Source organism: Lathamus discolor, chromosome 7 (assembly GCF_037157495.1).
Source record: "Lathamus discolor isolate bLatDis1 chromosome 7, bLatDis1.hap1, whole genome shotgun sequence".
In the NCBI taxonomy this organism is placed as follows: domain Eukaryota; kingdom Metazoa; phylum Chordata; class Aves; order Psittaciformes; family Psittacidae; genus Lathamus; species Lathamus discolor.
Window position 1 is genome coordinate 14,681,484 of NC_088890.1, and position 243,793 is coordinate 14,925,276.

A 243,793-nucleotide genomic window follows, 5' to 3' on the forward strand; every position below is an offset into this window, starting at 1 on the left:
ATGTCACTGCTGGAGGTCAGCCTGTGCATCACACACCAGGCTTATTGCTGAGCTTTCTTATGATGCATAATCGGATATGTAAAAAAATGCAACATATTTAAAGAAAAAAAGCAGCCGGTGCTCTCTGTTGGCCTCTTCCTTGAGGATGAAAAGAAAAATACACAGAGTACAGGAGAAAATTGCTTCAAGCAAGTGACCTGATCTCGGAAGAATTCAGGTGCTTGTGTTCTTCAACACCTTTAAAAACACAAGAGGATATCTGATAAGAAGAAGAATGGGATTATTGTAATTTGATGGTAACGTGACAGCTGGCCCCAGCCCATCTCTCTTTGAAGTCAATGGAGAGATGGCAATTTCATTAAATCAGTGACAGTTTCATGAAGTCCTAGTGAAAGACTAATATATTTTACTTGTGTTCCCCCTGTTTAAGCCGTAAGATGGGTCATGGATCTGTAAGTGATTCACAGCATGTCAAAGGATGTGTTCCTGAGACAGGTACGGAGGTACCGTATAACTCATAGTGACATATCACTTCCTGGATGAGCTGCTACTTTGACTTTTTTTCTCTATTAAACCACTATCAGAATATGGCTTTTATGGGCATATATAATGTAAATGAGCCATTATCACAGCAAGGTTGCTCTGGGAAGCAAGGGGACCTTTCTGCTGGCTGCCTAATGGAGTTCTCATGGAAGCTCGGTTCATCCAGCACCCAACAATGCTTTTCAGTTTGCCAAGAAAATTGGACCAGGCTTATTTACCACACATCCAATTCACACACGGGCAAATGCTCCCCGATGGCTGCAATTGCATGTGTATCTCATCATATTTTTACCTGAAGGGAAGATGTGGGGTAACAGGACTTGGGTGATACTGTACGAAGGCACTTGCCATCTGAAAACCATTCAGTGCAGTCTGCAACTGCATCTTCTTCATTTCTTTGTGCAGGCTGCTCTTGGTGGCTTCTCAATACAGCTGCAAGGAGATCACACCAGTACAATGCACTATTATATCTGAAGGGAGATTAAATGGGAAAAAAAAGCTCTTCATCATAAATAACTATTTCCCATTATGGATGACATTTGGTTACACCTGTATACAATATGGGTCCTAATCTGCGGTGTGATTAAAATAAGCAAGAGATTAAAATGAAGAAAAAAAGGCATAAAAAAAAAAAAGGTGAAGAAGACAGAAATTATATTTTTTTGTTCATCTCTGGTGTGTTAAAATCACAGCTTGAGAAAATATTCCTGAATAGTGTCAGGAGAAAAGACTGCATTATATTGCTTTGATACAAGAGGAAAAATCCTTCTGGAGACGAGGGGCATTCGCATGTTAGAACTGGGACTTAGACATATTTTTAAGGCTACCTTTATCAAAGTAGCTGGTTGATTTAAGATTTTGAAGTAGTCAAGAGCTAGGACACGAATTTCAGGTATGATTCCACAGTCTCAAAACAGTGAAACCAAAAAACGGTGATCAAGATGGACAGTGCTAACCCCTGTCTTTGTCCTGCTTACCTACTCTGAGAAATAGCTACAAATGCTTATGTGCACCTTGGTGGTGCTCTCAGAATTAATGTGTGGGAAGGATTTGAAAGATTATTTGAAGTTCGGTGTCATGTACAAACTAAGGCCAGGAAATGTAGATAAATCATAAGTAAAATAATGAGGTTCTTTCAGGAGTATTTCTATCTCTAGGTCTTTGATTTAATTCTTTGCCTGATTCCAGAACACAACCCAGAAACCGTTTCTGATGCAAGGTATTGAGTATATAGAAAGAATTGTGCCTGAGTTTGATGTATTGATTAAACTGCCACTGAATGATTTGAGACGAAGATTGAATAGTCTGAAAGTAATAAGATATGATTGAAGCTGAGGCCTTCTATGGATTGGAATGGACATCTTTTTCTGCCATACTGCTATCATTTATCAGAACACTAAATGTTTATTACTCTAAGACTTACATCTCACTGGTGAGATTTAGACAAAACTAAAGCTGTATGGCCAAGCAATCCCATTTACTCTTCAGCTTTTAAAACTGGACAGGGCAAAGCACACGAACAATGCAGTAGAGAAAATCCGTGCTACTGAGATAACTCTGAAAGTGGATACATCAGTGCAGAAGCAGCAGGTCCTTTCTGGACCAGCTAATCCCAAACTGGAGTATATGTCCTTCAGCCCCACCAGCTACTCTATCTGCCTTACATCAATCTTTGCACCCATGGACATAGATCGTTTTCACAGCACACAGCTGAGAGCCAAGAGCCAGCGACTCTCCTCTAGACACTGCTAGAAAACCATGGACAAATTAGTCAGAATGGAAGAATAAGGTAACCATTGCAATTTAAAACACAGGTTCACTCCACCTTTTGCCAGCCATGCTCCCAGATGTACCTCAGTGGCCAGGGAAGATGTGGTTCCCTCTCAAATCTTGTATTTCCCACATAGCATCAGAGAGATGTTTGTGTCTTTACAGCATGATTCAGCTAAAATCCATAGAAAGAACCATTTGAGACTACTATTTTATCTGGGTTTAAATTTTCTGGGCTTTTTCACTTCCAGCTATGGAGTTTTCCTGACCACTCTCCCCTTCTGATTTAGGCAGATCCCAACAACCCGAATTCTGAGCACTCTTTCAAGTAATTACACAGCTCCTCTCTCACTAATGTAATCTCTGTTAATAATTTATTAAATATGTTTGAGTCATCAGACCAGAAAGGTCATACAAAGATAGATTATGAAATGGAAAATTTGTTGGTTCGGTTGCTTAATGAATTGCAGACGCATGCTCATAACTTGGAAGAACTGAAGCACATCGCATTTGGGGGGGACACAATAAAGCCTTGAAGTGCATTATGGATTTATGACCACAAGCAAAGCTACGCCATGAAAAAAATATTGTCATTACCTAAGTATGCAAATATTCCACGTATTCAGTATGCAAGAGAAAAATGTATCTATTTAACTAGTCTTATAAGCTATTTGCAAACTAATGAAAATGAACTTTTCTGCATTATATGATCATGGAGCATGCAAAGAGCAATTTGTACTTCAATAATGCTACTGTGGAGTTATGATTTAGGGGTCTTATTTACCAGCCCCACTGGCTATGATGGTGCTTGGCAGCCCAGATTGTGTGTTTTGCACTTTGCATATCTAGTCACATCCCAAGCTGTGGCTGCCCCTAGCTATTAGATAAACGGATATATGACAGGAAGACACTTCTCGAGGAAGACTCTGCATTTTTAGTCAATCGTGAAGGAATTTTAAAGGTAAATTTTCCATAGCTAAAATGTCTACACTGGGAAGTTGCCTGTTTCTTAATTAGTGCAAGTGTGAAAGGCTGAACTGTGGATTTGAAGACTGTTGGTCTTTGAGAAGGATCCATACTGAACATGTCTTGTGCTTCCCCTTGCTTTCCAGCCTGCCCTGAGGAGGTGAGGATAGGTACTTGCTATGAGGAGGTTCTCAGCTTGTTCAGCTCCAATGGTACACCCTTGTTAGTCACGCAAGGGGTGACTGGGCAACAGATTCACCTTCATCGGAGTCCTGTTCTGCATACTGGAGAGTGAGGGGAAAAACGCCCTAGTGCTTGGATTTGAGGGTGAGCAGTTTAATGGAGTGTGCTGAACCTACACCTCTGACCTTTCATGTCTGCCAGGTGCCCTCTCAGTGACAGAGTGTGTATCCATTTCAGTGAATAAAGCTTTAAGGATATAACTGTGTGTTGTCTAACATCAAAACTAAACATTCTCAGTGCTACAGGGCTGTAATTTACTTAAGTGTCTCGCTGAAGCATTACACCATAAAAGCCATGAGCACTGAAGGGGAGCACTGGGGCAGCTGGGTGTGAGAAGGGAAAGGTCACCAATATGCTAAGGTGGTCACTGATAACCCATGACTGGCTTTTGGGGAGAAATCACAGGATTCCCACCTGATTACTCTTCACCATGAGCATAAACCCACTCACTGTTTGTAACGGGGAAGGAATTTCTGCCTCCTCAACATGTAAGACGACCTAATAGGAAGAAATGCAGAGGGTGGCACTGCCTTGTGACATCCATAGCAGCCTTGGTGTCTACAACCCCATGCTAAAACAATCACCCTGGCATTTGCTGGTGATGTCCATCATGAGCATGCCAGTAAGGATATCTCTGCTCTCCAAGACACTCACAATGAACAACTGCCACACACCCACAGTCCCCGCAGCTCTGCTGTGGGTTCACTTCTTAGCAGTCCCGGGACAAAGCTGTCTGGCTTCACAGATGTTAATTATTTGTGTCTACTGTTAATTAGCTGTCTGCAGTCGGTCACGCTGGGGCAGTGACAGCCTGGGAGTCTGTCCCAGCAGCACAGCCCATGGGCTTTGTTCCCCGTCCCTCCCGTCTTCCCCTCCTCAGCTCCCAGCCAGAACATTTCATTTTAGTCACAGTGCCAGAGGCCAGACCCCAGAGGACCTTTGAAATTAAACACGTGTGAAGTACAGTGGAGATGGAGGGTGGGGAGAAAAGCAGGGAGAAAGGGGCAATTTCAGCTCCTCAAGCACGAATCAAGAGCTTTCGTGATGCTCTCAATGTGTTTTTTTCAGCCAGCCACAAACCATGTCCCCGGCCATCCAAGGGAACCTGACTCTATCACGGAAATTTCCACACTTGCCTCTGTTGGTGTCCTGCTCTTTGTTGCTGCTTTGCTGCCTTCAAGACATTGTAAATAATGGAATTTTTACAGAAAGAAGGGAAATTTTTTTTTGTTACTGGTTTGCTGAGCTCAGAAATGCAACATTCAGGGTAAATTCTCCTCCTTACATTTGCAGTTACGGGGAAACGAAAGTTCTTTATTCACCAAAGACCATGTCACTGAAGACACATCACATCATTTTCAATACAGGAGTTTCATCACAGGACACATTTCCTAGCAGCATTACGTCCGAATCATATTTCTTTTGTTAGGGTATTAAATAAAAATAGGTGGTTTTCGCAGCTAAATGGCTGCGAAATAGCCTGGGCAAAAAAGAATTCACACAGAATCATTTACTCGTCCTGCAAATTTATTTCCACTTGCAAATCACCTGAGAACAGGTTGAGCTCTTGCCCAAATGTTGCAGTGATTGTTAAAGCATTACCAAATGATTTTCACAAATGTTTCTTGCATGGTAATTTCCTGGTGACCGAGTCACTGTAGATATTTGACATTTGAAATTCAAATTTCAGGTCCTTCTGATGGGATGCACAGATTGCAGGAACAGACCTGTGCTCCACTGGCTGAACACCAATCTCTGCTGCAAGTGGTCTGGTGATGCAGCCCCAGCCACCACCTCTCACTCAGCATCCCAAGGTCAACACAAGCTCTATCAGCCCTGAGGGCATCCATCGTCACCCACTTTGCTTCTCCAGCCTGTGTCTTTGGGCTCCACCGTCATTTGCCCGATCCTTTCATGCCTGCCAAAACTCAGAAGGACCAGACCATCAGTGTTTATGATCATGGTGATCTCTCTGACCAGCATCTTCTCCTCTCTCCCATTAGCATGCAACCTCCTCGAGACAGAGGTTGTGTCTGTAGCACTTAGCTCATTTGTCTTACAACGTAACTCCTAGGTACAATGCAATGCAAGCAATAAATAATAACATCAAACCTGACGTTCCCATCGGAGGATACTCTTTCTGTCCATCAGAAACTCATTTGCTGGTGCATTCAACCGAAGCGAACACAAAGGACATGCAAACACACACCAAGCATGCTTGAAAATCCGCATGAATATTCATGGCAATGGGATTTTTTTGCACTGCTCAGCCCCTTTCCTTCAGGCACTGATACAGAAATGCCACCGGGAGGAGCGGTGAGGTTGTGTCCATATAGGCATTCACTGCCTCAGCCACCAGCAGATGTTCTAGTGCTTGCGTGTGATGCACTAACTGGTGCCAGTGCCACCGCAGCTCCTGCTCTCTGCTGCTTGTTGTGATCTCCAGCTTGGTGGAGTTGGGCCATTGCATTTCAGAGGAAAAAGTGAAATGGGACATGCAAAAGGTGATTTTCAAGGAGTTAAAGTAAGTGCTTTGCATGAGAACACCCCAGATTTGATGGCAGTGTTCTTGCTGAAAAAAACCTGACAAATGCCCCTGGGTGAAGCTTTGCTTGGGATTCATTGATAGGAAATCAATGTGATGCTGTACACTCCTGCCCTTTCCAAATTGGGCATTTATGGTCCTAAATGGTCCTTGCTTTTATATATCAGACTTCTGTTCATGTTGGGCCTAAATTTTGCTCTTTTACAACAGCGTTTTCCTTGCCCATTCCCCAGATTTCCCACCAGTGCTTCCTAAAGCAAAGCAGCTACACAGTGTTTACAGTCCACATGCTCCCCGCATCCTGGGGCTCCATGTGCTGTGTCATGTTATGTGTCTGCACCCTCATGCGTAGACTGGAGTGTTTCCGTGTCATTTACAGACCACATGAGGTTTATAAACTCAGTAATCCAAACGCATGATGTTAAGAGTGCTGGGAGTTGCAGGGGCAATCCCTGCTCCATGGGAAATGGCACAGGTAGGATTTCCAGGGCTCCCTGAGATGAGAAATGACAGCACACTCCAGCATCCCTCTTCCCTTTGCGGTGCAGGGGGCAGAAGTGTTTCTGGCTGGCTCATAGATCACCACTTTTGAGACAACCCAAGTGCTGCTCTCTTACCCCAGCGTGTTACAAGCTCCAGCCTCTCAGGACCTGGTTCACAAGCAGCCTTGTATCTGCAGTGGGATGATGGGGTAGGCTGCGGGAGGTAACCTGGCAGATGATGGAGCAGAGATGTTCCCTGGCAGTAAACGTGAGGATGTAAAAACCCCTTTACTGTCAGCAGAGTGAGCTCAGAAGGGAGAGCAGGGAGCCATCTCAGTGCAGGTTCACGCTAACTGAATTACAGAAGCAGAGAGTGAGGGAATGACATTGGAATTAAAAGGGGTTAAGATAAGATGGAAAGTGGCAGTTGAGCCAGGAAAGCAGGCTGGAAGTGGAAAGGGTGTTTTCGTACACTAACAAAGCTTGAAGGAGGTGAGATTAGGAGGGCTCCTCAATCACATTGGGAAACTGCTGTGGGAAGGAGAGAGAAGGCAGCACAACTGTGGCGATGCCTGGGGTTCCTGTGAGAATGCATTCCAAGGAGATGTGGGAGAAACAGGGAGGTGCTCCTCTGCTCTTACCTAGCCTCACTCTGATGTCTTTAGTGGAGCTGTGCCATTAAACCCAGCCTGCTGCCACAGGGCTGGTGTCAATAGCAGCGCAGGGTGCTGGGTGGGAGATGCAGCAGCTCAGTGACAAGTTCCCACCACAGGCAGAGACATCAGAAGCTCCGGTCTGAGTAGTTTGGATCAAGCTGTGGAAATCATGGAAATATTAGCTAGATTGAGCCTCATTAGTTGCCAAAAAACCCTACAACTGAGAAGACAGTCTGGATGGCACAACTGCCCTGGCAGTTGAGTTGGCAGGTTCTGAGAGTACCTGCCTAGCATTAATATCAGAGGTGATTTAAATAAGATAAGGGATTGTGCTGGATTGTGCTGATCTCTTTATATTGTCATTGTGACCATCAGTTATCAACAAAGGCAAACATCGCTATATATATATATTTGAGGGAGTTTGATTTTGCGGCGAGAGCTGTCAACAGCAATGAAAAAACCCTTCTGTCACAAAGCCAGAAAATTGTGCCCCAGGAAGAAAAATGCTCCAAGGCCATAAAAGCCATTTCAAACATTCTACTTTGGGCTTAGTATCTCCTCATTTGAGGAGGGAGGGGAGAGGAAAGAGGGCAAAACACATGGGGAATGTGCATGTGCTAATCTTGCATAGTGATGGCAGAAGAGATGCCTGGTCTTGGAAGGAATCAGGAGTGAGCATCCCCTGGGACTACAGGGGTTAAGGCCAAGGCAGGTGCTGATGTAGGGGACGTGTGCTGACATCTGAACACAAAGTGAAAAATCACCTCCTGCAGAACCTGGTAAGCGCTGGGAAGCTGGAGTGTGCAAGCCAATTTAAGCTCAATAAGTCTGTAAGAAATGGAGAGATAAATCAACACGGTAAAATACAATGCAGCAGACCTGGGTGGCTGGTGTGGACATTTTGCATGCTGGGTTCTGGGGCGCTTGTGTAGCCAGCAAAGAATTCAAGGCCCTGTGAAGAAACGCTCCCAGGAACGGAAAACACTGAATGAACAACTGAATATGTCCCATATTAAAGCTTTTCATACTGCCTTAAATGAGGCAAGCTTTTCCCTGCATGGAATTATTTACAGCACCATTGTGCTATTTGACAGCATTGTTTTCACACTGCTGGCCCCTATCAGAATGCCCCAGGAGCATCTGAAATAGAAAAACAAGGAGCACCCTGACCTTCCAGCAAATACATCACCGGCCTGTGGTAGGACAGGAAATTACAGAATTCACTTGTCATCTTCCAAGTATGACAGGACCTCTGCATCATTGAAAGAAATCTATCGCATAAGGTTAAATCACTGCTTATCTGCTTAATGGCAGTCAGACATTAAGCAGATTGACTGCGACATTCAATTTGTTTATTTTTAAATGGGAACCCAAACAACTTAATGCTCCTTCTTGCCTTAATCTGCTGGCAGGCTCCTATCCAATTTATTGTGTTTGTTTGTTTGCCTATTTATTTATTTATTTGTGCCTCTTTTTGCCTCCCGTGGCCTGTTGATTCCTATGGGAGTGAGTGGATGCTCTGTAACTGGGCAGTTGCTCCAGTGGATGAATCCCACGTGGAGATTATCCTTGCTGTATGGCCATCTGCATTGGCTGCACTGAGTTTAGCAGTGATTTTTAAGCATAGGCTCTTGTGGATTATCCACATGCTTTGGTGAATACAAATCAACTCGCAGTTAAGATTAAGATACAACAATTTCCATATCTGAGAAGTGTACGGTTGTCAACGGAAAAAGATAGTAAAGTGGCATACAGGTTGCAAGGTATAGTCAGCAATTTGAATAAATGACTATGTGTGGAGAGCACTGGAACTGGGAACCTTTTGTGGTTTAAGAAAGCAGAAAATGTAGATTAAGATGCCATTCATTAAACACCACCCAAACTGTTCCAATCCTTTCCATGAAATCGTCATCTTCTAAGCTGTAACATGTTAAGTATACCTAAGAAATAAAGCTGATTTAATACAGCTGTACCACTGAAATGAAGGGCAGTGTGTTGCCGCCTCACTTTTATTCCTTTGATCTAGGTTCCCTACTAGTTTGATACAGATAAAGGTTAGGGAGAAACTAGCAAGGACCTGATGACAGTTTAATCACTGTGCTGATTACCATGTGGCAATTAAAGGCTGGCTGCTGCGAGATGCTGTATACTTCAGTGCCTTCTCAGGCGCGTTTTTCTACTGGTAGTGGACAGTGTCTTCTGAATGATCAGGGTGGGATTTTCAAAAGCATGCGTAGGAGCCCAGTAACTGGAGTTTTAATGAGTCAGGTGCTTGTGGATAATTTCTGGAAACCCCTTTATACTGTGGTCCAATCAGAGATTTTGTGTGTTTGTTCATACAGTACAAAGAAGTGCAAATTCTGCTCCTCTTCTGGACATTAAAATCCATCAAAAGCAGCCTTCCATGCTAACCGGAAATAAAAACCAAAACCTTCCTTCTGGTTTTAAACTCTATGCTCAATTGCAAGAAGAGAAGCCAACAAAGCTTTAAGTTAGGTAGTCCCATTGCAATGCCTCCCGTCTCTGTGAAGCAGTTACACTGCCCTGGAATCAGGTTATGAAAATCACAGCTGGCTTTCAGGTTTTTTTCCTGATGCAGCCTACTGTACCCTGCCTTTCTCTAGTGCTATCTAAATTCTCCACACCAAGCACTTTTCTGACCTCTTCTTTACACATACTGGGAGTGGAAATGTCTGCACTATCTCACAATGGAGATGAATACTTGCAGGATGTGGGGGCTTTGTTGTGACTTTGGAACAAGCTTTAAGATCACCTGTGAAATTGTCCAAAATTGCTTTGGAAAGGTCTCTGATGGAGCCCAGAGGGCACTAATTAACCTTAATGGCCCTGATTGGCCCCACCTGGTGCCTCCACCCACTCCCATGAGCCCAGGAGTATCATTTAAACTCACCTGGGGGCATTTGCTCTTTCTTTCCTTTGAGTTATATGGGAAGTGCTCACCCATGCCTGGCTCTGGACTCTATTGCAGGAACTGAATTCCCTGCTTGACCTTGGATCTGTACCCTTTATGAACTGGTTTCATTATTTGGACTCCTACTCGAAGCTGGGCACCAGCTCTAGGCTTGCTTTGCTCAGCTACCAAAGGGCTGAACTCTGGTTGGCAAGGTTCTTGCCCTGTTGTGGTGCAATGCTCTGATCCATGTGCTTTAGGGATCTGCTGGTCCTCTCTGCTCTGAGGTTCCCGTTGCCAAAGGTAAGGTTATCTATACCGAATTCCTCCATAGCAAGCACTTTCCTAATCTGCTCTTTAAACCCTGGGGAGTGTTTTTGCTACTATTGCACTGTAGAAGTGAGGTTTTGAGTAAGTGTTGCTGATGCAGTGTCTGGAGGCATCATGGAGTTCAACTTATCTTGTAGTTTTGGTGAGCTTTGTACTAATGTTTTCTTATTGAGGCTGTGTGGGTTACCTCTGTGTGGTTTGAATCACAGGGTGAGTGTGCTGCTAAAGTGTGACTTAGATGGTGAGCTTGCCATAGTTGAACTTACAGGGGTTTCGGGGAGGGGGGGAGAGCATTTGATGTATGGCTTTATCTTCATGGAGCTACGTGGCATTCTCTTTTGAATCATAGATGAGTTTTATGGTGGACATGTTTGTAGGCTCTGTCCCTTGATATATGGAGAGGCCATGACTCTCTGTGGGTGTAATTGCATAGCTTGCTCGTTCACCAGAAGTCATTTCAGAGTAGCTGTGGAGAGCACTCTGGAGGCTGAGAGCACTAATGGAAGGTCAGCAAGTTCTTTTCAGATGGTTCAGGGTCAAGCCCTGATCTAGGTTGCATTACTGAAGAGACAGAGCAAAACTCATGGGCTAAATGCCATTATTCCTTCTTGACACCACCATAACAAAACCCTTTGGTGCAGTTTCAGCTCTTACGATTAAATAAATGGGATCCAACAAGCAGGACTCTGTTTGTTAGAGTTATGTCCATTGACCCTCTAGCAGTATTTTTAGCTAGTTATATGCCTCTAGTGTTATGGTATTTTCTATCTTAATGTGTCTTCGTAGACTGGCTGGTAGAAAGGCAAAACAAAAAGCCTTCACATCAAGCCCCCATGTAGCCATCAAGATATGCCTGGCACCTAACAGAGTAGCTGTGCTTCTCATTTATGGCTGTCAAATGTGCCTGGAGAGAGAAGCAAAGTAGCCTCAAGGTCTGGCACTGATATACAAGAACTGAAATAAGTGTAAAACTGTTCTTGTGGCATCACAGAAAAGGTTTGACAGCCCTTCCCTAGTGAGCAAATAAAGTAACAGCACGATAAAGTGGTGAACGGGCTTGGGCATGTTGTGAAATATTCTGCAGACAGTGAGAGTAATAGGTAAAAGTTCTAAGACCATTTATTTTATGGTAGGATCGAAGCTTACACAGTGTCGTGCAAGCAGCTTTTCTCCCCTGCATCCCAGAAGTGCTGTGATTACAGCCTTCAACTCTGGGTGCATGTACAGTGGCTGTCCTTGCAGCTTGCTTTGCCCATCCTCCAGACCTTTAGGGCTAATTAAAGAGCCCCCCAGAGTCTCATTTATTAGCCTCATATACTCCATAGTGAGCATGATTAATGCCTGGCTCTCAGATTGAGTTCAAATGCAGTTTAGCAAGGACTGAAGAGGAAATTAAGTAAAGTTTTGGAGGTGTTTTAAGCTAGACACACACAGGAGGTGTCTCCACAAAGGGATGGATCTGTGAGGAGGACGGGGACTCAGCCTGTACCTTTCTTCCTGGTCAACCTGTTCACCTGTGTGATCCTCAGCTTTCTACATCTATAAGAAATAAAGAAAGCTGCTAATATTAATCTTAACGTTCTGCCTTTGGATCTCCTGCTGAGGCACAGTGAGTAACATTTTTCAATATATAGCAAGGTTGCTAGGTCCCCTTGGCACTAGAAAGTCAGATTTTTAAGCTTTGGATAACATTTTGAAATACAGGGGGGATGCAACTTGGATCTCATGGGGTTAATATGACTCCAGGAGCAAACTGGAAAATGGTTTTATGAGTGTATCCTTAAAAACTAAGGAATATTCCAAATCAGTCTGAATGCACAAACTTATTGGCAATGTGAATGTAAAAATTCAGAATTTATGATTAAATGTAAGTACATTGGGGTGCAGAGAAAGTCTCAGAAAGAAATGCCTTCTAGCATTAATGGTGCTGTGGACATAGTGTGTCCTCTTAAAAGACAGGTTCTTGCTCAGCACTTTTTAGGAGACCTACAGTAAGCACTGGGTGAAATACTATGGAGCATACTATGCAAGGTGTTTGACCTGAATACCTGTAATGAGCCACTCTGCACTTTGTCATAAGTCTTTAATTCTGTGGAAACAGGAGTAGGATCAGTGAATAATGAAGAGAGGAAAATGCAAGAACAGCCCAGTAGCTTGTGCTATCAGCTGTCAGAATAACCATAATTTCTGTGGGAACAGTTTCAGTGATAAAAGGAGTAGCACTCACCCCTCTAGCTCGCTTTCTCTTGGTATTACTGAGCATAGATAGAGTGAAGGTCTGTGAGAGCATGTTTAGGACCTGGGAGTGCATTTCTTTTCCTGCTGTTATCCTGCAGAACTGCCTCTTTTTAGGAACCCTGGCAAAATTAAGGGCTTAGACACAAAAAAGAAAATTCTTCAGCTCCTTCTGCAGACTCTGAGCTCAGCTATTGGCAAGTATTTGGGTAGGAGACAATATTGCAGCTGCAATATCAACAGACAATGTGGGGAGATGGAACAGGTTGTTGCAAGCTCAAAGAATGGAGATATAGGGTGATAGCATGAGGAAAGCTTAGGTTCACTGGTCTCATTTTAGGCCCTTAAAATTGAGCATTGAAATCAGCCTAGGTGAAGGACAGAAAAGACCATCACCAAGTCTTTTCTGTAAGATGGGGAGACTAAAACTGGCAGTGGGACACTAGGAGTAAGTGTCACACGTACATGTAGGAAAGAGCAAATTATCAAGACTAACGGTGCTTACATTTGTTACCATTTCTAATTGCCTTTATAGAATTTTAGAAGACTATCTGTTAGCAGAACCACATTTAAATCAAAACTGAAGATTGTGCAGGAAGATTTGAGGTGTTTTACTGTTGGACATAATTATCAACCCTATTTTTTGCCCATTTTGAGCAGCATTGTATTGGTAGAGCTTAATGCTTTAAAATGGCATCGGTGCAGCTAAATTTAGGGCAACAGATAACTAAAAAATAATTCGGGAATTCCGCAAGTTTGATCAATGGGCTCTTTAAAGCACACATACAGGAGAGACAACTTCCGAAAGTTGTGTGCGGGCACATCATTTAATAAAAAGCGAGAATGTCTTCTGGTTAACTTCCGTTCAGTGAGGCTAGGCAGAGCCTGAAGTCCCATTTTCTGTTGCTTAAAGACTTCAATTTTAGCTACTTCTCTATTAGTGTGATAAGACTGGACCATGCTATTTCTCATCTCCCGATTTTCCTGTCTGCAAGCCAGGGAAACTAACAACCACCTCCTTTGTAAAGCAGTTCAGGTCACTCTGAACCTTACATATAAACCAAGGTGCTGTTATAGCAGTGTTGTAGCTTTAAGGCTTTAAAAACAAGATCAAAAGCTGGTGTCAGTAATAACAGGCATTATTGAAACTGGACAGGGTGCCAAGAATTGTTACCTCAACCAACAAATTCCTTATTCCCAGTGATAATCCAACACCTGTTAGAGAATCTTCATGTCACAGGTTTAATTTCAGCCACAAATAAGGCAGGGAAGACCCTTTGTCAGGTAAGGGCAAAAGCATCACTGCTGATACAGGAAGGTTTTCCTTGCATACCATTACCAGTGTTGAATGCATCCCACACCCTTTAGTTGATAACTGGTGTTAAGGGAACCAACTTGAAACAAGACAATCAGGAAAATGAATTTAATTTGGACAATACACAAGGACTTAGACCTGAAAATAGGACAGGAGTTGTGTAAGGGCTCCAAGGTGGAGGAAGACACTTCAGCCCTGCCAAGCTTTGTAAAACTGGCTGGTGCAAACAGGCTGCTGACATTAGGAGTGCACTGGTGCCCCAACGATACCCAGGGAGCCCCACTGAAAGATGAGATTAAGCATATATGAATGTACATGCTGAATTTAGACCTTGGACTTGAATCCTGGCATCTAGAAGTTGGCTTTGCAAAGACTTTCTCAGGGTTCAGGTCTGCTGGTGTATTTTTATAACAACACTTTGTGTGTTTTGGCAGTTCAGCTAAATTACATCACTTTATCTTTCTGCATTTTATTTACCTCATTTCCTTTTCTAAAAATATATAAAAGTTGATTATTCACTGATATGAATTTGAAAACAGTGAAAAGCCAGCAGCCCCTTCCCAGTCTTCCACATCTTCATTTAAACAACATCAGCCACATTGAACCACACACATAGACACTACTTGCAAAAGGACTTGATGTGGAAGAGGTATTTTGGAGAAGCACAGAAAGGAAAGGAGGAAGGAAGGATGGGGAGCTTCACTTCCTTTTCTTCAGGGAGGAAAAAGAATTGTGCATAGGAGGAGGAGAGCTGTGCACAGGATCAGGCTGTCAGCCTGGCCCAGCCCTGTACAGCTGCCTGAAGCTCTTCTGTGTCCCGGAGGCTTCAGTCCTCTTCATGATAGAAACAGGGGGAATTGGTTTGCACAAGCACAGAATAACTGTGTATGGTGAAGACTTTATCTAGTTCAGCAGACCTGTTCTGAAATGGGAAAAAATTATAACTGGGAAATTATTTCAGATGGCAGCATCTGAATTGTTTTTCAGGATTGAGCAGCTTTCAGAATCTGCATATTCTGGTTTAGGAGAAGAATCTGAAAGAGGATTTTCTGCATCAGCCTAAATGGCAGCTCTTTCCCCAAAGCCCCTGTAAGAAACCTAGATACCTGCTGCTAACAAAGTGGGTGAAGCCTGGCTCTGCAGTGGGCATGAAATAGAGCAAATGTGCTCCTCACCATCATTCAAGTGATGATCATCTTAAGCTCTGCGTATGTCAGTGCCAAACTACATGAGGAGCTTGTCTGTTCTGGGGTCTCCCAGAAGAATGCTGCAGAGGGTTAGACTAGCAGTCCATTTAGCCTGACATTGTGCTGTTCATCCTAAATAATAAATGACACCCACTCTGGCAGTTGGTGCAGATGAACATCGGGGTGGATCTCAGCAGAGAGGCAAAGTACCTTTTTAAACATCAATATTCCTTCCTTGCTCTAAAGGGATTTTCTAAGAGCTATGGTCAGTGCTGGGGTCTACCTTTCACGTTAGGAAAGTAGCATAAATTCAGCCATTTTTCCTGAGAGATCTTTAAATCTGACTTTCATGTCCATAGGCCTTAGATGTTTACTTAAGAAGCTGCAATCCAAAAAGTGATGTTTCAGGGCTAGGAATGCACGGGTTTTTGTTTCAGGCTGCCCAACCTTCAGGAACTAGATATGTTGACTAATTGCGCTGCAATGCATTTAATCTCCGGAGTTTTGAATTGTGTAAATAGCTGTTGGCCAAGAAAGGCAAAAGTTAACTTTATTGTTAAGTCCTGCTTTGAGTTCTGCGCCCTGTCAGGGACTGGAACTGGGGTTTCTCATCGAAGTTGAGGCATTTTGATGTGAGACATGTAGTGTGAGCTAGCTTGCGTGAAAGCAGGAAAAACTTTGTGGCTTGCTGCAAACCACATCCTTGGGTTCATTTGTCTGTACTTCATCTGCCTGGTTTCTCCCCTCTTGAGGGCAAGAGGCCCTGTGGATTTGTCAGACACCTGCCAAATGGGGTCCTGGTCTAGGCTGGCATCTTAGGGTCAAGTGCAAAGCCAGCAGAGGCTATTCTATTTTGCTTGCTTCCCTTCATCTATCACATCAGAAGGTCTTCTCTGCTGCCATGCAATGCTATCATTCGCTCTCTGTGCAGAGTTGGTTTAGGTGCATCTGCACTACTTTCTGCAAGCATTTTGATTCTTCTTATAATGCAGCCATAAATGAGATAAAGAACACTTATTTCAGCTGCTACAGAAGTTGGCTGACCTTTCCTGTTCAAAGTAAGCTCACTCCTGTCTCCAGATCTTGATTTAGGATTATTTGTGGGAGGTAAATGGATGCATACATCACATCAAACTGCCAGTGTAATTTCCCCTATCCAAGTATTTACATACAGGAAGGGAGGTATGGGGAATTGTAATCAAATAGTGGGTAGTGTTAGAATTTCTTTTGACATGGAACAATATTTTTAGGGAGATTACATAGTGGTGGTTCATCTTCTGCAGTACAGAGTCCACTGGCGGTTGGTTGGTGATGGCTGGAAATTAGGAAGGGATGAGACTGCTGATGTAGTAGTACATGTAGCTAAAATAATCTGATCCTTCTAGGGGGCAGATGAGCTCCATCACATGAATGTGCAGGAAACTGATGAACTCCTGTGAGTCAGCAGGCAGAAAGGATGGGAGGATGCAGAGAACACAGAAGAAAGTTTTGGAGGGTGATGTGCAAAACCTGACAGCCTGAAGTTATTGGTTTGCTCTTGACTTGTGGCAACTCAGAGCTGCAGAGGAGAATGTTGCTGCCTTCCTGGTGACAGGAAACATCTGGGAGCACTTCAGTCCCCAGACCATAGCCACAGAGGAACTGGAGGAAAGAGAAACCCAGAAAAGTCAGATGGCAGCAAAACCCTGTCCTCAGGTGTAACCAGAAATGGGAGAGGAGAGGCAAGAGAATAAGCTGTATTAACAGCACTGGCATAGCTACAGTGGCATGGGTGCAGCCAAGGAATCCTGTTTGAGTGTAGATGGAGATTCTTACAAATATGTGAGTCAAGCTGTGTCTATTACTCTGCTTTAAGAAAAGTATGAGGTAGCTTGGACTTGTAGTCTGTAGATGTGATAAATAGGAAGACCTGGTGTTGCTGGGGTTAATAACTGTTATTTGATGAAAGCAGGGCAGATGGTAAAGAACAACCCTATTTACCTCAGAGGATTTTGATCCTCTTAATTTTGGTTAAATGAATGAACAAGGAGTTGTGACATTTTTGCAAAAATAACAGCATATTCCTTCATAGCAAAGTATCAGAGTGAATTCCTTCACAACCCAAGTACTGTTTTAGCTGCAGAGATTTGTTCTGTGGAATACGTGGAACTTGCTATAGTGCTGCTCATTTCATGTGGCAAGCCATGGTTTGCCAGCACCTCCAGTTTATCTGACAGCCCCCAAACAATAGCCAGACCGCTGTTCATTAGGCAGCCCATTTCCATATGGTAATAAGAAGCCGTTTGTAACATACCAGCACCGTTATTCTTGAACACATTGTTCTGTTTCACTCTGTAAGGATGACAAAGGGCCCTTATGAGCAGAGATGGATGGATTTAGGCAAATCCAGCCCCCTTCCCATTGCCCTGTAGAAATTTCCATATATCACCTAAGAGAGGACGACATGCATCTTCTGCCCGTATTGTGAGTTACGGCTGGGAACAAATCCAAGGCTGGGGAGGACCCGCAGAGCGTCCAGGGGAATTGTCGGCGCTGGCAGTTGTGGGGAGAGGGGCTGGATACGTCCCTCGGCTACTTCGGCTTTCGCTGGAGCTGAGGATGCTCCCTCTCTCCCCCGTCCCCTCTCCTGGGGGCAGCTCCGGCGCTTTGCGAGGGTGAGACCGCGCCTGCCCGTGCCCACGCACACACGCACAGATGAAAATACGACCAGAGCATCCATCGCATCCTGCGCGGCTCTGTCGGTGTCTCCTTCCCCTCCCGGGGGGAGCGGGGGCTCCGCAGCCGGGGGCGGAGCTGCCCCTCGCTCTCGCCGCGATGCGGGGGGAGCGGGGCCGGCGCTAAGCCCTGCCCCGCCGGGCGGGCGGTGAGGAGCCGGGGGTACATGCGGGGGGGCCGGGCGGGGCGGGCTGGGCTCCGCCGGCAGCCCCGTGCGCTCAGCGGGCGGCCGCCACCAGCGCTGCCCGCACCGCTGCGCTCAGCCCGGACAAGGTAAGCAGTGCGGGGCTCTTCGAACAGAGCCGGGGGGGGGGTTCGGCGGGGATGTTGCGGCTGCGGGAGCGGGGGCAAGGCGAGCCCATCCCCACCGCGGGGCTCCCGTGGGGGTGTTCTGTGTTTTGGGGGTGCGAAGCCGCGGGGCTCCCCCCGTGGTGGCGACGGGAAACGCACGGCCACACCCTCGCGGGGTGTTCCCCCCACACCCCGCATCTCTGCCCGCCCCGTCCCCGCATCCCGCTCGGTTCAAGTTGGGTGTTTGGCGGAGCGAAAGGGCCGCCAAGGACAGCGAGCCCCGGAGCGCCCGGCGAGGGTTCGATTCCCCGAGGAGCGCGATGAGGAATTGAGTGTCACGGCTGCCACTCGCTCGCGGCTCGGTGGTAACAAATACTCGCTTTCAGACAATGAGCGCCCTTTGTGGACCGAGGGGTCCGGGAGGTCCTCCCGCCCCGATGCTGTCTGCCTCGCAGGAAGGGATCCAGCGGCGTTGTTATCTCCCCTTACCCCATAGACAGGAGCCATGGAGCGGTGAGCTGAGCCACGGCACTGGTCCCTTCAGGCTGCGGACGGGCCCGTTTGGGCAGGAACGCGTCCAGGCCCGCGGCGGAGGCCCAGGGCTCTTCCTCTGCCTTTGTTGCACTTGTCTGCTTGCCCGGCTTGGCCTCGCATCCTCCTGTCGCCCAGAATAGCCCCTTTCCCAGTATTGTTCTCGGTGTGTTTCCTCTCGCCTCTCTCTTCCTCCACCCCTCCTTAGCCGCAGGTTCTCTGCGGACACGATACCCTGACACGCGTTTCCCCTCTCCCCTATGGAGCTTTAAGTCCAGACCTACCTATTTTGGGAAAACTCTCCTTTTACCACCGAGCGTCACAGCTGTGTTTCAGTCTGACTCAAACTGCTGCTGCTTGGGTTTGAACTAAATTGAAATAAACTTCACTCTGAGGCTGCAAATGGGAGGAGATTCGTGGTTGCCTATGCACTGCTTTGTATCAGTTTAAATTAAACGAAACGCTGTTTGCTTGAGACTCGGCTTCCTAACCCAGTCAGTAATGTGATGTAAAGTAATGTTTTAGCTTTGACACCACTGCCTCCTTTGTTTTTGTGCATGGACTATGTGGGTCGTTGGCTACTTGAATGTAGCTGAAGACTGTTGTATTCAATGCACTGTTCCTGGAAAAAAGTTTTGGAATGGCTGTAGTGGACAGAGGATGAGATTTAGGGAGAGGCTGGATCAGGAGCTTGTTACAACAGCGTCTGCAAAAGGGTCCAGCCCTCATCTTCTGCAGTGTATTGGGTTTCAGTCTTGGATCCATTTGAAGGAGTTGGAACATCTCTGCTGACACAGGGCAGAGCATCAGTGCTGTCTGGGGGACTTGGTGGTTTTTTCCTTTGGGGGATTTTGTTCTTGAATCTGCCTTTATTTAGGGTTTTGCCTAATAGGAAGCAAAGAGCAGCTGAGCTCATTCTTTTACCTTCTGCAGGATTCCCAATAGCTGCAGTGAAATGCTCAAGTCTTTAGTCAGTTCTTACTTGGCTATAACTTGGGAAACATTTGAGCAGCTGCAGGGGCACTGGCTGGAGAGCTGGGTCTGCAGGCTGGGGAAGGTGCAGCGCTTCAGTTATTCCTGGTTCACACAGAGCTAGGAACATGCCTTTAGAAAACGGTATGTGCTTTCACTTGTGTTCTCTGCTTTTTAACAATTATGTTCTTGAAGCTGCCCCTTTCCTCCTTAAAAGAGCCTATTTGCAGAAGTTAGTGGTGCTGGCTGGGGGAAGATTCTTATTCCCTGCAGCTGCACAGATTTCAAGGTTTCATCTATTTCATATAAACCTTCATCTTGCTGATTCCCTTCGACTTGCATGGGTACAGCTATGTCAGACTTGATCTTTTTAGTTTGGTTCTGATGTATTAAACATGTCAAAACTCTTACTAAGAACATGCACTTCAGTCTATTAGAACTATGCGTGTCATCTTAGTCAGAAGACTGAGATTGTATAGTGTGTCAAGCCTGGAACCCCATAGCTTTGAAAGTGTGTTAGGAGTGAGTGAGTGAGCTCCTGAGGTCTAACCTGCTGGTGACCATTTTAATGTGGTTTACTGTAAGGATGCTGGGCTTTTATTCACTGAACAAGTGTGTTTTCTGGCTGGTGAGGTGAAATTGCTATAGAATTTCCCCAGAGCAGAGGTTGTGAATGCATCTCAGCTATAGAAATCAGGGCTCTTTCCCATGCTTTGTGCTATAACGTTAAAAACAAAACTCCACACTCCACCTATAACTTATTTTCAATGCATATTGCTCGGTTCAGTCTTATGAATGCAAGGAAGTGAAGTGTGTCACGAAAAGGCTCCTGTGAGCTGTCTCCACTGTGGGACTCCACTGATGTGGCTATGGATGGGCACTCTTGGTGTAGGCAAGTCCGCTCTTAGTTTCTGGTAATTAAAGCAGCAAAAGGTAAAAAGGAGGCCCGCTGCAGGGCTTACAGCATTTTCAAAGAGCTCTTGCATATTTTCTGTATCCTATTTTCTTCCTCCAATGCCTCTTAGCATCTGCTGAATGGCAGGGAGTAGGGAGGGGAGGACCTGGGTAAATGGAATATTCTGGGATGCAAGGGCTCTGTTTGTGCCGTTGTACCTTCCCAGGGAAATGGTGGGGCAATGTGTCAAATCCATTTGCAAGTGGTAGTATAAATTAAAGCTGGGGGACGAACAGGTTAGAAGGTTAATGAGATGTCTGAACTTAATTGATTTTCTATACAAATTGGCTATAATGTCTTTTGTTTGCCTTTCCCCCCTCCCTAGGATGCTGTGTTAGAGCAGTTACATGAATATAAGGAGTAGCAAAAGGGATGGGATTGATGGGAGTTGGAGCTATTTAGACAACATGGGTAGGAAGCCTTGGTTACTCTTCCTAGGACGGGCTGATGTCTGATTTTTGGACAGAGTAAGGTAGCTGTGAATTAACCCCCTGCATGCCATGTCTTCTAGGTCTAAGCGCCACTGACTGTTGGTGATCTTTGAGCCATGATCTCGGTGTGGTGCCTGTCATGCAGAGCTGCACAATGCCAGGGTTCATAGAAACTTTTTTCTTAGGTGTGGTGGTGTAGAGGCTAAGCTAGGAACATCAGTAGAGGAGGAGCTATAATATAGTGTAAAATGATTTCCAAGTCCTAAAGTTGTCAGGCAGCATCCCAGTCAAGGTGGTACTTCTCTTTCTATAAGCCTATGCCTAGCTGTGAAATCTAGAGTAGTGAAGCTGAAGAGGGAGGAAGGCCAGTGATGCTGACTTAATTCATCTGACTGCGTATGACTTACTTAATGCTTGAATGAATGAGATGATGCCACTGGTTTTTGGTCTTTCTTTTCTGTATAGGTTTCCATTTCTATTGGGAATATATTTGAGCTAGCTGCAGGAGAGTGAGAGGAGCTGAGATGGGGCTGCTTGTGTGGTTTCTCAACAGTGCTGGTCTTGTTCAGTGCTGCTTCCCATCTGTGCTGGTTTCAGATCACAGGTTCAGCACAGAAGCAGGCACAAGCTGGTCATCAGCACCAGGGTCTGCATTTCTATGGGTCCAAGCTGGGTGGCACAGCCAGCCAAGAGGAGCTGACTTTGGAGATGCTCTTGGTCACCCCTTCCAGGAGTGGCATAGGGAAGGAAAGACATTGTGTGCTCAGGCAGTGTGACGGTAAAAGTTATGGCTCTTCCTGAGCTCATTTGCTATGAAACCTTTGTACTTAAATTGTATTTTAGACTCTTCTTCTTGGATTACATACTGAAACCTAAAATATGAAATAGTAAATTCTCTTAGGGGCTAATAACAGCTTTGACTCGTGTTCCGTTTTTTTTTCATAACTGGAGTACCACAGCAAAACAGTTTTTGTGCTTAACATGGAAATTGATTGCAGAGTGAATGTGAAGAGTTGCCTGCAGACAACAGTTTTCATAGATCAGCCTTATTTTGATTTAAGGGCTTCTGAGCAGCTGAGGAAAGCTGTAAAACGCACACAACCACACGAGAGAAAAATCAAGGCTTTTAGATCACTGCATCATCACAGGAAGGACCGATGGATGGGAGGCTTGGGCTTGGTACCTCTGTTTGTAATCAGGCTTCAGATAAACCAGCACATGCCATATGCTGCCAGATTGGTCAATACCTAAAACTACTTGCTGAGAATATGATTAAGTCAAGATCTGAGTGCACTAAATAGGTCGCTGGGCATCGCTGATAAATGAGCTATGTCTTTATCTTGTGTACGTCACCAGTGGTATTGTATGGCAATGCTTAGTTGTAAGAACAATTCCTTGGCAGGCTTAGAGCATGTATATCTGTTTTTTAACAGCCTAGGCAGTTCACATCGGATGTAATGGTGAAAAGCCACAGGCAAAGCTCTATTGTTTTGTTGAAGCCATTTCAAAGCATTAAGCCTTCCTCTTGCCCCCCAGTTGTAATGCATCAGTGCTTTCAGCAATGGTTAACAGTTCTGTGGTTAAATGATATAGGTTATAGAAATAAGGGATTTTTGTTTTCTTTTGCTATTTAGAGCAACACAACAAACCATAAAACCGTAGTTCCTGCAGAATTGTAGTAATTTTTGGAAAACACAGACTGCGCATTGAAAACATGTAAACTGTAATTTCAGGCCTTTTGTTTTCTGTGTAGTCTGTTTACAGAACTAAATCAGCAAAGGATATGCTTTTATGCGATGGCCTCTTTGTTCAGAGACTAAATTCCTGGTAGACAGGCTGTACATAGAGCTGACAAGAGCTTCAGATTAAAGCAGTTGTCAAAACTTCAGTGCAAAGGAAGGGGGATGCTGAAAGGGGAGGGGAGATGCAGTTCTACTGGGGTTACCTTGTTAGCTATCTGTCAGTTTATCCAAGTATTATAATAACCGTTGCCCAAGAGTGTTTGGCAAGATATGCAGAACTCAAATGTATGAAGCCCAAATCTACCCTTCCTTCTCCTTTCATTCCTCCAGTTTGGATCAATCACTGTGACACTCTAGCTTGAAGCTGATTTTTTTCAAACCCTTTCGGTATGTTTTGTGATCTTATGGTCTAGATACTGAGCCAAAAGAAAGATCTCAGCCCCTGTTTGTTGTTCTTAGAGCATGTAGGTGATCAGCAGTGATCAGTTCAAGTTATCAGAAGGAGGTGCTCCTGCCCCTCTACTCTGCTCTTGTGAGACCTCACCTGGAGTATTGTGTGCAGTTCTGGTGTCCTCAACATAAAAAGGACATGGAACTGTTGGAACAAGTCCAGAGGAGGCCGTGAGGATGATCAGGGACTGGAGCACCTCCCGTATGAAGACAGGCTGAGGAAGTTGGGGCTGTTCAGCCTGGAGAAGAGAAGGCTGCGTGGGGACCTCATAGCAGCCTTCCAGTACCTGAAGGGGGCCTATAGGGATGCTGGGTCTTCATCAGGGACTGTGGTGATAGGACAAGGGGTAATGGGTTAAAACTTAAACAGGGGAAGTTTAAATTGGATATAAGGAGGAAATTCTTTCCTGTTAGGGTGGTGAGGCACTGGAATGGGTTGCCCAGGGAGGTTGTGAGTGCTCCATCCCTGGCAGTGTTCAAGGCCAGGTTGGACAGAGCCTTCGATGACACGGTTTAGGGTTAGGTGTCCCTGCCCATGGCAGGGGGGTTGGAGCTAGATGATCTTGAGGTCCTTTCCAACCCTAACTATTCTATGATTCTGTGATCACAGCCTGGCCATGCTCTGCTGTGTGGATGTGTTTTCACAGTGGGAGATGTGTTCTAAAACCCTTTCTAATATGTGTTAGAAAATAAAGAGCCCTACAGTTTTTCTCATGCTAATGTCTGAGCTATCTTTAGTTCCTTTGAAAGAGTTCCATAGGCTGGTTAATCTCCCCATATATAAATCTCTTTCATACAATTAAGCCTTTATTTTTTATTCAGATCCCAGTGTAGGAGAGATGGTTTTAGAAACAGATCCATTTACCTTGTGTTGCATGAAAAACAAAACCCTTTTTACATGAAAGTGGAAACAAAGCAAAAACACAGACACATTTTTCCGCACAGTTTTGGTTATTATTGCTGTACGGTGTTACAATAAAAGATTCCAGAGAATTGTCACCCCCACAGAAACTTTCCAAGAAAGAGATTACTTTCAAGGCTTTCAATCCCAAGAAGTCTTACAGAAAACCAAGTGACAAAAGATGCAGAATTGATGATGAATGCTTGACTCTCTCGTGATTAATGGGAACCTTAAGGCCAGAACGTCAGGTGGAGTTTAACTGTTTCCTTGGAATACCATACTTATGTGCTTTTAGAGATGTGGAATTGCAGTTTTACTCAAATATCAATTCCCAAATGTTCCAGCTTTATTTATAAATGATTCCACTGATTATTCCCCCTCTTTTTGCCTGAAGTGAAGCATAAGATTAGGAAGCGCTCCTGGAATATTTCAATTATTTTTAAATAGTAGGTTAAACAGCATCAGCAAAAGTTGTGCATCCTTTCCTTTCTTTCCATACAAGGTCCTAGAAGGACTTGGAAAGGCATTAGAAGTGTCTTGGGACAGAGACCACTTTGTCCTGGACAAAGACTTGTCAGACTTGTTTCTAAAGTACAGAAAGTAGTAAGAGTAATCGGTGGATAGTTTGGAGAGTGTTTTCACTTGGCTCAGCCTTCCCTGGCCCCAGGAATGCAGAGGCTGTCACCTTGTAATCAGATCTTGAGGAATAGTTTCATATAGCCATGCTTGATGTGCTCACTTAGGTTTAAGGCTCATGTAAGGGAGAGGAGGATGATACCTGTAGGAAGAGTGAGGGTTACTTTAGAGGAAAGCAAACCCAGCTTGGCAAGGGGCATGGGAGTCTAGAAAACCAAGAGGAAGAGGAAGACAGCAGTTTGGCAGAATCATTGTTCTGGACGTTGGCTGGGCAGAGCACAAAAGGCAGCTGCCATCCATAATCCAGCCTTGGGCTGATATCATAGCATATTGATGTATTTTATGCGACATAATACCTCTAGAGGCATTGCAGTGCTTAATGCGTAGGTTACATGAACACAGTTACTGCATCAATCTTAGCAGTGCTGCTTGGATGTTATGGAAAGCAGATGTGCACATGTTCGGTAGCTGTTGTGCAAGAGAGCTGGGCCTGAAACTAGCAAAGAAAGCAGTTCTTATAAAAGGTGGGATGTTTAAATCTCAAAAGATTAAAAAAGAAAGGGATGTGTGTGTGTAAAATAAACCTTGACATGGTCTGTCATGCTTTGTGTCCCTGAAGGCAATAATGATGGACAAATGTGTATCTGGCGCTTGGGAAGCATCTCCAACCTGTCCCCAGTGCACAGAGACAGCTGCAGCCATCTAATGATTTGGGGCTTTTCTTTCTTTCTTCTGACTTTTTTCTCCTCACTTTAAGCTTAGACTTCTGTTCCTAGTTTTGAAAACAAACTACAAACCCCTCCTGATTGCTGCAGATCCAACAATTTAAGCATATTTTAACTCTGACACAGAATTCCCTCTTGTGCATCATATGAAGGATATGCCTTTGTCTGCAGGAATGCTGTGTGAGACAGCAATGCTTAAATAACCAAGACTTCTATAATATTCTTTCAGTAAAATGACTGCACCACATATGATAGCTGCATAGGGAGTGGAAAGTTGAAGCGTGGGAAATGTAGAAGGATGTGCTGCAGTAGGAGTCTTTCTAATCTGAACCATATTACTCAATTTTACAATAAAATAAGTGTTTTGAATTACTTGTTCCGCCTCCAGTGTCAAAAAATTTAGCGGAAAGTTGGTAGAATTTAATGTTTTAGCAACTACAATTCAATTGGCATCTTCATCTCACTAACAAACATCCTTGTTGGTGGGATGAAGGGATGTGTACATAGCGTCATCAATGTATTAGAGATTCTGAATGCCTGGACTTGGTTCATCCTTCTGTCTTCCAAAATGAATATTCCTTTTATCTAGGGAACTGAAATTTTTCTAACTTTGCTCTTGTCTCAAGCATCATCTTAAAAATCAGTTGCATCTTTTCCTGGTTTAATAGTCTGGGTTCTTGTGCAGAGGGGAAAGCTTGGAGATGTAACTTTTCCTAATCACTTCTCCAGCCCCACCTGATTTTGCTTACAGGGGAGGCAGAAATAGGAAGCTCCAGGAGGTGTCTGCTTGGCAGCCTTGAGGCTGATGCATTATCTGGCATGGAGAAAGCAGTTATGTGCTTATCTGTCAGTATTTCCTAATGCTGACCATGTGAGTCTGCCTCTCTTGGCAACAGCATAACTCCTTTTCCGTGTTTTAGCCCTCATTGCACTTCAGTAAATCACTGTAAGGGCTGGCTGTGAGTATCTGCTGGAAACAAAGAGAGGAGTCATCTAGTGACAGGTTTCCAACAGGAGGTGAGTTGAAGTTGAAATCTAATGAGTGTGTCCTCACTAGCTTTGGACATCCAGGGAACACTGGCAAATTTGTACAGCTGGTTTTGTAGGTGATAGCATGAACCTGGTAGGAAGCCTTGATGCTAGTGTGTTTTAAGTTGGTCAGTTAAATGAATTATCATTGGGGGAAGGAAAGGAGAACCATAGGCTTTATCAGATCAGCTTCACAGCAGGTGTAGGGACTAAGAGGTGTAGGTGTGCATACTGGGCATTACTGGTATGATAAAAGATGCTACTTCCCCCTTAAAACCTTGTCATCTTTAAAAATGTTATTAACCACTGCTTCAGTACTACAGACCTGCAGAAAGATCTGTTGTTGTGATGCACTGCACTGCTTGTTTTAATGATCTTTATGGATGGGCATTTCTTGATTGCCCACCCCTAGTGAGGGGAGATGTGAGTCAAAGCTGTGTGGGCATGTGGTGGGTTTACAAGGGAGAAGAAGGGTCTGTAGTGCACGTGTGTGTGTAATGTAGACCTGCACGTGAAAAATCAAACTGGAGGAGGAAGAAGCCTGGAAGAAAAAAGGTCCTGATGCAGCATCTGATGTATCGGATCCCAGTTTACTGTTAAACCAGTTTCGTAACTAAGGTATTGGGAGGCATCCTTAGGAAAAGCTAACCAGCCAGGCTAAAGTAAGCTCCACCTTTAACCTTTGTCTATTGAAGGTATCTTTGCTACCTTAAGGTAACTTGGCTGCTAACTTGGTTCTTTCCACTTTGAGCACTGGGGAGCTGGTGTAAGTCATTTTAACTCCCTCATTCTAAACCTGAATCTCTTCTGTATTTTTTCTTTCCCAGCACAACTAGCTTTGCTGCTTAACGTCGGAGAGGATTTGTTAGCAACGCATTAACATCTCGTCTTTCAGAAGTTACACCCTGTCACAGCGTCATATGCTTGTTGGGGCAAGCTGCACCTCTCTTCTCCCTGCGAGAGAAATCCCTTCCCCTCCTTCCGACTCCTCCATACTACTTGAATGGAGCCTGGGCTGTGCAGCAGCTGAGATACGGTATGTTTATTCAAATACATTTGAGCGTGCCATCTTTGCTCTAGACTAAAACATAGCTGCGTGGGATTTTCGTGGCACCGGGAATAAGGCTCCCAGTTTGCTTTAACAGTTGTTGTCTCCAGCTCTGCTGTTTAAGTACGGGGTGGCGGGTTGTGCTGTGTGGCAGACTGCGTGTCTGGCACTTCCTCTGCGGAGCTGTGCTTGTTTGGTTTTGTTTTTACACACTGGTGATGTGCTGCAGGCCTGTCCTGAAATTAAACCGGGGCGGGGGGAGAAGAGCAGCTAGCTATGGGTAGGACTGAACTGGAAAGAGCAGCTGGAGGGGAAACAAAGGCAGGTTGGTGTTAGCTGAATACAGTGGGGAGCAGCAAGTGTGGCAGTGCTGCTGCTGAGGATGAGCTGCCTGGCAGGGTATCATTAGTTTCACCCAGTGAGCCCAGGTAAGTGGAAACTTAATCTGAGATTCATACTCTGACCATTGCTGTGCTGCGCACAGTCCTGCGGTGGGGGGAGGAATGTGTTCACTGCTTTTATGGCTCTTTCTTTGCTTCAGTAAAGATGCGTCATTCCTTTCCCTGACTTGTGCAAAGGCATGAAGATAGGCTTGGGAGATGTGTTCTGTTGTGTCAGCTGAGACCTGTACTGTGGAGAATGCAGGCAGAGATGTTGGCTGTTGGGAGTAGGTAGCAGAATGGTTGGCTGCTCTGTGGGACCTGGTTCCTCTGAGTTTAAGGGTGCAAACCTTACTTGAGGCCTGGAGAGTGCCTTATGAAGGAGCGGTAGTTGCAGGCTCAAACATCTGTGCGGAAGTGCCAGAAATAGCATTTAATGCTTTTTCTTGTTAGGCTGGAGTTCAACTATAAAAATTACTTTTGAATCTTATTACAAGCTACTTAGAGTCCCCACCTAATGCTTAAGTGTGTTGGCCTGTGTTGTAACAGCTCATCTTAAACAACAGTGGGCATACTTTACTCAGTGCTGGAGCTGTTAAGTGCCTTCAATGCACAGTGAGGATGTAGTACGTTACTGGGGAAGGAGGAAGGTTGGAGACTATGGTCTGACCTGGTTGTGCTGTCCTCCACACCCTTCCAACTGCAATGCAGTGGGACCTGGTCCTCACACACCTGGATTTTAGTTACGGGCTTCCCTCTGCCTATGTGGTTTTGTACCCTTGGGCTGTGAAGTGGTGCTGTACAGCACTGCCAGAAGTAACATGGAAATGGCAAATGAAGCTATTTGCAAACCTTAAAATCCTGGTTCCTTCCTTACAGGAAGAATCTTACTTACTTCCTTGGAATGGGAAGGAGGAGATGGAGCTACAGGTATAAACTATCATTTCAATTTAGAAGAACTTCCTGGTAGACCTAATGCAGTTATCTGCTGGTGGCAACATCAGCTGTGCTGCTGAGATGTTCCTGTAGCCGTCCGTTCATCCTATTAAAGCAGTCAAGTAGATAGTTTTGCACAACTAACTGGAGATAAGAGTGGGAAAATGGGATTTTTGTTTCCTGTGTGCTTCATGCAGGACAGTGGCATGTAGCTGTAAAATACGCGGTGTGTGTAAACTGTGTTTGGTACTAAAGGGCTCTCAGTAGTGTTTCACCAGGATGCTGAGATCGTGCTGTGCTTACTATGGATTTTGCTGCCAGTTCATCATTGGTGCCTGTTGTTTTCCTCTGCAAAACCATTCTGGGTACAGCATGATGCTAGTGCTGGACCTCCAGAGGTCTTGGGGATGTGCTGCTGGGAGTGTGTGTGAGTGCTGGATGGAGCACAGGGGGATCTCTGCTTGATGCTGTCTCTATCTGCTCCTCATAGAGCTTCCCGATCCTGTACCCTGGAGCCATCAAACCCTGGGGACTCTCCCAGGTCTGGGGCAGGTGGGAGTAGAAACTCCTGTTGTACATAAAAAGATGTCTGATAAGGCTCTAGGTACCGCTTTGCCTAGAGCAGCTGATACCTCATGCTTCTGGGAAAGAATGAAAGATCCGGGAGGAGGAGGAGGTGGTGTCTGGCTGGGAAGTCTGTAGCAGATGAATCATAACACCTGTGTGTAGCCTGCTTTGTTCCTCTGGGGCTAAGGCAGGTGTAAGAGGAGCTTTCAGCAGCAGTGACTATCACTGCAGGCTGGAGGGGCTTGTGTTCTAAGGCTGCACATCCCATTCGGTCCCTGATATCACTGACTCCTGTGCAGGCTTTGTTTGGCTCCACGCACTCATGCTGTACCCCCCTCTAAGCTCTGGGGGTCCCAGAGTCAGTCCTGATGCTGGTTACCATGTTGTTGTAGTATACATCCCTAAAAAGGAGAGGCTTGTTTGGGGTCAGCTAATCCTAGCTGGTTTCTTTATCCTGAGTAATTCTGCATGTTTGCAACCCATGCCTTCATTTGTAGAGTGTGACAGGCCGTCCCTGAGGCTTGTGACTTTAAATTCGGAGGTTGATTCTGTATGGAAGGATAAAGAAGGTGAAAGGTGCTTGTGCATAGGGAGAAAAATCATGGAAAGCTGAAAACCAAGCCCAGTCTGTGGTTTTCTTTTGAGGAGTTGGAAAGACCTGCTTGAAATACCTCCTTGTTTCAGTGGTCTCATGTGAGCTAGCTTTTGTAACCCTAACTCCAGTGTAAATGGTTTTGAGGGCTGCAATTCTGAGTCAAGTGGCACTTCACAACATGGGCCAGGTCTGTAAATAAACATCAAAGCAAGAGGGGGTTTGCACAGGGCAGGGCAAAGAAACACCACAGCAAATGCCTGGTGCAAACCTGAAGGCAGGAGTGTACCACTCAAAGTAGTGTGATACAAGGAGTGATGGCACAGACAGCGAGGGAAGCAGATAAAGCCTGCTTTGGGGTGACTCCATGTTCAGGAATTCTTCAGATAAAAACCCCTGCCAGGCCCCAGGAAGTTGGCCTGAAACATGAGCAGAGCAGTGTTCAAAGCGGCTTAAGCTCAGGCCAGACATACTGATGGGATCCAAGGGGGTGGACTTTGTCATTTCATGCAGTTCCTCATCTTCAACATCTCATTCCTAGTGACTGGCCTTGGCTGTAAGAAATACATTTGTACTTGTGTCCGCCCATGTGTAACTGTTCCTGTTATCTTATGGTTTACTGTGACTCAGTTTTTGCTTGAAACAGTGCTACATCCTGATGGTCTGCTTAATGAAGGTGTTGGGTAAGGCATGTAGGCATGTCATCCTACTGTAGTGGGAGGAAGGATTGAGGTGTTTATTGATGGTGCTTTGCGCCCTTCTTGAGCACAAAATGTTCTGAAAGCTTTGCATTTGCTGCTCGAGTGTGCAATTCTTTCAAGCAAACAGTCTCTGCAGCTGATGCTCATGTCCAGGGGGAGGATGCGGAAAGGCAGGAAGATGAAATTAAACTCAAATTTACCACCATCCAGTAATTTCTCAGTACTGATATGATAGTAATCTAACATTAGCAATGGTCTCATTACTGTAAAGCATAGTTCTTTACATACAGGACACTTTTTTTACTGGCTACAACCTCCTGGCATGGTTACAGCTACCCTTTCTGTCTAAATAATACAGTTTAGAGTAACAATTTACTAGGATAAATGTGTCCATTCTGAGTGTTTAACGATATTGATTAGCAGAGGGATAAAACCAGTGAAGTTGTGTCCTGGATTTTAGTGAAAACCAGGCAGCAAGGCAATAGCCATTCATTCTAACTCTTCCCGTGATTAGGATCCAGATAGTTTGTGTGAGCTGGGCCGGAATGTGCTGGTATTTACCCAAATTCTGAAGAAGACACTTAGCAGAGGAATGTGCTCTGCGTGCTCGCCATTCCGCTAGGAAGCTCTGCATGTAAAGCAAACCTCAAGCAAATATTTGGAGGGCTGGGGGGCTTCGTAATAGTGTGTCCTCTGGGAAGAGCAAATCATCCTCAACTCTCTTGTCCTCTCTTCAAGCTCCATCCCGACCGATGCTGCTGCCTGGGTGGTTACAATAAACCTCTTTATTTCATTTTAATATGCCTGTGTGAATGCCTGATACTCAGAATGGGACTAGGAGAGATGAATTGCTGCTGAAATTGGTAATAACAGAAAGCAAACCTGTCTGACAGCATCTGCCCTGTGATCTTCTGCGAGCAGGTGGAAGAATCCTTAATTAACTTTTTGCAAGGGTGCGGTAGTGTGTTAGAGAAGAATTCATTTTGGAAAGTTACAGCAGGATTTGTTGTTGCCTGGGTTAGAGTAGCCTAATGAATTGCTTTAAATTAGCCCCTAACCTATAGTAAATACTGGGCTTAAAGGAAAAATGTAAAGCTATAACATCTGCTGTGAGCAGAAGGGAGGGAGCTGACTGGGGGGGACTTGTTAAAGGTAACAGGAGAGCATGGTGGCTCCCAGCTGTTGCCAAAACATTTCTGTAAGCTCTTTGTCCTGCTCTTGTTTTTGCTTTTCTACCTGCATGAAACACCTCAAAGCTGGTCAGAGGCTCTAGTACAGGTGTGATGCGCGTGTCACAGTTGCACAGGTTCCCGGCCAGTTACTCCATGAATGCTTTATCTGACCAGTTAATCTCCTGGATCTGGCCCAAATCGGAGCCAGTTTGAGGCCGTTGGTGTTTGAGTTTCCACCTTCCAAAACACTGGAAGTTATCTAGTTGGTGGTTATTTGTGTGCACAGCCATATCAAGCCTAGAGTAGGGGAAGCAGCAGTGTTAAGCTTGTCTTGCATGGTACCGAGGGCTCAGTGCAGGGCTGTCATTTTTAACTGCTGTTGTGGCAGGAACACAGCTCTTCCTCCAACAGCGCTCACTCAAACTGTTGTCAGCTTAGACTTGTGTCTTAGATTGCTGCAGATTACTGAAGTGAAATTGGGTGATGGAAAATGGGAGGCTACTGTAGAACTGTGGATAAATAAATACTTACTCTGGGATTAAATTCATGTTGTTCCTGAAGAAAAAGCCTTGAAGGACCATTCCGAGCTGCTGGAGTAATTGGAAATGGGGGCTGCCCCGCAGTAATGGCTAAGCCATAGGTCATCAAGGGCTGCTCTAGTTGTGCCTCTTTGTTTCTGGAAGATTGATAAGCATGTCCCCTTGGTGGTGTGGAGTTAGTGGCTGCTTAGGAGGCAACAAGCCTCCTACCATGGGGCCAAGTAGTGCATTTCAATGCATGCAATGATAGCTTGCATGAAACAAATGCGGGGTGGTTTGAGGGCAAGTTTGGAAGAGCAATAGCAGGGAGCGTTGGGGCCTTAAATTGGGTGTCCCTTCATTGTCCATGCAATGACGATGGACCTGAGTCCTTTTACCTGTGGGACAGAAATAGTGAGAGTCACTCTGCTTCCCAAGAAATTGCTGTCTCAAAGCAAGGTATTCCTTCTCCCAGATAACAAAACCATGGGGGTGACTTGAATGAGAGGCAACAAGTACCTCTTGTAACTCGGTACCATTGCCTGTGAGGCTTGACAAGTTTGTAATACTTATGTTTTTGTAAGCTCTGTGCTGCTCTATTGGTGCACCATGAAATCTGCGTGCTTCCCATATTAAATGCTGTTTTGGCTTGGCCACTGTGAAGGTGCTGAAAACTTTCTATTTCAAGTCTCTAGGGATGTGTAGGAATGATGTGAATGAATTGGGTAGCTCAATATCCCATCTCCAACAGCAATCAGTACCAGCTCCTTCAGGAGCTGATCTTTCAAAGGTCCTGTGTGTGTTGGGATGGGTTTTTCCAACGTGACTCCCAGTTAGAAACTGACTTGTGTCCAGAAGTATCCAAGTGGCTTCAAGTCCTGGTAAAACTCTGATTTACTTAGACCTTGCTCTGAAGAAGGCTGAATATTGCTATGCCTTTATGCTCTGGAGGTACAAGATTTTCATCCTATGTGTGTTTAGCTTGCCGGAGGAAGCCCAGTCTGAACTGCTGAATTGAGGGAAGGGAAAAAAAGAAGCTGTAACATGAATTAAACAGAGTCGGTATTTCTAGAGGCATGATGTCTCGAGTGGTTTTAATCAGCAGCATTTAAATAGTCTCTCATTGCTTAGCAAACAGTTGGCTTACAGAAATACTGCAAAACCAAACTAGGCAATACCCCTGCCAGGATATTCTTATCTTCCCAATTTGTTTCCTGTCTGTGTACACAAGTAGGATGAAAAGGGTGCATGCGGAGGAGGTGGTAAGGGGAGCTCCTCTGCATGAGTCCAGGGGTGCTTGTTTGAGATGTCAGTCCAGAGAGACAGCTGCCTGTCTGCAAAAGGATTTGAGGTACCATTTCTAGAAGCAGCTTTGGGCACCTCCTGGGTTTTGCTGTGCAAATGATAAGGGATTAAGCAAGTTTTGAGCAGGTAGGGTCTGGTTTAAAACAACAGCTGGGCAGAAAGGTGGAACCCCCCCAAGCTGTATTCTATAAAGATTCATTTAAAGAAGAAAAATTGCCAACATAAACATGGCTGTGTGTTTTTAAAATGCATGCACAGCTCTTCAGTGCAAACTACTGCTTCTACCCCTTGTTTTGACAGTCCGTGCACGTAAACCTGGATTCCCTGCATAGCCATCACGTCAGGCAGAGTACTGTATTTGAGCCTGCACATTCTGCACTGCTCTCCTGCTTGCTTAGATTTAAATGAGAATATGACAAGTGCTAGAGGAGAGATGCTATAGAAGGCATGGCACATGATCTCTCCTTTAGTGGCCTTGGAGGTAGCTGCTGTAACCCCAGGCTGGCAAGTCATAGCCTTTGCTTAGGGGTTGTGGCACTCCTGGGAGTGTAACCTGGCCATGGGGAGATAATGGCCATGCGAGATGGGTGCAGCTCCCCAGATCCAAGTGCAATAAAGTAGTTTAATGTGAATTGGTGCTGCATGAGATGAATGCAAATAGCAGAGAAGAGGAAGGAGGAGGAATTCCCATGTCAATGTTGAATCGACAGGCAGGTACTTGTCCAGTGCTGCTCTGTAGTTGCAGTCAACCCCAGGTCTGAACAGCAGACCTCGTGGTTTTGGTACCCCCCTTCTATAAGGGGATGTATAAATCTAGGCTCTGAGCCAGGATTAAGTCCTGAACTTTGACAATATCTTTCACTACCTCAGACTAAAGGCAACTTCTCTTAACAGACAAACACCTACTGCTGGGGTGTCCAAGATGAGGATGCATAGCACAGCTGCTCCATGGGGACTGAAATTAAGTGTGTGCGGGAGCATGCCCATATACAGGAATAACTGCATGTCTGCTCCCAGGAGTTCCCATAAATCTGCCACTTCTGCAGGCAGTTGTGTTACACAGGAGACAGTCATCTTCTGATGTCCCTGTATTTCTGAAAGCTGATCGCTAAATGCCCAATAGTATTAAATGGAATATGAATTCTTGAGGCTTTCCAGGCATGTTGATGCTGTTACACAGGGATGTGTGCCAAGGTGCTCTCATCTGAGCTACTTAGTGAAATCTGAAACTGTTTGGAGCTATCTGGCTTTCAGGGCTGCACTCAGCAAACCTGGGCTGCTGCTTTCATAAAAAGGTGGATGAATCCATAGTTCTCTCATAAAAAATATGTAAGTCAGCTCCAAAATAACATCAAAATGATGCTGCTGCTTTGAGGGAAGACTGTACTTGTCTTTGAATTATACAAGGAGCTACTGCTGTGAGCAGGAAAACTACTGTTTGCTTATGTTTCTGTGAGTTACAACCACATTATTCCAGTGCACGTGTGCTGCTCTGGCGGATGTTGCTGGCCATGGCAAGTACAGCTGTGGGAATACAGCTTCTTTGGCAGCTCTGCCTTCCTGCAGCGATCCACTCAATTGAAATCTTCCCATTTGCTTTTCTTGTTCCTCACAATCTTCGTTCTTGTGTCACCTTTTCCCTCCTTGTTTCAGTGTCTCTGTTTTGGAAACCGTCACAAGGTATTTTCAGATTAATCTTTTCCTCTTCACTCCCTGCATTCCCTCCCCGTTCCCATCACTAAGTGGCCTCTGGGTCTTCTTGTAGCTGCTTTGCTTCTTATCCTGCCAAGACAAAGGAAAACCCACCTTCTGTAGGGCTGGTTTCAGGCCAAGTCTGCCTTGTTTAAAATCAGTGTAGGCACTTGCAAGAAAGGAATACGAAATCAGAGCGTCTGAATTGCCTTTGCACTGCTGCTGACTGTAAAGGGAAGAGCAAAAACAAACACATACACAAAATTAGTGGATATTTTTATGTCTAGCTGTGCATTTACATAATGTGAAAGTTTATAGCAACGCAATGGCAATGCAGTGCATGTAGGTAGGATATATTCCCAGGGAGGTCTTTGCTAAGGACAGGAACAAGAGCAATATTCTGCTTGTGTTTCTTGGCCTGCTGGCAGGGTAGAGCAGTGAGGTCACAGATTTTCCCCAAAGGGTTTTGTTTCAGGAGGATGTTTGTGGCATGTGTTCTCCCCATGTCAATGGATGTGAAGGGCCGATCATCCCTTCCTAGAGATCTCCTTGGCCTAGGAGCAGTGTCTGTACACACGACAGTGCAAGGAGAGTTTGGGGAGAGGGGATTTGGGGTTGTAGGGCATGTCTAAGAAAGCGTTTAACAGCTCCTTCATTAAGGATAGACAAGGAATATAAGCAGTAGAGAAAACTTGGAGCAGGGTTTTTACAGGAGAGCTAGAAGTGTTTGTGTGACAGAAAGCTCATTGCTGCTCTGATTAGTTGATAACTGAGATCCTTTGCCCTGGCATGTAAATAGGTCGGAAAGGTGGTAGGAAACAAGAAGCATGCTGCAGCTGTAGTAAACGGACTTTACTTGTTCATACACCTTGGCTTCTGGACATCATATGGGGATATGACATTTTAGGACAGGATACTTGTTCTTGTTTAGGGGATTTGCTCCTGGCCTGGATGGATGAGCAGCTTAACAGGCACCAGTTATTGGCCACTCCTGCTCCCACAAAAGCTCCATGGGACAGCTGGCATCTGCCCTCCTTTGGATGGTTTATGACATTCACTTGCTGCTGTGCCCCATCCCCAGTTCATACTAGCAGTTGTGCTTTCTTCCCTCTGGTTTGGAAAGGGGAGTAGACTTTCATTTTCCTCTCTGAAGGACAACCTCGTATCCCCAAGAACCCTCCACAGGAGCCCTGGCTGGCTTGCTTTTTAAAAGACAGCTCAGTAGATACTGCATCTTCAGCAATTGTAACAGGTTCATACCTTGTCCCTGAAGTGAGAGCAATGCTAAGCTCTTTCACAGTTGCACTGAAGCAGGAATGTGATGTTCAGTGTGGCATTAAGGGAAGCAAGTGCCCATTTTTCCCTGGGATTGGCACAGACCTCACTCCTGGATCTGTGCATGCCCCAGCAGGGGCATGGAGAGCGTGTGCTGCTGCAGGCTCCCTTTGTTCCTGGTTTATTGGACCTGTCTGACCGCAGAGCTGGGATTTGCTCTGCCATGTTTCTTCAGCCTACATAATAGGTGCTCGTGGGCATCTAATAATCAAACCCAAAATGAAATGCATAAGAAGGTAAGGTTGCAAATAGGAGATGCATGAGCTTTCAACTGTGTATGCGTGGGACATGTATCTCTGGGGATGCATGTTCATAAATGCCGTATTTGTTGATGGCACAACAGAGACCTAATTACAGGCTTGTTCTGTCACAGCTGTTTTGCCCTCTTGTACAGACCAGGTGTAAGTTTGGGTTTCCCAGGGGATAATATTGTGTAATTGCGTGTGTATATTTTAATGTTACCCATGTAATGCAAAATGGAGAATTTCCTGTCTTTTTCACTATGACATTGTCATACCTGTCCTTCCCCCCCCCCCCCCCCCCCCCGCCCCGATCCTTTGCCAGTATCTGTGGATTTGTAGTATTTTGCTTAATTTTCTTTCGCCTCCCCGATTTGATGCTCTGTGTTCCAGAACTTCACAAAGGATGCCTTTTTCTGGGTCAGACCTGGGGAATCAGCAGGATTTGTACCTGAGACATGCAAATGCAATGAGCAAGAGATCAGCAAGCTGTCTGACACTAGCGTTTTCCTCAAGAAGTAATTTTTTAAATGGCCATGTACGATTTCCTGCAGTAAAGGTGGTTTTCAATAGAAACGCCCTTGGAGCTGCTGAACCTCAAAGCGTAATGCCACCCAAGGCTGTAAAATAAATGGGGGGATGGAGGGAAGGTGGTGGCAGCAGCAGATCTCCATGTTAAAGCATGGTAAAGCCAAAGCAGAGTCCCTTGAGTATTTCTAATGCTATGTGATGGATGAAAACTTCATGAAATAGACACTTGGAAATATTTTAAAGGACTTTCACCACACAGTTGCTGACAGTAATGCAGAAAAGCAATACCTGGAGAGGGATCTCCTCTTGCTTCCCTTCCTCTGGAGGAGGAATAGAATAAAAACTTTGGATTCATCTCCCGTGTTTCTTATTGGGGCAATATAAGCAGGCATAGAGCCTGACTGCAGTTACCTTGTGCCTGTACCTGGTTTGATTTCAGTGGAGCCACTCAGGACAGAAAACAAAGATGTGAGCTCAGAGCATCTTCTTCCCAAAGAGTGCGCTCATGGGGAGCATAGTTCCGCAATGCACTCTTGTTGCGTTAGCCTAATTGTGGCATATACTTGAAAACAATTTATTAAAGCTACATTTTAATTTCTGCCTTCATGTTCTCTTTGTTTCCTTGCTCCCTTACTGAGGACTGGAGATATTCAAGGCCCGCCTGGACAAGTTCCTGTGTGATGTACTGTAGGTTACCCTGCTCTTGCAGGGGGGTTGGACTAGATGATCTTTTGAGGTCCCTTCCAACCCTTGGGATTCTGTGATTCTGTGATTCTGTGACCTTTGCAAAGGCTTTATTGAGCTGTGTTGTCAGAAGTGTAGCAACATCGGGTCAGGCATTCATGGGGATCAGTTGGTTGCTCTTGGTCACCCAGCCAAGAGTCTGAGCTGGCAATGCCTGAACAGACACACACTAAATCTTTTCTAAGTTATTTAGACTATCTAATGCCTTCAAATAACCACTGTTCTTGGGTTCCCAGGTCTATCTGAAGGAGGGAATGGCGTATAACCTAATTTCTGTGGGAGCAGCAGTCCTGGGGAGAGTTGGTGTGCTGAACATAGCTGTATCTCTTGAGTGATAAGTCAGTGGAGAGATCTGAATTCCCCAGAATGTGTTAAAAATCTGACTGTTGATGACAAGAGGTGACACAGCCTGTGCAATGTGCCATGGCTTGGTGCCTACTAAGTTAGTGGAAAATAAATGGCTTGAACTTTCATGTCAAGTCCTAGAGAGGTTGAGGTGCCCGGTTTTCTAACCTGTTTGACAAAGTGCTTCATGAAAGCAGTCACTTGCCACTGTGTGTGTGTCCTGACTGTAAATAGCATGGGAGTGCAACCCTGAGGATGTTGGACATCCAGTGTGAAGAGTTAATGGCTGAAAATCAAATCATGTTCATAGAATCATAGAATGGTTAGGGTTGGAAAGGACCTCAAGATCATCCAGTTCCAGCCCCCCTGCCATGGGCAGGGACACCTCACACTAAACCATGCCACCCAAGGCTTCCTCCAAGCTGGCCATGAAACACTGCCAGTGATGGAGCATTCACAGCCTCCTCAGGCAACCCATTCCAGTGCCTCACCACCCTTACAGTAAAGAACTTCCTCCTTATATCTAACCTAAACTTCCCCTGTTTAAGTTTTAACCTGTTACCCCTTGTCCTGTCACTACAGTCCCTGATGAAGAGTCCCTCCCCAGCATCCCTATAGGCCCCTTCAGATAAGTTCGTTGGTTGGAAAGTGGCCAGATATGAGGGAGTGGCCTGCAGAGCTTTGAGAACTTCAGGTGGAGAGAAGCAAACTTGGCTGTGACCCGTCAAGCTTATAGAAGACTTAGAGCTCAGACTCTGGTTCTGTTGAAATTAATGGAGAAGCTTTTGTTCCTTAAACCATGAAACCAGGGAAAACTTCTTACTGTGGCAACAGAAGACTGTGTGCATGTAGATGTCACTTACATAATGTGCCATATCAAGATATCCATTAAATTGAAATTGGCTTCCTCAGCTGCAGAGAGCCACCTTGTTTACTGCTATAAATAATGAATCCATTTTCTGCAGCAGAAGTAGTCGCTTTGGGGAACACTGATCAAGGCCATTCCCAGGGTCTTGGAGCTTTTAATGTGTTCTACAGCTGGGCTGCTTTATGTCTGTTGTGCTGGTCCTCAAGCCCTGGCTGGCAATTGCACAAGACTAACGGTGTGCTGCAATAGTGTTGGTGTCTATGGATCTAGCGCAGTACGGTCACCCTGTACAAATGGGAGGGAGGTGGTTTGTGTCACATCTTAGGCTAAGGACTGGAGAAATCTGTCCACAGCTTCCCACCCATCACTTCTAATATCATTTCTTGTAGGATAGGAGTAATCTTGAATGCCTTTGCTTTGCTTGTCAGGTGTGTTTTACCCTTTTTGACTCTTGAAAGGATCATTATTTGGTTGGAGTTTGGTCTGTGAGGATTCATTGATGTTTGTAAAGCAATCCGTGATCTATTACTAAGATGAAATCATGTTTCCTTATTGCTGCAGAGATGTAACTGGTGTTGCCTTTGAAAGCAATAAAGCTCTGCCAGGGAGGGTTTTCTTGACTCTGTTCTGAGGATAGATCACTTTTTAGGAGCACTTTCTTATGTGAGGTCATGTGGGTGGGAAGAGTCACTGCTCCAGCTGGTGCTGCATCACTCTCAGAAATTAGAGGTGCTTGAAGGTGTAGCAGTTTTAAACACAGTTCTTGCAGGGAAGATGTGGTGTTGGCTGGTGGCTCTTGCTGAGAGGCAGATTGAGGTCCTTTAGGCTTCATTGTCAGCTTTCATGGGAGAGTAGAAGAGTGGTGAAAGATGGGGCTGCAGTAGATGCAATGGTAGGTGCTTCAATATGCAAGCAGCTGAAGGCTGCCTTCAAAATTGGAGCACTTCTGCTCTCATTGGTACTGTTGAAGACTGAAAAGCATAGCTTGAATGATTAGAAGCTCAATTAGCAAGATTAAAATGAGAGGAACTGTTTCTATTGCATGTTATGAACAGCCTCTGCCAGTAAATAAAGCTTTTGTTGACTTTAAACCAGTAGAAAGTGAGTTAACTGCTTGAAAGCACAAGAACATCAAAGTTACCAGGCAAAACTGGAACAGCCTGCTGTTAGTTTTGTTCCTGCTTTCCTGCTTTGTTGTATCAGGGATATAAAAGGAAGAAGTCCAGAGTTTTGAAAGACAAAACTACTTTACCTGGAAAGTCTGAGGAAAATAGTCCGCATTAGCTGTGTTCAGCTTGAGCAAAAATGTATTTAGCAGTCAAGATTGAAATAGTTTACTGATGCTTGCTTAATCATAAAACGCAAGGTGATAATACTCTTTGTATTAAAGCAGATACTTCGCAACTGGAGTAGATAGGTACTGTATTTGCAGCAGCCTGGGCAAAGCTTGGTTCCTACATTGCCATGGAACATCATGTGGGCTGTTTGCCTGTGTGGGTCTAGAGAAGCAATATGTTTGGTAGTATGGGTTAGAGCACCAGGTAGTGTAAAGCAGAAGCACATGTGGTGTGCTTGCTCATGTTGGTGGGTGCTATAGCTTTAGTTGCTGTTCTCATTTCAATTTACTCTCCTACTCCAGCTCTGGGGTTTAAATTCTTGCAAGTGGGATGGGCTGGATTCTGGAATAAACAATACAGCTATTCTGAATGTGATAGCAGAACCTGCGCTCCCACCATTGCTAGGTGGGTTTAAACAAAACAGGGATAAAAGGGGAACTTTTTTGTATTTTAAAAAGCTGAGTTCTCGTCAGAGCTGTGAATCTGTTTGTCAAATTCATAAGTGCTTTGATTCAAGGCAAAGTCCATAAGATGCTAAAAGCCAGGCTTTCTGTTGCTGCCTCGAAATCAAAATGAAGCCAAAAATTACAGAACCGACTTAATCATCTTTGAGTTAAATCTTGCAAGTAATACTGTATAAACACTTCACATCCAAAGGGGATTACAGGCAAATACTAAGCTGATGGAGGAGTTTAAGGATGTTCTGAATTGCAAAGCAGGCATTTAGAAAGCATTTCTGGAGCTGCACCTCCGGGGTGGGAGCTGGGAGCACATGGAGGGAGGGATGAGGGTGGTGCTTAGGGCAAGCAGCTAAGAGGAAATTAGACTTGGCAGAGCATGGAGAGACTGAATGAGAGCAGAAGGCAACAGGGAAGAAGACATTCATGGGCCATCAGTGCCCTACCCCTGCTCTGTCCCATCCACTTCAAAGTGTTGCCTGTGTCAGTGGTGCTTCCTACGCTTGGTTTTCTCAATGGGTTTTGGGGTATTTTCTGTTGGGGGCTGTGGTTGAATAGGGTAGGTGCAAGCCCTGGCTGCTCCTAGCCCCAGTGATCTTTGCTAAGTGTCTTCATCTTTGCATGGAACTGTTTTCTCATCTATGAAATGAGCATCATCCATAGTAGGAAACTTGACTAAACTGATTATCATTAAGTACTTGGCATGGCATTTTGGCTCACTCTGAAACACAGTGGGCTATGAAATTTTGTGTAATCCTGTGTTATGGATCATCTTATTTATTGTGACAACAGGGGAGGGGAAGAAAAGCCAACATATGCATATTTGTGATGAAAGAAAATCAGTGCATTGTGGTAGTTTTTAATGCTGCATCAGGACAGGTATCTCCAGAAAACCAAGTGCCAGATTCTTCCTTGTAGAATGAAGAAGACAATTTCCGAGTTCATCTTCTCTGTATCTCCAATAGAGTGTACATGATTAACTGATGGCTTCATTTCCCAGCAAACGGTAGATAAACCTGAAGTCTCTATTATCCTTCCTGTGCAGGCACCTAGCCAGGTTTTGTATTTGTTAGAGAAATCATTTGAAATATATGTTACTTTGTTTTCCCAGTATTTTGGAGTTTTTCCTCTGTTTGAAATGCTTTGATTTCTCTGTTATCATTTTTACCTGCTGTGACTTGTTGTGCAAGCTCCTTGCACAGTTAATTTCCTTGGATGATTTATTTACCAGTGACATAGCAGAGCCCTTGACAGAGTAATTGCAAGGATGCGATCATCCAAACATCAAAGGCAGGAGCCCCTGGTTTCTCATCTCCCTCATGCTGCTGCAGTCCTCCCACTTCTCCCTTTGTGTTCCCTCTTTGTTGCTTTAATCCTCTTGGGGAAGCGAAAATATATCTCAACTAGATAGAAACTGTGAGTGCTGGAGCAGCTTTCTGTACATAACTACTTATATGGCTTGCTTTAGTCAGTACCAAAATGCTGTGTTACATTGCTTGGGGTTTGCTGTCATCATGTCCTCTCCTTGACCCAGTGCTTTAACTGGCTGTGTCTCAGTGAGGATGGATTGTATTGCAGCTGGGCAGAGAACAGGGGTGTGCTACTCACACTGCTCTTCCGAGGATGAAGTGAGCAACTGAGAATGGGTATGTGGGGAGAGAGGAGTGGGGAGAGCCTTGGTTTGCTTCTTCCTCATCTGGTGAGAAGCTGGGCTGGCATGTCCAGGAATCACCTGGGTCTTGTGGAAGAGGGAAAGGAGCTCACCTCTTGATGGCCTGACCGTGGTCTGGCTGAGCTCCAGTCCTTTCCCTGCTCCTGACCCCAATCTCCCTGCCCATTGCCCTGTGCCTAGACTGGGCTTGGCTCTGCAGAAATGATGTTCACCATGACAATGACTTCCAGGTCTTGAGAGTTGTCATCAGTCTGCCGCAGTGTGCACAACACATGCTTGCGTACAGCAATTGCTGCAAATTGGAATGTGAGTGTGCTGGATAAACATAACTGCGTAGCTCTGAGAAATGTTTGCCGCTTTCCCAACCCTCCCTTCTTTGTTGTCTTCTTTCATGTAAGATGAGACAATATATGTTGCAAGAGAGGATGTCAGCTAGATGAAGCATAATCAAGGTAGGCTTTAGCAGGAAGGAATTTGTTTTAAACCTGCATCAGTAGAAATTTTGTTACCTCAAAAATGAGGCACTTCACCAGTCTCAATGGGATTGGAGACTCATCTCTTCCATGCTCTCCTGTTTATCTCTCTGTTGGTCTGAGCAGTCATTTATCCCCATGCTATCAGAGTGCTGTGCTGGCTCCTGCTCAGCTCTGCAGCCTGCTGCTGGTGCTCCAGCTTGTAAGGTCAGTGGGGAATCTGAGATGCTCCTAACTTAAGAGCAAAATCCCCCAAAAGCTTGACTTTTGGAAGTAGCTCCTCAGCAGGGAGCGAAGTGTTCGTATGGGGATTAAGGACCACTTGGGAAGAGAAAGTCTGGCAGTGCAGAGTACTGAATGCTAAATCATTGCTTAAGGCATGCTGATTTCACCAATTCAGGCTGGGACCATTAATTAACTTGTTCTCTGTGTGTGCTCATCTCATTTAAGTGGCTTTGTTATTTGGGAGAACTACAGAACGGGGAGAAAGTGCTGGGATACGCATGGATACTGTTTTCCTTTTATCTTTAGAAAAGCAACTGGAAGCTCCAGTTCCTGCTTGGGGCAGAGCAGGGTTATTCCTGCTCCCAGGATGATGTGCTGTGGGATTCAGAGGGACCAGCTGACCCAAAGCAATGCACTTACCCCTTGGCACAAACTCCTTCTCTTCCCAGACAGCAGGAGCCCAAGCCGCTGCTGCTCCATTATGTGCTAATAGTCTGAGAAATGAAATACAATTATTAGTTGGGTTGTGAAATGAACCTAGCGTCTGCATCAGAAGCCTCTTTCCAGCAGCACTTGGAGCACACAGTAACAACAACGAAACAACCTGCAAAAGCAGGAGCACTGCAGGATTCATTTTGCACATGCTACTCTGAGTGCAGTGCAGTGAACTGCTTGGAGGAGGTGGTGAAGCTGGGACTGGGGCCCTGTGCTGAGGTGTAGCTCTGCTCCCAGGTCTGAAACGTGCTTTTGTGTCAAGTCTCACGGCACTGGTCTGTACTTCACTTGCTCTGTGAGGAGGGAGTAGGGTCCATGAGAAGGTCTCCATAGTGATGGACGAGCATTTATGATCTAGCTTTGAAACAAGAAGTGATTTCTATTCTGGCCTGGTAAGTTGGCTTCAAAGTGCACTCTGACTTTCATATGCTGAACCTAAGTACATCTGCATTTGTAGAAAGGGTTATATATGCCTTGGCTTGCTGTAGGTCAAATACTGCAGGACGTGCTGCAGGAAGAATGGCAAATGGATGATCTACAAACCAGTTACTAGCCACTGGGATATAAATTGCAGTGGCTATGTCCCTCTGTGTTACACCTCTTCATTTACGCAGGGCAGCCCATGATTGAACTGGCAAATGGAGTAGGAAAGCATTTATTTTTTTGATTGCTTTGTTAAAAGTAGCTGCTGTTGAATACGGTTCTTCCTATAACAACTCATTTGCAAAATATATCAACTCCAGTCCAGTCTCATGAGAATCATCCTCACAGGGCATTCAAACTGAGTATCACTGTGTAATTCAGCCCTGTATGTGTTAAGTCCAGCACTCCAGGATTGCCATCCTGGAGCAAATCAGGCTCTCTTCTTGTTCTGAATCTGGCTGAGTGCTTTACACAGCAAGAGTCCTTGGCGTGTACTGGGAGGTCCTGGGGGCAAAGATCCCCTCTCCAATGGGATGACAACAGATGAGATGGGCTGTAAGCAGCTCCTAGATGGAGAATGCCTGGGACTTTCCTAGGTGCTGGATAGCTTTGCTGCAAGTTTTGGTGTGGGGCACGGCCTCTATCTGTTAGGGAAGCTAGTAGGACCCAGGGAAGAGCCATCCTTTAACTTCTCCACCTATAGCAAGAAGAAACATTATGTTGGAGGACAACTGCCCCCATCTTTTTCCATGCTGGAAAAATGAGGCAGGACCACTTAAGCTTCCCTGCAGAGCTAGAGAGCAGCACAGAAACTGCTCTTCCCTGCGTGGTGGGGCATGGATAGAGAGATGTTTGGTTGTAAGGGTTTTGTTTATGCCAGAAGCTTGGCTATCAGTCTGGGCAAAGACACGTGGAAGTAATTTTAAGGGCCAGGAGCCAGTTGCCAGTTGGATCTTGATTCAGAACAACTATGGGTTAGCCAGTCCTTAAGAGGAAGTTTTTATCCTGACCCCTGTCATTTAGTGGTTGGTTTGTGCCCTAAGAATGGGTTTTTTATACACCCTTACTGCCTGTGCATGGGGTTTTTTAGATGCTGCTGCAGCTCCAGCCCTCCCTGGTAATGATGGGGAACGATGATCTCCATGATGTTTACAGCTCTTAAAAGCTTGTGACCCTTTGTGTATGCGTCCTCTTCTTACATCTCAAATTGTAAACTCCTGGAGTCTGGATATTGCAATAGCTGCTCTGCCTTTGGTAGGTCTGTAGCTTTCAGAGCAGCTGAGGAGATCCTGGAGATAAGAACCTCGGAAGGCAAATGGAAAGAAGCCCAAATGATGGTAACTTTATAATGCATTTCTCTCTACTTTACGCTGTCTATGCCAGACAAAGCTTTATCTTTCATCCCCTAATTAAGTGATTCCCTGTGGGCAACTTAAAGGGAGATTTAAAATGTTAATTTTATCTATTAGATGCTTTTTATGATCTCCAAGTGTAGACATTGATTGGTACTAGAAGGAAAGTTTTGAGGGCAAATTCCTGTAGTTTCAGTGAACTGCACTAAGACCAGCTTTGAGCCTGCTTAACAGGATCGTCCACGTCTGCATTTGTAAGTGATATGGTTAACTAACATGCTGCTGGAGAGGCTGCTTCCTCTTCCCACCTGCCCTTCAGTTTAAGCTGTGTTGAGTTTATTTCTCAAAGATCCTGGTCTTTTGCCATTTGCTTGCAAAAGGCACTGAACTTCGTCCATATCCCATGGCTGAAATTTTGTTTCATCTTGGAACTAATATTTTGCTCTTCACGTGCACTTTGCCTTTATAATGTATCTGTTCTTACTTTTGCTTGTCATCTTCTAGATCACACTGTGTAATGATTCGTACTAAAAGACAATAAACACTGATAGGTGGTGGAGGGAATGGATCTTTTTCCAGGCTGAATTTAACTGTAGCTGTGCAGGACAAGACTTGTGAAGAGTGGCTCAGAAATGTGATTCAGGGCATAGAGACGGGTCAGGCCAATAATTACAGAAACCATGTTCATTCATACCTCCCAGCTGCTGCTTAAACCTACAGCCCAAGCTGGTACGTGGCCCTTCCCAAAGGAAAGGGGGGGAAAAAGCAAGCTTGTGAGCTGTAGGCTAAAGTGAAGAGAGAAGAAATGGGACTGTTTTGATTCAAATCCTGGAAGGGGGAGTGAAAGAAATGGGTTTGTATGCATGGCGGGTGACTCATTGCTGCTGTCATCGAGGTCTCCTCATGCAGGATTAGTGATTATTGCCCAAAACCTTTGTAACTTATCAGGATCCAAACTGAAGACAGAAGTCTCAGCTGGAGACTCCTTAGCGGAGGCACAGGGTGCTGTGTGCTGTCATCTTGTTCCTCCAGCAAGGTCCTCCTGCCCCTTGCACCCAGGCTCTGGCAGTGCAAGCCCTCAGTGTGCTGCCAAGGGTCCTGCAGGCTGTCAGGGGCTGACGACTTGCCAGCCCTGCTTGTTGGAAAACTATAATCACCAGGAGCTCCATGGGGTTGCATCAGGGATTAATTTGGCTGGTGCAGAGGTGGAGAAACAAAACTGTTGTAATCTCTTTTTGGAGAGGAGAGCATCTCTGTTCCTAAAATGCCTGATGCTGTGGAAACTGCATGTGGAGGATGCTGTCAGATGAACCTCTGCAATCCCATGTCAGATCTTTTCCTTCCTTTTGCCCCAGTAACTGGGTGTTTGGTACCCAGCTACTGCAAACTGGACCATCCATGGTGCTACATATGGATGTCTGTTGGGGAGGGACCCTACTGCCATCCTCACAAGCAAGCCCCTGCTTTCTCTGAAGTGCAGCATGACTTTTAGGCACAGCTTCTCATCACTAAATCTTTGCTAAGCCCAAATCTTGGGTTTGTGGTGAGCTTTTTTTAACTTTAAAGGAGCAGACCAAAGCTATGTTTAGAAGGTGGCTTCTTGATAGAAAAAATACGTAAAAGCAGGAGCAATGGGGAGGCAATGGCAAGTGACAAAAATCGCTTGAAATCCCTCAAGCCCAGTTTTCTTCCCTTGTCAGGGGCTGGTTCCACTGACCCAGGTAACTGGGAGTGCTGCTGCAGCCTCTGCTCTGCCCTTGCTGAGCCTGCGTCTGGCCCAGCACTCACCCTGATAACTTCTCAGCTTGCATGGAAAGTAACAGCTCATAAATACAAGTGGGCACCTCTGGGCAGGAGGCTTCCCAGGGCAGCCGTTCTGGCTCTCCACATTAAATCTTCCTGCGCTGGCAGGAGATTAGAGTTCAGGAATGGATGCCTGCAGGACCCCGAGCTCCTCCTGCCCAGCTGCGGTTTGCACACCCTTCCCTTGCCTGATTTTTTTAGGATAGGGGTTGCTCTATGTATTTGTTCACTGCTGATGCAGCTGGTGTTAGAGGGAGCTCTTGTGGCCTCTTTCTGGCTGGTGCGTGACAACTGATGGAGACTGAGACTTCACAGCCCTTGTTTCCTTCATACATGATGAGACACAGGGAGAAGAGCTCTGAACAGCCTGCACACAGCTGCCACCCTGGTGTGTCTCCCCCATTGCCTTGAGGACACTGCCCTGAGGAGGAGTCTCCTCTAACACTGCACTTTCTCCTGGGCGCACGGAGGATGTTTGTCTGTCTCCAGATGATGCGGTCCCTTCCCGGAAATGGCACTGTTGCCTGTCCTGCGGATGACAACCCTGGCTGCTGAGCTTTCCTGTCTGCTGTGAAGTGAAAACCTGTCTTCTTACTGCTGGGGTCCCAGCATGTCCCGGTGGGCTCTGTTTTGTGCACCCTGGGAGCACCTAGGATGACATCTTCAAAGGGTGTCAAGCCTGCACATACGTGAACTCTTGTCACTGTTCTGTAGATCCCCAGCTGATGCAGGATGCTCATCCTGTGCAGATACAAATTCAGTGCTTTCCCCTTTCGTTTTTCCTTAAAAAAGGAAACAAGCCAAACAAACCCCCCAAAATACATCAACAAAATAAAACCTAAAACCCAAACCCCAACCCGAACTCTGGATGTCTCATGTAACAGAAGAAAGCAAGAGTTGTCTTGGCCTCCCCGTTGTTGTGTGTTTGTTCTGTGCCTGGTTAGAAAACGTCATTTGGAGAATATAATGCTACATGGCAAATACAGCAATCCCAGCTCTGCAGGAACATGGGTTTTTCCTCTCCTGAGGTAACATGGCAAAGACTTCAAATTGTGCTGTGTATCAAAACAGCCTCTTTAGAAATCGTGCTCAGCAGCTTGAGCCAGGATCCTTGTTGCCTTGCAGGGCACTGCAGATTACTGCTGGTGCAAGACTGGGCTCTTAGTACAATCTCAAACCCTTTAATTAAAATAATGCGGAACAAAAAGGGAGAATTAGTTAAAAATAACAACTCTCAGAAGCCCAGCTTGTCTTTTTATTAGACTTGTCCTCACTTTCTCTGCTCCTCTGATAAGAAGGATATTCTCTCTCTCTGGGATGGAGTGAATAAACTGGGATGAAACTCATTTGTTTGGGCATTATGTGTTAATTAATTTTGAACACTAATCCCTTCCCCATACACTGTTCCTTTTTGCTTCTGGTTTTTAGATAGTAGAATACAGTCCTGCTCTGAGGAGAGGATGGGAAGGTGTTGCTATGTTAAAGAAGGGAGAAGGCTGTGCTGTCCTTGGGAGGCTTTGCACAATGATCCGTATTTGGGGAGTCGGGAGGTTTTTGGAAAGCCCATCTAGAACATGTGAAGCAACATTACCATGACCTTCAGCTGTGGCATTGCAGCCTCTTGCTGGTGAAGGGCATGAGCCTGTGTGCTGCTGGTAGGGACTTTGTCTCCCCGATAGGTCTCTGACGCTGCTGTCCTGTGTCAGCCTTAGCAGTGCCTGTGGTCGTCTACTGGGCATGAAAGCACTGGGACACTGCCATATAGTGGTTTTAGTGGGGAAAACAAGCCAAAACAAAACCAGCAAAACCCCCCACCCAAATCATGTCCTTTTTATATAAAATTATCTTTTGGAATAAACTGAAATAATCTTTGAGCCTCTGCACAATGTGGACTGGTTTTCTTTTTGTATCCAGCCTTTCCTAGACTTCCACTGGAACGAGTTATTTTTAAGTAGTCTCTCTAAACTGATGGGAACTTTGCCATTCAAGCAGGGGAAGACATAGATTCTTGCTCTGATCTTTCACTGATTGAGTTTAGTCTTTTCTTAGCCCTTTTGCTCAGCAGTTATTCCTGGCTGCCGCTGCATCCTGCTTGCTTGGCTTTGTCAGTTCTTTCAAAATCAATAGGTGCTGCTGAATTACTGGAGTTAGAGAATATAATAAAATAAAAGGTGTGGGCATTGCTTATAAAGTGGTAGGATGGTCTTTAATTCAAACTGGCTTGCTCTCTCATTTCTTAGCTGTACCTAAGTGCGTATATGAATAAAAATCCCTGTTCAAGGAGAGGTAAAATAATAGCAGGCAACCCCAGAAAAGGGCTAATTTTTCATTCCGTTCAACTACTGAAGGCACTGCAGGTATCTTGAGCAGTGATTTCGTGTGCTGCCCTGTGAACTCTTTCCCACAGTCTGATTCCGCTGGGCTCACTTTGCAATAACAGAGTCAAGGCTGACCTCTGTCCTCTCATCTTGCTATGGGTTCAGGTGGATTAAGAGACAGACTGGAAAAAAAATGTGTACAAAACAAATTCCATCTTGCCAACATGTCCTGGAAATCCATAAAGCAGGGAGGCATCAATTACATAGTGGCTATGGACTGTGGAAAGGATGGATTTCTCACAGGGAATTTCTTGTATATGGCATATTTCACTTTAAATACAAGGAGACATTTGGGTTCTGACTTAGGTGTTGAATTGGGACCATGGTGGCCTTGAATTGCTGAAAGCAGGTTATAAAATAAGGAGGAAAGTAATCCTCTTCTTAAAAATCGATTTTCTTTTGTGGTGTGTTTTAAATTATGTTCTTTTCTAGTCTGACAGCAATTTTCATCTATTAGGTTTCAGTTTGTGAAGGCTCTTGGCTATAATAAAACTGAATTTGGTCAGTTAAAGCATTGAGGAGAACTGATTGAAGGATAGTCATTGCTGAGGTGAGCTGGGCTCATCTGTGGAGCTGTACTGGGTTCAAGCTCCTGCAGAACCATCTGTTGGCACTGGAGGGCCTGATCCAGCACAGAAAGTCTCTGATGTGCTTTGGATCGGGTTGCTGTCCCTGCATAAATAACACGCTATTAGAAAAGGGTCCATTGGGAGCATTCGATCTAGTTATCTGTTGATATAGGCAAATCAGTCCCACTGGAGATTACTAAAGCCTGGTGAGAACTTACACTATCTACCTTAAATCTCTATTCCCATGGAATTTCCTAACAGGATAATAGATTATTGCCATACAAAGGCAATTACACCCTGCTAAGAGAATTAGTACTTAAAGTACAGAGCAAATCTCCCAGCAGTGGGGTTAGATCTCACTGTTTCTGGTTGGCATGAAAGATCTTAGCAGGTGAGGTTGTGGATATTCCCATGTGGGCATTCCCTATTCCTGGGAATAGCGGGATGCGGCTGTTGGTGCTGCTGGTTCATCAAATTGTATTTGCCTGGTGTAAGCAAGAAAACAAATATCAACTGTATTATGAATTGCTGGGTTTCTGTTTTTTTTTCTCTTTGTAGGTAGCTGAATAACTTAATGCTTCTGTCTCCTGGGGTCGTGGGGACAAATTTGGAGCTTCTGCTTAAAAACCTGTGTTGCTCGCTAAGTATTAGCACATTTGTGGGGAAAAAACATCAAAACTGGGGTTGAATATTGGAGCTGGTGGTCTGGTTTGAGCAGTTGCGGCACTGGGAGCAAGGCATGTGCTTCTGTACAAGAGTCCAAGCCTGTGTCTGAGCCACACCACATGCAGAGCATGCGGTTAATAAGGCGGGGTTTTTTAGTTCTCACCATCACTTGCGCAAATTCCACGGTGCTGTTCATATGTTCATTCGAGCCCTGTAAGGCTGTGCAGGAAGAGGTCCTCCCTTGTAGAGGTTTGGGTAGTGGAGCCGTGTGCCGGCTGCCCTCTAGTGAGCCGCTGCCCACAATAAATCACTGCTCGCCGTTCACAGCCTCGAATCAGTGATCAGTGTAATCCTTTTAATCTCGACCTGACGATGCCCCATCTTCCTGGTAGGAATGTGGTCGCAGACCAATTAGTGCGTGTTAAGCCAGGGGAGGTAAATTTTGCTCTTCTGAAGAGTTATAATCACCACAGGGGGTGGGAAGGTGGCTGTTGAGGTGTGGTGTGATACCAAACCTCTGCCTTTCCACTGGTAGTGGAGCTGTTGCTTCCGTTATCCTGCACTTACTGGAGTGAACTGCAGTCCTGCTGGGGACTGACCCTGGGAAGGAGCTGCTGGCTCAGGTGAATGACAAATTTCTGCACCAGATTTCTGTCTGTATAATGAAAATGTAGGGTGGCTTTTAACAGCTTCAGGAGCGAGCTGATGGGCCCACATGAACCAGGAGTAAACCAGCGTGTGACACATGCCTGGTGGTGAGAGCCCTTGCTGGGGCTGTCTCCATCCTCCCCTCAAGCACACTGTCCTATGGGACAAGCTACTGGTACCAAAGCATGCTGGCATCTCTCCATGGAGCCATGCCATACAAGCACTGGGAAACATTTTGCTTTGTTTCCATAAGGAAGAGGTACTTCAGATGGGCTTTTTTAATTGTGTATTTCTTTGTTTATATATTGTAATGGTTGTGGTGTGTACGTGGTATGTGGTTGGGGGGGGGGGGGGTAGAAACTGGTGCAAGTCCCATCTGACAGCTGCTATCATTGTTGTGATCACAAGGATTCTAAATGCAATTTCTGATATGAGGTTGTGTTTCTGAGATGAAGTGTGTTGGGCGGTTCCTCTGGACTTGAGTCTTACACGTGAAGGTCCCCAAAACTGTAAGCAACATCTGCTGCAGCCTGCTGTGGAGCGAAGCCAAAGAGAGGAAAAGATCTCATTGGTGTTGGGACGGTTTTAGTGCTAGAGTTGTCTTCTCTGAAGAGCAGGTTTGTGAATGCAGGATGGGCATTGTAGTAAAATTCACCCGGGAGGTGAATTGGATGGATGAGGTGAATTGGATGGATTCCCGCATGAGAGGAGGCTTGAAACAGGCACCGGTGCCCTAGGCCATTGATAGACCGGTCCTGCAGCAGCAAAGTGCTGCTGCTTTGAGGAGCTGATTGCCGAGGATGCCCAGGGGGTAGAGAGGGGAAGATTGGGTAAGCAGGGTTAGAAGAGCTTAGTCAGGATGTGTTTGTTTAAAGGATCTGCTTCAGCCTGACTCCTGTAATTAGGTAACTTGTATATTTCTGTTCCTTGGAAACACTTCATTCATTAGCCTAATAGAGGGAAGGATTATGCAGAGATGAACCTAAAAGATGTTAAGCAAGGTTGGCTTTGCATCTGTAATGAACTATGGCATGAAGCAGCTGTAGCTACTGGAAAGGGGGGCACCATGAACATCATCAGAGAGTCGTACTGCCGTTTGCTATTAGCAGGTCTGGATGGGGAGGTTGTTCTGTAGTGTTCCATGAGAAGGATAAAATCCATATGTGGTGTGGAAAAGAGAGGATAAAAAAGGCAGGAGAATTACAGGACTGAAGTAAGGCTTCTTCTAGGAAGCAGTCCAGTAGTGTACCAGAGATATGCTCGCACGGAGATGCTTTAAGACGTTTTAAATCAGGAATGTCAGAATCCCCGCGTTGAGCACCCTGGATGCTGTGAGCATGCCAGCAGCTCCTTTGGGGCTGCTGATTTTACACTTATTCTCTAGGGATGTGCAGTGAAGCAGGTGAATTTCTCCCTAAATAGTAACAGTTCTGTACTGGAGGGCAGTGGCAGTTGAAACGCAGCAAAGCACGGGCACTGACTGCAGCGGTGAAGAATGAGATAATAAAGAGCTTGATTTCTCCCTAGGAAGTCATTTTATTGGGGTAAATGAGGAAGAGTGACCTGAAGTCTAAGCTCATTGAGCAACCTGCAGCGCTGAAGCATGTTTCTGAGTTGAGGGGAGTCCTGCAGCCATGGGTGGGCTAGTGACTTTTGTTTTTCTACTAGCTACTGCAGCCAGGCTGGCTCAGCTTGGGATCAGCCTTTTCCTTGGCACAACGCTGGCTCACCAGTTGCTGTGTGTTTTGATGCAGTTGTATGGTACATCCCATATATAACAAAACAGCTGCTGAAACCTGCAACTGTATGAACAGAGATATTTAAGGCATAAGAAAGGTATCACAGGTTGTACTTTGAGATCAGATGAAACTTTCCTGAAACATCCATGGATCCTTTCTTTTCCTTCCATGGGAAGCTGGGATATCGGGGCCTGGGTAATAAATGAGAATAGACAGGAGAGAAGTGGAAAGTCTCCCCATTCCTGGCTCTGAACATTAAACATACGGCTGTGGAAGAGGAGCTGCACTTACGTAAAAGAAAGTCTGGGAGGAGGAGGAAGGGCTTGTTTTGTTACGACTTTGGCACTGAAGTTCTGACTCCTGTTTTGTTCTTTTGGTGATCAAATATCCCTTTTGAAATGGTTGGGTGAAAGTCTTAAATCCTACGAAACCACTTTCTTTGTTTTAATTTCTTTCCAAGCTGGGGCAGGAGCAGACACATGACTCAAACACCTCCTGCGCCGAGCTGGCCTTCAGCATAGGCAGCAACAGGCTGAACCAGTTTGCTCATTGCTTTCGTCTCCTGACAGGCGCTCTCTTGTCCCGGGCACCCTGGGAGGTGCTTGGTCTGCTCTCCAGCGCTGCAGGAATTCCCCTGCCTCCAGCCACCAGCTCGGGAGCCGCGGTGTGTGGCCAGCAGCCTCCGACCAGCGGCGGACCCATAGAGGAGGCTTTGCAGAAGAACCGAGTTGAGGTTGGGGACTGAGAGGAAGATCTGGACACGGAGTTAGGGAGAGGGGTTTATGGCGTGTGGCAGAGGATAAGGTGTGCAGGCAGCTTTCGGTTCCACAGGTACCCATCTCCTGAGTCTCAGGTGAGAGAAACTTGGTTTTTTGAGCTGACAAGTTGAGTTGCTTGAGTATGGGCGGCTCTCATTGAGTCTTGAGTTGGGGACGTGCGTTCCTGCGGTTGGTGGAGGTACTCTTGGGAGCTCAGATCAGAGGTGACTGAGTATGAAGGGTATTCAAAAGTTTCTCCCAGACTTACTTTGCATGGGTGTTGCTAGTAGCTCCTGGTGCAGTCCCTGATGCTGGGCTGGCTGGTGGGTCAGGCATTCATTTGGATGCAATATCCACCATGGATGTTGTGGGGACAGAGTCTTAAGCATGTGGGGATGCTGCCCTGCCTTGGGCCAGGTGCTGCAGCCTGTACCAAGGACACCATAGACTGAAAGCGCTCATCCCTGCAGGCAGCATTGTGGTGGGCTTTGCTGCCCTTTCCAAGCACAGAGCCCCAGCAGCTGCTCTGCAGCAGAGGAGCAGGAATCTGGGGAGAGCCAGCGTGTGGGTTTAGCTCCATACCCAGCCAAGGGAGCCACATCCTCAGCTGAGCACTGGCAGGGCTCTGTATCCCCATCACTGGGCACAGGCACCCATCAAACCCCCCGGGGACTGTTCAGGGTCTGCTCTGCACTGAGCTCCCTGTGCTTTGGTTGCTATTTGAGCACAAGAAGTTGGAGGCTGCCTGATTAATGGCTGAGACTTTCACGTGCACTTGTGTACAAGTGCCTTAAATTTCAATCTAAAGATGTGGGAATGTTGGCTGCTTTTCTCCTCCCCCGTTCTCTGTCACAATGGAAGAACTTGCAGAAACCCTTGGAGTAGAAACGAAATTGCTGATATAAATGTGCTCTGGCATAAGGCACAAACAGCTGGAAAATGTGCTATCTCCCGCAGTATTTTAAGGATGTAGCATCATCAAGGGCTATTCATTAGGGCTGGCACTGTGAGCCTACCCTGTGTGTCAGGAAAGAAATGATCTGTCCCCACTTTTCAGTAGGGTATATCCCAAATGTGCAGTGGGCAGGTGACACATCCCTTTCTCTGATGACAGACGTTCTGCCCGTCAGCTCAGCTGAACATGGAAAGGGATACGTGAGTAAATCCCTGCTATGGTAGCTGGCAGCTAGCATATTGAGAAACAGATGGTGCTGTGCTACAATTTTACCTGCTGTAAGGCCAATGCATAATTTAGCAATACAGGAACAGGAATTGTATTCCAGTGGCTGCTGCATTCTTGTGGAGGCTTTTGTTTGATTTAACCATTAGCAGGAGAAAGGGGTAAAGGATATTGTATATAACTTCTCTTTTAACTCCCAGAGGATTTGGAAACGTAGCATCCACCAGATTTGTTTTGAACCTCTGAATTTATCTTCTCCTTGACGTTTCTGTCTGAATCCTAGGAATGAGTTGTGTGCTGTGATGTGTGTGCTGAAGGAGCTTGCTGCCTCTGTGCAGAAGGGGTAGATGCCTGTGTCCTGCCAGGGCCAGTTAGTGCATGGGGAGGGGTGGGAAGCACAGGGCTGTGGGGGGAGAAACCATCCCCCCATGTGTGCCCCTAATGAGAGTTGTTACTCTCTACAGGCAGCCTATGCTACATTGGAGCCCCTTTCAGCCTACAGCTGTGCTTTCTTTACCCCCAAGACACTAATCCTAGAGTTTATCCCACCCTAAAGCTACTACATGTCTCCTGACAGTTCCTCCAATCCTCCTTCCTCAGACTGGCCCAAATATCCTTGTTTGCCTTCCGAAAGAATGAACAAAAAGTTTAGGATATAGGGGGCAAAAGGCATACAGCAATTTCAGCTTTGGTGGATGCTAAAGGTGGGGCAGGACCTGGTTGAACCACCTGATACGCTGTAATAGATGGTGTCTTGTGCTGAGAGGGGCAGGTGTGTGTAAGGAGAAGGAAGTTTGGCCCCTCTGTTCCTTGTGTGACTTCAGAAATGGGTCTACGGGACAAGAGGCAATGAAACTGGGTGTAGCAGGGCCCAGCCAGCAGTAGCTGGAATTCTTCCTCCTGATGTAGGATGGAAGAGGAGGACCAGGTGCTCTGCTTTTCCTGGCCTGATGTCCCTTCTCCCCTTCCAACCACACGCACAGGATGGGAGCAGGGCTCCTGGGAAGCATCGTCCAGGAGCAGAGGCAGGATGGCATGACCTGCTGACACAGGCAGGCAAAGGGCTTTTTGTGCTACGGTTTTGCCCATTAACCTCAATGAGAATCGCAGCTATTTTTTAAAGTTGTCAATTTGATCATCTGACCTCAGAAAGGGCCTAATATGAGCACTCCAGCTCTGTTTCCAAGCATCCTCTTCCTGCTCTAAATGGCTTCCTTTCCCTGGCTGAGCTCTCCTAATGTCCTCTCCAAGGAGGATGGGGAAAAAATGCACTATAATTTGGCAGTCTTGGCAAATGAGGAATCATGCCCATGAAAACAAATACCCACTAATTAGGACCATGAAATGCTGATTGAATCACAGCTCTGATAATGGCGAGGGCAGTTTGCAAGCCTGCTTTATATCCCAAAGGATGAGGAAATATAAAAGCAAGGAGAATTTTTCTTTTAGGAAGCCATTTCAGCCACTCCTGTCCATCTATTTAAAACTTTCCCTGCCAACAGGTACTACACAGTTACTGTGTTGTTTCCATTTGAAGTACAAGGGGAGACTGAAGTTATTGCCTAGGATAATTGTTAACAAATGCTGAATTCTCATTTGTACCCATTATAGCAGGACTAATGTTTTTAAGCACACGAATGGTCTCAGATTGACCCCCATTGGGGAGTTTATGCTGTTGCAGGACGGCCAGAAGAGATGAGGAAACTGTGGGGAGCCTGGCCAGGGTAAAGCACTGCCTCCAGCATGTCTGTTCTGCTTCTCCCTCTGCCAAGGTGATGAGGATAAAGTTTAAAGGAGTTAAAAACCAAAACAAAACACTGCATCCAAGCTATTTTTAAGAGCTTTTAGCAGTCTGTGCTATCAACAGCTATTTGGTGATGTCCACTCTCCCTTTCTGCCATTGCCTCTTTGCTCCTGTTCTCCCCAATAAGCTACAGAACAAGTGCTCTGGTTTAATAGTGGGCTGGGGTAACCACCCCTCTGCACCCATGTCATCACCCTCTGCATATACTGAGATAAGGGGTTGCACAGCTTTGCCTGCTGGGTCCAGCTGTGGCTGCAGATGTGCTTAGGAGTGACCCTGGTGCTGTGCCACACACATCTGGTGGAAAGGGGTGAGATGTGGGGAAACCTCCCCTGGCAGGGGCAAGGCTGCATGTCCAACACCTGCATGGGAGCTTGCTGGAGGGGAGAGGTCCTGCTGACCTGCTGAGTCAGCAGCTGAGGCTGCAGCCACCACTGCCCATCCCACTGTCCGCCCCCCGCCCTTCCCTCTGCGCTTCCTTTCCCATTGTTTGTGTTTCTGACACTACTGCTCCCACCCCATCTCATACAGCCACTGCTGGGTCAGGCCTTTCTCTTGGTGCTCTTATTTTTAAAAAGGGAGGGACTCCTTGCTCTTGCTCTTGGAGGGGCTCTGCTCAGCTGGAACATGCGAGATCCGTGTTGTCTTAACCGGGGCTGTCTTTCTTGGCAAGATGAACTTCATTCTCTGTAGTATCAGTGCAGATTTCTTCTCCAAATGCTGAAAACTTCAAGGCAAATCAAAGGTGGCAGATGGGGGAGGACTGGTCTGTGTAGTGGCGCAGGAAGGCACCTCATGAAGTGGTGGAATCGCCATCCCTGGAATCCACAGTGTGGATGAGGCCCTTAGTGACATGGTTTAGTGGTGGACTTGCAGTCCTGGGGTAATGGCTGGGTTTGATCTTAAAGATCTTTTCCAACCTGTGATTCTGTGATTAAGTACAGAGCAGAGTTATGGTTCAGGCTTTCGGTGCAGAGACAGATCTTGTGGACTCTACATAGGTGATTGACTCATCACCCTCCCATGTTCCCATATTCCCAGATTTGGGTAGGAAATAAAATCTATATGATATAAAAATATTTGTATTTTTTAATCTTTTTGGGTGACTTGAGTAGCAAATGATCACAAAATGCTTGCTGGGGCCAAGGAGAAAACTGAGCAATGGCAGGAGGATCTGCAGGGCGAGGTGGTGAAGAGTCACTGCTGGGGGTCAGCCTGTTGGTGGGGCAGCGCGTGGAGCCCTTGCGGCATGCCCGGCCTCACTGTGTGCCCATTGAGGGCAGTTGGAATCCTTCCATTGATTTCAATGGGCTTTGGATGAAGCCCATGGCATGCTGCTTGTTTATTTTGGAGGCCTTCTGAGGATAAAAGCATCTTTTCAATGGCTGCTCTTTTTCTTTCTCCTTTGGTTCAGTTGCTCCTTGTACCCTGTGCTATTGGACACGCACCTGCTTTCTGCACAGACAAAGCTCATGTGCTTTGGAAAGCTTTGGTCTCACTTGTAGCAATGTTTGGTGCCCTGTATAAGCGATGTGGTCCCGCTGTGGGGAAATGCTGTGAGCTGCTTGACTCCTTTTCCATGGTCAAACATTCAGCACTAAGGTTCACCTTCAAGAAATGCTTATACCAGAGCCCACCCGCTCTGGTGTAACAACAAAACATACTGATTTGCTTCCTTTCAAATTCTAGATGGTTAGTTCCTAATTGTTTGTCCAGAGCTGGTAAATGTGCACTCTACAGGTACTTTAATAGTAAAATGAGGCACTAATTGCTGTAGCAACAGATGATGCGTTGTGAAATGATGGCTTTCTGCTTCCTAGCTGAAGGAGTGCAGTTGCATCAGGCCTGTGTTCTCAGAAAACATCACTCCATAGCACCAAGAGTGCTGGCAGCTTGTTATATAGATTTACAGTAACTTGTATACAGATTTACAGTACCAATTTCTTTTTGCTTCTTCTATATACTGGTGCTGTCTCTTTCCACTGGTTTGTGATTCTCCCTCTGCAAAAATTGGCTGGGAAAATGCATGGCTCTGCCTCAAAAGGCTCTCAATGAGCTCACTTAGGTGCAACAAGACCTGTTGACTTGAGGTTGGATCAAGTCCCAGATAGAAGTGGCCACAGGACCATTTTCCTTCCTTAAGCATGCCACAGCGTTGGGGCTGGATGCTGGTGGTCTGACCTGGAGGATGTTAGGTGACTAATGTGGCCCTGGGAGCGCATCCACTGCTTGTGCCATGCTGCTGCCCTCACCCCTGCTGCCCTCTGCCAACCAGCAACAAGGGGAAAGAGAGCTCAGCTACTTTAAATATGGATTTTGATGAAAAGCTTGTATCTGTGTTGGTATTCTGGTGTCCCACCTACTGAATGGGCACGGAAATGAATCCTGCCCTGCTTGGTTTATGGTCTGAAACTGGGGGTAGGGAGGAGCACCAAGATGTCCCAGGTGATCTCTGGGCTCATGATTGATAGGATGCAGTGACTCTGTTATTTGAGTATGTACATAGTGAAGGACAAGTCCTTTCCTGGATGTACACCTTTCCTGGGCTACGCATGACCCATAAAATCTAATCAAGGGCAGAGCATTGCTCTGAGTCATGAGTCATGATTTTTCTGGAGGCTACCGCATCCTGGGTTACTCATCCTGAGAGAATGAATGCACTGAGGATATAATTATAATAGACATCATTTATTCTCACTCTTTAAAAGATTCTTGTCAGGAGACTGATAGGTTTGGGTTGTTATTTTTGTCTTCGTGGCCATATATATCATGCGAAATGCTGAAACTTTACGATCTCATTTATGCTTCCTCTTACAGCGTTGTAGATCTCTGCCCAGTATTTAGGTTATGTAGTAATTCTACCCCATTTGCCATAGATTAATGAGGCTATAAAATAATCATAAAGCTGGGGCAGCCCTGGAATTTCATGTTCCTCACGTATTTATATCTACCATGAAATACTTCATCCAAAAGTAATTACCTGGCTTCTTCAGGCTCCCTTCAATGCTCCTTGCCGATTCAAAATGCAGGAAACGCTGCCCCATTTTTGGCCATGGTGATGCCAGCATCCATCGTGGACCAGTGCCTGAGGGAAACTGAGCAGGTTTGGTACCTGTGTGGTGCCTAAGTGACTGGTCAGCAGAGCCAGGGAAGAAACCCTCCTACAGCCGGGGCTATGGGAAGCACAGGACAAACTGGTGGGGCTGGACCTGTTGCCCTGTCTGGAGCTCCAGGCCCTTGGTCCTTCAGACTTTAAACCTGCCACTCCTCTGATAAGACCCTGAAGCGTTTCATGGCTGCAGTAATATGATGGACAGGAAGAGCGACATCCACTACTAAAATGCAAACAGCAAGGAGGCATGTGGGGCTGCTCCAAGCTGCTGGGAAGCTGCTGTGGCAGGTCCAAGCTGAAGGTGGAGGAGACTGTGTTGACCAACCTGAATATTTGGGCATGCGAGGTGAAAATATGGTCAGAACGGTCTAACTATCGTAATGTGTCAGTGCACAGAAGCTTTTATAACTTTGCCTTTAGAACCAGGATCCTAAAAGTACTTTGTGTGCTTTGCTAGTCCCCTGCCAGTTTGGGGGAGGTAGAGGAATGAGACTGCTGAGACCTCAGGTGTAGAGGGAAAAAGTGGTTTTGCCCTACCATTTATTTTCATGGTGTGTGACAGCTGCTTGTCCCTTTGTTCTGCAGCATCTCAGCACCATTTCCATAGCGGCTCTTTGCAGCTTTGGGAACCATCTCCATGGGCTGGATACTGGAGTTTAGGAAGCGTGTGAGCAAGTGACCCACTACAGTTCTGGATACTAGGGAGGCAAAACCAGCAGCTCGGAGAGGAATCCTGCTGCAGCTTCCAGAGGCAGCCACAGCCTCTCCTCCGTGCCATCACTTCCCATGGGTGCTCCTCAGGAAGATGGTCCAAATGTGTAGGTCAGGGGTACCTCCCTCTGCAAGGGCCTGGTAGCAGTAGGGTGGCACAGCGAGAGTCATTTCCTCCAGCAGCACAACCACCGCCCTGGTCACAGTGTGCTCTGGGGGAAGCCCATGCTGGGTTAGCTGGTGGTGGTGGTGTCACTTTTCTGAGGATGCCCCAGGTTTCCACCCTGTGCTCGTCTGATCCCTCATTTCCTGCAGATGTGACCTGGGAGTAGCACCGAGTGCAGGATGATTTCCCACGTCACCAGTGGTAACTCCCTCTTGATGAAGCTTTCCCTGAGAAGGAAGCCCTTCCCATGAAGCAGGGAAGAGCAGGGTGGTTCTCCAGGCTCACGCAGGGAAGGCAGTGTCACATTAATCCCACAGCCATCCTGACCTGCTGTACTGTGTCCTTGGGGCAGGTCTCCATGACTGGAGAGCTGCTTGCAGCAGGGCTGGTACCTGGGTAGTTGGCAACCTACCTGCAGGTCCTCAGAGTGCCGTTACCCATGCCACTGAGAAATGGCATAAGGGTGCACTACGTCTGAAAGCATCTGTGGACTCTGAAGCAGAATACTGGGGTGGTGTTTTCCCTTATCATGCATCTTTTCTGTGCAAACCGACTTTACAAGGCTATAGACTTCTAAAGACTTAGAAATACATGTACACAAATGGAAATACAATTTGCATATAGGTATATGTTAAATAGGGACATGCATTAGAAGTGCTCACCGCTGCCAAATTGCACGTAGACTGCTTGAACTACATTCTCACCTGATTATATGTGTATGGACGTGGGGTTTCACTGAAGCCAGCAGAGCCGTGCCAAATTATACCCCTGATGCACTGGCCATAAGGTACTGGAGGAGCTACGTTTGTGTTACAAAAACTGGGTGACATGTTTAGATGGTGATAGTGAAAGATGATAAAGCCTGACTTATGAAACTGGAGCATATGCTACTTGTTTTGAACCTGACCTGATTTTGCTGTTCTAGGTATAGCAGGTATGAAAGTTTGCCATTCGAGGAATTGGGCTACAAACTGTTTAATCATTTATAAAGTTAAAAGGCAGTGACACTTCATTTCTGATGTGAAGTGCTAATTAGTTTACTATGGGATACAGACTGCAGGAAGTTCATGTTTCTGGCACAGCGGCTGTTCGTCTTTAAAGATGTGTTTATCTGTCACGGTGATATGTTTATATCATTAGTGTAGAGCAATATATGTACAGCTCAAGCTCTCAGAGAGAAGAAAAAACGTCAGCACCTCATTAAGAAGTATGTAAAGCTGCTGTTAAATAAGCTTATTCAAGGCTGTGCCTTATCCAGAGAGGAGAGTACCAGGTACTGAAGCCTCCCTTTGTAGTTGTGTATTATTTGGGTGTAGTTATGGCTTCCAGATAGATCAGTCACTTGGCATAGGTGCAGTTCAGTGGCAAAAGCTGGGAATTTAAATCGCTGGTGCAGCACCTGGGGAGGGGTTCAGATACCTCCATCAGATGCTGTTGTTAGCCTTAAAGGAGAGTGGCATGGCCCTTTCATGCGATTTAATGTGCTTTATAAGTTGGATAATGTGAACAGCAGTAAATAAATGTTTGTGTAGGCTTATTTCTAAGGGTTCCCCCAAATTTGTGCCAATATAAAGGATTAAAGCAGGTTATAAATATCTTGTGGTGTTTTCCCCCCTATAATCTCAAAGAACCTAATTGGTTTGCAAACACCTTTTATGAGAAGTTGCGTCGTGCTTCAGAAGCCCTTGATCAGGGTAGGTTGGATTAACAGATTTATCCTATGCACTGGTGCTGCTTTTTAAGCATCTTATGTACCGAGAGGTTACAACATCAAAGAGAGGGGGCCTGATGACTGTATTTCAGTTTAAGTTGGTAATTAAGGGCCAGTGTGTAGCAAAAATGATTCTTGAGAAGTCACTCCATCTTTATTTGGGGTTAATTGCATTAATACTCATGGCTTGACAGGTTTGCTTCATGACAGGAATTAAAGAAAAGTGTTAGGGAGCTATGCAGCTTCAGCATTGTCTGAGAAAGTCTTAATTCCCAAGTAATCCTGTTGTTCGTACTCATGAAAACTCCTGTAAATCAGCACCTTTGGTCATTTTTTAAACTGTATTTTTAAAAGCAGTGTAATCACGTGCTGTTGGCTTGAATTGGAGCAAAATGGGACAATTTTGATGAAAATTTGCACACAGATTTGTGCAGAGAGGAGAAACATCAGTGTAGAAGGAGGACATAGGACTTCAGCTTGTTTCTGATGGGAATTCACACTGGCTGCAATCATGTGTGGTCAGTATATGAGAACAAATTATGATTAAAGTGTGGTTTAAAGCACCGGCTAGAACAGACATCTGCTAACACATGTAATTACGCGCTTTGTGCATCTGCACAACAACTCACCTTTTACTGTTCAAGGTTCAGAGACCAAAAATGATCAAAGCCTTAATTTCATTACCTGCCAGTAGAGACTTTGTGTTCTTTTTCCTATATCTCTAATCAAAAGTCACATCTAGGGATGATACTGCTTTGTAGATATAAGAGAAGTTTGATGCTCTTGTCCTCCAGTCTCACAGGTAGATGAATTCTCTGTTCATGTGAACTTCATATGACTACTTTGAAAAGAAAAGCAGAAATTCTGCTAAGCATCGTTCTGTACATTTTGGCACAGAAGATAACATACAAGGAAGGCTGAGAATCCACTTGGGATCATCTTTTACTATTATGTTGGTAGCAAATCTTTGTTATCCTTCTGATACTCATTATTCTGGAACTACAATCAATAATGTAAGGGAAAGCATGAATCTGCCACACATCAAGTTTTCTGTCTTCTTTTTAAGTGATTTTCTCCTTAGATTCCTGTTGTGTAGGCTTATTCCTTACCAGAAATGAATGCCCTGTTGTTCATGTGACTGCACATCAAATAGATTTGCAGTGGCTGTCTCTTGTGTTCCCTCGAAAGTGGTACATCAATCTACAAAGACCTTTTCTGAGACATCTCTCTCCCCCTTCCCTCCCCCCTCCATAGAACAGAGATCTGGATACTACAGTCTTTGGAAGCTATCTGGCTATCCTACTGGCTTTCCAGTAGGAATTTTGTGATCTCTGTTCTGACTCTAAGGAGCCTGGATATTATTTAGGTATTTCAAATTAACCCACTTGCAATCAGGTTCTGGAAGTGGAAGTCAATAAAAGATAAAGACTGATTTGACTGAGTAATCCATAAACTGCATATTAAAACACCAAAATTATTCTAGAGCATGTAGCTGCTCTGTGCATCATAAACTTTCTTTTCTTTCTTCTTCTTTGGGTGTTCAATGCTGTGCCCCATGTTCAAGGGACGGTGCACTATGATGTGCACTCATTGTACTGCCTCAGGTACTTGGGTCAAGTGGGAATGTGAAGTCTAGGTAGTACTTGCTTGTTATTTATTTTATTAGCTACTTCATCTGCAAAAGGAATAACAAGATGTGTGTGAAGCTTTTAATTATGAGACTAGACCTGAAGTTCATGTACCCTAAGTAAAGGTGGGGAAAGGGTTCTTGCCTTGCTCTAGCCTACATGTGGAGCTGTAACTTTACTGTAAGACCGTAAAGGCTGCACAAGGTCATGGAAATAGGATGGGTAAAGCAGTTAGGAGTACTGAGGAGGGAGGGCCTGAGTACATATGGCTCTGCCTTCTGAGATGGAACCATCTGAGGCCATCCCTCAGGCACGCAGTTAACTTGTGAAGCATAAAGAATAACTGGAAAAAGTGTTCATTCCATTTAAGGATACCGTGGATCATAAAACAATTAAAAAACAATCCCTTGTGCTGTGTTAAAGGAGAGAATCCTCATCATCCTTTATTTTCAATCTAGTTAGGTGATATGGAAAACAAAAAGGCACCGAGGGCAGCAGGCACAGAGCAGAGGCATTTAAACCTTACATAGTGGGTTGGCTGGATTTTCCTGGCGCAGGACGGGGCCATTCCCTGCACTGCTTCTTTAAATACAAAGCTCCTTTTCTTTTCTTTCAGAAATGGAAATTGAAAATTGGATTTTCTTTTTTTATCTCTGTTTAAATTTGGGTATGACTTGACCATAATGCACAAATGCCACTGCAGATTTTCCTGGCCCGTTCCTCTCCAAAATAGTGCTATCTGAGGGAATGGCAACTACCCGCTGCCAAGCCTGGCGCTAGCACTAGCTTAGGCTATTGGAATAACTCTCTGTAGATATTTGTCACCGCTCTCTCTCAGTGGGAGATGGAAACTTTTTCCAGTTTGTACATTTGTGCTGATGTTAGTCACATCACACAACAGTGATGCTGGGCAACGCCACAGGAGGAGGAAGACGTCCTTGTTGGCCACAGGCTCAAAGACAGTATTCAAAGGGGTGACAAAACTCTTGGGGTGGGTATATGGATGCTGGATTTCAGTGCAGAGTCCAAGTTTTTACTTGCCTTTTGTTTATAACAAGCTGTATTCTTCTGCACTGCCTCACTCTGTAACGACTTCTAGCAACATCTGAAATAGTTGTTTTCCCTATGTCTCAGAGAGGTTTAAACTCCCTGGCAGCAGCATAGGCAATAGATACCAGCACCAAGAGAAGCAGAGCTGCTTTTGCTTTGCTATGCATAAAAGGAAAGAGTGTGATGCTTGGAGACACAAAGGTCCAAATCCTGTCTAAAGCAGGCATCTGTCTACAGAGTTAATCACTCCAACTATGACACAGGAGCTCAATGTGTATGAGTGTAGGCTCTTGCAGTACAAAGGAGGTTGATTAATATGGAATGAAATGAGTTTTGTGAATACTTGTACTGTGCTAGGAGCATGCAGGGTGTTTTCCTCTTGTGAAGAGCCTTTGGGACACGGCTGCTGATTTAGAGGCTGTTTGCAGGCAGTGCACTTTGGGAAGCAGTACCAGCCATGCCATGCGATTTAGCTCTCTCATGCAGCCTTTAGGCAAGCTGTTCCTGCCCCCTTTCCATTCATTTCATTGCACAAGAAAAATTACTTTTACAGGTTGGTGTTGATGGGTTTAGCCAAAAACCTGCTCTTTGAGCAGTTTCTTCAGCAAGATGCTGATGGTGCCATGTGTGGCTCCTGCAGCTTCTGCCCCAAAAGTCTTAGGGAGTGTCAAATCCTCTGGAGGAAGGGGGTCTTCAAAAGATTAATTGCCCTTTGATTTCCACCTTCCCTTAGCTTTTAATAGGACAGAGCTCACAAAGGTGCGGCTTGGCGGCATTAACAGTTTAAGCCCCAGAAGGGCAGGGTGCCACTTAATTTTCCACCAGCTACTGAGGCAAGGCTGCAATCTCTTGTGGGCTATTATTTCAGTGTTTCTCTGCTGTGGGCTATTTGTGAAGAGCTCGGCTAGCACAACCAGCTTTGTTTTCCTCATGCAGCAAGTGCTGCACTAATGGGGTTAGTTTGAGAGTAGAGCAAAATCATCTCTTCAGCTGGTGTTGGGGGTGTTAACCAGTGCGGTGCACCAGCCAAGGGGGAGGTGTGCTGTGGGCATCTGCCACAATCCAAGCTGGAAGAGAAGTTAGAGCAGGGGTGTTGTGGTGCTGTTTGCATTCCCGTTTTCCCCACTTGCTGGCTCCCAGAGGGGCTCTTTTAAAGTACAGGGCTCCAACTGGAGCAGGGATCAGCTGGGAGAAAGCGATGACAGCTCCGATCCCTCCCTGGCAGGTAACGAGCTGCCGGGGGCAGACCGTGCGCTAGGCGAGAGCAGCGAACGCAGCTCCTGCCCTGCTCAGTGACGTACGGCGGCGGTTAACGGCGGCTGCTAACGGCGGCGCTTAACGGGGAGCGGCTCGCTTGTCGTCCGGCAGCGTTTAAAGGGGGTTGTTGCCGGAGCATACGGCGAAAGGGTTAAAATTTAATTAGAGAACATAGTGTTAGCTACTGGAGCTTAACAGAGCTTTATATAAGCTGCTAAGAAGGACAAGGCTGCTGTGTGAGCCGCTGGTAGGGCTGAGCTACTGCAGCCGCTGGCTCCCCTTCAGGCGCCGCTGGCCGGGGTATGGCTGGGAATCTGCCCAGGAAGCGCTCTGAAAGAGGAGTTTGTTTTAAGGCTTGACCTTGGCTCTGCGCAACACCCCTGCCCTCCTCCCTCCGTATAAAGCCGGGCTGCCCTCATGCCAGGCGTTTGAAGGAGGGAGCGGGAGCCAGCCTGGACGAGGACTGTGTTCCCAGCGGAGCAGCTCATGGCTTCGGTGTTCATGTGCGGGATGGAGGATGTGCTCTTCAGCGGCAGCCGCTTCGTCTGGACGGCGACGGTGGCAGCGCTGAGGAGGTGGTACGCTCGCCGGCTGCGGGCATGCCGGCAAACCCTGCGAGCGTGGTGCGGCCTCCGGGATGTGTACCAGGTAAAACACCCTGGGGACTGCTCCAGCTTGGATGCTGCTCACTCACCTGTGTGATTCCTCAGTGCGCACAGCCTGGTGAAGTAAACAGCATCTACTGAGGCAGAGCCCAGCTTGCACATCCCTGCTGAGAGAGGATACTGGCAGGTTACAGTCTGAGCTGATGTTCAACATCAGCTTCCAAACAACAATTTGTTGCTTCAGACAGCAATGCTTTCAAACAGCAGTTCAAGAACTGCTTTCAAACAGCCAGCTCTGCGTGTCTGCCTTGAATTTTAGGGCTTGGGGAAGATGCTGTCAAAAAATGTGTCTTATCAGCCAGTTTATAAGTGTTCCTTCAGCCAACTGCCCCTTGTATCTCAGCCCCTTGAAGCTCTTTTTCTATCACCATCCTTGTGCTTGTGATCTGGGAGACAGAGCTCAGCTGTCAGCCTATGCTGCCATCGGGTATCCAGAGCATGATGCCGCCAAGGGAGAGATTCGCTGTGTTTTTTTCTGCTGCTCATTTGTGTTTGTGTCACTGAATAGTGGCAGGCTGTAATATGGTAGGACTTTGCATTGCAAAGTGTTTGCTATTTGAGGGGGGGCTGCAATGGGTCCTGAAACAGCTGGGGGGCTCCCCTGTCCTACAGGCAGAAAATGCAGTCCGGTACTTGCAGTTACTGTGGTATCCAGTTGCAGTTAGGGTGGTGTCACTCTTTCTGGAGTGTGTTTTTGCTGGCAGTTACTTATTTTTGTGTGTCTGTTTATTTTTGTCTCACATACACACTTGCGATGTGTGCCTGGTCACAGTGTCGGCCTGCGTGGTTACTAGATCATGTTGAATGTTTTAAGGCTGCTTCTCCCCACTCCCTGGTGTGTTGCAATACAGAGAATGACACAGCTCGTAGCAAACAGCTCACCAGAACCATCAGGCTGTAACTTTCATGGGAAAGTTATGCTAAAGGGACATCTGTGCCTATTTAATCCCAAAGGGATCTGTTGCTATTTAGCTTTAGGGTATGCCCAGGAGCAGGAGAACAGCTTTATAGTGATAGAAGCGCTTCCAAGTGTATATATACACATTGGCATCTTGTACAGATGACAGATGTAAACACTTTGTGACACGTGTGTCACTTAAGGAATATGGTTTCTGTGTACTTAGGAATACAGGCATCGTTGCGCCCTGCCTGCCCACCTGAATAAATGTCGGATGCAGCCCTGGCTCCTTCTCTATAAATAAAATCCAGCTACACCTGTATGGTGTGGGCATTATTTTTGGACTCCATTCATGAGAATAACATGGAGCTCGGACTACCTTTGCTTCCTGCTGCATCCCTGTGGAGGCAAAACCCATCCCTCCAGGGCTGGAATAATGGCTTGGTAAGGACCAGCTCTGATAGCAGCTGTACCTGGCCTAACTGTGATTCTCTGATGGTTGGCTCAAAGTGAAAAGAGGGTTTTTCAAAACATAGTGTGACTGTAGCTCTGCCCAAACTTATTGTTTCCTAGTGGGTGTTAATGAATTAATCTATTTTGTCTTCTATATGAGAAGCATCACTGACTCGTGTCTGTACCCTAATGCAGGGATGCAAAAATGGGTAAAAAGAAAGGACTGGTCCCTCTCTCATCCTTCCATATTGCCCTTGAGCCAGAGTAGTGGACAAGGAGTCCCCTTCCCCACTCTCCTGCCCACAGCTTGTCACAGCCATGAGGACAGCCCAGCCACGCTGCTGGGGACATGCAGTGATGGGACATTCAGTGACCTGTTGCTCCAGGCTCACCGCTCCAAGGATTATCCCTGGGAGATGAAACCAGGCAGGAACAAGGTGACTCTCACATTTTAACATCAAGAACTTCATAGTGGTAATTTGGGGTGTACGAATGGGAGACAGTGAAAGAATGCCCTGTAGTGCTTCCTTCAAACACACTGCTTTTTGAGCTCAAATGCTGACCCTCTGCTGTTAAACCTACTGGTCGTATTCTGAGTGAGTCTGGTGAGAGCAGGACTGGGCACTCAGCACTGGTCTGTTTAGATATTGGAGCAGTGTGAGAGGTTAAATGAAATACTGTTTTTCTTTTTCATTTATTTTAAAACACCTCAAGCCATGGGAACATGCAGAGGCAGCAGCTGGATGACCCTTGCATACAGGGATGTAGCCTGAGCCATGCTGTGTTACACTTGTTCACCTCCGGCATTGCAGGAACAAAACATGCAGTGCAGAGCTCTCCATGGGGCTGTTTCTCCAAGGAGGTAGATGTTGCAGTGTCTGTGGGACTAGGCTGCAATCTTAGACATGAGATTTTGTGTCACATCATTACCATAGATCCTATATTACCTTGGGCAAATTGTCATCCTTCTCTGTGCCCCTGTTTTTTGTCTGTAACATGGATTAACAACACTCTCTTACTTGCCAAGGATGATATTTGTTGTCTTAGATTTTTGAAACAAGTCCTATAGTTAATGCAGCCACATGAAAGCATGTTCTTGCCTTGTGCTCTTATTAATATTGGCACCTTGACAGGTGCTTAACAAAGTTCTTTCCTACTTTGGCTTCACCAAGAATGTTCATATTTCTTCAACTCCTTCCCATTCATATTCCAGTTATGATAAGTGCCACATGTTGTATATAAAGGCCCTTTAGTCTAAAGTTACACTTTTGTCCTCGCTGTGCTGTGCGCAGTATAATGAATTGGGAACTTTGTCACTGAGCTACATGCAAGGGACATGCAGGGAAAACTGAGGTGACAGCACTTGAGCTGCTGCTCAGCCCTGGAGGCTTCAGTTCTCTTTGATCCATGTTTGTTGTTCATGTTCTGTGGGTCAGTGGCTATTTTCAGGTGAGTTGGACGCTGCCAGCAGGTCTCTGTTAAATCATCGGCACATTATTGTGGTGAAAGGGAAGCCAGTAGGATTTCTTCCCTAGGCAGCGGTGTTTGTTATTGTGGTGGCGAGGGTTTTTGGTCTTACACATAAAATGCTTGCTAGCCTTATGGGAGACCTGAGCGTGAATCCCAGCACAGAGAAGCCAATGACACCTTCATGCTTCTGTGCAGGGCTCTTGCCTATGTGTTTGAAACCGGCAGGTGCAGAGGTTGTCACGTGGGCACAGCCGCCTGGCCAGGGCATGCTGAAATCCTCTCTGCCAGCATAAAACCTTTACCTGCCTTAGCAGCTTTAAGTACAAAAACCTCAACCCAGCAAGAACAAACCAGCCTTTGTCAGTCACCTTCTCTGTAGTCATCTTGCTTACAGCATGTGTGTAGGAAACCTTCCAAGGTCTTTCTGGCTGTTGTTTCACCTGATCACCGGTTCAGGGACTTGAGCCCCAGCCCAGCAAGCCAAGCTGGTCTCTGCTCCAGGATGCTTGCCATCATCTGTCTCATCTGCCAAAAGAGAAGGGATGTCCTATTTGCTTGGAGCCTAGTCATCTGGAGTCATTATGAGCCAAAGTGCTGACGGGGCGTCCCCTTTCACACTGGAATAACTTCTGAACCCATGCGAGGGGAGGAGGGTTGTACAGTATGTGAATTTATCCTCTGTGAGTGCTTGGGTTGTATGCCAGGGAACATTGCTTTGTCCATGGCAGAAAGCATCTGAAAGCCTGTCCTGAAATAAACAGAGACTTGCAGAGACAGCTGATGGAAGAGCTGGCACAGATCTTCTTTCTAACTGCAGCAAGTCAAGATGAGTTATTGGGGCTTGGAAAGGATCCTAGGTGAGAATCAGCACAGGAGCCTTCACGCAGAGGTACCCATTTCCTATGAGGGAAAGGAGCAAGGGCTGTATTTTGTGGAGACCTGGAACATAGTGCTCTGACCAGCCAGCTGGGCACTGGGGAGTCTTCCCAGAGCCCCTCTGGTTGCCCACAGTGGGACAGGCAGCACTTCTGGGTGTCCTGATAGTCTTCCAAAATAAAGCTATTGGCAAGGCTCTCCACGTGCTGGTTTTATAGGCCACCTGTCTTATATTTAATTATAGAGCACTAAAACAGAAAGTGAAACTTGTATAAATGAGGTTAATAAGCTGCAGCAAAGCCAAAACCTTTCAGCATCAACACCTATCCTGTGTTTAGTGAGTTATTACCACTGGCTTGACTTTAACTGGGATGTTAACACTACCACGTCCTGGTGCATCTCTTCCCCTGAGGTATGAATACCAGTTTTCACCTGTACATCCCACAGCACAGTCAGTCCCCATTACCCCCTGTGCTTTAAGCGTGAATGAAACATTGCATCAAAGTCTATTTAATAATGCAGCTAACCTCGTATAAATTAAAAACTGGTCAAGTAAATGCTTTAGTATCATGGTTAAAATGCTTGTCAGTCAGTCTTCTTAATGCAAAGTGAAAAAGAGAAACCAGGCAAACAGTCCCCAGGCTCCCTGCAGAATACAATGGCACACTGTGATTAATAGGATGTGAAACCAGGTGTTGGAGCATCTCTATGATTAAGCTATTCAGTTACACTGATTATTTGGGTAACAATCTGGTGTAGAAGTATAAACTGAATTCATGTGGGTTTTATGGACAGCGTGCTTTTTAACATCTGAAAGGTCATTTTCCCTGTGTGAAGTGAAATAATTCTGCTGATGAAGCACAATAAATAAGCTTTGCACATGTGTCCATCCCATATGTAGTTGGGGTGGAGCGAGAGAGGAAGTGGTCGCCTCCTGTTTCCTATGGTGCTAACATCGATGGTTTTGATAGCGAGGACCGTATTTCCTCTGCTGCCACACCTTGACTTTTCATTATAAAAAATGCTGACAGCAAACTGGAGATGCCTTTTGTCTTTCCCTTCTCTTTTAGAGTGATGAAAAGTGCTGCTGGTGAAGTGAGCACGAAGGATGAGTGGTGGGTTGTCAAGGCAGAGCTTTCCTTCCTCTGCACCAGACAGACCCTGAAGTGATGCTCAGAGGGTCTAGGGTCCTCATGGGCCAGGGTTTTCCAAAGCAGCTTAAAGACCTTTTCTAGAGGACAACGAATATGTGCCCCTTCAAAGATTTAAACTTGAGCCCTATGGATTCCTGGATGCTCTAGGAAAGCTTTGCTCTGACTGCTTTCATCCAGCTGTTTTCCTTTTGGAGGCATCTGATCTAACGCTGTGACTGCTCACACAGTGCTTTGGCTCTGCTTGGAACTCCCAACACATCCAAACACGGCATGTGGAGGCTTCCCTGTGGCTGGGGCTTGGGGGAGCCTCTTGCAGAGCAGAGAACAGGACCAGCTCCAGGCAATGCGTCCTGACAGCTTAGAGTTTAAAGTGGCGTTACGCACTGCCAACAGCCGCTTTCCAAAGCTCTCTGCCAGACATATTTCCATTTGAGCTCATGATATAGCACTTTCTGTTTGAGTTAATTCAAACAAAACCACGGGGTTTGTACCACTCCTCCCTCTTCCCTAGCAGACAAACTTCACAACCAGACTGTGAACTTCACCTCATTTCCTTCGGGGTGTCACGGTGCCAGTTTCAAACAGTGCCTCCTATTCACTAACAGCTTCGGCCTGTATAAATATTTCTTTTTCTTCGATCTGACACAGATCACAAAATACGTTGGATTTCAAATGTCGCTGCCTTTCAGAAGCAGACTCCTGTACAAAGGTATCACTGTATGAACCTGCCTGCATAAATCTCTGTTTTGGTCTTGTGCATTGAGGCTGGCAAGTTTGCTCTGACTGGACAAGAGGTTTACGAAAAGGTAAATTACAAGTGTTTCAGGCACATGCTGATTTTTCCATACTTCATTTTTTGTCCTTCCAAGTGCTTAGCTTTCCATCGCTTTAGCAAGTCACGGTGGTGCTTTACAGTCGTGGATGGACCGTCCATGCGCTTAAAATAACACTGCGCTGTCTCCTCACTTTCTAAAAATCAGGCCACCCTTGTGCAGTGTGCGTTGTTCTTAAAACCTCTGAGTCATAATTAGTGATTAGGAATTCTGCTAATCTCCTGTACAGATGGAGGCCAGTTCAGTCTCAGAGACTGCAAAGAGGATAAAGCTATTGGTGCTAGAATATATTAGCTTAAATACCCTCCCACACACAAATACACATGTACACTTTTCCCTGATGGTTTATCTATCATGCATACAAACATGCATTGATTTTGTATGTTGGGGAAGGAAAGGTGGGGATAGTGAGGTTCATCAAAATGCTGAGAACAGCCTGAGTGTGCTGGGTTAGCTATTAAAAGCCATCATTGACAGTCCAAGCAACGTCAGATTTAAGACACTGATGTTTCCATGGTTGCTTTTCCACCTGATGTAGAATAGGTGCTGTCCCAGTGATGGGTGACATCTTCCTGCTTACTACTGGGTGCAAATGTGTGGTGCTAGTAGAGCTGGGAGTGGTGGTGGAGAAATTGCTGCACTTAGAGCATGTGGCCACAGCTAATTATATGCTGGTTTCTGAGCATCCTGGTTTTACCTCTCATTGGATCAGTGGTTTCTATGTAGGGTGATGTGGGCTGGACAGAGTGGAGAAGGCCATGCTTGTTGGTATCTTGCGCAGGTAGGTTGCTGGCTTGTGCATGGGTGAGGAAGGCAAAGGACAGGAGGATGGGAGTAAAGAAGCTGGAAGAGCAGGAGAAGGCAGTGCAAGAATTACATAGCATGAAAAGTACTGGCTGTGTAAGCAAGGGAAGAGAGGGGAGGCACTAGGGAATTAAAAATTAATCATTCTGCCCCCATTCAGTTGTGTGTCAAAACCCCCAGTACTCCAAATGGAGCCCAAACTTCCAAGGAAGTGTGGGAAAACAAACAGGTAGTGGGGAAAAAAGGCAGAAGTGAAAAAGGAGAGGAAAACAGGTTGTAGATAGGAAAAAAAAAGAGGGGAACAAGCTTTCCAGGAAGGCAAATAGGTCCTCATCATGCTGAGTGTCGATGTTTGGCTGCCACCAGACTGGATGTGTCTGGTTGCCACAGTTGTTTTGGGAGAGTTAAGTATGTGGTGTGGATGAAGGCCATCAGGAATCTGGCTGGGCAGGTGCATTTAGCAGGCATGCAAGCTGGTGTTAGCTAAGCTCTAGTGAAAGTGGGAGAGTTCCTCTCTAATATCAAGCACGGTGCATCTGTTCACCTTATCCAGAGAGCTGGGTGTCCTGCATTCACTATGGGGTTATGTCCTCTTTGGCAGCACTGCCAACCTCAGACATCAGTTCGGAGCTCTTCTGGGGGCCTCTGAATTGCAGAGACTTCTTCCTGCTCGACTCTCCCTGCTCCAACAGCTTCCTGCTGCTGGAACCTCTTGTGGATGCACTCGATTTTCTTTAAACTCCAGTGTTTCTGGTTTATAAAAGTTATCTGTGTCCCAGAGCTGAATCATACAGCCCAGATCTGTATTTATTTGGAAGCCCTGGATCCTCCTAGGAGCTGTACTCTTCCCCTCCTCCAGCTATTCCTGTCCCTGTGGTTATTCCAGCAGGGCAGAAGCTGGCACCACCCAGGTAAACCTTCACGTCATTTCTCTCTAAGGAAATATGACTCACTGTCTGTTTTCCATCTTATTTTTGGGCTTTGGAGTCTGTGTTTTGGAGACAAATGCAAGATTGTTGCTCTGAAATACTCCCAAGTGTCTCGGCTGCTGCCCCTTAGGTTGCTGGTGCAGTCTGGACCAGCTGGCCGGACCTGCCCTGGCACCCTCCTGCCTTATGGCTTTCTCATGAAGGCTGTGATATGGAGCATGATGTGGAGAGCTTTTGTAATCTGATGACTATGAGAGTGTTAGTTCTTACAAAGCAACTTTGAAAAGAAAGCCAGCTCAAACTCTTTGTCTGCAGCTATTTAAAAGGTGGATATTTGATCAAAGGTAGTTGCTCTGCCTTAAACAAGGAGGGCGAGACACCTCTGGCACCTCACTGCATCTGGGTGTCTGGGGTAGCTGGGGCGAGCTGCCCATTGCAGGTGTCTGGATTGATGGTAATTCATAGAGTAGCCCCATGTGAGGGAGCAGGGCTGGCTATGCTCATTGATTGTGTGGACAAGGCAGCCCAGCTTCTCTTTAACAGTGCTCTGCAGCCTAATGGATCCTGTTACTGACTTCAGTCAGTACACAGAGCATCCTGTTTAGGTGAGTTGAAGTGGACCAAAAGGATTGGGTGCCTCTGAGAAGTGGGAGCCATGTGTCTGAGGTGTTGCTTTTTAAAGTTTCACCCCAAGGCTGTTCTGATAACAGCAAGTTCGTTTGTTCCAGGTGCTGAACTTAATTTCTTCTGTTGAAGTAGATCCATGGATTATAAAAATTGGGGTAGAAAAATCTTCATAGTCCGTCCTCTCTGTGTATAGTGACTGCTCAACTGGGAGCAGAAATAACCAAAGAGCATTCAGCTAAAGGGAATAGGTTGTTCTCGCTCCCATGTGAAGTTGTCTTGGTGTGTGTTCACAGTTCATCCCTGCTCTAGTACCATTCTGTGATTTTCCCTTGGCCCATATCTTCCATGTTGGATGCTGTGCTCCTGGGCTGTGTTGTTCTCTTGGCATTGGTCTTCGTACCATAATTTATGCAGCCAGAGGATGCAAGTCAGTGGTGTGATTTAGAAGCTTGGGTACCCGTATTCCTGTCACATAAAAGGAAGTGAATAATGTTGAGCTATGTGTGTGAAGAAGGAGCAAGCTTGTGCTTCAGATTTGGAAGTGACTGCATGTGTAAACTTGAGATTTTGTGCCTCTTGTGTAGCTGCCTGGGGGTTACAGCCTCCTGGATTTGGGTACACAGTTCTCTGGTTTCCTGGTTTGGGTTTTCTTGTCTGTTTTCAGTAAAAGCTGTGTTACATAGACATTTGATGCTCTTTTGGAGGAAAGCTCAGTTTTTGTGCCTTTGTGTGATACCTGTGCTCTGCCTGACACAGTTACACAGTCAGAGCTGTGTGTGAAGCCTTGTAGCCTGGTGCACCAGCAGGAAAGAAATCCGGGAGGTGAAGTATAACTCGGTGTTTTGCATGCAGAAAAGAGTCTGCAAAGGGAGCGGAGTGAGCAGCAGAACAACAGGTAGATGCTTTACTTTTTCACCTCTAGAGCAGCAATACTCCAGGAGAGCAACCCTGACCCCAGAACAGGTTCTGGTTGATGGCCAAGTATGTGAACTGCACTCTTGGTTCCTTCCCTGATGTGCAGTAAGCCATATCAGAGGCAGCAGACCTGTGCTTTGGAAAAGGGTTTGGGAAATGCAGTGAAACACCATAGCAGGGGTGTCTGAAGTTTTAGCGCTGTGCCAGGTTTTAGCAGAAAGGCCCCTTCCATCCCCTGGATGGGGATGTGTGGGGTGGGAGAGCCCAGTGAATGATGGCAGCCCCCAGCAAGCACAGTTGTCGGCGCTGCGGTCCTCAGCTGGCTACTGTGGCACGAGGACCTGTGGTCCCACAGTGAAGTGTCACACTGCCCTGGGGCTGGCTGCCTGCGCTGTGCCTTTGGTTGGTGACTGTTGGTTCTTATTTGGCTCTGTTTAATGATAAAGGGGTTACTATTACAAATAACAAGAAACCCACACCAATTGTAATGCTTTCCCAGCTCGCCTCCGCTTTTAACAATCACGTTTCAACCTCTTGTGTCCCCTGACTCACGCTGGAAAGGCTTTTGTTTCTGAATCTGTAATCAAAGCAACAATGCAAAGGTCACTTCCTTGAGATTATATAGCCACGGAAGAAGTCCGGAATCGTGTCTCCCTTCTTCCCTCAGCTCAAACATACAGAAAACATGAAGGCTTAGCAGATGCATGGTGCTGAGTACTTCTTGGGCTTCTCCAGTCCTTTTGCACTAGCAGGGCTTGTGACTTGGAGGTAAGAGGCTATAATTTAACATCTCATGCTTAGCAGAGGCAGATAATGTTGTTCAGTGCTCTTACATTGTGTCCTGACTTAAACATCATGCAGAGCTTGGAGCTGTGAGCGCAGGAGAGCAGCACGGAGCGGTGAGCTTGCTTTGTGGGGTACTGTGGTAGTGGTGGCTGGAACCTTTTTACATGCTCTTTTCTTTACCCTGAAAGCTCAGTCCATAAAAATTTCTTTGCATCTTTTTGCACTCCATTGTGGAGATAAGGGGCTGTTTGTTTACTCCCAGCATTTCCAGCTGTTTTTTCCTGCTTTTGTTGGAAGTGCTGCCTTGGCTGCTTTAGGAAAGTGCTAATTCCAAGCTTGACTCTGGTAACTCTGCAGCTGGGGAGCCGGTCTGTAACTTTTGGTCATAGCAAAACCAACATTTTGGGAGATTACCTGCATAGGCTGCTCTGAGATATGATTTAACCTGAACAAAGCACAGATTCATAAGTCCTGCGAAAAGGCAGCCAGTGCCTGGTACAGTAGCTCCTTTCAGCGCGTAACTATTAAATGTCTCATCAGTAAGATCCCCACCCCTCTTGCTCCAAAAAACACCCCTTATGAAGAGATCGGCACTGGGGATGCAGCACGTGGAGCTCGGTAATGGCTGCGGAGAAAAAGCCTTTGATGCCAAGTGCTTGTTTTGCTTTGAACATGGTGCGGGGAGCAGTCCAGGTCTGTCAGTCCCCGAGTGCCTGGCAGGGTGCTGGTGGTGGGATGCATGCCGTGCCTGCTGCAGCCAATACCCCTGCTTTGAGTCCTCCTAGAGAGCCTTGGAGGCTTTTCCTTGGTTTATTTCCTTGCTCTTTGCATGTATTTGAAGAGTTACAGGTTTAAAGGCAGTTCAGATGGACTTGTGATACAGCCTTGTGTTCTTTTCCATTGCCTGCTTACCTAATGTCTGTTCAAGGCTGGCGTCTGCGTTTCCTGAGGGGCAGCTGCCAAGCACGAGAGTGGCTGGAAAAGTACAGGGAGAGGATGGGGGCAGGATGGGGGATGAACCAGGTGCAAGGACCCTGATGGGGCAGGAGGGGATAAGATGTAGGATGCCCCCAGAGGATGTGGTGCTGCCTGGAGAGGAAGGCAGATATTTAATGGTCAAGGCTTGCTCTCTCTGTGTCTCATGCCTCAGTAGCTTTGCCTCAAAAACCCAAACCAGGTGCAAGCATGGGGGTGGTTGAGAAGTAAGAAGTGCATTTGGGGGGACAGAGGAGAAGCCTGTGAGAAGCCATCAAAGCAAGGGGGAGAGCTTCAGGGCTGGGGAGAGGCAAAAAGGCAGTGAGAACAGGGCTACAGGTCTCTGGGGATGGGAAACTCTTTCCTAATGGGATTTTCTTGGTCTTCCGTAACTATTCCCATAACTGGGAAAGCTGAGTTTGTTTCAGGTGGGTCAGAGATGGCTTCTGGAGTGGGCTAAAACACAGGGGAAGTTATCAGAAGCTGTGCACAGAATATCTCCTGAGGCTCGTGTTGTAGAGACTGAAGTAAAGAAGCAGGAGCTTAACTGATCTGCCTGCAGCCTCGTGGTCGAGGAGTGAAGGTCAGAACAAGTCATGGGAGGGCAGGCGTCTGGTCCTGCCCCAAGGTGGGTACGGCTCGTTCAAGGGCAGAGGATGCTGCTGCCTTGAAGCACTGCCCTTTCCAGGGCCAGCTCCACATTTGCTCCATTGGATAGTATCAGGAAAGCAATCTGATCCCAAAGGATCCTTTCTTCCCCTGAATTCCCAGGAGGTTACACTGGAGCAAAGCATTATGATGGGCTTGTGTGCGGTAATAACCCAACTGCAGTGTCTCAGCAGTGCTGGTGATAAGCACGTCTCTACCAGACACTTATTAGCTGTGTTCTGCCAAGGAAAGCAGATGTTGGATGAAGTATTTCATTGACTTGATATTTGTGGCAGATCTGCCCTGATTGTTTCCTATTAATTTTCCTGATATTTTAGGATTAGCTCTATAGTTGCTTGTCCTTTTCTTGCTGATATTTTAAATACATTGCAAAGTGTTAGGAATGTTAACATCAGCACTCATGGAATGTCATGACCTGTTCAAGAAACATCTCAGTTTTGTGTGTGAGACAGCTTTAATGAAAGGAGAATATTGATGCAGCAAGGGGGCTGCTCCTTCAAGAAGATGGCTAACCTCTCCCCCTATGTCAAAGGGACTTGCAGCACTGATAACACTGTTGGCAACGTCCTGTGGCATGTGGCAGTGTCAGGGGAGATGAAACGCTGTCTTGTTGGGGCTTGTCAGCTGAAAAGTATGGGTCAAACTGAGCCAGTAAAGGCTCTTCTGCAGCAGTTTGCTCCTCTGCTTTGTGCCATGGGAAGCAACGCTGCCTGTGCACTTGTAGCATCCTCATCCTCATGCTGCTGCTCAGTGGTGGGTGAACAACCCCTGCATGGGAGGGAGCAGCAGCAAAGGCAGCCACACTGCAGAATTCCCTGTGGGGAGAAGAGGGGTAGGTTTTACTCTGCATGCTGCTGGTAGAGACTAAGGAGCAGCAACTCTCCTGTTTATATTTTGCTCTTGGCAAAGAGCTTTATCTCCTGGCTGAGATACTGTCTTTATAATTTTGAGGAAGACTGAATTAATTTGTTGCCTGGATTTTCATTTATCACTGTTCTTTGCTTTTGCCTTTTATTGCAGTGTGCTCCTCGTTATTTTTGCACATTGCATTTGAGCATTTTGAGGGAGGAGGATGAGATTTAGAGCCCCAACACCCACTCCAGTGAGGGAGATCTTTCCGATGGCCACAAGAGGCTGTGCCTGTTGTCCTGGACAATTCAGCAAGCCATCAATAAAGCAAGTGAAAGAGTCCTTTAGATTTGCCATCCCCTGCAATGAGAAATAGTGGAATAAATGGGAAAAATGAGAATCTCATGGGAAGTGTGCTGGCACTGGGCCCTGAAAAGCCACAGTGCCTGCAGTGAGGGGGAGCACTTGGGCTGGCTTTGGGGGAGACTTTTACTGGCTAAGCTGGTGGGGCCTACATGAAAGTCAGTTGATGCTCTGCAGGAGCCGGTTTTTCATTGTATCTTCAGTTTGCGTGGCTATTTTAGGAAGGTGCCATGCACCCCGGAGAGCCTCTCAGCCCCTTGTTCCAGGCACTCTGTTTTATCTCTAACTCTTTGCCAAACTTCAGCAGAGCCAATGTTTCCATGGAAAGCATCAAAGGGGTATTCGTACCAGCGTGCACTTAAGTGGGTTTTCTCCCACCTGTCTCTTCTTAGAACACTGGTTTTGTGCATGTTGTATTCAGTCAGGCCTTCAAGTGTCTGTCCCTGCCTTGCTGGTCCTGAGACAAGAAGCACAGGGACACATGGAGGTTAGGAATCACTTGTACAGTTCCTGCAAATGCTGTGGGTAAAGAGCCCGTGCGTTTTGGGGTGGGAGTGTGCAGAGCCAGGGTTGGCTCTGCGGCCCCTGGGAAGGACAAAGTGGTACTCGGAAGTCACCCTTGTGGGGCGAGATGTGTCCTACAAGGCATCTTACCAAAGGGTGAAAGATGTAGCCAGCCACTTCAGTGCATCGCTGGCTATTTAACGTTACGTAGATACTAGCTTCTGTTAAGTTTAATAGCAAGATAATAAATGATATAAGTCAAAATCCTGGCCCTATTAAAGTTAGTGGCAAAATTCATTGACTACATTGAAGCCAGGATTTCAGCCAAAGGTTTCTTTGTCTTGCACACAGGCTCACAAGAAGTGTGCATCAACGTGTTTTTGGAGACCTGTGTGGATCAATTACAGAGTTCCCATAGAAATGCTGGTGTAAAACCAAACTCCTGTTTGTTATTTTCCTGCTTCAAGCGTTTTCTTCCTTAAAGCTTTGAGCAGCTCAGAGTGCTGGCACATGATGAAGCTTTGCTCTCCCAACAGACACACCAGGAAACTCTGAGGTCATTTAAACCTTTATAACTTTTCCCCTCTTCCCCTCAGCTGCATGCAGGCCCCTTCCTTCCAGAAGGACAGGCAAAAGCTTTTATTTTCCTGACATGCGCCTGCTTAGGGCAGCTCCATATTACAATACATTCTTGCATCTTATTTTGTACTTTTATCAGGCTGTGCACGTTTAGAGGCCAGACGTAAGCTGGCCCTTTGTATCAGTCAGTGCAGCCGTGATGATCTAAGGCAGCTGAGTATCTGATCCTAAATGCCTTCAGGACCAAAGGAAAAATAACCTGAGCCCTGATTAAAATTTGAGGTCAACGTAGGGGCTTCAATATTAAGCTTTGAAATCGCTCACAGGCTTATGAGTTACAGAAGGGAGGTTTAGGGAAGAAAAAAACCCAAACCCTTACAGGAAATTATTGGTGATGCTTTATAGCTGGTTAACTGCAGCTCAGGTGGGGATTTGAGATGAAACTTTTAGGTGCAAGGCTGTTTCTCTGGGCTCATACACCTGCAAAGCAGTGCTGCTGCCTTGGAGTCACCAGTCTATCACCTGCAGGATAGCAGGATTTTGGGAACCTCTCATCGCACATGCTTTGTGAGGATGAGTTGGTGTGGCAAAGGGACAGCACTTTCTCACAGACCACATGCCTCTTGTGAGTGGTAATATTGCTCTTTTTGGTTATCTGTATGATTTTCTTCAGCACTCTGACTGCTTGAGCCATCGTGGAGCAATGTGCCTGTTTCAGGAATAAATGAGGCAGTTCTCGCAATCCCTGTGCTAATGGTGACTGCAGTCCAATTTCTCACTTTTAGAACTGCAGGTTTCAGGCTTTGTGTGCTGGCCATTTATTTAGTGAAAATGGTTCTTCTTCCTCTCTCATCTCTGGGTGCACCGGTGCAAGTTTCTTCTTTTCTGCCTGTAAAATATCGTTGGAGCTTACTCACCTGCCAGAGAAGTTTAGTTTCATGTGGATACCCTGCAAGGGCCTTACTGAAATAACGTGCATGGTTCTGTGCATCTGGACCACATCCCCAGTGTCACGCTTGGTGTTCTCCAGACAGAGCCCCTGCGGGTGCTCAGTAACACCCATGCCTGAACAAAGAGTTTATCTTAAGAGGAAGGAAAGGGGAGACGTGGGGGAGGAGGTTTGCTGCTTCCACAAGAATTCTTGTGGAGTTTTCGGAGCATTAAAGATGTGAAGCCTTGCTGGATGGGGGGTGGTTTTAAAGCTACCAGCACTGCATGTTTATGTGGATACAGGACCTGGTACAGCATCCTCTGTGCTGGAAGGATGTGCACGTGGGATGCTGATCTCCAAATCATGGCATGTCCCAAATGTGGGAGCAGCTGGGGTGCCTGTGCAGACCTCTGAGCACTTCCATGGTAGAAACAGCTCCCAGTTTTGTCTAAAGTAGTGCAGCTTATGTATGATTTTCTCTTCTTCGGCCACAGCGTTGTTAGAGTTTGGGGTTGTTTTGGCTTTCCCCAGTTGTGAAGAGTCCAGACCTTTTTATAACAGAAAAAGGCTTAAAAATAGAAGTTAGTGACAAATAAAGCCAGCAATGCCAAGTGATTTGCCCAGTTCTAGGTGGTGAAATCTGGTCTCAAGGGAGTGCATCACATTGAGGTTTCCTCTGATCTGAACCCTTCATGATTTCCCATTCTGAAGCTACACATCGGGATATACGTTATTCTGACAGCTTCTGGGTTTTGGCTGAAGTTTTTTTGAGGTTTCCTGTTTACACCCTGATTACTTTTTTCTTTCTCGGTTTTTTGCCCTAACTGGATAACACACATGGATGTCTAAATATACTGCACGTAACAACCAGCTCTGAACACGGAGGATGTTTCTGCTCAAGAGCAATAGTATAAATATCCTGCATATGGGGTTTTTTCCCAAATAAACATTCTGGCTCAGGATATCACAGGGAATCAGTTTAAGTAGCCAAGAAGTATTTTTTTTTTTTCTCTCTGCCTTGTTTTTCTCTTTTTAAAGGATTGATGTTTTGGAAAATTTGCCTCAGTGCTTTTAGGTGGAGAATTTGTCTTCGTTTTTGTGTCAGAAGATGGAGGAAAAAATGTGCTTTTCCAGCTATATGAAACCTTTCTGAACATGTTAACCTGCTTTATAGAACCACATCACCCTATGCTTTAATTTCCACACATGAATATTCTGGGAATTGTGTTTCTTCTCCTTGATCTGCCTTTTTTTCTGAAGATCTGGATGAATCAGGTTCTTGCTAAAAGCAAGTTATGAGGGATGCAGTATTTTAATATCACTGCACTTCTGCATCAGACAGCGCTTGTCTCCTTTTCATTCCTCTCCATTTTCAAGTTTTTATTGCTTATTGTATGCAGAACATAAAAGTGACTTTGGGAAACAATAAGCATCCCAGTATCTCAGTATGGTTTTGCCAAAAATGGGGCCATGAGTTGCATCGCTCTGCTAATTTCCTGTTGGGAATGAGATACAGGAATAGTTCATGAATTTTATGATGCTACTTCTTTTACTGGATAATAGCTTTAAATATTAGCAGGCTTTTAAAAATAACTGCTCAAAGGACCAACTTGGGGGCATGTTGCAAAAATATAGCGAAATTGTTCATTTGTGCAGACAATGCAAAATCAATGAGAATAAGCTGGAAAACACAGATGTGTGTATATATATCTCAAGACTGCTCACGCCGCCTCCTAACTGAGCCAGGCAGCTGTGCTCATCTTGTGATGGATTGGTCCAAGTACATAGAAAATCAATTATATTGTTCAGATTAGCAAGGCGTACTGAATTAAAGATGAAAGAAAATGTATCTGCAAGGGGCCCACAGGGTGTTGGGTCTTTGGGAAACTCAACAGCCTGAGAGCTGCGGAGCCAAGTACAAATCCCTTTCCCAAGCCCAAGAAGATGGGCCCATGAGTGGATGTGCTGTGGGGAATTAAATCGCACCGGTGTCAAGTCCTTTGCTGCTTTGGCTCCAGGAACTCAGGGTCTCTGGTCACTAGGCTGGAGGCACTCTTCCATGGCCAAAATCCTTTATGCATCCAGTGATACGCGTCCCTGCCCATGGCAGGGGGTTGGAACTAGATGATCTTAAGGTCCTTTCCAACCCTGACTATTCTGTCATTCTATGCCGTGGTGGTGAAGTCTTCTGTATGAAGCTCTCCAGCTTTTCTTCAAGCAAGAGGAGAGGACCAGACCATTGATACCTGTGCTGGAGCATGTGGCAGTGCTGCACCATAGATACGTCATACCTCTTCATCACTGCACTGGGACAATATGGGGCTGGTGGAAGGTGACTGATGCTTCAAAGCTTGTGAGGTGGTCTTGTAGCTGCAATAGCCTCTGAAGCTTTCAATTCTGCCCCTTCTGCAAGTGAGCCTTCCAAAATGTGAGTTCTGTCTTGTATGTAGGAGCCCTGCCTGCCCAGGGGGGCAGCTCCATGTGAGGAGAGTTGCCTCCTGGAGATGAACTCTCTGGTGGGCGGCATTCCTGATGCAGGTTGGGCTTGCGTTGCTCCGTGATAGTAACTGGGAGTGATTTACTTGGGTGTTTATAAGTACAGAGTAAGCCAAGTGAAGTGCTCTCTGCCCCATCAGGAATGGGGTGGGGATACTTGGAGTGAGCTCTTGCACAGCTGCAGGATCTATGGTGCTGGTTGCTGAAGCCTCAGGTCTGCAAGAGGACTGCCCTACTTAGCAACCACTTTGTGTAGGGTTTGGAGCCTGCAGATGCAAATCTGCTTGTCACCCTGGAAGATTTGTGTTCCCTGACCGGGCTGTGGTGCCACACAGTGAGTATCCTTCTCCCAGGTGGAGAAGGCACTTAGGAAGGATGTAGCTCTCAGAGATGTGTGCATGGGCTGGGGGGTAGAGGGGTGCAAATGGGAATGGCTCCAGAGCCCGTCTTCCTTGAGTTACAGCCCTGGACTTTGCTGTTATGTCCCACCATGTGCAGAGTGTTCCTGGGGTGACACAAGCCCATGGCCACATAGAGCTCTGGGGATACTGGGAGCTGACAGATTTGTCAGAGGAATGGCATTTCATGGTGCTTTGTCACCCAGCACCCTGGCATCTTCTGCAACTTCTCGACTGAGCTTTCTAGTACTCTGGGAGGCAGCTGTATGACTTGTAATGAGATGCCAGGAGATGCAGGTACTAAACGTTATCTGTATCTATATCTGTAAATGAGGCTTAAAAGCTGTGTCCTTATGTTTTCTCATCAATAAAATTAGGGATAATTATATCTTGCCTATCTTCAGGGGCGTCATGAGATTTAATTACTTTTAAGGTGCTCTACAATTACCTTGGACAGCTGAATAGAAGCACAGATTATGGTTGGTACTTCTTTTATGTTTTAATCTTCCCAGCCAAGCTTCTTTTCTGCTCAGCACAAGTCTTTGTGGATGTGTTTGCTATAATAGAAACCTTTTTTACTTAACAACAGACAACTGAGGCAATTAAAACAGTCAGAAGTGATTAATGTGATTTCGCTGGGTGAAAGCTAAAGCAGCTAGCAATTAAATAATGGCAACCCCTGTGCTATCTCAGAGCAACAGATGGAGAATGATTTAAAGACACTATTGGATAAGACACATCGCACCAGGGGCAGATTGGTACCAGTATGTCAGAGCCAGAAATATGCACCACCTTGAAGGGTGCGCTGATGAAATGATTAATAGATGGCAACATGTGACTTGGTTATGAATGTGTGATGGCTCTCAGGGACAAATGGACCTGTGATGGGATTGTAATGGATTTAAGGGCTCTAGGCAGTGTGTTCTATGAGAAGATACATCACAGGGAGCATACTGGAAGCCAGGATCGTGATGGCATAGCTTTGCTTCCAAAATCCTAAGGATAAAATGCTGGAAATACTACCTTGCTGTGAGCACAGGGCATGGGGCTAGTGAAGGTCTGGGATGATGCATCTGCAGCGTGCAGCACCAAGGAGTGCAGCCATGGCTTGCACAGAGGATGTTACTGTCATCTCTGTGACGGTGCATCCTTTGCAGTGCACCCCTGCCTGCAGGACAGGTCTCTCTTCATCTGGTACTTCTGTACAGATTCATGTTCATAGAAACGAAAAGGAAGGGATTTCTTCCAGCTAGACTTACTCTGTGAACAGTCCTTTCACCAGTACTGCTGTTTTGGTGAGTGATGTGATGCTACATGTTTAGTGGTGCTGTTGGTTGCCAGTACCACAGATGCTGTAGCCCTGTTTTCCCAGACACTAGGCAGAGTTGTTCCCGCAGTCGCTCATCTCTGACCTGTTTGCAGAGCTCCTCAGGAGGGGACTCCCTCTTGGCTTTTGGTTGAAATGAGCTCAATTAGTTGAAACAATAAAGCTTTGTTAATTTCCTTCTACGTCTGAGTGCTGACAGAAGAGGCTGTGTCTGGGCAGCCCTCACTGTGCGAACTGCCACGTGTTGAAATGGGGACAGCACTGGGGTTGGTGAGAGGTCTCCTTTCAGTTATACTGCAATCTTATACAAATTGTACTTACTTTTAAGCCTCTACAACGTTTGGATGTGCGGCATCCTGGGGCAGGAGGTGATGAAGGGGTGCTGGTGGCAGTAGAGCTCAGTCCTATCTTTGTCCCCATCCTTGAGGAGCCAGAGGGGTGTGAAAGGAGAAACCACTTTGTTGCTGTTTAATCCCTGCGGGACCCCCTATCTAAGCAAACCACCCTCAGCCTCTGCTCACAGCTGAGGATTTACAGTCAGCGGGAAGCTTGTGCTGTCAGGAAATAAGTTACTCTGAGGCTGGGAGAATAAACATAAAAGCCAGGTTTCCTTCCCCAGCTCCTGCCTGGAGAGTGTTGCAAAGCCGGTCCTTGAGGAAGCTGCTGAGAGGCCCAGAATTAGAACCGATTTTAAATAATATAAAAGCTTTCATGGAAATGTATTAGATTTCAAAAGGCAAGTACTAAAAGGGTATAATGTGCTTTTTTATGTGCTGTGTTTCTGAATTACTTGCTTTTTAAAGAGGAAGACACTTTGTTTGCAAGAGATAAATGTGACATGGGATAGGTGGTCCAGATATAACATCACAGATTGCAAAGCTTAATCATTCAGTTCAAGCACCTATATAAGAATCCTATAGAGGCAATGGCTTCTAAGAGTTGCGAGAAGCTATCCAAGGAAAAACATTAATGTGCTGGCAGGCACTCCCATCTAGAGTGGAGATCAGGTCCTTCGTTAATGGACCAAATCTAGGCTGACCCATCACAGGGAAGGCTGGATAGATGGAGGTTTCATGGGTTCCTGGTCATGTTTGCTTCTCACTGGAACAAAAGGCCATTGCTGCTGCCTGTGGCTGTGGTGCTAGCCAGGCTAGTCCATCCTCAAGTTAAATTCTCCCAGCATTAATGTTGGTTTTGTCTGATCCTGAATGCTGCTAAGCGCCCTTAGTTCCAGCTTGAAGCTGATGGAAGCTGAGTACTGAGGCAGCTCCCCAGAGTGAGTCCTTGGAGAAGGATGCTCAGGTACAGAGTCGATTCACTTACTGGTACAGATTAGACACTTGCTACATGTTGTCCTTGCCCTTGAGCCTCATATGGTCCAGTGCACACCAGGAAAGCTGTGTATCCCACTCTTCCTCATGGGCTGTGTTGCTGTCTTTGCAGATGACAGAGGGCCGGCACTGCCAGGTGCATCTCCTCGATGACAGGAACTTGGAGCTGCTGGTCCAGGTACAGACCTTTCACTTTAGGGCACTGGTAGCCCAGCTCCAGATTTCTCTGCTTGTTTTCTTTAGCAGTGCTACTGGGGGCTCATGCGAAAGTGATCCTTGAAGTATCTCTTACTAGAACAACTCATAGAAGTGGAATAAACAGATCTGTTTTCTGATGCCATCAGTTCTACAATCAGTTTTCCACCTGCTTTCGCCAAAAATTCATAAAGTGTATTAAAAATACCCCCTGTGGTAGTGGTGGTTTGGTAACTGAGAAGTCTGGTTTTTGCAGGATGTGTTTATTCCCTTAACAGAACCCAAGGCACGAGATCCTGTAGTACATGATATTCTCTTAATTGACAAATCCCCCCTGCTGTAAGTGCAGGAAAGCCTGAGCTGCTGCCTTTCTCCCTCAGAAAGAGGAAAGCAGCGGTCAGTCCATGCACTTCAGCTTGATGTCATGGGTTAAGTACATAATTGCTTCTCTGTGCTCCATAGAGACACTGAATCCAACTGCCTTGAATCTGATGGAGCCACTTCTGTATTGAGTTGCACAACAGGGTTTTAAGTTGTCCATGGGTACTTAAATGTCAGTATTTCCAGAGGAAAATTTAATTACACACAAAAAGCCTGGACTGAAATGAATTAAATCATTTTTATTCTTCCAATAGCCCAAACTTTTGTCTCGGGAGTTACTGGATCTGGTGGCCTCACACTTCAACCTGAAAGAAAAGGAGTATTTTGGCATAACATTTATAGATGATACGTAAGTATGTTAGTTATAAGTAAGTATGTTAGTAAGTAATATAAGGAAAAGGGAAGGCACAAAGCAGAAAATATTTGGAAAATAGCTTCTGGGCACAAACCAGAGAATACTTGGAAATACTTTCCTGGTGACAAACACTTCTCATGTTTGTCTCATAAGGTGAGAAAAATAGGTTCAGCAGTAATTTCCCATGTGTACACCCTCCGCTTCCCTACTCTGCACTTTTAGTAACAACAAAAAGGGTTTGCATTTATTTTCAAAATGAATTGCTCCTATTGCTTTGCACTTCAATCTCAAATATGTTAAGTCTTTTAAACCTGAATTTCCCTAGCAGCAGTGAAATATGAGGTTAGTCCTTCCCATAAACAACTTCCCTCTAGCTTCCCTATTACTTTTAGGTATCTGAGCTATTCTGCAGACTAAAAAAAAAGAGCTGCTAAAGCAGAACATGCTCGACATGCACAATGCTCCCTTCCCAGCAGCTGGACTATTGCAGGCTCGTGGCGGTGTTGGGTGCAGTTTGTCATCACCGCCGATGGGAATGGGGCAGCTCCAGCAGCTGCTGCCCATCCCCTGCCACCCAGAGCTGCTGCTGCCGGGCTGGGTGAGATGCTATGGAGCAGTGTGGGAAATAAGCTTTATGGTGTTAACTCAAGAGTTAGCCAGATTAACTGAAGCCTCAGCTGGTGTTCAGGCTCATCTGTTGGCATGGTACTGAAATGCTTCCCCATGTCTGCTGGGTGCAGGGTTTGCTCCCCACGGCCAGCATCTCCAAAAGAGTTACTTTCAGCTCCCCCAAAAAACTGGAGCAGAGCTGCTTAGGGCAGTGGGGAAACGGAGCTGTGCACTAATACAGCCCCTAAATAAGCCTCTTCATGTCTAATGGGAATATTAGTCCCTGCTGCTCTCCAGTGCTGCTTTTCATAGTGTCCTGGATGGAACCCTCTGCCTACAAACCATGTTGGAGCGGTGTCTGGGGCTGCCCTGACAAGGCTGTTCCCATCTACAAGTGCAGGATGGGCTCTGGGGAAAGGGCCGGTGTTGCAGTGCTGCTCGCTCTGGGTCCCTGACCGCAGGCAGCAGTGTGTTATTTTTACCAGCCACTCTCTTCTTGGGCTCTCCAAGAATGTTTTTGCCACATCCTTGTCCTTTCAAGTGTTGGAAAACACTTCCTTCCAGCTCCTCTATGACTCCCTTGAGGATGCTGTTTGCATTTGGCTTATTATGTTACCCCCAGAAGAGCTGCTGTGAAATTCTTCAGGTTTTTGGTTGCTGGCGCTCCTTCACCGTGCGCTTTAAAGTGCTGCCAGGGGATTACCTGAAAGCTGTTGGCTTCCACAGAAGCACCAGTGGGACTCCAGAGGCTGCCGTGGGTGTACAGCAGTAGGCTGGGTGCTCGAAGGGAGCGTGTGGCCTCTGGAGGGCACCCATACCCCAGCCTTCTGGGCATCCACCAGCTTCTGCAGCGCCCCCTTTGCTCCAGGGTCCTCAGGGAGGTTGTTGGGGTTTCGGGTTATTTTTGCTTGCTTTCTGGCTTCCCTCCCATTTCAATCAGAGAAGCTGCTGCAGAGAGAGCAGTGTTTTAACACCTACCCCATTTAATGAGCGTGCCTGCAGTAAACCCCTCTGCTCTGAACTGGGGTTTCCTGTCACACTGGGACTGGGGATGGTGCAGAACAGCAGGGATAGGTGGGATATGGCTGCAGAGCTGTGTAGTCCCCATGCAGCGGAAGAGCTCAGACCCATTTCTACTGCAGGCAAACATCCAACCTCTGCTGCAGATCAGATCCCCCCCACTAGCCATGAGAAGTCAATGGAAGCATCCCTATCAGTACCAAAGGAGGGTAATTCCATAAGATCTGGCTTTTCTGGGTGCTAAGCTTTTGTGCTGCAGCTGAAAATATAGCTGCAGAGAGCATTATCTAACATACAGAAGAGACCTAACATCAAAATCTGAATGTTACAAGAAAAAGAAATAATTTGAGGAGATGTTTGCCTGCCTTAGAGCTGAATCTCATGTTTTGAGAGTAGAGCAAACATGAGCACTGAAAACACCCCATTTCTGTATTTCCCATCCCAGTTTTTAACCACCTCCCCAACCTGTTTCTGCAGAGGTCAGAGTGTCTGGCTGCAGATGGATCAGAGAGTCCTGGACCATGACTTGCCCAAGAAACCAGGCCCAGCAATTTTGTACTTTGCTGTTAGGTGAGTAATTGTTTCCACAAAGAAAACATTATCATTTGGGTTTATTTATCATCAGGGGGGTTTGTTTAAAAGAACTGATTACGGGTTTGATAGAGGAAATAAATGTCAAAGCGATATATTAGTTTTGGGTGGAGATTAGGTCCTGGGTAAGCGCTGCTCTCTTTTGTATGTAACTACGATATAAAGTACTTTGGAACCTGCTACTTTTTAAACTATTACCAGGGCACTGTTCCTTTTTTTCGTGTTTAAACCCCCATATTTTAAATATCTTCTTTGCCTGACTTTGGTAGTGCTAAATGTTACTAGTTTTAAACAATTGTACTACTTTTCATCCTTATTTACTCAAGGTTCGCCTGTACTTGAAAGGGATTGCCAATGGCTTCTTTGCTCACACAGTTTAAGCCAGTCCACAGGAGGGAATAGAACCCCTGGCAAAGTGATGATTTTTGCCGATGTAATTGCATTACTTTAGGGCTTTTGCTGGCAAAGCTCTGCTGGTTAAGGGCCTGAAAAAAACATGTCCTGTGAGAGCGCTATGCTGGCAAAAAAAGACCAAGCATCATATTCTTAATATTGTTGGAGTTTCTGTTTTCCTTACAGTCTATGAGGAAAACGAGAGCAGACTGACCTCATTTGCTTTTCGTATGTCAGTAAATTTGTGCCTTGTGTGCTTAATTATTTGAAGCACTTCCAAGGCAGAAGTAGCTGAGTAGTTAGGTTGGTTGGCACCATTGCCTTGCTATGTCCTCGCACCCCCTTTATCATTTAGGTCATTTAGGAACAGGCCAAACAAACTGCACTTTGTTTTGACTGAATATGTGCTTACTGGGGATGGGGTTCAGAGCTTCTCTTGCCCACTTTTAAGAGGAAAAAAAATCTGGCTTTAAAAGGGATGATGGACTCTTCAGTATATTCACTGTATTTGATGAGGGCGTAGGAGTGAATATATTGAAGGCAAACATATGACTTGAGTATTTCTTTGGCTGGGATTAATGCGTGATGTTTATTTTGGCCCTTCCTGTTGCATGATGGTCCTCTACAAGACAGGTTATGCAGAGACCTGGGCAAGAGCTGGTGTGTGAGGAGTGAGCTGGGAAAGATCAACGTTTAGAAGCTAATTTTAAGCCTGACTACTCTGGGGTTATGAGATCTAGACCAAGCGAATAGGAGCCAATGAGGTGGGCATTGAGCAAGAAGCAGAGCAGGAGGAGGAGGATGCAGAGATAATTAGCAATATGGAAGCTGTCTGATCTGTAGGAAATGGGTATTCCAGCAGAAAAGCCACTTCAAAATCTGCAGCTCCACTTTGTGAGAACTTTCTGGATAAGTAAGTGACTCCAGGCCTTTACCGCATGGCATGTGCTTTGGGTGGTTAGCTCAGACACTTATCTCATGTGAACACATTTGCCTTGTCATAGCCTTTTCTATAAACTCCCATGAGAACAGCTGAATTACACAGTTGTGTGCACCCATAGCTTGAACAGGAAAGTATAGCTGGGTGTGGGGCAAGTGGCACTTGGGAATGGGCAGAGCCCCAGCTCGTGTGCCCCTGGGCTCGATGGTTTCTAGATGTGGATGATGTGACAGTGGTGGATGCTGCTGCAGGAGCAGGGCATCCCTCAGGCTGGATGAGCCCTCTGCCTGTTTGAAATAGGTTCAGCCACAAGCAGAATGAATGGTGCTTTCAGTGTCACTTTGTTTGAGATGCGGGTGTAATGAGGCAGAGTGCTGTGCTGCTGTTCGCATACAAGTGGCAAATGTGCCACAGCATCAGTTCTCAGTGTCTTTCAGCACCACACTGGACAGTTTCCAGTAGCAATACTGAAGGGGGGGGGGGGGGGGGAATCCACCAGATCTTGCTGTTCAGTAATGAAACACATGATCAAATCCTTTCAGATGTGAATTCTTTTTCTTCAGCTGGCATAAACTCAGTCCAGTCACGTAAGCTTTCATATGCTACACACAGCTGGTGAAGGGCTCTATAATGCAGATTTAGGACTCATAAAAGTGTCATTTTTGTTTCAAGAATGCTAGCAGCATCGGAAATAAAAGCAGAACATACATTTTATGGTGTTCCCAACATGCCTGTCATCCCCTGAATATCTCTATAGTCCGGTGTTCCCTATCTGTACTGTGGTGATAAGAGCGTGCAGCTTGTACCAGGGAAGAAAAAGAGGCCATGGACCTGGCTGGGGCAGGGGACAGCTGAAATCCACAGATCCTATGGTCTGTTCTGTACCACTGGTGACTGGGAGCTACTGCTCTTCAGAGACAGATATACCATCCTGCTTCTGAGGATGACAGCCATGCCTGACTCTTCGTTAAGAGAAACTACAAATGCAAATGAGGCCATTAGTTGAGGAAAATGATAGCTTTGGTGCAGTGGAGGGAGGTCCATGCTGTGAAGGGCTGGGTTGGCAGCAGCATGGGAAAGGAGAGAGTGAGGCTCCTGCCCTCTGATGCTCTGCATTTCTGGAGAGAAACACTCGAGTGTGTTTGAAGTGAAGTTCAGTAAAGCTGAAAATACATCAGGTGGGATTAAGAGAAGGTGGGAATAGCTGTGGCTCCTACAGCTCTTGGTGAATGGTGAATCATGGGAATGTAAAGTAGCCTTTCCAATGTCTGAGGCAGGCTGCTGGGCTTGGGTCTGCCCCTTGGACAGGCTGCATGCCAGTGAAATGGGTGAATTATTTCCTTATCCTGCAGAGGCATCCTGGGGAGTGCTTTAAAATTAATTTGATGGAACATGCCATAGGAATGTGAAGTATTAAAATGATTACTGTTTAAGGTATTGCTTGTCTTAAGTCACAGCATAAATACTGCATATGTTCTAACGAGCAGTAGGTGCTAGCTTTACTGCTTCCTACCATGCGCTCCATGCTGCTGCTGTGGACTTCTTCCACCTCTTGCTGTGGATGTCTTGCAAATCATTTACATGAAGAGTGGCTGTAGCCTGAGGCTGTGAGGAGCCTTGGGAGCACTGTGGGGCTGTGGGGGGGATTGGCCTGATTCTGATAAACACAGTGGGCTGTGTGCCCTGTGCTGGCCATCCAACCCTGCCACTATCAAAGGCAAGACACTGAGAAGCCCTGGTGTAGTCTGTGGTGGTGGACTAAGTCCTTGCTTGGCTGAACTTGGCTGGAAAAAGTCTACCTTCTGTCTAGCATTGGTTGGGAGAGTCTGGACCCAACACACTCGTCCTCCTTAAGGAGCTGCAGAACAGGTATCCTGCTTGCAGATGCAGCTAAAGGAGGAGTGTCAGGACCACATTCACACAAATTTGTCTCTTTAAATTGACTTGGCAGTTCCATGCTCCCCAAATTATAGATCTGTTTTCTCTGCATCATTTGATGCATCCCAGCACTGTTTAGGTTGATGCCCCAGGTGAGTCAGAGAAGTGTACAGACAGGTTGTGTGTGACTTTTGGAGAGTGCCAGTGGCATCCATGATGTTTGGTGTACTATAACAAACTGGGACCCATCTGCCAACCTTGGCTGGGCCAGAATGACCAGTAATGGGGTTGCTTTGGTTGGTGTGTGCGTCTGATGCAACCATGGCCCTGGGAAGAAGCCAAGGCTGGGCTGGGGAGGAAGATAGTGAGAGCTGGGCAGGATAGTGCCTTGTGAGGCTGAGCCCATTGCAGCCCTTCCATGTAAACCCCTGGTTTTGAGGCTTCCATTGTCATTAGGAGGGATGTGCCCAGTAGGATGGAGTCGATCTCAAAGCATTCCTTGTCATTTTTATCTTGTTCCTGTTTGCTTGGACCAAAGTTAATGGGGTTCAGCCCATGGCTGCTCTATGCTCCTGGAGGAAAGAGAGTGCTATGGAGCTGCTGCCAGCCGCTTTCCTCCAGCAACGTGCTGCTTGGAGTTACCTTTTCCACTTCTGTGGCTTAATCTGCCTAGGAGGGATGGGCTTTGCTCCTTCAGTGTTCGGTTGGGTTTTCAAATGATAGGAAAAGTCATCAGATATCTACAGTCTATTGAACATGGAGTTTGTCATTCCCTGTGTGCTGTCAGCCTGTGATTTTCTGCTTGTTCCCTCCTAATAGCCAGGAAATTAAGTGCAGTAGCTCATAGTTCCTCTGCACCATCTTACTGCCAGAGAACAAAACACTGAGGAAATAAAATGATCTGGGAGGAAGATGAAACCTATTCAAGAAAGTAACCCTTCATTTTTTAATTATTATTTAATTTTCAGGTTCTACATTGAAAGCATTTCCTTTCTCAAGGACAAAACTACTGTAGAGCTGTTCTTCCTGAATGCCAAGTCCTGTGTACACCAGGTAAGGCTCAGTGCCCTTTGGAGGTCCTTGTGCATCTCCTCCTACCCACTGCACCTACCCAGTCCTGCAGACTTCTTAGGAGCTGTGTCTGATTTCTGGATCTTATTGAAGTATTAAGATCTCAGCATGTTTACTCTCCTCGTTCACTTAAATGCTGATGCTTCAAGCAAGTGGATAGGGATGATGATGGTTCCCTGGTCCTGTTTCAGCCCTGCTGTGTGCTCACCACACTAGAATAACTCTTTAAATACTCAAAAGCTTTTAAGTTGTTTGAAATCTAGGTTGTAACTTCGCAGGTAGGTTCTGTCTCAGTGGCATATCCTTCGATATACTGCATAGCAAACACTCAAGTTAAACTTGTCTCAAGAAGAAAAGACCTGTGAGGTCTTGCACCCGCTGTGAACATGGTTCCTAATTCCCTGATTTCCTGCCTTAATTCAGTCAAGTAGTAAAGTAATAAACCCTATGAAGTAGCAATCAAAGCTAGTTACTAAAATACTTTCTGTAGTTACTCTCTGCCTAAGAAGCTTCCATTGTTTTCTTAAAATGTTTGAATTGGTAAAGTGCGTATTTTTGAAAGCTTTTTCATGATACAGTAGCCAAAATACTAAATAATAAGGTAGCTCTGCTGCAGGTATATCTTGGTCTGATAAAAGAGCTTTGTGGCAGCCACCACTGCTTTGCCCCTTATACCCAGTGGTGCAAAGCAGCTGCACTTTAATGAACTTCCGCAATACCTGATGTTACTGGGATTTACCAGTTAACATCGAATTTGTGAATCTGGTGCCTTTATTTTACTCATAGTTCCATCAGCCTAAGAGAGAGACTCAGTTCTTACAACCTTTCCTTGGAAACCAGTTCTGTACCACTAGCTGGTGGTGGAGCTCAGTGTAGCCAGCCAAAGCTTTCACCTTTAATATGCTTCAGGTGTTAGAGGATTCTTATTCAGTATCCAGTGTTCATTATTTTATGGTGGGATTAGAAACCTGACATGAAAAGTGGTTAATGGCAAAGTTATGACTGTGCTTTGCACAGGAGAATTGCTTTCTGGAAGAGTGGAGGAAACTGGGGCCTTTTTACAACATGCTAAAGTTTTCAAGATGCTTGAAGAACTTGAGGCCTCACTGGTTAAGATCAGTAAAAAGCAAATCTCCATTTGACATATCTGCCACTTTAAATGAAGGGGTTTGGCAACTCACAGTCATCCTCTCAGGGGAAACTGGAGTAGTTCAGCTAGACAGACAGCACGAGTAATTTTGGAACTGGAAAACAGGTCTGGTTTTAGGGTGGAATGTGAAAAATTAATGTGTTGAAACAATTGCTACTCGATATTATAACATTTGGGTGTAATGTATGTGTTTATGTAAAAAGCATAAGAGAAAGCAAAGCGGAGAAACATAAAAAACCTGCCCTCACTGATCTTAGGCACACATGTAATCAAACCAATATGAAGTCACTTCTGGCCTGAATAAATACCATTATTCAGGCAGCATAACTTCATATTACTGACATGGAGTGCTGATAGCACGTGAAGTGCTGATGGCACACAGGGTGCCACAATCAGCAGTGCATCATCCAGTTAAGTTCAGGGCTTCATGAGCTGGGAAAGGTTTGGATGAAGGCCGGTTCCATGGGGAAAATATGCCTGGTTTCACCCCATGGCTTGTGAGGTGTGTGCTCTAACTGGTAGCAGCCCAAAGTGCCAGCTTCCCTGTGTCTGCAAGGAAAACTGCCAGAAGCAGAGAGGGCTTTCTGCTGTGTCCGGTTTCTGTGGGCAGCAGAGGGATGAGGAACATTGCTTTCTCCTGAGAGAAGGATCTTGGGCAGAACTGGGTGATTCCACACGTAAGGAAAGCCAAGAGCCCGGGCTCTGCCTGCGGCACACTGTGCTGGGTAGCTCCACAGCCCAGCTTTGATAGAAGCCTGCAGCCACTTAAGCAGAAACCAGTTTATTTACTTTCAGGGTTGGTCCAGTGGATTTTAACGTTCAAATTAGGTCTTTTAAAAACATTTGATCCTACTTGGTAAACTTATGGTCAGTCTCTAGGCTTCAAGTAGTGCATGAAATGCACACAGGGTCAACTCTGCTATTTAAGCCCATGGGATGGGGATATGAAGATGCACAAAGGCACCCCGGGTGCGCTCACACAGAGGAAAGGAGGCACAGGTTCCAGGATGAGCAATGCTGGTTTCTAAATACGAGAGATACCCAGCACTGGTGGAGCAAGTGGCTGATGCTTCGCTGATGACAGCGAAGAATGTTCCCTGGCATTTCTCAGTCATTAATCCAGCTCCAGGAGGTTTAGAACTGCCTCAGATTAGCTTTTCTTCCCACCCCCACTCTTCCCCATCTCCTTTCCTTTCATGGAGCGAGGAAACCTCAGTGTCTCAAAAAGCAGCATCCCATTCCCAGCCTATGTGCTCAGGGTTGCTCCTCAACATACAGGGTGTGCTGGAGGATGCTCTACCAGGGCCAAATCTCAACCTGGATCATTTCATGGAGCTTCTGCTCTGTGTGGGCCAGGAATGTGGGTCAGAGGATAAATGCTGCAATACCAGGGGTGTGAGAAGACCTGCATGGATAAGGTTGCTTAAAAGCCAGTTATGCTTTTTGTTTTCACAAAGCTCTTTCCAAAGTTTTCACAATAGCTCATTCTCCACAGGGGACACAGCGTGTGAAAAGCCCAAATCCAGGGTGGCGCAAAGGCCTGATGCTTGGTGGAGTTTGTGTGTTTGTGCTCTTGACATTCCTGAGTACTGGCATGTGTTGACAGCACACTAATGTGTAGGTACCTGTGTGTGCTTTAAAGGAAAATGATGTTTTCCTGGGCAGAGGGCGATGCTGCCCTGCATGCGAGATGGTGCATGTCGGTGCTTCTGCTGGCATGTGGGATGCACCACAGGAGCCAGCCAAAGGCTTGGCTAAACATAGCCAGTGCCACCTCTGGAGGGGTTTTATCCATGGCTTAATGAGGTTCAGAGGCTGCAGCAAGAATGTGTTTACTGTATTCTTTGAGAGATCTATGGGTGATTCTGCAGATGAAATTCTGTGGGCGGCTATAACTAATCAAAGAGAATGATTTCCCTAATGAAGTCCTAATGAAGTCAGGCATGTGTTGGCTAACTTGCTGCAGATGATTCCAGAGAGGTTTTGCTCCCAGCTGAATAAAAAGTTGGAATAAATAATTTAGCACATTAAATATATTAACTGATGACTATATATTATGAAATATAGATTCTGAATTATAAATAATGGAATAAAAACCTGCATAAGAATTCTGAAAGGGGCAGAAGCTGGCTTGGTGCTCTGTAGTGTACATCCACATTGCTCTTCCCCACCTTTCAACTCCACATTTCTTCCTGCAAACCTCTCTGCTCCTTTCTGCAGATCAGGTACCACTTTCCTCTGGCAGAGGTTGGAGGAATCTGGGGCTTGTGCATTTCACAATCCCTGTAGACATTTTGGCAAGGAAGGGACAAAATAACAATAAGATCCCTGATGCCAAATATGTATTTCTTTCTATTCTCCACCCACTCCCCCACCTCCGTGCTCTACACTCAAAGCTCCTTTGTGCCTCTGGGGCCTTTGCTAGGTTTGTGCATCACTTATGACCTGTGTTGTTCCCTGCACAGTAAGAGAACTTCTGCCTTGCCCTCAGCCCCTGCAAGCAGTGGGGGAACAGGGGGAAGCCCCTTTGTCCAAAGCGCAAGAGGGCTGACACCTCATTTTTAGTTTGCCAAATCATGTAGCAGTGTTAACAGTTCTGCACCCAAAGACAAGAATTGCTGTGCACCGAGCAGGAGGCATGCATGCTGCTCCTTTTATGTTGAGCTGCCCATTTTTTCCCTGGTCCGATGCTGTCTGTAGTCCCCCTGCCTTCAGCCAAGTGTGGTCCAGCCACACAGAATCCATGGCTCCTGCATTCCAGAATCCATGCTTTCTGTGCTGGAGCTTGGAGAAGTTATACCCACTGCCAGGAACAGCCTGGGCCACTGAGCGAGAGGTGAGAACTGGTAACTTAGATCTCCAGGCCTATAGAAGTGCTCCCCATTCACTTAGTTAAAAGCTCATTTATCCACATGCGATTTGGTAGAATGCAAAGGCTAGAAAGATGCTTTGTGTATGTCTGGGCTGTTGTCTATGTGCCTGTCTTGGCTTGGGGAGCTGCTGCTTGAAAATCTTCCGTGGTGACAACTTCAATTTAAAAGCTTTCTTTCCTGTCACTGACTTTAAAAAGCTGGGTTTAGATTTACAGCTCTTTCTGAAATGTACTGTACAGCTGGAGTTTAATGTAGAGAAAGCCTAACACTTGGTTTCAGGTGAAATGGGTATCCCAGGATGGATGTGTTTGCACAGCAACAGGGGAGCTTTAACATGTTCAGTGTGTTATTGCACAACCCATGACCATGGCTGGGATACTTTTAAGGAGGTGGGTGAGAACTGGTCACGCACATGTTGATGATAAATTTAGAAAGATAAATTAGACTTTTCTTCTTTCAAAACAGCCAAGTTTGGAAAAATAACACCCTACTTGGCTAGAGAAGCACTGTCAAGTTTATTATGCATTAGAGCTAACCTCCATATAGCTCTGCAGCCCATACTGTTGACTCTTTGCCAGTTCTTAAAATATGTTCTGTAAACTAAGATCATGGTCAAGTTGGCTGTGTTCCCCTTTTCCTCTCTGTATTTGGGTGTTGGGGGGCTTATTTATTTAATTTCCCATTTGTTCCAAGGACTTATAAGAATTGCTTTAAAAAGAGTAAAAGAAGTTAAAGGAAATGGAAGTTTTCAAAGACATCTGTAACCATGAGAGCTTCATGAACAGCGATGCTTGTGAGCACTTGGCAGCCTGAAGACCAGTGCTTACCAAGAAGAGCTGTTGAAACAGACCCCTGGTGTGAGCATAAAGCCTGGCTGATTTCCAGCTCATGGAGAGCAAAGTGGTCATATATCAGAGAGCTCTCGAAAGTTTTATAACAGAGATTTCCTAATTCTCCCCCATCTCAAGGGAGAGGAGAGCATTCCCATGCAGCCTCCCAACACAGCGTAGTCTGATCCTAGCCAAGGCTATTAAACATGTTCTGTCCATTGCCTGTATTTGCTGTTCTCCTAAACATGACACATGGAAAGCTCAGGATGGGGATCAGCAGGACCAGTTGGCCTTCTGCACCTTCAGAGCTGTTATCTTCCATAGGTGCTGACAGCAACTTCATGATCCAGACCCCCTCAGCAGCATGTCAGCAGATGGGAATGATGGAGCGAGGTGAACAAAATGTGATAGGAGGAGGAGGCAGGACCCCTATGTGATATAAACTGGCAGATCTCCGTGGGGCCCCCTACTCATTGCCCCATGAGACCTCACATGGTGGCGTGGGGAGGGACTTGGCTATGGTTTGGATATAGTCAAGGGACTCTACAGCACAGCTGAGGTTGGTCCAAGGCTGCCTGCTGTAAAGGTGATGGTGCTCTGGGGACCTGTTAAGGCTCATGCCAGGGAAGGTATAGGATGTGTCCCAGCTGGGCTGGCCCATCGTATGTGAAGGTTCACTTGGTTTGCAGCCAAAGTTTCATAGCTGGCATCTCTTGACATAGTAACTTCTGACCAGGTCTAACTACTGGTGTTAATTGCAATGGAGAGTTTTGCACCTTTGATCTCCTGGTCACAGGGTAAAGATGCTGTGACAGCTCAGCCACTTCTGTTGTTGGTTTGCACTGGGTATCTCACTGTGATGCTGGGATAGGAAAGCAAAAGGCTGTGATTATATGTTAAGTCTAATGACGCTTGCCATACAGCCTGGCTTACGAACAGGGAAGTCTTTATGTCTTTCTTCCATTTTCTGCTTTTACTCGTATATTAATGCAAGAAAAGCAACCCTAAATGTGTTCCTGTTGCACTGAACTGTGCAGACAAGTCTCGGAGCAGCTGCTGCTCTCCCTGGAGTTTCATCTAAGCGTTGGCTCAGGCACAAAATGCAAACAAGGGAGATGGATGAGGGTGGCTGGCAGAGAGAGCGGAATAAAGAGTGTAACAGAAACCTGAAGCTGTTCCTCACCACGAGGCACTACCAGCTTTTGTTGGGCTGGATCAGACAAAGCTGCTGAGATGGAAAGGAGCAGATTCTGTTGGGAGAGAGCTGCTGTGCACTCACTGAGCTGTGTTTGTTCTCAGGCTGTGGTCTCTTGTGTTGGGTAGGAAGGGCTGTGAGGCTCAGTAGATGAACGACATCATGGGCCATCTAAATGCTGTGAAGCAGCTGTGAGGCCTCCTGAGTTATTCAGGCTGTAGTCCCCCATGGCGTAAATGCAGCACAAGTAAAAATCTGAAGTGCCCTTTTGAGGAGGGTCAGAATGGCCACCCTTTAGTTTGCTCTTATGTTGGCTTGTATTCTGCATCTCCTGTTGGCTTTGTGCTTTGCTTTACCCCCCTAATGTGCTGGAGGCAGACATTTGCTGTGTTTTCTAAACCCAGAGTTTCTGTCCTTGGGAAACTGGTCCCAGTTAAGATGCTCAGCAAAGTCTGGAGCTTCCACTGCAGAAGGGAATGGGATGGGGTGTCCAGAGGGAAGAGCAGGTGACACCCCCAGGACTGAGATGTAGGTGTGAATGCCAGGAATTGGGATGGCGCTTTCAAGTTGCAGGATTATTTGTTTGCTGCCATTACTTGTCTCTGTGGTGTAATTACCCAGCACAGCCACACTGCCAGAGTGAGATGCCACATTTACCTGACCTAGTTGCTCAGCGCTGCTCAACCTGTGCGGTGTAACAGGTTGTGGCTGACAACCACTCCCTGCCCCAGGAGCTCAGGCCGCCTCGCTGTAGCCTCTGCTCCCAGAGAACCCTTAGATGCTGAAAAAGCTGTGAAGCTTTCTGCACTGCAGGGACCTGCCTTCGCATCCTCTGGCTCTTGGGGCACATCATGGGGATGCTGGGTCTCATGGGGAAAGGCACAGTGGTGCCGGGTAAGGGCACAGGTGCTGGCATCGCTTTGTTCACTTGTGCTGGGTCCACACCCAACTAATTGCCTCCCTTGGTCTGAACACCTTGTTGTAGACGTTTGGGTCCTTTCTTTCCCTCTGCCTAATTGCACCCTTCTTTCTCTCAGTATTTTTAATCACCTTTCAGTGGGTAATTATACTCAGTACTGTGGCTGTCTTGAGGCTATTCAATCATTGTGTGTGTTTGGGGGTGTCTATGGTTAATACACATTTTTAAAGGGTTGGAGGGAAGAGGCGTGTTGGTATCTCAAGTCTCAAATCTTCAGGTGAAATGTGTGTGTTGTCAGACTTTACCCTCTGGAGGTTACACATGGTTTGAACAAACCATGTATGTTTTTGTGTCTTGCTCTGTCTGTAAAGAGTTAGAGATGACAGTTCCTGTGTGTTGCTTTTTTTTAGTCTGCTTTAATGTGAGTTTACAGTCCGAAGATTTGCTTAGCACAGTTAATGCTCATTATCATCATTCTTGATCTGTGTCTCGCTAGGATTTCAGACTTGTATCTCTATGACAGTAAATTCTAGTGGTGTTGCTCTGTCTAATGAGGGTTCACTGCTCTATTCATGACCAAGCTTGTGATTTTTATCACATTTGTAAGTCTGTGTCTGTGTAGCAAAACGCTTGAGCTCCTACCTGAATCAGAGACTGAATTCTGCCCACAGGCACTGAAGGCAGGGTTGGTCTTTACTGGCTACTGAGATAGTGACCTATTCCTGGTCTACAGTAATTGCCACCTGGTTTGGTCACCTGCTACAACCTTTTATTATTCTGATGTTTGTCAGGATGACAAAAGCCACCACCTGAATCCACTGGACCAAATGCAGTGTTTAGATAAGCCAGTGGCCTTTAGGAGAGCCACACGAGGGGCTGAATCTGTCTCGCTGGTTAAAATGTCCCTGTGCAAACTCTGGGAAATACCAGTTTCATCCCCTCCCTAGAGCTTCACCCACTGGTCCGTTTAAACTTATTTACATCTCAAATGTAAAAGTCTCTGATTCCATTATCAGAATTACATCCATCTACTTAACCTCATGCTGGTGACCTTGTATCCACTTGGGATAAATCTAGGAAAAACTTCCATCTTCATCTCCAACACAGAGCTGTGAGAGAGTACTCGCTGCCCTGGCTCCCAGGGCCCCCACCCTCAGTGAAGTCTCTGCTTAAGTTACCCTGGCAATTGCAGGCATTGCAAATGAATCTTTTTACAGCCCTTTTCCCCATCTATTTTTGAAATCTGACCTTGTTAAAGTGATGCTGAGACAGAGGCCCCCCTATCTGACAGCCTTGGGACTGAAAGATGGTTATAAAATCAAAACACTGCCTGAGTGAGTGGGCAGAGTCGCGGCTCTGTGCTCCTGACTGACATGTATCGCTATTTGGATTTGTGTCAAGGCAAGGCTGTCCAAACTCCTTGACAGCCCAGGGCAGGGATGGATTACATTAGAGCATTATAGCAATTGGGGGACCAGATGGCAAATAATGTTACATTATGATGGAAAATAATTCCAGGCTCAAAGGAATTGTCCAAGAGACTCACTTGTATAAAGTTAGTCTGTTAGATAAAGGCTGAGCTGGGCTTTGGGATCTCTTGGTTCAAATCCTTGCACTGCTACTTAGCTCCTGTATGACCTCAGAGCAGTCCCTTTGCCTCCCTGTATCCTTTTCTTTGGTTTTTAGCCCCTTCAAAGGGTAGGGGTTCTCCTGATTGCACTCTGGCAGGTGTTTTTGGTGCAGAGCCTCCCTCAGATTGGCCCCTGTTCTGGTATGGCTATATGTGATAATAATTAGGGTTGGTCCACCCTGTTCTGAGGTTAGCAAAAGCTGGAGGGCTGTGGTGGCAGCCCTGAGCCTGGGGTGTCCTGTTTGTCCCCTTTGCTCTGGTCATGACACCTTCAGCATCTTTTTTGAAAGAGGTGATGTTAGGGGGGACAGTCTTTCCTGTTCACTCCTCAATGGAGCTTCTGACCAAATGCATTCAAAGCTAAGGACATCAGCACAGCAAAACCCTCATTAGGAAAGCAGAGACAGACTTTCATCACCTGAAGAAGGCGGTCCCTTTCAGCCTGTTCAGCCTCCTAAACCCCTAAATGAAGTGGTTTGTGGGATCACTTCTAACATTTGTGGCCATGCAGTAGCAGCCTAGTAAAGTGACCAGAGTTTCTTAATGCTCCTATTTAGGACCAAGTTAAATACACAGAGGAGCAGCCTCGTAATTACTACTGGTAATTAGTTAATGGTCATGAGGTGCTTTGAAGATGAAAAGTGAAGAGGTGCCTGGTTAGTAAGTCCCAAACACCCCTGTAATGCTAGCAGCAGCATTGCTATGGGTCAGCAGGGACTCCCTGCTGCAGTAGCTCACAGAGTGCTGCTGAGTTTTTATTGGAGCCAGCAACAGAGGTAGTTAAATCTGGATGAGTTTCTTGCATGCTTAAAAGGTGATGAGCTGCATGTAGCTGATTCACTTTGGGGCAGGGACATGGTCTTGATGAGTTTAAGGTCCCTTCTGGCCCTGTTTTCCCTGATACTGTGGTCCAGGGACCGTTTTGCTGAGCTAGAGCCCATCTTTTCCTGCTGAGCAGGAGCACAGTGCTGGGATGACCTGATCTCTGTAATCCTCCCACTGCAAGTTGGCCTCAGAGGCTCTTTGAGCAGATGCAATTTAAGTTTAAAGAAAGGCGGCTCAGATGTGCATGACAAAGACTAACCCGATACAGACCTGGAAGTAACAAAGTGCCTTAAAATTGCACCTATGTGAAGAGTTTCTGGGCTGTAATCCTTGCCTTTTTTCTTAAGCATCAACATGAAAGGGATCGGAAGGAAGGATGAACTTGAAGCTCTTTTTTCCTCCTAACTTGTGATGTGCTCCTCCTTTTCTTCTAATAAAATATGTCTGGGAATGCTTTGGAGGCTACTTCTCCATAGCTGTTGCCACACCTGTTGGGAAGGGGAAATTCCTCTTGGTCTGCTGTTGTGGAGCAGCCTGGGGGAGCACTGCTGCTGGAATGTTCTATTGACAAAAGCTGGCAAAAAAACCCCTCCCTTTCCATGGAAATTGAATTATTTGTTTGTTTGCTTTTGGATTTGGTCTCTGTGGGCCAGACCTGCAGCTGTGGCAAATCAGCTCAGCTCCAGATGTGCCTTATAGATCTTGAGCTGTCATTTCCCTCTGCCCGTATGTCATTCGGTGGATCTTCCTGCTGCCCTGGGTTTGGCAGTTTCAGCTTTCGGTCTGCTTTGTCCCCTCATTCAGCCAAGTGGGGACAGAGGATGTGTTGGGCTCTTGGTGGCACATGTCCACCACCTTCACTTGCAGAAGGTCAGTGAGAAACAATCTCTATTCATGGGCTGGTTCATGGCCTCAGTTTTATCCTTTGCACACAGTAGCTTTGATAACCCAAGACTCCAGCTGTAAGGCCATCTCCTTCACTTTTCCAGTGTTACTGCTGGTGACAGTGTTGTAGAACCAAGACCGGGACTTTTGTTTATAAGAAACTAACTTTGAAAGACTGCACTTAACTTTGCAAGAAGGAAAAAAAGGATTCTTGTGTAGTTTCAATGTTTTGGCATTTATCAGCTGCACACTGCTTAAGTCAGCAAATGCATAGCGCTGTCAGGATGGGTCTGGTTTGGGAGGCGGGTCAAGATACAAAGGAGGTTTCCAGCATGCAGGTCCATCAGTTTGTCTGAACGCTGCAGTGTACTTGTGAGAACTGGAGGTTGTAAGATCCAGGCGCCGTGGGCCAAAGGAAGCTTAGCTATGTTAGCCGTGTGATTGATAAGTATTACTTATCTAGCATCAGAGGTGTGTGTACCACTGTGGAACTGGGGTGATGTGCCATCAGAATCTCTCTTGCTCAACCCTGCTTGGTGACAAGTTTTTAATGTGTTTTTGCAGCATGCAGGATCAGGTCCCTGATGAGGTGTGCACAGTCATAGAATCCCAGACTGGTTTGGGTTAGAAGGGGCCTTAAAGCTCCAACCCCCTGCCATGGGCAGGGACACCCTCCACTAGAGCAGGCTTCTCCAAGCCCCTGTGTCCAACCTGGCCTTGAACACTGCCAGAGATGGGGCAGCTGCAGCTTCTCTGGGCACCCTGTGCCAGCGCCTCAGCACCCTCACAGGGAAGAGCTTCTTCCTTGTACCTAATCTAAATCTCCCCTCTGTCAGTTCAGACCCGTTTCCCCTCCTCCTACCTCTAACATGCCCTTGTCAAAAGTCCCGGTAGCTGCAATCACGCAAAGCAGCGCCTGGTAAAGCGCAGTAAAGGAAGGAAAGATTTGTGCCGAGAGAGAGGGAGGGAGGGGTTGCACCCCTGCGGGCACAGGGAGGGCGCCGGCCCTTCGGAGCTCGCTGTGCCCGGGCACCGCTCGGGTACCCCGGTCCCCCCCCCCGCAGCGGGGCGGAGCGGAGCGGGTGTGCGGCGAGGCGGGGCTCGGCGCGCTCATGTCCTGTTCTCTCCCTGCACAGGGGCAGATTGAAGTGGAGAGCGAGACCGTCTTCAAGTTGGCCGCGTTGGTGTTGCAGGTAAGCGGCTCTTCCCATTCAGCTCGGCCGCGGGCACCGCTGCCTTGGGCTTGGTTTAGCTCGGCTGTGTTCTGCTTCTCTTTTCCTCCCCCCGTTATACGAAAGCATGCACATGGAGCGGTTTTCATAGTTTCTGCAGCTGGAGAGAGGGGTGGGAAAGGGGGAAGAAAAAGCAGAAAACTTGGAAAGTGTTTTCCTTAGGGGCAAGTGAGGGAAATGTTTCTTTGAGAGATTTGAAATTGAAAGAAAGAAGAAAAACTCACCAAAGGAAGTCATGTATTTGGGCAGATTTCCATCCAGTTTATCAGTTATTCTAATTTATGTTCTGCAGATCTAGGAGGAGGAGTAGCTAAATTTGCTGATCATGCCTGTGAATCTATCTAGAGCATATGTTTTTGATACCCCTGTTATGTTGAAATATGCAATGTCAGTTTTTGTTCTCCTTAATCAAGTTTTGTTGTACTCGCACTCTGGTTATTTACCGTTTGCTATGAAGTAAAACTCTGCCTTTAAAACATTGAGGATTTTTTCCCTACTGCATTCTCAGTGACAAAGTGCCACGGCAAACCTGCAGCAGCTCCATCTGCCTGCACTGTTGTTTTCATCTCGAGTGAACACAATTCCTCTCAACTGCTGACCTGCCTGTAAAGCCAACCTTTAGCTGGATGCGGTTGGCTGGAGAGAGAATTGTATTTCACTTCTTGTGCAGTAAAAGTGAGATTTGATTTGCAGTGTGAAACTCATCCCCCTCTTGGAAATGGTTTTATTTATGGTGTATGCGGATTATCTACAGTTGGAAGCATAAAGGGCCAAGTTCTGTTCTTGAATGCATGTGGGCAGGCTCCACACTTTGCATTGCGTGTAACTGGGGTAAGGATCTGGCCCCGGAGCTGTGGGAGTGGGGAAGTGAACAATGCTGGGAAAATCGAGGACTTTTGAAGAGCTCGTGTTCTAACTCTGTCACTGTTTTTCAATTGTAGGAAGCTAAAGGAGACTATTCCAGGTAATAACATTTTCCTTTCTAATACCAGTGTGCTTGATGGATGTGTTTTTCTGTGTTGGCATTGTACTGCAAACAATCAAAACCAGGGGTAAAGTCCAGCTGCAAGCAGTGGCTGAAGAAAGTGAAATGTGCTGCTGGGCTGGATAAAATCCGGGTTAGTAATGCCTTTTGTGGGCAGGCTCTGAGGCAAAACAGCTTTTCAGGCCATCCTGCTTCACTCCCCTTCCCGAACATGGGATGGGGAGAAAGCTCCCAACTTCCTTGCAGTGTGGCTTGAGTCCATCTGGGTGACCCTGCCTGTATAGTGGCAGCATGTGCAGATATGGAGCCCGTCAGCTGCCTGTGCTAGAGATCAATGAGCTGCTTTCTTGTGCAGCTGCCCTGCAGAGCCTCTCCCTTCCCTCCTGCACTTGACCCGACACTTGTGTTGTAGCTGGCGTGTGAACCGGTTGCTGGGCTTTAAAAGATGGGGCTCGTCCTTGGGGATCACCTCTTACCATGCACTGGTTACGGTAACTGGCCCTGCAGAGGAGGTGGGGTCACACTGGGACCTGTTATTGCCAGGGGAAAAGACCTTCAATTAGAAACAGCTCACTAAGCAAATAGAAATTCAGAAGGTTGGTTTTGGTCGTGTTAATGGTTTACTACTTTCTGAGTTTCCATATGGGAAGAGAGGAGTGTTTTACGCTTTGGCTACGACAGCTTTTAGGAGCCAGGCTTTGATAATGCTCAGTTGAGAGCTGTGTGCTCAGATGCAGCGATTAAGTGCATGCCAGTGCTGCTGCTCAAGACCCCTTCTTCTCCAGATGCCTTCTTCAGCCCCTTCTCCACTGAAGGGCATGCTCCGTGAAGTCCATCACAGCCTCCTTTTCCTTTTTGTTGGTGTGCTGTCATGCCTGCAGGGAGGAAGAGGTGTCCTTGTGACTGAGATCAGCTGGGGCTGGCTGTACAATTTCTTTTCCTATTCATGCTGTAGACCTGCTTTGTGACCCACAGTATATTGCTTACAGCCGCAGTGTCCTGCATTTCATTTCCCTAGGAAGACAACTCATCTTGCCTGATCTGACAGGGACACCCTAAGCTTAACTCAGTTTAGGTGTAGTTAACAAGAGAACCACTGTTCACTTGTCAGGAGTTAACTTATTAAGTTGTAGCAGCTGGTGGCACATGCTCTCAATTCTGAAGAAGAGGGGTTCAGGTTAAAAACTACCTTTGTGGTGAAAACCTCCCTTACGTGGTTTAAACTTAATGTTGACTCCTTATGTGCTGTAAGTAGGTTTATAGGTATTGCTTCACATGGCCAAGAACTGTGTCTGGGGTTATCTTCCATGCCTCTGCAGACACATTGCAAGGAGTGGATTGCCCATGGTTACCTTTAAAAGTATTTGAAGAGAATTGAAGGGAACAATGCTGCTACAAGAGTGATTTCCAAGTGAAGCTCTTCCTCTAGCAGTTGCGTGAAAATAGCTGTAGCAATTGTTTCCTCTGTTAAGCAGAACATATGTTCTGCTCCATAGCAGATGAGCCTGGCCAGCTGTCTGGGGCACAGCGAGCACACCAGAAGCGAAGGAATTTCATTTTACATATCACAAGTGGTCCTTTGGGCCACTGCTGATAACACACTAGCTTAATTACCAGCGTATCTTCACAAAGATACTGCAGGGCTGGCCTCCCCTGCCAAACTTGCTGCGATACCAGGAATACATCCTTGCTGCTTGTGCAGTGAGTTGCCTCCATTTGCAGTGCTTTGGCTTTGGTGTGTCCGTTGTTCGCTGTCATTTGGCTATTCCACTTTGAATCACGTTTTGGAATGTGGCTCTTGCGCCATTCCTGCTTACGTGAGAACTCGCCAGTTAGTATTTCTTTATATTGAATTAGTGCTGAACAAACATGGTAAATACAGGAATTGCCTGAAGTCCTAGAGATTAGCTTTCTGGAAGTGAAAAATGGGATAGTGCAGGCAGAACTGGTAATCTTTGGCTGGCTGATTTCCCACATATGCCATAGGGAAGCTTTTCCATGGGGACAAGTCCCACGATGGGGTCACTGTGTGGATTCCCCTGACTTCAGCTGGGAGCAGGCAGATCAGTACCAGGGTCTAAACACTTCTAACTCCTGCAGCTCTGCAGTAACCCCTTTCCCAATCCACTGTCAGATAGCATCTTGATGGCAGAGCAGCAATCTCCTGAGAACCACCCTCCCATACCTGTGCAGAGTGGGTGAGCGCATTCTTTTGAAACCTGTTTATTTTCAGTGAGCAAACCTGACATTGCAGTGCTCAGAGAAAGTAAAAGCTTCTGATTCTACACCACAAAGATCACTCTGGAGGGGCTGTGCAGTATGGTAGCACTGATGTCGTGAATATCAGGGTCTTTGGGGTTTGGGTGTTGCAGGTGGTTTGCAATAGGGCACCGGCGCCCTAAGCGAAGCTGTTAGGACAAGGGTCTGTGCCTTCTCATTTGGAGAGTGGCTTTATGTAAGATAAACCACCCAAGTCCTACTTTAAGAAGACCTTGGCTTTTAAGACATCTTGATAAGACTTAAGTACATGCTTCAGAATTGCGCTGGCAGCCTGTCCATTGCATATGAGCCTGTTTTGAACAGCTCTGGTTTCCCGAAGGCAGCCTCAAATGACTGTGGGCTGCAGAAGGAATGATTAACAAAGGTGGCAGCGGACCACAGTCAGTGTAGCGCACTGCACACCCAGTTCCTTTTCCTGTTGACTGAACTGGTGATCCCAGCCAAGATAATTACCCCCCTGTGTGTGATGAAGAGCATATCGCAGGGGTGCTCCGTGAGCCATTCCCCCCCTTACATGGGACAGTGTCGGGACTGTTTCTCCTGAGTCTTGCAGCTCTGATGTTCCCAGCAGGTCTGGGATGCTGCAGATCCCTGGCCCCTCTGCCGTTCCATGCAACGACTGGGCAGGTTTTCCTCGAGAGAAGGGATGTAAGGCTTTGCTTGTGTTTGCTTTTTTGTGACTCATCCAGGATTTCCAGTTGACGGCTGCTCTGTTTAAACTGAATTCCCATCAGTTTTTCTCTAGCTCCTGTAATAGGAACCCCAAGCAAACTATTAGTCATTAATAGGAGTTTTGAAACTCTGCATTAGTTAATTGCACTCCTCCACTCTCATGTTTGCAAATGAAACAGAAAAAGCTGCCAGCCTGGTTTTACAAAATCTTGATGTTTTAAAACTGTTTGAGGGCTTTAGAAAGAGAATTTGATTCACGTTTCCAGCTCCTGGCATGGCTCAGTAGAGGGTGAAAAAAGTCCATATTCTACTTATCTTAGGTATTTTATTTGAATTGTAAAGAAACCTAATGTCTTGGCAGGCAAGCAAAATAACAGATCAGTCTGGTGATCATTCCTTGTGTAAATATGTAACGTATAATGTGTTGCCTCTTTGGGAAATGAATGCTTTAGATGTATTGAGTTTATAGACTAAGCATCTGCCCTCAAAATGCTGTATGATAATATAGAGTATTATTTTTCCTTGTGTCTTGATGAGTTTTTAGCTGAGATGTCCTAAATGCTGACCTTCTAGCGTTAGAAAAACACCATTAAAATCAGGTTAGCTATGGAAAAGTGTATTTTCTGACTGATAATCTTGGATCATGTTTTCCCCTGTAACATTCCCAGGACTGAAAGCCAGCCATGCTCCCTGGAAGTTAATTAAATTGTTGGAGGAGGGCTTCTATTTTCTTTAAATAGCTGACGCATTCGGTTTTGATTCTGGCCTGTGGGCCGCAAAGATAACTCCGGACTGGTATAACATAACACAGACAAAATAATGAATTCCTGATAGCTGACATGTGCGAGGCACCAGGGTTTATCGCTATAGGGGTGATAAACACGGTTTGTAAATGGAAAAGGTTTGTGTGAAAGATACTCCTGCTATGGAGTAATTGGCTCAGAAACTGCTGTATTTAAAAGCTTTACTGAGGAGAGAATGAAGTGTTCGGTCTAGGTGTAGAAAACTGGTATTATAGAATAGTTAGGATTGGAAAAGGCCTTAAGGTAACAGTTTGCTCCTGATTAAGAGTTGAGTGCTCAGCATTAGATTTTTGGGTAGTGTTTACTTGGGAAGATGATTATTTTGCCAGATAAACTGGAAGCATTTCTTGGTAGAATAGAATGTGGTAATGATGATAACGTGTGCTGTAAAATAGCTGCTCCAAAGAAGTTAGTAATTGTCTGATAGCAAAGCACCTGCTCAGTGTACTGCTTACTTACCTCAAGGTTAAGGTAGCTTCAGCAAGAGGACACACCTGAGATGTGTTGGAGGCAGCTGGTGCAGCCTGTTTTCAGGAGTCTCACCAAGTTCATATGACCAAAACTCCAGGTGTGGCCATGTCCAGGACTGGGGTTGGAGCAGAAACACGAATCTGGACCAAATCTCCCAGCTGTTCCTACTCCCCTTCCTCAGGTTTGCATCCTGGAGAGGTCTTGGAGGGCTGAAGCTGCATCCATGTGGCAGGAATGGAGCCCACCTCGTGTGTGCCAGCCACTAACAGACACTCAGGCTGTGGGGTGAGATTAGAGCTGGCCTAAAGAAAGCTCTGAGATGGGTACAATGTGTGTCGGCTTCCCAGCACAAACCTTTTTGCTCCATGAACCTGCCTCTGTTAGGCTGGAGGAAAGAGCCCTCTTGTGAACCATTCACTGGAAGCTCTTTTTCAGGCCCATTGGGGCTGTGGATGAGTTACAAGGCAACATTCATGCTGACCTCAAGCAGAGGCAAAAGACCTGAGCACAGTCTGGATGCCTGTTTAGCCCTCAAGGATTGCCTTCCACATAAATCAGTGAGTGATACAAAAGAGGTGGTGGATTCACTCAGGTCATCCATCAGGTGCCTGTCATAAGCAGCACTGTAGTTTAATTCTTGATTTTCTTTTCCATGCAAGAGTGCTTTGTAAATGCCCATGCAATGCCATTGACAGAGGCTTTCTCTAGCATAACCCACTGCTCTGTGTGGGCTGTGTCTGCCCTGCTGTAAATCAGTGCTCGGCTCTGGCGCTGCTGTTGTACTCCTTGTGCTCCACGGCTCTTGTTTGCCAAGTGAGTCATTGTGTATTTTATCTCAGCTGCCACTCTGCACACTTTTTCTTTAAATACCTTGCTAGGCATTTGCTTGTGAACCATTAACTCTTGTCTCAGACCGAACTGGGTGCTTTCCTAAGCTCGCTCTTTTGCAATAAGCAGCTAATTTGAGACAAGATGAGCAAGGATTAATTTAGAGCCTGTTTGCTGAGGGGGTTGATTATTTATTTCACTTTATTTAGGCTCATCCAATGAACCCAGGTGGTAAATAAACAAGCTTAGGGAAAGTCATGTTTGATGTATATTTCATACAATGATTGCCCTATTTGACAAGTATCAGATACCCACTTTCCAAAGAGCTCTCTGCCTAAGTGAATTTTCACTTCAACCAGAGAAAGCTGGTTGAAAACTGCACTGATTTTTCTTTAGCACTGTGCAAGTCTCGCTCTTCTTGATGAGTTGCTGCACTTCGTTGTGCGGGTTACACAGCCCAATGTACCATGAAGGAAGGCAGCAGGCAAATGGGAGCTGGGCAGAGAGCTGCCACGCTTCATCTGCCTGTGCACTTGGGCAGCAGGTCTCAGATGAAAATGTGCTCTCCTGGTGTTTTATTTTTCAATAAAAAGTGGAAATTCATTGTGTAAACCAGGTGCAATTTCAAAAAATTATGTAGGTAGGACCGTAATTTTCTACTAGAATTTAACAGCAAGAGGGTGTTTTTTCTACTGGTGCTACTTGTAAATTCAAGCAATTTACAATTCAGGGCAGCCCAAGGCACATATAGTCTCTGCAGTGATGTAATCTTAATGGTTTTTTACTATTTTGTATTTTAAAGCAGTTTTGTAAGAGCTCTCAAGGAATTCCTAAGTATGTTTGTTATGCAGCGCATGAATTAGGTGGAAGCAGTGTGGGTGAAATGAGCAAAAATGATTAGATGAAAAGAATGTTTTCATTAATAATCTGATCTCCTGGGATTTACTGCTTGTATATTGCCGTGTAACTTTTAATATTAACATATAATTATGGCAGTTCAGTAAGGAACACACATTTTAGATTTGTTATGCCTGAGGTTCATGCAGTTTATTAAGGGGCAGCAAAGGGGTGGTTGTGTTAAGTCCTTTTCAGTTGTCCCTGCCCGATCTTGTATTTTCTTTGGTTTTCTTTTCCTTTAAGACACTTCTAACTTGGAGAGTCAGTGCTGGAATGGGTACAGCCCAGCCACGTAGGGAGGGCTTTTATGTGTGCTCTGCATCCAAAGCAGATGAGAGACAAGGCAAGTGTGGTGCCAGAAAATCCATCATCCCTCAGGTCGTCTCCTCTGCAGGGGACAAGTCAGAGACATGTTGCTGTCATAGCTGTTATGCTTGGAGTAGCATCATGGCATCCACAGCCGTAAGTAAAAGATGCTCTCCCCTTTTTCCTAGAAATACCCTCAAGCACAGGTTCAGCATTAACACACATTGCCTTTTCCTGTTGTAAAGTTAAACTTCCTGGCTTTTGCATCACAGCGTGTTCACCTCCCTTCTGCTGAATGTCTGGGAAACTTTGTGAGGTGCACAGAGAGTTTCTCCAGTCCTGCTCTGTCAGCTGCAAGCAGGAGCTGGGGCTCTGCTCGGGCTCCTTGCTTGAAAAAGCAAAAATAAATCTCTTGCTTTTCCTTCCCGTGGCGGTTGGGATCCATCACGCGGGGGTGTTTTGTGCTTTGAGGAAATGGAACGACCCCTTTTCAGCCTCAGCTTTTTTGCTTTTGCAGATTTGTCAAGTCTTTATCGTTGCTTGGATAATTTACTTTTCTTGTGGTTCCATGTCTGTCTGTATCAGCACACAGGGCTGTGATAACAAGCTTTAGATGCGGTGGCTGTACTCAGACAGGCTAAACCCCACAACTAATATGGCTGAGCTGACTTTTGTGCGAACAGGAAGAAAGTGTGAATGTTAGAAATAACAATCTGCTGCTGCGAGGAAGGGTTTGGGGCCCTTTAAGCATTGTACCAACTGTGAATAGTCACTTTTGCTCTGCAGTAAATCCCCAGGTAAAGCAGAGCTTGTCTGCTTCCCGTCTGGTCTGATAGAGAAGCAGTGCTAACATGTGCTGTTGGTACAGTTGAGCAGCTCTATAAACGTGGATATACTGTACCAGATCTGTGGGACTGTGAGCCGTCACCAGTGCTAGGTGTGTTGTTCAAGGACCAAAGGGTTTTATCTTCAGTGTACTTGTATTTCACGTCAAGAACTGTAAAAGAAGACCTGAGAATTTAGGGCAGGTTCAAGTCGCAGATATTCGCTGGCTGTGGAGTGATGCTTCTTCAGCACCCTGCTCCGCTTCTGCAAAGTGGAAATGTGAACAGTGCTTCATCTGCCAAGGTGGCTCTGGAAGCAGATCACGTTCTTGCTTGTCTGGTTCCAGTGTCCTCAGATGCAGTGGTGCATGCATACAGCTGATAAGAGAAACGTTGCTTTTCCCTTGATGCCCTTGGTCCATCTTCCAAAAGCCAACAAGTAGGGTCACCAAACCCCTGTGAGATCACTGCTGCCTCTCTTCTCTCAACGTCAGAGAGAAATTGGCCTAAAGGAGCAGGTCTGGACCTGGAGGTTAGGCTTTGGGGTCCAGAGCTGTGGTCCAGCCTATGCTAAGTGTGAGGAAGGCTTGCCCAGCCCCAGCATCACTGTGTGTTTGGTGCATTTCCCTCAAGCTGTGAGACTAAAGTACAGTGTGGGAAGCCCATAGCATGGCCGCAGCTTAGATGCACAAGAAGCCTGGTGTTGAAAAAGCCATCTGCACTGCTTGTCATGGTCCTTTTCATGTCCAGGGTTTGGAAGGCTCTTAGAAGTGCTCCTTCAAATACCTTTCTGAGCAGGCGGTTCCTACCTGGTATTCAAGTGGCAGACTTTGCAGCCATGGCCCAGGCAGTGCTCCCTGTTGGCTGTGGGTTAAGGTTCAGCTCTGGCTGTCCCGTGCCAGTGGGAGCCCTTTGTTCATGGCCTTTCTGCATCCTGGTCTTCCTTCAGTAGAAAAATAGCTTTCTTGAGTGTGCCACCAGACCATAAACTGGAAGGTTGGGAAATGATGGGAAACGTCTGGCATTTGTCACAAAAGAGGATTTGTCAGAGAGCACACTTCAAAATCCTGCTGCCAAGATCCTGCTGCTCTGACATACTCGAAAGCTGTTAAATCCATTGGCTCTTCCTGTACATTCTCTGCTCTGTCTTCCATCCCCCATGTTTTCTCTTGCACTTTTAACCCTGCTCATTTTTTTTCCCCTCTGTTGCCTTTTGCTGCTTTCTCCTCATGCCTGGTGTGATACCTTGAAAGGCAGACCAGCCTCCATGGAGCGTGAGGTTGCCATGCTCTGCAATAGAGCAAACCAAAGCCCACAGAAAAGGCACCTGCTGCTGCAGCAGTCTGGCTGCACTGTGATGGGCTGTGTTGCTGGCTCTTATCTGTGATTGTATGGAGAGGGAGCACCTTGGAGATGGAGGCTACACTAAGTCTGGTCACTTTAGAAAGTCACTTTAGGACTAGGCTGAGGTGTGGCCAGCAATATGGGATGTTCTTGTACTGTTATATACTTGTAATTGCATAGCAAAGGAATTCAGTGGTTATTCTTAAGAAACAGAACCATTACTAACATCATCTGAGTAACCTGACCAGCCTCTGAAAACTTACCTTGTCAAACTTTCAAGTGTCTAGTCTAATTGTGTGCTGTTTCTGTGTGTTTTGCTAGCTCTGCATATCTTGAACAGAATAGGAAGAAAAAGCCTAATGGAAAGTTTCTGAAGCATCTTCATGGTGCAGGGTAATAATTGTATCACCCTTCAGCTGAGAAGTTCCACTCTTCCTTGTATCTCAATATGTGATTCTTACAAGCATCTGTTGATTGTTAGGTGCCCATGAAACAACTTTCAAGTTAACAGGAGAGGTTGGTTGGTATTTCCTAAGACCAAGGCTGCTATAAATTCCACCTGTGGCATGACTAAAATTCAGTTGAAGAGTCAAATATAAAATAGTGACATTCAGAAAGACCCAGGAGTGACTTATTCTAATGATCCCATAACACAAGAGTAAGTATTTATGGGAGGTCAATAGGCTTTGAGAACAGAGGAGAATCACCGTGCAGTGTTGCTTACCCAGTGATAAATTCCTGCCTTATAAAGTGTTATCAACACAGTTTAGCAGGGGCAGACACACCTGCCATCACCTTCCTCAGTTAAAATGTGTCTGAAGTCCTGTCTTTACCAAGTTGTTAATATTTACACAGATGTGGGCTGATAAGCTTTTCTGTTGTACTGTGTGTATTGCTCTAGCTGCTCTGGGTGTGTCTATTGCTCTTCATGTTTTATGCTAATCTCATTAATCTGAGCTCTCACACTTGCATTAGCAACAGGCAGAAGCTGTTTGTGACAGTGGGTGCAGGGAAAAGCCTGGACAGCCATTGACAAATGGTCCTAGTTAGCAAAGCTCTGTGCATCTTTGCCTAGCAGGGGGGGTTGTATCACTTAGGACAAGCTGTGGAGGTGCACTTTCTGTGAGCATAAATATGTAAGTCTTTTGAGTAATGTGCTTTAGGCAGAGCATGCCATGATAATCTGGCTTGGTTCCTTCCCAGATTCCTGGTGGGGTTTTAGCAAGATGCCTAGAATTTCACTGTAGTGTCAGTTGTAGGAAGCATGTGGGATTGGTCCTGTTTTGCTGCTATAATTTGAATGTGGGAACTCCTATTCATAGTATGGTACACGGTTAAATGCCACTTTTAGTTATTTTAGAGACAGGCTGCCCTTCCATCTCCATAGAGCTGGCACTGATGAGCAGGGCATGCTGCATCTAGCCCAACATTTGCTCGTGTTGGGACAGAGAGTTAAATATGGACAGTACCAAGAATTCAAGCTGAGGTTCAGCATGAGGAGGGGCTGATGTAGATTTTCAGTTACATTGCCCAGATTAATTCAAATTCTGCTTAATATCTGCTGGAGATAAAGCTCCCATTTAAAGGGTGGAATAGGAAGGAAAGGGGCTGTCTGCATACTGGAAAAATAGTTGAGAGTTTCCTATATTCTCCTGGGGAATAGACAAACCTTTTGCCAAAAAAAGTTCACTCCCATTGACTATGGGCGATTTAAGTTGATGCATTGAAATTACGCCAAGAACCACCAGTCAAGAAGCCCCCTCCTTACCAGAGGTCAGATTAAATGCAAGTGGGCCTCTCTGACCTGACAGCCAAGTCCTCCTCCTGCCCTGATGAGAACCGACCATGGACACGCCAGATACAGCACTGGTGTGTTTGCCTGGTAGATAGTGTAGACGGTTGGACATCTGGAGCCAGGGCTGTCTGCCCTGTGATTTCTGTGTCATCTTGTGGCCGCTGTGAAACCAAACAGGAACAGGTAATAATTCAAACCGTCACCTCTGGGGATTGGCTGGGTCTCTGAGGGCTTGGGAAAGTGGTCCTGAAGGTCAAGGGGAGACGTGCTTGGGCTCCTCGGTGCAGATGAAATGATAATGAACTCTGTGGAAGGAGGGGGAGGACCATTTGAGGCTTTTATTATCCCTGCAGCCGTGAATCATCCCAAATGCTAATCCTCAGGCACACAGTCAGCAGATCTGGGCTGCTGTGTGCCAGCCTCCGCTGTCTGAAGGCATGCAGCACGCAAGGAGCTGTGCCCTGTTTCTCCCAGGTCTTTTACATTTTTCTAAGATTGTTTCATGCTTTATTTTACAATTATGCAGGGGGAAAAAAAGCCCAGCCCTCGTCTGGTTTCTCAGAGACTTTCAGGCCTTATAAGTCCATTTTGATAGGCTCTTTCCAGATGCAGATGGATTTGATGGGTTGTCTGGACCTCAGTCTATGAGGTTGGGTCCTTTCACAAAGGCAAGTCCCAGTGGCCATCCTGGCTTTGTTAAAGAAGTGTATTCTCTGCTGATGTAACAAGTTGGATGGGTTCGTAGGTTGGCACAAGAACAGAGAAGGTCCAGCTCTGCTGTGTCACTTGCTTGCTAGTGAACTGCCTGTGGTTCAGCGTCAGTGCTGGTGAGACGTGCCCTGTGACGTGCCCTAGATGTGATTGCAGCCTTTTGGTCACTGTATGCCCTAGCTCAGAGCCCACACACCTTGTTGGGGAGGTTGGTGTGCTGGCTGGCTGGTGCTTAGTTTACATTCAGTGGTAGACATTTCCATATTGATGAGCTGCTACTCAGCTTAACTAGTGTCCTCATTTTGGCATGTGATAAGGGTAAAGTAGGTTGCTACTCTACCGTGTCCAGAGGTAATGGACCCAAAAAACAAATGGGAAGGCTAGTAGCCCTGCTGGAAGCCACAAACTGTGCAAAAGGTGACATTTCAGAGCATGGTAGGATGCAAATGCTGGGATCTGTGGTACCTCTGTAGTCTCAGTGATGGGGATGCTACTGGCCCCATAATGGTTGGTGAAGGACAGGTTGGGACCTCTCCACCTGGCTGTAGTGGTGACAGCTTGGGAGTCACCTGTCTCCCCACCCAGCTCCTCTGCTGGAGCTCAGCCCTTGCCTCCCAGCATCAGCTTCCTTAGGGCTTCAGCCCTTGCCTGGGTGATTTGTTGTTTGCTGGCAATGAGGTTTCTAAATACAGGTTTAAAGATCAGCATTAAACCTGCGATTGTTAATTTTGTGAATTTGAGAGCCTGTATCTGAAGGAGCAGCCCTTTTGTTTGGAAAATAAACTATTTTGTTATTGCTTCCTTCCTACTCTGCAGTATTTCCCTGCCAGCCCCAGCTGCTACAACAGCCATTGCAGTTAGGAGTCAGGCTTAAAAACAAGAGGAAATGTGTATTTTAATAATGAATTATCCTGTTAGTATATGATTGAAGTTGGAAGGAACCTCAGCAGGTCATTTGGCCAAACCTTCTGCTTCAAGATGGGTCAGCTGTGAGATGAAGCCAGGTTGCTCAGGGACTGTTTCTTTGGTTTGGGGTGTTTTGTTCTGGTTTCCGGGGCCTCAGGAGGCTGTGCTCTGTCTGCATGTTCATGCATCCCTACAAAACCCTCATAATCTACCTTCTCCCTGCAAGCTGGGATGTCCTGCAGCCTTTTGATCCCTTAAAAATGGGCTTTTAAGGGGTGAATAAAAGCCCCTCGGCTTTCGTGAGCGTTGGCTGTATTTGAGCGTTGGGAGGAGAGACCCTGATTCTCTACCCAGCTGTCCCCCTTTGTGGCACTTGGGTGCTGGCCAGCGTGCAAAGAAAAGTGCATATTCCTGGCAGAAGAGTGCTGGCCCAGCAAGCAGCTCCTTGTGCTAATTGACCCCCTTCTTGGCAACTTCATCAAAGACATGGAAGAATAAATAGGCTGTTGATTGAACTGTTTCCTCGTCCCCAGAGGTGGTCCCTCTTAGTCAGGGCTAAGGCATATTGTCAGGGCTGGGGAAGAAGTTTGCAGAGCGGTTAGCCTGTGCTCACCAAGGAACAAAAAGCTTTCATTTACAGTGCTTTCCACGTGACACCTGCCATGTGAGATGGAAACATGGCAGGGATTTGCTGCAGAGCTTGGTCTGTGGTACCCACAGAGCAGGTTTCTGTGCTCTGGTCCACGCTGCTGATGCACAGCATGCTGATTTTGAGGGAAGAGGGGAAAATAGCTCAGATGGAATCTCTCATAGTAGAGCCTGATGAAAACAAAGGTTAGAAGCAGGAAATCATCTTCAAGGGAAGCCTGGATGCAGAAGTTGAGGCGGGTGCTGATGGATGTGACTGGCGCATTCTTTACATAGAAAAGTCGTGTTGGTGCTTGCTGGCACTGCCACAAAGGCATGCAGAAATCCTGCAGAAATGAGGCATGCAAGTTTCAGCTGATAAATTAATGGAGCATATAAGGAGAAAACATTAACCGTTTTATTTAAAAACCTCCTTACAGGCATCAGTATCCAGCTGGGTTTCGGTGACAAATTGCAGTCGCATACTTCAGCCCCTTTTATTACATTCCAGGCAGGGTCTGGAGTCCAAAATATTTAACCTTTCTGTAGAGTGAGTAGTCCAGGAGAACTGTGTTCAGTGAAAATATCCTGAAGTGTATGAAGTGAAACCCTTTGTTTTGTATCAGGTCGGTGTTAAGCTCTGAGATTTGACAAGTACCATACTGCTTCATGATAGTTACTGTCTGGTGGTAGGATTTAGCTGAAGATAGAGTAAAATTTAGCACCTTTAGACTTGCTTTTGGGCAGAGGCTTTTCCTTTTGCAGCTTGTTCAGGGCTCGTTCTGCACTCAGCAAATAGAGTGAGTGTGTGGAAAATAAATATTGATATGGTGCTCCTGCTTCAGTGGCCCGAGCATCACGTGTCTGCATAATGAGTTACAACAGGAGCCTGCATGACACCATATACATCACTGCCATGTGAGAGGGCCTATAAAGTTACATTGCTGTGACAGCCTGATATGAGGCAATGCACCTTGTTCCTGGGTAGCAAATACAGCCCTTTTCTTCTGCTGAAGGTTATGACTGCATCCATGATTCACTAACGGTGACTCTGCCATTTTTGGTTTTTAGTAATGAAAACACTAGGAAAGACTTGAAGACCCTGCCTGTGTTTCCTACCAGGACACTGCAGGAACATCCATCACTCGCTTACTGGTGAGCTATTGAATTTAAAATGTAAATCATTGCTATGAGTGGTAATGACAAGATCACTTGTAAACAATTTGCCAACTGTTTTAAGTTTTCAGCCTGTATAATATAGGAGTTGGAGTTAAATTCTTGTGTTCAAGCATTTCCAGTTTCTAGGTCATAAATTATGCAAGATCTGATGCAAATCCCTCATTAAAAGTTCGCTCAGATTAAATTGCTGGGTCAGAAACTGACGGATCGGAATATGTGGGGACCATGCATTAGAAAGAGCTGAAATCTGAACTCCAGCCAAGCCTGGGTTTGCAAAGAGCCCCTTGCTCTTCACCCATCACACAGAGGAGCCTCTGTGGTGGGTTGACCTTGGCTGGCTGCCACATGCCCACCCAGCTGCTCTTCCCAACAGGACAGGGGGAGAAAATAAGCTGGAAAAGCTGGAAAAAGAAAGGCAGGTCCAGTTTTGTGGCTTAAACCTTCTGTAGAGGAACAAAGCATTTGGATGAATCAACAACATTGTTTCCTTGGAGTCGATGCCCTTTGTGCAAGTTTGACTCCCTCGTTTGTTTCATTTTCTTCAGAGTTGATGTGTACCTGATGGATTTTTCCAGTGTACCAGTACCTGCTTATGATTTTCAGAATAAATAGAATAAATACTGCTGGGTTTTTCTTTGCTTTCAAGTGTCTGACACTTAAATGCATATTTTATTTCTCATTCTGCTAAAGCAAAATGTTGAAGTATATGAGGGAAAAATGCAAAAAGGTCATTGCCGACAAATCTGTATTTTTTCCCAGCTAAAAAGTGTCAGAGGAAAAAATACACAGGGCTGGAAACATTCCTGGTTTAACTTCTTTTGTCTTACATGGGTAGCATTAACCATCCTTTGAAGCTTTGGTCTGTTAGAACGTGAACATAGATTTATACAATTAGTACCATTATTCTGCAGCAGCATCTGCAGCAGCACAGGCTGATCTGAAACGATTTGTTAATTAGTCTGGAGCGTGGCATGGGATGGTGGGGATCATCCAGGCAGCTCCACACTGCCTAATGAAGGGTGGGAAAGAAATCAGTAAGAAGCAGAATGTAAAGCAGAGTGTGAAATGTGCAGAGGGGCACTCCTCTGCATGCTGAGCAGGCGCCTGAGCTTCCACAGATGCTGCCACGCACGAAAAAAGTCACTGAGCCTCTAAATTGGGTTTTGTGCTTGGTTTGCAGTGAGGACAGAGTAATCGAGCATTACAGACAAATTAAAGGTCTGACCAGAGGACAAGCCATTGTTCAGTGAGTATGACACTTGTTAACTTGTCAAGATGATATTTTACTTTCCTTTATTTCTTTTTTGATGAGTAATGCCGGTGCAGGATGTTCTGGTCATTACTGCTTGCAAACTTTGCCATTTGTATCTGGGGGGTTTGTTTCGTATCGAGTTACAACTTCACTGCAAAGTGAAGTTATTTGAAGTTTCATTTTCACAGGCTGGCAGTGAAGGTGTTCTGTTTACATTTTCAGATACCTCAAATATAAAAGCAGTTATCTGGACCTTACTTTGTTGGGAGACTCTTTTCTATACCCTGCTTGCTATCAATTAGTTTTCACACCAAACTCTTAAGGGCAGGTATTACCTTAGCCCTAGTAAAAAACCAAATGCATGTTTGTTGACATGTTCAGAATTTGGCTTTCAGAAGAACAAGGTCTCCCAAGATGCACACAGAGCCTGTGCAACTTTTATTTGCTGTTAATATTACTGTACTTCCTACAGGCAAATGCAGTGTGCTGTGTTTGAGGTGATAGCCATGGTTGTACAATGTAGGCAGCTAGTTTTCCTCATGTACCTCGATGCCTGCAACTGCCTCAGTAATTCAGGGGCTTTTTTTCAAGAGGAACAAGGGAAAAAGTTGCCTGAATTGCCTCATGAAACAGTGGTACAACTGCATAAACACTTTCATTTGGAGCCTATCCATTGCAACCAGAGCACCATAATGGAATAATTATGAGCAGGTCTTTACCATCAATATTTCCCAAAAGGCTCATCTGTTCAGTTCAGAGTCTTTACTTTGTTTTTGACCTTCTGATAGGATATTGAATATTTTGCAGTATGAGAGATTTTCCATTTGCTCTAGCTGTGCCAAAATATCACATCTTTCCTCAAGCCAGGATGCTAAGTTTTTCTCTGAAAACATGGGCCTTCAATTATTAAGATCTTCAAAATATGATAAATGGTAAATGACATGTCCTGAATGTATGTGTGAAAAAAGAAATGTTAATAGATATTGTTCCCTCCAGAGAAAATGATCTGATACACTATAAATCTGTCTACAGGTACATGAAAGTTGTGGAAGCTTTGCCAACATATGGAGTTCATTACTATGGAGTAAAGGTTAGTAAATGTCCATAGATAGTGTGATTGCTCAGCTTATTGCCTGGGATTACATTCCTATAGGAATAGTTTGATGATTCAGTACCCTTCTGTCAGTATTAAACTCTGCATTTTTCAACCTCTGTAATTTTTCCCCCTTCATTAAAGAATTGTTTCCAGAGAGCAGCAAAGTATTATGTGCTACAGAAGATGGAAAGGAATCTTTGTAAAGCCTTTCCTAATCCTATCAGGAGCTAAATTCTTATCTTAATTAAACTGGGTAACACTTCTAGATCCAAAGCAGTTAATAGTTTCCCCAGAGACATTTCTAATCAAGATTAGGAAGAAAACACATTGTAGAAAAGACTGCTTCTAACGGCAGGTAACTAGTGGAGAAATGCTGAGAAATACCTTTGGAGGCTGATGGAAACACACTGTTTATTCCCCTTTGTAGAGCAGAGCCTGGGCCAAAGCGCTTTGTGCAGAAGAGTTCAGCAGAGATGATGTCTCCTTTCTTTGAGTCATGGCCATGACTGGGGTACCCAAGAAGCTGATGTTTTTGTGCTGTTCTCTTCTCTTGTGGCTGTCCGTGCCTGAATTTAGTGGATGCGGTCTTTGGCCACAGTTTTTTTCTATCCCATATCCTTTCCCCCTCACAGCCACTCCTGCAACGAGTGACACCATGACGTTTCAGCAGCACTGTAGCTTTTCCTTTGTCCACTGTGCACAACCACCACCCAGTTTCTTACCTCTGCCTCAGAAGGCAGGGGGAGAAAGTTTCCACATTCACTCCAGCAATCTGCTCCACATAAATTTGTTTGCAAAACAATCTGTGTCCCGTACCTACTTGTACTTGTCACAGAAAGAAATGGGCTGGAGTCCTGTATTGTGTAATTCTTAAGTAGCTCTTGGTTCACGTAGATGTCCATTTTTCAGGATAAACAAGGAATCCCGTGGTGGCTTGGAATAAGTTACAAAGGAATAGGCCAGTACGACTTACAAGACAGAGTTAAACCTAGAAAAGTAAGTTCTTTTCGTCTGATTTATGTTTTGAGGGGTAGGTGGGGTGGTGTTACATGTCAGAGTAAATGACCAAGGCTTGGAGGCCAAAGGAGGATTCCGCTGGCACTGAGGCAGTAGCAGTCCCCTCACACAGATAGTGAAAACTCCCTTTGGGAGCTTTGGCTTATGTTTTGTCTTGAGTTTGTCTCAAGAAAGTCTGGACAGGAATTTTGGCAGCCTGCAGAGATAACTGTCAAAGTATGAAGCAACTGGGTTTCTGCAAATCCAAACCTAGAGGTCTTGTACTCAAGCAGTGTTTTCACTTGGCTTTCATAGGTGTTTTTTGTGTGTGAAGTGAGAAAAGGCTCCACTGATATCTGTGAAATATAAGGGGAACTGCTGGAAACTGCAGGCCTGCTTAGGCAACTGTATGTTTCCATGATGCAATGAATTGTAAGGGGGATTGAGAGTAAACGCCAAATACTGGAGGTTGCTCTTCTCTTTCCACCCCCTTGCTCTCCTTCAGAGTGAGCTCTGCCAGCAGCCTCCTTTGTTGTTTAAACAGGGCAGAGGGTCCTGCATTGCACTGCTGGCTCCCTCAAAGCCCCCATCAGCAAGCCCTAGCAGGCTCCTGCTGCTAGCCTTGGAAACCCATCATGCAGCTCAAGCACACGATGTGTTGGGAGCTTGCCCAGTCCTGTAGCTGCGTTCATCTCCTTGTGACAGGGCTGAGCCCTAAAAGTCTTTGAAGGGCTGTTTAACCCACTTGGCTCTGAGAAAGAACCAGGACTGCACGTGTGGGAGCCACGCTGTTGGTCTGGGCGGTTTCTTTCTGGTCATGTCTTCATTGAAACATCTGAGGTGTGAGGAGATGAAGACCTGGGGTTTTGCTGTTGTTCTTCTCCAGGAACGATCTGGGCAGGAGTTCACATGAAGTGTGTGCTTCCTGCCAGGGAATTTTACCTTTGCAAGATTATATTGTTTAGCGTGTTTGTGCCAAAACACACAGCTTAACAAAACGTCCTTCTTCAGCATAATTCCCCTTCAAGCTTCCAGCTTGGTCTTCTTTTTTTCCAGAGCAGGCTATGACTTGGCTTCTTATGGTATATTTATATACCTATGTGTCCAAGGTTGAACTCATATGTCCTTACTTTGTTTAGTAAAGCACAAAGTTTCATCCCAAGCCTGTTTTACCACACCTGTTCCACATGACAAAAGGGAAACCCTAGAAAATCAAGTCAATGTTAATGCAGCCATTGATTGTCAAATGAAGGCATCAAGGAGGTACTCTTGCTCTTCAGCACTGCTTCTAGGCAACATCTACAAGATTTTCTGGTCAGGTCAAACACATAATCGTTCTCTAGCCAAGCTGCCCAGCTGTGACCATCAGTGCTGTCCAAGAAAGTGCATCCTGCCTGACTAGAAGCATTGCTTTGCCAAGCAGGTTTTGTGCTTGTGGGATTTCAGTTTACAACATCAACCAGGCAGATTGAGAAGTTTTTAAGGTCAGCAGGGCCCAGATGCCAAATCACACCCTGTACAGTTAGTGACAAGGCGTTGCCTTTGAATTGGGCTGTGTTTAAGAAAAAATAAAAGCCAAAGGTCACCTCTGCAGTGGAAGTGTTACAATGGAAATTACAACAGTTGTCTACTGTAGTTATACAACAGGGAATAGTGATTAAAAGGAAAGGTGGAAGAGAGGAGCCTGAATGCAAAGAGAAGGTTTAATCCCAATAAGGTGATTGAAAAAGTGGGGCTGGATATGGCTGTAGTATCCTTATGGGTTCATGTCTGGTGTCAACAGAAGGGAACAGAAATTACTTAAGCCCACAGGTTGTCCTGAGTCATGACAACTTTTAATGTATGGCTAAATATGCAGACAGTTTCCTTATATAAAAGATGTGTTTCAGGGTTTGAAATACAAAATGCACTTCTGACATGTTCCATGGAAGTAATGGGAATTAGATCACCTTCAGAGGAAAAGCAGATGCTGGGTGTAGAGAGACACCCACATCTAGACTTGGTTTTGGAGTTAAAACGTTGGATGCTGCTATTTATTTCAGTGATGCAGCACACAGAAGTTTCCTTTAGCCAGTATTGTTGCTTTGTATCAGAACACATTTCAGAGAGAGAAGAGTCTGTATAGCTTGCCTGAATCTCTTAAGGAGTTTAGCAAGCACAGTCCTTTCCGAAGCAGCAGGCAAGAGAGGAGTAGGCATGTCAAACTATGCCTGTCTCTTGGAGCAGAGATGCCAGTTCTGCTGGATTTAGCAGAATTTTCTTGCTTTGCTTTGCAGGATGGAGCCAAACTCATAACTGCCATGTGCTGGTGTTATCCTGGTGTTTATACTGTGGATCAAAAGTGCTGTTGTGTTTATCCCTAGCCATCTGGGAAAGAGCATCCTTATTGTGCACTTTTTCAGTTAGTGATGTTTAAATATACAAGCTGATTAACTCGATGAAAGGGAAAGGCTGAGTCCAAGTCTAAGGGAGGCTAAGCTGGTCTTGCCTAATTTTAAAGATACAAGTGATCTCTGGGTGTGCAAACCTCTCTGATACCGGCTGCAGTGTGAAAGCTGCTGAGGTTCAGGTGGGAGGCTTTGAACAGGAATCGGTGCCTGTGCTTCAGCTGAGTTCACACCAGGGAGGTTTATTGTGTTCCCCATGTATTTTCTGTAGTGCTAATGGCTACTTTTGCTTAATGTATTCATCACAGGCATTTGGTAAGAGCCAAGTCCATATTCAGAATAAGATTTAAAACAATAATAAAAAGTATATATAAAATTAGCTGCACTCATTAATGCAGTGTCAGCTAAATCCCAACAAATAAAACCATCCTCCACAAAAAAGTGAAATCTTTCGGCTTTATCCAAGTAGGTCTTTAGGCAACGAGACCTAAAGATGAGCCTTGGAGCGCAGTGGTTATCCCAAGATCTTGTTATTGGATCAACAGTGTTGTGTGAAGTCCAAGGCTGAGAACTCTTCACAGGAAACAACTTGCAGGGCAGACCTGGATGAAGCAATCTCCAGATCGGTATTGCCCAGCCTTGCCAATGCTTGCGCATGTACTGTCAGTCATCCATGAGGAGAAGAGGACAGTGTGTTAACTCAGGGCTGGACCAGGAGAACCTGCCATGGCTGTCTGTCCATGCAAAGCTGTCTGGGGAGGTCTGAGTCTGGCTATTAATATTTTGCTGGTTGACCCAAGATGGTTTGGAGGAGTTAAGTCACTCCTGAAAGCTTGTATTGCTTTGGAAGTGGTTTCTAGCAAAGCAAGCCCTTGGTGTACTCCTCACCTGAGACTTTGAGCTGATAGGCACAAAGGGAAGCATTGTGCTCCACCTCTGGAATAGACTGAAAATGAAGAATTATTTTTTGTGTTATTTATGAAATTTGTCTTTTTTTATGTAGATAAAAGCAGTGACTGTGCACTGGCTGGAGGTTACACTGAGCACAGCTAATTATAATCCTCATAGGGCATAAGAAAGACTGGGTTTGGCAAGCCTTGTTCAGATTTCAGCTGGGATTAACCCTGCAGTCCTTCTGCTTTGTAAACATTCTCCCTTCAGGTGCAGTTAACACCAAGAGATGCCTTTTGCTTGAAGAAATGCCTCCTGCTTGCTATGGGGTGGTATGCCAAGATCCTGTCCCCACTCTCCCCTGAATCAATTAGGAAAGGCATAAAACAGGTCCCAGGACTTCATTTGTTGTTTCAAAACAGAATGGATCTCCCTTGTATCTCTGTCGCTATCCCTCTCACGGGTGAGATAAACAGTGCACCGTCTTGTTTATGGAGCGTGTATTAGGGTATGAATTGAGTTTATTCTGCATTCAGTCACCATGTGGTGATCCTCTGAGGGATGGGAATTTGAGAAGGCCGCTTGCTGGCTTTTGGACTTGTTCTCCCACTTCATTGTGTTTCTGTGGGCTACTCCCTGGTAATAAATGAGCTATACTATCTGAAGAGAAGGACTTATCTTGCTATGGTATTGTTTCAGATTTACAAAGAGTTCAGTTCTGCTGCTGGTTGTCTTGAATACATTATGTTCTCAGAAGTGTTTTTGTTAGAGTACACTAGTTTTAAAATGGGTAATATTTATCATAGAATGTTTTGGGTTGAAACAGACCTTAAAGGTCATCTATTTCCAGCCCCCTGCCACGGGCAGGGACACCTTCCACCAGAGCAGGTTGCTCCAAGTCCCTGTGTCCAACTTGGCCTTGAACACTGCCAGGGATGGGGCAGCCACAGCTTCTCTGGGCAGCCTGTGCCAGCGCCTCAGCACCCTCACAGGGAAGAGCTTCTTCCTGGTATCTTATCTGAATCTACCTCTTTCAGTTTAAAGTCATTCCTCCTTGCCTATCTCTACATGCCTTTGTAAAAGCTTTCTTGCTGGCCCACTTTAGGTACTGAAAAGCTGCTCTAAGGTCTCCCCAGACCCTTCTCTCAACAAGCTAAACAAGCCCAGCTCTCTCAGCCTGTCTTCATAGGAGATGAACACCTCCAGGTGCTTCCTGGACAAAAGAAGGCTCTGAGGAGAGCAACCATCCAGGTTGTTCCTTATCCACCAAGCGGTTCATCTATTAAATTGATGTCTCTCCAGTACAGGGACAAGGATGTCATGCAGGACAGTGTCTAATGCTTTGCATTAGTCCAGGCAGATGGCATCAGTTGCTTTTCTCTTACCCACCAACGCTGTAACCCCATTGTGAAAGGCCACTGTATTTGTCAGGCACAATTTGCCCTTAGTGAAGCCCTGTTGGCTGTCACCAGTCACCTCCTTATTTTCAGTGTGCCTTAGTATAGTTTCAGGGAGAATCTGCTCCATGCTCTTGCCAGGCACCAACGTGAGACTGACCAGTCTGTAGTTTGCCGAGTCTCATTTATTTTCCCTTTTTAAAAATGAGGCTTGTGTTTCCCCTTTTCCTGTCAGTGGGAACTTCACTGGACTGCCACGACTTCTCAAATATGATGGATAGTGTCTTATCCACTTCTTCCACTAGTTCCTTGGAACTGCGGATGCATCTCATCCCATACACCTTCAGGTTCCATGCCCCAGGTGAACAGGTCTCCTGTTTCCTTATGGAGATAGCCCACATTTTCTCTAGTCTTCCTTTTATCAGCAAGGTACATCTAGCAGCTTTTTCTGTTGCCCTTGATGTCCTCAGCCAGATTTAATTCCACTGGGGCTTTAGCGTTCCTGACCTGATCCCTGGCTGCTCAGACAATTTCTGTGTGTTCCTTCCAGGCAACACATCCATGTTTCCACACTTGGTAGGCTTCCGTTCTGTGGCTGAATTTGTCCAGGCCCTCCTTGTTCATTCACACAAGCCTCCTAGTATTTTTGCCTGACTTCGTCTTTGTTGGGATACATCACTCCTAAGCTTGGAGGAGGTATTACGACATTTTCCTTTGAATTCTACATATATGAAGAGCTGATGCTGAAAGTTTTCCCTTGGAGAATATTTGCTTAATGTAAATTTGCTGTCCTGCTTTGCCGAATGGTTCAGAACACAACAGTATTTGTACAGGCTTCTCAGCAGGTGGATCTCATTAGGCAGAGTTTTCTTTTACAGTGTTTATTTCTCACCAAGTGGAAGGCATTGATTTAGATGTAAGATACTAAGCTTGCATAATTACTTAAAATAAACACAGAGCTGTTACAAGACTGCTCTGAAATTCAGTTCCTTCGAGATATGTGGAAAATTGAGTGTCACCTGCCCCAAAACACGCATGTTTTGAGGCAGTTTGGTGCTGAAAGGTCTCTCATTAATGCCAATGCTAGTGAGAACCAGGCATAATCAATTAGGAAAAAATGTGATTGAAGAGTTTTCTTTAGAGGACTGGCTTAATATGCAAGAGATGAAGGATGCCTCTGGGTAAGCTGTGCCAGTTTATGCTGGCACAGGTAGGAGCTGTCTGCCTCCTTCTCTTAGAAGTTGCTGCAGGTGGGGCAGTTTGGCTCTTCTGCCATCTCCAGTGCTTCCCTCCATGGGCAGGCATAGCAATTAAAAAAACCAAGAAAAAGAATAAAAATTAATACTAATAATGATAATAATAGGATAGTATTTCAGTTGAAGGTAGTATGCCAGACTGCACACTGTAGCGGAGGGGCTGAAACACAGCCCTTCTCCCAGTGTTGCCGCCAGGGTGGTAATTTCCTTTGTTGGGGTGGGGTGCATTCCTGTGGGCAGGAATCTTTTATGTTTCCTTGGTCTGAATTGCCAGATTTGTCTGGAGATTGCTGTTCCCAGCCTGCTCCTGGGGTGCTGGTTGGCAAACCTCCTTACAGGCACCGCACGTACCACGAGGTGCTTTGAATGTGCTTCCCGAGGGAAAGGCTGTGAACGCTGCAGCATGGTTTGTGCTTCCACACCAGTCTCACCCGGTGGGTGGAAATGCAGAGATCTGGGTAATTTAGCTCTTGGGTCAGAGTTTGCCATCAACCTTGGAAACATCCCAGGTACAGCCCTGGCACGTGTGGTGCCCGAGGCTGGTACTACAGCGGTGCTTGGACACACAGCCCCTGCAGCCAGCTTGTAAGGGGATTTTTAAGGGGATTTTCACCCCCTTGAAAAGAAAATATATGTTTTTCAAACAAAATGCACCATGCTGATAGGAATATTAAGCAGAGAGCCCCTGAGCAGCCCTCTTACGTGCCTCCCAAGGGAGGGGCTCTGCCAGCTCCTGCCTTTATTTAGTACTGACAGGGCCGTTTTCCTGCTGTCAGGCCCAGACAAACTTGCCTTTTATTCAAAACTGGATGCAAGATCAGCCAGGTAAAAACCCAGCTGCTTCTTTTATTAAGATGTCTCACTGCTTAAGCTGTCTGTGTCTGCTTTGTGTCTCGTTAGACTACAATTACGGCTCTTTTTGCATGGGAAAGAGGGTTAGGAGGGTGATACCTTTTTTCTCAGTGTTCTGTAGTATCTTGGGAGGATCACAGTTGAAATAGAGGAATCTTAAAGCTCCATGAGGTGTGATCAGAGAGTTTTGCACCTCCTCTGCCTTGTCCAGAATGACACAGAAATCAAACCTTGGCCAGGCCAAACTCTGCCTGTAGAGTCGGATGCGCAGCCCAGGCTATGCTCAGTGGGAGTCTTCAGGAGCCTTTCAAGATCCGGCAATCTAACTGGATGGGAAGGCTATTAAGAAAACATTCATTAGCTCAGGTGGACCTAATCATCTGGTTAAGGAGAATGTACATTGCAAAACTTCCACAAAAACATTGCAATTATTCCTAATTGTTCTTCCAACCTCAAAAACCAGCTTCAGACTTGATTTTTTTTACGACTCTATTGTCTTTTTAATATGCACGTAGTTTAGGTAAGATTGAAATTAGGAATGATTTAGAAACATGTCTTAAGGAGTATCTGAAGGGTTAAGGAGTATTTGAAGGGAGCAGGAAAACGCTAGTGCAGTGACAGTTTGAGTATTGCCTTTTGACCGCAATTTAGAAGAATTTTATTGGAGGGTGTTTATAGAATTTCATTTGGCTTATTCTGCTTTATTCTTTATTGCTCTCTCTCTTTTGCCCGTGTTTGTATTGAGGCCTTCTTTTTGTCTCCATGAATCCACAGACATGTTAGGCCGAAACTCATTAATACATTAATTCATCATTATTTTGAAGTGCAGTTACATAAATATTACTAGTCCATTGGCCTTTTGTTTTAAGGACCCGACTGCGGGAGGGTTTGTTAGAGGAGATGATTGCTAAGGAATTGTTCTGAAGTGGGATAGCTTAAGGATGGGGCACTTTTAAGTCCGTAAGAAGAGAATGTGCCTTCTGTGTAGAATTTCAAACACCACTTCCCCATCTCTCCTGCCTCAGAGCAGCAGGGAGGGGAGCTGGAGTTACCGCTGTCCTACATGTCTTTGTGTTGAACGTACCTGCTTGCAAATGCTTGGGGTGCCTGTCAGCTCCTTCTTGGCCTGGGATGGATCTCACAGGGTGGGGAGGAAATGGGGCAAAGCTCTACCCACATCCTGAGGCAATTCCATGCAGGTTTTTCTTACAAATGCAAAGGGGATTAGTTTTCCCTTCTCAGCACCAAGGACGATCAGGGGTGCGTCTCACCCGGGGCTGGTGTTGAGTTTGCACAGGCAGCTCCTCATGGCAGGAGTGCTGGTGTATCTCTCAGCCTGTGCAGAAGGCTGCTTAAGGTGGTGGGGGAGCTGTGTTTTATTCCGTGCCAGATGTGACCCTCTTCACCCCACTGCGCTTAAGACAGGTGACCCCTTCTCCCGAAGCCCTCGGGAATGCCAAGCGCGTCCGGAGGGGAAAAACCCAGAGGAAGTGATACAGGGGATGGGGGCAGTCATCACCCGCAACCCGATAAGAGGCAGCGAGGCAGTTCCTTTTACAGAGGTCATGCTTGAAGCACGCCCATCGCTTTTACGAGCGTGGGAGTGGGAACACGCACGATGCTTCTGGTCGGACCTGTTGCCTCTCGGCGTGAGTCACCGCAGGCAGGGTGAGGACTCGGGGGCTGACCACCCTGTGCAGCCCCCTCGCCATGCTGGCTCCCACCTCAGCACCCCGCAGGGCCGCAGGGCGTGCTGGAGGGGTGCAGCCCCTCGGTACAACCCCTCGTGTTGTCCCCGCGGTTGAGTGCTCCCTTTATCCCGGGGACAGGGCGGGTCGGGAGGCGCCGCCGCCGGGGGAGGCGGTGATGTCAGGCGTGTGTCAGCAGTGGGAGGTGAAGCCGGAGCGGCACCGGCACGGCCGTGTCCGCCGGCCGGGAGGGATGGCGCGGCGGCCGCCTCCTGCTCCGCTCCGCTCTGCTCGTGTCGGCACTGATGCTTCCCAAAGGGGCTGCTGATGTGGGGAGGTGAGTGCGGGGATGGGTTGTGCGGGGAGGATGAGCTGATGGGGTCGTGTCGGGGGTCCCCGTGTGCTGGAGCACCCATGGGTGCTATTGCTCAGTGTCCGGACAGACACCGTGAGCTGCTTGCTTTGTGATTTACTTTGAAAGCATTATTTAAAGTTTTAATTTTTTTATTTAAAGTATTTATTGAAAAGTTTAATGCCAAGTTGCAAAGAGATCTGCTTCTGAAAGCAGCGTGATTGGGCAGGGTGCCTTCGATACAAAAGTAAATGTACTTAAGCAGCAGAGTCCATGATCTTCAAGAAGATGACTTATTAGTTGAAGTAAATGTCATTTCCCATTGCTGCATTTTTCATTTAGCAGGATCTAATGATTAATGGTAGTACTAGAAAGGAAAGCTTTAACTAAACACAGGGAAAGGCCACTGGAAGAGGCAGGTTTCCCCGCAAACACATACACTGGGTTATGTTGAATTTACAACCTGTATTAATTATTTCAAATGCAGCACGGTGTCATAGGTGATATTTTACACAACTTGAAGGTCTTCCATAATCAGAGCACGCCGTGTCGGGTTTTGGTGGAGGGAATGTCGCGTGTCCTGGGATTTGTGGTGCGGTGGCTGCACCCCTGAAGGCTGTCGCTGTGACGGCCCGGGTGCCTTGATGCATCAGTGATGTTGCAAGCTGAGCTGTCCCACGTCACGCTGGCCCTGCCTGCCCAGCCTGGGTGGAAGTACCTCAGGTACCTCCGTGTGGGCTGTAGCTCTGGAGAGCAGCCAGCTGTGAACTACAGCTTGTGCTGCTGCACTTGTGCCCCCCCGTCATCTTCAGGTGACATCCTCGGGGACACCCAGACAGGTCTCGATGTGCACCCGTGTACCCTGTTACTGCTGGGGAGGGGACAGGAGATGCTGCTGCTGCAGAAACCTGTGCCAAGGGGCCGGGAGCAGCTCTGCCAAAGCCATGCTGGGAATGTGCAGCCCCTGATGGATCAACCCGAGAGGGTGGCTAATGCCGGTGCACAGAGGGAGCAGATTCCTATGCAATCCTGATCCCACGGGTGCAGCTGCCAAGCCCTGGTTGACTTTGATCTCTTCTCCCAGCTGGCACTTTGCAGGAAATCTGCGGTTTCCTTCCATAAGTACGCGTTGGGGGTGGCTGCCTCCCGTAGCTGCTCTGTCTCTGTATGTGTTGTACCCCTGCTCCAAAGCATCATGCTGAATTTCTCACCTGGTGTCTTCACAAGAGAAAGGTTTTGGTTATCCCTGAGTTGTTGCTGTTCCCTGGGGATGTTGTGACTGAGGGGAGAGATAGGCATGTATGCAGTTACTTTGTATAGAGATTTTTGCATTTGGTTGGAGAGAAAAAGACTTTAGGTGTCCTCCCAAGATCTCTGTGAGCTGCTAGCAGTGAAGTTTAGTGTGCTATTGACGGAAGCAGATGTCATGGGCAAAATCGTCAGTCTGCAGTGCATTGTCTGTAAAAGTGTGAATTTACTCAAGGGGCATCCTGTGTATTTATGTATATGTGCTTATTTTAATGGATGTTAGTCTTCTTGTTGTTGCCGAGTCCATGCCATAGACGAAGATACGTGGGTATTGTAATTGGCTGAAATTGCATGTTCTTGAAGGGAGAAGGTTGGTGATTCTTGTAGTGACAGCGTTCTGCATCTCTCTCCCAATTCTCCTAGCTTTTTCAATGGAAGCAGCTGGAAAACCTCTATTTCCGTGAGAAGAAATTTGCTGTGGAAGTACACGATCCCCACAGGTAAGGCTGGAGGAAGCAGAGGGAGCGGTGGGATGAGTCTTTACCCAAACCGGGGATTTGTCATCTCATGTTAGCGGATGGGCTGGGAGGTGCCTCTGAAATCCAACACAGACCTGAGTTTCCTCTGGACATTGCGACACTGAACCTGATCCTGTGCTTGGCAGGCAGGCTGGGGCTGGATCTGGGCTGTGGTGATGGACAGGTAGTGCTTAGTGCTTGCGTGGAAGGTCACAGTCACAGTGAGCAACCTGGAGTGACTGCTGATGTGTTACAGCTCTGGGTGTTCACTCAGCTTGCCTGTGATGTCCACTGAGGGGGTTCTTGAAGCAGAGGGAGGGCTACTTGTCATTGCTCACTTTACAGCATCCTTCCCCAAGAGGCTGCTGTAGTGTGCCTGTGCAGCAGGAGACCTGGGAACACAGCACACAGGACCCAGACATGACTTTCGTGCTCACCTTCTCCTCTCCACTTTGGTAGCACGGCTCCCTCCTCTAAGCATGAGCCTTCAGAGCCCCACAGGAGCACTGCTGGTTAGAGTGGGAGCGCACCCACAGGTTGCTTTCCTGTGTCTTCCCCACAAGGTCCTTCCCAAGAAGAAAGAGCCTTTGCAGCAGCACTGGGTGGTGTTTGGGAAGGAGATCTGAGTTTTCATACCTCTAAAATAAAGGCTCAGCCTTGCCTGGTTAAAACAGAGGCACTTGGGACTTTAAACCTCAAAGACCTAACCTGAAATTGCATTTCTTTTCACCCTCTCAGAATTTCAGTGTCAAGAAGGACCTTTGGTCAGAGCGGACTTGTAGTGCAGACCTGGTATGCGAACACATCCCTGATCAAGTCCATCTGGGTGATGGCTATCAGTCAACACCAGTTTTACTTGGACAGAAAGCAAAGCAAAGTAAGTTGCAAGGCATTTTGCTGTGGCATAAGTTTCAACACCTTTCCTGTGTATCCTCTGGTGTGTGTTCTTCCACGGATGAACTACTTTGCAGAGAAAAACTGCACTTTTTTTTTTGTCGGCTTTTTGAGCAGGCTATTAGAGACACTATTGTTATTTGATCCATTTTAGCCTGCCTGCAATTAAGGGCTATGGCAGTGTAATCACAGAAGAGGGAATTCCCACATCTCAGTGTTTAATCTGCTTTTTCTTTTGTCTCTGTCTTGAGTTCATTTTGAACACAGTGCAAAGAGATTTTGGGCTGGGAGATGGTTCAGGCTTTGGGGTCAGAGGGGGAGAGGAATGCTAGTGCAGCCCTGTGCACCACAACCTTCCTGCATGGTGCTGTTGCTTTAGCCCTTAACTTTGTGGCAGACGAGGTGTGAAACGTCATCTTCATGTTCTGGGGGTCATTAAAGGTAACTTGAGGCTGGATTTTTTTGTTCCCGAACTCCTGCAGGCAAAAATTCCTTCAGCCAAAAGTTTGGATGACATTGCCATGGATCTGACAGACATGGGAACACCAAAAGTTTCAAAGCTAGTGACTTTGGAGGCAAAGAACCAGCTTATTATGGCCAGCAATGGCAGTTTGATCTCATCAGGTAAATACTTCATGTAAATGCAGGGTAGTGAAGTACAGTGGGGACTGGGTATGTTAAAAGGGAAAATGAGGCTAGCTGACCATAAATACGGTGACATATGTGAAGGCATGTATTAGTTATCTATCTGAAAGGGTGGCATCAGTGTTACAATCTGCTGTTTCTCCCCTGTAACTAAATAAAAGGAAATAAAACTATGCTGGCTGGATAAGCACCCCTATACTCTTGGTCTGTGAATAATTCGATACCATTTACCAGTCAGTCAGGCCTTGAATGACTGATCAAAGTCTGAGGGGAAATTTGCCCTGAGCTTCCTCACAAATGAGCGGAGAAGATAAATGTTTCCAAACAAAGCTCAGCTCTGGAGTGGACTTTAGATCTGTCCCTTGACTGTGGAGGAGAGGAAAAGAGGGGCGGTAAAAACCTGCCTGCTGCATGTAGGTGCCTCCAGGTGAAGCCTAAGCGCCTATCTCGATAGCAAAGTCAAAGCCAAAATACCAAGTATATTGCAGATACCACTAATGCAATGATTTGTGTTTTGGGTGGTGGGTTTTCGGTGTATACTTGGGACTTCCCATGCAAGCTTATATACTGGGGGCTTGGAAAAGTGCAGATGTCCTAAAAGCCTGCTTGCTGGATTACACAGGAGCTGGACATTGCGCTTTGAATAACGTGTTGTTTTGCTGGGCTGCTTTGGGGAGATCTCAGCTTACTTGATCAGAAAAAAAAATGGCTTTTACCTGCAAATCCTCTGATACAAAGAGTGTATTTTTCAGGCTCTCAGGATTCAGAGGTCAGTGAGGAACAAAAGAAGGAGAAAATCACGGAACTAAAGAAGAAAGAGAAACTCCTTCAGGAAGAACTGCTTCAGAAGGTTGAGGAGCTGAAGAAAATCTGCCTGAGAGAGGCGGTGAGAACTGTACCTTACGCTGGGTCCAGGGTGGGTGAGAGCCCTTCTCTCCCTCTGGATCTTCATATGGAGCCTTTTCTATTCCCTAGGAACTGACAGGCAAGATGCCCAAGGAGTATCCTCTGAGCGCTGGAGAGGAACCTCCGCAGGTCAGGAGACGTGTTGGCACAGCATTCAAGCTGGATGACAACCTGCTCCTAAGTGAAGAGGTGAGCACTGCAGTTTGTTTTCTCAGCAGAGGTGGGGTGGCCAGACCGGTGGCCAAAGCCACTTGTAAATAATCCAGCTCTTCCCTGCTGGGAAGCCAAGCTGCTTGCATAGGCTGGGAAATGTAGATGGGTACTACCCTTATTTCAGCTATGCTGCCTTCGAAATGACCAGGAAATTGGCTGTTTTAAAAGGCCTTAAAGTCCCCTGACCAGAACCCCTGATTTGGCCATGCTGCTTGAATTTTAATAGCCATTTTGCTGGTAATTAGTGAAGAGCAGGTGTGTAATACCATTTGGCAACCTACAGCTATGAGCTGTTCTTGAGCATTGATTTGTGTCGTGTTGAGATTGCGCTTGAACCCAGAATGTGGCAGGGGTGTGCACTTTCCCCTTGCAAAATCATCTGTTCTGAGCATAGTTGTGTGACAGGTGACAGGAGGAGGAGATTTATCTCTGGTTTAATGCAAGTTCCACCTAAATAAAAGCTCGCTGTATTGCTCAAGAAGCTCATATGAACTTTGCTGGCAGAGACTGACTCAGGAGATATGGTAATTCAGATATTTGCAGTTTCTAGACACATACCATTACCCCTTATTCCTCATGAGATTTGTTAACAAGCCGTATCATCCAAGTAGTAAGTAGCTGTTGTGCACTTTGCATCTGTCTTTCACCAAAAACTCGCTGCCCTGGCTCACAGCAAACAGATTTTATGTGAACTGCTTAAATGCTATTGAAGCAAAATCCCCCTGACCAGCTTTAATGATGTATGGCTTAGAACTTTTACAGTGCCTTTCATTTGAGCTTCTCAAAGTTGTTTACAAACAATGAATTAAAGCCTCCAACTCCCTGTTACATAGGTATGGGGATACCGATTCCCGTTTTTCCAGTAGAGAGAGATTTTGAACAGACATTTTCAGGCTTGGACTCAAAGCAGAAGGTTTAGCTGTTGAAACCTGAATTTTAGGTGTTTATGTCACCCAGGCTTGAGAAACGTTGGACTTTTCTCAAGAGATCTCATAATCTTACACTAACGGTCTAAATATTTGGCATGCTGAGATTGTCTTGTGTATAAACTGGTATTGTTGTGCTTTGTGCTCAAGATTTCACTTCATTATCACAAAAGCAGATCTTCTGTTCAGTAAACTTTGTTGATAGTTTCTGCCCAGAGCGCAAGCAAGTAACTCATCTCACGAATTTGCAGGACCCTGCTTTACAGGACTTGGAGAGCAATTTCATCATACAGCAAAAGCTGGTGGAAGCTGCAAAGAAACTTGCCAGTGAGCCAGACCTCTGCAAGAATGTGAAGAAGAAAAGAAAGCAGGAGTACACTGATGCTGTAAAAAAGCTGCAAGAGATAGAAAATTCCATAAACGAATACAGAATCAAGTGTGGCAAAAAACCAACCCAGAAGTCAACTCTTACTCTACCAGGTAAACAAGAGAATTCCCCACATTCTGATGAAAACAGGATTAAAAAACTAGTAGTTGGCTCATTTACAAGTTCTTTTTACATCTTCTGTGTATGGTTTTTATCTTCTGCAAAGCAGTTAAATAAGAAAAAAAGAGAAGCAATTACTGCATCTGATATGCTAAGTGCATTGCTTATAGGTTAAGGGCAGGATAAGCTGCTGTTCTAGGAACAAGTGCAGACACGTTGCAGTACCGGTATGGGCTGAAGGTGCTGTACATAGAAGGTTCTGGCAAGAGCATCTCAGCTGAAACTGGTGTGGTGTCTGAACTCAAGTGTGTTGAGTGCAGTTGTATGGCTAAGCTGCCACATGCAAGGTCCCTGTCCTTTCCCTTCTGCAATGCTTCACTTCTAGCAAAAATAGGCCATGTGAGTTTTTTCTATAGGGTTGAGGAAATAAAGATCAAAAGGCTTTGTTTCTCTATTAAAAATCACTGATTTCCAGGAAGAGATAAATTAAGTTCAAGAGTTTATGAACGCAAATAGTGGCAAACAGATTTTTGACTAAATGTGTTTGCCAGTGATGAGCACAGTGAAAGCAGATACCTTTGTCCCCTTTATTCTGAAGTGTGAAGGTGAGATTCTTGCTACTTCACAGGATAAAAGCATGGAAAACTTGCTAGTATCTCAAACTGAAGGAGTTTGAGAGTGGTAAAAGCTCATAGGTATTGCAGGCTCATCTAGTTTCTGTAGGGATTAACAGGTTTAGGACATGTTTTACTCTCTCTGTGGAGAATGTATGTGGGTAATTGTTAATGTTTAATTGATTCCCCCCCCCCTTTGTCCCAGAGGAAATGCTGTTTTGTGAGGTTAGTGGGGTTTTTCCTGAGAATTACTAAGTAGGAAAGAAAATGCCAGATTTTTCTGCTGTTTATGTTGAATACCCTCTTACTGGCCATTGAGATGAGACCTCTTGCCAACTTGTATTTTCCCTGGAGGAGACCCTTCTCCTGTGCACTGCCAGGTTTATGTTGGAGAAACCTTTGCTGTGTCCCATTCCCATTGAGAGCTTGGTTTGGATTCTTACCCAGCAAAAACCACAGCAGCACTGGGCTATCTGTCATCACGAAGTGCTTATTCTGACAGGTTAATGATCACTATTTAATGTGGCCCAGCTAGTTCTTGATTGACAGAGATGAGGGAAAACATCTGGTTTTTACAGTCTCTTGCTCACCAATCTGGATACTAATTGTGGGAGATCCTGTATTACCGGGGACACGCGATGTGTAGTAAAAACCAGGAAGCTATTGAAGGCAGCATCCATTCAGTCACTTGTTTGTTGCAGGCAGCTTTTTGTCCTGTTGTGCAAATAAGAAACTTGGGAGTTGGTCCTTATACATTTAGCCCATCATTTTGCAACATCTGGAACATGACATCCTTGTTTGCTGTCTGAGAAGGGAGACACAGACAGAAAGGAATAGACTCCCTGTCTTGGAAGGTCTCCCTGCACGTAGGGACTGCAAGACAGCAAATACTTAGCATAAGTTAGCTGCATTCCCTTCCAGTTCCTGACTCTTGCACTGAAGTATGTATCTGTTTACCTGAAGCAGAACTCTGCTTTAATGATTGATTATAGGTGTAAAGTTTTCACCATTGCTGATGGTACTCTCGGGCTCAGAGTTTCAGAAAGCTGAGCAGTGATGAGTCACTTGCATCTGTAAATCTGGGGAGTGACTCGTTGGAAATAACATGTTAAATACTAACATGGATTTATTGAATCAAACCATAGCCATTCTCATCCCAGCCCCCAAGCGATGGGAAGTGAAGGACATCCTGGACTGTCTCCTGCTTCCTGTGTTTCACTCTCTTTTACCTCCTCTGTAGTCCAGAGGTGTAAAATTGCCCTTTTGCAGGTAATCGCTCAGTTTTGGGATTTGAATTCAGACCTGCCCCATATGTCAGCACTGCAGACCCCACGTGTATCCACCAGTGTAGATTTAGGCTGTTGGACTTTTTTAACCTCCTTGCAGTGGGCCCAGTTCCATATTTCATCACCACATGGTCAAATTCATGTGAATGAACTCCCCTGAAGGTTTTTTCCCGGTGTCAGATTGCAGGCAGAGCTGCAGCCCATCCTCGGTGGTCTGACAAGTCCCCTCAGGGCAGGGGCCAGCCCTGATGTTTTGCTGCTGTTGAAAAGCTGCTTTATTTACCAGATTCTTGTAACCAGACCTTTCCTCTCAGCAAAGTATGACAGCAGGAGAGTAACACACATTGCATGTGCTCTGATGGAGGAAGCAAGTGTCATACACAAACTGCCTGCTACTGTCTTATTTCTTGCTTCCTTTCCCTCATGCATGGAGGTCCATGTAGACTCTTTACCCCCCCACCCAGCGCTGTCTTGCCAGAAACAGCCTATGAACAGATTTTTTCCTCTGGGTTAATTATCTCTAGTGCTGCTTTTTATCACCAGCCTAATTTGTCTGTTGCTCTGTTCTAAACCTGAGCACAGACAGGCTGTTTCTGAGCAAGTGGTAGTGTGTTGTACGAAGGTGAGAGGCCAGGCTGGTGCAGTACAGCTTTATGAATAAGTGAGTGTAAAAGAAACAGAAGAAAAGTGTAATGTCCATAAAACAGTTACTGCTCTCTGTGTTGCTTCAGTTTGCAGTAACTTGGCAGAAATCAGTGGGATCATTCTGGTTTGGTATTAATTCAGTTGAGACAGACTTTGTATGCTGGTGAAACATTCGGAAGTGAATGCCAGATTTCGGAAGGCATTTCATACATACCTGGTGGGATTTCAGGTGTACTTGGAGGAGGTTAGGTGCTAGCAGCCAAGATACCTGCATGTCTCTGTAGGCTCCTGACTGCTAACAGAGCACAGAAACACCCTGTGAGATCTGTTGGAAGTTGGGTGGAAAGCACCTTTGTAATCTTGGCCCAATTTCTGCTGCAGCTGAAAAAGAAAGATCTTCCTTGATAATTACATAGGCAGCTTGCTGAGCTGCAGTGAACACAACTGTGTCATGATACACTCCAAAGCAGGACTGTCTTCAGGCTGTTAAGAGCTAAAGCATAGAGATTGCAGCATTGTAAATAGCATCTGGCTCTGAAGCTGTAGTAAGTGAACTGTATGGGGTACTTAGAAATTGATGTCAGGTCTCCTATGCTTAAAGTGCTTGTTTTCCTTCACAGATGATATAATTCCATCTGAGAGCAGCTCCTTGTCCGATACCACCACCTATGATGATGGTATGATGCTTATCCTTTTCTGCCTATATTCCGAGACATTCCTTTGACTTCATGTCCTTCAGTATGCTGTTTTGGTGGCTTTCAATGACAAAATACTTCACAGCAAAGGAAAAGAGAGCTTAACCAGGAATGTCTTTCCTCATAATGGGTTAGTTATTGAAAGTTTCTGCTCTGTGAGCTGATCTGAGTCATCTGTAGAGAAGGCAGTTACTTTTTAATGTGACCAGCCTACAAGCTGAGGCCACCGTGTGCGTCAAACACTTCATCCCTAGGACCTGGCCAGAGGTGGATGAGCAGCGGGGAGGATTTGCTCAGCCCTTCTGTCCTCACAGCTGCTATAAAACTTAACAAAAAGCAGAACAGTCACTGATATTAATGATCTGTTTACGTTTGTTACCTGGTGAGCTTGCATCTTGCATGGGTATAGTGTTTGCTCAGCTTACTCATTTCACACACACACCCAGAGACACACACATTCACGCCCTGTTCCACAAGGTGGAAAGGACTTGGCTTGCCTCTCCCTTAAACTGGATAATGATCATTTGGGGACAAGCATTATCTAAATTATTACTCACTTTTCAGTTAGGGCCTGATTCCGATCTCAGTTTGTCCCAGTTTTAGACTTGTACAACCCATCTGGTGCTTTAAAAATGGAGTTACAGCTGATTCCTGCTTGTACAGAAGCAGAGCCGGGGCTCTGGCTTGTGAACGTGTTCTCTGTGATGCTCGTCCTGCATTTATATGTATTAGTTGGAGTTTCCTGTTGGCTCTGATGGGACCTGGATTATGCCATAAGCAAAGTGAGAACAAGGATCAGACTAGCATCTTCCCAATTGCCTTCAGCCAAATGTGTCTGTCAGTTCTTTGCTCATTCAGTCGCTTTTGAAGTTAGTCCCTTTCAGGTTGTATTTCAAAACTAATTCTTCAAATGTCATTTCCACGTAAAGAGCTGGAAGGTAAGAGAGAGGAACTGGCCTTTGCAGAGGCTGAGTTTGCCTGCTTGGCTCTGGGAAGGATTTCAAGGCTCCAAACAGGTGTTTTCCCAAGGAAGTTCCATATGTGATCTGGCACAGCCCCAAGCTGGGTGTAATCTCCATAGGAGTCGGTGGTGCTGAGATTTGTATGAGCCTCCACAGTGTCCTGTCCACGTGGAGGAGAGCTCAGTTGCAGGCAGGAGAGGGGAGCCTTTCTAAAGTCACTATTTCTCTTGTCTCTGCAGTGCAAAGTGTTTCTGCTTAGGGGCCACAGGTTTGCATATAGGGCAAAATATCAAGGATTTTGCTTAACAGAATACGTATTCCTTTCCAACAGTCAGTGAATCGCTTCCTGTGGCAGCGCAGAGACCCAGCTCGGCACAGCTTTCTCCAAGGCTTCCTCCACCGAAGTCCCTGGGGGTGGAGAGAATTCACCTCAGAAAGTCATCCATAAACGAGCAGCTCTTGGAAGCCAGACACTCCAGGTAGGGCACGTCTCAGGGCTGCTGTGCTCTCTGCCTTGCTGGCGTCAGCTCTGTCTTACCCCTGCCACATTCCTGGTACTGTGAGCACTCCAGTGGAGCTTCCACACTCCTCTGTGATTACAGGATTTGGTGATGGGAGCTACATTTCCTGTTTAGTAACTAAAGTGTGTATAAGTAGTTGTGATGGTCTCTGAAACGGTAGGGTAGCATAATCTTTGTGAAGAGATTTGAGGTAAGAAATTCAATAGCAAGTGCTGTACTTAAGGAATTGTTTGTGCCCATCAGTACTGTCACCATTAGTCTCCATTTTTGTGGTTCATTTTCAGTATTAAATGACTTGTAGTTTTCTTGAGGGCTGAGCTTAATGGCTTCAGATAACACCAAACCATACCCGTGCTAGTTGTTCTTAGTCTAAGGATTCCCACTGATCTTGCTATTTCTCAGACTGTCTCTTGCATGGCAGGCTGTTGAAGGCATGCTTTAAAAATGTGTTGAAGTTTTGGGCAGCATCATGTCCTTGCACTTTTCATGTCTGTCCCTCAAGATAAGCAGAGCATACTTCCGTGGGAAGTTCACAAGTTGAATTATAGCCATATGTAACCATTTAGCTGTGACATGCTTCATTGTAAAACTCAATTCCTTTGCTTCTCTAGCTGTTCTGCCTCTTCTATTCCGTACTACTATCCTTTGGCAGCAGCTTGTCCTACCGGTCATACTGAGATCTCCCTTGAAGCACCAGAAGGGGTTGAATTTTTCTTCCTGTTTAACAATTCCGGGTTTTTATGGAGAAGCATGTGCATCTGTGCCTTTCCCTCGTTTTTCTGCCCTTCACTTTGTTTTTTCAAGACTTAGGGTGCACGTAGTCTGTGTGCTGTGACTTGCATGGTGTTTAACCTAACTGGGATTGTTCTCTTCATTACAGGGACCTGCTTTCAACTCACAGCAGCCCTTACCGAACTCTGGACCGGCCACCCCAGCCCCATGGCGGGAGAAGCATGCCTACAACCCCCGTGCTCACACGCAATGCCTACAGTAGCAGCCACTTACAGTAAGGGGGTTTTGTTCTAAGTGTAATGTCCATCTTAGGAAGCAGAAGAATAAAAGCAAATGGTGTTAAGAGGGCAAAAGGTCCTTTGCCATGCAGCTTTCCCTGCTGCAGGGTCAGGCTCTCAGAATGTCTTTTCTGGATATTGGAGGCACAAGGTTAATATCAGCCAACATTTTCTGGCGCAGTCCTGCACCAGCTTTATGATGTGTTTATGTGAGCACAAACCCTGCCTGGGCAAATAGCATATACATATGGATGTCTGCAAAATTAGGAGTGAGATGGAAGCTGGTTCACAAATACTGCCTATCTGATCATGAAAGAATACAGGAGAAGGGTCACTTCCCTATAAATAGGCATCCACAGGGAGTTCTAATAAGTGATGCTTGTTCAAAAGGTTTCTGTAAAACACTTGCGAGATAGCCAGAATTTATTTTACATTTCCACTGTAACCTCATTTTCTAAGCCAGTGAGGCTTATAAAATTGTGCTGTCAGCTAGTGGGCTCCCCACAAAAACTTACTCATGAGCTGACAGTTGTCTGTTGTGAATTACATTCCTACAAGCCTCCTAAAAAAGTGGCCAGATAAAGCAGAGAGGTCCCAATTAGTGCCCTTACTATGAGAAGAGAGCCCCAACGTGAGCTCACCCATATTATTAGACAGCTGAGAATCCATGCTGGGGAAGGAGAGGTGCTATAAATCTTAGAATGTTATCAAGAGCTCATGGTTTATTTGGCTGGCGTAATGCAGCCATGAGAGATGGAGCCACAGGAAGCCCATCTTCCAGTGTTCTGCTTCTAGCTCAGTTACTTGTGTAAACTTTACCTACTTAAAAACTGAGAGGGCCCTCCTGTAAATCACTGCAGAGCGTGAGTTTGTGAGCTTTGCTGTATCGCTGTCACAGATTAACCTTGCTCACCATGAGAGACTTTCATATGCAAGATCTCCTACTGTTGTAGTAAATCTGCAATTCAGCCAAGCTGAATTTCTTGCAGTGCAGATACTCTATGTAGAAAGATGAGACTGGGTTTGTATTGTGCTGTGACTGGGGAGGCAGCACGCCTGACTTGCGTGCTCTCTGAAACTCTGTGTATGTGTGATTACCTTTAACCAACAGACATCTGTGTTGTTTCAGGCCAGATGTTTCCCCACGCCACTGCCGGCAGCGCAGCGGAAGTTTGGAATCCCAGACCCACCTGCTGTCCGAGACTCCTGCTGAAAAGGCAGCCTTCACCCTCTCGAAGTCCCAGCGAAGCAGCAGCACAGAGGTCCTTGATGATGGCTCATCCTACACTAGCCAGTCGAGCGCAGAATATTACTGTGTGACACCTACTCCCAAACCTTATTACACTACTCAGACACTCGATAACAGGAGCAGGGGTCGAAGACGGTCAAAGAAACAAAACATTTCTGCTGCAAATTCAGGAAGTATGCCAAATCTTGCCCATAAGGAGGTCCGCAATGGTGTCTACCACAAAAGCCAGGAGCAGCCTTCCTCAAGTTACTATATTTCTGGATACTCCCCATACACTGAATCTGACGTTTATTACAATGGAGGATATGTATATGAGAGTGACACGGAGGGACAGTACAGTGTCAACCCTTCCTATCGTTCATCGGCACATTACGGATATGACCGTTACAGGGAATTCAGGTCCTACCACGAGGATGAAGTGGACAGAGTACCGCACAACCCATATGCAACCCTGAGGCTTCCAAAGAAGCAAGTTGCTAAAACGGAGCATATAACCAAAAACATTCACAAGGCCTTAGTAGCAGAGCATCTCCGTGGTTGGTACCAACGTGCCTCCAGTCAAAAGGAGCAGGGTCATAGCCTGCAGGCAGGCTTTGAGTCTGACAGAGGATCCCAGAGGAGTTTGGGCTTTGCTGGTCTGCAGGTTCCATGCTCTCCTAGCAGTCGGGTGTCATCTTTCTCTTCAGGTAATGTCTGGTTTCTTCTGTGCTGAGTGTTTTTCTAAGTCCCTGTTGTGCATCAGATTCTGCCCCCCCCTGCTGCCTTGATGTAGTCAGAAGAATAGAAGCAAGGCAAGAGCTCTGTCCTGAAAGGTAGATGAAGAACTAAATAGGGTCTTATTCTATGCTTGAGAAGAAAGACTTTGGTTGGTAAAACTGCCTTTGACTCTTTATAAGGGCAGTAGTCCAAGGATGTACAAAGAGCCATATGTGTTTCAAACAAGCTTGTTTACCAACTAGAAGCAGTATGCAAAACTTCATGCCATGTAAATGCAGTTGCCATGATAGTTTCTGAAATACAGTACCATGAGCATCACTGAATCGGTCTGAAAGTCTTTTAAAAGACATTCCCTAGCTCCAAAATACCACATGCTGAATAGCGCATGTCTCCCTGTATGGCTTGTAAATCAGAATCACAGGATGGTTTGGGTAGGAAGGGACCTTAAAGATCATCCAGTTCCATCTCCCTGCCACAAAAGCCTATTTTCTTGTTTGCATTGTCCGCTTGTGTGTCCTGCAGAGACCCACAGAGATCGCTCATGAGAATTGTTGCTGGAGAAAGATCTGATTTGCTGCAATTGTTTGGGTTTTTTTAATTCCAGGATCTTCTGCAAGCGCTGCTGGGAACTGGCGAAACCCCCTTGCACTGGGCCTTTCGGACTACGATACGCTGTCTCATTCCTCTTATGCCAGCTGTTACGGGAATGTCTATGGCAACCTTCCTTTGCAGAGCAGGTGAGTGGAGTCTATCAGGATTTTCTGCCTTTTCTGCTGCGTTTCACAGGCTGTTAAAACTTCTGAGAAAATCAGCTTCATTTCAAAGGGCCAGGATAAGAGTAAATACAAAATTGACTCTGAAAGCAACTCTGCTCTGTGTGGAGTAGATCACCCCGCAGAGAGAAGACTTGTAGCTGTAGCACCAGGGAGGCAGCCCTAGTGAAGGATAAACTCATTTGTTGCACAGTCTTTTCCTTTGGCTGATGCTGGATCATTGAAGATCCTGCACTCTCGGGTAGCTGTGCTGTTTGGAGCAGTGTTAGATGCAGAGCACCCACTGACCCCAGTCCCTCTTGTCCTATGTGACAGGAGGTCTCTCCTGCACACCCCATCACGAGTGCAGCAGGACACAGTCCTATTGTAGTGCCTGCGCTGATAAACCTTCATTAAAACAAGGAAAGGAAAGACCTCTTTCAACCTCATGTCTGAGTGCTGGTGTTCAAAGGCATTGCCGCATCTCCCTTGGCAGAGCTTAGCCCAGAAACCAGGCAGGATGTGCTGCTGCTTGCAGAGCCGTGCTGCTCATGGGGGCTGTCCTGAGGACATCAGGAGCCCAGGGTCTGCTCTGTCCTCACAAATTCCTGCGGTTCTCTTGCTGCTTCTACTTAGTCTTTTTTGGTCTCTTCCCCCGCCACTCTCATACACTGATTATTACTAGTGAGGTTAGAGACCTCCTGCCCAGGGGAATGGCTCTGCCCCCATAAACACCATCACATTAAGTAAACTTAGGCTAAGTGTACCCAGCCATAGTAAGTACCCCACCTGTTTGCCTCCTGCTTTGTGGCTTACAGTTTGTGCTTGCTGCCAGGCTTTGTGTAAAAGTAATGAAATTCTGATTTTGGTTGTTTTAAAATAAAGTATAAGTAAAAGATGGAAACGCTTCTGCTGGATCTAAGCTAAATGCCAGTGGCTTTTTTTATTGCAGTGATTTAAAAGATCTACACCAACAGCGTTTAAAAATACAGTTTCTACTAATTTCTTAATTTCCTATAATTGGGCTTTGAAAACTCTGCTTATTTTGGCAGCTTTATCTAAATGAGGTTTATTAGGTATTAATTTTCCATATTCTGAATCACTTATCTGATCATTCATCTGTTTTATTCTCTGTTATAATGTGATTATGGCAAAGGAGCAATTAATGCGCCCTACAATCTTGACAATTCTGAGCAGCTGAGAGCCTGTTGCACACAATTTTACTAATTACAGCACAAAAACTGGGTTTGTGTTTGGATCCAAATTACACTGGGGGTGGATCTGCAGTAACCAGCATTACTTTAAACCCAAGGGAGTTGTGCAGCACTTCGGGGTGTAGGAAAGACCCTCAGCTCTCACTGATCCTTGGTACTGTGTCTCTTCCAGAGCATACGCAGAGACGAGCCAGCTGGGTGGTGGTGAGGAGAGCCAGTTGGAAGAAGACTTGCACAGCAACGAGCAGAGGTTATTCTGGCACGAGGATTCAAAGCCCGGGACGCTCGTGTAGGCCGCCTGCAGCCCCGCACTCGTACCCTTGTGTGCCTTGCACAACATGCTGGGGCATTGGGGCGGATCTTGGATGGGACTTCCAAAAGGAACAAAAACCAAAAGGGGGGCAGGCTGTTTGCTGGGAAAAAATAAATTGAGCATTAAAAGGGACTTTTAGAAAATGACAAAGTCTTACCTTGAATGACATTTCCTTCTGAATCCAGGTAGCCTACATGAGCAAGGGCAAGCCACAGTTTGATCTTTGACTAGATGCAGCACTTGGTTGAAGTATTTATACTTTGCAAGCACTTTTTGGAACGATTGTTGAAGGCAAACCTCAGAAAAAAAAATAAATGTGAAAAGGAGACTTTTATGGAAAAAAACAGGAATTCTATGAGCACAATTCTGGTGTCTGAAAGAAGAGGAAGAAATGTATTCTGCCATGGCTTATGACAACCTCGAAGGACTTTCATAAGCTTCTGAAGGATAGATGCTGTGTGTATGAGTGACGCAAAGGGTGACTTAATCAGTATTGGAACATTACTTGAAGGAAGGCTGGGTTCTTTTTTGTTTATAATTGTTATGGAGGTTTGAATGAGTGTATCCATTTTTGGGGTGTTGTTAAGAGTGTTTGTTAGCACCACAAGCAGGTTCTGGGAAGAAGAGGATTTGCTGACATAATATGTCATGTAAAACAATAGGCGGTTGTGGATTTTGGCAACGGAAGCAGTAAACTTTGAACTCTCTTTTCCATGATAAGGTTGTAAGTAATAACCTCCCATCTATTGACATGGTACAACTTCACTGTGTAAGGAGTAGGCAAATTCTCACAGTGGCTTTACAGTGACCCCTGTTCATCAGGTGACAGCAACGTTTTGCTCTGCCACAAGTGAATGGAGGATCCGCAGCGTTCACATGGTGAACGGTTTGATTGTAACGGCCAGTATTTTAAGGTGGATGCAAACATAAACCAGCCAAGTGGGTGCCTTAAAATGAGGGGCATTAGGATTGTACCGCGAGTCATCTGAACTGCCAGGTGCATTTTAGAGTCACTAAGTGACAAAACAGCATTCCCACAAAGCCATTTGTGTAGGAAGAAAAAGTGCGGCTGCAGTCTTGATCTAAGAGGGATAAACCTACCTCATCTGTAGGAACAAATTGGCATGGGTTATCTTCCATGATTTCCAGCGGCTCGTTTGCATAGGGTGAATTCTCTCTCGTTTCTCAGCTGTACTGTGCTTCAGGATCCCATAAATGGTGCTCTTTTCTTTTATACAAAGGGTTAGTTACTCCTTGTGCATATTGTGAATAGAGACGTTTCTGATAAACTTTTTTGATGTTTTTTACCAATATTCCAGAGCATGTAATATATATATACAGAAAGGACACACTTGTTAAGCTGGTACTTAGTCGTTTGTACTATTAGAGTTGCCATTTGGAATTAAAGGAACAAAAACCAAACAAAAAAAAACAAAACAACAAAAAAACCCAAAACAAAAATAACTTATTTCCTTGGTTTTGCATATTTGTATAGCCTTCTAGAAATGCGAGAGCTCTTTTTGCTTATTCTTTTACTACTTCTGAATTTTTTAGACCTATTATTTTGTATAGGTCAATAAACTGAAAAGTGTGCTACCAAAACCACTTCAGCATTTCTCCTGTTTCTGCTCGAGCGCTTGGAAAAGTGCAGTGTGTGTTATTTCAGGGCTTTAAGAGAGGGTAAATCACTGTGGTCTGATTTTTTTTGGCCCGTGGACTTAGGCTGGGTTCAGAGGGTCAGTGGCTTTGGCTGCTGGAAGCTTGGCCTAGGGCAGTTCAGACCCTCCCAAAACATGTCTGTAAGTGAATCTGATGGTAAAGGGGAGGGAGGAGTGGGGCTTGGTGCCTTTGCAGGGTCCTCTCTGCACATCTGTCCTGAGGGAGCTGGGAGATGGGACCATTCAGCATCACTGCAGGGAAGGTCAGTATCCCTGGATGCTGCCGCCCAGCCTCAGCCAGGCAGTGATACACAGACCAAGGTGGCCTCATGTATCTGGACATAGTTCTTTCTAGATGTACAACTGCCTTTGCACCCTGGTCACCAAGCAGCTGGGGTTATTCAGTCTCATTCTCATCCCCTCAGTTATTTGTCGTTCCCTGCTTTTTGTGCCATCAGTGAGCTTCACCACCACTGAATTTTATGCTTATGTCCAAGTTGGGAGTGAAAATAGCTGTTAGCAAGAACTTGCCCACTGAAAATACCCCCGTGTTGTCATACTTCTCCATTTCTTTACGTTTATCTGTTTTCAGATTCTTTGTTCATTGAATCATGCTTGCTGCTGTTACAAAACATCCATGTTGTGAGCAGGAGTTTGAGTGGTACAAAGTCCAATACCTTACCCTGAACTCACAGTTCAGGCTGGTGGTTATTTATCATCACTCTCAAAGCTTTTCATTTAAAAAAGGAAATGAGGTGTGTAACAAGGTCTGTGCCCTGTCAAGAGCATTGTTTGAATTCCTTAGTGCTGTAGCCATCGGGTTTTGTATTGGCTTTTCTGTTAGTGTTCAGGATTTAGCTCAGCCCTAACACATCCATGTTGGCACAGCACTGGCACTTGGCCTGGCCTCCTGGCTTGCTCAGACAGGGCTGGGACAATTTTGGATGATGATGTTGAAAAGATGGGTATTAGACGTGGGTTTGGGTTGAGGGTGGTTTGCTGTATTTGGGAATAGCAGCATAAAACCAGTTTAGAGCTTGGTTGAAGTTTCCAGTGAGAGAGCTGCAGAGGAGCTGGAAATGAAGCGCGGTACAGGCGCAGGTACAGCACTTGTAACTGCACTTGTCCTTCTCCGCACGCCTGGCCCCGCAAGAGCTGTGCTCTTGGACACTGTGCTGAAGCATGGAGTGAAGAAGGAGGCTCAGAAGAGGAGAGAGTAAGATCCAGCTTGTAGAGTGGGTAGTAAAGGGCTGGGGTCAGCCTTTGGGTGTCACACGGAAGGAGAGGGAGGGCACAGCCTCCCAGTGGGACCTCCAGCCCATCACCACCAATGGAGCCGGTGATGCTGCACAGCTTCTGCAGCACCTGATCATTGCCAGTTGTTCCCCAGGACCCTTGTCTTTACCTTTTGCAGACTTCCAGCTTACTGTATTGCATCTCTGGAGCAATGTTCTGATGTGTGTGTACTACTATTCCCAGAGACCAGGTCTGTACAACGACGCTGGAGAGGTAATAAAGACATGCTTGTAACGATCATCGTATTTGTTCACAGCTGAAATACGAATTACCTGTGCTGTGTTTGGCTTCCTGCCTCATCCGTGGCTTCTGCAGCTCGACCGCAGCGCGTCCTCACCAGGGTCACTGAGGACCTCTAGTGACTGACCAGCACCATTGACGAGAGGAGCACTCCTGAAATCCTTCCGGAGCTTTCCCGTTTGAAGAAACGCTTTGAAATTCATATTTAGCACGATCCAGAGCAAAGCCAAGAGGTGAAAAAACCCACAGCGTAAAACACCCACAGACCCACAGTGCTCAGGTTTACAAATGCTTCTCTTCAGAAGGTATAACATGCTGGCGATGAGTGGAGGGGAAATAAAAACCCACATAAAATGGAATGTAACGGAGCATTTCTGAGTGCTCTTTAGTTGGCGGATGAAGAAGAAAAAGCAATCCTTGCGAGGAATCCCTAAGGCTCGAGGGCACTGTGCCTGATGGTTTTAATTGCTGCCTGCTGCTTCTCAGCTGTTTTGAACAGAAATACCTGGAGATACGGGAGCACAAACTCCCATGGGAGCTGCCATGAGCCCTACGGGACACTGGGATCTGACATTCCTCCGGTGCAGGGACGGGACAGGGGTGAAGGTCAGACATAAGGAGGAAATTCTTTCCTGTTAGGGTGGTGAGGCACTGGAATGGGTCGCCCAAGGAAGCTGGGAATGCTCCATCCCTGGCGGTGTTCAAAGCCAGGCTGGACAGAGCCTTGGGTGAGATGGTTTAGTGTGAGGTGTCCCTGCCCATGGCAGGGTGGGGGGGAACTGGATGTTAAGGTCCTTTCCAACCCTATTCTATGGAGCTTGGACCAGGGCCCCTTCCCCGAGCACAGCAAGTGTTTAAAGTTCACAAACCTGAGTGCACTCAGGTCAAACTTGTGAGCCAGGGGGGCTCAGTGCGGCTGCTGCAGGTTTGAACTTGTCCAGCTCAAACGGGCGCAGCCTTGCAGCACGGCTCTGCACCCGGCCGCGCAGCGCCCGCAGGCGTGACAAGCCTCCGCGCCGGCCCGAAATGTCGGCAGTAAATCCTCTGAGGGCTGCGGGTTTGCTCCCTCTCCTGGGCTTCGGGGCTAATGCAGGAGAGCGGCTCTGAGCCCGTCCCTTCGCTTGCCGGGCGCTGCTCGGCCTCCCCTGGGCAGGTTTCTGCTTCCTGCGCGGCTCTGCGGTCTCCTTTGTGCTTTCCTATCATGTCTGATAGATTTCTAAGGCAGAGAGCTGAGAGCGTCGGCTATAGCAGGACCTCACACAGAGAGCGAATAGGAGCAAAGTTCATTGTGTTGACTTTGTTTAATGGTTATTAGTTTAAGCCCAACTATCCGTTTTCCATGGGTTTTTCTTTACCCAGGGATCTTGTGCTAGGAGAAAAAATCCATGTCCTTAGGAGTGCTTTGTCTTGTTGGTTACAAAAGTTTCCTGGACTGATTTATAGATTAGTTCTCACTTTTTGCAGCTGTTTGGGATAAATACAGTGAGGGAAGATATGTGAAGACGTAAACAGCTCCGTGTGCATTTTCTCATTGCACTGTGGTGGGCATCGTCTCTCGCTGCCGCATCCCCTCCTTGTTCTCTAGCTGAAGGCACCAGGCTTCTGGCGCCACTGCATGCAGAGCCCACTGTTGTTCCTTGGATCAGCTGGGGATAATTTGGCTTTCCAGTCAAGCGAAACAATGAACATGGTGTTGTGCAGAGCAGGGGAAGGGGACGTACAGCTTGAATCTGGCAGCAGCCCACGTTTTCCCACCCAACGCAGCCTTCATTAGACTGAGTTAGCGTTTGGGTTTATGCGATTTGGGTGACTCTGCACATACGGGTGTTTGCTGTCGCACCAAGTAGCGAGCAGATGGACCTGCATCCTGGCAGGGCTGTGTGTGGTGTCCGTTTGTGTCCTCAGGTACAAACTGTGTAAGATGGGTTCGTGGCCGGTGGTTCCAGCAATGGTCTTTCCTCCGCCGATGCATGGTTGGGACTTTGGAAACTCTGATTGCTCTTCAAGTCTGACCCCGGCACTGGGACCTGCGGGTGGGACCTGCGGGTTGACCCCCACTGTAGGCCTCGACAGAGGCAGAAGAGGCAATTGTGCCTTTGCTGTATTGTCATCCACCCTCTTTCTCTCCTGTTTAGCTGCCTCCTGCCCCACCCTGTCACAGATTGTCCAAGCACCCTTTTGTGTGCAGGTCAGTGTATCTGCAGTGCCTGGCTGAGCTGCCCAAAGACATTTCCTCCCATTCCCAGCATCACTGTGATGCCCATGCTACCAGCAACACCCTGTCTGATGTACAACCTCCTGCCTTGTCTGGCAGGACCTTCCCCTCACAGCTGTTAGACACAGATTCAGGACTATATGGATCGCCTGGCAGGACAGGATTTACCATCAAAGACAATTACCCCATGCTTTGACACTGCAGTTCAAACCTGACGTGATGTTTCCTCCTTGGAAGAAGGGATGGAGTGAGTCATGCCCAGGAGGGGACAGGTGTCGGGCCCTTCATGAAAGAGGAGCAAGACCTTTAACCGGGAAGAAGCTCCTTGCCATCCACCCAACTTTGGTATCCGTGTCTGTCCTTCATGAAGGGAATCATCATAAGTCCTTCAGCGAGTCCTTGACTGCAAAGGGATGTGCTGCGCCTCCCAGGGCATCTCCTGCCTGTGTTAAGCACAGCGAGCATGAGTCTCATATTTAGTGTTTAGAATGCCATCAAAGAGCTGCAGATGGAGAAGAGTTTGCAGCCAACCAGGGCTCATGGAGTAACTCTAGAAGAAACCCTTCCACCTGTTCCAGGCTGAGGTTAGGGAAGAACATACCCCGTGCATACACAACGCAATCCCCACGTAGCCTTGCCGGCATCCTTGCCCACAGGCGCATTTTCGTGGCCGGATGATAGGAGGTGTGAGGCTGCGACAGGTCTGGGTGTATAAAAGCAAGATACACCCTGTGTTTAGTGTGAAGTTGTTTCCTAGAATGACTCAGTTTCTTATCTGATCTGGCTTGTGCTGAATTCAGTGCTTTGTATAAATGTGGAGGTGATTGCTTGTTCAGAAGGTTACGATGGTGGCTGTCGCACCTTGAAGAGTCCTTGGCATTGATTTATTGCAGTTCTGATTTCATAGTGCTGCCTTGCAGCATCTGGAGGGAAACTGTAGATTTGGCTGAAAAGGCAGGGAGCCTTTTAAAGTTTAATTCTAGCTACTGGTTTTACTGTGAGGCTTTTGTCTCTCCTGAGGCCCTGCTGTGCAAACCCAGAGTATAGATAAGTCACAAGAAGGTTTTTATGCAGACTGTGTGGAGAATTGATGTCTTCTCTGAGGGTCCAAACCTGCATTTCCGATGTGAAGTGTTGAACCTCCAAGCCTGAGCCTGGGCCTGTCTTGGGCACAGATTTGGAATAATCAGTCCTTGGTTAATAACAGTAATATTTGGGTAAATGTCCTGTGTAATGCCCATGGGTAACGTGTGATCAGCCCATGCTGCCTTGTGCCAACCAACGTGTATACACTGGACTCACCCGTGCTTTTCCCTGCAGGATTGCTCTGGACATACCAATGAGGGGGGGTCAGTACTCTGCCCCAACCTAAAATGTTCTGTCCTTCATTTGTCCTTAATTTCTTCTTCATTTAATGACCAAAGTCCCCTCCATGCTCCCCCTGTGTCCCTACACATTTTAATGTTTTCTTTTCTCTGTAATAAGGAATGTGGATGGTGACAGAGGTGTTTTACTGTGTGGGGAGGACCAGTGCAGCTGCAGTCAGACTTCTCTGAAACTGGAAACTAAAAAATAATCACTGCGTTCTTTTTGGGGGACCAAATTGGAGGCATCCAGGTCCCACTGAAAGCTCTGTTTGCCCCTCTCAGAGACCTTGCTGCAGTGGGATGCAGTGATTCAGTGAGCACGGGGCTGAGGGGCTCATGCTCCCATCCCTGCTGCTGCATCCCATCCCCTGTGCCTGCTGCTTCACATGGGGCTTGGCTTTGTAGCTCCCTGTCAAGAGACTTGGGCAAGTACCTCGAAAGTCAGATGTCCTTATTCTATTTAAGCACTGGACTTAATCTGATGTATTTATATCTCTAGCAGTTTGGAGGTATGGCAGGTGGGTTATTTTCCCAACATGATGCCTGGTGTTTTTCCCACAGGGTGTCTCTCTATGATTGCTTTCGTTACCTAGTGGTTGTTATTGTTAAGATTCCATCATCTGACCCTTTATAATCCCCATATTGCATTACAGTGCATTGCTGGACGTGCTTGGTGTATGCTACTCTTTGCCAATTTTAGACTGCCCCATCAAACCTATGAGTTTCTCAAAAGTGATGCAAGGTTATGTTACACAGGAACATTCTCCAGCTCCTTCCAGTTAATACCTTGGCACTTGGAAATGCGATGGATTGGTAATAGAAGGGAATAAATATATGGGTTTTATAAGCAGAAAAAATAAAGCCAACATTATGGAAACTGTTCCCAAGCATTTGGCATCAACATGTGTCCCATGTGTTAGCTTAAAAATACAACATGGTTTAGGCACTTGAAGCATGGCTTGGTGTCCTGCTTCGTGTCAGCTGGTGACGCTGCGGTCTGCCTCTCTTGGTATTTGAGTTACAAAGTTGACAGCCCTTTTGCTTTTGAGAGGAACAGGTGAAGTTTTGAAGAAAATGCATAAATGAGAGGAATCAGTGAGGTGAGGCAGTCCTGGACGAGAGCCTGCTGGGTTTCATGCTGGAGTTCATCTCTACCTGCTTTAGAAACAGTAAGCAGAGTATGAATTGTTCGTTCCCAAGGACAGACCTTTCCTTCTATCAGTTTGCTCCTAAGGTGCTTTTATTTAACATTTGTTAGGTACCCATTTAGCATGGTTTTTCAGCTCCTACCCATAGGAATCTCTTTGTGATTGCTGTTCAGGTACCTCTTGTCTTCTGCTTATGGTTTGAGCGTGGCTGTTGGCACAGCTCTCTGCTGTTTGGTAACAGAGCACCTCATGCAGTAGCTTATTAGTCCAGATATTCCTGAGCAAGTGTCTAATTGGTGTGAAAATAGCAAGTGCTACTGATGGAAGTGGCTTTCCTGTCCTAGTGAAGGCTGAGGAGTGAGTGATTGTTTTGGAAAGCTCCAAGGGGAATACCCACAACAGCTACTGGGAAGAAGATGGGAGTTTTGCCTTGGAGAAGACTTCTACATTCAGCCGTGTGTCCCAAGCCTGATGGTGTTGTTTGTTGCTGTAATGTGCCGTTTCCAGTGTGCCAAAACACTACGCAACATGTTAGAAAAGGAAGTGAATCCTGAACCTGAGGTAATTTATGGAGGAGAAACCTAAAGTAGGCAGAATGTGATACCCACCTTGGAAATCTGTGGGATTAGCACCTTTGTCACCAGGAGAGGTGCCACCAGGCAATCCTTCAGCTTTGCATCTGACGGAGTAGGCATTGCTCCAGCAGTGTAGTATTTCCTCATCATGGTATTGACAAGTGGTATGTTTCTAGTTAGAAGAAAACCTGCTTTTCAAATACCTGATGGTGTTCTCAGTATCCGTGTTTTCCTTCTCAAGTGAACTTTCATGTGCTTAGCCCTACTTAGCTTAGCAGATCTGACAAGACCAAGGCCCAAGATGGCCTGGCTGAAGATCATGGAAACACAAGAAGGTGGCCAGGGGCTTTATTTTCAGTCAAGAAATTAGCAAGTGATAAGTAACCACTGAATAGCCAGCTTCTGTGATCCAAACAGCATCGCCTGGGAGGATAACGTAGCAGCTACTGAAGAGCACTGATTTATTTGATAACATCAGGAAACCATTTATGGACTCTATCATGGACTGCAGTCACTGGGGGTTAAATCTGCTAGACCAGATAGATTGATGTGTGGGTCTGCTGTTGTGCTTGCTACTGCTTAATATAAAATAAGGATGTCCCCTGAAATACTAAAGGGGCAAATGGAGCCAGTACATTCTCAGCTCGGGTTTTTGTTATATTTTCCTTCGCCACCTATTTCCTTCTTAAGGTCTTGCTCTCTTCCCTGCTGTGTGACAGCATTAATTAAATGAGGTCCTTTGGATAATGGCTTTTTAATAGGGTTGAACAGGGCTTCGAACACCATGTTTCTTGTTACAAAACAGAGCGTAGAGAGACCATCCTCATCCAGAGACTGTTTTGCTGCTGGCAGACTCCAGCGGGGCATGGTTGAAGCTGTAATGAGAAATATGGCTTAAAAATTGGTGTGGCTTGGTTTCACAGCCTCTCTGTGTTGTTTTTCCTGCGAAAGATGCATTTGATTTGATACCCACTGCAAGAATACCTGAAATTTAAGAGGAAATCTTCCTGATGCAATGAGCAGCCCAAGCTGTGGTGTACTGAAACTGCACCATGGTGGAAAAATTACCTGTCCTGCTACTCTGCTTTTACAAAGCAGCCATGAGCACAGTGGAGATCTGGCTTTCTGCATTGATACATAGATTTAGAAGCCAATGAAATATTCTGGACAAAGAAGGAGGTACTTCTTAGGTGGAATGGATACTTAATGAAGAAATGGCTGTCAGGTAATCTATAGTTGCATCAGTTCTAAGAATACTAGTAAATCTTTGTAGTTGCTTATTCTGTAACACAATGGCAAAGAGTGGGAAAATTATGAACCTGAGCTGAACTGTCAGCCAAATCTCTTAACAGTGAAAATAACATCCATGACAGAGGCAGACCACTCAAGAAACAGGGTACTGGCATTGCCTCTGGGCAGAGTGTACGGGAGCAGACCATGGATATGCTATGGGAAATCCCATGGGGAAATGCTGCCTAGGGGACCGCTCAGGGTGGTTCAAAGGGCTGGTTCCCATCCCCACGTGGACCCCTGTCCCAAGCACAAGGTGTGTGTTTTACCGACTGTTCACCCTTTTTCCACCTTGGAGGATTTTATCTTAACCAGGGCCTGGTGTTGGCTGCATCACACCAAAACCACCTGCGACATTAGAATCATAGAATAGTTAGGGTTGGAAAGGACCTTAAGATCATCCAGTTCCAACCCCGCTGCCATGGGCAGGGACACCTCACACTAGACCATGTCACCCAAGGCTCTGTCCAGCCTGGCCTTGAACACCACCAGGGATGGAGCATTCACAACTTCCCTGGGCAACCCGTTCCAGTGCCTCACCACCCTAACAGGAAAGGGTTTCTTCCTTATATCCAGCCTAAGTCGAAGACCTCGCTACGGGCAGTGAAGAGCCTGCATTCCTTTTTAAGGTATCCAAGACATCATGGACACAAAGACCTTGTGCTGATTCTTCCCATGGTTCAGGATTTCAGCTGCACACCTCACAGGTGCCATTAATGTCATTCCATCCTCCCTTAGCAATCCAAGTGCGGATGAGGCACTCGAAGGCTTAGTGCCCCAGGAATCCTCTAGAAAATGGCCATCCCCTGCCTTACTCAATGGGGGACTCACCAGCTGCACTGAAATGTCAGAAGGGCTTGCACAGCTGACAGGTTGCTGAAAATGGAGCATCGCCATAAATTCCCCTCATCCAGCCAAGTGCAGCTTAATATAGACTTAGCTGCACGGTCTGTCTCCCACACAGAGACTGAGAGCTGCCACAGCTCATGACCAAAGCATGAAGTTGTTGATTTAACCAAATGAGCTACTGCTAGTGAGGGGGGAAAGAAAACAAGCCTTTAAAATCGATCTTTCTCTTCAGGTTTGACAAGTAATAGGGGAAGGAGAGAAGAAGGAACATGTCTGCACTCAGGCAAAACTCTGATGATGAACAAGTGTGTACTGAGGACATTGATGAAGATGAAATCCTGGCAAACCTGTCCCCCGAGGAGCTAAAGGAGCTGCAGTGTGAGATGGAAGTTATGTCCCCAGACCCCGAAGTCCCAATTGGGATGATACAGAGGGATCAGACGGAGAAACCGCCAACGGGAAGCTTTGACCACCGGTCCCTGGTTGACTACCTGTACTGGCAGAAGGCATCCAGACGCATGCTTGAGGATGAGAGAGTTCCCGTCACCCTCTTGCCCTCTGAGGTAACAAACAAAAATCACTAACATTTATTATGCCTCTGCTGTGGGGTCTGGGTTATAGTTTAATACCTTGACCTGCCTCTGCTTCCATCCCTTATGTAAAGTACGGTACAAATCGGAATTAATCCTAAAAGCCTCAGTGATGTCAGCATCCAGCTCGGGCTCACATCAGGATTAGTAATTTTTTAATTGCTTTTCATGAATACTTCCTTAAGCTTTTTAGTATAAGGAAACCCTAAGTCTGTTGCAGTAAAGCAAACCACTGTGAAATTGTCATAAAATCAAGTTTGGAGGATGTAACTGTGTGTACGGAGCAGCACCATACTGCTTTTCCATAGAAGACTACGTTAATTATATGTATTAAACTAATTAATTGACAGAATTTAATGTCATAGTGGACAAAACTCCGGAACAGTGAATTTTAACTCCATGAGTAAGTCCAACCCTTTTCAACACAGTACTTAGACTTATTCTACTATCCCTATGACTTTGAAATAAAGTTCTAAGGTCACACTTAGATGGTTTTCAGGATGAGGGCCTCACTTAAAAATAGGTTTATAGGATGGAAGCTCGGCCAGATGAAACGTATCCATCCCTAAACCCAAGTGAATCTGAGGTGACTGATCTTAGTATTTATTTTGTTTTTAAACACTAGTAGTTTTGCCATTGCACAACAGCACATCACGGACTTCCCAGGGCAGGTTTCATGGGCTGTCTTTGGACAAGGTGGGAAATCTGAGGGTTTTTCCCTCCTGCAACACTCTTTTACCCTCAAAGAGGGTAAAACTCAGTTACCCTCAAAGAGACAATACTTTTCTAACACTTTTTGGGGTTAAATCTGGAATTCGAATGTGGAACTGCACTTGCAGCTGATCAAGCAATCCCCCTGTACTAAACCCGTCCACTGCTACAGCAAGCAGGAACCGCAGCCCTGAGCGCAGGAGTGACTTGTGATTGTTTTGTCTGACTTGGTGAAGCACAAGCTGTGACACTGCCCTGCCTGAAGTAGTGCAAGTCTCCCATAGAAATACCTTGATCTGTATCAGTGCTTTATTGGCATTTCTCAGTGGTAGAGGAACCACATGCGAAAAGATGCCTGTAAAGAAATCTCAGCCAGGAGGGCCTGTGGAGATGTTTGCAGCTGATGTTATTTTGATGCTGTAAGCCCCATTGCCTTGCAGCAGCTGTGTGCAGAGTCCAGTTTCCTATCTCTGAGATAATATTTTGCTTTATCTGCAGTGACATGCTTCTGCAGTTGTGATGCTCTGGCAGGTACTAGAGCGGGCCGCTTTGTTGTCTCACGTGCTGGGTGACTCCACTGTCATTTACAGTGTGCCCTCTTGGCTCCTCCGGGGGCTGGGCAAACAGTCAGCGGTTAACACTGATTTCCAGTGGTTTGTGGCATTCGAAATAAACTTTCTCTCTTATCAAGGCAACCATAAACATCACACAAAATCCAGAAAGATACTTTAGATGAAAGACTCCTAACCCCCAGAAGGGCTCAAGGACCACCTTAATCTACCATTAAATACCTATAGGATTTAATTGTCAGGATTTAATTTTATAGGCATAGATGAGAAACTGGTTTGCAACCACTTTAACAACAATCATTCTTGTGTTCCCAAGCAAGCCAGACAGCCCCGACTTACAGGCGATGGCACTTTTAAGGATTATTTTATAACGTATGGGCATAGAGGCATCTAAATGCAGCCGCTACGTTTGTTTGCGCAGAAAGGTAACGTAACGAAGCTGTGTTTGACTGTTTAAGCTGTGAGGTTTTGTCTCCCTAGAGAAGCGCTGCAGAAGAGGTGGAAGGAGAGGACGGAGGCAGCCCCAGGAGGGTGCCAGGAGCAGAGGGACAAGAGAGACATTACAAAAACGAGCACTTGTCCAACTCAGGAGCACAATCTAGGGAGACAAAGAGGGATGGGAGTGATGTGGAGAGAGAGGAGGAGGAGGAGGACGAAGAAGAGGAGGAAGATGATGATGAAGAGGAGGAGGATGAAGAGGATGAAGAGGAAGATGAGACCAGATTGGAAACAAAGGAGACTCACATCAGTGAGAACAGTCACAGTAATCAGATAAGTAAGAAACCAGGTACAGAATCAGGAGAAGGCACAGAAAAGCCAAGTGAAAAGAAGATATCAAAATTAAACATCCCCCAAAAGTTGGCGCTGGATACCAGCTTCATGAAGATAAGTGCCAGGCCTTCAGGAAACCAAACCAATTTAGAAGATAGTCTGGAGAAAGTCAGAAAAAACAACCCAGACATGAAAGAGCTCAACCTGAACAACATAGAAAACATCCCCAAAGAAATGCTGATAGACTTTATCAATGCCATGAAAAAGAATAAGAACATAAAAACATTCAGCTTGGCCAATGTGGGGGCCGACGACAACGTGGCTTTCGCACTGGCCAACATGCTGCGGGAGAACAGGAGCATCACCACGCTGAACATCGATTCCAACTTCATCTCTGGCAAAGGGATCGTTGCCATCATGAGGTGCCTGCAGTACAACGAGACGCTGACGGAGCTCCGCTTTCACAACCAGAGGAGCATGCTGGGCCACCAGGCAGAAATGGAGATCGCCAGGCTGCTGAAAGCCAACGCCACCCTCCTCAAAATGGGGTATCACTTTGAGCTGCCAGGGCCCAGGATGGTGGTGACCAACCTGCTCAGCAGAAACCTGGACAAGCAGAGGCAAAAGAGGCAAGAAGAGCAAAGGCAGCAGCAAATGAAAGAGCAGAGAGAGTTGATAGCGATGCTGGAAAATGGACTTGGGTTGCCTCCAGGGATGTGGGAGATGCTGGGGGGACCCCTGCCCCAGCTGAGGATGCAAGAACCCCCGCAAGCCCCGAAACCATCTGACCCCATGGCTATGTCTCTGAACAAAAGGCAGGAGAGCACGAGGCAGCCAGCCCCCGAGCAGCCACGCAGGGAGAAGCCCGTTGAATTCAGAGTGGTCAAGCTGAAGAAGATTCAGCGCAAGCCTGCTGTGCCGGACTATGTGGAGCCCACCGAGAAAACCAACCTCAAAGATGTCATCAAAACGCTTAAACCAGTCCCCAGGAGAAGGCCACCTCCCCTGGTCGAAATAACCCCGAGAGATCAGCTACTAAATGACATTCGTCAGAGCAACGTCGCTTATCTTAAACCGGTAAGTGCTTGGTGATGGTGGTGATGGAGGGAGTTGCGATCACCCAGCGCGCTCCAGAGCTGCTGTTTGACACGTTGGCCATTCAGTGGGGTGTGCAAGCTTACCTGTGCACTGCGTGTCGTCATCCTTCTGCATCAGGCTGCCAGTCCTGGGTGCAGGGGGTTGTTTCCCTTTGGCAGCACAAAGGTATGGCTTGCACAGAGAAGCAACAGCAAGAGCCAAGGCTGCAGCCTTGCACACCACTGTCCGCATCCATGAAGGTAAAAGAAAGGAGATTCACTCAGGAGGTAAATAGAACCACAGAAACTCACTGTTGGCATACTAGTGGTAGCCTATTAGTTATGACAGGCAAATGCTCTTGTAAGATATTTGTTTCAGGAGAGCATCCGGTATTATTTTCCTTATTAGTCCCTCCTTGGTCCCCCATAAACCCCATGTTTCTCCTTTGAGTAGCACCATCATTTGTCCCATTTAATGAAGGGTGAACAGAAACACTGGCAGCAATGTAATTTACCAGTGATCACGCTCCTTCGGTGCTGCCACAAACCAGGCCAAGGCTGAGGGAAGGGTCTGTGGTATAATTGTGGTCTGTGACTGCCTTCATTTGATTTGGTTTAAATGGAATCAAAACCTTTTGTATAAAGGAGGGATTTAATACCTATTTTTAAGGTTATTTTCATTCTCTAGAGCTACTTTCTATAACAGTGATAATGCACAAACACTTGCTACAACATATTTCCTCATGTTTGAGCCTTTTTGAGTTTTAACATCAGCACAAGTAAAAGATGTTTTTCTCTGCTGCTTGAGCATGTAACATTTTTACAGTTGCCTAAAAACATTTCAGGTAAAATAGCTGATCCTCTAAAATACAGTTTGCTGACAAAAGGTACCAGTTGTATCTGGAAAGGATCTTAAACCTGCCCTAGCCACACAGCTTGAGGACTTGCTCCCGCCTGCCTCACCTGGTAGGAAGGAGTGTGTTATTTTAGTGACCCTCTATTTAAATCAACTGCACAATTCTAATGCTAATAAGAAGAAGTTTGATCCATTAGCAGTGAAGATGCAGCAAGGTTGTAAGAAGAAAGTACCACAGGGTTTTTTGTGTTTCAGGTAAATCTTTGCCACTCAAAGCTCTCAGTAGTCACATGAGCAAATGTGAGCTCATGGCTTTGAGAATCCAAGCCCCTAACTGTGATACCTGCCCCTTGGTGATGCTCCTGCTTGAGTACCAAATTCATGGGCCACTTCTCCAAACGCTGGCCATCAGATTTAACCTTTTGCTTTTCTTAAATGTTGCATTTCCTTCCTTTGTACCGTTATTCAAGGAGTACTGAAAGCCAAGTGATGTATTTGTAGCTAGTGATGTTGATGCATGTTTGTGTTGCTAAGGCTAGAGGAAGAGGACAGAAAATCCTTTGCAATTAGAAGTGGTCAGTAGTACTTTGTAATTCATGTTCTGTTTAATATGAACATTTTAACACAGTGGGCCACATTCTGCTTTCATCTATACCTACACAGAAACAATTATCCCCTCAGTGATTCCAGAGAGAGTAGATTATCCTGAAATTTCGGCAGGGGCAGGTCCTGCAGTGACCTCTGATGCTGGTCCAGGTTTAATGTGACCATTCTGCTGCCAAGCCAAGTTATGGGGTTGTAGTTTTGCTGGCCAGCCCTGCAGCCAGGGCCTCTCCTCACGGCATTTCTGGGCTTTCTAGGCCAATCTAGATTTTGCATTTCAGTCCCATGTCTAAGCCAACAAGACCTGCTCTTGTAAAGGTCACGGTTTCATCAGGGACTGTAGCAATAGGACAAGGGGTGATGGGTTTAAACTTAAACAGGGCAAGTTCAGGTTAGATATAAGGAAGAAGTTCTTTACTGTGAGGATGGTGAGGCAGTGGAACAGGTGGCCCAAAGAAGTGCTAAATGCTCCATCCCTGGCAGTGTTCAAGGCCAGGCTAGACGAGAGCCTTGGGCAACCTGGTCTAGTGTGAAGTGTCCCTGCCCATGGCAGGGGGTTGGAACTGGATGATCTTAAGGTCCTTTCCGATCCAAACCATTCTATGATTTATTGGTGTGTGCCAAGATGGTGTGTGATGGGAGATTGATCCTTCATGGCCACGAGATCTGTTGCTATTCCTTCCCTCAGGAAGATGGAGGATGATGGTGCTGGTGCTCTGCTGGGCACAGCCCTCACTTTACATAGCAATGATTAAGAAACCCGTGTGCTGCCATGTACGAGGGAGCAATAGTGAGCTATGCCCCCCAAAATCCTTGGGGGAGGTTTTCATGAATGAGGGCTGTGGGGTTTGGAACGGAGTTATCAACTGATGCTGAATCCCAGATGGGCCAGAGAACAGCTGCTATCAGGGCACATGGAAATATAAAGCAATGGACACATGTTTGGGGTTGGATTTTGTTTGTTTGGTCATTTGTGGGGGTTGTTTGCTTTCTGGTCCCCTGTTATTGTGCCACATGGCTTGGATTTGGGGCATTAGGGTGTTACTCTCACCTGCCTGCATGATCCTGGTAACTCCTTATTTGCCTTAATATCCTTGTCTTCATCTCCAAAAAGGGATTTTACTGCTTGAGCAGAGCTGGGTGTTTGGTTGCTCTGTGGTGGGACACATCACTTGCAAATTCATTTACCAGGTATCAAGCATTGTGAATAGCAAGAGGGGAATTACGAAGAGAAATTCCCAGGCAGAGCTCCTTGGAGCTCCCAGCCATTCTATTTTGATCTTTTTACAGTTTCTGGAGGTTTCTATTAAACTAATCTGGCTTGGGAAATAAGACTGATAAATTTCCTCCTCCTAATATTTACTGTCTTTGTCCAGGTGCCACTGCCAAAGCAGCTGGAGTGAGAGACCAGACTGCCCTGAAGAAAACAAACTGGAATAAAGACTATTCAAGTTTTGCTTACAACTGTTTCAGCAGATGTTTTCTGCAGAACTCAGGTGGTATATACGACTCTTTGGGAACAAAGCTTGTGATACATAACTTTCAAAGTGTGGTGAAAATGTCTGGCATGGGAAAAGTCAGTGCTAAGCATTTCCATCAGGTATCAAACAATCCCACTGCCATCTGTCTGCCAAGTGGATTTGAGGCTCCAGTTTGTTGTGGGAGTATTTTCTCAGAGGCATCAATAACCTTGTCTTTCTAGATTGTCAGCAAACTGTTTCACTTCCACGTTGTCCTTCTGCTGCCAGATTCTGCAGGAATATGCTGTGTGCTTCATCTTATCTTTCTTTTCACACACGTGCTCTTTTATTATTCTCTTGTCCGTGAGAAATGTATTTGGTTTCCATGTATACAGCTCCATTTTTTAGTTAAGGAAACAGGAATGAAATAAAGCTCTCTGTAAGATGTGTGCAGCATTTCCATGGCTAACAAGGCACTCGCAGTACAGAACAACTGCTCTGGTACATCAAACTCCTCAAGCTAGCTCTATTTCAGAACATAGCCTACTTGGCATTGTACCTGATCAGCATGTAAAAGGTGATGCTGTGCTCTGCTTTGAGAGCTGTAATCTTCACTCCCCACGATTCACCTTTTGACTGTGATGTATTCCATAATTACAGCTGCCTTGGAGCACACTGAAATTCCACTTCAGGTCTCCCTCCACATTGCTCTTGTGGCATGAGGATGAGCCTCACCTGTCTTTGCCGGGGATGCAAGAAACTCCTCATTCCTCTTAGTACAGAGTGTGAATAGCATGTCTCACCCCTAGCAGGGCTGGATGAGTTGGGGTGAAACCTTCATGTACACAACTTGGTTTCTTCCTTAATGCTTTCGTGATTTGTTTTTTCTCCCCTTTTTCAATCACTTTTTTTTTTGCTGCAAGCCTTGTTTGTAAAGCAGCTACAGGTAAGTCAGGTCACACATACACAAGAGACCAGATGCTTTGGGAGTTTTTGTTTGTTTTTCTAAAGCTAAAAGGCACAGGGAAAGAACAAAGCCTTTCCCTTTGCTAACATGCAGCTCCCCTGCATTCCTGTGGCTGAAACACTTGCTAAAAGGCACAGCTTTGCGGGATTTCCTTCAGGTGAGTTTCTCCTGGCTCCTGCCTGTAACTCTCAGCAATCCCAGTCCCACCCTGCTTCCCCTTCCCAAGTTATTGTACTAGTCCTGTCCTACCAGCACTATCCGGAACCGTTTTGAGTCCAGGGTAATTCAAGTTTTCATTTATCCTTGTCCTTTCTGCAGCTATCACCTGGTGTCTTGCAACTCTCCCTCTTCCCAGCTTGTAAAGGTCCTGAGCTGTTTCTGTCTGCAACTGTAATGCCCCAGACTTGGGAAACCTGCCTGATGTATTGCCTAAGACATAGCTGGTGGTTTTAAAATATCACATAAGGGGAAGGGGAGAGCTATTTCTGCACGGCAGAGACATAAAAAAGTAACATTTTCACTGGGCCCATTTCCTCCAGCCCTCTCTTGTTGTGAAGTATAAAAGTAGGAAAGGGAAGGAACTTGGTACTTCTAACCATGGAGCACAGCAGCAAATGACAAGCGCAAAAAGCAGCTCTGCCAGAAAGCACTTTGAGCATGCAGCTCTCCATACAGGCTTCAAGGGCAGGCTGAGACTCCAGCAGCTGGGACAGGGAAGTACAAGGGAAAATATAACAGTGCTTCACAGTCTTCAATTCAAGCTGCCAGGTCCAGACGACTGCTACACCCAGGAGCAGCCGAAGCAGCCATGCTGCAGAAGCTGACACATATTACCAGGGTGCAGACAGGAAGCCCTGCTCTGATCCATGTTCTCCCACTGAGCAGCTTCTTGAGTGATCACAGGAGGAGGGAGGCAGCCAGATACGGAGATCACACTGTTAGTCTGACTGCAGCAGAACTGGTGCACAGTTAGTCTGACTGCAGCAAAACAACTATCCTTGTACTGCTTGTGGCACAGCTCCCAGTAATCCTAGAAGCAGAAATCCCTCTCAGGTAATTAAAAGCAATATAAAATCCCAGTTAATTAAAGTAGAGTTGTGTAAGAGACTGAAACAGCAAGAACAAATGTCTGAAGTACTCCACCTCTGTCAAGCAGCCTGCATAAGGATGCAAGCACAAAGCCGTAACATTCCTGCAGCTCAGATACCTTGTGCCTCAACGAAGTTAATACAGATACAGGTTACTCAAAACCAGCAGCTTTAACCACAAGCACAGGCTTGAAGCACAAGTTGCAGGGTGACAGATCTCCCACAACCACTCAGTGAAGTTCCACCAGTCATGGCAACAGATTCAAGCTCAAGCTTCCACCCACTTTTCCCAACCTGAAATAAACACACTCAGTAATCACCATTAGAATTTATTTTTCTTCATAACTGTGTAGTTTTTAAAATTCTACAGTAATGATGAAGTCAGGCTACTACGTTCTTGAAGTGTGGAAACAGTTTGCAAATAACAAAGACCATGCGCTACAAGTGAGGAATAGGCCATTGACTCTTCAGCTGGAATATACAGACATGTTCAATAAATACTGATCACTTTAACACTTAAATGGAATGACACGTTCAGATTTCTGCACAGTTCACTATGAAAACAGCATGGTAAGTTACAGAAAAGCTTCAACTTTAAGGATCCTGGTTTTCTTTGTTAAATTAATGACTCTGATTGATAGAAAAGAGAAATGCAAGATCATTTGAAATGAAGTGTCACCTGGACAACTTTCCCTCCCCATTGTTGGTAAGCTCCTGTTATCAAGATAATTTCCAGAGCTGGCAGTTAAGTTAAAATACATAAAAGAATCCCCCCCCACCACCACCATTTTCAGTAGTTGTTACAGGCAAATATATTCATGAATTTGGAATGGGTTTTCAAAAACCGTTATCTTGACATTTATTGCTTTTACTTGTAAACCTGAAATCCAGTTTATTCCTTTGAAGAGTGTCGGAAGTACAGAGTCAGTGAGATGCATGTTTTACTTGTATCTTTGCATTCTGGTTAAGAAGAAAGAAAAAGACCCACACTCGAGAACACACATACACCTCCATCTACAGAATAGCCTATACAGACTAAAGCAGAACAAGGTAAGTCCTAAAGTAGCAGTATTTCAAAACATCAGTAGGGTAGAAACCCAGCTCATCCAACAAATCTGAAGGCTTTTTTCCCCTCCCATGCCTGGCCATAGTTTAGCTGGTATGTCAGGTGGTTTGGCTTCCTGCACAGAAGAGCAGCTTCTATAGATCCAGATTTCGGAGAGATAAGAGATGTGTTTTACTGGAACTGTCCGAGGCACAGTGCCATGAATATTCTTCATGCTTAGATCTATTTAGGTTGTTTCCCAGCTGCTAAAGGAGGAATGTGAGCTGAGGGCAGGAATCCATTCTCGCTACAAGTACTTCATGGTTTTACCACCAGTTCAGCTAGCAACGTGGTCTCAATACAGACCACTCAAGTGAGGGATATGGAGAATGCAAGAGACCTACTTGTGACACTCCAGCTCACTTTGAGCATTGCCAACTTGAAGTTGCTACCCAGCAAAAACTGCCTAAACTGCCAACTTGTAGATCTGAGGTGAAAAGGGTGTTACTTTTAATAGACAAATTTGCTACAAGACAGTTGGAGAGACTGCATTCCATAGGTTTCCATCTCTTCTTCTTCTACTCTCCAGAAGAAGAGACAAGCAAATGTTTTTAAGTTAGTATGTATTTGTGTAAACACCAGAACATTTTGCTATACAATAGAAAAAGACTGCTGCTTTTATGTTCTTAGAGGAGCCCTGAAGACACTGGAATACCTGTATCCTGCAATTATTAATCTGTACCACGTGCATTTCCTGTTTTGTACACAAACTGAAAGCAAGCTTGAACAATAGTAAATAGCAACTACACTCCTGCAACAGGTAAAAATGCCACGCTGCAGCTGCTTACTCCTTTGCTTTAGATATGTAGTCAGCCAGTTTGTTGATACTATCCTCTTGCTGTTCTAGAGCATCCAGTATGATGCCCATTGGGGTCTTCTTCAAGCCTATTCCTTCCATCTTGTTCTCCAGCTTGTTCTTTATGTTCCGAAGCCTCAGGGAAGCATGGACAAACATCACTGCATGACAGAAACACTTATTAATAATTAATGCCCAAGGAATGCATAGGTCTTGCAGCACTCCAGCACCATGACAGCACTGCAAGAAGAGGAAGTCTCAGTGACCACTTAAATAACTGCAGGCACCCACTTAATAATGACATTAAAGATGGCTTGTGCTGTTTTGCATCCCTTCCTGCCCAAGTTTGTTTTGAGGTCATTTAAGCACGGGTAGTGAAGGCAACAACCAATTTAAACTCTGCAGACTTAACTGAGAAAGCCCAAGTCACATCCCCTTAGGCCCCTAGAGCAGAAAAATACTTACAGAGGAGAGGAAGCGTGATCCCAAACATGAACACCATGACATCTCCCAGGTAGGAGATCAAGAAGTAGCTAGACAGCATAATGACCACTACAAATGAAGTTGGGTACTGCTTCTTCAGCTTGCGGAGGATGTCCTTGTTGTGCGATACCCACACAAACCCCATGAACACCAGCACCACCACAGTACCACCAATGAGCATATTCAGGGGACTCAGAAATCTGGAGAGGAGAAATAAGAAAACAGACGCGTTTCATTTCAGAGCCTTCCTGACCTGTGTCCCTATAGCAAACATCTAGCTTGCTGGTAACCTGTTACTAGGGAGGTAGAGCATTAGGAGCTCAGTTGTTGCTGTCAAGACCTTTATAAGCATCTAACTTTTAGGCAGAAGCCAAATAAAGCAACAAGTGCAACTGATCAAGCAACCCTTAGCAGTGAATTTAGAAGTTTAGATTACATTTGTCTTTATGTTCTCATCCTGAGCATAGCTGAGGACAATGAGAGTTTCTGCAGCACCTCACTGACAGCAGCAATCACCACCAGGACCCCTCCTACCTGTGCAATCAATACATTCATTTGATATCAGACCCAGCAAATCCCAAGAGCAGATGGAGCGAACAATCAGCTTCCCAAGGGATTGCTCTGCCTACACATGACTAAAATCAGGCTCAGCCCAGACCTTCAGATGAACTAGCTTTTCAGATTATCTCATCTGGGTTTGCACAATGGGAAAAGTAGGGGAACACTGAGTAAAAAAAAAAAAAGTTACTTTACCATTTCTTATTTCTGAATAAGCCTTTTTGCTTTACACCCAAACAAAATGAATTTGTGAACCTGCAGAAGGAGCTTACCACTGTCAGCACAACAGATGTAGCCCTGTCCCAAGCAAGCATGCCTAAGAGTCAGAAGGAACTGGAGTACGGGTCAAAAGTGGAGCCAGGCCTGGCAAGAGAGTCATTGCTGAGGTTTGTGTTCTATTATAGTTACCAAGCAAACCAAGCCACCAAGTGGATCAGCTCTGGACTATAAACAGCAAGTCCTTTTTTTGGGCCAGGGCAAGAACATCACCTGCTCAAACCACTTCCCAAGTATTCAGAGCTTGTTGAGAGTCAAGCTTTCAGCAATGACTTTGCTTAGCTTGTTTCTGTACTCACATAAAGTCCAGGCTCTATTGCATTTACTTATACTGTAATAAGTGATGTGATTTCATGTGCATTCTGATTTATTTGCTTATACTTGCATAGATTTAATTACACAGCAGCTGAGGGCTCTGAGCTTCTACAACTATGACAGTAGCATAACACTGCCCTGCTAAAGCCAGATGTAGTCAAGATCTCCTCTTGTAGACTTCACTGTTCCAAAGCTAACAGGCACAGTGACTCACCACTCCACCCCACTGCTGAGGAGCATGCTTTGGTTTGTGGTCTGTGCTTCATATCCGGCACCAGCAAAAGAAATCTGCTGTTAGACTGGTATGCCAACACCCTACCTGCAGCACCAGAGAGCATTCTCCTAGAGAAGGAAGAACCCCAAAGCACTATTGCAGAGGACAGAGTGGCTCTTGATTCTTTACGTCAGTTGTGCCAACAGCAGACAGGACAACTGCATAGAAAGAGATTAAAATTCAGACTAGTTCCCCACCTGCTTCTGCTACTCATGCTGAAAAGCCAACAGGGCTTTTTGGAAGTGGTGACAGGGCAGACTTGCTTGTTGCATCTGAGTCACTCCCTGCAGCCAGCCAGATTATATTTAGCTCTGAATTGTCAATCTAAATTTTCCAGGCTGGAAAAAGTGAACAGCATTGCTCTGGAAGGAAATCGGTTTCATCTGTGCTCCTCTGCAGCAGAAGGAGGGTGACTCATGACTGGACCACACTAGCACCTGGCCTATATAAGCAGTACAGGACATATGAGATTCTTAAGGCAGAGCTCACCTCCACATCACTGCTATCTTGGAGCAGAAATGGCCAAACTTGCCCAGGCAACTCACAACCAATTCTTTGTTTCCAAAAATCTGTGCAAAAGATAACCCTGGAAGCAATAAAGGAATAGGCAGAACTCCCCTCTACAATTCTCCTCTGTCTGTTAAATACTCTCAAAGCTTTATTTTTCCTACTCTCATTACAACTTCAGAAACTGGTGGTGAAGAGTAATTCCTCTGTATTTATAAGGAAGAGACCAAAGACTTCTCTGTTCTATGCTTCTTTCTGGCATTACACAGGTTCTGGATAACTGACTGGGATACGAAGAAAAACAACCCAACGACCAAACAAAAACCCAGCACACATTCGAAAGATCCCACTTTCCTGGGGAAAGTTATTTGAATTACATGTTTTCTGAAGTGGGCTGCATTCCAGCGGGTACAAGGAAACAGTGAACATAAGTATCAAATGAAGTTATTCAGAGCCACATGAAAGCAGATGGGGATAGCAGTTGCCACTAAAAACTGGTATTCAAGTTATCAGCCATGTGTCCACAGACTTCAATACTGTTGATTAAGGTACTGGATAGGGTGTCATATGCCAGGCTCCCCTTTACTGCTTGACTCGCCCACAGCGTAACTTGCAGCACTAAGATTCTCATAGAAATTCATATATAGAAACTTCTCCAGCAATGGCATTTTTTGGGAAGGCAGACTTCCATTATACAGTTTTGCTCAGCTCTGTTGGCACACTGCTCTCAATAACACAACAGCTGATGAAAAACAAGGAAAAAACATGGACACATTGTTTTAGAACACCAGTGTCTGGGGAAAAAGAGCTGTACAGCAGCCTAGAAGTCACCTTATAGCTGAACCACCAAACTGCTATTGGCCTTACTTATGTAGAGATCAGAATACAATATACCAAATTTATGCTCAGGCAAGAAGGCTGGAAGGCTTTCAAAGCTGCAGAGACAAGGTAAGTGACCAGCCATAATGTATGTTACAAGATACCTTCTAAATATAATTCCCCTTAGGAGGGATTTGAGACCTCTCAAAACCTTAAAAATGCAATGCACGGCACTATTAGCATGGCAATGGTGTGGTAACTCGAGTTTACATTGCTCGGATGACTTAGGGGTAGAAGAACTCTTTTGGGGTTGGAGAAGAAAACCACTAGCTTTCATGACTCTGAAAGGACTCAGTATGACAGGACTAAGTAGTATTTGGGGTGCTAACAGCCCATAGCATCTTGGCTGGATTATCTCCTTCATTGCTTTCTGTATTAGACAGGTTACAACCCTGGTAGGATGCTGTGACCTCCAGTACAGCTGGGACGAACTGGCAAGGAAAAGCTGTCACCTAGGGTCAGTTCCAGCAATGCTGCAGGGCAACCTGCAACTGCACTCCTGCTGCCCTTCAGAGATCAGGTTCCCTTCCACATCTGCTTTGATAAGAAGCAAAGAGATGGGGAAAACAGATAAAAGAAACATCCTGCCTGGCTGCAGGGACACAGGCCTTGTCCTGTGCCAAGTAGCAACATAGGATACTGTGTTTGGGAAGTAGGAGCAGAAAACAGCAGAGATGCTAGCACCTGGGGGTGCAGTTGGATGGGAATAAGTACTGACAGCTACCTCTGGCGAGTAAAACAGATTAAGATGAGATACCTTTTTTTACTGGATTCATATTTCTGTATTCTGCCCTTACATGTATCACCAGATGGGTTAAATTTGGTAGGTGCAGGAAAGCCCAAAGAAGCCCTGCTTTCAGTGACTTGTCACATTGCCTCTTTTTGTCAGGTAATTTCATATCTGCACACCTGTGCACAGCCTTAGAGCAGAAAAGGTGGCAAATTATTTGAAGAATATATGGCTATAGCATAGGGGGGAAAAAAAGAGCTAGGCAAGACACGGCCTTCATGCAAGACAAGAAGCTTCCTACAGCATGAGCCCAGAAATAGGACAGGCCACATAAAAAGCAAAAGCAAGCTAGCTCCATCCTTAAATCATCTCCATTTGAGATGACTGTCTCTGGGTGACTATTCAGTGGCTGCTGCCACATCTGTTTCTCTTGCATGTGACCAGGCAAGTCTGAACAAAAGCCCTGAACAGAAGACTTGCAGTCATTGAGAACATCATCTTTTTACACAGAGCAGCACATTTAGGCCGTTATACCAAACAAGCATTAAAATTCACTTTTAGAAGACCTTTTTCTCCACCATGTTCTGAGCAGAGGGCAGGCTGGACTACTTAAATGCTTCCTTCCTCATTTGTATTCATTTAAATAGCTTTAAAGATAATGTTCTGCCTCCTCTCTCTTCAAACTTTAGCTTCACTGCAGTTATATAACTGTAACTAGAGGAAGCACTAAAACTATATACGGCACATTGTCCCAGGTGATGGCCCTCAGCATCCACAGATATAGCAATGCTTCTGTACTTACTGTTGCTCACTTGCATTGCTTTGAGGAGCCAGATTCCTTCTTGTAGAATTCCCAGACCTTCATGAAGTTATGTACTAATATAATTAGACAATGTATGTTTTAAAGCAATGTGTTTTGCTCACTCATTCTTAATCTTTCATCATGCATTAGAGAAACTGAGCATGTTGCTGCTCTGGGGTCTTTGTTTTGGCAAGGGAATTGCTACAAGCACATCAGCTGAGGTAGTGGTCTGGGGAAGGAGAAAAGAAGAGACACTCATTGCTAGGGGTTTGTGCAGATGGACAGGTGTTTTAGAGAAGTGGAAAGGTAAGAGCCATCAAACCTCAGGCTGTGCAGAAGACATGCCAGAAGAGAACGAAGAATTTCTTAGATGCAGCACTCTGAAGTCCACCTTTTAATACTGTCAGATTTAGAAACTAATTTTTAGCAACTACATGGCAACAAAAGCCTGGAAGAAATGCCATCAATTTAAGTAGTTAAGTTTGAACCACAAGACAGAGCTGGCTTGTTGGAGTAGGTGAAAGCACAGACAAATTCCACTTATTAATCAAAGTGATTGTTTGAGGGGAGCTGCAAACTGCTGTGGGAGGCACTCATTTTAATAAGTATCTGTACAGCACACAATGACAGGGCCCTGGCTCACTGTGCAGCTGGGAGAAGGGCAGAATTTGACTTAGTAAAGATCTTGGGTTGTATCAGCAGTCTATTGCAAAAGAATTGGGGAAGGGGAAGAGGGAATAGCATGCTAGTTAAGATTCATTCCTGAAGGAATATGGAGGATGGGGTGGGTGGAAGAGACAAGGCAGCTACCACCAGCCTGTGTTAGCACTAACTAACTAACTTTCTTGTTCACTGATTTATTTTTTACCTAGTCCTGTAGGCTGAAAGTAAAACCTACATTATTGCAAAGCACAGAACATCATTTACATGTAACAGGAGCTAACAGAGAAGGTGGATGGAAGGAGAAAGGCAGGCAAATGATACAGCAGAGACCATTACAATTCCACTCACTCGTGGTAAGGTTATTCCATACCATGTAGAGAGACAATAAAAAGCTGGAGAGGTGAACTTTGTTGTAATAGAGGCAGTAAACTGAAGCTGTGGCAATAAACACTGTACTTCCAGTATTAAGAACACTCTAGGCTATGATTTCCACGTCAGCTAGCACCACCACAGCTACCAAGTATTACAATAGCTGGAAATACCATCTCTGTGTTACAAGTCTGTGTATATAATTAGACGGTTTAAAAACAGGCACAGTTGGTCACAGGGTAAGTTTAGTTCTGATCACAGGAAGACCACTCTATCAGCAGTTTCAATAATCCTGCTGTTAGGCCTATGTACAGCCCTGGAGTTCCTAAAAAGCCATGATTCATCCTTGATCACTCAGGGATTCCTACCTATTGCAGAATGAAGTGCAAGACAGCAACTTAGTCATCAATTTAAATGTATTGTGAAAACTTTCTTTACCTTTCTCCGAAAGGCAAGTGAAAAATCTAATTCAAAACAGGATAGTTTCTCTCTATTGAAATGTTATCCTGTTTCCTTTAGAGTTATTCTCCCACCCTTTCTTACTTCAGTGTTATAAGAATTGAATTCATCACATAAGAAAGGCTCCAAGACAAAAATCCCACTGCAGGTTTTCCTCATCTGCAAGTTTTCAGTTCAGAGGGTTACCTCTCAATATTAAGATATTAGAATTGCAGTTCTGATAGTCTCCATCTCCTGTGGCTCGCTTCCTCCTCCATCTCCCAATCCAGGAAAATAGTGGGAAAATATGTGGAGATATATTACCCTTGATCTGAAGAGATCGGAGTTTATAAGGAGGAATTTAGGAAACTGAATAAAAGCCGCTGCCATCGCTGTTTTCCAAGCAGAGATACCAAAACCGTTTACATTCTTTCCCCCACCTTGGGAAGAAGAGCTGTCCCCCTACTTTCCAAGGCCACTGTGATTTATCTACTACTCATTGAGAGCTGGCTGCAGCATCATGCTGCTAAACAACTGTAGATGAACACACTCTTTTGGACCAAGGTGTTATAAGAACAGCAAGACTGTGGAAATCTCATTTTTATTAGCCTGTTCTGTCAGGCTCAGGTTTCCTGAAGAGAACAGGGAAATAACCTTAGAATCATCCTTTGAGTCAAAGCCTATGTGACTTTTCTTCACGTATTGCTTTAGGGTCTTTGGTGAGAAAGCTCTTAAGCAGACATGCAGCAGAAGCTGATGATTAAGCTTTTAATATGGCAACTGTAATACTTCACTCTTAACAACAAACAATGCACAAATGCAAATGCTTAAATTGGAGAGTTGCCCAGCCATTAGGCCAGAGTGGTTTTGGCTGTAGTGCATCTTATCTTACCCTGCAGAGGCTTAAACTTCTTCCCCTAAATCCATTCTTTTTCTCTTTGCTAAGCAGTCTGCATCTTGTTAGGGCTCCTGAAGCTGCTGACCCAGTATCTAAGTTGATGAATATTCTCTGTGTTGCAGGGAGCTTTAGCCTGTGATTCATGAAAGGCTGAGAAGGCTTCTTTTTCTTCTTGATTCATACAGTAGCTGAGGTTTGCATAGTGGCATGGGCTTTCTTCTTAATTTTGTTGGGGTATGTTGCTCTCAGCTTGAGCAGCCACACTGGACAGATTTAGTGAGGAAGCACAGATCACTGCGCAGGATGCAGCTCAGTTTTGCAGACAGCAGCAGCATCCGCACGCAAACCCATTGCTACTTTCTGCCAGCGACAAGCTGGGGGTGCCTGGAAGCCCGTTCCCGTGAGTAAAGGGAATGATGAGCAGTCCATGGAAGAGGGGAAAAAAGAGAGAGTCCTCCGACCCACCAATAAATAAGTCCTAAACCCTCCTCCTAACCCAACAGGCTCCATTTCCACAAAAGAGACTATAACCAAGGCCTATAATCAGAGGCTTAAGGAGCGGCGGAGAAAGGCAGCTCTCCATACCCCAGCATCCCACCCGGCAGCGCAGCGCGCAGGGCCCAGCCCTCTCCCGTGTCACCGGGCCGAGACGCAGCGCCACCCGCCCGGGAAATGCGGCGTCCCCCCACGGAACGGGGCCTCCCCGGCCCGGCCCGGCCCCTCGCCACCCGCCGCTGCCGGAGGGAGACCCGAGCTCACGCACTGACCCCACGATGGAGACGACGGCGGCGGCCACCATCAGGTAGTTGGTCTGATAGTAGAGCAGGTTGCTGACCACCCGGTTGTTCCATTTCGAGATGTCCTTGAAGTCGGGCCGGGCGAAGCGGTCCGAGCCGGGGAAGAAGTCGTCCCAGGCCCGCAGCGGCGCCACCTGCACCTCCATGGCTGCCGGCACGCCCCGCCGCGCAGGCCTGAGAGCACAGCGGCACCGCCCCGGCGCGGCCTCGGCCCTTCCTCTGCTCGCCGCGGGGAGCGAACGTCGCGGAAATCGCGCAGGAGCGAGCGGCAGCGCAAGCGAGAGGCGTGTGTAGCGCTGCCGGCCCAGGAGGGGCAGCAGCTGCCGGCAGCGGCCGCTGTGTGGTCATGGGATCGCGGCAGCGTTTGTGCTGGGAGGGACCTTGCCGCTCATCCAGTTTCCACCCACCTTCCGCCAGGGCAGGCTGCTCCAAGCCGCTGTGTCCAACCTGGCCTCGAACACTGCCAGGGATGGGGCAGCCACAGCTTCTCTGGGCACCCTGTGCCAGCGTCTCAGCACCCTCACGGGGAAGATTTGTTTTTTCTAACGTACGATCTAAACCTCCTGTCAGTTTCAAGCCATTCCTACTTGTCCCTCCCTACATGTCCTTGTCAAAAGCAGCTCTCCAGCTTTTTTGTCGGCCCCTTTAGGCACTGGAAGCTGCTCTAAGGCCTCCCCAGAGCACTCTCTTCTCCAGGCTGAAGCCCAGCTCCCTTAGCCTGTGCTCTCTCACCATAGCAGAGGTGCTTCAGCCCTCGAAGCATCTCCATGACCTCTTCTGGACTCACCCCAACATCAGAAAACCATGACGTACATTTAACATTCAGTGACAGATCCAGTTCACATCCTCTGCTGGGGGCCGAGCATGGAGGAAGGGGCCATGGGATGGCTTCCCCAGCCAAGGAGGCACTGGGGGGATGACAAGCCATCACAGGGTGGTCCTGTGATGGGATGATTGGGCCCTAAACCCTCTGGCTTTGAAGAGGAGGGTCATTGCCAGCAGCCACAGTGGCTTGAACCCCATCAGTCCATGTAGAACAGTCGCTCCTTCAGTGCTTTCACCCTCCACCGGCCCATCTGCCTCCCACCAGCACTCGGAGGCCACTCCTTGACTTAGCTGTGGGACAACAGGCTCCTGCGTGCAGGCTCTGGTCGGTGCAGCCCGTGCACCGGGCTCTGCCCGGGGAGCGCTGCGAGGCGACAGTTATTTGATAACGCAGCTCGGGAGCAGGAGTCACCCGGCCAGGCAGAGGCCACGTTTGATCTCCGGTCTTCCCGTGGGCTTTACAGCCCCTCGACCAGCACACACGCTTTGTCCCTGGGGGTGCCGTCCCCAGCTCCCGGGAATCATCGGGGATATGGGCGTCGGGAGAGCCTTGGGGACCCGGGGCCGGGCGCTTGGGACCGAGGGATGGAGGCAGAGTAATGGCGGCGTGGGCCTGCACCTCGGGGCCCGCGGGTACCCCGCCTGGTTGCCATGGCGCCCAGGGCGCTCCGGCCCCTCCCCGACTCCCCAGGCCGGGAAGCGCGGCGGCGCGCGGGGGAAGCTCCGCCCATCGGGGCGCCGCGGAGCAACGTGGGAAGCAGAGGGAAATATGGCGGATAGCGAAGAACCGTAAGTGCCTTGTATGTGTGTGCTTGGCCGCCCCTTTCCCCGCTTCCCGGGGACGGGTGGGCTCCGGGGTCCCCTCTCTCTCTCCTCCCCGGTCTCTGTAGCGCGATACTGACCCTTCTTTTATTCTCTCTCTTTTAGGGAGAAGAAAAGAAGGAGGCTAGAGGAGCTGCTGGCGGATGGGTTAGTGCGGGGCTGCGGGCGAGCGGGCTCCCGGCCCGGGGCAGGGGCAGGCAGCGCTTGCTGAGGGGTGGCTGGTAGGTCAGGGTGAGCCGCAGCCCCGCAGGAGAGGTATGGGCTGGGAGGAGGCTGCGGGTTAGCTGTGGGGCCCGATGGAGAGGCGCTGGCTGGGGCGACCGTGCGTGAGCGGCCCGGGGCCCCGCGGTGAAGGGAGCTGGTGGAGAGGTGTTAAGAGGGGCCAGAATGAGGAAGGGGGACGCGAAAGGGCGCTTGAATAGCAAGGACTGGGGAAGAGGAATCTACCTGGGGAGAGGACCAAGGGGCTCACCCGGAGTGGGGATGGGAATCGCGGGCTTGGAGCTTGGCATGAGTAAAGGCTGGTGTGCTGGAGAGCTTTGTGACAGGAGTGGGAAGAGCTGCATTGCCTGTCAGGGCCTCTAGGCTAGAAGCAGGTGACTAAATTCTGGCTGAAAATTAAAAGTTCAGGCTACGGAACAGTTGCCTCTGCTTATTAAAACCCCAAATTCTATGCATCTGTCTTAACAGCCTTGAAAACTAATGCTCAGTAATTAAAATTTAACCTCATCTGCTTCCATCCCTTAACTGTTCCCTTCCATCTGCTTGTGCCCCTCTTCCCAGAGATCACAAAGCAGACCTGCCTGGCTGAGCGGTGACTCACAGGCAGTGCATGTGTGTGTTGGGGTGAGGGTCACAAAAATCCCTGTGCATGTTAGATGGGGAGGGGTGCATGCCAAGTCCCTCATACACATGGAGCTTTGAAGATGGGAAGGGAAAGTCTGGGCCTAAAGCAGCATAAGCACTGTGCTGCTCTGATATATTAAACAAATTGTCAAAGTAATTCGATGAAATAAACAAGAATTTTATTAAGCTCTCATAGCAGATACCTGGTAGTGCTGTAACAACACCAACATAAATACTTTAGAAACCTGTCTCTGAAGTTAAACATAAAATCTCAGGTGGAGTTACCGATGTTTTTCAGATCTCCACGATGTCCAACCCTGTAAAAAAACAAACTGTAGTATAATCACAAAAATGAAGCTAGAGCTTGCCATTTTATCACTTATAAAGGAAAAACACATCTAAAGGGAGTAGTACTGCTAAATAGCTGTTTATATGGACTATATAAAAGGATAAAAAAAGTTAATGTCACCAAGCACCGCTTCTGCACTTGTTTCCAGAGAAGTTAAGAATTATAGTATAATCCATAGAAGCAATTGTTCTGATGTGTACTGGCACATTTTATTTGTATAAGACAGTACTTAATGTATCCTGCAAACAGATGAGCCCAGGGTTCAGCAGAGGGAGTGCTGTATTTATTCACACTATCTCTCATGATGTGAAATATATGTATTTTCACGTTATTGTGGAAACTGGGGAAGATTCAGAAGTGCAAGTCAGAGGTCAGAAGACCTTTATGAACTGAAATAAATGTTTTAGATCTTCAGCTGTTAATTCAGTAACTTACCTGAAGCCAGCAGTTAACGAGGAATGAGTTCAGTCTGCAAACAAAACACAAGCAAATTACGATGTATTTATTCCTGCAGTTAAGTGAAGTTTTCCCTGTTACTGAAATTCTTGCAAAACTAGTTGCCTGTAAATTAGTTACTGTGGACATACTGTGTTGTCCATCTTCTGAATTCTGAGAGGATAAAGGCACTCATTGTGTACATGTTTTTACTGCATTTTCCTTCCAAGATAAGTCACCAGGAAGTAATAATAAATTCTAAACATTACCCAACAGTTATTGATCCGAGTGTTCTTCCTGTTACTTCAGGCGAGGAAGCAAATAATCCACCTTATCAACGATGACACAACCTTTCATACTTCATAAGCTCTTTTGTAACAAGCTTAGTTTTTTATTAACATTGAACCTAATTGTGCATACGCATTGAGTGCTGCCCCTATTTAAAAAGGGAAGTGTGCCCCTTTAAGAAAGGGCTTGTTCTGTGTAGGTGATGATCTTATATTAGAAAATTGCTTATGAGAGCTGATGCTGAACTATTCCAATAGGTCTCTGAAGAGTTCAAATTTATGTACTGCTAAAAGTGACCTGCAAAAGCAGAAAAAAGGGTAGATTCTTCCTTTTGGTAACACTCATTTAAATTAACTGTGAAGACTCAGAGGCCAGTGTTGGAGCATTTTACTGTTATTTATTCAGTGCCTCACAATTCTAGTTGCACACTGATAATTCTAAATATGATTTGTGAACTTCAAAAATCTGTCAAAAAAAGGATACAGGACTTGACACCCTCAGAAATCTAAAGGGACAACCTCTTTGTGTCCTCTTTAAATACGAGGGAAATTAAAGCAAAAAGGCTAGACCCTTTTTTCACTTCAGGTCAACTTTTACTTGTAAAAGCAGAATCAGTGGGGTTTATTGAAATGCCTGTGGTTTTCCCCTCTATGCATATTTGTATTGTTGCTTTCTAGTTCTACAAATAAAACCCACTCATGCAAATGTTCATGTGCATAACTTCTGTGCTTAAACAGTATGCAGATGCATTTGTATAAATGGTCAATAATTTAGGTATTTTTAAGCTATATAAAGAAATAAAACGTTTTGGAGGTGTGGCTTTTTCTCTGTGATTTTGCAGCTGAATTTACTGTGTTCTGTGCAGAATGGCTGTTGATGGTGGGTGTGGGGACACTGGAGACTGGGAAGGTCGCTGGAACCATGTAAGGAAGTTTCTCGAGCGATCTGGACCATTCACACATCCTGATTTCGAGCCAGGCACTCAAGTGAGAAACACTTACTTTAAATAAATCTGTAGTGTGTGTTGCAGACTAATGTAAAGTTTCATTAATTGATCACCAGCAGTGTATGAATACTAAAAGTGCATGAAATGCTTGTGTTTAATCAGTTGAACATTATGGTTCTAGAAGAACTTGTATTCTTTTCATAAGCTTGTGTTTCTGAATTGCACACTGTCAACTACAAGCTTGCTGTCATTGTATGTAAAAATGTATAACAGCATATGAATTATGCTCTGTCTTTTGAGTTTCACATGAGAAATACCAGCATTTGTCTCTCTGTTTTTAAGTAATTAGATACAGTAAGGAATTTCTTGTACTTGAAAGAATCAAGGTTGATATGAATACTTAAAAGAATTGGGGAAGATGTTTAGTAGGGAAAAGTGAAATCTATGTTAAAATATAGTTCTTCTGCTTTCTTTTCTTGGTACATTTTGATTCAGAGCTTACAGTTGAATGTATTTTACTGTTAACCTTTTTAATGTACTGTTCCATTATTGACTAGTTTGACGCTAGGGTCTAGTAGAACAATCCACAGAAAGCAGTTATAGAGTTAAAAAATCAATTCTTTTGAGCCAGCAATGTTGTTTGTCTGTTTATATTTATTTTGTGTTATATAGAATCACAGAATAGAATCGTTAAGGCTGCAAAGGACCTTAAGATCATCAAGTTCCAACCCCCCTGCCATGGGCAGGGACAAAAAAAAGAAAAAAAATTTACCATTTTTTCACCCTCCAGTTCTCATAGCGGCGGTGGGGCAGGCGGACCCCCTCTTTGCAGGGCCCGCTCCACATGGCTGCCAGCACCATCCCTGGGCTCCCCCGTCCACACCCTGAGTGCCAGCGCCGAGGCTGGTCCCTCATCCTCTTCACAGTTTGCAGGGGGTGGGCCCGGCCCTGCAGAGTCTGCTTATCCCCAGGAGCCCATCTCGGGCCTGGGGTCTACAGGAAGCCCAGGAAGGCGAATTGCAGCAGCAGGATGGCAGCTACGATGAGCCTGGCACACAGCAGCAGCAGCAGCCAGACAGGGAGGGAGCGTCGGCTGGGCAGAAGGTGCAGCTTGCAGCGGCTGTCAACAGCCACGCTGAGCAGGGCACCCTTGTTCCCTGCCAGCATCTCCCATCTGTGCTGGCTCTCAGAGACAAAAGCCATGTCTGTCACCACGATGCCATGGGCCTCCTTCACATAGTACAGCCTCTGTGGTGAGAAGGTTATGTGGATGGAACAGAGCCTGTCACTGTGCCTAGTCCCAGGAAGGTACCTGAGTCACTTATGCAGAGGCAGGAGATGACCTCAGTGCCATAGGGCCGGGTGAGCAGTGGCAGGAAGCTCTTCCCATCCCACTTGGTCAGGTAGCAGGGTGGGGGGTGGTGCTCCCGCTTGTGGGGCACCTGAACAGTGTAGAGCGACAGTGGCCCAGCATTGTCCTCCACTGCCCCAGACCGGGAGGCCTGGTAGCGGTAAGCCTTGTCAGGGGTGCCAGGCAGGTTCTCGTTCCAGCACAGCCCCATCACCAGCTGGTCCTGCAGCCACACACAGCACTGGAAGTCCCATCCTGCCGTCACCACCTTGTTGTCAGCGCCCAGCGTGATGTCTTCCATCTCCCTGTCATGGGCTTTGAACTCCAGTGTCTTCTTCATGCTGGGGAACTCCCAGAGGCAGAGGGATATTTTATATCAGTAAAATATTTGGAGGAAGAGAATATCATCTCCTTAAATGGAATAATAAAGGTGTAACTTGCTTTTTTCATGGCCAAAATTAATATGAAGAGAATAATGATACATCAAAGGTCTTGCTTTTCTGTAAGCTGGGATATAGAAGTTGTGTGAATTCAACAACACGTTAAAAGTCTGATATGTGATTAGCCCTGCAAGCACAAACTGTTTCATTGATAGTTGTTTTATGCGTAACTTTTATTAGGCACTGAAAATGTACAGCAACTCATTTATAAGGGTCATGAAGTAAAGGACAAATTGTGCTTTTTCATATTTACTGTATTAATATTTTGTTTTATATTTTCCACAGGCTCTTGATTTTTTGTTGAACACGTGTAAAGTGCTGGTTATTGGAGCAGGAGGATTAGGATGCGAACTCCTGAAAAACCTGGTAATTACTCAGTTTTCACCCTTTGTGTCTTACAGTCTTTTTTCCCTGAGTAAATTATATTTTCTACTTTGTTAATTTTTCAGTTTTGATTGTATATAGCTACTGAATCTTTAAGTTCTAATCACAATACATAAAATACGTGATGGCACAGACAATAAACTTGAAGAATGCGCCTTGACAGAAAGCTTAGAAGGTGGTAGTCTAATATGTTGCATGTTACTTGGCTATCTTAAACCTTGTTGTGGAGGACAACACGGTGCTCTTTGTGAAGTGTAGACAAAGTTCACTTGCAGCCTTAGATATGGTCCAATGTTGGCAATCTTCCCTAATTACTGGATCTAGGAAGATGAAGTAAACTAGGAACAAACTGGCTCCTAATGATAAAAGGAGGTGGTAGTTGGGATACAATGGTGTCCTGGTTTCAGCAGTAACAGTTATTTTTCTTCCAAGTAGCCTGGTACTAGCTAAAATGTTTCTTTTCAGATGAAAAGTGATGCTTTAAACTGCCATAAGTAGCTGGTACAGCATTTAGTATTAACAGTCATAGTTGAACTTAATTCCAGTTTATTTTACATCTTTGGATTCAGAGTGAGGTTTGAATTGCTGGAATTATTTATGTTCTTTCATAGTGAGATGGGTAGAGCCAGACTGACTGTGTCTGTGGTGACCTTCACAACTCTGGAATCCATTTGGCTTTCCTGAGCACTGGCTCTCAGGTTTTCCAGTTCCTCAGGATCAGTAAATTGGAGGTTGTCTGCAGAGTGTTATCCCTCAGAGGGACGTAGAATTCAGCCTATATAATGGCAGCTTTATTGAGCCAGACCAAGATGCAATATCCTGTTGGAAATGGCTAAGGAGGGATAGATAATAGTGTAAGAAGAGAGAAGGAATATTACAGTACTTTGGCGTATGGATTACCAGAAGGTATTCTCTAGTTTTCTTACTATGGTGTTAGTTCAGGATGGACTCACTATGTGCTTCAAAAAGCAGTTTTTAAGCATATGAAATGCAGTTACGGGATCGTGTGCAGTCAGATATTTACCTGATAAAGTGTAAATATAAAGAATTTAATTATCTTATAAATGTTTTTATCCTCACAGGCACTTATATTTATCAATGTGTCCCTGTTACCATACTGTTTGAGTTTGATAGTTTAGACAAATACTGTACATTTCTATGGTTGTATATAATAAGAATAATTTCTGTCCTTATGAGTTCCATGGAAAATGTGTGGATCAGTATAATAACTTACCATAAAATAAAATAGTTTATGCTAACAGTTGTGCATTAGTCCACTTTACTATAGAATTTATGTACTGCTAGTTCAGTATTTGCACAGGCTACCTCCAAGCTTGCGATCCTTGATAAATCAATAGCCTCATTTAAAGCCAGGCATCCCAGATCCGTTTACTTAGGGGTTTTACAGTTCCAGCACTTACATGTGCTCTTATTCTGGTTGCTGGTTTGCTACTGCAATGCTTGAGCAAGATTTTACCTGGAGAGATTATGACAGCTCCAAGACAGTTTTCTTTCCTTGGGAATTCAGTGTGGTGAATTTAACCTCTGCCCAGAGCTCCTGTTTTATGTGTTCATTGAGACATAACAAATTCCATCTGTTGACAGCTTGTTGAGATGGAGGATTTGTACGTAATAAGGAACTTCATAAGTCTGCTGTGTGTACATAATTCCCATCAGTACAGTTTTAAATTATTATGATTTATTTTTATGATTTTCAGAACAGTAAGCAAATCTAGATTCTGTTCACATGTATTCATGTCTCTGGGACAATGAATCTAAGCTTTATAGAAACTGTATGTTCTGATGCCCCAGGCTCACTCTTCTTTTTAGCAGGCTCTCCAAATCTGCTTTGATAATATTGAACAAAAGCTGAACATTTATCAAGGAAACAAAATGATTGCTCTGCATCAAGGGTATCCAGTATAACAGAGAGAGAGTCTTGCTGCTTTTCGTATAGAATCAGTTTCTATTCTGGGAGACTTCAGTCCTGTTGTTCACTTGTTTTATCAGTTTCCCAGTATAGCGTTTTCAATGCTTATTATGCATGGGGTGGCTCTGTTTATTCAGAAAATGTAAAATGTAAAGTCTGAAAGTCTTCATTATATAACAATATATAACAGGTCTTAAAGGAAAACCATAAGGTATGGGACTTGAATTTTTTTAAGTCACTTCAGAGCATCACATTTCCTATCTCTAAACCTCTCTAAAACCTCTCTAAACCTGTCTAAATCTATAATTTATTTCACTTCAACTACAGCTCACATAGTTTCTTTGTGTCTGACAGACGTTATTATTTTATCAGATCAGACCTGCAATTCAGTTTTAAGACAATTTTACTTCAAAGTTACTTGCCCAGTCTGGTGATGGACTGCATGCAGAGATCAGGCAGAACCTCTGCCAGAGGTTCACCGCTTTCCTTGATAGGGAGGGAACTTTATGTGTTTGCATTGGCTTATTTTGAGCTGTGATTTGAAGGTGGGTATGCCAGACTCATTTATGCCACCTGTGAAAATAGTGAATGTTGAAAACTTTAACATTTTAGAGGAATTAAACTTTGGTTTTCTCTTCCTGCCAAGCAATGGTTTTTCTTCAAATTCTGCACTTTTTTTCCCCCATAATAAGGGCTTTTGATTTACTCCAGTTGTGAGGGAATACTGCAAATTCCCCTTATGGATCAGCCTACTGTTGGCTTCCCTGTGCTATGACTAGCATAAAGCAATATTTTGTTCAATAGAACATTGTCTTTGATCATTGCAACATGGCTAATTCCATCTGTGTAAACATCAGCATTACTAACCCAACAAAGGATATTCTTTTAACAAAGAACAATGATATACCTGTCTGCACAGGGAATGAAGAGCAAATAGGTTTGTACCTCCAAAGTTTGTTTCTTTGGCACGTGGAATGAATTCTGGAGCACTGTAAGCATTTCATTTCCTGTTAAATGAAGTTTACACTCTTTTCACAGGCACTGTCTGGCTTCAGACACATCCATGTTATTGACATGGATACTATAGATGTTTCTAATCTGAACCGGCAGTTTCTGTTTCGGTAAGTGATATTTTCACTATTCAACTTTTGTTTTTTTAAATGTACTTAAAATATGTGAATATGATCATTATTGTGGTTGAACAAGATATCATTAAAGGTTACTGAACTTTCATATCACAATAATATTCATAATTAACTAAATGTTGTGTATGATGCCTTCTTGTTCAGGGATCTGTGGTGTGAAGAAAAATAACATAGGTTCCTTACCATTCAGATACAGCCAACGACTAATGAAAAAGACACTGAAGATTAATGCACACAGATTGACATACCAGTCTTTCTGGTGCACTTTTCTTCCAAGCTAAGTGAAAAGTTGTGTGGTTTTGGTACTGATAACCATAGTCACATGGACATATTTAAATAACAGGTTCTTGTATCTGATGCTTTACAGGGATGCCTTGATTAGGACAACTTGATTTAGTTGAAGATGTCCCTGCTTATCGCAGGGGGTTGGACTATAGATGACTCTTGAAGGTCCCTTCCAACCCAAACTATTCTATTGTGTGTGATACTATCCATATCAATAAATTGTCCTCCAGTAACAATTAGTCATTTAATACAGTACCGCAATGCATAGAGTCTGGAAAGATTGAATCTACTAAAAAATGTGTTTGTAATTGCTTGGTTTCTTCGCAGTCCGAAGGATGTTGGGCGTCCAAAAGCAGAAGTTGCAGCAGAATTCCTAAACAACCGCATTCCCAACTGTGCTGTTGTAGCGTATCCTTTTGTAGGGAAGTAGTAGCCTGAAAGCTTAAAAAAACCTAGAAAACTGTAGGTGGTAAGACTATAAAGTAATTTGCTGCCATCCTCTCTTTTTCATACAATAAAGAACAGATTCATTCAGCTGGTGATTAGGAATTCTTTCTCAGTGACATTGGCATGCAGGAAGTATGCATTGGGGAAGGCAGACTAAGCTTTAAGAAACTCTTTTGTATGTTTCCTTCTATTCAGTTTTTTTATTCAAATACAGTATTCACATTTTCACTGAAATATTAAAGTATCAGGTTTATTCATCAGTCTTTTGAGTATGTACTGGTAGCAGACATTAGTTTATAAACATGTAGCAGCACTTACTGATACAGGACTTTGTGAGAGCACATGTTTAGAGCTTCCTAGTTTGCCTACTGAGCTTTCTCCTCTGTGAACTGTTACGTTGTGTCCCTTACTTTTGTTTTTTTTTTCAGATGCCACAGATTCAGCTGTGGGAATTTTCAATCTTAATTTTATATGCTACTTTTTATAACAAATAGTAACAAATTAGACAATGTTTTTGCTTTAGGGTAGCAAATAGAAAACAGTAAACTCATCTACTTTATAAATATATTCCTTTACTGGGCTTACATTCAGATATTTTAAAAAGATTCAAGACATGGATGAAAGCTTCTATCGACGTAAGTGGTATTTGTTTCCCTGCCAAACACACACTGGTCCTTTAGGGAAACCTGGCAGTTGGTGCTGCAATCTAACCACCTACTTTTCCTGGTGGTTAGATAGCTAATGACTTTAGTCTTCTACAGTATACTGGAAGTTGAAGTATGAAGTATTGGTTCTGTTGATATGCTGGAGGGAAGGGATGCCATCCAGAGGGACCTCTACACGCTTGTAAGGTGGGCTGATGCCAGCCTTATGAAATTTAACAATGCCAAGTGCAAGACTCTACACGTGGGTCTGAGCAATCCCAGGCACAGCTACAGGCTGGGCAGAGAGGAAATTCAGAGCAGCCCTGCGGAGAAGAACTGGGTGTTGGTCGATGAGAAAATGAACATGAGCTGGCTTCAGTGTGCGCTCACAGCCCAGAAAGCCAACCGTATCCTGGGCTGCATCAAAAGGAGCGTGACCAGCAGGTCGAAGGAGGTGATCCTGCCCCTCTACTCTGCTCTTGTGAGACCTCACCTGGGGTATTGTGTGCATTTCTGGTGTCCTCAACATAAAAAGGACATGGAACTGTTGGAACAAGTCCAGAGGAGGGCCACAAGGATGAACAGGGGACTGGAGCACCTCCCATACGAAGATAGGCTGAGAAAGTTAGTGCTGTTCAGCCTGCAGAAGAGAAGGCTGCGTGGAGACCTCATAGCAGCCTTCCAGTATCTGAAGGGGGCCTATAAGGATGCTGGAGAGGGACTCTTCATTAGGGACTGTAGTGATAGGACAAGGGGTAACGGGTTAAAACTTAAACAGGGGAAGTTTAGATTGGATATAAGGAAGAAGTTCTTTACTGTAAGGGTGGTGAGGCACTGGAATGGGTTGTCCAGGGAAGTTGGGAATGCTCCATCCCTGGTTGTGTTCAAGGCCAAGTTGGACAGAGCCTTCGATGACACGGTTTAGTGTGAGGTGTCCCTGCCCATGGCAGGGGGGTTGGAACTAGATGATCTTGAAGTCCTTTCCAACCCTAACTATTCTATGATTCTATTAAAAATGGACAAATGCATCTGTAATATAGGGAATCTAAGGGAGATAGTTAAACTGCAGTCAGTTCCTCTGGACTGTTATGAACAGAATATTTTGCTTGTCTTAAGAAGTATGATTTAGTGTGGACTTTAAATAATAGACTCTTTTTTCCTCTAGAATTTCATATTATTGTTTGTGGGCTGGACTCCATAATTGCCAGAAGATGGATAAATGGCATGCTGGTAAAGTCTTCCATCTTTTTAAAGTCTTTTTTCTTCAGTCTTTTTTAAAGCCTGAGTATAGCTAACGAGAATTGAACAGGTATGTGTAGAATGTGTCATTAAAATGAAATGAGGGCTGTTGAAACTTCAGCTTTCTGTATCTATTTCTGTTCTCTTTTGTCTTTGTAAACAGGTTAAGATGCGTGCTTTCTTAGCTGCCTTTTTCTTGAGGAGTGTTAGATAACATTTGTGCAGTGCCCTGCAGGAGTTGTTTCAAATTTAGATCACATTTGTGTGGCCTTGTGCAGTCAGCTTTTGAAAAGCATAAGAAAGGAAGTCCTACAGCTTCTCTGGATGCTCTCATTGTGAACGTTTGGTTTTTTTTCATTAGCCAAACAGTACTTACCCTGCTTCAACTTGTAAATGTCATCTTTTAGAGCCCTGGTGCTACACAGCAGTAGAAGGCTTGAGTATTTACCAGTATCTACAAAACAAAACAAAAGAACCCAACAGAACAACAAACCAAGAATTAAACCCCCAAATCCTTCAAACCAATTAGTCATTTGTTTTGGTATAGTATAAGGGAAAAACAGCATTTATTGGGGCTTAAGGGAGGAGGAGGGTGAAGGTGGTTGATCAAGTCTTGTGCACTGTCTTATACACTATGTGCTCTTAAAATAAACTGTATATTAAGCATTCAGCCTTGTGGTGTACTATTAAGAGTAAAATTTTTAGGGGTTTTTTGTTTTCCTCCCTGCAACTTGTTTGGAAAACCAAAATCCAACAATCCCTCTTCCTCCCCCCATTTATTCATTAGATGTCATTTTTACACTATGAAGATGGTGTACTGGATCCAAGTTCCATCATACCTTTAATCGATGGAGGGACAGAAGGTTTTAAAGGAAATGTTCGTGTGATTATTCCTGGTATGACAGCCTGTGTTGAATGCACCCTTGAGCTTTACCCACCACAGGTAATTGCAACCAGTGATGCTCCCTTTCTTTATATTCCTCTGATTAGCTGATTTCTTTTCCTAGCACTGTACATAATGTATTACACACTTTTTCCTGGTTTTCCTCCCCTGCCCACACCAGGTCAATTTTCCCATGTGTACAATTGCGTCTATGCCCAGGCTACCAGAGCACTGTATTGAGTATGTCAGGATATTGCAGTGGCCCAAGGAGCAACCTTTTGGAGGTAATGAGTATATTGCACTGGTGCTAAACTGACATTTCTCTTTTTAACTGATTTGTTTTGAGTTAGGTATACACAGCTACTTTTAATAGAACAATCCTACCTTATAACCTTAGATAGCTCGTTGTAGTCAGTCTGAGGCTCCTCTGAGCTGGTGATGGATTTTCTCTGCTCAGACTTGCTTTCAAGTTCCACATTTGTTCATGTGTTTCTCTCTGTCATACTGCACAATGACTTTCCTGATTCAAAATGTAACTTCTAACAGCTCTATAAATCTGCAAAGATAGTTTGTGTATAGAATGTGTTAGAATTTACAATGTTCATGGAAACAGTATTTGTTTAAAGTATCAAGTTTTAATAGCTTAATGGGGTATTCATTTTAAATACCTTAATGAAAGGTATTTTTTTAGACAAAAAGCACATTTCTGAAGAATTCTTGTGACTAACTTACTTACAAATTCTTAACTCTACTGTAGAAGGAGTTGTGTTGGATGGAGATGACCCTGAACATATCCAGTGGATTTACCAGAAGTCATTAGAAAGAGCATCACAATTTAAAATTAAAGGTGTCACATACAGACTTACCCAAGGTAAGGGTATGGCATTTCACTGAGTTTATGGCTTTTGCAATTAGTCTGGATTAGCATTCTTTGTGTTTGTTATGACTAAGTTGGCAGCTCTGCTGAGAAAGAAATAGTTCTTTTCTCCCTTAACATCTTAAAACAGAAACAAGCAGCTTGTTTCCTGTACCAGCACAAACATTTTTATGATGAATCAGATGTTTGTGATGAATCAGAGGAACTTAATTGGGACAAAACTGAACATTCTTTTTGCCATTTTATTTTTAGCCTGGAGCAGCTCCATGGTTTACATTACACTGTGACCACTTTTGCTGGGTCAAAGAGTAGGAGAATGAGATTGGTTCTTTTAGCAAGAACAGCATTTTATGCCAGCTAAGACTATAGCTATAACTATGCTGGTTAAGGCTATAGCATCCATTCTTCACTGCTGTGCATGCCTCTGTTCAGTTGCAGATGCAGAATGTTACCACTCATTGAGCATTTTAAACACTAACCAAATAGAAGTGGAGAGTCTCATACAGCATCTCCGGAATTTGTAATAACTTCTGTTTGTTGGCTTGCAGTACTGAGAATACATTTGAAATGCTGAGCTTGAAATGCCACACTTGAACCTCAGTGTGTGCCTTTCTATCAAGTGTATTGCAGATAGTCATTGTCTTCGCAGCAAGATACTGGCTTCTCGAGTAGTATTTTTTGGTACAGATAAATGTGAACTCCAGTTATTAAATATAATGTGCATGCACATGGCAGCATGGTCTTCAGCGTTTGAAGGTGGCTTAATTATAAAGTACAGAGAAGAAAGAAGGCAAAGATAAAAGCTTTATGCATGTTTTCTCAGGTATGGAGGGGACAAGTCAATAATAAGAAGCCAGAGGAACTTCAGATTACTTAGGAATTTGCTGTGTTTTCCCAGGCCTGAGAAAGAGTGTACCTCCTTGTTCCTGGTGTACAAACTTGTATGCATAAGAAATCTTGCTTCATATTGGTGTATGGCTGTTTAGCTGGATGGAAGAAGAGTTGGCTGCAGATGCCAGTACAGTGTGGCAAGCCTGTTCTTGCAGAAGGAATTCCAAACTCAAATATCTTTCCTTCCTGCATTTTTCCAGTTAAGCAAGACTAGAACTGGGTTTGAAATTAATTTTCAGTGGTAAATACAGAATACTTGGTTTCAGAATTAGTTTATTAGTTCTCTTTATGCAATACCTTATTTTTCTCAATGTGTTTGATCCATTCCTAAAATAAAGAAACGCCCAAATACTTGAGCAACATGCCATCATACCTTACTGTTACAGAAGCTCCTGGAATGCTTAAAGTACTTTTGGGTACACCCTTCTATAATTATTCTGGCTAAAAAGCCGTATCTCATTTGTCTCTCTCTCCTTGGAAAAGACAAAGCTGTATGTTTTGTTTTCACAGGGGTGGTTAAACGAATTATTCCAGCAGTAGCTTCTACAAATGCAGTAATTGCAGGTACGCTACAAGAACTCATTTCACTTCTGCTTTACACACGTTAGAGTTTTGTAAGGCAACAGTTTGGAATTGGGAACTTTAATGAGTTTGATTTATTCTTACGGTCTCATTTCTGTTTTCCACAGAGTATGTGACTATAAATTTTAAACTTGTGTATGACTCTGGGAGTGATCAAAAGCATTTAAGAATGGGGAAAAACTCCACAGTAGATCAGCTTAATGCTCAATCTGTGGTATTAACGCATAGAACTACCAGCTACCTTCAGATGTTTATTTTTCTCTTTACAAATTGTTGTACTTAGATTTACTTCTTGTCACTTTTGGCACATCTCTGTGCACTGATGTCTCTGTATGTTCTGAGCTAGAATGAAGAAACTTGTTTTTTTCCTCATTGCAGCTGTTTGCGCCACTGAAGTTTTTAAAATAGCCACAAGGTATTTCATTTCTTATTACTAACTTTCATGATTTCTGACATAATGGCACGTACGAACACAAACATATTTGTCATTACAGTGCATACATTCCTCTTAACAACTACTTGGTGTTTAATGATGTGGATGGATTATACACACACACATTTGAAGCTGAGAGGAAGGTTAGTGCTGTTAAAGTCTTGCAGGGTTGTTTCCTTGACTTTGACCTTTATTGAATTTAGACACTTTGTGTCTATTTCTGAAACCCAGTATTGAACCTCTTCACCCCAGCACTGCATAATTGTATTTCTGAGGTTTTGAAAGCAGAATCTACAGTGTTACTTGTCTGCTACTTCTCCAGAGCATTGTTTTCAGTTTGTAGGAATTTCTATTCTGTTAAATTTTCTGTGGTTCTGGGGTCTAAGAGTAATGACAGTGGTGGTCTGTCCATGCAGAGTAGCAGGGCTGTTTACCTGCAGATGAACAGATATTTAATTTGGTATCCTGATAATGAAATCTTTTCTTCTATGCATCAGTTTACCAAAAACTATTACATGGTGTATGTAATAAATATTTAACTTCTGCATGTTTAGCCAAAGTTTCTTAATATTTGGAAAAGTAGCTTCTGGTATAGGGAGGCTCTTCAAACAGCTGTTTCTGGTGTCTGCTGGTGCAACATTAGAGTATCAACTGTTTCTGCTGTGCTACCTGCTGTATTACCTGCAGAAGAAACAATACTTGACTTTACTGAAAGTGAATCCTGAAGACTTCCCCTGTCATATGGGAAATATGGTTTACAAAATAAGGTAGACAATTTTAATAAGTCTCATAAGTAAATCTTCCCCAAAAGAGGTTGTGAAAGCAATTGATTTGTAAGTTTGCAGTATTAAATTTTATGTCAGATGAAATTTATAGCTCATAAATACTTTGTTGCTGTTGGGAGCCAGTCAAAAAGTGACAGACCTCATGAGGAACTGGGTTTTGTCACTAATACTTGCAGCAGTATTAATATATCTAGAGATAAAACCCCACAAACACACAAATAGTTTTGAGACCTTACTAGCAGCATTTTTTAAACACTAATGTAACATGCATTCCTGTGCAGGAGAACTGTCCAGCTTGCAGCCAACTTCCCCAAAACATAGAGATTTCCCCATCAGCTAAACTGCAGGAGATCTTGGATTACTTGACAAACAATGCTTCATTGTAAGTGTGCAGCTATTATAATTTATTTGATAATTTTTGTAGTTCAGTGTTTCAAGAAAGCACTTTCTAAATGTATTTTTACCTGATTGTCTGTTTTTTCTTTAAAATGTTTTATATATAGGCAAATGAAATCTCCTGCAATCACAGCAACTATGTATGGGGGAAATAAAACACTTTACTTACAGGTAACCTGAATATACATAATTATCTTTAATAATCTTTATTTAGTTAAATTTACTTTCCTGAATTTGAAAGGAAATGTTTTGACTTGTCTTTACTTGTTTTACTTCAGACAGTAGCTTCAATTGAAGAACGTACAAGGCCAAATCTTTCCAAGACACTAAAAGGTATCTTACACTTGTCATGTGTAGATTTTCATGATACTGCTCTAAACAGAGAGTCAGTTTTATCCCTCACTGTGGCATGTTTAACTTGATTTTGCACTATACTATGGCATGTTTAACTTTTATTTTGCACTGTACTATGACATGTTTAACTTTCTTTGCACTATACACTAGAACATGCTTCATTATCCTTGTATGTACAATACATTTTTCTCAGTTTGCTCAGGGCTGAGCTTCGAATTGCTTAAATGTGAAACATGGGCAGATACAGAGAAAAACATTGCAACAAAGTTGAACTGATGTAAATGAAACACACTTCAGCAGTGTTTTATTATTTCTTGACAAGGTGTGTTGGTTTTCTGGTTGAATTAGGTGAATATTGGTTTAGCTAGTGAAGTGTTTGCAGCTTCAGTTCATCGTACTCACGGTTTATGGGAATGGCATTCATAACTTCCTTTTAATTTAAAAGAAAGACAAGTCACATGGGTTTGCTGTACTTAAACTTCTTTTTTCTGTTTCAGAACTGGGGCTTGTGGATGGCCAGGAACTTGCAGTTGCTGATGTTACTACACCACAGACTATGTTGTTCAAGCTTCACTTTACCACTTAATTTATTCATAAGTAAACTGCATATACAGTGAGAGAAATCTGCACCCACCTTGTAAAATAAATGTGCCCTGTGGGTGCTAAAGCAGCCTGAATTGTTCCTGTTAGTACTAGCATTGTTGGAGGTTAGGGAATGCAAATGAATCACCATGTTTCAGAATTGTACGCAGAAGCCAATATTTGGTGGATTATATTTGTATAAATGCTTATTAATGTACAGAACTCTGATGTATAGGAATATAGTTTTTTCCAGTTTTCGTTGTCAAAATCTTAGTGTTAGTATACTTTCAGATACACGGAAACTTTAAGGTGGCCAAACCTCTTATTTTCAACATGTGTGCATATGTATATGCGAAGAGAAGACCCTTTCAAAGGCAGCACAGCAATGTGGTTTTAAATCGTAGCACTCCAGTACACTTTCTGAATTACCTTGAAACAAGAAGAGGGTAGTAGATTAAAATGAGCATTTTCCTCTTATTTGGTATTGATTTGATCAATTCTGTGAAAGGTGTCAAGTATGGAAGAGATACTTTGTTTACAAGCAAACATGAAAGGACAAAAACCATACCTGGATACATGGACACATCTCCTGGCAGTCCCCAAGCAGCTGCTGTGCGCAGCATTGCAGGATTGTTCAAGTATCATTGGTGCTGTTAAGGTATTTATTAATAAAAAATCATAAAGACACCTTAGTTTGTGGCTTATCTGTGGAGAGTGTTTATAACATCGGTTAAAACATCTAGGGTGTTTGGCTGCTTCACTGAGACACCTTCCAGTAAGCAGTGCCAAGTACCTCAAGCCCCTGAGTTTACTCGAGGCATGTCAGCTGCGTTTAAACTTTCCATCTTTTAGACTATGAACTGTGTTTAAACTTAAACTTCCCGTATTCCATCCTTGTGCTTGAACTCGGGGGCACTGATATTTAACAGGTTAATTGTTAACAGCCGCACGTTTGGAAGGGCGAAGCGGCCCCACGTAAGCTACGCGGCTTAAAGCAGCGAGCTCAGGTCTAGAGGAGAGCGTCCTTGCTCGTTACTTGCGTCGAGCAGCTGAAGACCCGGGCACCGGAGCTGCGATTTCAGCCGCTGAGGGCCGAGCAGGCCCCGCCGCCATGCCAGCAACCTGGGCCCGCCCCTCCTGACGCGCGGCGGCCGGAGCGCGGCTGCGTGCGGCCTTGTTTGCGACGTGGAGCCGGGCGGCGGGGGCCGCCTCCGCTGCGTGCCCCGAGCCCGAGGGCCCCGCCGCCTCTCCGCTTGCGGCCCGGCGCCGCCGCCGCCTCCGTGCGGGGCCGGGCGGCTTGGAGGATGAGCTGGTTCAACGCCTCGCAGCTGTCCAGCTTCGCCAAGCAGGCGCTGTCGCAGGCCCAGAAGTCCATCGACCGGGTGCTGGACATCCAGGCTGAGGAGAGCCCCTGGCCCGACGCCGTCATCCCCGATTACGGAGACGGTAAGTGTGGGGCGGCGGGCGGCCCAAGCCGTGCCCTACACCCCATGTGGGGCGGCCCGACCCGTCTTCCCCCCGCCGTGGGGCGGCGCCGGCCCCTTCCTTCCCCGCTTTCCCCCTTCAGCCCTGCGGGGGCTGTAGTGATTTGGGTCTGACGCGCCCGCCCGCGGCGGCTGCGGGACGTCCCTCACAGGCGAGGGGGTATGGCGCTGACAGCAAGCGCAGGAAGCGGCAGCACGGGCCATACCTGGCTGTCGCGGCCGGTGTGCCATGCTCTATGCCTATGCTATAGGCAGCACTGTGCTTCATTCCTGTATTTCTCAAGGCGGTATTTTTCTTTGCTGAGGGACTAACAGGTATTAGAACCCGCCTAGTTAATAAAAAAGGGGAATCATGCTTTTTTTTCTGAGGCATGCATGGGGTTATTCTTTGTGACAGAGTAAAAGCTGAAAGTCTGGTCCTTCTAAAGTAAATGAAATTTCCACTTTTAGTGGTGTTAAGTTCATAATCCTCCAACATCTGTAGAAAGGAATGTATTGGTGGAGGAATCGTCATGGTTTGGTTATGAGGAAGCGTCTCCTTTGTACGTGTGCTGATGTAGGACCTGAAAAAAGTGACCAGTCCTGAGCTGCTGTTTGGAAATGAAAGGGCCCTCTCCTTGGAAACTTAATTCTACTTTAAAGATAAGAATGAATAAAGAAAAGGATGGGAAACCAGGTCATCTGGAACCAATGCCTTTATTGCAGCTATATCTAGAAGAAATGTATGTATTTGTAGGAGGAGGCTATTTCCAGGTATCCGCATAACAGAATTAGATTTCTGAAAACTGAAAGCGTTTCTGGGCTGGTTTTATGTCTTTGTCCCTTTGCAGGAGCAGGGCCTTGGCAGTTGCTTCAGTAGTCCAGAGTCATCTTAAATGACAGGAATTGCTTATAAAAGACTGTGCTGTGTTCAGTTTCTTAAAACTTTAGACTTGTCTAAACCAGTTTTCAATTTCACTTATACCTTAGTATGTATAGTAGTTGTGTACTTCATAAGGAAAGCAGCAAAGATCAGTCTGCATCTGTTCTTAAGCAAAAACATTTGTTTTTAAAAGAGGTCAAAATGTAATCAGTGTTACAGTTCACGCAGAGCTTTTTCTTGAAGCTATTGGTGCATGGACAATGTAGTAATAAATCAGATATTTGTAGTAGTTTTGGCACTGAGAGCTGTAATTATCTGAATTTGGGATCTTGAGGCCAACAGCTATCAAAAGTTTCTGACAGTGGTAGTCTGCTTTAAGTATTATAACTTGGTGGGTTTTAATAGATGCTGCTGTATAAAGTAAGCTTATTTTGAAGTAGCCTGTAGTGTGTTATCCAGAGTATGTTTGTAGGTACACAGTCAAATTGGATATTATTTTTTTGATTTATCTTTCTTACTTGGGATGCTGCTGAAATCTGATGCTGAAATTCTTACTGCCCTTGCTGTTGACAAGTCCTGGAAAACCTGCAAGAAATACAATAATAGAAGCTGTTGATGTTGGCTTGGGGCAGCTTCAGAACTAGCCAGTTTGGTATTTCTCCACAGGAGAACAAAACTATCAGCTGGGCTGCTGACTGTGTGTTGTCAGCTTTGTGCTCTTGCTTGGTGTGTGAGCTAAAACATGAAGCCTGTTACAAACTGAAAGGGCAAGAATGCTTATTATAGCGTAAATTCTACAGATATTTGAAGCTTTTTTTTATCCCCCTGTTTTCTCTAATGGTGTGCAAAGTGTTTGTCTGTGTTATCTGCTACCGGCAGATAACTTCTAAGACCCAGAGTTGTTTCATCCCTTTGTAATCTGTATAATTCTTTACTTTTAAACTCCAGTTTTACAGACTGTTTTGCCCAGCCTCCTCTCACTGCAGGGAGCAAGAGGCCACATTCCCTTTCTCTTGTTCCCTTTGCAAAGGAAATTCTTGCCTTCTGTGCCCAAATAGGCTTCAGACTTGCTTTAGGAATGTTGTGTTGCTTGTTTCACCTTCCCAGACACTTCTCTCCATCATCTTCTTTTTGAAATCCTCACTCTTGGAATTTACTGTGATTGTGTATAGTGTAATTTGTGTATGGTTTCTTCTGTCTTTGCTTAAGTTACTGTTTAAGAGGGAAGGAGCAAGTTGGTTCCATTAGGTCCTACTTTCTAGAAGTGTCTTCGTCCACCTACAATTTTAGAATTACTTTGTGTCTCCCTTAAGCTTCTTTTGCTTTATTTAAAAATCGGTTCCAATCTTTTTAAGGAATTACTAAGGAAAATTATGCTAATTGTGGTGATCTATAATATTAATTTGAAGTTACATGTTATCAAAACCATTTTTTTTCTGAACTGTTGCATCTAAAGTGACAAATACTGAAAAATAATACCTTTTAAGTGTTCTTTGCCTATCTCTTTTCTTTTTACTGTTCTAGGAACAAATTCTCTCATAAGTGGAGGATGGGATACATCTTCCTGGGGCTTAAGTTCAAATGCAGAACCACAGAATCAGCCAGCATCACCAACAGCAATTACTAAGCCAGTGAGGAGGACGGTAGTAGATGAATCTGAAAACTTCTTCAGTGCCTTTCTCTCTCCAACAGATGTTCAGAGCATACAGAAAAATCCAGTGGTGTCCAAACCTCCAGCCAAATCACAGCGACCCAAAGAGGAGGTGAAAAGCACTTTAAAGGAGCCTCAGCAGCCCAGTCAGGTGGAAGTACCAGTGACGACAGAGGCAGAAGTGAAGGATTCCTCTGTAGCTGGCCTAGAAGACTTGAAAAACCTTGATATTCCCAAGGAGGAATTAGAAGAGAATTCCGTGCTTGAATCTAATGTTAAGCACGAAGAAAGCACAAATGAAGTTACTGACAAAAAGGTGTCTGCTCTAAATTTGGAAGTACCTGAAGAACCTATAAATGAAAAATCCAGTGTAGAAGGGGATGGAACAAGAGGTGCACCAGATAGCACTTTGCAGCCTCTTAATGCAGGTACAAAAGACACATGTTCGGAAACCCGGGAGCGAAAGACTGAGGACAGGCAAAGCAATACACCCTCACCTCCTGTTAGCACTTTCTCCTCGGGGACATCCACAACTAGTGATATTGAAGTTCTGGACCATGAAAGTGTAATAAGTGAGAGCTCAGTAAGTTCGAGACAAGAAGCTGCAGATTCAAAATCCAGTCTCCATTTAATGCAAACATCATTTCAGCTTTTATCTACATCTGCCTGTGCAGATTACAATCGTTTAGATGACTTTCAAAAAATGACCGAGAGCTGCTGCTCCTCTGATGCTTTTGAAAGAATTGATTCCTTTAGTGTACAGTCTTTAGATAGTAGAAGTGTAAGTGAAATAAATTCAGATGATGAGTTATCAGGCAGGGCTTCTGCTTCAGCATCTGTCGCTGTCAGCCCTTCTGCGCCAAAGACAGAAATGGTTGATGCCCTGAAAAATACATCTGAAAACTTGAATGATGCTCCTGTTCTGCATGCTGAGGAAGCTGAGATGGAAGAGAGTGGGAGAAGTGCTACCCCTGTTAACTCTGAGCAGCCAGATGTTTTGGTTGCTGCTGTGCAAACTGCTGAAGAACAGGTTGTGAAAGAGGAGACAGAGCTGCAGCTGGATGCTGCTGATAAAGTGTCAGAAGAGGACATTGAAAAGCAAGAGCTCAAAAAGGTAACTGCAAAATATGTTTTGCAATCACACTCTTTAATTACAAATGAAACTCCTGCCTTACCACAGGTATTAGCTGCACCTTATTTGAATAAAGTAATTGATGCCGAACTACCTTACCTTATAGAAAACTGTCCTTGGTAGTCTGGAGTGGAATAATACTGGTGAATTTTCTGGTCAGATTGTTTTGGGTTTTGCCTAATCCATCTAGTTGTCGTTGCTGTAGATCATGAGTAACACTAGCAAACAGGAAGCCTTGGTAGATCAAATGTGTTATTTTAATTCTTTGGTGTGAAAGGTGGAAGAGATTCCTTTAAGTATTTAGATTTCAATCATGAAACTACAAGCCTTGAGGATTTCAGCCATAATCAAGATGATATTTTGTAGTCCCACTAGACTTAACAAACTGTCAAAATCTGATTGCATTGCCGGACATTATGCATGTTCTTTGAGGATATCAGTGGTTAGTGTAAATACGACGTGTTTACTGGTAAATTAATGTTTGCTTTTAGCAGAAATAATCTTTACTTTTAAAGAGAAGGTGCCTTAGACTTGTTAATGAGGAAGATAAGCATAGTTACGGATAGTGAGTAGATTAAAAGAAATCTGTATGGCTAGTTTAGATAGACAACTACAAATGTGGCAGAGTAGGATACTCAAGTGTATGGAAGGCTAAAACTAGAGCTTTGAAACAATGTTTTTTGTCCAGTTCTGCCATTGTATTGTGTGCACTATCTTTCTTCCATTTCCTTTGTCTCCTTCCTGTCTCTCTATTCCTGTTTTTAATTTGAGCTCCTTTGACCTATGTTTTGCTCTGTTCCTTCACATGTTGCTTTGCTCATAGTTTGTGTGTCTGATCCATGGCATGGATGGCCTTGCACTGTAGGTGTGTTTGCAATACTGCTGCTGCTTCTGGTAGTAATAAGGGGAAAGCAATCGCTTATGAGTTCATAAAACCCCAATGCAATCTGTGTTTTAAGGAAAGCATTTTTTTTTGTGTGTAAATTATACAGAATGTCAGTGTAAATTCCTTAAGGAGCTCTATGAACAGTTACCTCTAAGTTTTCCTAACATAAATGGTTATACATTGTGCACAATAGTAATAATGGACCAGTGTAAATTCTGTCTTTCAGTGGCCATGTTGAGCTGCGCTTAGAGAATATGTTTAATTTGTTTATGCCATATTTACATATATGCTTTGTATGTTATGTCTCTATATTTAGCTTTACAAAATCTAGTATTAAGAAATTATATTGATGAGGGAACTGAGTGCACCCTCAGCAAGTTTGCTGATGACACAAAACTGGGAGGAGTGGCTGACACACCAGAGGACTGTGCTGCCATTCAGCGAGACCTGGACAGGCTGGAGAGTTGGGCGGGGAGAAACTTGATGAAATTTAACAAGGGCAAGTGTAGAGTCTTGCATCTGGGGAAGAACAACCCCATGTACCAGTACAGGTTGGGGGTTGACCTGCTGGAAAGTAGTGAAGGGGAAAGGGACCTGGGGGTCCTGGTGGATAGGAGGATGACCATGAGCCAGCAATGTGCTCTTGTGGCCAAGAAGGCAAATGGCATCTTAGGGTGCATTAGAAAGGGAGTGGTTAGTAGGTCAAGAGAGGTTCTCCTCCCCCTCTACTCAGCCTTGGTGAGGCCGCATCTGGAATATTGTGTCCAGTTCTGGGCCCCTCAATTCAAGAAGGACAGGGAATTGCTTGAAGGAGTCCAGCGCAGAGCCACAAAGATGATTAAGGGAGTGGAACATCTCCCTTATGAGGAGAGGCTGAGGGAGCTGGGTCTCTTTAGCTTGGAGAAGAGGAGACTGAGGGGTGACCTCATCAATGTTTACAAATATGTAAAGGGTAGGTGTCAGGATGATGGAGCTAGGCTTTTTTCAGTGATATCCAGTGATAGGACAAGGGGCAATGGGTGTAAACTGGAGCATAGGAAGTTCCACGTTAACATCAGGAAGAACTTCTTTACTGTAAGAGTGACAGAGCACTGGAACAGGTTGCCCAGGGGGGTTGTGGAGTCTCCTACACTGGAGATATTCAAGGCCCGCCTGGACAAGTTCCTGTGTGATGTACTGTAGGTTACCCTGCTCTTGTGGGGGGGTTGGACTAGATGATCTTTTTAGGTCCCTTCCAACCCTTGGGATTCTGTGATTCTGTGATTCTGTGTGATCTAAGAGCTCTTGACCCTGAAAGTTTTCTTCCCTCATCTGATGCTGTTTTGCTAATGTGCGCCAACATTTCACAGAAGAGACCTTCCAATTTCAATTATTCTGTGATTCTGTAAACAGTGGTATAAAGAGCACTGGGAGTCTTAACGGTCAATGTTAGCTATAGTTGTGCAGGCTGCCTTGTGTTTAGATATTGCTTAGCTCTAAATTAATGTGGCAGAAACAGGGTAATCTTCAGTGACTTTTAATTCCTAAAAACATTGACAAACTCAGCTTTAAATAGTCTTGGGAGGGAGTGGTGTGGGGAAAGGGGAAGCCTGCCCCTCTTGTGTTTTAATTGTCCCATTCATCTGATCTTTGTCTTTAAAAACATTGTCCAGATGATTGATTCATTAACTGAGAAACTGGAGAAGAGGGAAATACAGTTATTAAGTACTAGTAAAGAAAAGGCGCGCCTGGAAGAAGCTTATGATAACCTAAAAGAGTAAGTATGAAAGTACACACAGTAGTGGGTGTAACTGTAACTTTACTGTAATTCAATTGCTAGACAATATTGTAAACCAAGTAGCTGTATAAATAGAAAAAAGGCTGCAGGGGATGTGTACTGTTTGGGAAAGGTGGGAATAATGCTTGCTGCATGTGCTGTGATGGGAATGGTTTTTTTGAAGACACATTATTTCTTGGGGCCAAAATCTTTTTTTGAAGAGGCTAGTGAAAGGTTTTTCAGTAAGTAAGAATTAGAATGACAAACAGATGTGTAGAGCCAGGCTTGGTTTTTAATAAAGGTCTTTGTTTTAAGACTAGATTCAGCTATTAAGGGAGACTGACTTTTCTGATACAGATGGATGAACCAGATTTACTAAGTAATTTGCCGACTAAAATACCAGCAGTGGAAGTGTGTTAGATGGGCTGGTTGTAGGGAAAAGCCTGAGTTGATTATTTAATTCTGTTAAAAGGGAAAATAAAGTTGGGTTTACCAGTTTACCGATCAAATACCAAGTTTAGAAATATACAGATAATATGTGAAGGTATTAATGACTAAATTGGTCTTAAAAATACATTTAATCGTTTGCCTTGTATATGATCCAGACTATGGTTAATCAGAAAGAGCTTGATTAAGGGGCAAAATATTTAAGGTAAATAAAACATTTAATTATTTTTATGGGTAAATTACTGAATTAATGAAGATCTTTGATTAGTACTTCTAATATGGATGTGGGGTTTTTTGACTTCTGGTTAACATAAAAAATAAAAGCAAACAAAACAAATCACATTTATAAGTGCATTTAGGATAACCTGTTGCAAGCTTCTTGGAATGTCCCATAACCGTGCAACTGTTCTGAAATGTGAATTTTACATGTAGTGAAATGTTTAGGATGAAAGAAGAGAGCAGTAGCCTTTCATCTCTCAAAGAGGAGTTTGCTCAGCGGATTGCTGATGCTGAGAAGAAGCTCCAGCTGGCCTGCAAAGACCGAGATGCTGCTAAAAAGGTAATTTGGCTTCATAGTGAAATTAGGGTGTTTTGTATTTTAGGATACACTTACATTTCTTGAGGTAAATTAATAAAAAATTAAGCTGGGGAAAAGCATGTGACCATTGCGTCCAGTTCTGGGCCCCTCTGTTCAAGAAGGACAGGGAATTGCTTGAAGGAGTCCAGCGCAGAGCCACAAAGATGATTAAGGGAGTGGAACATCTCCCTTATGAGGAGAGGCTGAGGGAGATGGGTCTCTTTAGCTTGGAGAAGAGGAGACTGAGGGGTGACCTCATCAATGTTTACAAATATGTAAAGGGTAGGTGTCAGGATGATGGAGCTAGGCTTTTTTCAGTGATATCCAGTGATAGGACAAGGGGCAATGGGTGTAAACTGGAGCATAGGAAGTTCCACGTTAACATCAGGAAGAACTTCTTTACTGTAAGAGTGACAGAGCACTGGAACAGGTTGCCCAGGGGGGTTGTGGGGTCTCCTACACTGAAGATATTCAAGGCCCGCCTGGACAAGTTCCTGTGTGATGTACTGTAGGTTACCCTGCTCTTGTGGGGGGGTTGGACTAGATGATCTTTTGAGGTCCCTTCCAACCCTTGGGATTCTGTGATTCTGTGAACAGGTGCTGTCTCACAGTATTAGTAACTGTTGTAAGCTGATTCTGGCCTTCCAGGCTGCTTGTTGTTTCCTTGTGTTGACACATAAATTCCTGCAGCCATGTTGTGAACCAAGTCAAGGAACACAGTGAAGTCAAAGTTAGCCTGGTTTGGGAAGAAGAAGGTTTAACATTTTCCTCTCATTTACCTTGTACCTGTAAAGGCATTTGCATTGGGGTGAGGGAGAAGAGTGGCCTGGGGATGTGGAGAAGAAAGAGATAGGCTTCTTTAGAGGATTAACTGGGAGGAAAATTAAAGACTGATGACAGATTAGTTTGGAATGAGCAAAGAAGTCTGCAGCAGCAAAGTTTATAGAGTTTAAATGTTCTTGACCTGGTATGACAGTATTACATTTCTTGATCTTACTGCTAGTCTGCAAAAAGCAAACTCCAGTCTGCAACTGGAAAAAACCCCACATTTTTAACAGTTGTTTGGTCACTGTTTCTGTCACCATATTTGCACAGTAGTACATTGAAATAGAAAAATGATCTGATATGTCTGTGTGAATAGAAGTTTGTTTTTACTGTATTGTGAAGTTTAAAGTACAGAAACATAAATGAAAGGAGGAGTTGGAACAAATTATACAGAGATTTTATGGAGTCTCAATCCTTGGAGGCTTTAAAACTTGATGGAATAAGACTCTGAGCAATCTGGTTTGATCAGATAATCTCCAGAGTTCCCTTCCAACCTAAATTGTTTTCAGAGAAAAGCTTTTTGAGATGAAGTAGAGAAAGAAAAGGTGATCAGTAACTTACTGTGTCTTCCTCCCTAAACATATTTTAATAAATGACCCTAAGTATTTTATCCTATTATTTAGGAAATGAAGACTGTTAAAGAAGAATTGGCAACTAGACTTAATACCAATGAAACTGCTGAATTGCTAAAAGAAAAAGAAGAGCAAATCAAAGGATTAATGGAGGAAGGTGAGAATTAAAGTATTTCAATAGTAAAACTTTGTGGAATATTTTGAAACATGCTACCTTCACATATGAGCATCCTTTATGCGGGGGAAAACACAACCTGTGAAGCATGTTAGATGTTTCTGAACATTTGAACCACTTACTTAATAGCAAAGAAAACAGGAGGGGTCAGTCTAATGCCAATGTCTAGGGGGCACTTCCTGCAGTGTGCACGAAAAGGTGCTGTGAGATAAAACCAGCGTGCAGCGCAACACTCGGTGTTCTATTCATCAGAGATCTAACTAGGGAATTGCTCAGGGCATTTCTACAGTGTCTCCCTGAATGCTTTTTAGGTTTGGAAGCAAAATGCAGTCACTAAATGAATAGGGCATTTTGGTTTGGGATTTTTTTCCTGATAGTGATGAGCTCATTTGCTTTACTTTCAAAACCTTTAATTGACCATCCTCTCTCACTGTAGCTTAGTGCAGCAAGGTCATCTTAGGATAAGGTAGATTTAAAACGTAAGAACATGCATGGAAAAATGTAGAAGTGTTTCCATACACATTTGATTATTATTTTAATGGGATTGAAGAGCAGGGGGAGGTGTGAGTAAAGAGAGTTCATAGAGTAAGAACAATGTGCACTAGCTTCATGTTAACTTTTTTCACAGGAGAAAAGCTTTCCAAACAGCAGCTGCACAATTCCACCATTATTAAGAAATTAAGAGCCAAAGAAAAAGAGAGAGAAAATATTAACACAAAACAGACCAAAAAGATTAAGGAGATGGAAGAGGAGTTGCAGCATTTAAAACAGGCGAGATGTTTGTTTCTTTTGGGCTTGTTGGGTTTTTTTCAGCTTTTTCCGTGATCTGCAGAGTAGCCCTTTGGGGGAGGTTCTTGATTGATACTGTTTTGTTTTCTTGGAGACTTCTCTGTTTCATATTACTGGAACACTGGGGTGTGATCTCTGTATATGTTTTCAGAGCAGTTTAAAACTAAGGTCATGTATGTCTTTCCAGCTGCTTGTTTGCACTTGCACTGCTGGCTGTCAGGTGGGCTGACCAGATTCAGTACATGAAATTTTAGTTGGAAAACCTATACCAGCAAAATTTGTGTAGGGTTTCTTTGCTTGTTCAGTGATTGAATAACGACTTTACAAGCAGCAGACCCAGTCTCACAACTGCCACAGTTGACATTGTCCTTGGTTGGCATTGTCTACCCTTTCTACTGAGATTAGTCTCATGCTTCTTGTTTGCACTCTTAATAGGTGCTTGATGGCAAGGAAGAGCTTGAGAAGCAGCATCGGGACAGCATTAAACAACTAAACAGTGTTGTGGAGCGACAAGAAAAGGATCTTGCTAAACTTCAGGCGGAAGTGGGAGACCTTGAAGAACGCAACAGAAGCATCCAGGCAGCACTTGACAGTGCATATAAGTAAGCAAATGTTTCTGTGCCCTTCTTCAACCATACATTCAGCTTTTGTGAAATGTAAATATATAGTGAAGCTGTTTGCAAAGTCACTGTTGGCATTGTGTAAACTGTAAATGCATTGTTTTGTTTTGGCTTGGTTTTTTTCCTCCCTAGGGAACTTGCAGATCTTCATAAAGCTAATGCTACAAAGGACAGTGAGGCACAAGAAGCAGCCCTAAGTCGGGAAATGAAGGCAAAGGAAGAGCTTGGGTTAGCTCTGGAGAAGGCCCAAGAGGAGGCTCGGCAGCAACAAGAAGCTTTGGCAATTCAAGTGGGTCTGAAATGCAGTGAATAAAACCTTGTCATTGAAGAAATGAATGTTTGCATGGTGTGTGCACCTGACATAATGAACCAGATGGAGTATAAGGAAGAACTCGTGTTTGTTTACTTAGCAAATACCCAGTGGATGTCTTTCCTATTAACTTGTTCAGCTTAGTGGTAGTTGTGCTAAGCTTCAAAGTATTAATTTTATTTAAAAATACATTTAATTTGTCTAAATGAATGTACTTGGAGATGCTCTATGTTGAGTTTGTAGTGCTCTTACCATGATGCAAAGTTCAAGGCATTTAGTTAGACAAAATTTTCAGTAGTAGATAAATCTGTGCAACTATTTATATGCATGCAAAACTTAAGCCTTTACCTTGTGAAGATACATAACCTGTCTGGTAGTGGTTATACTGGTACGGGACTGTAGCAGTGAATAGGTGGTACTATAACTTCTGGAAGAAATTGGTGACAATGTCTTGTTTATTTAGGTGGCAGACCTGAGGCTGGCGCTGCAACGTGCAGAACAGCAGGCAGCAAGGAAAGAAGACTATTTACGTCAGGAAATTAGTGAATTACAACAGGTACTATAGCAAATAGGTGATGCAAATTGTATTTGCAAGGAGGGCTTCTAAAAACTGAAAATAAAATGCTGTGGTGACATTAATAGCCTGAAAGAGAGGCTTTGTCTTCCTGTTACCTGTGGTATTTGTCCTTTGTAGAATAACAATGAAAATGTTAAAAATGTTTTTTTAATCACACAGTGAAAACAAAATCGTATTTTTTTTATGATGCCTCATAAGTAGAATGCTGTCCTTCTAGTATAAGTTGTTACGTTTGTGATAGACCTCTAAAATTTCTAACAAATATGTTTTGAAAGACTCTTTAGCTGCTTCTTAGGAATATTTTTACTGTTCTTAATATTCAGAAGATAGATTGTTGCCAAAATGTCTCAAGAGATGTCCAGAGGACTGGATATTTCTGGACTGTTGCTCTATCACGTCTAAAAATCTTAAGCTTCTGTCTTAGGATTTCATAATTTATTACAATTTGAACAAATGGATATTAAAATGTAAAGCAATTGTAAAGCAGTAATTTTGGAATGTAAAGCAACTGCTCTGTGTTTAGCTGAATTCTGTATTAATCTTTCAATCCATCATGTGATTTTAAAGCTTAAATATAACTAACCTGTGATTTCAGAGACTCCAAGAAGCAGAGAGCCGGAACCAAGAACTAAGTCAAAGTGTTACATCAGCCACACGGCCACTTCTCCGTCAGATAGAAAATCTGCAAGCCACACTGGGAGCACAAACCTCTGCATGGGAAAAGCTTGAAAAGAACCTTTCTGACAGACTTGGTAAGATGTTTTTAGCTTTTACTGAATTGTGAGGCTCTTGGAGATGTGAGATAGCTGAAGGTAACTGAAAAGGGCTTAACACTTGTCCAAAGTGCAGATAGTGGATCAAGAGAGATGAGCACTAAATGCTTTCCTGTAAGGAGATGGTGTGGGGGGTATTCTGTCAAGATTCTTGGACATGTACTATAGATGTTTGATCAAAAAAGTTAAATTTCATGTTTTTCTTGACTTAATATTAGGTGAGTCTCAAACTCTTCTAGCAGCAGCTGCTGAGAGAGAACGGGCTGCTACAGAAGAACTTCTTTCTAATAAAATTCAGATGTCTTCTACTGAATCTCAGAATAGTCGTTTAAGGCAAGAAAATACGCGCCTTCAGGCTCAGCTGGAAGTGGAGAGAAATAGATTGAAGAAAATGGAAAATGAAAACAGTAGGTGAGTTACATTTTTTGTTAACAAATTATAGTGAAATGCAGTAAGCCTTGTTTTGTGTAACTGTCTGCATCAGATCTCCTTGGAAGTTTGAAGGCTTGATTCTTTTGAGTGCTGATATGACTAAGCAAAACGTTGACCTCTGTTGGTAGAGTTGCCCAACTTGTTAAGGGTATTTTGTTACGTGCTAAAGATTGAAGCATGTTACTTTTATAATGTTTTGAAGTCTTGAAGCTATGTTTGTTTTAAAAGCATATGAATCTAAAGTAAACACAGAATGCTTATTTAATGACTTTCTCTGCCTCTTTTCTTTCCTCAATGTAGGTATGAGGTTGAACTAGAAGGGCTCAAAGATGAGTATGCGAAAACCTTGGAAGATGCAAAGAAAGAAAAGGTATTGCCTATTTCACCTTTAATCTGTGTTATTGTTGAAGTCTTAGGTAGCAGGAGGTTTAACAGACTGTATTTATTCTTGTAGACGCTGCTGGCTACTCAGTTAGAAATGGAGAAGATGAAAGTTGAACAGGAAAGAAAGAAGGCACTTTATGTGCAAGAAGCAGCGAAGGAGAAGGTACCAAAACCTAACATTTCAGTTCAATCTTATTGATACTGTCATTATTTTAGTAGATACATGGAACCTGAAACTGTCACAAGCAGCAAAGTGCACTTTAGAGGAGTACAGTGTGTGCTGTCAGCCTGGGCCTTAAGGACTTGGCTGGATTCCTGCTTTGTGTTTCACATGGCTATGTATAATGTATTACCTGCTCTCCAGCTAAGTCACATGTCACAGAACAGTCCTCAGTAGTCAGTAACTTTGTTACTGCTCATTAGCACTTAAGTAAAACTCTTTCTGTTACTGTTTTTTACCATCTCATGTTCTAAAATCTAAGTGCTTTATCCTTCAGAGGCTAGCATACTTTCAGATACTGCCAGTACAAGGAGGTTAGTCTATTTGGAAGTGTATCAGTAAAGTATTAGTATATGAGAAATCTTGGAATTTAATTAATAGAATAAAAAAACCCAAAGAAAATTCTAAAAGGAGACAAACTTACAGGTTTAGGACATTCCTGTGATAACTCTGGACATACAGAACTGCCTCTGAATCTCCCCTGGCTACTTTAAAGAGATTCCTTTGGTGTGATTTGCAACTTGTCTTCATTTTCTGAGGAAAAACTGAACGTAGGCTCTAAGTGTTTGTAGCACAGAAATTCTTCATTGTTGAACTTTCATGTTTTAGGGATGGGGGAAGGGGAAATGTTATCTGTCACACTGTGTGTGGTGGTGGTGGAAAAGGGCACTTTGTCCTTCAGGGAATCTGTCTTTCACCATCTTGTAACTATTGTTTTTATCTCACTGGTGTTGTTTTGTGGGTGTTTTTGAAGGATCGGAAGTCATTTACAGTTGAAACAGTTTCAAGTACCCCAACTATGTCACGCTCTAGTTCCATAAGTGGAGTTGACATGGCAGGACTTCAGACATCTTTCCTCTCTCAGGTATCATCTATCAATTCTATTGGCTTTTTTTTTTTTTTTGACAGATTGCTTTCTTTTCTCATTAGGAAGTTTTATTAATGTAAAAAATGTATATTGACCTTAGACAAGGTAATTCCTATCCAGAAACATCTAAAACCTGCTTATGAGATGTCTGTTATTGTAAAGTATCTGTGAAAGACAATGTGAAACTACAGCTTTTATTGCAGGGTAATGTATTATATGTGTGTTGATGCTGAGCTCACATCTAGAAGAACTGACTAACACTAGTAGGAGTCAAATCAATTGGTTTATTTTTAGTAGCAATCCTGGCTTAGGGCAGAACCCTGCTCTGAGGTGGTATCACAGACTGTTGTGGTCTCTGTGAGGTCTATTGCTTCTGCTGCTTTCCTGTGGATAGTTATTGATGTCCAGATCAAATGGCAGTTGTATAGGTGACACAAGAACCTGCCACTAAGGAGCTATCTCAGATTGTACCTATTCACCTTAAGCTTTTGTTTTAAAACCAAACTTTAAGCATTGAAATGTTTGCCTACTAACAGTATAATTTTAAACCTTAAATGATGCAGTACTTCAGGACAAGGAATATTCCAAAGTGTGTACATTTTTGTCTGATTTTTAAGCTTCTCTAACCTTTTGTTCGTAGGATGATCCTCATGATCACTCCTTTGGGCCAGTAACTACTAGTGGGAGCAATCTTTATGACGCTATAAGGATGGGAGCAGGTTCAAGTATAATTGAAAACCTTCAATCCCAGCTAAAACTAAGAGAAGGAGAGATTTCACATCTACAGGTACTGTAGTTATTCGTACATAACCAAACACATCATTTTTAAGTGTAACCACTAATGCAGTCAATATTATATTGCTGGTTTTAAATGCAAGAAGCTCAGCTCCTCTCCCCACAGCAGAGTGCATTCGCTCTTTCCCTTTCATGACAATTCTATTATTGTCATGTCCAGAACAGCCACTGGAGGTATGTGTAGGGATGACCAAGAAAAGAATTTCTTGCTTCCTTTTTTGTTTTGGCAAGGACCTATCCAGAAAACTTAACTTGTCTGCCTGCAAAAGAGCGAATCCCAAACCACTGGTCAGATTTGAGCGCTCCCAAGGTGCTGGCTTAAGAAAATGCCTTAATTACCATATCAAAATACTTGCCTCTTCCTAATTGTTAAAAGTGTTTATCTTAGCTGGAAATTGGAAACCTTGAGAAAACTCGATCAATAATGGCAGAAGAACTGGTTAAATTAACAAATCAAAACGATGAACTTGAAGAAAAAGTGAAGGAAATACCAAAATTACGTGCCCAGTTAAAGGTAAGTGTAATTCTATTGGAAATCTGATGTAAATTGGCATATTTGTAGTTGTGGTGCTTTCTTAGTAACACCCCTGTCGATTTAGGATTATATTCAAATCTGTCCCTAGTCATGAATGACTTAAGAGCCTGGTGGGGGTTTTTATATAGTAGAATGTGAAAATGCCTCCTCCATGACTCAGTAGTCACTTCAAAATGCAGTTGTTAGAAATGTGTGCTGCGCATAAGATTGCATGTTTTATCAGGGAGAGAACTTTGGTTTTTTGTTTATCTCACTTAAGATATTTGTCTGGAAGTGATCTTTTAGTAAAGGGGCTGTTTTGATAAATAGCATGGGTTTATTAGAGATTGATGTAGCAGATGAATGAGTGCAGTAGTGATACAGGTAATAGGACAGATATTTTAATCCTCTGAATGTGTAAGAACTTAAATACTGGAAATAGTTTTGGAATAATTTTGGAAATTATAATTGTTTTATAAATACAGAATATTAAATTTCCCAGTGAAACACTTCACTAAATGTGGTTATTCCTGTAGTAAAACTGTTGGCTGTTTACTTACTGTTTTAATGCTTATAGCAGTTGAACTTCAAGGTGCTTCAGTAAGTTCTCTGAATCCCCACTAATTCTTTGTCATCAAGATCTTTGTCATTGGAATGACTTCCTCTTATATCTGGAGTATAAATCTAGCCATGTTCAGAGAGTCAAAACATAAAGGTTTTTTTGAGGAGTTTACTCTATGCTTCACTCTAAAGTATTTATACTTTGGTAACATAACACTACACTTGTTTTCCCTAGTAGTGTAAAACATTATCATAGCAGCAACTTCTTAAAGGTGAAAGACAGTCAGATAACAAACAACATGTCCTTGCAGGATTTGGATCAAAGATACAACACAATTCTTCAGATGTATGGAGAGAAAGCAGAGGAAGCTGAAGAACTCCGGCTAGACCTCGAAGATGTGAAAAACATGTACAAGACTCAGATAGATGAACTTTTAAAACAAAGACAAAATTAAGTCCTGTTGGAACTCTTTAACATTATATGATAACAGACTGTAAAGATAATTGTTTATGTAAATGCTGAATTTAAATGTCTTGTAAAAAACTCAACTGTATTATAGAAAATGTGACTATATAATAGAGTTCATATGTTGACAAAAATCAATGCTTCAAGTGTCTTGTACTGTCTGCAGTTAAATTATTTGTACAATATGTAATGGTTTTTTTTCAGTCATCCCTTTATTTAAGTTTCTGCTGGTGGGTGGATCATTTTACTTGTAAACAGTAGCAGCAATGATGATTGTTACCTCATGAGACAGCACTGGAAGGCAGGAGTTTTACTAAAGCAGCCCTTGATTCATAAACTCTGTATCTATGAAAATGACGTTAGGAGTTTTTCTTAAGTGTTCTTAATAGGAGTTTTTCTAAAACCTCATCAGTTAATTTTTAATAACAAAATAGCAGTGGCTTGCTGTCTGAAGCAGAACTGATGGGTATTTTTACGGCAGGAAAACTCATACTTGCAACATCTGAACCTCAGGATGATAATTCTCTGCCCTTGGCCAAATCAGGTTAGTCTGTTTTACACTAAGTCCTCTAAAGCGGAGCCTGAGGCTCAGATGGGATTATAAATTACATCTTCATTTTGCATATTACTTGTGTTGTCTCATGAGCTGTCTAGAGAGAACAGCTCTGCTTGTAACTCGCATGTGTTTAATTTTAACATCAGAAAAACTGTTCAATATTTATTCTAGATTTGGATGCTGATTTTTAACAGTAGTTAAGATAGTTCAGAAGAATGCAGAAAATGAGGGTTATTTTTTCTTTCTGTTACTTGCTGCTGCTCTCATGGTTCCTTGTATGTAAGTGGCAAGTTACTGCAAAATTGTACTGTGACTTAATATAGTTTTCATATAAGTCTCCAGTGGCTGCAACATATTTCTCATGCCATTCCCTGAGCAAGGTATTGGTTAAGTAGCATCCACATGGCTTGAAGTTTAGCTACATTTTCGGTAATGTCTGAGGAAACATTTGAATTGGACCCTTGGGAATGTTGAGAATTGGAGGAAGAAGCTTGTGTCTTCCTCGCTGCATTCCAGACAGCAAATATTTAACTGCATTTCAGAATTGGGTACTCGGGTGAGCTACCCAGCAGTCAAAATTCCTTGCTTATCATACCATTGCCTCTACTGGGAGAGGGTTTTTTTCACATCTGTGCAAGTTCTAATTTGGGTTAGGGAAGTCTGTTCCTGCTTGTGTGTTCAGTGGCCTGAGATAGAGACAAAGGATGTGAATGATAAGAAATTGCTTCTGGAGAAGAGCTGCTCAGGAATACGATGTTTCTATGGGTGCTAGGGATTTATTCCTCACTGTGAGAACAGTCAGTCAGTGAAGTTACACAGGCAAGGGTATGTTCATGGGAAAGCTTAGTTCAGTTTGAGGTTCAGGCATGCATTCTGAAGACTTCAATAAAGCCAGAGAGCAAGAACAGTAAAATTTGTCTTAACTCCCTATAGAAACCCTTTTTCTCTTCTTTTTTCATGGGGAGGTTAGAAGCAGCTGCCCTTTTACTGCCTTCATTTCAGTTGTGGAAATTATTTTTCTTCTAAAATCTCAGAATTTAACACTTTGCCTGCATATTTAAAGCATGGTTGATCACTTTAAGTTTCAACTCTCACTTCCTCCCAAAAAACCCCAAACCCCACTCCATATAAAATCACTTGTTGGAACTTACTGATTTGCTGGTTGCTGGAATTATGATGTGCAAATGTGAGATGTTCAGCCTTTTCTTAAAAACCAAAACCAACCTTATACGATGCTCAAAGGTTAGAAATCCTATTCAGCTTTAATCTACTGCAGTGAATCAATAAAATGCTGATTTTGACCATTTTGTTACAGTCTTGATAGACAAATAGAGCACTTAAGGAATCTGATCTATTGCTGCCAGTGCTTTTAAAGGTAACATTTCCCATGTAAGGTGTGAGTAGCTTCAGGTCTGACACCGGTGCAGTTGTGACTATCTTGGGTTTCGTAAAAGAGCTTAGGTAAATAGGAGGTTTTAACATGCAGTCAGCATTAACTGGTTTAGGTACAAAAGCGTTTGTCAGAGTTCTAGATTTTTAAATTTACAAAAGTAGATGTAAATAGTTACATTGACTATTTTTTGATTCTTACTCTCATTCAATGCAACGTTTACTATCACATGAGAATCAGATGGCCTATGGTGTCTTCATCATCAAAGCCTTAGAGAACAAAGTGCTGACATAGACTTGTAATCTGGTTGAGTCATCTTTGGTATAAATCTTGGATGCTTGTTTTGAAGAAACATTAATGTCTGTTTGGTCACCTTAAGGTCATTGCTACTACTGAGATTGCAAAATGAAAGGAGTTAGGTCTGGTGCTGTTTAAATGTATTGGTTTAGAATATTCCTTCTGAAAGCAACTAAGTTATACCTCATTTTCACTGCATATGCAAGTGTGAAGTAATGCTATTTAAAGGCTTATTCAATGTATACTCTTGCAGAGAGGGCTTATTTCTCAGTCTGTGGGAGGTAATGGAAGGTGGTGTCAGTGAGTTTGGATGAGGTGTAGAATGCGCTGGTACTCGTTTCTTGGGGCACTGCTGTATCCTCGATAGATGCAGGAGATGACGTTCAATATCCTACATGTTCTTACGTAAGAGAGAAGGTTTGCTCTTTGTTTTTTTGTCCTGCTCTAAGTTTGTTGCAGTTCATGTACGTATGTTTTATGAAGGGCTATAATGATCCTGAGTATGGAATGAAATGGGTTGTCCCACGGTTAAATTAGACCCCTGGGTTTCTAGTTGTAAAATGTGTATAGAACTGTAAAAAGCATGGGGCAGGGTGAAATAAAACTTTGTGCTAAGAGTGTGCTCTGGTTCTCTTTGAGAAAAAGACTTTGTGAGGGGTGGATGTGCATGAACCTGGCGCTATAAAGGAATACTGCTCGAGTTAGAAGATAAATGCAATTTGAATTTAGAATTACAAATGACTGTTATGGGTGCTGGGGTGCGAGGGGCTGGTTTATTTATAGGCGCACTACAGTAATGGGATTAAAGGCACTGTCACATTCAGACCGATTCCCTGCGTCCAAGCAGGGCACGGTGGGGGCCGGCAGTACCGGTGCAGGGGCTCACCCTTTGTCCTCCTGCGCGGCTGGGCGCTTGTCCCCTGTTCCCACCTGCAGCCGAGGTGAGAGGCGGTCTGTGCGGGGCGGACGGATCCCAGCGCCCCAGCCTTGGTGCCGGCGACCCCTGCGAGCTTGTCAGAGCAGCGACCGAGCAGCACCGAGAGCGAACTGCTGCGGGCTGGCCGCGCGGGAGGGGATGCCTGCGCCCGGCCGAGCGGGGATCCGTAAACCCGCTTCCGAAGGCGGCCAGAAGCGGAGGCCGGGGTCTCCGGGGAGCCGCCTCACACAATGGGTGCCAGGAGGCTGCGCTTCCTGCTGAGCGGCGGCAGGAAAAGGCCTGTTCCTCCGCAGCCCGAGGCCGCCGCTCCGGCGGCGGCAGCGCTTGATTTCCGGCAGCGGGAGGAAGGCAGCGGCGCTCCCCGTGCAGGGCCGAGGCCCCGGGCAGGTGCCGCACGGCCCGGCCGCGCTCCTCCCTCCGCGGTCCCGCCGCCTCCAGGTGGGGCGGGCTCCGGCGGCAGCGCCCCGGGCGCGGTTGCGCCGCGCTGAGGGGGACGGGACGGGACGGGACGGGGCGGGGTGTGGCGGCGCCGCCCGGCCGGCCCCGCTCCGCTGCCCGCGGGTGTGAAGGAGGGGCGGGAGCAGCCCTCTCACGGCGGGCGCTTTCCGCCGCGGGGCCGGGCCGTTCCTGCTCCCCCGTGACAGCAGCCGCGGCGGCATGAGGATTGAGGCCGTCGGCCAGCGGGTAGCGGGGGGCCAGGGCCGCGGGGCTCCCTGGGGCCAGCGGGGCTGAGCGGAGGTGAGATGAGGTGCCCGCTGTGAGCTCAGGGCGGGGCGGGGTGAGGCTCGCCATGGGCCCAGCACCGGGTCTGTCGCGGGCCGGGGGCCGGCTCCAGCGCGGGTCTTGGTATCGTGGGCCCAGCCCCGGGTCCAGAGTGGGCCGGAGGCTGCGTCTGGCTCTGGGTGTTGGTGCCTGCCCCGGGTGACTGATCCCCGGCGCCGGGTTTGAGCCGGGATGGAGTGCGGTGGGACCCTCCCCTGCGCGGTGCCTGCCGTGCGGCAAGAAGGGGAAGCAAGAGTGCGTTCTTGCAGGGAGCCGCGTGCCCAGAGCAGTCAGCACGGCCCCCCGGCTGTTAGGGGGTCGCTCTCATTGCTGTGAGCGTTTCTCAAGAAGCGAGACGTGTTTAACTCGGCTTTCCTTACCCCCCACCAGGTTTCCGTACTTGGGAAATCTGAAGCAGTTCTCCTGGAACCGAACAGGTAAAACTACTTATGTTGTAGGAGTATCGCTAAAGGCTTCAGTTGCAAGCAAGCATGCAAATTTGGGCAAATTATAATGCCAAAAAAGGGTTTTTTTAGATACAGGCCATCCTTTTCTCAGGAAGTTTGATGGTTCAAAGGAGGGGTGTTTGATGAGAAGGTTGCATTACCAGAAGTGTACCTAGTTTAGTTTAGAGTGTCTATATACATATGTATATGTAAAATTAACTACAGTTAATTTAGCAGCTTAGTATTCAAAGTTTCTTTAACATGATGTAAGCTACTAAAAATGAGCACCCTGAAACAGGCTTAATTTTGACCATTTATTTGTGGCTGCATAGTTTTCCTGCAGCTTATGATTACTTTCTTCCAAAGTGCAGAATGTGTTCTTTTTATACTTATTTTTAAACTGAAGTTCTTCCTCTTCTCACCCCTCCCCCCATAACTTCTACATTTTCTTCCTGCTGGCTGGATATTATATGGTCTATACTTAGTTTCCACATTTGAACTCTCCGGATCCCATGGGATTCAGCTAAAGTAAACACACCCATTTTAGTCTGACTGCCAGTTGGTAATAGCCCTCAATGACTAATGACTCAAAGATAATCCTGAGGGTGTACAATCTAGTCTCTTAGTGAAGGTTTTACTTTTCCTAGGAAAAAGAAATGGCTCCAGAAGTACAAATTCTTTGACTATATGGTTGAATATTGTCTCATATGCTTGAAATGTAATATGATGCAGAAATATTAAGTGTCTTTTATGTTTATTTGTTCAATAAGTACAAAGCTCACAGGTTGCCATGTTCATGCTGCTTGTGTTTGGATTGCTACTGCAAGGAATTCTGGCTGAAAACCTTACTGAGTTCAAAAACACTCCAGAAGAGCCATTATATAGCTACAGTGCTATCAACCTGCCAGATGAGCACATTCCCTACTTTCTGCACAATAACCAGCATATTGCTGGCATCTGTCAGCAGGACTCTCATTGCCCATATAAAGTAGGTTTGCTTTTTCTGCTTAATCAAATGTAATATTGGGGTGTTCTTTTCTTGGAGTCACAGCAGTTAAAGATGAGGATGAATTGGTTTCCTTGCCAATTAGTCAGTTCCACTGGGAATTAGAATTGGGCTTTTGGAATAGTTGTACAGAGCTCTTCCTGCATCTCATGCTGTCGTAAAACTGGATTTTGTATCTACTGGTTTGCAAGATTTGTATCCCCCTTCTTTTAATTGTCACAGAGCTGGAATGATGATCTTTATCTGAGTAACTCTTGTGCATGTGAAAGGTGTTTGAACTGTTAGTAATTTCTGGGCCTGTGATTTTCAGCATGCTGTAGTGCTTTTGCAGAAGAGCCAAGATTATAGGCAAATCAATGAAACACTAATTCATTCTTACTCTGTGGTTGCACATAATTCATTTAACTGAAGCAGGGATAGTGAACCTGAGGATCTGGGCTACGTGTGGCCCAGGAGCACTTCTTGTGTCTCTCAGACTGGAGCTGCTTTGCAGAGCTAAGGGTCGGAGCTGTGCTCCCCTTCTCTGGCTTCCTACAGCACTGCAGAAGGCCATGTCTATAGATTTGCTTATGGAGCAATGGAACACACAAACTGGAGCTTGGAGCACTGTGCTTTGTGTGAGCTTAACTTTGTTATCTTTATCTGTCAGTGATGTGGACATTTTGGAATCGTACCTACTGGGTCAGGAAAAGTGTTTGTCCTGGGATAGACACGTTAAAGACAAGGATAATTTTGCTGTTCACATGTGTCCTCTCTGGAGCACGGCTGTGCATAAAGAATCTGAGTGTTCCTTCTGAAACTGAGAACAGACCAAACTGAAAGCCTTTCATGCAAGATTTATTAGTGAGAGGTAGTTTATAAGCTAACAACCAACTTAACTCATTTCCCATTTTACTGTCGCGTAACCTAATTCACTCATTCTGTGTTACAGAAATACTTGAAGAAGCTAAAATCCTGTTGGGGTTATGAGAAATCTTGTAAACCAGATCACAGGTTCAGTTACCCAGTGTGTGATTATGTTGAAACTGGATGGTAAGTTTCATTTTCAATATATAAAAAAACCAGAGTGTAGTGCCCACATTCATATTAGCTGTGAAGTGAACGTTACTGTGATGTTTAGAGTTTAAAGAATGATTCTTTGTGGAGATGTGTGTATACATACATATGTGTTTATACGTAACATATGTCTTTCAACATGGCATGAAAGACTTTTTAAGGAAGAAAGTACCATTTGAAATGCTTTCTGCCACAATGTTTTTGTTATTCTGATTTAGCCTTGAATTCAGATTCTGAAAATAACTGTGTATTTCCTTTCTTAGCTTTAAAAGCAGAGGGAAAAATGTTAAAAAAAGATTTTATACCCTTTTACAGGAGAGTAACTTTAAATTGTCATTGATGTTTTCACTTATAGGCAGCTGGTGAGTTGCTTCCTGTTTTGCATTTTACATGTCAATAAAGCAACTGGCTGGTTCTTCTGTTCTACTTTCAGCAGGAAAAATGTTATCTGTTAAAATTCCTACTAGAACTGAGCAATGGACCTTGATTTTTTTTTTTTTTTTCTCCTCTGTCCTTCATATATCAGGGCAAATGACATTGAGACAGCCCAACAGATATTCTGGAAACAAGCTGACTTTGGTTACATTCAAGAGAGGCTCAATGAAATGAAAACCCATTGTAAGCCTGCAGCAACAGTAGGTATTTCTAACAGATGTGATACTTTTCACTTGGTTTTACATGTGATTTTTGTTACTGACTAAATCCTACTTGTTCTTTTCTTAACAGGGAGATTCATCTCTGACCTGTTCTCAGTACCTTCAGCATTGCAGAGCCACAAACTTATACATTGATTTACGAACTGTAAAGAGGAACCATGACAGGTCTCTGATTTGCTTCTGTTATAGTAAAACCAGGGGATGGCAGGGGAAGGGAGTTTAGAATTTGTTTAGCAAAGTGGTGTGCTTGTTGCCATATGCTTTACTGTTGATCAGAGACTTGTTGCTGAGCTCCTGTTGAGATCTACACCTCATGATTGCTATCCTCTTTTCTGATGGAAGAAAGAAAAACCTTTCTACGTCCTCAGTCACATCCTTCCTTGGTCTTGACAGCGCTTGTAGTTGGCAGGTTTTTTTCATGAAACCTGGTCTTGCACTTCACTCTTACGTTGTGAAGACATGGGTTGTGAAATCTGAGGTGAATTTCGGTGAAGAATTGTTGTTAAGAACAAACAAACCCCCTCCCCTCAAACAAGTAATGGTGCTCCTGTAAGTAATCATGTAGAAATACTTAATTAAGTAACTGATTTTTGGATGTGAAAATGATTCCTAATAACGTTCTGGATAGATTAGTACTGGTTTCTAAATCGATGTGTATAACTCCATGGACACCGCTGTCTTTGTTTGGGAATTGTGGGATTTATGCTAAAGAAAATACTGAGGTTTTAAATGCGTATGAAGCACTTGGCTGAATGGAGTATGTGGTTGAGATTGCAGAGCACTTGTAGCACTGTTGCACAAAAGCTAATAGACTTTTACTAATTTGCATTAGATTCAAAGAAGACTTTTTACAGAAGGGAGAAATTGGAGGTCATTGTACCCTTGACGTTAAGGCGTTTTTGGCTGAAGGTCAGCGCAAGAGCCCTCTGCAGTCTTGGTAAGAATCACTTGTCAAGGCTGCTTCCAAGTTCTCTTAGTAATTCTTTATTCTTTTTCATTGGTGGTAGCAGCTGTGTGTAGGGGATTTCATACTGAGGAAATGGTTGTTCCTTTCTAAGGTCAGTTTGAGGGTTCATATTCGATGACCTTGGGTAATTTCATCAGTGCAGAATGTTCTGAAATATGCTATGTGTAATTGTGTCCTGCCTAATTGACAGCAGCAGATGATCTGAAAATGTCTTTTAATTTGAAGTTCAAACCTTCAAGTGTTTTCTGGACAAGATGCCGGTGCTATGTCTGATCTGCTTATAGGAGGAGGCAATTGTTTTGTTGTGAAATGTCTTGAAATTTGCACTTGTGTCCTAGTTCACACGGTCTTTGATGACATTGGGGCCACAGCAGTGCCTGGTCTGGATATACATTCACACGGTGCTCCCAAGGAGCCTGTGTTTGGAGTGTGAAACGGGCAACAGTTGACAGGCTGAGTAGGAAGCGCAGACGGTCCTTTGTAGTAGGTGGTGAAGTATCACAAGTTGCATGTTAGCACTTCAAAGCTGCATTGCCAGTTAATTGAAGACACACGGAGGAGTTGAAGCCATTAAGGTCTATATAAGAATTCATTTTTATTCTTATGTTGCTCATTTTTCCCCCTCTTTTTGCGTTGATGGTCAGTTTCAGTTAGGAATAGCAGCACAGGAAGAAAAGACTTCACCTGCTATTGTCCTCTCAACTGCTCATCCTTGTTTAGATCCAGGAATAATAAATACTGCATCTACATTCGTTATTCTGGCCACACCATAAAGATCTTGCTGAAGTGTCTTTGGCAGTGCAGATCAAGTTGCTTATACTCACACATCTGGGCTCTACGGCTCTTTGTTGTATCTCTACTGCCTTGATTTGTAGATCAAAGATGCGCTTCACTCCTGAGATCAAAGGTGGTGTTTAACCTCTTGAAGCTTATAACCTGAAGAACCTTCCATTACAATTTCAAATAATTTTAATTGTCAGACTCTATCAGTTTTCAGCAGCCCTGTTAAATCAAATGGACTGGATGAACAGTTACTAAATCTTAGATGTACTTAGATGAAGTACATTTGCTTAAGTATGTTAATGACAAAGCATGTTCTATGTGATTAAATCTTTGTAGGTTTGCAGAACTCCAGACGTTTACTGCATTAAACTTCAGGCCTCTAGAAGATGGGAAGTGTGACGTTGTTATTGAAAAGCCAACATACTTCATGAAATTAGATGCAGGTAATTGGTATCTTCGTGCAGTAAAAATTGCCCATATCCAGCTTGCCTGTCTACATTATGCCTTTATGACTGTCAAGTTCATTTGTAATATATTTCTATTTTTGAAAAATAATGTGATTTTTTTTTTAATTCCTTTTTTTTTCCTGTAGTTCCATTGATGAACTTGGAAACTGAAATTTAAAATTTTTACATTTCCCCACAGATGAATAAAGGAAAATTAAAAAAAAAAAAGAGAAAAATTTCTGCCACTTGTCTTGCCTATTCTCCTGGCTATGTTTTGACATTCATTGACTTGCTGTACAGAAGATTCTTTAGCACAGGCAGTGTTTTTGGATGACAGGTTTCATACCATGGAACACGAGCATGGGTGTATGTATTTTGTTGTAAGTGTTCAGGAATTGAGAATTCTCTGTGTATTGAGTGTTACGGAAGAAGAAGTGATATTCAGAGAGGGGCAGCACCCAAGCATATTTAGGAGCCAGCCAGTGTTTGAAGTTCACCAACCTTTTCGTTCATGCAGCGTATTCTGCAGATACATGTGAATGAAAGAGGGTGTTCAGCATGTAGATGTACAAACAAGCTGCTGTGGGTCAGCTGTGGTTAAACTGGATAGCTGCCTGTGACACACTGCAACTGTGAACTGAATTACCCCCCTTCCCCTGCAAGCCAGTATCTTATATTTTAAGCGAAGTTGCTGCAGGCCTCTGAGCAGTTCCTGGGGAAACATTGCTGTGCTGTCAGTTGGTACCTTTGAGCAGGGTGGTCTAGGTGTGACTCAGGAGGTGATTTTGCCCAGCTCTGTTGTTTTAGGGGAGGCAGGGGAAATTGCAGTGTGAGCAATAAAGGCAGCTAGTTCCTATCATAGCAGCTCTTTTTGGTCAGAAGCTTAGAAACAGGGATTGTGTACATGTGGTTCCAAACCTGAGATCTGGTTTTCACTACCAAGAAAACTCGACTATGTTACGTCCTTTGTTTCACAGTACTTTTTATGCTCCATGGTCTTAAGGTATTAGCTTAAGAAACCAAGAATGAACAAGAATGCTCTGAGAAAAAAAAAAAAGAGGAATTACTTGGGCTTTGGCTCATGTGCAAGTACAAGTTCTGTCTTGTAGTCCTGCAGACAGAGCTTCCCTTAAGCCTAGTAAAGCAACACTAAGATCAGTGCTGAGGGCCTGTTTTTAATGTTTCCTGTATGTCTAACTAGCTGTTGTTAAAGGAGAAGTTGCTTTCGTATACTTCAGCAAGCAGCTGTAGACTGTAATGAGAAATAGCTTGAGAAACTGTCTTTTTCTTATGCTGTTTTTTGCCACTCTTTCTATTTCTCTGAACTTTTTAAAAACACATCTTTACTTCTGGTTTCTTACCTCAATTCTTTCCCTTTAGAAGTTTACCTCTTTAGGGTGTATAAAAAGCATTCAGTCAGAAGGGAGGGAAAAGTAATATAAAATGCAGGATACTAATAAGGAACAAATGCATGAACCAGTTAAAAGTGGAGGGAGTAATGTGGTATTTTGCTAACAATTCTTTCTTTTCCAGGTGTTAATATGTATCATCACTTCTGTGATTTCGTCAATCTTTATATCACACAGCATATCAATAATTCCTTCAGTACCGATGTCAACATAGTCATGTGGGACACTGTAAGTCATCTGTGCTTCTGATGTGTTTGCAATAGGTTGTATTTCTGCTTTATAGAGACTCTGAAGATTTTAGTAGCCAGTCCTTAGCTTTCTTGTGGGTTTAGCCATGTGGAACTGGTAAGTTTTTGGATCCTGTTAATACAGGTGCATAAACAATACTTGGGGAACAGATTTTCCACAATAAATCATGTGCTGTTTTAACACTACTTCTTAACTCGTCTTTTGCTAGTACGTAATTATGCCTTTTTTTGGTGTGACCTCAAACATAATATTACCTGTATTCCCAGTATGTGGCTTTTGAACATTTCATGCTGTTTTCTGTATGCTTCTTTTCTCTGAGAGTTTTTAAGTAGATTTACTCAAAACTTTCTTCTGTATTTAAAAAGAAAAGCTGCCTGGCATCTTTCTGAATCAGTATATGCAGCCTGTAATGGAGAAAACAACTAAGTTAAATCCTTGTGTATATATATTAAAACAGGGTATAATACTTAATTCCTTTAAATAGCCTTCTTGCAGTTGTTTCTCTCAATCACCTCTTAGGATGCCACGATGACATATAAAAGAAGTTTTTAAGTAGGGCTATTTCTGCTGTACTGCTGATTTGAAACCATGACTGTTTAATACTAGTTTTACTGGCTGGTATTTAAGGTGTTAAACTAAATAACAAACTGGAGTTAAACTAAATAACAAACTAGGCAACTTGAAATATGCCACATAACGTGTGTAATAGGGACCAGAAATACCACAGTTCCGGACTATGGTATTGTCCCGCACCTGTCTTGTTCTCATAAAATCCTAGGTTTTCTTTCTGAGTATTTACTGGTAGGACAACTAATATTCAGCAGAAAACTGTAAATATCCCCTGCTCACTATTTAATGAGAAACCTCTGCCCAGAAGAGACCCCCTTTTCTAATTGTCTTACATTTTGAAAGCTAAAATAAATGCATTTGTCAGAAAAGCAAGCTCTCTAGATGTTATGCAGGGACCTGTTAATCTGGCTCTGATGCCTTTCTGAAAAGGTCAGATGTCAAATGCATTGTAAATTACCTTGAGAAGCAACTTTTTGTCTTGTATCACGTTATTGAATCAAATAGCTCTTTCAAATGTAGCATTCAAAGTATATGTCACAATGCTTTATCGTTTTGACAGTCTTAACTCATCAGACAGCTTGAATTCATTACCATGTACAACCAGATGATGGCACCAGCTAACTGCTGCTGAACTGTCTATGCTGATTGAAAGATGGTCTTGAGCTTATTAGTCATTCCCTCTTTTTCTTTATGTAGTTAGATTTGGCCATACACATTTGAAATTAAGACTATGAATGATGCAGATGATCTTCCAGATTACAAGTAGAGACCTGATCTTCAAAGCTGAAAGTATTACTTTCCAACTTTACCTGCTCTCCTTAAAAATTCCTTACAAACATTGCTCTCCTGCTCTTGCAGAGACAGCCTGCAAGCCAACACCCAGTGGATTTCCTACTCATTTTCTGCTTTGTTTAACTCTGTCTAAACACAGATTAGGTCTCTACTTCTAATCTGGAAGATCATCTGCTGTCATTTGTAGTCTTAATTTCAAATTTGTTGTGGAGAGTGTTTCCACATAACTTTCCAAGCAGCCTGAACCAGCTCCAGAGTCAAAAGGAAGCTTTAAGTGAGAATCTGCACCAGGACTACCAAGGTCATACTGAATTGCATTCAAAGAACAAGAGATGGTGACTCTTAGCCCTTGGGGGTGCAGGAAGTGTTACAAACTTGGAAGGCAAGAGCCACTATTGCTGGGCCAATGTTGTAGGAAGTAGATGGTTCTTAAAAGAGCTTTACTGCAGAGGGGAAGTTTTATACTGCCCTATAGAGAAACTTCTCAATAGCTCAACAGAGTAATGCAAAACATAGTTTTCTGGCCATTTCTTATATCAAATCAGATCATTTCCTTCAATTTGTGATCCATATGCAATATGCAAGTGACAATCACAAAACAGAGGCAAATGTGAAATAGGCTCATTGTGACTTTCGACTTCAAACATTACTGCAGCACTTGAATTCCCAGGTGGTTTTTTCAGTCTCAGGAGTTGAGGTTCATGCATTTTACCATCCTTATGTGGCTGTTAATTGAAATTTAACTTGTGTTTGTTGTGTCTGAGGAAAGCAGTAGGTACTTCTTGTTCCCAACTCAAATTCTAATCTACTGCTTGAAAACTTGTCTAGATTGCTAATTTATAAAAGCATTTTATTAAGAATTAACTACGTGACAGGTAATTAGAGTTAACTACCATTGTAAATGCAGGGTTTGGTGTTCTGTGATGTCTGTTCTGTGCTAAGCTGTTTCTGGTCCCATGGTGGTGATTAGGTATATTAACCATGTATTAAAACTTGTATGCAGAACTTGTAAATCATGGAAAGAGTTTTCGTGTGCATTTATGTATTAATTATGCCCTTGTGTTTTTTCCCTATTCTCCTAGAGCTCGTATGGCTATGGTGACCTGTTCAGTGAGACGTGGAAGGCATTTACCAACTATGAAATAATACACTTGAAAACCTTTGACTCTAAAAGGGTATGGAATTTTATATTTTGTTTTCATTCAGTCATTAGGTAGCAAATACGACAGCTTCTCAAGCTGCTTGTGGGTACGGGTGTTTCAGAAAAAAACACTAATACTTTAGTGGAAGGTATTAATGAAAGATAACCATTCATTCAGAGCTCATTTTAGTCTCCTAAAGCCTGTCTTAAACTCTTTACTCTCTAACTGGTTTTCTTTATTTCATTCATGTTTGTTCTGTCTTGGAGGTGTGGGTTTTTTTTTTTTTTTTCACCTCTTCCCACACTTACATCCTAAGTGAGGGCTCTTTTGGGATCAGGATTGTCTTTGTTCTATTCATTTGCACAGTCAAGGAAGTGAAGGTGCTCTTGACAGAAGCATGTAATTGCTATCTCATTATAAGCAGTGATCCCACTGAATGAGCCTAGGATGTGCCAGCGGAAGGTAGCAGTGCAGTGTAACTTCTTGTGATCTTCCTTTGCAGGTATGCTTTAAAGAAGCAGTCTTCTCATTACTGCCTCGAATGAGATATGGCTTGTTTTATAACACACCATTGGTGAGTCTTTTTTATCTATCCACTGTGTTAACTAGGTGCACGTGTGACAGTATAAAATCTGAGCTAATGAATCCCTCAAGTATCTAGCTGAGTTACCTTGCCAGGTACTGCACTGACGGTCTGTGCAGCTCCAAATGAGATGCTCTTCCCTAAAGATTAGAATTTTGAAGTTATGTTAGCTGGTTGATAGTAACTGCTTGTGTGCAATGTCCTGTGTCACAGCTCATGAGATGTGTTATTATTCCTCTTTAATGGGTGGGCACTGTGAACTTACTGGTATTTTTGCAGAGCACAGGAGCTTGCACACTGGCAGACTTTCCCGAGGGTATTAGCTCATGCATTCGGGCTCTAACACTGTAGAGAGAGTTGTGCTTCTTCCTAAATGGAAGTCTCACTTGCGTTGCAATGAATAGTGCCATGTTTAGCACAGTGCATGATACTAGGTTTTTGTTTCACAAGAATGGCAAAAGACTGATCACAAAGAGGTTTTTCTGAGTAAAATAAATTTTTGTAGTAACAATTGCTTTTTTTTAAATTTCAGATCTCTGGCTGTCATGGTACAGGGCTGTTTAGAGCATTTTCTCAGCATGTGTTACACAGATTAAATATCACACAAGAAGGACCCAAGGTATGGTAACTGAATAATAAAGTTGTAACATGGAGCTGATGGCTTTTACCAGAGAAACGGCATTAACAAGCTGGACCCAGTGGGGAAATAAGAGCATATTGTGAACGTGTTGTCCTTTCCCGTGATGCTTGGGATTTTTTTCCAGTAGATCAATCTGTTCTGTGAAGGCCTTCAGCAGACACTTGTGTATGCTTGTGAAAGTTGCCGTCATGTCCTATTTACATGGGACAGACTTTAGAACATCCTCCTTCCAACCCTGGGATCTCTTCCCAGTCTCTGTTCTCTGGTCCCAAGGCCTTTGTGTCCTTCCTAGTTATGCAAGATACGTGGCACATGGTCTCTTCTGGAGCAGACTGACAAGGTGCTGTCCTTGCAGTCCAGCAAGAGGGGATCCCACTGAGCAATGCAGTGAGCTTGTTCTTCATCAGTCCTTGTAGATAACTGCTGAGCTTGGATCAGAGGAGGAAATGGTTGAATCTAGCCCTTCTGACCCTTGCCCAATACCATCTCTCTGTCCATCTCTCTTGCACCCACTGTTAGTCTCTGCAAATTGTTGCAGTGGCTGCATTGGTGGATACAGCAGTTCTGAGCTTCTTGAAGTGTTTGCTGGAGAGTAGCCTATGTATTATCGCTGAGGGGCGCACATTCAAAGCACTGCGCAGGCATTTAGTTATGCTTCTCCTGCTGATGCTAATGGGAGTCATGCAGTTAAATCTCTTTATTTCACTTGGAACACTTACCCCTGTGAGTCCAATTAATTTAAAGAGGTAAAAGGAGGAACTGTTACAGAAGTAAAATATTTTTTCCCAAAGATCTTGTGCACCAGCCATCTTAAAAGCTGCTTCCCTACTTTAAAAAACTGCTGTATAATGAGTAATACAAAGGCTCTTTTGTACTGAATAAAACAAATCTTTCAGAAAATGTTTTATTCTTTGTTAATAGTCAGACTTTTGCAAAGTTTTTGACACTTGACATCTGTTGGAAAATACGATGTGAATTTTAAGGTGGTTACATCATCTGTTACATGGAGAAGGGACATGTTATGTTGCTGAAATAACTACCTAAAGTAAATACGGAAGTGTTTGGAGTCTGCCTCATAGCAGTACACTGAAGCTCCTTTCTTTTTAGGATGGGAAAATACGAGTCACAATACTTGCACGCAGCACAGATTACCGGAAAATCTTAAACCAGAATGAGGTGGGGTCCCTTTTATTTTTAAAACATTAATCAGAAGTTGTATTTTGCTCATTGAACTGATTATTTTTTTTCTAGGGGTGTAGCCAAGATGTCTGTCTGCTGACAAGTCTTGGGCAAATATGTTCATTGCTAGTATTAATTTCTTCTACTATGTCTTCTAGCCAGTCTCTGTTTCTGTATACAAGACACTGAACCTTGCTGCCCTTTTTAAAGTATCCAATAGGAGACTACAGATGTAATACTAAAAGCATTTCCCTTTAACAGGCACTGCAGAGCTACTGATAAAATTAAATTATTTCACTTTCAGACTATCTCTTGTATTTATAGCATCCCCAGTGCTGCCGACTCTAACAAAAACCTTTGTTATGCTTGCAGATTAAAATGCAGAAGCTATTGTATCTGAGTATGTGCATTCAAAACTTAATGAAATTTCATATTGATTCATGTTTTTGAATCATGCAACTTAGTGGGTTTGTGGTGTAGCTTCTCTTGTGGTAAAATGATAAAATCTAATGTTTTCATACCTGTCTTCATTCTTAGCTGTTAGTGCCTGACAAAAATGAATTGGGGTTATCATTCCCCACTGTATGGGGGGAGAAATGGAGGCTTGTTTGATGCAATAGCTCAGTGGTAGAATAGACAGAGTGCAAATGGTTAGATGTGTGCCTTATCTGCTTGGCTGTCCACAGTGCTACAGGTATTGTGTTTTCTGGTGATAAGCACATGACAGAAAGGGAGACGTTAGTCCTACCTTTACTACACTTTTGTAGGAGAGAGAATACTTGACTCTTTCTCTCTCTACTGCTGGCTATGGATTGGAGACTTACAGAAAGCCCTTTTAGGCTGGAAGGCCTGGCTCTAACCTGGTTTCACTTCTCACATGTAGGAGTCTGACCTAGTAAGGTATTTTCGAAAATCCTTCTTAGCTACCAATTTGCTTCTTTAGGGATTGGAATATATTTTGGAAATCCAACCACATCTTCCCACTGCTCCTCCTAGTCTGAGTGGTTTAGGATTGGGTCCTGTAGCATGTAAAGGTCAACAGAAGCTCTCTGTGAGAGTGCAGGAGATATGCATCTGCTCTGCAGGTGTTGCTCTGTCAAGAATAACTTATGTATCTTAGGTGGGAAGGCACAAGAGGAGGGGAACTGCTCCTTTATGTGGCAGTGACAGTATGTTCTGTCTCACTCATTGTCATTCCCTGCTGGGCAGAAGGAGTGTATAAGATGGGCAGGAGAGCAGGGGAGGAGTTCATTGAAGGAGATCACCAAATCACTGTCTTTTTATTCTCTTCCTTAGCTTGTGAATGCTTTGAAAACAGTATCAACACTGGAGGTCAAAGTGGTAGACTACAAATACAAGTACGTAAGTTGACAGAAGAACCTAGTGTGATCTAATGCTGCCTATTGCTGGGGAAAGCTGTTTGCAGGCAAAGCTGTATGTACCCCAGTGTCTGACCTGTTTAAAAATCCAAGAACTGGTAAGAAAAGAAGAATGTCATTCAGGGAGTGGTGGGTGAGCTAGTTAAATCCTCGCATCTATGATGTACTGCTTAGGAATGAGTCTCTAGGGTTAGTAGGCTGAGGTTAAAGCTACTATGTGATGAAAAAGTTTGAAATCACTTTTCTTCTTGTTTCCTCCCCTCTCCCCAAACCAGCTGTGTTCCCATCACTCTGAATTTTCTAATGCCCTGCAGTAGCTATGGGTCCAACAGGGATTTCTCTTGTATGAAGGTAGTGTTTTATATTATATGACTGTTAGTTTGGTAATGAATAATAACTGAGCTTATTTGCTGCTGTAGTAGCCCCTGAAGACACCACCTGAGGTCAGTTTGTGATGCTCAGATGTAGTAGGCACTGTGTCAGCAAGAAATGGCTTGAAGAAAAAGTTTCCAAGTGGTGTATGCCTGTGCCAAATGACAGCAGCTCCCATCTGCTCAATGATGCTGTCGTGGGTCATGCAGGAGGCGTGAGAAACTAAAGCAGCACTGAGAGATGGGTGTTTTGACCAAAGCAGTGACAATGTGAGGGAGTCAAGAGTTGCCTTCAATTCCCCTGTCAATGAAAGCACTTGAGCAGTCTAATAAGAAAAGGGGCGGACACTGCTGAGAGGCCGTCTAGGCCATCCTACTTGAAAGCTTGGCCAAGTAGTACTTCCGCAACTCCCATGCTTGTCAAACTGTGTGTGGTACCCTTCAGTATTGCAGATTTCCACAGCTCTCCTGTGGCATCACTGTCATGGTTAGGAGGGTTTCCCTGGTGTCTGCCCTTGTAGCAGATTAAGTAGCTAAGAATTGTGTTGTTTAAGCCAGTTTCTTTCTACTTTCTTCCAAATAGTCAGAGGAGACGTTATTCTCTTCCTTTTCAATGTGTGAACTGTCCATATCCAAAGGAAGCATGTTGTAATTTCCCTTTGCAGTTGTCAGTCTTCTCTTAACAATCAAGTGTCTTCAGTCCATTTCCTTGTGCACTCAGGGAACACCTGGTCATACAAAGAGAATGCTTTATTTGGAGTTTTGTCGTGGTTTAAACCCAACCACACAGCTCGTTCACTCACTCCCCTGCCTTCTTGCCCTTCCTCTGCTCCTGGAGGGATGGGAAGGAGGAGAATCGAAAGAATGCAACTCCCACAGGTTGAGATAAGAACAGCCCAGTAACTAAGGTATAACACAGATCACTACTGCTACCACCAATAATAATAATGATAAAGGAAATAACAAGGGAAGAGAACATAACACCTCAGCACCAGCCGACCGATAACTCGGCCAACCCTGCAGTCCCTAGCCCTTCCGGGTAACTCTCCGTTACATCCTGGGCATGCCGTGCTGTGGTATGGAATACCTCTTTGGTCAGTTTGGGTCAGGTGCCCTGTCTCTACTTCCTCCCAGCTTCCCCTCCTCCCTGGCAGAGCATGAGGCTCAAAGTCCTTGGTCAGACTAAAACATCTGTGTTATCAGCAATGTTATCAGGCCAAAAGTCAAAACACAGAGCTGCACCAGCTACTAAGAAGGAGAAAAATTACTGCTACTGCTAAACCCAGGACAAGTTTACAGGCAAATGATGGGAGAGAGTGACAGTTCCAGGAGCTGAAAAAAGCCTAGTCTCCTTATTTCTTCTTGATGCACTGTGCGTAAGTTAAGGTTGGATATCTACATCTTTAGGTAGAATCCTGTGATATGATTATGAATTGTGTACTTCTACATTACATTAAAAAAGTTTAGGTCTTTTATGTTGAATTGTTGAGGGGGTTTTATAGGAGGTGATGCCTCTTTAAAAAAAAAAAAAAGTAAAAAACCCCAGTCTTGCAGAAACTTTAAAGAAAACCCTCAAATTTTTTGAAAACTCTGGTGAAGTTTTGAAACGTGCCTGCATTTGTTTTAATTCTCTGCTGAGTTTTTTCTGGATGCAGCATTTATGATTCTTGGTATTGTTCCTTGAAAAATCAATTCTATCTTTCAGCATTCCTATGTTAATTTTGTGCTTTCTGCATGTTGCTGACTCTAGCTGAGATGGGCAGGCGTGCCAGGTCACCATCTTTGTTGTGTTGTCTGCAGGGAACTTGAATTTTCAGAGCAGTTGAGGATTACCCACAACTCTGATATATTCATTGGGATGCATGGAGCTGGACTTACCCATTTGCTCTTTCTACCAGACTGGGCTGTTGTTTTTGAACTGTAAGTTTGTTTCTCTCTTTCCCCTCTATTACACAACTGCTTATGTCTGTTCTTATGTGTTAATGAAGCACTCTTCCTTGCCTGTATTTGACTATCAATGCTTGCCTTGCATCCTCATCTAGACTTCATTTTTGGCAGCCTCGTCTTCTGCGGATTGAAAGTGAGGAAGTTTTGATTACAAAGTATAGTGTAACTATATCATACAGGTTTAGTCTGCGATTTCTTAAGATGCTGTGGTATAAATACAGTGCAGCCCGGTCAACAATGGTGCAGGTTAAATGGCAAAAAGCAAGAAAGCCTCAGTGGTCGGATCCTGCCCAGTGAGTCTGAAATATAGTAGTATTTTGGTGATCCAGGTAAACTGATTGCATGAGGTACATGCCCAAGGCATTACAGGTCCCCCTGGAGGTTATTTATGTACTCTTTTCTGTGCTCAGGACATGAGCAGCAGCTTGCTGGCCAAGCTTAGCTGTGTATCATTCTCTTTTACCTAAACTTCTCTAGTAGCTTCCTTTTTAAACATACTTTGTGGTAAATTGTGGATGTTAACAGGCATTCCAGTTCTGTAGAGCTAAACAAAAATACAGGATGCTTGTCAGAAGAGCACTGAATTATCTGTCCTGGGAAATTCTGCTTGAAGCCTCTGGTTTTCAGCAGAGCAGAAACTGTCCATGGCTTCAGTGCCTTAGAACTGGTCAACAAACACTTTGGCTTGCAGGTTTTTTTCCTGTTCCACCCTGGTAAACTTCAGCACAATCTCTGTAGATAAATACAGTTTTTTTTATGGCCGTCCCTAGATACAACTGTGAAGATGAACGTTGTTACCTGGATTTGGCAAGGCTGAGAGGCATTCACTACATCACTTGGCGAAAAAGGAATAAAGTATTTCCTCAAGATCAGGTAATCATGGCCACTGCTGAAGGGTGGCATGCTGTAACTTGAAGCATTTAACATTTAGCTTCCTTCACCTATCTACGTTACGGTATTTGAAATACGGTTTTCATTCTTTAGACCAAATTAACTTCCCTGTTGTGATTAAGAAATCATATTAATGGCTGAGGGAAGAAGAGAAATGAAATGAATTGGCCATTAGTTCAAGCCATCCACAGCATCACTGTTACACAGTTACTTTGCTGACTCTTTTGCCTCAGCAGATCAGAAATAATAAATTAAAATGGCAGATGCTCAAGTGTCTTTCTTGCTTTTTTTAATGGAAGATATATTGAGGTTTTTTCCTATCTAAAAGGCCTTATTTCATTTTCCAGGGACACCACCCAACACTGGGAGAGCATCCAAAATTTACGAACTACTCCTTTGATGTGGAAGAATTTATGTACTTGGTGCTTCTGGCTGCAAATCATGTTTCACAGCATTCCAAGTGGCCGTTTAGGGTAAAACATGATGAACTCTGAATTAGGTTTCTGACTGAAGTATTATTTTTACATAATGCTCCATAAAACTATTGTAACAACATAAAGCAAAATGCTGGTGTGAAACGTGTAAACCTCTGCGAGGGAAATAACCTGTTATTAGTCCAACCACTTCTTAGCACCATAGCTTACCTTTATAATCCCTCTCTTTACTTCGGGGAGGTTTTTCTATGTAAAAAAACTATTTTTCAGAACTCTTTTTTGGGGCTGTTTTTCTCTGTATTTTTTAATTACAAATTCTAAAATACTTATCTTTGTATAAAGATTTGTCCATCCATTTCATATAAGGTTTTCTGGGGTAGACACCGATGTTGTAATGATTTATGGCTACCATTATGTGACAAAATGCTAGAGCATGGATAGTTACATAGAGATGGAGGGACTAAACTGAAAGACCAAGCTATAACTTAGTTGCAGTTTTTATTCTGGTCTCTCAGTATAGTCTCTGTGGGCATGAAATAGGCCTGTCAGGCTCCTCAGTTCATCTTTTTTAAGAAGCTAGATGTTTTTATACTATAGGTCTGTGCCTGTAAGTAAAAATCTGAATAGGAATTACACTGCCCCATGTGTCATTTGCAGCTGAGTTACATGACGTAGTTGTACCAGGCTGGCTTGTTAGTTCCTTTCTGTCACCATCCATGTCCTTGCTGTGCTTGCCCCCGTGTTGTTTCTAGGTTTGAGGATCTTCTTTTGTAAAATAGTGGTTGTAAGAATGATGTGGTTAAGTAAGCTTTAACTTTTGTTGTTTGATTCAACAGACACTGCAGACTTTTATTTCAAGTTTCGAAACAGTTTCAACTTAGAAAGCAGTCCTATGTTTGTGCATTTATATATAAACTTTGACTCTTCTCCCTGTACTTTTAAATGCTAAAATATAAGAGGCCTCCTCAGTAGGTTTAGTCAGTCTCCTAATCTCAAAGCAGGTACATCTTTTCCAAAGTGAATACTTAAAACTTTGGGTGTTTCCTACTTCATCACCTAAAACAGCACTCTGCAATGGAAAACCTGAGCAAATTGGAGTGAAACTTGAGGCTTTTTGAAGATCCTAAAGGGAATCAACTTCAGTTTTTTCATGATAAGATGTAGAGGGTGTCTTTCAGCTACAGATGGAAGGAAATGAAGTCATGAGGAGCCTTGTTCCTGGAGTCATTAGAAGCCTGCTCTGTCAATATCCTCGTGTTCTCATAATGGTGAAGAGTCAATCTAGAAAACTTTTGAAAATGCTTCCAAAGCCAGTAGCATAGTTCACATGGTTCATAGTTTAGAGTGAAGGAAATACTAAGCCAAAGCCAAGTTCTTTGTGGAATTCCCCCAGAGTTAACATGCTTTTGCTAGAGGGGGCAGAAAAAAAGTGACTAGTTCTGTTGTTTTAAGTGGGGCCAGGAGGATGCATGGAATCAAGTTTGGTGAGACAAAACAGTTCTGTGTTATGGATTTTTTTGGGAATGTATTCTTGTGATAGGCTTGCAATATAATGATACAGTCTGAGTGGCTTGAAGCAGAGCATACATTTATATGCAAAAGCAAGACAGTTACAGTAAATGTAAACACTTTACTGGTGTAATTGTAGATGTAATTGACTTCCATTCTCCAGCAGTCATAGGCAGTTTCACAGAGTGTAGGTACGTTTACTGACCTGCCTATACCGGTAAAGCTTGAGTTACTGTAAGTGTAACTTTCATATACATTTCTCACAACCTTAAGCAATGCATAGGAGAAGTTAGGTATAGCTGATACACAAGATATTCTAAGGTATCTGGTGCAATTCTTAGTGTAGTGCATTGTTTTATTGATGAATAAAAGTCTTCAAAGAACCATAGGAGCAAAATTGCACTTCTTGACATGGGAAAAAAAAAAAAAAAGCCCTTGAAATACAGTTTACTGTATTTGTTTGTGTGTGTTTGGGGTTGCTTTTTTTTACCTTGTGGGATCTTGAAAGAAAAAATGTATAAAACTGAAATCAGTGAAATGTCTGAGTTCAAATGAAACCAACTCGGAATAAAGAAGACATTTGACTATGAACTGTGCACAGGTATTTGATAACTTTTTAAAAATAAAAAGTCTTTATTTAAGAAACAAGTGTAAAACTTTTGGTCATAGTTTGCCATGTTTTAGAGGCAAATGTTTGAAACACTGTTATTGCATAGAGTTATGTGTCTGCTTTTCCCTGCTGTGACAAGCTGGTGTTCTGAGGTCCAAACTGATACTCAGGTTTATTTACCTGGGAGTCTCTCAGAGATAACTCTCTCATCTTGCTCTGTTTTGCTAGCTTTGTTTTCAGGCATTTTAAAACTGGGTTGTGAAAACCTTTGTGTACATTTAACTTCTTGTGCAGCAGATGATACTGCTGAAGCCAGTGTGTGGATGCAGGCATGTGCTTGGGTCTGTACAGAAGCAGCTAATGAGGAGATTCTCTTTCAAGTGGTGTTAGAACTCACTAGAGCAAGTGGTCAAACATATGCCTGCATGTGCTAAGGAGAGGCTGCAGGGACTTAATCCAAGGGTGAAATATCCTGCCAACATTCAGCACTTTCAGCAAATTTGAGTGCAGTGTCAGCGCGTCAACAGTTGATAGTCAACAATAATCTTCAGCCTTTATGGCTTAACATTATTGGGATGAAAATAGTATTTTGGTTGATTAGCTTTACAAATAGTCACAAAATTATCTTGGCAGCAGCAGGAGGTTTGGTTGGATTAATGGAATTTTGCCAATAGATCCTGAGGGACAGTTTGGGCAACAGCAAAGATCTGGCTTGTGACTTTCTTAAAAAGGGTCTGAGCCTAGAAATTGGAATTTAAGGGATCCAGGAGACTTTTGGGCCACTTGTTCTTTAGGCAGGGTATAACTCTGGATTGTATTTTCCTAACAGACCATAGGAATCTTCTTCCTTGCTACTTTTGTGTTGTTTTTTCTTTGTCTCTCCAGTTCACTTAAGTTTAGAGTCTGTGTTTAACTGGCACATTGTCATTGGCGTGAGGAATTTAGTGGGACTTAACGAACGTTGCCAATCCTGAATGCTTACAGGATTGCCTGTGTTTCATGTACAGTGTAACCTGAGAGCTGGGTTTGAAATAAACCATAACTTATGGAAGCACACGGTGTCATTCCTTTTTACATCAGAAGTCTTCAAGACGTATTTTCAGTTTTCTCTTTGTGAAGTTCTGTGGAAGTTGGGTGAGTGTGAGAAATGGTTTGTGGTGGGGAGGTGGAAAATCAGGGTTATGAATCTGAAAGGTACAATTATAAATATTAAGGCAATACATTTTTAAAAGCAATTAAATAATAATGAAGTGGTTTAATTCTTGCTGTTAATCTTGCCACTTGTACCATTACGGAGATAACTCAGGGTTTAGAATGTCTCTTAATATTTTACTTTATTTTTCTAAGGAGAGAAACTGAAGGGAATGTTCTCCTTGAGAGGTTTTCATCTGCTCAGAAGGGTAAAATGCGACGGGATAATTTTCTTTGATTTCAGCATTGAATAATTGTTTCAATTTGCAGTGTTTGCCTTGAAGTTGAGCTCTTACTTCTACCCCTTTGAACATGGGTTTCTCGTATTTTTTGGTATATGCTACTAAATACTCTTCTGGCTTTGGCCCTGAAAATCCAGAGGAGATTGGCTCTTCCTTGTACATTTATCAACTCTCATCACCCCTCTCAGGTTGTAGTTCCTCACCTGGCTGTGTGAGCATGAGGAATAGAAAGCCTGCCACTACTGAAGTACCAACCTCCTAGTCTGAATGGGTGCCGCTCCATCAGGACTGCGTGGGTCAACTGATGTAAAGGCTCTCCAACTCACTTTGGCTGAAGTCAGCTGCCTTAGCAGAAGCCTGCACTTCAGACTGTTGGCCACAGACTTATTTTATCTGTTATGTGAGGGATGGTTGTGTGAGCTGCTCCTCTGGTGTGCAATACCTGGGAGCAGGCAGACAGATAGGTCTTGGTGGCTGGGGTCATGTTTGCATTAAACAAGAGTTAGAAAAAATGACTGTGCCAGTCTTGGTGAGGTCTAAGCCCCTTCTGTGTTGGTGGTGATCAGCAATTCATGGTGGGGGTATCTCAAACAGTGCAGCTGATCAAAGCGCTTTGTGGAGGTAGGGAGGGAGATGCGAAGAGGGAATGAAGAGGGTGAAGAGGAGGAAGGAGAAATGAGTATGTGTAAAGGCTGCAGAGGGGTAAAATGGGCAGTGTCATTCCCAAGGCTGAGGCTCAGAAGACCTCATGAACACGATTATAACTGCAGCAAAGTGTGGAAACCCCCCTGGGACAGAGCCAAAAATGAGGGTATTGAAAATGTTATGTTGTGAGGTGCAGGAGGGAGAAAGGGAAGGACCCACGTTGCCAGAGTCCCGGCCAGGCGAGGAGGGGAGCAGTGTCCCCAGCCAGGGTGGGCTTCTGGGGAGAAGGGCCAGGGCTGATGGTGTTTGCTCAAATGTATTTTTTTTTTTTTGGTAGGGTGCTCTTTTTTTCTTAGAAAGATGAATATTTTTATAGCATAAAAATACAGATAAATCATAAAAATGTTTGTGTATAAATAAAATATAATGAATAATATAGATATATAAAATATAACTTTTTCTGGTTTACCATTGCCTGTTGGAGTGGGGAATAAAAGACAAAAATAAAGAGCAGACTGTATCTCTTACTTTCCTTTATGTTTTCTTGGTTTTCCTTCTCTTTCCTATCTCTCCATGGCAAATGAAAAATGAGAAGTAGCAAAAACGAAAAATGACACTATTAATGAGAAGAGAAGCACCTAAATTTACTCGAACGTGTATCACTTCAGAAATGGCTTTGTTTTTTGACCTGTACCTGCTTAAAATCGGATTTGGCTTTGGCCATTAGAAGAGTGTTTGAAACAATATAGTACACAGAATGTAAAAAGCTTTTGAGTAGAGGGTGAGAAATTAGTTGTATGGAGCTCAGCTACCCCATCGTTCATAGTTTGGGTTTCTTTGTGCAACCTGAGTTAGTTTAGGCTGTCTCTGCTCGTTGCAGGGGGTTGGACTAGATGGCCTTTGAAGGTCCCTTCCAACCTAAACCATTCTATGATTCTATGTAAGTCTCATTGGTCTCCTCAGCTCTTCACCAGAGCCCACTCGCATCCAGCACGGTGCTGGAGGATCTCGTGCTTGCTTCCGTGTCAGCTGCTTGTCCTGGATGTCCCTTGACTGGAATTGTCTCGTACATTGTAGGCATCCAGTTTCCAGGTAAGGCAGAGCAGCACTTACATCTGATTGATGGGAGTGCAGTAGATGGCACTAGAGCCCTTTCCAACGTTTTCTTGGCTGTTCAAATGGAGTCTCATTTCAAATGCAAGATGCTCACTAGGAGCGCAATAAAGCAACTGCTCCTGCAGATGATGATTTCGGTTTTCCCCCTTCTTGTTCGTAGAAGGGAATGCCTGGAAAAAAGATTAATCCAGGGAGATTTTAGGCTTTAGCATGGGATTACTCAGATTCTATAATATCAGAATCATTTTCTTCAGTTTTTCTTTAAGCAACTTGGTGTTGGAAAATAATTTTCAGTTAATCTATGGTACCAAATGCTCTTTCTCATTTTCTTGTAAAAAAAAATCCCTGCCAAACTGTCTCTTTTTGGCAGTTAGTGTAATTCCTGTTCTGCTGCAAAATCTGGATTTTCACTTAAACAACACATTACCCAGTCTTGCAATTGATCCTGCACCTTTCACTAGCTACCTACTTCTGCCATTTATTTCACTGGGTGTGTGTTAGTGTGCATCTGAAGTTGCTGAAAATGTAGACTACTGACACTCAGGGAATAGTACAAAGAGACTGGAAAATAGTGGAGTTTTTCTGTTTAAAACCCCCAACAATTACCATGAGGATATTTGTTTTCAAAGGCAAATACTTGAGCTGCGCAGATTACCCCTTTTTCAGATGTATCACACAGTTAACCAGTGGCTGCCCGGAGGGGGCTGCTGCGCCTAAGTGTTGGTTAGAGCCGTGGAGCTGATTTCTCTGCTGCCTAAGATGCAGCTTTAAACAGCTGAGCAAAATAAAAGCTTTAAAAGTTAATACAGGGTAGTAATTGTGTTACCGTGCAAGAAGGATGGAAAGCAGGTGAGTGTTGTAATATGATGCAAGTGTTGAAAGAAGGCAGACGCTCTCCATTCCAGTGGCACAAGAGCAACATACCCATCATTAGCTGTGGTGTTTGAACTAGAGCTCTGGAGTCCCTCTGTGGGTGTGTGTGATGAAACCTGGAAACAATCATTTTCCTTTCAGTGGCATGGGGTGGGACAGAGCCTGTGGGAAGAGGAAGGCTGCAGTGGAAGTGAAGGTCAATGACTTTTTGGCATTTCTCCATTATCGTCCATGGGTTTGTGTCAGGTGAGGAACATGGACAGGTCCTGAGCATGCAGAGACTGCAGCTGGGCTTATCCCTGTGCAGCATTTGATTTTAATTCATCATGCAGATAACTAAAGTCCTCATCACAGTCACATATCAGGTACAGAAATGTGCCTGGCCCTTGGGGTGTGCAGGATGTGGCAGGGAGGGATGGTCACAAGGATGCTGGGTACGAGGGTGCGAGTGTGGCGGTATCCACCATTGGCAGTCATTCATTACCCATCAAGGACTCAGCACATCAGTCAGTGGAAAGGCGTGTGTATCGAGCTGACAGCTCTGAATTGTTTCTTCACCAATTACCGCGCCAAAGCCTTGATAGCGTAATGAAATGTGCCTCCTACCTATCACTTCATCTCTGTCAAACTGACTGGGTGTTCTTAGTTTGTTATGACTGGGAGAACTTCAGCGGCATCAGAGAAATAAGCAAGCTTGTCTCTGGTGTAAAAGGCTCAAAGGCACAATGGATGCTGTTAAACAAAGATGCCTCAGTCTGGATGAAAACCTAGGTGGAAAAACACCTCATGGGACTGGCTAAGGCATCAGCTCTGTCTTCATTTGGGACCCAGTGAGGACTGAGAAGTGTAAGAACTTTTCTTTGTTAGACATCCTTATACTTAGTATTCATCCTTTCTTATAATTTATTCATTGTGGTCTAGCATAGTCTAAAATATCAGACCTTCCCTCTCTATCCTTTTACATACTCATTCTTTGATGCTTCTTAATTCATTATTTAGGCAGTCTGCATTCTGCTGTACAAAATGCCCTCCTCCCAGTAGTTTGATGTTACCAGTTATTCGTGTATTGGTGTCAGCAGCAAGGGACAGGGTGAGATGCTCTGCTCCCTCTGTCCTCACCTCCTGCACCCATACTGGCTGTCCCACTGGGTGAGGAGTGAAGGGCTTCACAGCAGAGGGAATGCCCAGCCAGAGCTCAATTGCTACAACTCCAGCAAAGCGCTCCAAAACGTGCTGAAATGAGGCTTGGATGTGTGTGGGACCACCTGAATGGTGGCACTTTAGGGGGAAGAGGGCATTACAGCTCTTGGTACCCAAACAGCCGGGGGAACCCTGCTCTTGTGGGGACCCCGAGTCCCACCACATCCCATCCTGCAGTGGTAGCCGAGTTAATGTTGGTGAAAAGCAGAGGATTCCTTTGGTGGAGGTGTACTTGGAGTGCAAAGTACTCCCTGTTTTCATTAATTACAAAGTCGGATCCTGTCAACAGGAACAATTTCATCTGAAAACTGCATCTATACATATTGAAGTCTGAGTGATGCTTTGATTTTAATTCTTGTGAGCAATCTATTTGCTCCCTGGGTATAGTTCTTGAATCGCAGCCAAATGTGCAATTCCCTCCTGCCCCCTAATTCCTGTGTGTGATGTTTGCAAGGTGGGTCTGCATCCGGGAACAGTGTGCCCGGAAAGCATCATGTTCGTAGCACTGGTTTTCCCTAACAGAAGAAAACAAGGCATGTAATTCAATGAACAATATTAAAATGCATTTCATTTTAAAAAGTAGATAAGAAAAGTGAAGTAAATTAAGAGGAACAGATACTCCAAAACTCCTTCTAATGCCCTTGGTTGCAAAACTGCCCTGGAAATTATCTATTCAGTATTTTTAACATTCCACCCCAAGAAAAAGTTGGGAATATTTGACCTTTTAATGCATGCTTCAAAGAAAACACTTCCAAATGCTACGCAATAAATCAATCTTTACTTACTTAATAACCATGATGTTTTCCTTTTGAGTCAGGAACTCAGAAGAAAGTCTAGGATTAAAAAACCAAAACTGACAGCTTTCTGGTCATTTAATGTAAATTGTATTTTATTGATCAGAT

At 44.6% G+C, this 243,793-nt stretch overlaps 7 protein-coding genes across 15 annotated transcripts; 5 read left to right on the forward strand and 2 right to left on the reverse strand.

Annotated features, from left to right (window-relative positions):
- Positions 1 to 10,155: 10,155 nt before the first annotated feature.
- On the forward strand, positions 10,156 to 151,165 carry FRMD4B (FERM domain containing 4B). Of its 4 annotated transcripts, XM_065687237.1 has the most exons (24): positions 10,156 to 10,419; positions 27,389 to 27,597; positions 88,094 to 88,159; positions 88,812 to 88,906; positions 91,019 to 91,111; positions 95,312 to 95,396; positions 106,858 to 106,914; positions 107,895 to 107,917; positions 121,474 to 121,557; positions 122,762 to 122,827; positions 123,866 to 123,923; positions 124,839 to 124,925; positions 135,420 to 135,496; positions 136,253 to 136,391; positions 136,891 to 137,032; positions 137,806 to 137,939; positions 138,029 to 138,148; positions 139,350 to 139,578; positions 142,751 to 142,807; positions 144,119 to 144,266; positions 145,189 to 145,314; positions 146,448 to 147,253; positions 147,889 to 148,021; positions 149,423 to 151,165. In XM_065687237.1, the coding sequence occupies exons 3-24, from the start codon at positions 88,094 to 88,096 to the stop codon at positions 149,541 to 149,543; spliced, it is 2,946 nt and encodes a 981-aa protein (XP_065543309.1). In that variant the 5' UTR covers positions 10,156 to 10,419; positions 27,389 to 27,597; the 3' UTR covers positions 149,544 to 151,165. The 4 variants fall into 4 exon arrangements, with proteins under 4 accessions (XP_065543309.1, XP_065543311.1, XP_065543310.1 ...); XM_065687239.1 differs by lacking the exons at positions 10,156 to 10,419; positions 27,389 to 27,597 and adding an exon at positions 77,523 to 77,541; XM_065687238.1 differs by lacking the exons at positions 10,156 to 10,419; positions 27,389 to 27,597 and adding an exon at positions 85,249 to 85,259.
- A 2,179-nt stretch (positions 151,166 to 153,344) lies between these two features.
- On the forward strand, positions 153,345 to 167,231 carry LMOD3 (leiomodin 3). 2 transcript variants are annotated; one of them, XM_065687241.1, is made up of 4 exons: positions 153,345 to 153,363; positions 159,929 to 160,764; positions 162,552 to 163,919; positions 166,754 to 167,231. In XM_065687241.1, exons 2-4 carry the CDS (start codon positions 160,471 to 160,473, stop codon positions 166,778 to 166,780), a joined length of 1,689 nt encoding a protein of 562 aa, XP_065543313.1. In that variant the 5' UTR covers positions 153,345 to 153,363; positions 159,929 to 160,470; the 3' UTR covers positions 166,781 to 167,231. The 2 variants fall into 2 exon arrangements, with proteins under 2 accessions (XP_065543313.1, XP_065543314.1); XM_065687242.1 differs by lacking the exon at positions 153,345 to 153,363 and having other exon boundaries at positions 160,039 to 160,059; positions 160,434 to 160,764.
- Positions 167,232 to 169,205: 1,974 nt separating this feature from the next.
- ARL6IP5 (ADP ribosylation factor like GTPase 6 interacting protein 5) lies at positions 169,206 to 179,123 on the reverse strand. Its single transcript, XM_065687449.1, has 3 exons — positions 178,753 to 179,123; positions 171,259 to 171,476; positions 169,206 to 170,954 (listed from the first exon to the last, which is right to left on the reverse strand). Exons 1-3 carry the CDS (start codon positions 178,926 to 178,928, stop codon positions 170,782 to 170,784), a joined length of 567 nt encoding a protein of 188 aa, XP_065543521.1. The 5' UTR covers positions 178,929 to 179,123; the 3' UTR covers positions 169,206 to 170,781.
- A 1,183-nt stretch (positions 179,124 to 180,306) lies between these two features.
- Positions 180,307 to 197,628, forward strand: UBA3 (ubiquitin like modifier activating enzyme 3). 3 transcript variants are annotated; one of them, XM_065687584.1, is made up of 18 exons: positions 180,324 to 180,396; positions 180,535 to 180,576; positions 183,213 to 183,333; positions 185,370 to 185,450; positions 188,437 to 188,519; positions 189,156 to 189,236; positions 189,867 to 189,910; positions 191,085 to 191,149; positions 191,946 to 192,101; positions 192,223 to 192,325; positions 192,799 to 192,912; positions 194,320 to 194,373; positions 194,770 to 194,806; positions 194,886 to 194,967; positions 195,891 to 195,991; positions 196,113 to 196,176; positions 196,284 to 196,338; positions 196,857 to 197,628. In XM_065687584.1, exons 1-18 carry the CDS (start codon positions 180,377 to 180,379, stop codon positions 196,943 to 196,945), a joined length of 1,392 nt encoding a protein of 463 aa, XP_065543656.1. In that variant the 5' UTR covers positions 180,324 to 180,376; the 3' UTR covers positions 196,946 to 197,628. The 3 variants fall into 3 exon arrangements, with proteins under 3 accessions (XP_065543657.1, XP_065543656.1, XP_065543658.1); XM_065687586.1 differs by having other exon boundaries at positions 180,366 to 180,407; XM_065687585.1 differs by lacking the exon at positions 180,535 to 180,576 and having other exon boundaries at positions 180,307 to 180,396.
- Positions 184,209 to 185,002, reverse strand: LOC136018386 (guanine nucleotide-exchange factor SEC12-like; the record flags this gene model as incomplete). Its single annotated transcript, XM_065687590.1, is given in 2 exon segments — positions 184,209 to 184,567; positions 184,570 to 185,002. Coding segments are annotated over 2 exon segments (714 nt in total), but the record flags the coding sequence as incomplete, so codon positions are not given.
- A 309-nt stretch (positions 197,629 to 197,937) lies between the features above and the next one.
- TMF1 (TATA element modulatory factor 1) lies at positions 197,938 to 217,477 on the forward strand. 2 transcript variants are annotated; one of them, XM_065687582.1, is made up of 17 exons: positions 197,938 to 198,387; positions 200,812 to 202,052; positions 204,609 to 204,712; positions 205,592 to 205,718; positions 207,185 to 207,290; positions 207,937 to 208,079; positions 208,533 to 208,699; positions 208,850 to 209,006; positions 209,491 to 209,583; positions 210,200 to 210,356; positions 210,596 to 210,788; positions 211,110 to 211,179; positions 211,264 to 211,356; positions 212,168 to 212,278; positions 212,922 to 213,068; positions 213,465 to 213,590; positions 214,463 to 217,477. In XM_065687582.1, exons 1-17 carry the CDS (start codon positions 198,246 to 198,248, stop codon positions 214,604 to 214,606), a joined length of 3,321 nt encoding a protein of 1,106 aa, XP_065543654.1. In that variant the 5' UTR covers positions 197,938 to 198,245; the 3' UTR covers positions 214,607 to 217,477. The 2 variants fall into 2 exon arrangements, with proteins under 2 accessions (XP_065543654.1, XP_065543655.1); XM_065687583.1 differs by having other exon boundaries at positions 200,980 to 202,052.
- Positions 217,478 to 218,110: 633 nt separating this feature from the next.
- EOGT (EGF domain specific O-linked N-acetylglucosamine transferase) lies at positions 218,111 to 238,675 on the forward strand. 2 transcript variants are annotated; one of them, XM_065687588.1, is made up of 17 exons: positions 218,111 to 218,235; positions 218,950 to 218,996; positions 219,776 to 219,993; positions 220,943 to 221,043; positions 221,594 to 221,702; positions 221,794 to 221,888; positions 222,556 to 222,660; positions 223,810 to 223,916; positions 225,453 to 225,556; positions 228,022 to 228,114; positions 228,584 to 228,655; positions 229,197 to 229,283; positions 230,412 to 230,480; positions 231,780 to 231,841; positions 234,034 to 234,153; positions 234,951 to 235,053; positions 235,419 to 238,675. In XM_065687588.1, the coding sequence occupies exons 3-17, from the start codon at positions 219,796 to 219,798 to the stop codon at positions 235,563 to 235,565; spliced, it is 1,572 nt and encodes a 523-aa protein (XP_065543660.1). In that variant the 5' UTR covers positions 218,111 to 218,235; positions 218,950 to 218,996; positions 219,776 to 219,795; the 3' UTR covers positions 235,566 to 238,675. The 2 variants fall into 2 exon arrangements, with proteins under 2 accessions (XP_065543660.1, XP_065543659.1); XM_065687587.1 differs by lacking the exon at positions 218,111 to 218,235 and adding an exon at positions 218,319 to 218,535.
- The last annotated feature ends 5,118 nt before the right edge of the window (positions 238,676 to 243,793 follow it).

Coding starts and splice junctions, on each gene's coding strand:
- FRMD4B (XM_065687237.1), top strand. CDS start 88,094: ATGACAGAGGGCCGGCACTGCCAGGTGCATCTCCTCGATGACAGGAAC. Junction 106,915..107,894: donor TGGCCGCGTTGGTGTTGCAG/GTAAGCGGCTCT, acceptor TTTCAATTGTAG/GAAGCTAAAGGAGACTATTC. Junction 148,022..149,422: donor AACCTTCCTTTGCAGAGCAG/GTGAGTGGAGTC, acceptor TGTCTCTTCCAG/AGCATACGCAGAGACGAGCC.
- LMOD3 (XM_065687241.1), top strand. CDS start 160,471: ATGTCTGCACTCAGGCAAAACTCTGATGATGAACAAGTGTGTACTGAG. Junction 160,765..162,551: donor TCACCCTCTTGCCCTCTGAG/GTAACAAACAAA, acceptor TTGTCTCCCTAG/AGAAGCGCTGCAGAAGAGGT. Junction 163,920..166,753: donor ACGTCGCTTATCTTAAACCG/GTAAGTGCTTGG, acceptor GTCTTTGTCCAG/GTGCCACTGCCAAAGCAGCT.
- ARL6IP5 (XM_065687449.1), bottom strand. CDS start 178,928: ATGGAGGTGCAGGTGGCGCCGCTGCGGGCCTGGGACGACTTCTTCCCC. Junction 171,477..178,752: donor GCCGTCGTCTCCATCGTGGG/GTCAGTGCGTGA, acceptor TCTCCTCTCCAG/ATTTCTGAGTCCCCTGAATA. Junction 170,955..171,258: donor GATCACGCTTCCTCTCCTCT/GTAAGTATTTTT, acceptor TCTGTCATGCAG/TGATGTTTGTCCATGCTTCC.
- UBA3 (XM_065687584.1), top strand. CDS start 180,377: ATGGCGGATAGCGAAGAACC. Junction 192,913..194,319: donor CACATACAGACTTACCCAAG/GTAAGGGTATGG, acceptor TTGTTTTCACAG/GGGTGGTTAAACGAATTATT. Junction 196,339..196,856: donor TCTTTCCAAGACACTAAAAG/GTATCTTACACT, acceptor TTTCTGTTTCAG/AACTGGGGCTTGTGGATGGC.
- TMF1 (XM_065687582.1), top strand. CDS start 198,246: ATGAGCTGGTTCAACGCCTCGCAGCTGTCCAGCTTCGCCAAGCAGGCG. Junction 202,053..204,608: donor AAAAGCAAGAGCTCAAAAAG/GTAACTGCAAAA, acceptor AACATTGTCCAG/ATGATTGATTCATTAACTGA. Junction 204,713..205,591: donor GCTTATGATAACCTAAAAGA/GTAAGTATGAAA, acceptor TTTTACATGTAG/TGAAATGTTTAGGATGAAAG.
- EOGT (XM_065687588.1), top strand. CDS start 219,796: ATGTTCATGCTGCTTGTGTTTGGATTGCTACTGCAAGGAATTCTGGCT. Junction 223,917..225,452: donor CTTCATGAAATTAGATGCAG/GTAATTGGTATC, acceptor TTTCTTTTCCAG/GTGTTAATATGTATCATCAC. Junction 228,656..229,196: donor TGTTTTATAACACACCATTG/GTGAGTCTTTTT, acceptor TTTAAATTTCAG/ATCTCTGGCTGTCATGGTAC.